General features: G+C 49.9%; 20 protein-coding genes, 1 long non-coding RNA gene and 1 pseudogene across 48 annotated transcripts; 13 read left to right on the plus strand and 9 right to left on the minus strand.

Annotated features, from left to right (window-relative positions):
• The first annotated feature begins 4,623 nt into the window (after positions 1-4,623).
• LOC110130128 (ankyrin repeat domain-containing protein 7-like) lies at positions 4,624-5,415 on the plus strand. Its single transcript, XM_070456944.1, is given in 3 exon segments — positions 4,624-4,771; positions 4,832-5,268; positions 5,270-5,415. Coding segments are annotated over 3 exon segments (543 nt in total). The 5' UTR covers positions 4,624-4,725; the 3' UTR covers positions 5,330-5,415.
• A 2,034-nt stretch (positions 5,416-7,449) lies between these two features.
• Positions 7,450-10,701, plus strand: SMIM40 (small integral membrane protein 40). Its single transcript, XM_070456634.1, has 2 exons — positions 7,450-8,468; positions 10,390-10,701. Exon 1 carries the CDS (start codon positions 8,187-8,189, stop codon positions 8,427-8,429), a length of 243 nt encoding a protein of 80 aa, XP_070312735.1. The 5' UTR covers positions 7,450-8,186; the 3' UTR covers positions 8,430-8,468; positions 10,390-10,701.
• A 588-nt stretch (positions 10,702-11,289) lies between these two features.
• On the plus strand, positions 11,290-15,799 carry DAXX (death domain associated protein). 4 transcript variants are annotated; one of them, XM_020881870.2, is made up of 8 exons: positions 11,290-11,376; positions 12,372-12,630; positions 12,782-13,610; positions 13,737-13,951; positions 14,101-14,341; positions 14,508-14,979; positions 15,134-15,356; positions 15,554-15,799. In XM_020881870.2, the coding sequence occupies exons 2-8, from the start codon at positions 12,424-12,426 to the stop codon at positions 15,611-15,613; spliced, it is 2,247 nt and encodes a 748-aa protein (XP_020737529.2). In that variant the 5' UTR covers positions 11,290-11,376; positions 12,372-12,423; the 3' UTR covers positions 15,614-15,799. The 4 variants fall into 4 exon arrangements, with proteins under 4 accessions (XP_020737529.2, XP_020737528.2, XP_020737527.2 ...); XM_020881869.2 differs by lacking the exon at positions 11,290-11,376 and adding an exon at positions 11,388-11,478 and having other exon boundaries at positions 12,375-12,630; XM_020881868.2 differs by lacking the exon at positions 11,290-11,376 and adding an exon at positions 11,389-11,478.
• Positions 15,800-16,422: 623 nt separating this feature from the next.
• ZBTB22 (zinc finger and BTB domain containing 22) lies at positions 16,423-19,724 on the plus strand. 2 transcript variants are annotated; one of them, XM_070456627.1, is made up of 3 exons: positions 16,423-16,530; positions 17,143-19,074; positions 19,698-19,724. In XM_070456627.1, the coding sequence occupies exons 2-3, from the start codon at positions 17,212-17,214 to the stop codon at positions 19,698-19,700; spliced, it is 1,866 nt and encodes a 621-aa protein (XP_070312728.1). In that variant the 5' UTR covers positions 16,423-16,530; positions 17,143-17,211; the 3' UTR covers positions 19,701-19,724. The 2 variants fall into 2 exon arrangements, with proteins under 2 accessions (XP_070312728.1, XP_070312727.1); XM_070456626.1 differs by having other exon boundaries at positions 16,424-16,530; positions 17,143-19,724.
• Positions 19,725-19,813: 89 nt separating this feature from the next.
• Positions 19,814-32,054, plus strand: TAPBP (TAP binding protein). The gene is made up of 8 exons (XM_020881875.2): positions 19,814-20,151; positions 20,277-20,447; positions 20,638-20,898; positions 28,756-29,154; positions 29,548-29,889; positions 29,980-30,069; positions 30,201-30,235; positions 30,945-32,054. Exons 1-8 carry the CDS (start codon positions 20,115-20,117, stop codon positions 30,954-30,956), a joined length of 1,347 nt encoding a protein of 448 aa, XP_020737534.1. The 5' UTR covers positions 19,814-20,114; the 3' UTR covers positions 30,957-32,054.
• Positions 32,055-32,339: 285 nt separating this feature from the next.
• Positions 32,340-40,184, plus strand: RGL2 (ral guanine nucleotide dissociation stimulator like 2). Of its 5 annotated transcripts, none has more exons than XM_070456622.1 (18): positions 32,340-32,441; positions 33,092-33,291; positions 34,552-34,635; positions 34,893-35,071; positions 35,202-35,252; positions 35,342-35,639; positions 35,906-36,157; positions 36,240-36,343; positions 36,436-36,520; positions 36,599-36,667; positions 36,827-36,901; positions 37,436-37,468; positions 37,585-37,706; positions 37,802-37,897; positions 37,980-38,091; positions 38,198-38,488; positions 39,013-39,127; positions 39,249-40,184. In XM_070456622.1, exons 2-18 carry the CDS (start codon positions 33,133-33,135, stop codon positions 39,455-39,457), a joined length of 2,334 nt encoding a protein of 777 aa, XP_070312723.1. In that variant the 5' UTR covers positions 32,340-32,441; positions 33,092-33,132; the 3' UTR covers positions 39,458-40,184. The 5 variants fall into 5 exon arrangements, with proteins under 5 accessions (XP_070312723.1, XP_020737560.2, XP_020737561.2 ...); XM_020881901.2 differs by lacking the exon at positions 32,340-32,441 and adding an exon at positions 32,788-32,907; XM_020881902.2 differs by lacking the exons at positions 32,340-32,441; positions 33,092-33,291 and adding an exon at positions 33,317-33,873.
• Positions 40,185-40,698: 514 nt separating this feature from the next.
• On the minus strand, positions 40,699-42,098 carry PFDN6 (prefoldin subunit 6). Of its 3 annotated transcripts, none has more exons than XM_020881906.2 (5): positions 42,001-42,098; positions 41,698-41,776; positions 41,386-41,456; positions 41,184-41,308; positions 40,699-40,941 (listed from the first exon to the last, which is right to left on the minus strand). In XM_020881906.2, exons 2-5 carry the CDS (start codon positions 41,759-41,761, stop codon positions 40,812-40,814), a joined length of 390 nt encoding a protein of 129 aa, XP_020737565.1. In that variant the 5' UTR covers positions 41,762-41,776; positions 42,001-42,098; the 3' UTR covers positions 40,699-40,811. The 3 variants fall into 3 exon arrangements, with proteins under 3 accessions (XP_020737565.1, XP_020737564.1, XP_070312733.1); XM_020881905.2 differs by having other exon boundaries at positions 41,932-42,040; XM_070456632.1 differs by having other exon boundaries at positions 41,698-42,026.
• Positions 42,099-42,354: 256 nt separating this feature from the next.
• Positions 42,355-51,760, plus strand: WDR46 (WD repeat domain 46). Its single transcript, XM_020881904.2, has 15 exons — positions 42,355-42,505; positions 42,605-42,799; positions 42,909-42,989; positions 43,124-43,236; positions 43,361-43,448; positions 43,579-43,640; positions 43,878-43,982; positions 44,089-44,239; positions 44,352-44,487; positions 44,807-44,906; positions 50,375-50,688; positions 50,823-50,917; positions 51,055-51,150; positions 51,273-51,386; positions 51,484-51,760. Exons 1-15 carry the CDS (start codon positions 42,437-42,439, stop codon positions 51,580-51,582), a joined length of 1,818 nt encoding a protein of 605 aa, XP_020737563.2. The 5' UTR covers positions 42,355-42,436; the 3' UTR covers positions 51,583-51,760.
• A 253-nt stretch (positions 51,761-52,013) lies between these two features.
• On the minus strand, positions 52,014-54,035 carry B3GALT4 (beta-1,3-galactosyltransferase 4). 2 transcript variants are annotated; one of them, XM_070456631.1, is made up of 2 exons: positions 53,945-54,035; positions 52,014-53,471 (listed from the first exon to the last, which is right to left on the minus strand). In XM_070456631.1, the coding sequence occupies exon 2, from the start codon at positions 53,446-53,448 to the stop codon at positions 52,312-52,314; it is 1,137 nt and encodes a 378-aa protein (XP_070312732.1). In that variant the 5' UTR covers positions 53,449-53,471; positions 53,945-54,035; the 3' UTR covers positions 52,014-52,311. The 2 variants fall into 2 exon arrangements, with proteins under 2 accessions (XP_070312732.1, XP_020737552.1); XM_020881893.2 differs by lacking the exon at positions 53,945-54,035 and adding an exon at positions 53,602-53,706.
• Positions 54,036-54,463: 428 nt separating this feature from the next.
• On the minus strand, positions 54,464-59,062 carry RPS18 (ribosomal protein S18). Its single transcript, XM_020881899.2, has 6 exons — positions 58,964-59,062; positions 58,392-58,490; positions 55,101-55,187; positions 54,917-55,018; positions 54,701-54,792; positions 54,464-54,581 (listed from the first exon to the last, which is right to left on the minus strand). Exons 1-6 carry the CDS (start codon positions 58,964-58,966, stop codon positions 54,506-54,508), a joined length of 459 nt encoding a protein of 152 aa, XP_020737558.1. The 5' UTR covers positions 58,967-59,062; the 3' UTR covers positions 54,464-54,505.
• Positions 59,063-59,167: 105 nt separating this feature from the next.
• VPS52 (VPS52 subunit of GARP complex) lies at positions 59,168-74,737 on the plus strand. Of its 2 annotated transcripts, XM_020881894.2 has the most exons (20): positions 59,168-59,452; positions 60,247-60,331; positions 60,467-60,519; positions 60,698-60,773; positions 60,966-61,033; positions 61,324-61,499; positions 62,100-62,250; positions 62,546-62,646; positions 62,719-62,851; positions 62,983-63,040; positions 63,396-63,529; positions 63,960-64,115; positions 64,588-64,706; positions 64,962-65,085; positions 65,356-65,451; positions 65,541-65,648; positions 65,872-65,937; positions 73,368-73,479; positions 73,697-73,815; positions 74,021-74,737. In XM_020881894.2, the coding sequence occupies exons 1-20, from the start codon at positions 59,363-59,365 to the stop codon at positions 74,165-74,167; spliced, it is 2,172 nt and encodes a 723-aa protein (XP_020737553.1). In that variant the 5' UTR covers positions 59,168-59,362; the 3' UTR covers positions 74,168-74,737. The 2 variants fall into 2 exon arrangements, with proteins under 2 accessions (XP_020737553.1, XP_070312729.1); XM_070456628.1 differs by lacking the exons at positions 59,168-59,452; positions 60,247-60,331; positions 60,467-60,519 and having other exon boundaries at positions 60,962-61,033.
• A 4,619-nt stretch (positions 74,738-79,356) lies between these two features.
• On the minus strand, positions 79,357-99,634 carry LOC110130158 (17S U2 SnRNP complex component HTATSF1-like; annotated as a pseudogene).
• A 333-nt stretch (positions 99,635-99,967) lies between these two features.
• On the minus strand, positions 99,968-104,015 carry RING1 (ring finger protein 1). The gene is made up of 7 exons (XM_070456635.1): positions 103,752-104,015; positions 103,535-103,657; positions 102,670-102,830; positions 102,355-102,570; positions 101,090-101,479; positions 100,651-100,927; positions 99,968-100,387 (listed from the first exon to the last, which is right to left on the minus strand). The coding sequence occupies exons 2-7, from the start codon at positions 103,610-103,612 to the stop codon at positions 100,286-100,288; spliced, it is 1,224 nt and encodes a 407-aa protein (XP_070312736.1). The 5' UTR covers positions 103,613-103,657; positions 103,752-104,015; the 3' UTR covers positions 99,968-100,285.
• A 1,643-nt stretch (positions 104,016-105,658) lies between these two features.
• Positions 105,659-107,791, minus strand: HSD17B8 (hydroxysteroid 17-beta dehydrogenase 8). Its single transcript, XM_070456638.1, has 9 exons — positions 107,700-107,791; positions 107,326-107,543; positions 107,097-107,213; positions 106,892-106,984; positions 106,703-106,788; positions 106,525-106,609; positions 106,281-106,323; positions 106,045-106,119; positions 105,659-105,851 (listed from the first exon to the last, which is right to left on the minus strand). The coding sequence occupies exons 1-9, from the start codon at positions 107,743-107,745 to the stop codon at positions 105,835-105,837; spliced, it is 780 nt and encodes a 259-aa protein (XP_070312739.1). The 5' UTR covers positions 107,746-107,791; the 3' UTR covers positions 105,659-105,834.
• A 171-nt stretch (positions 107,792-107,962) lies between these two features.
• SLC39A7 (solute carrier family 39 member 7) lies at positions 107,963-111,991 on the minus strand. 2 transcript variants are annotated; one of them, XM_070456637.1, is made up of 8 exons: positions 111,878-111,991; positions 111,152-111,566; positions 110,897-111,065; positions 110,686-110,739; positions 110,388-110,552; positions 110,093-110,233; positions 109,690-109,886; positions 107,963-108,803 (listed from the first exon to the last, which is right to left on the minus strand). In XM_070456637.1, exons 2-8 carry the CDS (start codon positions 111,560-111,562, stop codon positions 108,531-108,533), a joined length of 1,410 nt encoding a protein of 469 aa, XP_070312738.1. In that variant the 5' UTR covers positions 111,563-111,566; positions 111,878-111,991; the 3' UTR covers positions 107,963-108,530. The 2 variants fall into 2 exon arrangements, with proteins under 2 accessions (XP_070312738.1, XP_020737568.1); XM_020881909.2 differs by lacking the exon at positions 111,878-111,991 and having other exon boundaries at positions 110,897-111,049; positions 111,420-111,560.
• A 159-nt stretch (positions 111,992-112,150) lies between these two features.
• RXRB (retinoid X receptor beta) lies at positions 112,151-118,955 on the plus strand. Of its 2 annotated transcripts, none has more exons than XM_020881910.2 (10): positions 112,151-112,585; positions 113,241-113,488; positions 113,989-114,145; positions 114,509-114,688; positions 115,820-115,992; positions 116,533-116,662; positions 116,873-117,005; positions 117,109-117,212; positions 117,531-117,636; positions 117,746-118,955. In XM_020881910.2, the coding sequence occupies exons 1-10, from the start codon at positions 112,354-112,356 to the stop codon at positions 117,891-117,893; spliced, it is 1,611 nt and encodes a 536-aa protein (XP_020737569.2). In that variant the 5' UTR covers positions 112,151-112,353; the 3' UTR covers positions 117,894-118,955. The 2 variants fall into 2 exon arrangements, with proteins under 2 accessions (XP_020737569.2, XP_070312737.1); XM_070456636.1 differs by having other exon boundaries at positions 117,121-117,212.
• A 376-nt stretch (positions 118,956-119,331) lies between these two features.
• COL11A2 (collagen type XI alpha 2 chain) lies at positions 119,332-148,777 on the plus strand. 9 transcript variants are annotated; one of them, XM_070456641.1, is made up of 67 exons: positions 119,332-120,011; positions 120,271-120,417; positions 123,172-123,321; positions 123,439-123,649; positions 124,429-124,591; positions 126,121-126,312; positions 127,466-127,717; positions 127,957-128,019; positions 128,673-128,852; positions 130,959-131,018; positions 131,118-131,159; positions 131,382-131,444; positions 131,756-131,830; positions 132,278-132,364; positions 132,618-132,674; positions 132,837-132,890; positions 132,977-133,030; positions 133,135-133,188; positions 133,347-133,400; positions 133,606-133,659; positions 133,779-133,823; positions 133,936-133,989; positions 134,353-134,397; positions 134,592-134,645; positions 134,838-134,882; positions 134,975-135,028; positions 135,267-135,311; positions 135,529-135,582; positions 135,707-135,751; positions 135,865-135,918; positions 136,242-136,349; positions 137,055-137,108; positions 137,404-137,457; positions 137,544-137,588; positions 137,676-137,729; positions 137,851-137,895; positions 138,010-138,063; positions 138,159-138,212; positions 138,421-138,474; positions 138,875-138,982; positions 139,128-139,217; positions 139,393-139,446; positions 139,656-139,763; positions 139,879-139,986; positions 140,115-140,168; positions 140,270-140,323; positions 140,467-140,574; positions 140,790-140,843; positions 141,013-141,066; positions 141,267-141,320; positions 141,572-141,625; positions 141,938-142,045; positions 142,407-142,460; positions 142,639-142,692; positions 142,787-142,840; positions 143,505-143,558; positions 143,776-143,883; positions 143,975-144,028; positions 144,159-144,212; positions 144,437-144,544; positions 144,804-144,857; positions 145,160-145,195; positions 145,364-145,417; positions 145,512-145,779; positions 146,798-146,910; positions 147,189-147,395; positions 148,097-148,777. In XM_070456641.1, exons 2-67 carry the CDS (start codon positions 120,336-120,338, stop codon positions 148,235-148,237), a joined length of 5,385 nt encoding a protein of 1,794 aa, XP_070312742.1. In that variant the 5' UTR covers positions 119,332-120,011; positions 120,271-120,335; the 3' UTR covers positions 148,238-148,777. The 9 variants fall into 9 exon arrangements, with proteins under 9 accessions (XP_070312742.1, XP_070312743.1, XP_070312741.1 ...); XM_070456642.1 differs by lacking the exons at positions 119,332-120,011; positions 127,466-127,717 and adding an exon at positions 127,232-127,309 and having other exon boundaries at positions 120,105-120,417; XM_070456640.1 differs by lacking the exon at positions 119,332-120,011 and having other exon boundaries at positions 120,105-120,417.
• On the minus strand, positions 123,900-127,026 carry LOC139031463 (uncharacterized). The gene is made up of 3 exons (XR_011483958.1): positions 126,514-127,026; positions 125,444-125,975; positions 123,900-124,218 (listed from the first exon to the last, which is right to left on the minus strand). It is a non-coding gene; the product is annotated as an uncharacterized lncRNA (long non-coding RNA).
• A 24,353-nt stretch (positions 148,778-173,130) lies between the features above and the next one.
• LOC110146965 (HLA class II histocompatibility antigen, DO alpha chain) lies at positions 173,131-181,776 on the plus strand. 2 transcript variants are annotated; one of them, XM_070456651.1, is made up of 5 exons: positions 173,131-173,272; positions 177,552-177,800; positions 178,223-178,504; positions 178,600-178,735; positions 178,925-181,776. In XM_070456651.1, the coding sequence occupies exons 1-5, from the start codon at positions 173,191-173,193 to the stop codon at positions 178,926-178,928; spliced, it is 753 nt and encodes a 250-aa protein (XP_070312752.1). In that variant the 5' UTR covers positions 173,131-173,190; the 3' UTR covers positions 178,929-181,776. The 2 variants fall into 2 exon arrangements, with proteins under 2 accessions (XP_070312752.1, XP_070312751.1); XM_070456650.1 differs by having other exon boundaries at positions 178,600-178,710.
• Positions 181,777-201,866: 20,090 nt separating this feature from the next.
• On the minus strand, positions 201,867-213,685 carry BRD2 (bromodomain containing 2). Of its 5 annotated transcripts, none has more exons than XM_020908096.2 (13): positions 213,248-213,685; positions 209,382-210,703; positions 207,431-207,734; positions 206,699-206,836; positions 206,094-206,232; positions 205,798-206,012; positions 205,333-205,707; positions 204,677-204,805; positions 204,240-204,491; positions 203,840-204,105; positions 203,029-203,333; positions 202,689-202,811; positions 201,867-202,575 (listed from the first exon to the last, which is right to left on the minus strand). In XM_020908096.2, exons 2-13 carry the CDS (start codon positions 209,408-209,410, stop codon positions 202,439-202,441), a joined length of 2,412 nt encoding a protein of 803 aa, XP_020763755.1. In that variant the 5' UTR covers positions 209,411-210,703; positions 213,248-213,685; the 3' UTR covers positions 201,867-202,438. The 5 variants fall into 5 exon arrangements, with proteins under 5 accessions (XP_020763755.1, XP_070312753.1, XP_020763756.1 ...); XM_070456652.1 differs by lacking the exon at positions 213,248-213,685 and adding an exon at positions 211,271-211,367; XM_020908097.2 differs by lacking the exon at positions 213,248-213,685 and adding an exon at positions 211,118-211,212.
• Positions 213,686-225,963: 12,278 nt separating this feature from the next.
• LOC110146967 (HLA class II histocompatibility antigen, DM alpha chain) lies at positions 225,964-231,095 on the plus strand. The gene is made up of 5 exons (XM_020908115.2): positions 225,964-226,152; positions 228,112-228,396; positions 229,835-230,113; positions 230,325-230,456; positions 230,823-231,095. Exons 1-4 carry the CDS (start codon positions 226,065-226,067, stop codon positions 230,447-230,449), a joined length of 777 nt encoding a protein of 258 aa, XP_020763774.2. The 5' UTR covers positions 225,964-226,064; the 3' UTR covers positions 230,450-230,456; positions 230,823-231,095.
• A 10,542-nt stretch (positions 231,096-241,637) lies between these two features.
• LOC110146954 (HLA class II histocompatibility antigen, DM beta chain) lies at positions 241,638-248,026 on the plus strand. The gene is made up of 6 exons (XM_020908102.2): positions 241,638-241,928; positions 242,793-243,074; positions 244,892-245,176; positions 246,574-246,690; positions 247,079-247,114; positions 247,458-248,026. The coding sequence occupies exons 1-6, from the start codon at positions 241,874-241,876 to the stop codon at positions 247,469-247,471; spliced, it is 789 nt and encodes a 262-aa protein (XP_020763761.1). The 5' UTR covers positions 241,638-241,873; the 3' UTR covers positions 247,472-248,026.
• Positions 248,027-272,717: the final 24,691 nt, after the last annotated feature.

Raw genomic sequence — 272,717 nt, forward strand, 5'->3', positions numbered from 1 at the left:
TGCAGCACACCAGACTTCCTCTGTCCTTCACTATCCCGGAGTTTGCTCAAACTCATGTCCATTGAGTCGGTGATGCCATCCAACCATTTCATCTTCTGTTGCCCCCTTCTCCTCCTACCCTCAGTCTTTCCCATTATCAGGGTCTTTCCCAATGAGTCGGCTCTTTGTATCAGGAGGCCAAAATGTTGGAGCTTCAGCTTCAGCATCAGTTCTTGCAATGAATATTCAGGGACTGGTTAGATATCCTTGCTGTTCAAGGGACTCTCAAAAGTCTTCTCCAGCACTACAGTTCGAAAGCATCTATTCTTCAGCACTCAGCTTTCTTTATGGTCCAACTCTCACATCCGTACATGACTATTGAAAAAACCATGGCTTTGACTAGATAAACCTTTTTAAGCAAAGTGTTGTCTCTGCTTTTTAATATGCTGTCTAGGTTTGTCATAGCTTTTTTCCCAAGGAGCAAGTGTCTTTTAATTTCATGACTGCAGTCATTGTCTGCAGTGATTTTGGAGCCCAAGAAAATAAAATCTGCCACTGTTTCCATCCCCCCCCGCCCCCGCATCTATTTGCCATCAATTGATGGGACCAGATGCCATGATCTTAGTTTTTTTCATGTTGAGTTTTAAACTAGCTTTTTCACTCTCCTCTTTCACCTTGATCAAGAGGCTCTTCAGTTCCTCTTAGCTTTCTGCCATCAGGGTGGTATCATCTGCATATTTGAGTTTGTTGATATTTCTCTCGGCAATCTTGATTCTAGCTTGTGATTCAGCCCAGCATTACACATCATGTACTCTGCACAGAAGTTAAATAAGCAGAATGACAATATACAACCTTGTCTTACTGCTTTCCCAATTTTCAATCAGTCCATGAACACTATGAAAAGGCAAAAAGATATGACACTGAAATACAAACTACCCAGGTCGATAGGTGCCCAATATGCTACTGGAGAAGAGTGGAGAAATAACTCCAGAAAGAATGAAGAGACAGAGCCAAAGTGAAAGCAACGCCCAGCTGTGGATGTGACTGGTGATGGAAGTGAAGTCCGAGGCTGTAAAGAACAACCTGGAGTGTTAGGTCCATGAAGCAAGGTAAATTGGAAGTGGTCAAACAGGAGATGGCAAGAGTGAACATCGACATTTTAGGAATCAGTGAACTAAAATGGACTGGAATGGGTGAATTTAATTCAGATGACCATTATATCTACTACTGTGGGCAAGAATCCCTTAGAAGAAATGGAGTAGCCCTCATAGTCAACAAAAGAGTCTGAAAGGCAGTACTTGGGTGCAATCTCAAAAATGACAGAATGATCTCTGTTCATTACCAAGGCAAATCATTCAATATCACAGTAATCCAAATCTATTCCCTGACCAGTAATGCTGAAGAGGCTGAAGTTGAATGGTTCTATGTTGACCTACCAGACCTTCTAGAACTAACGCCCAAAAGAGATGTCCTTTTCATCATAGGGGACTGGAATGCAAAAGTAGGAAGTCAAGACATACCTGGAATAACAGGAAAGTTTGGTCTTGGAGTACAAAATGAAGCAGGGCAAAGGATAACAGGGTTGTGCCAAGAGAACACACTGGTCATAGCAAACACCCTCTTCCAACAACACAAGAGAAGACTCTACACATGGAGATCACCAGACGGTCAACACCGAAATCAGATTGATTATATTCTTTGCAGCCGAAGATGGAGAAGTTCTATACAGTCAGCAAAAACAAGACAGGGAGCTGACTGTGGCTCAGATCATGAACTCCTGATTGCAAAATTCAGACTTAAATTGAAGAAAGTAGGGAAAACCACTAGACCATTTAGGTATGACCTAAATCAAATCCCTTATGATTATACAGTGGAAGTGACAAATAGATTCAGGGGATTAGATCTGATAAAGTGCCTGAAGAACTATGGATGGAGGTTTGTAACACTGTACAGAAGGCAGTGACCAAGACCATCCCCCCAAGAAAAAGAAATGTAAAAAAGCAAAATGCAAAAAGTCCAAAAAAAGTCTTACAAATAGGTGAAAAGAGAAGAGAAGCAAAAGGCAAAGGAGAAAAGGAAAGATATATCCATCTGAATGCAGAGTTCCAAAGAATAGCAAGGAGAGATAAGAAAGCCTTCCTAAGTGATCAGTGCAAAGAAATAGAGGAAAACAACAGAATGGGAATGACTAGAGATCTCTTCAAGAAAATCAGAGATACCCAGGGAACATTTCATGCAAAGATGAGCTCAATAAAGGACAGAAATGGTAGGGAACTAACAGAAGCAGAAGATATTAAGAAAAGGTGACAAGAATACACAGAAGAACTATACAAAAAAGGTCTTAATGACCTAGATAACCAAGATAGAGTGATCACTCACTTAGAGTCAGACATCCTGGAATGCAAAGTCAAGTGGGGCTTAGGAAGCATAACTACGAACAAAGCTAGTGGAGATGATGGAATTCCAGTTGAGCTATTTCAAATCCTAAAAGATGATGCTGTGAAAGTGCTGCACTCAATATGCCCATAAATTTGGAAAACTCAGCAGTGTCCTCTGGACTGGAAAAGGTCAGTTTTCATCCCAATCCCAAAGAAAGGCAATGCCAAGGAATGCTCAAACTACCGCACAATGCACTCATCTCACATCCTAGCAAAGCAATACTCAAAATTCTCCAAGCGAGGCTTCAACAGTATGTGAACCAAGAAATTCCAGATGTTCAAGCTGGATTTAGAAAAGGCAGAGGAACCAGAGATCAAATTGCCAACATTCATTGGATCATAGGAAAAGCAAGAGGATTCCAGAAAATCATCTACTTCTGCTTCATTGAATATACTAAAGCTTTTGACTGTGTGGCTGACAACAAACTGTGGAAAGTTCTTCAAGAGATGGGAATACCAGACCACTTTACCTGCCTCCTGAGAAATCTGTACGCAGGCCAGGAAGCAACAGTTAGAAACAAACATGGAACAACAGACTGGTTCCAAATCCGGAAACGAGTAAGACGAAGCTGTACACTGTCACCCTGCTCGTTTAACTTACATGCAGAGTACATCACGCCACATGCCGAGCTGGATGGAACACAAGCTGGAATCAAGATTGCCAGGAGAAATATCAATAACCTCAGATATGCAGATGACACCTCCCTTATGGCTGAAATCGAAGAGGAATTAAAGAGCCAGCCTCTTGATGAAAGTGAAAGAGGAGAGTGAAAAAGCTGGCTTAAAACTCAACATTCAGAAAACAAAGATCATGGCATTCAGTCCCATCACTTCATGGCAAATAGATGGGGAAACAATGGAAACAGTGAGAGACTTTATTTGGGCGGGGGGGGGGGGGGGGTCCAAAATCACTGCAGATGGTGACTGCGGCCATGAAAGTAAAAGATGCTTGTTTGCTCCTTGGAAGAAAAGCTATGACAAACCTAGTGAAATGAAGTGAAAATCGCTCAGTCGTGTCCAACTCTTTGCGACCCGGTGGACTATACAGTCCATGGAATTCTCCAGACCAGAATACTGGAGTGGGTAGCCTTTCCCTTCTCCAGGGAATCTTCCCAACCCAGGCATAGAACCCTGGTCTCCCACATTGGAAGACGGATTCTTTACCAGCTGAACCACAAGGGAAACCCAAGAATACTTGAGTGAGTAGCCTATCCCTTCTCCAGCAGATCTTCCTGACCCAGGAATCAAACCCGGGTCTCCTGCATTGCAGGCAGATTCTTTACCAACTAAGCTATCAGGGAAGCCCATGACAAACCTAGGCAGCATATTAAAAAGAGAGACATTACTTTGCCAACAAAGGTCTGTCTAGTCAAAGTTATGGTTCTTCCAGTAGTCATGTATGTATGGATGTGAGAGTTGGACCATAAAGAAAGCTGAGCACTGAAGAACTGATGCTTTCAAACTGTGGTGCTGGAGAAGACTCTTGAGAGTCCCTTGGACTCCAATGAGATCCAACCAATAAATCCTAAAGGAAATCAGTCTTGAATATTCATTGGAAGGACTGATGCTGAAGCTGAAGCTCCAATACTCTGGCCACGTGATTCGAAGAACTGACTTATTGGGAAAGACCCTGATGCTGGGAAAGACTGAAGGCAGGAGGAGAAAGGGACGACAGAGGATGAGATTGCTAGATGGCGACATTTGACTTCAACTCTGATGGGTGGATGGACATGAATTTGAGCAAGCTCAGGAGTTGGTGATGGACAGGGAAGCCGGGCATGCTGCAGTCCATTAGGTCGCAAAGAGTTAGACACAGCTGAGCAACTGAACTGAACTGTTTTTCCATGTCTGGTTCTATCTGTTGCTTCTTGACCTGCATACAGGTTTTTCAGGAAGCAGGTAAGGTGGTCTGATATTCCCACCTCTTTAAGAATTTTCCGGTCTTTGAAGGAAAAGGGATTATTTGTAAAGAAGTTGGTAGATTTCTGCCCAAAGGCTCTTGATCCAAGAGGAAGACTGAGAGCGTTTCCGTTAATCTAAGATCTTGGGGGACGAATCTGGATCTGGGCAACACTGGGTGCCAAGGCCCTGCGTGTTGCTAGGCAACTGAGAAAAGCCGCCCAGCCTAGTTCTGGTCTTTCCTGTCTGCGACCCACTTCGGGTCTCTGGCCGCTTTGACTCCAGTGTTGTGGGGGAGGATCTGGCCAGAGGGGTCTGCGAGCCAGAGGCTCAGGGCCCAGAGGTAGGTGGGGCAGTTAGGAGTTCCAGGACTTCCTGGTCCCACTGAAGGGCTGCCTCCTGCGTGGCCATGAAGAAGGTTTTCACCTCACGGAGAAGGAAGGATGAGCCCCGCGGTTCCTGCTCACCCTTGCTTGTAGGCAGATGGGCCAGTATTGGTCTCCTCGCCCCATCAGGCTGCACCCTTCGAGATAAGAATTTAAAGACACTTCACAGAGCTGCCTCAGTCGGGGATTTAGAGAAGGTGAAGGAGTATCTTCAGCTCAAGGAGCATGATGTGAACACGCGGGACAGAGATCTCAGAACACCTTTGCACCTGGCCTGTGCTAATGGATATTCAAATACTGTCTCTCTTTTAACTGAGAAACAGTGCAAAGTAAATGTCTGGGATGGTGAAAACAGGTCTCCATTGACTAAGGATGGGTATACTCCACTTCTACTTGCCATTGCTGAAAATACTGCAGAAATGGTAGAATTTCTTTTGAAGAGTGAGGCAGATGTGAATGCTTCAGATAAGAATCAAAGAACAGCCCTTATGATTGCTCTCAGTGATGAACCAAGTTTAGTCAATATTCTTCTTCAGCAAGAAGTGGACCTATCTTGCCAAGATATTTATGGATTCACAGCTGAGGAATATGCATCTTTCAATGGTTTTACTATATATCATCAATTAATTGCTAACAATGAAAAGGAAAAAAAAGTTAAACAGATATCTAACTCTACAAACACAACTTTGGACACGATATTCGATACAGAAGAACTGGAGGAAGGAAATCAACCCTGAATATTCATTGAAAGGACTGATGCTGAAGCTAAAGCTCCAACACTTTGGCCAGGTGATGCAAAGAGCCAACTCACTGGAGGAGACCTTGATGCTGGCAAAGACTGAAAGCAAAACGAGAAGGCAGCAGCAGAGGATGAAATGGTTAGATAGCACGATCAACACAGTGGACATGAATCTGAGCAAGCACCGGGAGGTAGTGAAGGACAGGGGAGCCTGGTGTGCTGCAGTCCATGGGTTCCCAAAGAGTCCAACAAGACAGTGACTGAACAACAATAAAGATAGTTTTATAAAAAAAAAAAAAAAAGAAGAATTTCCCAGTTTGTTGTGAGCCACAGCCAAAAGCTTTAGTGTAATCAATCAGTGAAGCAGATGTTTTTCTGGAATCCTCTTGCTTTTTCTATGATCCAACGGATGTTGGCAATTAGATGTCTGGTTCCTCCGCCTTTTCTAGATCCAGCATGTATATCTGAAAGTACGTGGTTCACGTACTGGCTTGAAGTAGGTTCAGCCTAGCTTGAAGGATTTTGAGCATTACCTTGCTAGCCTGTGAAAGGAGCACAACTGCACGGGTAGTTTGAACATCCTCAGACCTGACCCAGAGGAAAGACTTAAATGGAGAAAATGTGGACACAGAGAAAGGAAGTTATTTGATTGGCTATAGGTTAGCCCAGTTGGCTGTGTGTGACTGTCTTCCAGTGTTTCTTTTTTTTTGGCAGGTGGGGGGAGCAGGTTTGGGCCTGCCCATGCAGCATTCAGGACCTTAGTTCACCCAACTCGGTGGGACCTGTAGTGCAAAGTGCAGATTCTTAACCACTCCGGGCAAGTCCCTCCTCTAGCTTCTTGATTACCTGATCTTGAGGTATTCATAGGTTTAGATTTTGGCTTCAGTAGACTGCCAGGGCATCAGAGCCACCTCAGTCTAATGTTCTCCTTGTTTAATTAACACAACTCATAAATGATTAGTATGGAGTTTCCCTGGTGGCTCAGTGGTAAAGAATCCCTCTGCCAATGCAGGGGACACGTTCTGGGTTCAATCCCTAATCGGGAAAACATCCCACATGTTGGGGAGCAATTAAGCCCACGTGCCACAACTACTGAGCCTGTGCTCTAGAGCTGACCGAGCAGAAACTACTGAGCTCAAGTGCTACAACTACTGAAGCCCATGCGCACCTACAGGCCTTGCTCGGCAAGAAGAGAAGCCACTGCAATGAGAAGTCCGTGCATAGGCGACTAGGGAGTCGCCCCCGCTTGCCCCAACTAGGAAAAAATGCCCACACAGCCACAAAGAACCAGAACAGCCATAAATAAAATTATTTTAAAAACAAAGCTGTGAGTGATTTAAAAATATAAATAATTAGTTCGGACTCCGATCTAGTTTCTCTTTCTTTTTCTTGACAGGTAATGTGGTTTCCTGTGGCGGCAGCAAACGATAATATGAGTTGATCCTAAGCAAAACTGTGACATCCGTTGGTTGTACCATTTTGGGGTCAACAAGGTCTTCCCAAGGAAATTTGTTTTCTTATCAAGGTCAACGTGGAGTTTAGCTAAGAGACCCTAGTGACTCCAGATATGAGGTCTATTACCTCTTGATCTGTTCCCTCCCTCCGCACTCCGCCTACCAACCACCATTTGGCGGGGGGGGGGGGGGGTTGGGCAGGTCTCCATATGGACTATGATTTCCCTCACGAAGCTTCAGGCCAGTGCCTGGGGAACAGAGTCAAGAAAAAGCCTTCAATCCTTGTCCCAATGTCCTCGTTGACATTTCCCACCAGCAATTCTCAGACCAGGCCCCCTCAAGCACAGCTCACCCTTCCTTATTATTGCCTCAATAGTTAAGTCCCTATCGTTAACCGTCCCTCCGCTGGCCAACCACTGCCTTTCTTTTTTTATAAACCTCCGCTTGGGCACCCGCAGTCCAGTTATAACCGTACTGGAAGTCCCAAAGACAGCGTGCCCAGGTGTCGGCGCAGCAAGCTCAGCGGCCCCGGACATGGAGAAAAACTACGCCTGCGCAGACTGGAGCCGCCTCAGCTTCTGCGGCCCCCTGTCCCGCCCCTGCCTCCTGCACCCCCGCGCCCCGCCCCGCCGCCCGACCGCGCCTAGGTTAGATCATTCCTCCCCTCCCCCCAGCTCCACCCAGTGTTGAGGTTGTTGAGTGACCCCGGCTCACAGTAGGTACTAGGTCCTGGGCTGTAGGGGCCTAATGCCTTGAACCTTAATCTTAGAGACCTAGAATGACTTGGGCAGCTGCAGCTAGCAGGTCTCGGTTGGGCCTTCAGTTTCCGAAACACAAGTTAAAAAGCTGGACATGGGTGTGTGCGTCCTCAGTGGCTCAGTGGTGTCTGACTCTTTGCAACTCTGTGGATTATAGGCAGCCTCCTCTGTTCCGGCTCCAGGCAAGAATACTGGAGTGGGTTGCCATTTCCTCCTCCAGGGTATCGTCCGGACCCAGGGATCCAATGGTGTCTCCTGCATTGGCAGGCGGATTCTTTTATCACTGAACCATCTGGGAAGCCCAAAAGCTGGACAGAGTTTAGGAATTATTTATTTCAGATCATTCACATTGCATTGATCATTCAAAGACTCAGAGGCCTTCCTCTCCTTTTTTCCTCTTGGTTGGGGGAATTAGGGTCAAGCTGGGCAGGTGCAGGACTTGCCGGCATCACTTCCCTTAATCCTGGCAAGGCTGACTAAGGGCTTCCATCCCAGCCACCTCGCTCAAGCCAGCGGTCAGACTGTGGGTTAGAATGGCCGAGGAGGAGGGCGATGTGGATGAGGAGGATGTGTTCCTGGCATTTGCCGGACATCCCACTCCTCCCAGGGGTCCCCTGCGGCGGGCCATGGACAAAGCCTTCTTTATCTTCCTGGTCCTCATCGTGACACTACTGATGCTGGAGGCTGTTTGTAAGCTTCTATGGCTGCTACCTTGGGCAAAGTTTGAGGACTGGCTCCTGAGAACACCTGAGAAGGAGGAGGAGCTGGAATTGTGACCACCTTTCCTATAAACGTACTCTTGCCCTGCCACAGAGGTGAGAGGGGATACAGGGTGGAGGGGAATGGCACTGTTGGGGGCTTTGGAGCGGCACTTGGATAGCTGAGAGCAACTGTCTTAAAATTTCTGCACCTATACTTCAGGAAATAATTTCGAAAAAGTTTGTACTTCTCAAGCACTTCTAAGTAAGCATATAAACTTTATCATCATAAATTAACATTGTTCCAACGATGTAATTCCTGGGATATGCAAAATATTCACTTTTTAAAATAAATCAGTCTTTTCTGTGTCCAGGAGAATTGAAATATCAGAGTGATGATATCCACTAGCCCTCATTAAAAAATATAATTGGGAATCTTTCCTTTTCTTAATCCATCATTCTCTATTCTCCTAGAACTCCTATTACCATTTGACTTCCCCAAAATTTTATGCTTTTATACTTGAAAGTCTTTTATTGACCAGTTTATCAGACTTAAAAAATTTTTTTTCTTTGGTTGCACCCACGGGGGAATCTTAGTTCCTCTACCAGGGATCTAAGGCAGGCCTCCTGCAATGGAAGCACAGAGTCTTAACCACTGGATGACCAGGGAAGTCCCCTATCACACTTTCTTACATATATATATTATAATTGAGATGAAAAATATTTTTTTCTTGTGACCATAAAACTCTAGGTTTTTAGAAATATTTCTTCTGGGTTATCATTACAATTATTATGAGAGCAGAAGTGATTAAATAACATAAAGATTGTACACATTTTCATAACTGTTAATATTAAAAAAAGTGAAGTAGCTGTCATGTCAGACTCTTTGCGACCTCATGGACTGTAGCCTACCAGGCTCCTCCATCCATGGGATTTTCCAGGCAAGAATATTAATATTCTTTTAATAATAATAATTAATATTAAAAGTACATTTAAAATGAGATAGACAAGATGGTGTTTATGGTACCTTAAAAGAAATAGGCTACATGTCTTTTTTTAAAAAATTAGATGATAATTACAATACTGTTACATGTCTCTTTATTTAAGACAAGGTAAGGGAAATCCCTGGTAGCTCAGAGGTTAAAGCGTCTGCCTCCAATGCCGGAGACCCGGGTTCGACCCCGGGGTTCGATCTCTGGGTCCGGAAGATTCCCTGGAGAAGGAAATGGCAACCCACTCCAATATTCTTAAGTGGAGAATCCCATGGACTGAGGACCCTGGTAGGCTAGAGTCCATGGGGTCCCAAAGAGTTGGACACGACTGAGCGACTTCACTTTCTAAGGGAAATCCCTGATGGTCCATCAGTTAGGACTTGGTGCTTTCATTGCTGGCGCTGGGAGCCAGTTCCACCCCTGGTTGGGGAACTAAGATCCTTGCAAGATTCAGGGCGTGGCCCAAAACAAACAAAAAACAACCAAGGTAAAACAAGATAAAATTATCCCTAGGAGATTTCATGGCTAAGAACTATACCTTTTTTTTTTTCTTTTTAAATAGAGAGGGAGAAAGTCTATTGTAAAAGAGTAGAGGAAGAAGCTCTAGTGCAGGCATTTATTCAGAAAACAAATTTTGGGAAAACTGAGAATCTGGAAATTAATCCTTAACATGTCTCGAATCCGAGTACCCTTAGGCGAGTCTTCATGTCCCCCAATTTGAAGACTACAGGCTTAGACGACTGGAGAGAAGTGGTGTGGGATTCTTTAATGGGAGTGAGGGTTTGAGGTTCTGGAACTCTGAGGGCTTGGGGATGTAAGAGGCTGTGGTCCTAGAAAGTGGCAAGATGCTCACCCTCTGTGGAATTCTCAAGGATGCGGGAAACTCAGCGACTGGAATCATGTTAACCTTTCCGGTTTCCTCCGAAGCTCACCTTTGGGCCTAGCTTTGCCTCTTCGAGCCCCTCCAATGTCCCTAAAATTGGTTTAGGGTGAGGATGTGGGCGAGGCAGGCGCCAATGTTGGTTTCTTCTCTCTTTCTTCATCAGCTCTCCCAGAGGAAGAGGAGGAGACGAGACTCAAGGTATTTTACGAGCCTTGTTTCTTCTCACAGCTCTTACAGATTCTGCTCAGAGCTGCCTCCCCACATCTCCTGTCCTCAGGCCCTAGAGCTCCTGGACAAAGCACAGCCTCCTTGTCATCAGCGCCTGCGCCTCGGGAACCCCCTCCAGAAAACGCCGGAGAACCAACTAGGTCCCACCTATTTGGTTGGTCGGTCATTAGTTCTGTGGTGGAGCCTGAAAAGCACACCAACAATCGCAATAATAATAACAACACATTTGTATAGCGTGTTGTGCTCGTTTGTATGCATGTGTTATGACTTCATGATTGGGAGATGTAGGCACCTGGATGTAGAAGTAGCTTCTGGGCAGCTGCAAGGGAGCGCGCAGACCAGAAAGGAATGACAGGTACAGTCGATTGAGCCGCGGAAACTGGGACCTTGCAGGTAGGAAAGTAGCGCCACAAGGCTTGTCAAAAGCCCAGCGGATAGAAAAGGTTTTATTTCCCTTTTAAGAGACTCTTGCCTTTCCTTGCATCCCTGTTCAGCCTTGGAGGGCCCCATTCCTCGCCCCCAGCTGTTCTGTTACTCCCCCCACCCCACCTCCCCAACGTAGAAAGGTGGATCAGTCCTCCCCGCACGCGACTAGCCGGTGGTTGGGCCGGGATGCGGGAAGTTTCTGATTGGCTGAGTCGCGGAAGCACCGGGTGAAAAGAGCTCCACAGACGGCGCGCCCCAGTCCCGGCGTAGCCAGAGTCCGTACGGCAAAATGGCGGCCCCCAGTTATTTAGGGCGCCCAGAGGCGACAAATCCGCCCCCTGCAGGTCAGGGTGAAAGGAGCCGCAGACTATGTAGGCGGCACCGGAGGCTCTAGGTGGGGCGGTCCTACCTTCCTTCCTGCCTCACGGGGACACTGGATTCCGTGCGACAACATGGCCGCGCCCAGGGCGTGTGGGCGGAGACTCCGCGGCTTCCGGTACGGAGTAGGGCCCGCGGTGGGAGGGGGAAGGAAGACGGAGGGAACCATGCGAGGTTCTGAGATCAGCGGAGAGGGTCGCCTCGAGAGACCGTTTCTGAGGTGGGGGCCGGACGGTGTGGGGAGCGAAGGCGGGGGCAGGAATGTCGAGGGAGAGGTACTGGGGAGTCCCGGGCGCTGAGTCTGAGGGGCAAGCTGTGTGATCTTCCTTCCTATCCCTGAAGGGGAGTGGGGCGGCCAGGGGTTGAACTGGGGGAGGGGGACTTGGCGGGAAGCTCATTTAGGGGAAGGACTGGACTCAGGGCTGGAATCTGAGAGGAGTCGGGAGAGCCCAGCGTGGAGCTCACGATCGGTTACAGGTCACTGAGAGAGAATGGGGAAAATTAGGGTGGGGTGAGAAGGAGGGGACTTGAGGTGAAATACCTTCAACCTAACGCTTCGGTTTGAGGAGACCCATCAGAGGGTGGAATATAGAGATAATTTAAGTAGGAGAAAAGGGAATGGGTTGTTGGGAGGGAACCTCCTGCTCAGAGGGTCTCGGAGTTGGGGTTATCTTTCGGAATGGGGTGAGGGTATAGATGTGATATGTGTGAGAGAGAGCGAACAGGGAGAACGGTGGTGCCAGCGGGGCTGTTGTATCTGTTCGAGGGGATGTCAAGGAAATCTGGAGTGCAGCGTGAGAGGTCGTCCAGGGGTTGAGAGGAAGAATCAACTTGCCAACTCTGAGAAATAGTGGGAAAAACGATACTGAAAAAGACCGGATATAGGCGGGGGGGTGGAGCTGGGGGTGGGACTTCAGGTTTTCAGAAGGTTTGGAACTCCCACAGTAAAGGGCCGGAAAAACATATAGTACTAATGCTTGCTGAAGCTAGGCAATGAGGACACTGTTGGGCATGGCTGGGTGCTTTTGAAACCCAGAAGACTGGAAAACGTGTGAGATGAAGGGATGGGGTGATGCTGGAGGGGCTCTTGTCTGAGGCCCCATCCCCTTCCAGCAGGAATTACGAAATCCCCAACACTTCCTCCCTCCGGGGTATTTGATCCCCTATGGCCACCGCTAACAGCATCATCGTGCTGGATGATGATGATGAAGATGAAGCAGCTGCTCAGCCAGGGCCCTCCCACCCACCCCCTAATCCGGCCTCACCCAGGGCAGAAGCCCCTGGCTCCTCTCAGCCCCATGGGGCTGGAGGAAGCAGTAGTTCGGGCGGCAAGAAATGCTACAAGTCGGAGAATGAGAAGCTGTTTGAAGAGGTGAGCTTTAGGGGAGAAGACTGTCGTGCTCCAGGGAGGGGGATGGCTGACTGGCTCTCCTGTCCTTTCTCCCCCACTAACCCCACCTCACCTTTCTCTCAACCCTATCCTTTATCTTTTTCCCCTCCCTTTTCCCCCGTGAACCTTCCAGTTCCTTGAACTGTGTAAGACGCAGACGGCGGACCACCCTGAGGTGGTCCCGTTCCTCTATAACCGGCAGCAGCGGGCCCACCCTCTGTTTTTGGCCTCGGCGGAGTTCTGCAACATCCTCTCTCGGGTCCTCGCTCGGGCCCGGAACCGGCCAGCTAAGCTCTATGTCTACATTAATGAGCTCTGCACGGTTCTCAAGGCCCACTCAGCCAAGAAGAAGCTGAACCTGGCCCCTGCTGCCACCACCTCTAGTGAACCCTCTGGGAATAACCCTCCCACAGACCCCTCCTCGGACCCAAATGCTGAGACCACTGCCTCTGAGGCCCCAAGGACCCGTGGTTCACGGCGGCAGATCCAGCGCTTGGAGCAGCTGCTGGCACTGTATGTGGCAGAGATCCGGCGGCTGCAAGAAAAGGAGTTGGATCTCTCAGAATTGGATGACCCAGACTCCACTTACCTGCAGGAAGCAAGGTTGAAGCGTAAGCTGATCCGTCTCTTTGGGCGGCTGTGTGAGCTGAAAGACTGCTCTTCACTGACAGGCCGAGTCATAGAGCAGCGCATCCCTTACCGTGGTACCCGCTACCCAGAGGTCAACAGGCGCATTGAGCGGCTCATCAACAAGCCAGGGCCTGATACCTTCCCTGACTATGGAGATGTACTGCGGGCCGTAGAGAAGGCAGCTGCTCGGCACAGCCTTGGCCTCCCCCGACAGCAGCTCCAGCTCATGGCTCAGGATGCCTTCCGAGATGTGGGCATCAGGTTACAGGAGCGTCGCCACCTGGATCTCATCTACAACTTTGGCTGTCACCTCACAGATGACTATAGGCCAGGTAGGCATTAGTGAGATGCTCCTTGGTAACCTTCGTTTGTCAGGTGTGTGTGGTGAGCGGGCATCTCTTTAGTTCCTTCTTCTAGAGTTCTGGGTGACTACACTGACTTTATATATTCCCACACAGGCATTGATCCCGCACTGTCAGATCCTGTCCTGGCCCGACGCCTGCGGGAGAACCGGAGCTTGGCTATGAGCCGGCTGGATGAGGTCATCTCCAAGTACGCAATGATGCAAGACAAGAGTGAGGAGAGCGAGAGACAGAAGAGAAGAGCCCGGCTCCCCCAGGCCACCTCTTCCCATTCTGAAGATACCCCCAAATCCTCATTGGATTCTGGTGAGGTATGAAAGGAGAGACCTTGTCCTTCCCCTGCACTGGCCAGGAGGGAGTCTGGGGTGACTGATCGTGGTGTGTGCAGCAGGAATGCAAGAAGCATTCCTTTGAGAATGGGGCAACAGATTCCTTCAGGAAACTCCTTTGTCCTCTGCAGGGCCCTAGTGGGATGGCATCCCAGGAGTGTCCTACCACTTCCAAGGCTGAGATCGATGATGAAGAAGATGAGGAAAGTGAAGAGGAGGAGGAGGAAGAGGAAGAGGAAGAGGAGGAAGATGAGGAGGAAGAAGATGAGGCCACAGATTCCGAAGAAGAGGAGGATCTGGAACAGATGAAGGAAGGTCAGGGGGACGATGAAGAGGAGGAGGAGGAGGAGGAGGAGGAGGAGGAGGAAGCAGGTATGTCAAGGAAACAGTCTTCTCATGTGTCAGCTCTCTCTGCTCTGTTGGGCATGAGCCCCCTCTTTGAGATCCTTTCCTTCTTCCTCTTACTCTCAGTGTCCTCTCGGCAGTTTTCTTTCCCCCAGTTCTTTTGCTGCCAGTCTGCTCTTTTCCTTTTTTCCAGGGAAGGATGGAGATAAGAGCCCCATGTCCCCACTAGCGATCTCCACTGAAAAGAACCTGGAACCTCATAAAGGGAACAGCGGGTCTTCAGAGGAGCAGCAAAACAAAAGACTCACAGAGTCACCATCTTTACTGGCAGAAGAGCCCCCGGCCCCCTCTAATGTAGTTGCTGAAAGCAGGGAAGAGCACCTCGAGGAGTTGCCCCTGGAGGAAGAGAGCCCTATGTCACAGCTCTTCGAGCTAGAGATTGAAGCCTTGCCCCTGGATACGACCCCTTCCCCTGAGGAGAGGGACATTTCCTCTTCCAAGAAATCAGAGGACCTCCTCACCACTGTGTTGGAGAATGGGGCCGCCATGGTCACCTCCACTTCCTTCAATGGAGGCATCTCTCCTCACACCTGGGGGGATTCCAGTCCCCCCCGCAAGAAATCTCGGAAGGAGAAGCAAACAGAAGCTGGGCCGTTAGGAAAGAGGTAACAGCAACAGGAGAAAGAGGGAAGCCATGGAGGGACTGAAGGGGCTTTCTGAGAGAAATATTGTAGAAAGGAGTCTGGGGAAAAACTGCACGCTCCCCCTCCAGCCTCAGGCTCCACATACCCCTCCTCCCATGTGTGTTTCTGTCTTTAGCCATGTGGAAATGCCAAGGGCAGTGCAGAAGAAGAATGAGCAGAAGACACATACCCTGCCCAGCCCGCCTTCCCCCTTGGCTTCTATGGCTCCAGTTGCTGATTCCTCCACAAGGGTGGACTCTCCTAGCCATGGCTTGGTGACCAGCTCCCTCTGTAGCCCATTTCCAACCCGGGTGTCCCACACTCCCCAGTCACAGCCCTCCAGGCCTGGTACTTATAAGGTAAGAGGGGGTGGCTGTGTTTCCTAACTTCATTGTCTTTCCTTATTCATTTGGGGTTCTCTGTCTGAATGTTGCACTCATTACCTCCTCCCTCTTTTTTCCCACCCTAAGTTTTGATCTCTGATAAAGTCCTTCCCTTGCTTCTCCTCCACTATGTTCCAGACCTTTCTGACTCTTTGTCTCTTACTCCCCTGCAGATGAGTGTTGCCACACAGTGTGATCCCGAGGAGATCATCGTGCTCTCAGACTCTGATTAACCACCTCCCCCTCCCCCCTGCCCCCAAAATGTTTGGGATGGTACTTGGAGGATGGTAGGAAGCACATGACTGAGGAAGGGATGGACTGAGCTAATCGCCTTTTGGTGGTTTCTTTTTAAAAACAACAACAAAGCTTAAGTTTTACACAGAAACATTAATAAACAATAAAGTTCTTTTCTTATTGTATCCCTGTCTTTTCCTTGTCCCGCCTTCATCAGCTGGTGATTGGCACCAGCTGTTCGCTGGCTCAGGGTTAGCCGTTCCCCCGGGACAGCCCTGGATCTGCCCTGTCCAGCTGCCTTTACGCCTCTGTTGGAGTTTTTCTCATCCTCAGGCCTCCTTGCCCTCTGCAAGGCACTAAAAGGTGCTTCTGCCTCCTTAATGTGCTTTTCTTTCCCACTCGAGCGGCAGCAATAAAAAAGCCAATCAGGGGCCGACTCAAGGTTATCTAGCCAATCCAGGACCAGAGGTGGGGGGCGGGGCTTCAGGAGGACTGTCAGAAGCTGGGCGACCGGGGCGGTTAGACAGCGTAAACGCGCTAATGGCCACAGTTCAGGGGCGGAGCCCAAGCAGCGGAGGCCTAGACCCATCGCCAATAGGAAGAGGCAGGCTTACCAAATTAAAGGGGAATGAGAGCTTCGGCAGACCCGAGTCCTGAGTCTTTAGCGGCGTACGAGACGTGGAACCTTTAAGGTGGAATGAAGCAGCCGTTCTTTAAAGGAGAAGTGGCCGAGTCGGCCGAGTATTGCCCAGCGGCTCGGGCGGGGTGCTCGCCTGTGCCTTTAAAGCCTGAGGGGCGGGAGGCGGAGCGGAGGCGGAGGGCGGAGGGAGTCGGCGCAAGATGGCGGCGGGAGGGGCCCAGGCTGCGGCTCTGGCCGCCGAGTGAGGGGCGGGGGGGCCCGGGGGCGCGCGGCCCGGTAAGCGGGGACGCGCGGGGTTGGGGGGCGCCTTCCGGGTGGGAGAGGAGGTCGAAGTACCGCTTGGGGCGGAGCAGAGGGGGGCGGGGTCCTATGTGGGCGGGGGTACTCAGGGGCGGAGCCAAAAGGCCACGGGGCGGGTCTTGAGATGGGCGATTAGGGATAACTGGGGGCAAGGGGCGTGGCCAGCCAGGGGCATGGCCTAAAGGGAAATGGTTTTCGATGCCAGAACAGACCTGCCCCCCCCACCCAAGAAAAGTGTACAAAACCCCAGTAAGGTAAATTTTATTAAGTCGGGCTCTCAGGGCAAGTGGGAATTTCTGAGGGGAGTCACCCCAGTCCCCAGGAGTACCTTATTTCTCTAACCTCCAAAGAAAGAGCACTGGATTTGGAGTTAGGACTCCTGCGTTTGTGGGTGCTGCCACTTAATGGTGTGACCTTGAATCTTTCTGAGCCTCAGTTTTCTCATCTGTCAAATGGGGTTGAGAGGAGTGCCTACCTTATAGTGTCCTTGTAGGGGGTTACCCAGATAATAAATGTGAATGTGTTTTTAAACTGTAAAGGGCTGTGTCATTATGAGATGTTATCATTCGTCTCTCTTTTTCTTTCCAGAGACCCCCCCGGCCGCCCTCCTCCTTCCCTTGTTCCTGTGGCTGGGGGGGTATCCCTTCCCTCCACACCATGGAGCCATCTCCTCTGTCTCCCAGCGGGGCAGCACTTCCCCTGCCTCTATCACTGGCCCCGCCACCACTGCCCCTGCCTGCAGCGGCGGTGGTGCATGTGTCCTTCCCAGAGGTGACCAGTGCCCTCCTGGAGTCTCTCAATCAGCAGCGGCTGCAGGGCCAGCTCTGTGATGTGTCCATCCGGGTGCAGGGACGGGAGTTCCGGGCTCATCGTGCTGTCCTGGCTGCCTCTTCCCCTTACTTCCACGACCAGGTCCTACTCAAGGGCATGACCTCCATCTCGCTGCCCAGCGTCATGGACCCAGGAGCCTTTGAGACTGTTTTGGCTTCAGCTTACACTGGCCGCCTCAGCATGGCCGCTGCTGACATTGTTAACTTCCTCACAGTGGGGTCCGTGCTCCAAATGTGGCACATCGTGGATAAGTGCACTGAACTCCTCCGAGAAGGCCGGGCCTCAGCCACCACCACCACCGTCACCACTGCTGCAGCCACATCGGTCACTGTCCCTGGTGCTGGGGTCCCCTCAGGGAGTGGGGGCACGGTGGCCCCTGCCACTGTGAGCTCTGTGCGCTCCCATGCCTCCAGCCGGGCCAGTGAGAATCAGTCCCCCAGCAGCAGCAACTACTTCAGCCCCCGGGAGTCCACTGATTTCTCATCTTCCTCCCAGGAGGCCTTTGCAGCTTCTGCAGTGGGCAGTGGGGAGCGCCGCGCGGGCGGCCCTGTATTCCCCGCCCCTGTGGTTGGCAGTGGGGGTGCTACCTCTGGCAAACTGCTGCTGGAGGCAGATGAGCTGTGTGATGACGGTGGGGATGGGAGGGGTGCAGTGGTCCCTGGGGCTGGGCTCCGCCGGACCACCTATGCACCCCCCAGCATTGTGCCACAGAAACACTGGGTATATGTGAAGCGGGGTGGAAACTGCCCAGCATCGGCACCCCTGGCTCCTCAAGACCCAGACCTGGAAGAGGATGAGGAGGAGGAAGACTTGGTGTTGACCTGTGAGGATGATGAAGATGAAGAGCTGGGGGGTGGCTCCAGGGTTCCAGCAGGGGGAGGACCTGAGGCTACCCTTAGCATAAGTGATGTCCGGACCCTGTCTGAGCCTCCGGACAAGGGAGAGGAGCAGGTCAATTTCTGTGAGTCCTCCAATGACTTTAGTCCCTATGAAGGTGGGGGTCCTGGGGCAGGGCTTGATGATTCAGGGGGACCAACCCCTTCATCCTATGCTCCTGCCCACCCTCCAAGGCCCCTGCTCCCAGTGGACATGCAGGGCAACCAGATCCTAGTCTTCCCATCCTCTTCATCATCCTCCTCCTCACAGCCACCAGGGAACCAAGCTGAACATGGGGCGGTGACCCTGGGGAGCACATCGGCAGGGGCCCTGGGAGGGCCAGGTGGTACCGGCGGGACCCCTGGAGGGACAGGCAGTGGGGATGGAAATAAGATCTTTCTGTGCCACTGCGGGAAAGCCTTCTCCCACAAGAGCATGCGAGATCGTCATGTGAACATGCACCTCAACCTGCGGCCCTTTGACTGCCCCGTGTGCAACAAAAAGTTCAAGATGAAGCATCACCTGACGGAGCACATGAAGACGCACACGGGTCTTAAGCCCTACGAGTGCAGTGTCTGTGCTAAGAAGTTCATGTGGCGAGACAGCTTCATGCGCCACCGGGGACACTGTGAGCGACGGCACCACTTAGGCGGAGGGGGCGGGGCTGGACCGGGCCCCGGGGGCGGGCCCAGCGGACCGGCCTTGCAGCCCAAGAGAGAGTCCCCCGCAGGCGGCGGGGGCAGCGGCGACGAGGCGAGTGGGGCCACGCCCCCGTCCAGCCGATGCGTCTGGTCCCCGCTAAGTGTCCACAAGGTGGAAATGGGCTTCAGTGGGGGCGGCGGAGCAAACTGAAGGGGCGGCCCACTGGGGTAGCTTTCCGGGAAGAGAGATTAGGGATCACGACTCTCGGGCGCTGTGGACCCTAGGTGATGTCCCAACACACTGTCTTCCTGTCTCTATGGACTTGTATATATATCCTGGAGGGGGAACCGCGTCGCACCATGGGCTACCCCATTCCACTCCTCAGCCCCTCCTCCCCAAAGTATCCCTGTAACTCAGCCCTTCCTTCCCTGCAGATGGGTGCACAGAAGCCCCAGCTCCCGAGTAGGGCGCGTGTGGGGTGGGGGTGGGGGTGGGGGTGAGGGGGCTTGTTGAGCATCCAGGAGTCACTGGGTCAAGGGTCAGGTGGTTGTAGTCTGTACCTGAAGTCTGTGTTTGTGTAGTTGTGGGGACCAGGCCTTAGAGCCCCGCCCTTGTCCTAGAATCTAGCCTGCCCCCCAAAACGGATGTGCCCTTTATTTCTACCCTAATCTCTCCTCCCCCACTTTGGAGGTCCCCCAACTCAATTCTCACTGGGGAGGGGGGGAATGGAGACAAGGAGGGACTAAGTCGTAGGAGTACAGGTTTTTATTTTAAATCTTATTTTTTCTAAACAGTGATTAAAATATTTATTGGTCATTTCATTTGGCTTCCCGACAACCCCGATGTGTCTGCTTGGGACCTGGCACAGGTGGGGGAAGGTGGAGTAATGGTTCTCAGGGAAGTGGATTCGGGCTTGAGGGGACAGGTGGGGGCGCCTCGGGTGTGGGAAGGCTCCGGGACTCTGAGGCGCTGGGTGGTCCAGGAGGGCTGGGCGGGGCTGAGGTCCCCAGACTGGAACTCCCCAACTGGAGAGGATGTTCCGGGATCCCCGCCTGGCACAGGGGAGGGGGGAAGGAGGGGAGAGAACCTGCCTCCCACTAGCTTTCGCGTAACCTGAGAGGGGATTTCCTCCGCCCCACCTGCTGGCCTTTGGAGGAAAGTGAAAGTGAAAGGAGGAAGAGGCGTCTTCGGAGCTGAGAAATCCGAGCGCCATGAAGCGCCTGTCCCTGCTCCTCGCTGTGGCTTTGGGTGAGCGACCCCCGTGACTCTTTGCACAGGGAACGGTGGGAGGTGAGCCCCGCCACGTCCGGGGATGGGGGAGGTCGGGTCACCTGAGGTTGGGGCCGTGCCCTCACTCGCGCCCCTCTCCCCAGGCTTGGCGACCGCTGTCTCGGCCAGACTCGCGGTGATTGAGTGCTGGTTCGTGGAGGATGCGGGCGGGGGCAAGTTGGCCAAGAAACCCGCTGCCCTGCTGCTGCGCCAGGGCACGGAGAGCCCACCTCCCCGACCGGACCTCGCCCCAGAGCGCTACCTCAAAGTTCACGGTGAGTCATCCCGGACTCGCTCCCAACTGTTGCCTCCCCCGAAGCCCCCCAGCCCTTTGGGTCTCAGTGACCTCGGGCCTCAGTTTCCCCCAGCTGTAAAGTGAAACGATCCTCCCTCTCAGTCTCTCACGACCGGCTAGTTTGCACCTTTGAAAGTCTACGCCTGCAGCGCCTCTCTCTGCGTTCACAGACCCCGCGGGCGCCCTTCAGGCCGCCTTCAGGCGGTATCCCCGGGACGCCCCCGTGCCACGCTGCGAGATGAGCTTCTACGTCCCGCTCCCAGCCTCGGCCAAATGGCTCAGCGGCTTGACCCCGGGGCAGAGCTGCCCGCGAGCCCTGGATGGGACTTGGCTCATGGTCAGCATGTCTAGCCCGTTCCTCAGCCTCTCCAGCCTCCTTCGACTACAGCCGGAGCCTCAGCCGGAGCCTGCTCTCATCACCATGGCAACAGGTAGCTACAGAGGGGAATGGGAGATCACTGGGTAGATTGTAAGGGTCCAGATCAGCTGTTAACTCGCTCTGCGGACTTCAGCGAGTCACTTCCCCAGTCGGGTCTCCGTTTGTTTATTTGTAAATCAAGGCAGTTCAGTTCCAGTTAAAATGTCTTTACCGCTTCATCTAGTCCCAACCTAATCTAAGATAAAATGCGTTTTGGGGCGGGGTTTTGGAGAGACGCGGGGGTTCCGGACACCTGACCTTAAGAATGGAGAAGGAAAGGGCAACCCACTCCAGTATTCTTGCTTAGAGAATCCCGTGGGCAGAGGAGCCTGGTAGGCTGCCGTCTGTGGGGTCGCACAGAGTCGGATATGACTGAAGCGACTTAGCAGCAGCAGCAGCAGACCTTAAGCAACTCGCTAGGCGAGGGGCTTGGGAGGGTCTCAGAAGCAGGAACTTTGCTCCTTTCCTCCGAGATCTTGCTAGGCGCCACCTTTGCACACTGTTTTAAAAAAAAAACCAACCAACTGCTTTCACGCCCCACCCGTGCCCACATCCCGCGCTGCAGCAATCAGCAAAGGACAGGCTCTTGCTCTCAAGCGCGTTAACCTCCCCTGACAGCCTCCTCTTATGGCTCCTGATGATGCGTTGACTCTGTGTTCATTGAATGGTGGGCTTGAGTGCATGGAAGGGAAGCGGCGGGGGACCTGGTCGTTCCGGCTGCAAGGACCACTTGCCGCTTTGTGTATTCCGGTTCGAGGCCCAGGGGTTGGGCACTTTTCAAGTCTTGGGCGCAGGGAGTGGGCGGATAAAGCAAAAGTGGGGAAGATGCGACCTGGATTTGGGTTTCTTGGAGCTCTTCTCTGGAGGGTGATGGGAACAGAGTCCTTGGCAATTCTTAACATTGTGTGATTTTATGGAAATGATACAGCCTGACCTGCTGGTCAACCACTACTGAGCACTACACCCTGCCTTCCCCAATACCTTCTCCCTGACATTCTCCTCACTGAGAGAATCACCCATGGGACTCAGCACCCACTACATAATCCTCACTTCTGCTTCCACCTCCATTCTTTGTCCCTAGACCTTGCCCAGGGCAGGGACAGAGGCAAACTGCTCCTTGTGGGGACGGTAGTTGTCCCTACTGGGGAGGGATATTTCTAAGGCTGTTGGTTTCATGAGGTAGGATAAGAATGTCCCTTTTTCTCTGAATCTGCTTTTCCAACTGTAAAATGTCGATGGCATTTCCCATCTGCATTCCCGTTGTTGTGACAATCAAGGGAGACACTTTGTTAATTTATTCACTGATTTAATAAATGTTTCTTATCACCAAGAATAAATTAGGGCCCTGTAGTTCTCAGTTCAGTCTGCAAATAAGAATCCTTAGAAATTTTACTCCAGGTGAATTAAATCAGAATCTCTGGGGTGGCCTTGAACACAATTAAGGGTCACAGAGGTGATCAGATGTAGAGTCTACTTTCAGAAACGTTCTCATCAGATTTGTCATGGGTTAATTGTAGAGTAGATATAATGGTCATCTGAGTTAAATTCACCCATTCCAGTCCATTTTAGTTCGCTGATTCCTAGAATGTCGACATTCACTCTTGCCATCTCCTGTTTGACCACTTCCAATTTGCCTTGATTCATGAACCTAACATTCCAGGTTCCTATGCCATATTGCTCTTTATAGCATTGGACCTTGCTTCTATCACCAGTTCCATCCACGACTGGGTATTGTTTTTGCTTTGGCTCCATCCCTTCATTCTTTCTGGAGTTATTTCTCCACTGATCTCCAAGTAGCATATTGGGCACCTACCGACCTGGGGAGTTCCTCTTTCAGTATCCTATCATTTTGCCTTCTCATACTGTTCATGGGGTTCTCAAGGCAAGAATACTGAAGTGGTTTGCCATTCCCTTCTCCAGTGGACCACATTCTGTCAGAACTCTCCACCATCACCCGACAATCTTGGGTGGCCCCACATGGCATGGCTTAGTTTCATTGAGTTAGACAAGACTGTGGTCCTGTGATCAGATTGGCTAGTTTTCTGTGATTATGGTTTTAGTGTGTCTGCCCTCTGATGTCCTCTTGTGACACCTACCATCTTACTTGGGTTTCTTTTACCTTGGACGTGGGGTATCTCTTCACGGCTGCTCCAGCAAAGCGGAGCCGCTGCTCCTTACCTTGGATGAGGGGTATCTTCTCACGGCCGCCCCTCCTGACCTTGAAGGTGGGGTAGCGCCTCTCGGTCCTCCTGCGCCTGCGCAGCAGCTGCGGAGTCAAGTGGGCCTTAGAAAGCATCACTACGAACAAAGCTAGTGGATGTGATGGAATTCCAGTTGAGCTATTTCAAATCCTGAAAGATGATGCTGTGAAAGTGCTGCACGCAATATGCCAGCAAATTTGGAAAACTCAGCAGTGGCCACAGGACTGGAAAAGGTCAGTTTTCATTCCAATCCCTAAGAAAGGCGATCCCAAAGAATGCTCAAACTACCACACAATTGCACTCATCTCACACGCTAGTAAAGTAATGCTCAAAATTCTCCAAGCTAGGCTTCAGCAACATGTGAACCTAGAACTTCCAGATGTTCAAGCTGGTTTTAGAAAAGGCAGAGGAACCAGAGATCAAATTGCCAATATCTGCTGGATCATCGAAAAAGCAAGAGAGTTCCAGAAAAACATCTATTTCTGCTTTATTGACTACACCAAAACCTTCGACTGTGTGGATCACAATAAACTCTGGAAAATTCTGAAAGAGATGGGAATACCAGACCATTTGACCTGCCTCTTGAGAAACCTTGTATGCAGGTCAGGAAGCAACAGTTAGAACTGGACATGGAACAACAGACTGCTTCCAAATAGGAAAAGGAGTACGTCAAGGCTGTATATTGTCACCCTGCTTATTTAACTTATATGCAGAGTATCACATCATGAGAAACGCTGGGCTGGAAGAAGCACAAGCTGGAATCCAGATTGCCGGGAGAAATATCAATAACCTCAGATATGCAGATGACACCACCCTTATGGCAGAGAGTGAAGAGAAACTAAAAAGCCTCTATGAAAGTGAAAGAGGAGAGTGAAAAAGTTGGCTTAAAGCTTAACATTCAGAAAACTAAGATCATGGCATCTGGTCCCATCACCTCATGGGAAATAGATGGGGAGACAGTGGAAACAGTGTCAGACTTTATTTTTTTGGGGGCTCCAAAATCACTGCGGATGGTGACTGCAGCCATGAAATTAAAAGACACTTACTCCTTGGAAGGAAAGTTATGACCAACCTAGATAGCATATTAAAAAGCAGAGACGTTACTTTGCCAACAAAGGTCCGTCTGGTCAAGGCTATGGTTTTTCCAGTGGTTATGTATGGATGTGAGAGTTGGACTGTGAAGAAAGCTGAGCACCGAAAAATTGATGCTTTGGAACTATGGTGTTGGAGAAGACTCTTGAGAGTCCCTTGGACTGCAAGGAGATCCAACCAGTCCATCCTGAAGGAGATCAGTCCTGGGTAGTCAGTGGAAGGACTGATGTTGAAGCTGAAATTCCAATACTTTGGCCACCTCATGGGAAGAGTTGACTCATTGGAAAAGACTCTGATGCTGGGAGGGATTGGGGGCAGGAGGAGAAGGGGCGACAGAGGATGAGGTGGTTGGATGGCATCACTGACTCAATGGACATGAGTTTGAGTAAACTCCAGGAGTTGGTGATGGACAGGGAGGCCTGGCGTGCTGCGATTCATGGGGTTGCAAAGAGTCGGACATGACTGAACGACTGAACTGAACTGAACTGCATTGTAGAGCAGACAGTGACTTGAGCCCTGAAAGCAGTGCAGATAGGGAGCCAAGGGTGTGACCAGGTGAGGATGTTACTGCAGCTCATCCACCACCAGGGTGAGAACCAGTCGCTGTGCTCAAGCTTCTTTTTCAAACATTCTTGCTTGATTAGGGATTTAAGAAAATGAAAGTTTTTTTTTTTTAATGTAAAATTAAAAATAGACTCTTTCCAGGGTCACAGATCAATAATTTTGCTAGTATGGATTTATTTATACTTTATTTCTTACCAAATAAGTTATTCAGTACTCTAAAATGTTTGTTGACAAATACACTTTCTTAATATACTTTGTGTGTATAGTATTTCTCATCATTCTTTCACAATTATTATAGAAAGTTTCAATGATAAAGTACAAGAGGAAAATGAACCCACCATCACCATATACCTACTTATGTAGTTGTTACATTTACCACATTTGTTAATGGGAGTAACATTTCTTATTTCTTTATTATTTTTGGCTGTGCTGGGTCTTCGCTGCTGGGCGTGGGCTTGCTTCAGCGGCAGTGTGAGGGCTTCTTACTGCGGCCGGTTCTCTGGTTGCAGAGCGCAGGCTCCACAGTGCAGACTCAGTAGTAGTTACGGCACATGGGTTTAGTTACTCCAAGGCATGTGGGGTCTTTCTGGACCAGGGATCGAACCTGTGCTCTCTGCTTTGTAAAGGAGATTCTTAACCACTGGATCACCAGGGAAGCCCTACCAAATTGTTATACCTGTCCTCCTCCAATCTTCTGTTCTTTTTTGGAAGTGTTTTTAAGTGTATCCCATCATATTATTTTACTCATAAGTACTTCAGTAAACATCTCTATTACATCAGGACTTTAACATCCCCCCTGCACACAACAGCATTATCATACCTAACAAAACAAATAATAATTCCTTAATATGGTTTAATTTCTGGCCCATACTAAATTTTTCCCAATTGTCTCAGGGATGCTGTTTTACAATTGATTTGTTTGACTCAAGATCAAAAAGATGTCTGTATTTTCTCTTTGGTTGTTGAATCTGCTTGGGCTGCCATCACAAAATATCGTAGACTGGGAGGCTTAAACAACAGGAATTTATTTTCTCACAGCTCTGGAGGCTAGAAGTCCAAGATCAGTGTGCTAACATGGCTGATGTCTGGTGAGAACTCTTCCCTTGTGGTTACAGATGGCTGCCTTCTAGCTGTGTCCTCACAGGGAGGGAAGAGAGAGAACTTTGCTATTTCTTCCTCTTACACGGGCACCAGCTCTATCAGATTAGGGCTTACCTAAGACCTCATTAACTTGTATCACCTCCTTCAACTTCCTGTCTCCAGACACAGTCACTTTGCAGGTTAGGGCTTCAACATATGAATTGGGGGTTGGGGAAGGCAGAGCCACAAACATCCAGTCCATAGCAGTTTTATCTCTTTAAATCTCTTTTATTGTAATTGTTGCATCCCTTTAAATGCTAATGATTTGTCATTTGTTCTGTAGATGTTCCCATATTCTATATTTGACCAATTGTTTCCTCATCCTGTCATTTCCTGTGTTTCTTCTCCCTCCATGTTTTCTATACATTGATAGTTAGATCTAGAGGCTTGATTAGATTTGGGCTTAAATTTTTTCAGTAATACCCTAAAATAGTTGTTATCATTCACTTTTAACAGAAAAGCATAAACCTATATAATACAAACTGTGAAACGATACAAATTTCTTTACCAACAGGTTCTGGCCCCGTTGTGTTTAAAATGTTGTGTTTACATTTATATTTTTACAGAGTCCAGGTTGTGGAATGCAGGTCTAAAATTGCTTCAATAACCGATATTAAACAGCACTGTTAGCTTAAGAGTTGTCTATTAATTCTATAGATTGATTCATACAATTCAAAAGTGTGTTTCTGGATTTAAATAAACTAAATAAATAAATTGCTTACTTTTTTTACTCTCTTGAACAAAAACAATCCTATGAGGTTCAGAGAAGTTTAACTTCGTAGGCCTTAGAAGCTAGGATTAAAAGTTACATAAAAGTAGGGAATTCCCTGGTGGTCTAGTGGTTAGGACTCTCCTATGCTTTCACTGCCAAGGGCTCCAGTTCAATCTCTGGTTATAGAACTAAGATTCTGCAAGCCAAGTGGCACAGCCAAAAACCAAGAATAATCACAAGAGGGAAAAAAAAATTACTTCCACTTGGAAGACCCAGACATTTCTGGCAGTCGAACAAAGTCAAGAAAAGCCCAGTGACAACAGATTTTCTACTGGTCATAGAAAGGGCTCCTCCGTGGCTGGTTCTTAGGGTGCAAGAGAAGTCTGGAAAGGGAGGTTGGGGGCTAGATTAACAAGTTCCTTGAAAGCTGGGGTTTATAAGTGATAGTGAATCATCAGAAGTTTCATGTGTATGTGTATGTATGTGTGTGCCATTTTTCCAAAAGCCTGTCATTTTACTTGATTCCTACAAAAGGTAGGCAAGGATCAGTCATTGGACTAATGGGAAAAACAGAGATTAAGTCATTTTTCCAAGATACCCTGCAAATCCTTCACCATGATGATGACAGTAATGAAAATAGTAACAGCTAAACATTTTCTATACACCAACTCCTGTTCTAAGCACTTTATAGGCATAATCTCATTTATTCCTCTGAACAACCATAAGAACTAGGTACTGATGTTATACCCATGTCACAGATGAAGATATATGAGACAGAGCAGTTAGGTAACTTGTCCAGGGACAAACAACTTGTAAGAAGCAAAGCCAGGGATCGAACCTGGGCCATCTAGCTCCAGCCTCTGCTTTTAGTTGCTAGCTGCTTAGATAACTGGGATTTTTAAACAGGCAAGTGCCCAGGTCAGACTTGTAGCCATGTTATTTGGTTATAGTGTGGGGGATGAAATGAAGGAGAGTGAGATGTGAGAGGAGGCTGCTGTAACTGTCCAAATGTATATCGATGAGCACTTGAGTCGGAAACAAGTGTAACATCTATCTGGGAGACAGAATTAGGGCCTGGTGGGGATGGCACATAGCATGTTATATTTGGCAGTCTGTCTTTATTCGACTGCACAGTTTGAGGGCAGGGGCTGCCTGTCTTGTTCACCACTCTCATCAACTTTGAACATCCTAGGCCCTCAATCAATATTAGTCGAATGAATGAATTAGAAGGAATCTTAGGGGCTGCAAATGCTTGCCTTTAGTGCCTGGGGGCTGGTGGTGATGATTTAAGGCAGGGAAGACCAGTACTGGAGTTGGGCCAGGGGATGTTCTAGAGATGCTGTTGAGTTGGGACATGTTATGTTTGTCTGGCAAATGACTGGCTGTGATCACAGCAAACACTTCTGTAGACGTCCTGTGTTCCAGGCACTATTGTAAGCAGCTTTTATATATAGGTGTCTTTGTTACCCACATCAGTAGCAGATATTAAATGACTTAACTTTCACTACTACAACTCCTTGGGATGGTGCTAGCAGCATCATCATTATCCCTATTTAGGAGAATAGGAAACTGAAGAGTAAACTAACTGGCCCAAGGCCATACAACAGCTGCTGAATTGGGATTATCAGGGCAGTCAGGCTCCAGGCACTTAACCAGCCTATACTTGCCTCAGCAGAGCCCAGAGATCTGTGTTCAGGTTTAGTCTAGAGCCGGAAGCTTCCAGAGTCAGTAAATGCTCTGTATAGCACCACAGGATTGACAGTCATGAGTCATCACTGTCTTCACCAGCAAACTAAGAAAGGCCTGGCTCTTCAAGGGTGGATGTGGAGACTGGTGGGCTGGTTCAGGTAGTGTCACAAGTTCCCTCAGATCCCTCTGTCCCCAGGGCTGGTGCAGTATGGGCTGTGTGTTCCGAGCAGCCTTTAAAGGCTGCGCTTATTCACCTCGAGACCTCTCTGCTCATTCTGAGCCACAGTGGGTCCCACACAGTCCCAGGGCAAAGGGGATTTGCAGGGAGGGCTGGGAGGTGGTGAGTGTCCAAGGAAGTGTCCTTGGAGGGGTGGGTAAATTAAGAGTGAAGTCCTTCCCATAACCCAGTTTCTCTATTTTTTCCTCTTTCTTTCTCTTCCCCTCCTTACCCTTCTCTCTGCACCATCCCCAGCTGTCCTAACTGTCTTCACTCACACCCCCACCCCTCGCATCCAAATGGGACAAGATGCCTTGCTGGACTTGAGCTTTGCCTATGTGCCCCTCACCTCCAAGGCTGCTACTCCCCTGGCCCCAGGTCCGCCTCCCTTTGGGCTGGAGTGGCGACGCCAGCATCTGGGTAAGGGGCACCTGCTGCTAGCTGTGACTCCTGGACTGAATGGGCAGGTGCCAGCTGCCCGAGAGGGGTCAGTGGCATTTGCTGCTTGGGATGATGATGAGCCCTGGGGACCATGGACTGGAAATGGGACCTTCTGGCTGCCTGCAGTTCAGCCCTCCCAGGAGGGTACCTATCTGGCTACTGTCCACCTGCCATACCTACAAGGGCAGATCACCCTGGAGCTTGCTGTACAGAGTGAGTGAGGGGATGGGGGTTCTCATGGGTAACAATGGTCACTAGGATTGTGGGGGCTCCAGGATGGGAGGATAGTGGAGGAAACGGTACTGGGTGAATACGGGGAGATAGACTGGGGTCCCTGGAAGTCAGAGGGGCAATGGGTAAAGGGTTCCTAGGGGTCTAAGGGGCTTTCAGATGGAGATTCCCAAATCTGAAGGAGAAAGGGTCCCTAAGGCTGGGGACATGGCATGGAGATTCCTGCAAAACACCAATGGGGAGATGGTGGATTCCCCACCCTGGGAGGAAAACCCTAAATCCCTCTCAGTACTGGGGAAGCCAGAGGGCACACAGGGACTCCAGGGAGGACTGTGTAGATCAATTCCCCATGCTTCTTTCTTCCTCTCTCCCCAGAAACCCCCACGGTGACCCTGACACCAGCGGCTCTTGTATGGGCTGCTCCTGGGGAGGCACCCCCAGAGCTGCTCTGCCTTGTGTCCCGCTTCTACCCCTCCCAGGGCCTGGAGGTGGAGTGGGAGCTTCGGGGTGGCCCAGAGGGTCGCTTTCAGAAGGCTGAGGGCCAGAGCTGGCTCTCGGCCCTGAGACATCACTCAGATGGCTCTGTGAGCCTCTACGCACATCTGCAGCCGCCCCCAGTCACCAGTGAGCAGCATGGGGCCCGCTATGCCTGCCGGGTCCACCACCCTAGCCTGCCTGTCCTGGGGCGCAGCGCTGAGGTCACCCTGCAGGTGGCTGGTAAGAGCCTGGAGGACGGAGAAATGGGGTGGGGGTGGGGGATGTACCTGGGAATTTCAGACTCACTCTCTTGCCTCTTCTGCCTGCCAGGTTTCTCTGGCCCCTCTCTGGAGGATGGCATCGGCCTCTTCCTGTCTGCCTTTCTCCTCCTTGGGCTCCTGAAGGCACTGAGCTGGGCCGGTGAGTGTGAGCCCCACCCAGACTGGGACCCTTGAGAGGCAAGGCATTATCTGCCTCCTCCCAGAAGTCTGACACTCATCCCTCTGCCCTACTGCTCCCCCATCCCATCTCTTCTCAATCTCTCTCCACAGTTGCCTACCTGACCACACAGAATTCAATGGAAAAGGTAACAACACTCCACTTTCCTTTATTTTTCCCTTCTCATTTTATCCCCTTTCCCCAGCTCTTCACCCAAGAGGGAGGCTGCTGGCCTGGTGGGCATAATCCAGCCTTGGAATTCACACAGACCTGCATTAAATCCTGCCACTTCAAACAGGCTACACCTGTTTCCTTGGGTGTTTCCCCCCTTTTCTAAGGGGGGAAAAATGACTTAGGCAGTGATGTCCTATAGAAATATAACACAAAGCACATATGTAAAGTTAAATACATAATCTAGGGACTGCATTAAAAAGGTAAAAGATATCTAATATATCCAAAATGTTGGCATGGCAACATGTCATCAGTATAAGAAAATATAATGTTTTCTCCATCCTAAGTCTTCAAAAGCAGTGGTTTATTTTAAACCTCAGTTTGGACTAGCCACATTTAAGATGCTCAACAGTGAGCATTTGTGGTGAGTGGTGGGTACCGTACTGGTCAGCAGAGCCTCAGAGGGCTGTTGGAAGGATTTAACGAGATAGGGCATCTCCTTTGAAGGATGCAGGAGCAAAAGCACTTGGTGCAGCATCTGCCAGGCTTAAAATACACAGAAAATGTTGGCCTTTTTCTGCTGCCACCTCTGTGCCCATGACGTTCACTTGTTTCTGGACTGACCATGAGCACTTCACTGTGCTTTCTAAAACCCTGAATTCCTCACCTTTTTATTTCTCTTCCAGAAAACAGAGTGAGGCCAGCTCACCACCATCCTGGGGAAGCCACCATCCTCTCTGGTCTAAGCTACTGAAATAACTCCCCAAAATTGTATGCCCTCTGTCCTTGCTCCCTCCAGTCTCTCTCCACTGAGCCGCTGAAACGCTTTCTGAAAAGACACAAGGCATTCACCTCCTTAGGACTTTAGAGCAGCGGTTCTCAAAATTTTTGGTCTCAGGATCTCTTAAAAATTATTAAGGACTCTATAAAGCTTTCCCTTATGTAGGTTATAAGCCACAGATATTTATTGTACTAGAACTCAAAACTCAGAACAATTTAATACACAGGAAGACACAAGAACACGTTCCATTAGCTGTGGGGACGATGTCAGTGCATGCCATGTAGCTTCAGGAAAATGCCAGTGTACATTTTTTAGTGAACGAGAGTGAAAAGGCAAGTAACATGTAACAAGTAACATGTTATGAAAATAGGCTAAACCTCACGTAGCCCTTGAAATAGTCTCAGGGACCTCTGGGACAGGAACCGGTGCTCTAGAGGCCAAATCCATTCTTTCCTGCCTTGACTCAGTGCATCCCTGCGCTCCAGCCACTGCTTACCTTTTCAAGCCCGCTTAGTGCTCTCCCGCCCTCCTCCCGATGCTCATTACACCTAAAGCTGATCGTTTTCTCCAGTGGCCTCCCACTCCCTCTGGGTCCCAGAGCGTTCAGAGCGTTGTTCCCTCTGCCTGGACTACAGATCAGGTCAGCCTCGCCCCCTCAGACCGCCGCGTGTCCCTCTGGTGCGTTTCACCACGGTTGTATTTAAGTGATTTTGCGAGTCGTCGTTAGAAGCCTGCCTCCCTGCCCAGACTGTTGGCTCCTGGAAGGCTGGGACGGCCCTGTCCTTCCCTGCTGTGTCTCCCGCGCCTGCACAGGGCCCGCTGGAGGGTGCTCAATTTAAGAAGTTAGCCTTTTTTCGTCCGAAAGATTAAAAAACGTGTTGGATCAAATAAACTACTGGAAGAAGGATGCAGCGGCTCGGCTGAGGGGGACCTTCGAGGGCCAGGATGGTCGGCCCGACGGACGCAGGGTGCCGGTCTAATCGTGTGGGAATAAACTCGTTACAGTGTTTTTAAAGGGACGTCTCAGTTCTACTTCAGGGACCCTCTTTCCAGGCGCTGTGACACTTCCACTCACGCATGGTTCCTTCCCACGGCCCTGCCTCTAACCCCTTGGCGGCACCCGATGCTCCTTTGGAAGGGATTGAAGCCGGGCGCCACCCACGGCCGACAGCGTGCCCTCAGGCCGCGGGCACTCGCGGGTTACTAAGGCAGCGGAGAGGCTGGCCTCGGCGCCGGAAACAACCCCCGGCTCCTGCTCTGGGAGCGGAAGTGGCGGCTTCCTGCCCCGCCCCCTCCCGAGCAGGCGGGAGCCCCGGGCTCCCCGGAAAACCCGGAACGGATTTTGGCCCTCTACACGCGTGGGTGGGGGCGGAGTGGAGACTTGGCGTCCTGGAGAAACTGGGTCCGTCCCCCCGACACGCTCCCCGCGGGAGTTTTAGCCTCGCGGTGTGCGAGGAGGGGAATGTCAGATTCGGCTCTCGCCCTTCCCCGGGGGCTGGAAACGGGAATCCCTGTCCCCACTCAGCGCAGGGCAACGTGGGCTCCAGGCTCCCCGAGGACAGTCGGGCTGGAGACCCGGGCTCCTGGGTCCCGGCCCCCGAGCGTCCGGCGCTCCTCTTAAGTCCGCGGCCCTGGCTCCTGTCCTCACTTCCTTCCCTTTTTGGCTCCTGCTCTCGGGGCGGGCGGACGTCGGGGGGGAGCGGAAAGGGCGGGAGGGCCCGGGAGTCTGGCGGGGCGTGGGGGGGGGGCGGCGTACAAGGGGGTGCGGAAAAGCCAGGGACGGGCTCGGTCCGGGGACGTGATCCGGGGCCGGAGACCGACGGGAACGGCGATTCGGGAGCCGCGCTGCCCCCACCCGTCCTGAGCAGGTCAGAGCCAGAGCCCCCCGTAACCCCGCTCGAGCCCGTGCTGTTCACCTCCGGTCCACACAACGCCAGGCCCCTTGTGCCCCTGCAGCGTTGCTCCCCGCGGGGCTCCCCGGCGGCTACCTGGAGCCCACCTTCTGGGGCCCCGCGCCCCCTGACTCCCCTCCCCGCTCCTGTCTCTCCTCAGACGCCCCCATGGCCCGACCTCGCTGACTCCTTCAGCCGGCCATGCTCCCGCGGCCCCTGCGGCTGCTGTGGGACACGAGCCCCCCCGGGGGAGTCGTGCTGAGCAGCTTCCGGAGTCGAGACCCCGAAGAAGGTGGGGGCCTCGGTGGCCGGGGCGGGGGCGGGGGGCAGGAGGAGGAGGACGACGACGACGACGACGAGGTGAGGCGCGGGCGGCGTGTGTCCCGGAGACTCTTCCCCCCTGCGCGTCTGTGTCCCTCCGTTTCTTCCTGCCTCAGCCCCTGCCGCGCCTCTCGCCGGAGTCTGCCCGCGTCCCCCCGCGGGGAGCCCCGGCGTTTCCGAGGTTCTGTGCGGCACAGGGACTCAGGAGCCTGCGCCGTTCCCGCCCGGCGCGTGTGGCTGGCTGCCCTGCGGGTCCCTGGCCCTCTCCGCCCGAGCCGAGTGGCCCGTCCCTCCGGGCGTGGAGTCTAGGTCCCTGTCTCCCTCCGGGTGTCTGTTTGGCGGGGAGGGGTTTGTTTCCACAGTAACCCGCTCCTCCGACTCCGGGATTGGGGAGGGAACCCTTCGATTTCGTGACCCCTCCCCCCTCCGCCGCCGGGGACTGGGCGGAGGCGGGAGCCGAGGCGCTCGGACCGTCGAGGGCCGCCCCGGGCCGAGTGGTTAGTGGTCACCTGCTTCTCTCCGGGGCTAATGGCGGTGGCAGGAGTAGGATTCGGGCCTCAGGAGGGGCCGAAAGTTGGATTTGGGGCCCCGAGGCTTTGGACGCTCCTGTCCAGAGTCTGGGTGAGGACTGACGGGTGACTAGCAGGGCTGGTTTTTCGGGATCGGTTTGGGGAGCGGCCGGGTCACATGACTCTGTGAGTCTAAACCACCCCCAACTCCAACACACACACACCATCCCCACTTCCCCTTCTCCTTCCTGTATTGGGATCGGTGCCGCCGCCCTGGGGGGGGGGTCTCCAGAGCTGAGGAGGGACCCGGGGAAAGGGGGCTAAGGGGACTTACTCTTTGGGCTTGGCTAGTTCCTGCGGGGGAGGGCGGAGCATGCGATTGTGCCCGTGACTGAGGTTTCAGCTTCTCAAGGTCTGTGCCTCAGACTTTCTGCCTCTCTTGCTTCCCCCTCCTCCTACCTTTGCACCTTGATTCTTGGCTGTTCAGGGGTTCAGCTCTGGGGGGAAGGGGCTGCAGCGGTCACCAGGCTCAGGGTTCCTGCATTCCCTCCAACTCCCCACTGCAACCCCTTAGACTCCACCGGGCCCTGAGGCGGCTTGGGGGGGGCTGTCTGGGCCCCAGTGGGGAAGACCTGGGGTCACCAGCCCCCCCCACCCCTCGTACTCGCTGGTACTGTCCCCCTCCGCAACAGGTGAGGGGTACAGAGGGAGGAGCAGGGCCTGGGGGGTGAGGGTTGGGCAGTGGGGCATGGTGTGGAACCATCTGACCTCCCCTTCCTTGCTCCTCCAGGCCCCCGTGTCTGTCTGGGAGGAGGAGGAGGATGGTGCTACCTTTACAGTCACAAGTCGCCAGTATCAGCCTCTTGATCCCTTGGTGAGATTATAACTTTGACGTCTCACCTTTGACCTACCACCTTCCAGTTCCCCTGCCTCCCGCTTACTTTCTGGCCAGAATACTAGGTTGGAGGTTTGAAGACTGGACTCAGCTGTGTGATTTAGTTCGAGTTGTTTACCCTCTCTGAATCCTCATGCAATGAGGCTGAATCATCTCCTAGGTCTGGGGTTTCTCCCAGAGATCTAGTGGGGGAGAGTTGAAAAAAGGGTCAGTGGCTGGCGCTCTGTCTCCCCCAGGCCCCAAGGCCTCCTCCGCGTTCCTCCCGGAAACTCCGAGCTGGCACCCTGGAGGCCCTGGTCAGACACCTGCTGGATGCCTGTACATCAGGGGCTGACATGACCTTCACAGCAGCCTTCCTGGCCACTCACCGGGCCTTCACCTCCACGCCTGCCCTGCTAGGTCTTATGGCTGACAGGTCAGGCTAATAAGGGACCAAGGGTCATTGACATGTCTTGACTTTCTAAAGCCAGACCATCCCACCCAAATACTCAAAACCGCTAGGGTTTTGGAAAACATGGACACATAGAATCTCTTCCCTTCCCCAGGCTGGAAGCTCTTGAATCTCATCCCGCTGATGAGCTAGAGAGGACAAAAGGGTAAGTGACCCCTGATTCTTGACCTTACAGTTTTCTCCGGCCAAGCAGCAGCCTGACATCTAATTTCCAGTGAATTCCTCTTCTCCCAGGGTAGCCATCTCTGTACTGTCAACCTGGTTGGCCTCTCACCCTGAGGATTTTGGCTCTGAGGTCAAGGGTCAGCTTGACCGGCTTGAGAGCTTCTTTCTTCGGACAGGGTATGCAGCAAGGGAGGGTGTTGGGGGGGGCGGCGCTGACCTCATCCGCAACCTCCGGTCCCGGGTGGACCCCCAGACCCCCGAACTTCCTAAGCCCCTGGCCCTCCCCGGCGATCCCCCTGCTGACCCCACGGATGTCCTGGTGTACCTCGCTGACCACTTGGCCGAACAGCTGACCCTGCTAGATGCGGTGAGACCCTGACCTCTGACCCCATGACCCCTGCTCCCCTACTAACTTGTCCCTAACTCCACATCCTTACCTGGCTTCCAGTCCTTCCTAGTCCAGCTCCCAGCCTCCGCTGTCCACCCAGTTTTGACCTTCCCCCGGGTCCCCTTGATTGTTGCCCTTCAAACCCCATGCCCCTCTGGTTCCTTGGCCACCTGAGATCCTCACCTGACATTGGAAGGCTGACTTCACTTGACTATGAACTTTAACCTCTTACCTCTGCCCTGCAGGAGCTGTTTCTCAATCTGGTCCCCTCTCAGTGCCTGGGGGGCCTGTGGGGTCACAGAGACCGGCCAGGACATTCTCACCTCTGCCCATCTGTCCGGGCGACTGTCACACAGTTCAACAAGGTGGCAGGGGCAGTGGTCAGCTCTGTCCTGGGGGCTACCTCAACCGGAGAAGGGCTTGGAGAGGTGACCGTACGGCCACTTCGTCCTCCCCAGAGGGCCCGGCTCTTGGAGAAGTGGATCCGAGTGGCAGAAGTAAGAGAGAGGCTTGACCCTGTTAGGGATCAAGATGTGGAAAGAGGTCCCATAGCTGTGATCTCTGTCTGTGACCCCACAGGAGTGCCGTCTGCTCCGAAATTTCTCTTCAATGTATGCTGTGGTATCAGCCCTGCAATCCAGCCCCATCCACAGGCTTCGGGCAGCCTGGGGGGAAGCAACCAGGTGGGGAGGATGGGGCCCTGGAGGGGAGTCAGGGCTGGGAGGGGGCAGCTGAGCTAGGCCCCTCCTCAAGGCTGCTGTCCCCCACCCCCCAGGGACAGCCTCAGAGTCTTCTCCAGCCTTTGCCAGATTTTCTCTGAGGAGGATAACTATTCCCAGAGCCGGGAGCTCCTGCTGCAGGTGAGGCCCCATTCCCTGGCATTCCCACCATCCCCGCCCCCCGCAACCCCCCATGTCACCGTGTCCTGTCACCATCAGGAGGTGAAGCTGCAGCCCTCTCTGGAGCCAAATTCCAAGAAGTCCCCGAGGTCTGCCTCCCGGGGTGGGGTGAGTGGCCAGTGGGGGTGGAAGCGCTAGGGTTGGGAAGGGGGCACAGCAGGGGGAGGAGAATTAAACTTGTTCTGGGGCAGTGGGGTAGGAAAGTGCAAGAGCGAGGGGGAGCCCTGGGATTAGTGGCAGGGGTAACTGACTCTGATCTGATTTCAGGGTGTGGTCCCATACCTGGGCACCTTCTTAAAAGACCTCGTAATGCTGGACGCGGCCTCTAAGGATGAGCTGGAGGTCAGTAGTGCGTGTTTGTGTGTGTGCATTATGGTGATGGAATGGAGAACTCAGGGTCAGACAGGCCAGTGTCCAGAGGGGGCTGCAAGGCAGAAGCAGTGAGGGCCAGGACTCTGTTACTTTGGCAAATCTGCTTAACCTTCTTGTGCCTCAGTGATCTGTAAGTGGGAAATTAGTGACAGTATCTACATCAACCCTTTATTATGAGGGTTAAATGAATTAGTGTTTGGCGAGCGCTCAGAGGATGCCTGAGGTGTAAGCATATGTACACAGAGTTTGATAAATAAACCAAAGCTGGGACCTTGGGCACGTTCCTTTTCTGATCTCTAATTTTCTTCTCTGTAAATTGGCCGCAATTTCTACCCGTGATGTTCAATGTAAAGGGTGAGATAGTGGGCTGAGGGTGTGATGGATGAGAGGGGGAAGAGCAGGGGGCCAGAGGAGTCACAGAGGCCAGTGATGCGTGTGTGTGGGGAGGGGATATGCTCTCTGTGGCAGGGTCGGGACCTTCACCCCACTCCCTTTCCCTTGCAGAATGGATACATCAATTTTGACAAGCGGAGGAAGGTGAGGAGAGTGCTTGGCCAGATGCCAGCCCCCTGTAGCCCGTCCCAGGAAGGGGAGAGGAGGGCAGTCAGGGCTCCCTGGATCGGGCCTAATGCAGTCTGTGGGCTCCTTCGTAGGAGTTTGCTGTCCTGTCTGAGCTGCAGCGGCTCCAGAACGAATGTCGTGGCTATGACCTCCGACCTGACCCCGATATCCAGCGGTGGCTACAGGGGCTCCGGCCACTGACAGAGGCACAGAGGTGACTGGCTGGGTGCGGCTGGGACTCCAGGGCACAGGCTGAATGTGGGGGTCGGTGTGTCCCGTCCTGACTTCTGCCCATTGCCCCTTCCCCAGCCATCGCGTGTCCTGTGAGGTGGAGACGCCTGGTAGCGGTGACCCGCCTGCCCCGCGGGTGCTTCGGCCGACACTGGTCATCTCACAGTGGACAGAGTGAGGCAGTCAGTGGTTGGAGGGGAGTCTCTTGGGGACTTGTCCTTCTTCCTCTGACCCTCCCAATCTCCTGCCACTCCAGGGTGCTGGGTTCTGTTGGGGGTCCCACCCCGCTTGTCTCTTGGGACCGGCCCAGTGTGGGGGCAGAGGAGGTGCCTGGAACCCCCGCCCCACTGCTGACCCGGCTGGCCCAGGTGAGCTCCACTCCTGACCTCTGATCTCTACACAGACCCTGACTTTGTGACTCTTTCTCCCTTGGCTTTCCTGCCTTCATGCCAGTTCCGTGTTGTTGGTCCCCAGCACATGAAGTGGCCGTCTGTCTCATCTCTGGACTCCGCCCTGGAAAGCACCCCAGCCCTGCAGAGTCCAGCTGACCCCAGCCACCTCTCTCCCCCAACTTCCTCCCCGAGGCCTTCTCGAGGTCACCGCCGCTCAGCCTCCTGTGGTTCCCCGCTCAGTGGGGGTGCAGAAGGGGCCTCCAGGGGACCTGGCTGTGGGGGAGGGGCGCCTGGGCCAGGGGCCTCTGATTGCCGAATCATCCGAGTCCAGATGGAGCTGGGGGAAGACGGCAGTGTCTATAAGAGCATCTTGGTGAGGGAGCTGTGGGTCGGGAGGTGGGGGTGGAGATGATGTCTTAGGTGTCAACAGCCAAATGGGAGGATGATTTTAGTTTTAATTGACCTTTGGTTTTAGCAGCTGTGTTTTATTTTGAAGGTTATTTTGTATTGGCTGCTGCACTTTGAACTTTGGCTGTCCTCTGAGATTTTCAGAACCAACAGTGGTTTCTCCAGAGGGAACAGCCTGGCAACCATGTGGGCTGGCCCATGGGGTCCAGGCAGCCACCATGTTGGGTTTCCCTGATAACTCAAAAGTTTGGACAAGGGCAGCCTTCTCTGTGGAGAAGGACATGGCAACCTACTCCAGTATTGTTGCCTGGAGAATCCCATGGACAGAGCCTGGCGGGCCACAATCCACGGGGTCGCAGAGTCGGACACGACTTGGCGACTAGCAGCAGCAGCAGCCTTCTCTGGTGGGATCACTGGCTGGGGCTGGAAGGATGCAAGGCCAAGGTCATCACTGCAAGTAATTGCTCTTGTGGTCTGCTGTCCTGCCAGGTGACAAGTCAGGACAAGGCTCCAAGTGTCATCAGTCGTGTCCTTAAGAAAAACAATCGTGATTCTGCGGTAGCTTCGGAGTACGAGCTAGTGCAGCTGCTCCCAGGGGAGCGAGGTCAGGGGCTGGGAGGGAAAACAGACTCGGGAGGAGAGGGTTACCCACTGGTGGCAGTGCTGCCACACCCAGGGGGTCGTGCAGGAATGACTGCACTTGACACCTCTCTCTGAACCTTCAGAGCTGACCATCCCCGCCTCGGCCAACGTCTTCTACGCCATGGACGGAGCCTCACATGATTTCCTCCTGCGGCGGCGGCGGCCCTCCAGTGCTCCAGTGGGCCTCGCCAGTGGCCCTTCTGCTTCGGGAACTCCCCCGAGCGAGGGAGGAGGGGGTTCCTTTCCCAGGATCAAGGCCACAGGGAGGAAGATTGCCCGGGCACTGTTCTGAGGAGGAAGCCTTGGTGGTTCATAGAATTCATGGTGGCCGTTCCAAATGTGGGGAGCCATCCTGAATGGTGGCAGTTGCCACAGAGGGAAAATATCTGGAAGGGTGGCCAACCACCCTGGGGCAGTGAAGCACCACTGGTTCAGCAGACAGCCGACTCAGCCCTGTGAAACTGGTGATCTTGGTGCCTGAGCTGGATACCTGTGTATAGCTTCTCACCTGCCGTGAATGCAGCACACAGCTAGTACTGGGGAAAAGATCTGGTTTTGATTCCTGGCCACATCCTAGCATGCCAAGGGCCAAGGAAAGGCCTGGAAGGAGGAGGAGAGGAAAAGCCTAGAGGCTCTGAGTCCCAGGGGAAGGGAATGGCAAGAGAAAGTTCTTGCAGGAGCCTCCTCTTCCTTCTCTGGAGGTTCCTGTCACTGTGACAACACTAATAAACCAAAACACTACCTGAACTCTGCTCCTGTCCTCACAGTCTGTACAAACTAGCTGCTGGGAGTGGGGGTGGGGAGCTGGCTGAAGGTGGACCCCGTGGAAAAAGAGGGGCCCAACCTTATCTGTTGGTGAAAAGCTGGATGCAAGGGCTTGGTGGCAATGGTTTCCTCAGAATGGTTTATTCCTCCCCAGCAACTTCTCCACCCCTGGTCCGTTTACTGGCTCTTACATTGTTCTCAGTTGTTAAACGCCCAAGTCAAGTACCCAATTAAAGTGATCAGTATGAAAAACACCCTTGGCTCTGAATTCGTAAGACAATTTTAGGACAAAGAAATGGAAGAACCACTTCGTGGACAATGTACAAACTTGGAGGTCTTAGAATATCACAGTGCATTATATGCTGGGATCTGAAATCAATTTAAGCTACATTTAAACAAAGTCTAGGAAGAAAGAGCCTAAAAAGAACTAAGATGCCAGGGCTATTTTGAGGATGACAAGAAATGATAGCAAAAGAGGATTACCATGTTCCATTCTGGGGTTGCAGGTTAGAGAATTGTGAGTTTTTCAATTAAACTTAATTTTCCCCCAAACTGTTTCGCTGTCAATGCCCTTGGTTGTTTCCAATCAAGAGACAGTTTAGCCTTGCATTTACAGGCCAGAATTAGGTTTGAGACATTTAGGATTTTAGTTTCAAAGAAGGGTTACTCTGCCACACAGAAATCCCAGTGCACGTATTTGGATCTGAGAGAGTAATGCAGGCGATACACGAGGAAGGGGGAAGGGACCAGAGGAAAGGATGGAGACAATTACAACAGAAGTGGCTGGTCAGAACACGCCACATCTTTTCACATTTTATTAACTACAGTATAGACCCTAGAGCTGCCTCATTCCTTCCCCTCCCCTACCCCCCAGGACAGGGTCAGGCCTTCCCAGGAGCCCCTGCCTTTGCCGCCTGCGCCCGCTGAAACTCCTGCTGCAGCTGAGCAAGGGTCTCCCTCTGCTGTTCTGACTGCCGCTCTAGGTCCCGGAGCTGGGATTCATATCGCTTACTGAGGAAAGGCAAGAAAGCAAATAAGGAAAAATTAGTGAGACTTACTCTTGAGGGTGCTTAAGACAAGGACTGCTGAGAAACTTGAGCTCTAAGGGGAGTATGAAGAAGAGGGGATACACAGGAAGGAGCTGAAAGACCTGCTCAAAGGGGGCTACTCTGGAGAATGACTCCACAAAGGTTTCTCAACACCTTTATCCCAACGGATCAGGTACATCACAGTGGGGCGGAAGGAAGACTCACATCTCAGCTGTGATGTAGTCCAGCCTTTTCCCCACTGTGGCCCGAGCTTCCCCCAGCTCCTGTTTGACCAGCACCGGCCCCAGAAGTTTAAACACCACGTTGGACCCATCCAGCAGGGCCAGTTCCTGATGGAGTGGGAAAAACATGATCAGAATCACTACCAGGACAGGTCCCTCCTCGCCCCACAAATCCCAAGTCTCACCTCCTTCACAATATTATTCTCTGTTAGTTGTGCCTCTAGTTTCTGCCTCCCTGACATGGATTTACTCAAGTCTGGCGAATGGAAAGATTTGTTTAGAGACATCTCATGTGCCACCCGACCACCACAGTCCTGGTGAGAAGGTGGAGCTGAGGAAGCAGACAAGGGTGGGCAGGCGGGACAGGGAATGGGGAGAATACAGAGAAGGGGAAGCAGCCGCAGGCTGGGGTCAGGGGTGGGACAGAATACATTAATTTGGGTATAGACGGGTTCTGAGGGAACTGCCGCGAGGTCACCCCTACCCCGCTCTCTTACCCTTCTGCAGCTGTTGATATTTCTCCACTTCTCCCTGCAGCTTCTTCTGGATTAGCTCAGCCATGGCGGGGACGAAAGCCTGCGGGTAGCGGGAGAGGGCCGCTGGGTCTCACGCTCTGGAAGGTACCCGGGCTCAGAAAGGTAACCTTTCTGGCCTGCGGAGGTGACAGCCCTCTTGAGGCAGCCCCTCGGGGCACCCACTGCAGTCTCTCCTGGTCCGGGATATCGACTCACCGCCGGCCTCAGGGAGTGGCAGGAGAGACGAAACCCCTAACCCCTCAGCCAAACCGCTCCTTGACTCACGTTCTCTCTTCAGTATTGGTGAACCCGGAAGTAAATAGAGAATGCTGGGGAAAGACGGCGCCGGAACCTGTCAGCCGACGCATGCCGGGAAATGTAGTTCTAACATGGTCAATGAATGGCGTTCTGTTAAAAAGACCAGACTCGGAAGGATTTAAGGCAAGATGGAGGAACCGAGATGGGAAAAGAATCTGCACGGTTGCCTGGGTCTTGGCCTCGGACTGCCAGTCTTTCATCACTTGGACATAAGTAGCCGCTCTGGGGGCCTTGGCCCCGCCCCTCAGTGGAGAGCGCGCCCTTATTAAAGATGGCGCCTAGGAGGATTCAGACCTGGAACGGCGCTGATTCGATGAGGCCCGGAGGACTTCCGGGAGTTTTCCATCCGACTGTGGGACTGTGGAGAGGAGTTTGCACGTGGATCGTGGTTCGAGTGGGCTGGATGGAGACAGTCCCCAAGCCGGGCAGTAATGTCCCACCCAAGAAGGACAGACTGCAGGCCAAGAAGAAGGTAGGGACCTCCTTGGGGTGGAAGGGAAGTTTTTAGTTGCGGGGCTGGAGGGGCGGGGCGAAGGGCAGCGGAATACGAGGGATCCTGCTCTGCTGGTAGAAACCGCGGCGATACTGGGAGCAAGAGACCACTGGGACAGCTGCCGGAGCTTCTCCAGGTCCCCCTCGTAAACGAAAGAGGAATCGAGAGCTCCGCCCCCAGAAGCCAAAGAAAAATGACACCTCAAAGAAGTTTCGGATCTCCAAGAAGCCCCGAGAACTGAAGAGTCCGGGGCCTCAGCGGAGCTTATCTGGGGTGAGCCTGGGACCTCCCGGGGGGCCGAGGCAAGTTACCTTGTGCTTTGAGGGTCGGGGGGTTGGGGTCAGCTCGAGCCTGTTTCTTAATTGCCTCCTCCCTGCCACAGGCCCAGGACCCATTTGCAGGCCCCGCCCCGGTCAGTGTGGAGGTGGTTCAGAAGTACTGTCGCATTGACAAATCCAAGGAGGTGAGGACTAGTCGGAGAGTGGGGAGCGGTTGCAGGAGGGAGTTTCTGGGTGAGTTGAATGGAGGCGGGGCTCTCCTGTGACCCCCACATCCCTTGGTCCGTCTCCCACTCCATCCGCACCACCAATGTTGTAGGTACCACATCCGAAGACCAAGACCCGAAGCCGACTTGTGGCGGCTGAAGCACAAGAAGAGGAAACAAGTGTCAGAGCTGCTCGATCTGAGCTTCTGCTTGCTGAAGAACCTGGGTGAGTGGACCCTAATGTGGGCCTCCGCAACCCATGCTTTATGGGGCTCTCGTTTCTGATTGCGATGCCTGGACACCCACTTCTTATTAGGAAGCTTTAACGCAACTATCACCCTCCCTTGCAGGTTTCTGGAAGGAGAGGATGGGGAAGACACAGCAAAGATTCGCCAGGCTGATATAGTGGAGGCTGTGGACATTGCAAGTGCAGCCAAAGTGAGCCTGAGAATGGAAAAGGAGCCAGTGGGTTGACTGATGGTGCAGAGTAAGACAGGAGTGGGGACTAGAAAATTCCTGAAAGGAACCAACTCTCTTTTTTCTTTTTTTTCACTATTCCTTTTTCCAGCATTTTGACTTGAACTTGAGGCAGTTTGGACCCTACAGGCTAAATTACTCTAGCACTGGGAGGTAAGGTTGAATTCCAGTGACTTTAGCCTAACTCATCTCAGCCATAGCAGTGTACATCTGGGTTGTTGATGTGGGGAGGGTCTTGTTATTTGCTTGCATGTGTGATAAGTGTGTATGGAAACATCTCTCCTGTCACCTGGAGAAGAGGAGCTGGCGTGGGACAGACCCTTGAGTCTGGGTGTCCACCCTACACACACACCTTGTACTGATACCCTGCCTGACCTCCACCTTCAACAGACACCTGGCTTTTGGAGGACGCCGGGGTCATGTGGCTGCCCTCGACTGGGTAACAAAGAAGCTCATGTGTGAGATCAACGTCATGGAGGCAGTGCGGGACGTCTGGTCAGTGGCCTTGGTCAGCGGCTGGTGGGGATGAGACAGCCCATCACTGATGGAATGACAGCCGGTGACTCCCTTTCACACTGCACCGCTCCTCCGCCCCTCTCAGGTTTCTGCATTCTGAGGCACTGCTCGCCGTTGCCCAGAACCGCTGGCTTCACATTTACGACAACCAGGGCATCGAGCTCCATTGCGTCCGCCGCTGTGACCGAGTCACCCGACTTGAGTTCCTGCCTTTCCACTTCCTCCTGGCCACAGCTGTGAGTGACTGCAGAGTTCAGGGACGGGATGGCAGCCCTGAGAAGACCCTGGGGTCCCCGTAGGGGCAGGACAGAGGGCAATCCGGCCTCCTTCCCTCTCTCTCTCCTACAGTCAGAGACAGGCTTTCTGACCTACCTGGACGTGTCCGTGGGAAAGATCGTGGCAGCTCTGAATGCTCGGGCTGGACGGCTCAGCGTCATGACTCAGAACCCTTACAACGCCGTCATCCATCTCGGACACAGTAATGGTTGGTCCCTGGCAGAACTTTAACCCTCACCATCCTGTCTTGCTTTTCTTTTTTTGGCCATGCCACGTGGCTTGTACGATCTTGGTTCCTTGACCGGGGATTGAACCTTGGCCCATAGCAGTGAAAGCTCTGAGTCCTACTCTCTGGACCACCAGGGAATGCCCCAGCTTTTCGTCTATATTTGTACTCAACGGGTCCCTTCGGGTTGCCCCTCTGCTCCCCTCTTGTATTACCTCTTGGCCCTGAATCCCCCTCTTTTGCAGGTTTAGTCGCCTCAGCGCCCTATTAGTAACTTCTGCTCTTCTCCTCTGATGTGCAGGGACTGTGTCTTTATGGAGCCCAGCCATGAAGGAGCCACTGGCAAAGATTCTCTGTCACCGAGGTGGGGTCCGGGCTGTGGCAGTAGATCCTACAGGCACGTAAGTCAATTGTTTGGGCCGGAGGTGCTGGGGTGGGGGGTGTCTCAGCTGGAGAGAAAGTCCTCGAAGGCAGTGTGCCTTTGGGAGCACAGACTCTGCACCCAAGCTGCTTGGGTTTAAATCCTGGTGTTCCCCCTGACCAACCATGTTGGCAGGCATGTTACATGACCTTGGGGTACATGGCTTTCACCCTGAGACTGGGGATATGAGTATCTTGCTCAAGGGCCAGAAGACTTTTTCTGTAAGGAGCCTGATAGTAAATATTTTAGGCTTTGTTGGTAATGGAGCACAATTGAGTGTTTTATGTAGTTTCTTAAATAACAAGAAACAATGGATGGCAAATTATTGATGAAATGAGAAAAACAATTGAATGCAATATTTGTGTAATATAGGTCTACTCTTGGAAAGAATTGGATTCCTGTTTTTGTTTGTTTCTCTGCCATGCCATGTGGCATGCCGGATCTTCAGTTTTCCAACCAGGGATGGAACCCCCGCCCCTTGCATTGGAATTGTAGAGTCCTCACCACTGGACTCCCAGGGAACTCCCTGAATTCCTGTTTTTGAGCATAGCACTTAGTTTAGTTGAGGTTCAAAGTTAGTGTTCCAAATCATCAAACTCAGCTGCAGATGTTTATCTACAGTTGCCGATTTGTGAAGAGGTTTTGGGTATTCTGGGCTTCCCTGGTGGCTGTGACGGTAAAGAATCTGCCTGCAATGCAGGAGACCCGGGTTTGATCCCTTGGTCAGGAAGATTGCTTGGAGAACACTATGGGTATCCACTCTAGTATTCTCGCCTGGCGAATTCCATGGACAGAGGAGCCCGATGGGCTGCAGTCCATGGGGTCACAAAGAGTCAGACACAACTGAGTGACTAATGCTTTCACTTTTGAGTATTTTATCTTTACAAACATCTTTTCACACAGATGATAAGATGGATGGTGCTGGAAATGCTTTGAAGTGATATGTGTGTTACTTAGATTATAGTGTGCTGGGCAGCAGTGTGAAGAGATAAGATGTGGTATCTGCTTGACCACAATACTATGCTACCTTAGCACAAAAAGCAGCCACAGAATAAGTAACCAAATGAATGTAGCTGTGTCCCAGTTCAGTTCAGTCACTCAGTCGTGTCCAACTCTTTGTGACCCCATGGACTGCAGCATGCCAGGCCTCCCTGTCCATCACCAACTCCCAGAGTTTACTCAAACTCATGTCCATTGAGTCAGTGATGCCATCCAACCATCTCATTCTCTGTCATCCCCTTCTCCTTCTGCCTTCAATCTTTCTCAGCATCAGTCTTTTCCAATGAGTCAGTTCTTCACAGCAGGTGGCCAAAGTATTGGCATTTCAACTTCAGCATCAGTCCTTCCAATGAATACTCAGGACTGATTTCCTTTAGGATGCACTGGTTTAATCTCCTTGCAGTCCAAGGGACTCTCAAGGGTTTTCTCCAACGTCAGAGTTCAAAAGCATCAATTCTTCAGCACTCAGCTTTCTTTATAGCCCAACTCTCACATCCATATATGACCACTGGAAAAACCATAGCCTTGACTAGATGGACCTTTGTTGGCAAAGTAATGTCTCTGCTTTTTAATATGCTGTCTAGGTTGGTCATAACTTTTCTTCCAAGGAGCAAGTGTCTTTTAATTTCATGGCTGCAGTCACCATTTGCAGTCATTTGGGAGCCCAGAAAAATAGTCTCTCACTGTTTCCCCATCTATTTGCCATGAAGTGATGGGACCAGATGCCGTGATCTTAGTTTTCTGAATGTTGAGTTTTAAGCCAACTTTTTCCACTCTCCTCTCACTTTCACCAAGAGGCTCTTTAGTTCTTCACTTTCTGCCATAAGGGTAGTGTCATCTGCATATCTGAGGTTATTGATATTTCTCCCGGCAATCTTGATTCCAGCTTGTGCTTCATTCAGCCCAGCGTTTCTCATGATGTACTCTGCATATAAGTTAAATAAGCAGGGTGACAATATACAGCCTTGATGTACTCCTGTTGTTCCATGTCCAGTTCTAACTGTTACTTCCTGACCTGCATACAGATTTCCCAAGAGGTAGGTAAGGTGATCTGGTATTCCCATCTATTTAAGAATTTTCCAGAGTTTGTTGTGGTCCACATAGTCGAAGGCTTTGGCATAGCCAGTAAAGCAGAAATAGATGTTTTTCTGGAACTCTCTATTGCTGTGTCCCAGTACGACTTTATTTATCAACACTGACACTGGAGTTTTCAAATAATTTTCACGTCTTGAAATATATTTCTTCTGATTTTTTTCCCAACCACTTAAAAATGTGAAAACCATTCTGTAGAGCTTGTAGGCTCTACAGAAAGTGGTGGGCTGGTTTTGTTGACTCGTGGGCCTTAGTTCGCCAAAACTGGCCTTCAGTTAGGAGACGTGAACTCCAGTTAAGGTCTTCAGAGGCGCACACAGTGCCTGGTAGGTGGGGAGCGCTGTGTCCTCATCATCATCAGAGACGACTGTTCTCTTTAGGTCTGGCTGGTGCTGTGGGGGCTTTGGGCTGGCCGGTCCGCTTGGAATTTCCACCCTTCCTGAGAGACTGTTTGCGTTTCCACAGCCGTTTTGTCTGGTTTGTATTGTATATATGTCTGGATCTCGCAGACTATCTTTCCCACAAGTTCCCACGTGTTTTTCTAAAATTCTTTCATCCATCGGCATTCGCTGGGTGCCAGCTGTAGGCTGGGTTCTGGGGGTATAAGGATGAATCTGCCCTGGCGGGGTGTTCCAGTTACACTTTATTTACAAAAACAGGTGATGAGTTGACGGGCTGGGTGAAACATTCAGGTTCTACTCAGTTGTCTCCCATCATCCCACCTTTACCGCGTCCATCCCTGGATGCTTCACCCCCTCCCACGGCTCCTCCTGGCCTGCTCCCTTTCTGCCACATTGCCCTCACCCAGAACACGACTTCTTGGACACTAGCTGCCCCCATAGCTTCGTGATCTTCAGCCATCGGTCATGGCAGAGGCAGAGTCACGGTTGGCTGAGTGCTCCTTGGGAGCCGAGGCCCTGCTGGTGGCTTTGGCTGCGTCACCCCATTCCTGCTCACGACCCGTGAAGCCCTGGCTGCTTTCCCCTCCAGGGTCTGCTGCTTGCCATTCTTGCCATCTCACAGTCCCAGCCTCTGGTTCTTCCTTCTTTTGAGTGTGTCCTGGGTGCTGCTGTCAGAATACTTTTTCCCACGTGGCTTTCTTCCTCGTATACCACTGCTCAGGAAATCAGGATGCGGGGGCCCAGTGGCTGTCAACTAAGGAAAGCCCGCTGGCTGCTCAGGCCCCTGGGACCCCCTAGCTGTGTCTTTGTGGATCCGTGGTTTGGCTCTGCCCCTTTACTCCAGGTCTGTGCCAGGCTGGCTCTGGGAGAGTGGGGGGCCTGTTTCAGGGCCTGCCGCCTTGTGGGCCCCTGGACCCGAGCTGGACTTGGCTTCCCTGCGCTGCCTGGGTCAGCTGCTTCTGCTCAAGGCTCTGTCAGTTGTTCACAGAGGTTTGGCTAACAGCCCAATGCCAAACAGCTCTGGTCCGTGACTTTAGGCCCACCCCCGTGTAGCTCTGGTCCTCCTCACGGATGCCTCGGACTGGCCACAGGGGCTCCAGAGATGCCACAGGCCGTCGTCCTCAGCAGGCTTCCTGGAAGCTTGCATTAGGATTGGACTGGATTCTCAGAGTTCATCTGTTTCCTGCAAGTTCAGTAGCATGGTGGCATGGTCTGGATGCCCATCTGGTTCCCTGGTGGGCGTCTGCACAGAGGCTCCCAGAGGTGGGTGTGCGGGGGCAGGAGCCAGCGGGTGCCCTGGGTTGTTGGCTCAGTGAAGGCCGTGACCTGTGTCCCAGGAGCCCTCAGCAAGTCCTGGTTTGCGCTCATGACCTCTCCCTCGGGTGGAGCTGGGCCCTGTCTGTCTTGTCAGGACAGGTATCCAGCTGGGCCTTGCATCAGTCCCATCACAGGCCAAGTCTCTGCTTAGAGGAGCACCTTAGAGTCTTCTTCCTGGGCTCACAGTCAACGTTAAAATGTGAGTCTTCGGCTTCTGGCAAACAGACATGCCCTGACCTGGCTGGCCGCCCTTCAGCATCTCTGAGCAACTTGAACATCCATAGAAACTCCAGCCTCTGAAAGTAAATGTCTTACGCGGTACACACATCCTTAAGAGGATTTTTGACAGTTTTTTTTTTTTAATTTGGCTGTATCGGGTCTTAGTTGCATCACATAGGACCTTTCTAGTTGTGCTGACCAGGCTTGGTTGCTCCATGGCATGTGGGATCTTAGTTCCCAGACCAAGGATCGAATCTGAGTCCTCTGCATTACAAAGCAGATTCTTAACCACTGGGCCACCAGGCAAGTCCCTTTCTCAAGAGGATCTGGTCACCAGCCTTGCCCTCCCTCCTTCTAGCAAAAGGGGCCCTCTAGTGCATCACTTCCTTGCTTCCTAAGGTTTTCTCAGGTCCACGCAGTCTCCACCTTGTGGCCTGTAACTGCCAGAGAGCCGCTTTGGGAACTACTAGTCTCCCATCTTCAGGAGCCTCTGCAGTTTGTCCCCTCCTGGCCATATTCTACCAGCCCGGAAAACAAACTCATTTCCATCTTCCTATCTCCACAGTCTGATGTTCATTTATTTGAACCTGCTGTACATCTCTGTTTCTTGTGCTTTTTTAAAGTGAATCTCATTTAAACCTTTTCAGTTTCAGCTACAATCTTCAAATTGCTCCTTGTGCTTTCTATTTTTATTTCTCTCTGGCTGTGCTGGGTCTTCACTGCTGCTTGGGCTTTTCTCTAGTTGCAGGGAGCAGGCTTCTTATTTGGTGGTTTCCCTTGTGGACCGTGGGCTTCAGGGCACGAGGGTCTCAGTAACTGGGGCATGTGGGCTCAATTCCCAGGTTCTAGAGCACAGGCTCAGGAGTTGTGGCGCACGGGCCCAGCTGCTCCGTGGCAAGTGGGGTCTTCCCAGATCAGGGGTTGAACCCTTGTCTCCTGCATCGGCAGGGAGATTCTCCAGCACTGAGCCACCAGAGAAGCCCTCTTGTGCTGTCCTCACTTGATCTTAGACAGAAGGCTGAGAAGCGATCCTCTTGTGCTTTCTTGAGCATTACCTAGAATGGCTCAAGTCCCACGAAGCCCTCCCTGACCACCGCCATCAGCCGTGCCCTCTGCTGACCGCTGGGCTGCCTGTCTGCGGTGCAACCTCACCTCTGCGTGTAGACTATCGCATGCATCCTCCCTTTCATTCACATGTGGTGAGAAAAGACAATAAAGACACAGCTCTGACTTGAATTCTAGTTCCACCACTCACCCCAATCCTTTTTTTGAGCTTCAGTTTCCTCTCTCTACAAGGGAAATGAAAAGAGGGGCCTGGAGTGTGTGGTGTGGTGGTAGTGGTCCCATCCTTATCAGTCGCCTTCTCCCCCAACAGACCTGATGCTTCATGCTGTGATTAACTCCCCGCTCTCCCAACCAGGCACATGGCCACCTCTGGCCTGGACCACCAGCTGAAGCTCTTCGACCTGCGAGGGACGTTCCAGCCTCTGAGCGCTCGGACCCTGCCCCAGGGAGCGGGGCACCTGGCCTTCTCCCAGCGGGGACTGCTGGCAGCGGGAATGGGCGACGTGGTCAACATATGGGCAGGACAGGGCAAGGCCAGCCCGCCTTCCCTGGAGCAGCCCTACCTCACTCACCGGCTCTCGGGCCATGTGAACGGCCTCCAGTTCTGCCCCTATGAGGATGTGCTGGGGGTGGGGCACAGCGGGGGCATCACCAGCATGCTGGTCCCTGGTGAGCAGGCAGGGCTGGGGCTCCAAGCGGTGAGGAGGCTCTTGTGGGCTGGACCCTGAGACAGTGCAGGGCACAGGGCTGGTCAGCCTGGAGCAGGTTCCTCTTATAGTTCCACGCTCCCCCTCTCCCTCCAGGGGCTGGCGAACCCAACTTCGACGGCCTGGAGAGTAACCCATACAGGAGCCGGAAGCAGCGGCAGGAGTGGGAGGTGAAGGCGCTGCTAGAGAAGGTGAGGACGCGCCTGCGCCCCCGCGGGCTGGGGCGGGGGTCTTAGGAAGAGTGGGTTTCAGCAGCGCCTCCGCTTTCCGTCCTTTGGTGTCACCTCCCTGTGGCTCCTCACCCGTCCCTGTCCTGTGTCGCATCCAGGTGCCCGCCGAGCTCATCTGTCTGGATCCACGAGCCCTGGCAGAGGTCGATGTCATCTCTTTGGAGCAGGCAAAGAAGGAACGGGCAGAGCGGCTGGTACGGAGCGGGCCCCGAGGGCCCGGGCGCCCCTCACCCGCGTGTCCCGTCCCCACCGCGTCCGCAGAAGCACAGCTCCCTGCCTTGGAGGCTGCAGGTTTCACTCCTGTCCCCTCCCTCAGGGCTACGACCCCGACGCCACGGCTCCCTTCCAGCCAAAGCCGAAGCAGAAGGGCCGGAGCTCGACCGCGAGTCTGGTGAAGAGGAAGAGGAAGGTCATGGACCAGGAGCACAGGGTGAGCGGGCGCGGGGGGCAGGCTGGGCGTCCCGCGGGCAGCGCCCTCCTGCTGGCCCTGCCCGCCTGCCGCTTCTCACCTGTCTCTCCCCACCCAGGACAAAGTCCGCCAGAGCTTGGAGCAGCAGCCGCAGAAGCAAGAGAAGGCCAAGCCCACCGGGGCCCGGCCATCAGCCCTGGACAGATTCGTGCGCTGAGTCAGGCTCCCAGGGGCCGGGGAGCAACATTCTCTCCCCACACCCACCTGTGGGGAATGACCCGTCCCTGGAGTGAGGAGGGAGCAGGGAGCCCCCTTCCTCCTGGGGTGGACAGCTGGTTCCTGGGGTGGGGGTGGGGGGTGGTCGGTATTAAAAAGGAACGTGGACTTTTGGATAACGTGTCTCCATCATCCCTGGAACCTACCCCCTGCCCACGTCCAGCCTGGGGCTGCTCTCAGACGCCGGGGCGTGTCTCCCCTCTGGCCCCACCCCCGTCTTGCTGTGGCCTTGTCCGGCTCCCTAAGGCCTTCCTCCAGGGAGAGGTGTGTTCACTCTCTCCCGTCCCCAGAGATGGCTTTCCCCAACCGCAGACTCTGGTAGCCTCTGGGTTTCCCAGGATTGTGTTCTGAGAGTCCTGGACCACATTGTACTCAAAGAGGAAAACAGACAAGTTTATTGAGGGGCCAGTGCCCCTCCCCTGCCATGGCTGGAGAGAACAGCCAGCTGTGGGTTTCTTCCTGACAACCATCTCTGGGGCTGGCAGGCCAGGCAGCCCCCTAGGTCCCTCCTGTGTCCCTTGCTCTTCAGTGACAGCCCGAGCACCTGTGTGGAGCAGCTTGCTCGGCTGCAGCCAACTAGGGCTCCTGCTTTGGGCCTGGGAGAAAGAAGGTGGCGGGGTGCTGGCTGGACGCTCCACTCCACACCCCTCTCCTGGACCCCCAAGCCCTCTCAGCTGTGAAGCCAGGCTATTAACCGGCATCGGAGGATGCCCAGGACACCTTGGAGCCAGGAGCAGAAGGGTACAGTTCTTTCCCCATCAGAACCACCCACTAGCTTCCAGGCTTCCTGCATCTCCCAGGGGTCCAACTTGTGGGATGTCAGCAGGAATTTCCCATAGCAGCACCGATCCAGGGGGTAGTGGGTGGCACCAGCCAGCTTGACACAGTGGGTTGGGGCAAGGCCTCCTCGGCGGGCACTTAACCCCACAAAGACATCCTCCAGGGGTAGAGGGGGTGCCCTGCTGGCCACCTTCAGGATGAGCTGCACAGCGGAAGCTGATAGCACATAGCCCGTGCCTGAGGCGTAGGGGGGAAAGGGGCCCCAGGAGGGAGGCCACTGCTCCTCTGATACCTGGTGCTTGCCCCCCGGTGACCGAGAGGGGTGCACCCGCCAATGCACGCGACCCAAGTACAAGAGAGGCACTGGTTGGCTCCCCAAGGTGGGGCTTCCGTCCCACTTCTCATCTCCAGGCTTCGCCTTTCTCGGGGGCCCCACGCCCGTCTCCCATTGCTCCCAGCGGCCTCCCCGCCTGACCAGCTCCGACACCAGTTCGGGGACGTTGACGAACACATCATCGTCGGTCTTGAGGATGTAGCGGGCCGTGGGGCAGTGTCTGTCTGCCCAGCTCAGCCCGCTGAGGGTCTTGAGGGTGAGGTTGCGGTAGGAGTCCTGGAAGGCCGCCTGCATGATGTCCCCGTGGGCTGCCGACTCCCACACCAGGTCGCTCCCGCGCGACCCCCAGCTGGGCTCTCCCAACAGGAAAACAGTCTGCACCCTGAGCCCGCGGGCCTCGCGCAGGCGGCCCCAGGAGGCCCGAATGGCGTTTCTCTGGTTCAGGTTGTCCGGGGCGGTGCACACCAGGATCAGCAGGAAGGGAGGCGGGCCAGGCGCGCCGCACGCCGCCTCGTTGGGGATCAGGAGGCGGGGCAGGGCCAGAGGCGGCCCAGGCGAGGCCGGGCCCGGGAGCAAGGAGGCCAGGGAGAGGCTCAGCAGCTCCTCCCCGAGGCCTGAGGGCCCAAAGAGGGTCCAGACGAGCAGGAGCAGCAGGGCGGCCAGGAGCAGGCGTCGGGAGAGCCCCGGGCGCATGGTGCGGCGCGGCCAGAGGGCACCTGGGGGGAGAGACCGGGCGCGGTTAGAGGGCGCGGAGCGCGGCTCTCAGACAGCGGCCTCCAGCGGGCCACGCCCGGTACGGGGCAGCGGCCTGAGTTGCCTTCGCGGCGGGACCCGCGGGGACGTTACCTGGTCGGCGCGGCCGCCGAGGCCCGGCTCCATGGCCGGCCGTCTCCGCTCGCCGCCCCTCCCCGCCGGAGGGCGTGGCGTGCGCGTCCCCCGCCGGAAGCTCCGCGGCTGCGCACTCAGCGGAACAACTGACCGGAGGGAGCGGGGGAGGCGCGAGGGGGTCTTTGCCCTAAACGGGAAGCGGGGTTGGACCCGCGGGCCGCGGCCACAGCTGCCGGACGCCGTGCGGCCGGCGCCTCCCCCACCCACCCCGCGCGGCGGGGCTCCGCGTTTCCGGGCCACCAACACCAGCATCTCTACAGCCTTCGGAGACGTAGGGCGGTCAAGACCCACAGGTACTCACCTAACCGGCCCCTGGCTAGGCTCAGCTACCTGCGCAATCCCCAACACCCCGCCAGCCAGCAAGGGGAGCCAGGTCTTGGGAAGTCCGAGGGCGCCCCCTCGAGGGTGAATGTGTGGCTCCTCCCTCTACCCACCTGGAGAGGGGCACCAATAGGTAAAAAGGTTGCTTCTGGTAGTGGGGGGAGGCAACAGTAAAGCTTTCATCAAGACCAAGAGTGTTGGGAGTTCCCTAGAATATATCATCGGTCAACGCAGGGGACACAGATCCCACCCCAGGTCCCAGAACTCCGCATGCCCTAGGGCAACTGAGCCTGGGGAGCACCACTACCGGCCGCGGAGCCTTGCTCTGCAATGAGCAGCCATGGGTGAGCACAGCAAATGGAACAAAAAGACCAAGACAAGGTCTGGGCAGCTGAGTGGGGACATCAAGCAAGTGTGAAAAGTGACCAACAGGGCCCAGTATGAAAGTATATTCCCTATTAAGAGTTTCCAGAAAAACGCAAAGAACCACAAGAAGGAAGCCATAACTGCAGAAACTATTTATTAACACAACACCCACACATTATTTCTTCTTGGACACACCCACAGTGCGACCACGGCGTCCTGTGGTCTTGGTGTGCTGGCCTCGGACGCGAAGTCTGCAAGGAGTAAAGACAAAGGTGACAGGTTACTCAGCACACAAAGCAAAGCTCTGGGAAAAGACAGGGCATGAGAGTGCCCTGGGAGTTTAAGGACAGGCAAACACGCCCCCACTCACCCCCAGAAGTGGCGCAGCCCCCTGTGGGCCCGAATCTTCTTCAGTCGCTCCAGGTCTTCGCGGAGTTTGTTGTCTAGACCGTTGGCCAGGACCTGCACAGACGGGAGACAGTTGAGGGATGACTGTTCTAGATGCTTACCAGATGCCCTGGTCTCCTAGAGTCAGTCCCAACCAGACACCCTGCTTTTCTCTAAGCTCTCCCATCTCCACACACACCTGGCTGTATTTTCCGTCCTTCACGTCCTTCTGTCTATTTAAGAACCAGTCTGGGATCTTGTATTGGCGTGGATTCTGCATAATGGTGATCACACGTTCCACCTGGCAGGCAGGACAAGGGTCAGGTCCAGATAGCCCCCATCTCCAAGCAGGCCCAATCCCAGCCCCCCTCCCCTGTCCTCACCTCGTCCTCGGTGAGCTCTCCTGCCCTCTTGGTGAGGTCGATGTCTGCTTTCCTCAACACCACATGAGCGTATCTTCGCCCCACACCCTGAGGAGAGGTTTTAGAGTTGTGTGTCTGACCTTCTGTGCTTCCTCTATAGATCCATGATTCAAAAAGCACACAAAGGTAGGGTCCAAAATAACTTATACTCTTCCAGATACAAAGCCTGATCATTAAAGGGAAAAAAAAGTTTTGATACCCCCTGAAAGCTGCAGCACCCAAGAGTGCCACCTTCTGATTTCTACACTGGAGATGAAATTGATGCCTCTCAAAGTCAACGGAGCACCAAGGCAGCAAGATCAAGGTTCTCTGAATTAACAGTTAAGGGTGTTTAGTTTAATGGTTAAGGGGTGGCACTGTCAGTTGCTCATGTCAAAGGGCCACAGGCCCTTTGGGCAGGTCACTGCATCCCTATGATCAAAATAAACACTGAAGCCAGTGGCATCCTATCACCACCAATGCTGTTTGCCACCTGAACTCACGAGCCAAACAGATTTGGAAAGTGAAAGACTGTGCTGGGTTGAGTAGTGTTCCACCAAATTTCTGTTCATCTGGAACCTCAAAACATGGCTTTGGTTAGAAATAGTTAAATTCAATGACTGGTATTCTCATAAAAGGAAAGGACAGAGACAGGCAAGAAGGCCATGTGATAAGGTGAGACACTAGAGTGATGCAGCTGCTGAAACAAGGAAACCAAGGATGTTTGGCATACAGAACTGAGAGATTAAGTTTCTGTTGTTTTAAGCCAACAAATCTGTCACAAAGGTCCCAGGAAATTGGATTTCCTCTCTGAAAGAAAGTGACCCGGTCGTCAAATTACCAGATTGATTGAGATGAGACGAAGATCTAAGTGTCTCAGAACCTAAGCATTTACAGGCGGTACATCTGAGACTCACTCCATGTACACTGCATCGGTGATGCTGTCCAGCCATCTCACCTCTGATGCCCTCTTCTGTCCTCAATCTTTCCCAGCATCAGATGACCAAAATACTGGAGCTTCAACATCAGTCCTTCCAGTGAATATTCAGGGTTGACCTCCCTTAAGATTACTGGTTTGATCTCCCTGCTGTCCAAGGGATTTTTCAGGAGTCCCTTGGATACATCAACAGGGGGCCAATAATTCTCTCCCTCCTACTTTTTAGTGTTTAAAACTTTTGATAAGCAGGTTTTTTTTTTTTTTTTGAGTTGCTGTCAAGCTTTTTGAAAGCCCTATTTAGATACTTGTTTGCCAATTATGAGAACCAGTGGGTATCCTTCAGTCATCATGACTAGTTCCAACCATGTTTGTGAACAATCCAGATGACCAGTTATCATCCTGATTTAGAGGAAGGACCATCCAACCTTAAGGAGTTATTCATAGCAGAAGTGTACTAATGGAAAGAAAAGAAGGGATCATGGCATAGAAAAATCTTGCAGATGTGTTACCTCTTAGTAAATACACTTTTCTGCTTAAGTCGTCACCTTTGATACCTCACCTTTCCCAATTAACTTTGCTCCTTTAATTTTTAGAGGAATCCCTCCTCCTACTCAGCCGCCACCCCCAGCAACTCCCTTCCAATTTCTAAGTATTACTCAACCCCATATTCCAGATCATTAACAAAAGACCAGGCACCTCTAAGCTTTGGCTGTCTCACCAGAGAAGAGCCAGCAAAAGCTGACTTTCCACAGTTAGCAAAACCCCAAGTACCTGTGTATCTCTAGAATAATCTTTCCCAGTGATAAGCAGGGCATGAGGTTCCCTAAGAGATTCTTATCAAAATACTAAGTACTGGAAACTGCTTTCAAACTGTTTCAAGGTTAAGACATTTACTTAAGATAACAAATAGCGAAACTAGTTTATTTCAAAGAAACAGAAAAGGTTTAATATAAGCATCCTACCAACCATGCTCATCTTTTATTTTCACTATCTGACCTACGATGCTAGCAATCTTTAAAAACACAACAAGCAACCTCAGATACAGCAGGCTCAGTTCCAGACCACACCCAACAACACTGACAAAAAGAGAGCTACATGGTATTTTGGTTTTCCAGCACATATAGTTATATAATCTATTAAGTGAGCAACACCCTCTTAAGAAAACCTATACATACCTTAATCAAGATACTTTATTACTATGAAGTACTAACCATCATCTGAACTTCAAGCAAGTCTAAATCTTCTTGCAATAGTAACAAAGGTCATTGATCAGATAGGTGTAACAAATACACCAGTGAAAACTTTTAAAGTATTTCATCAAAATATGACACACACACCACGTGAGCAAATGTTGAAAAACTGCCTTAAGAAGAGCTGCCACAAAAAACCACATTATCTGCAAAGCTCCATAAAATGAGGTGAGCCTGCACTGTATTTTTCACCACCTTACTAGTTTCACAGAAAAAGATGAAACGTACTATTTAAGAATGAAAGCCGTGCTCCTTGAATTACAGAATGAAAAAGTAAATGTGACAAAGAAATCTCACAAAGAAAAGCTGATGAGGATTTGCTGTTTTAAACAAACTATTTGTAAAATACTTATGATAGTGTCTTCTGGGGATTCTAAGCAAGAAAGGCCTATCCCTGGCTCCAAGAAGTGTAAACATGCTGGCAGAACACACTCAGTCATTTCCACAAAAAAGTATTTTTAAAGGATAACATCCCCGTCTGGAAGGCTGGGAGTTTATTAGGTTGGTTAAGGGAGATATCCAAGCTTGCATTTCACTGACATAGTAACTATAGGTTTCTTCATACTTGGAATCTGTTGGCATTTCTACTCACCCTTCAAATGGTACTTTGAAGGTACTTACCCAACTTCCCCATTTCCTAGGTGAAATCTCTTGGTTTGACCTGAGACTCTTTGGCTTTTCTCACTTACTTTTTGAGACAAATGGGGCAACGGGTTAATAGGACTAGTTGCTCTCTTAATCATTCTTTTTTTTTTTTAACCTAGCAGACAAGAAAATCTGGTTGGGACTCCCCTCACCTTGCCTCACTTTTGGCTCAGGTGTTAACAACTCAAGTTCCATCTATAGTTTCTAGTCTTTACCCTGCCTGTGTGTTAGTCGCTCAGTCGTGTCTGATTCTGTACGACCCCATGGACTGTTGCCCCTCCAAGCTCCTCTGTCCATGGAATTCTCCAGGCAAGAATACTGGAGGAGATTCTCCAGGGGATCTTCCCAACCCCAAGGATCAAACTCTGGTCTCCCATATTGCAGGCAGATTCTATACCGTCTGAGCCACCAGTGAAGCCATCAGTCCCTACCCTCCTTTACCTTAATTGCAGTGATGGCAAAGGCAATTTTCCGCCGCCCATCGATGTTGGTGTTGAGTACTCGCAAGATGTGCTGGAACTTCTCAGGGATTACTAGAGACTGATAAGAGATTGAGGGAGAAATCAGACACAGAGAACTACTATCAAACCGTAACCTCAAACACGAACGCTAAGCTTGCCACACAGGGAGCAAGAAACCCCGGTCAGGTCTTCACCACAGAACAAACTTCTGAGTCCTGCAGACAACAGGAACATGAGAAGTGTTCAGGCCTGGGAAAACGCAACCTCGGGGAAGAAGCGTGTCTCCTGCCCTTTCCCCAAGTACACTCTTCAGTGGCGGAGACCGAGGTCCCCACACACGCCCAAAGCGTTCTAGCGCCCGGGGAGGTACTTCCACCGGCCCCAGTCCCCAGGACTGGATATCTTTAGTCGTCCTTTTCCAGAAGCGCGATCCGAGGCTCCACCCAGAAAGTTGCAGGCCCCCAAGACAGGACATTTTCAACCCTCTGACAGCAAGACCTTCCCCGCCCCGGTCCCGATGTCGCTAGATCCCCGCAAGGATTCCACTCTTACCATGGCGGCGGCCCCGGCGGCGGCGTGTAGGCCTCCAGTGGAAGAGAAAACGGAAGTGACGTAACAGACTTATATTGCTACCAGGCGGAAAGGGCGGGGCTATCTACGCAAGGCGCTTCCGGAAACTTCAAGAGTCTGAATCGGGCGCCACGACTTCCGGTGCAGGTTTTCTTTACTGTTCGTAAAGGTCTTGTGCGTGCGAGCAACAAAGGTTCCGGTTTGAAGATTGTGCTTAAGAATTTCATTTGTCATTTGCACTTGGGTGAAGCGCTTACAGCTGAAACAGGAAGACTGCAGGCAAACAAATATCTGGGACCGATTTCGCGCCGTGCAAGACACTCCAAGGCCTGTAGTTTAGATTCGCCTGACTGACAGCTGCCGGAAGTGAGGCTGCGCGGAATGGCCGCCGCTGCGACCATGGCGGCAGCTGCTCGCGAGCTGGTGTTGCGGGCCGGGGCCTCAGATATGGAGGAAGAGGAGGGCCCGCTGGTGAGAAGCAGGGCTGTTTCTCCTTCAGAGTCTTGTCCAGTCTCTTCACGTCAGGAAGGCCTGGGCTGGGTGTAGGCACAAGGGTGGGAACTCACAGCTGCCATTGATGCTACCCGGCTTGGTTCTCCAAACGCCTCTTTGGGATCCGACCTGAACCTGAGCGGGGGTCAGCATGGCCGAGACTCTGGCTCTGGGGCCACAATTTCAGTTAACTTCCAGATGTTTGGGCAAAATAGAGAAGCAGTGTAAAGTCTAGGAACATGGCTTGTGGAACCAGATTGCTTGGGCTCTAATTCAAGCCCTGCCACGTATACTCTGTGTGATTTCAGGCAAGTTTAATTTGCCTCTCTATGCCCTTATTTCCACACCTATAAGGAGAAAAAACTAAGATCTACTATATATGTTGTGGGTTAGGATTGGGTGAATGAATATATGTAATATGGCACCTGGCAAGTAGGAAACCTGGGGCGCCCCAGAGGGATGGTGATAGAACATTTAAGGTAGCAGCAGTCTAGAGATCCTAAATTCACCTGCAAGTTCTACTCTGCCCTCTGCATCTCCTAATTTTTCTTATTTGGTTACCTTCACCCTTCGTGGGTTGCCTGTCTCCTTGTCCCATTCCCTATCCATCAGCCCCAATTAGACTGAGACAATATGAAACTTTTGACATTTTGTGAACTCAGTATTTACCTGTGATTCCCCAGTGAAAGTCCCTCTTCACCACTCGAAGGATTGGTAACTATTCCATTATATTTTGTTCTCCTTCCCTTTCCCATTAACCTGTTCCTCTCCAGGGGGGTGGTCCAGGTCTTCAGGAGCCTTTGCAGATTGGAGAGTTGGACATCACCTCTGATGAATTCATCCTGGATGAAGTGGATGGTAAGTGATGGCAGGAGGTGTAACCTGAGAGGCTGAGCTCTGCAAGTACTAAGGGAGGGACTGGTGTGCGGATGTTCAGTGTGGAGACAGAGCTGTAGAACTAGCTGAACCTTTGTGATGAACTTCTATTTGCAGTTCACATTCAGGCGAATCTGGAGGATGAGTTAGTAAAGGAAGCTCTTAAAACGGTGAGGCTTTCCAGTGTACTAATCTGCTCCTCCATGAACCCTCCCCTTAAAGGAAAGAAGGAAGTCCTTTGCGCTCCTAGTATCACCCTGGTGTCTTTTTCTCTAGTCCTTCATTGACTCTGTTCCAGTGTCCCTTCACTGACTCCCTCCTGACCCTCTCACGTTTCTGTTCTCCCAGGGTGTGGATCTTCGTCACTATTCAAAGCAGGTTGAGCTGGAGCTACAGCAGATTGAGCAGAAATCCATTCGGGATTGTATCCTCCAACAGAGGAGAGGGTGCTGTTATTAAAACGGGCATTTTGTGGGGGTATGGTGCTGACAGCCCAGCCGGGGCTGCCATCTTCTCTCTGAGGTTTCTGTCACCTCAGGGAGAAATTGGAGAGGTCCTGCAGAAGTCTGAGAATCTCCATTTCCACAGTGAGGCCCCTTGACTTGTTGTGAGTCAGATATCCAAGAGAGTGAGAACATAGCATCCCTGCACAATCAGATCACAGCCTGCGATGCTGTCCTTGAGGTTAGTAACCATGCCATGGGACCCCTCATGTCCCTAAGCGCAGATCATGGTCTTTAGGACCATTCTTTAAGCCATCTGCCTCAGGCAGGGACAGTTAGAGACGTTTTGAGGATGATCTCAGCAGCCCTTTTTGTTGTTGCTGCCATGACTAACATTGTTATTTGCCTTTGGGGTACCTCTTTCTTTATCATCCACTATTCTCCTAATTTGCTAAGTATTAGAGTCTTTACCTAGAAACTTGTCCTCTACCAATCCTATGGCTATTCAGCAGCACTTCTGCCTTCTCCCAGCGCATGGAGCAGATGTTGGGAGCTTTTCAGAGTGATCTCAGCTCCATCAGCTCTGAGATCCGGACACTGCAGGAACAATCAGGAGCCATGAACATTCGACTGCGGAACCGCCAGGCTGTCCGGGGGAAACTTGGGGAGCTTGTTGATGGTCTCGTGGTGCCCTCTGCTCTGGTCACGTGAGTCACTAGTTTGAAGGGTCCTAATGTCACAGCTAACTCATTGGAAAAGATCCTGCTGCTGGGAAAGATTGAAGGCAGAAGACAGAGGATGAGATGGTTGGATGGTATCACAGATTCAGTGGATATGAACTTGGGCAAACTCCAGGAGATAGGGAGGGACAGGGAGGCCTGGCGTGGTGCAAACCATGGGGTTGCAAAGAGTTGGACACGACTGAGTGACTGAATAACAAAGGACAACAGCATCATAGAAAGCAGATAGGCTGGCGTCACCTACCCTCCTTAACAACGTGGGGCTCCTGGCTCCAGGTTATCACTCACTTTCCAGAAAATGATGGGTAGCTAACAGCTCTTTCTTAGCCTGACTCAGGCTTTAAGGAATAGGACTCATCTGGGGTCAGGCATTGAGGAGGGGTTTAAGGCTGATGTGGGTGATGGAGGTATGTGCGTCCAGGAACAGAAAATTGTGCATGTTTTCTGACCCTATGATGCGGTGTATGAAGGGAGAGGAGACAGAAGCTGGATGCCAGGGGTATGATTTAGAGTCTCGGGGTGTCTGGGTCTCCCTCCTCACTCATCCCACCCCTCCCTGCTCTCCAGGGCAATTTTGGAGGCACCAGTCACAGAGCCCCGGTTCTTGGAGCAGCTGCAGGAGCTGGATGCTAAGGCAGCTGCGGTCCGGGAGCAGGAGGCTAGAGGCACAGCGGCCTGTGCAGATGTCCGAGGCGTGCTCGACCGCCTCCGAGTCAAGGTGGGAAGTGGGGGTGGACACCCTAGAAATGACTCAAACTAGCCTCCCTTAGACCTCTACCCTGGATTGCCCTGGCAAAGCTCACTGTAGCCCAGCCCGAAGAACTTCTCCTTGCCTTTACGTGGCAGGGCTCATCCTCACATTTCTGGATTCCTCTGAAAGTCTAAACAGATATCAAAGAGGTGTTCTCTACTCTTGCTTCTCCAGCAGTCAACATTCGTTCCTTCCCTCGGTACTTCCCAGGCAGTGAGAAGGCTGCAGCTTTCATGCCCTGTGTTTGGTCCCCCATGTCTAGGCTGTGACAAAGATCCGAGAGTTCATCCTTCAGAAGATTTATTCCTTCAGAAAGCCAATGACCAACTATCAGATCCCACAGACAGCCCTGCTGAAATACAGGTCGCCACCCAGAGAAAGGGCGGGTGTCCTGTGGGGCTGGCTGGGAGACTGACTGGTCCCTGACTGCTCCAGGTTTTTCTATCAGTTCCTGCTGGGCAACGAACGAGCCACTGCGAAGGAAATCAGGGATGAGTACGTGGAGACGCTGAGCAAGATATACCTGTCTTACTATCGCTCTTACCTGGGGCGGCTCATGAAGGTGCAGGTGAGCCTGCAGAAGGAGAGGTGCTCTGGGTGCCTGAGCTGGGAGGAGGGACTTCTTTTTTTGTTGTATATCTTTTTTATGTTGTACATTGGGAAGAAATAGTTTCTAGTTCTCTCTCTTCTTTTATCTAGTATGAGGAAGTCGCTGAGAAGGATGACCTAATGGGCGTGGAAGATACAGCCAAGAAAGATATCCTGGAGCTGAGGGGTGCTCCTGCTGGGCCTGGAGAGGGAAGGGCTTCTAGCTCCAAGGCCCTGCTGCTTACCTTTTTCTGTGGGACCAAAACTTGGAGAATGAGATCAAGGCGGGAGCCTCCCTCCTCAGAAAAATGCACAGATCATCCTAACACTGAGTTTTGCATATGATGTCAGGGAGCGTAGAGGCTCCCTGGAGCCCATTCACAGATGTCAGGTGAAGTGGGGCCCCAAGACGGGAGGAGGGACTCCGAGGCCATGTCTGGCTGCTGGGGTCCCTGGAGGTCCTGGGTCTTTGATCTTCCATCACAGCTGTGATCTGACTGTTTTCCTTGACTCTGGCCCTTCACGATTCTTCTCAAAGCCATCCCTCCGCAGCAGGAACACCATCTTCACCCTGGGGACCCGGGGCTCTGTCATCTCCCCCGCTGAACTGGAAGCCCCCATCCTTGTGCCCCACACTGCCCAGCGGGGGGAGCAGAGGGTAGGAGGGAGAGCCAGCCTCAGCCTCGGGGCGGGGCTCTGAGCACAGAGCTCAGGCCGGAGCCTCCTGGCTGCAGGCCCCGGGGGAGTCCCCATCTCCAGCTGCCCCCGCGCTCTGCGATGAGAGGAGGGTTGGGCCATTGACTCGGGGTGTTACAGAGGGTGATAGGTCATCATTAGGCAGGTGTGGCGGTAAATGCAGGAGCAGCAACAGCAGGCGGGGGTGGGCTATTTTCGTGTAGCGCTCCCCCCATCCCGCCCCTGCCCTTCAGCACCTGTTCAGGAAGCTCTTTCACAGCCTGAACGAGGGTTAGATGGGGAGGGTCTTCTGAGCTACCAGTTCCCAGTTGAGCTGATGTTCCAGCCATGTCCACGGAGAGCCAGGACTGGGGTCCACCCGTCTGTGTCTCTTCCTACCTCTCCCATCCTAGTATCCTTTCGAGGCCCTCTTCCGCAGCCAGCACTACGCCCTCCTCGACAACTCCTGCCGTGAATACCTCTTCATTTGTGAGTTCTTTGTGGTGTCTGGCCCGGCTGCCCACGACCTGTTCCACGCTGTCATGGGCCGCACTCTCAGCATGACCCAGGTGAGCTCCCTTGCTCCTGGGCTCCTCGGCCCTGTCCCCAGTCCTCAGCACTGCAGTGAGGTCACGGCCCTGGGGCACTGAAACCAGGATCCCCTCGTTTTAGAACACATGAGCTCATTCTCACTGTGTGACTCCCCACAAAACCATCAAAGCCTGGGGTCCCTGGGGCCCCCCTCCTTGTGATTCACACCCAGGCAATAGCACCCAAACACTCAGGGGCCCTTCAACCTTGGTTCCTGGCTCTGAGTTCTGCTGTGATGGGCTTGTGACCATAGATTAGGTGAGCAAGGCTGCAGGACCCCGTGAGTGGCTGGTGGACAGGAAAGGGGGAGCATTTTCCATTTAGATCTCTCCCTGCACCCCCAAGTGTCACATCCCCAAAGGAGCACATGCATCTGTCCGCGGTCACTGGGAACGACACTGGGAAAGAGACACTTCAGCCCTCTGCCTGTTTCTAAATCCTAAACCACAGAAACACCTGGAGTCTTACCTCGTTGACTGTTACGATGCCATTGCTGTTTTCCTCTGCATCCACATCGTCCTCCGGTTCCGCAACATCACAGCCAAGAGGGACGTTCCTGCCCTGGACAGGTCTCTGACTTCTGGTCCTTGATGCCCCGCTGGTCTTCAGGTCTTGGTCCTGCACAAGCCTGCCCGGACCCGTGGGCTCCCCTGACATGAACTGCTGATCCTGGTCCCATTTGTCTGCCTGGAGGCGGCACTGCTGTCTCCAGACTCCCCCCTCACACGCACTCCTCCCTGCGCTGGTGGCCACCCCTCCATCAGGTTTCTCCCGCCCCGCCGTGAGACCCCTCGCCAGGTCTCTGATTCTGACCCCGCCCACAGGTACTGGGAGCAGGTGCTCGCCTTGTTGTGGCCGCGGTTCGAGCTGATCCTGGAGATGAACGTGCAGAGCGTCCGCAGCACTGACCCTCAGCGCCTTGGCGGGCTGGACACTCGGCCTCACTACGTGAGTGCGACAGGGTGACGGGGGCTGCTGAAAGGCGGGGTGGAAGCCCCACTGTGCCTTGGGGCTGTCTCTGGGCCTGGCTGGACATGTGGCCACCCTATGTGGGGGCGCCCTGGGAGTGTGAGCTGGGCACTGTGGCGGGAGGGCCTGGAGGTGGGGATCACCCGGAGGCTGGTTTGCCAGCTTCGAGGGGGTCGGGGAGGAGAGAGGGGGTTTGTGGGTTGAACCAGGGGGTTGGCGTGAGTTTTCATCCCGCCTTCCTACTCCCAGATCACACGGCGATACGCAGAATTCTCCTCGGCTCTTGTCAGCATCAATCAGACGATTCCCAATGAACGGACCATGCAGCTGCTGGGCCAGCTCCAGGTGCCGGGGTGCAGGAGGGGCCCCCTGTTGCCCGGGGCCGAAATGTGGGGGGGCGACCTGTCACCCCCTCCTTTCGGTCTTTTTTTCAGGTGGAGGTGGAGAATTTTGTCCTCCGGGTGGCAGCTGAGTTCTCCTCGAGGAAGGAGCAGCTTGTGTTTCTGATCAACAACTACGACATGATGCTGGGGGTGCTGATGGTACCAGAAGCCCCTTCCCCCGTCGCCCTCCCTCAAGACCTCGGGTCCTCCCTCTGCCCCCTTTCCTCCACGAGTGCAGAGATCATGTTGGCCTTGTCAAGAGTTTTTTTCCTGGGGTCTGACATGGTGTCCGGCTCTGTATGGTGAATGTGGAAGGACGGGGATATTCTGACATGAAGGGCCGCTTCTCCCCAAACTTGAGTTTCCCCTCCGTCTTCCTCAGGAGCGGGCGGCGGATGACAGCAAAGAGGTTGAAAGTTTCCAGCAGCTGCTCAACGCGCGGACACAGGTAGGGGTGGGGGGAGAGGGCAGGGACAGCCCTGTGCTGCGTTTTGTTGGTGTCTTTGGCTGCCCTGCGTCTCTGTTGCGGTGCTCCGGCTTCTCGTTGCCGCACAGGGCTCAGTACTTCTGGCTCGAGGGCTTAGTTGCCCCATCGCGTGTAGAGCCTTAGTTCCCCAGCCAGGGGCTGAACCCACGTCCCCTGCATTGGAAGGCGGATTCTTAACCACTAGACCACCAGGGAAGTCACGTGTGTGCTGTTTAGTTCAGTGTGTGTGTGCGCGCGTGCTTGCAGTGGCAGCTGACTCCAGGTACACGGAAGTGGAATTGTTACACAACCCATGATTCACAGCATGTTGTCATTATTGGTCTGTTTTATTTTCTTCTTTGTTTTTAATGATACAGACATCCACAAAGCTACCGCACGCCTTGGCAATAACTAACATCGAAGTCTGAATTCTCCCTCAGCCCCTCGCTGTCTCTCGCGTAGAGGCGCTTATCGACCTCAATGCTGTGTTTGTCGTGCCCTAGCTATAGGGAATAATAGAGCTATAGGGAATTCCCTGGCAGTCCAGTGGTCGGGACTCTTGGCTTCCACTGCAGGGGATGTGGGTTCGATCCCTGGTTGGGAAGCTAAGATCCTGCAGCACACAACCAAAAAAGAAAGGAAAAAAAGAACTGTATGCCAGAACAGTTTTGGTTTTGAGTGCTGTAGTAACAGAATCTCAGGATTATTTCACGCATAATTTTTCTAGTATTGTCCTGTTATGACATGAGGCTGTAGCTCATTATTTTTAAAGTTAATTAAGTTAGTTACTCATATTAATTTTGGGCTCTGTTGGTCTTTGGTGCTCTGCGTGGGCTTTTTCTAGTTGTGGCGAATGGGGCTTCTCGCTCGATGCGGAGCACAGGCTCTCAGGCGAGTGGGCTCAGTAGTTACGACTCTCAGACTTAGTTGCCCTGCTGTATGTGGGATCTTCTGGGACCAGGGATCTACATTTATTTAGGAGTAGTTACTAAGAATAATACTTGGAATTACTAGAAATAATGACCTCATCTTTCCCCCCTAATTGTTTGGACTTTATTCTTTTAGAATTTGTCCTTTAAATGAACTGTTAAATGTTATCTTTTCAAAAGGAAATTTACTTGTCTGAACTGATATATAAAGTGCTGTTGATTTTTGTATATGGATTATATAGCCAGCCACTTCCTAAGTTATTTCTAATAATCCTTCTGGAGATGTGTGTTCCTGTGTAGGCATTCATCATCTCTGAATTGTGACAGTTTCAGTTCTTCCTATTTTATTCCTGTGTCTTTATTCTCTTACTGCACGGGCTAGTACCTCCAGTTTAAAGCTGAATGGTTGAATAGAAGGGTGACAGTGAGAACCCTTACCTTTTCTTAATTTTAAAAAAATATTTATTTATTTGGCTGTGCCATGTGGGATCATTTTTTTCTTTTTAGTTGTGGCATGTGGGATCTAGTTCTTTGACCAAGGATGGCACCCAGGCCCCCTGCCTTAGCCACTGGACCACCATGAAAGTCCCTTCCTAACTTTAAAACAAATGCTTTCATCATTTCCCCGTTCAGAGTACTGTTATTGTAGGTTTTTTTTTTTAATAGATATCCTTTATCAGGTAAAGAACAATTTCTTTCAGTCCCTAGTATTCCAGGAGTTACTGTTGTTTTTTAAATCATGAATGGGTATTGAATTTTTAAACAGGGATATATGCTTTTTCTGCAGTTGTTGAGGTAATCATATATTTAATTTAAAAAAATTAGGACTTTGGGATTAACAGATATACAGAACTACATATAAAGTAGATAAACAACAAGGATCTACTGTATAGTACAGAGAAATATATTTAATATCTCATAATCTATAAAGGATAAGAATCTGTAAAAGAATACATATATATATATGTATACATGTATATTCATTCAACATACATGTACTCACAGCATTGCAAATCAACTATACTTCAATTTTTTAAAAAATCTATCAAGTGGTATATTACATTTGTAGATTTTAGAATGTTAAACCATTCTGGATTTGGTCTGATTCATACAGAATTTCTGCTTCTCTGTGCAGAAATGAGATAGGCCTATGATATTCTTTCCTTGTCCTGCCCTTATGTCATTTTGGTACCAAAGTCACACTGGATTTGTAGAGGCAGGTGGGAAGGAAGGATTTCTTCATTCTTTTTATTCTTAAAGATTTTGAGATTGAAATGATCTTTTCCTTTAAAGTATCTTAGAACTTGCCAGCACAAACATCTAGGAAGATTTAAAACTATGAAATTCGCTCTAAAGACTGCTTTTATTGAATTCTGTGGGTTTGAATATGTAGTATTTTTATTATTCAGTGCAAAGGACTTTTATATTTCAATTATTCTTTAATCCATAAGATTGTTTAGAAGTGTTTTAAAATTTCCAGAAGCCTTTTTGTTATTGATGTTTAACAATTGCATTGTGAATGGAGAATGTGGCCTCTTGGTACTGGAAATTTGAGATTTTTTAGGTTTGCTCTGGCTTAGGACATGACCGGCTTTTGAAAATGATCCGTGTGTTTGAGGAGACTGTGTGTTCTGTGATTGTCAGGTGTGGGAGTCAAGCTCTTTAATTGTTATTTACCTCACTTACATCTTTACTGATTTTTTTTTGGTCAGTAGTTGAGAGAGATGTTTTGAAATTCATTAAGTTTATCACTTTTTCACTGTGGTTTTAGCAGATCTTGTTTTATATAGTTGCAGCTTATTTTATCTAAATTCTCAAAAGTTTAGAATCATATGATCTTACTTCTGACTTGAAGCATTTGCCAGTATATAATGACCCATTTTAGCCCTAATAACTTTCTTTTAAAGCCTATTATATTTTACATTAACATAGCTCTTCCAGCTTTATTTTAGTTAATATTTGCTTATTAATTTATTTCCACTTTTAAAAAAATTTCCAATTTTTTACTTTTACTTTCTTTTTACTTTCCTTTTCATATTTTCACATTTTAAGTCTTTTAAAAATAGCAATAGCTGGAATTTTAAAAATCCAATTGAATTATCTCTGCCCTTTAATTTGTCTTTTTTTTTATGTTTATTTTGATTAATGTGACAGTTCTACTTTTTTCAGCCGTCTTTAGTTTTCTGTTTGTCTTGTGTCTTTTTTCTTGCCTTTATTTTTCTTACCACTTTTTTTCTGTCTCTAATTGTTTGGATTTTGTACTCCATTCTTTAGGAATTAGCCCTTTAAATTTTACCTCCTATATTTAGCTTAACATCTAAACTTAATATTTAACCCCTGTCTCAAGTAATACATGGACTTTTAAACATTTAAAATGTTTTAATGCATCAATCACCCCTCACTTTCTGCTTTCCCTGCTAATTATTGACCAGTGTTCTTTTCCGTTCTACTTGTGTTTTTTAAATGCCTTTATGTTCTTTACTTTACTTTTCTCTTGGCTGATCCACGTGACTTGTGGGCGCTCAGTTTACCCCCGGGGACTGAATGCACATCCTCTGCAGTGAAAGCACAGAATCCTAACCACTGGGTAGCCAGGAAGTCCCTATATTCCTTTTAAATGTGAAATACTGTCTGTGTTCCCTGTGCTGTATCATATCTCCTTGTACCTTATTTATTTTGTACATAATGGTTTGTACCTCTTCAGTCCCTATCCCTGTCTTGCCCCTTCTCCCACAGCCAGTGTTTTTTTAGACATTGCTTTCCCCCTGTCTGTCTTCTCTCCTGGGATCTGGTCTGTTATAGGTTAAACGTTCCCATTCTGCTCTCTCTGTTTCCTAAAATAAATGTTTAGTTAGATGAGAAAGGAACCTGTTGTCCTCACCTGCACAGTTAGGTGACCAGAGGGAATGTCAGCTCTGCCTCCAGAACCGAAGTTCTCTAGACCCTCTGACTCCAGAGAGACGTGCTCGGGGAGACGGGGGACTCTGCTGAGCGCCGCTGAGGCCCGGAAGCTCTCCTGCTGGGGATGGTCCCTGTCCCTTCGGGCGGGCTGCTGCTCAGTACTGTGGGGGAGAGATTATGAGCCAGAGCCCAGCGTGCTGCTTCCTTCTGGTGGTCAGAACACCCTCTCCTGGCGGTCCAAAAGTCAGGACTCCGTGCTTCCACTGCAGAGGCCACAGGTTCGATCCCTGGTGGGGAAACAGATCCCACAAGCTGGGCCGCAAGGTCAAAACAAACAAACAAAAACTCACTCTCTTTGGTTGGATAGAGCACTTAAAGAAGGTCTATCCAACTCTAGACCACTGCTGTCCCATAGAAATATAGTAGATGCCTCAAATTTTCTAGTGTCCAAATTTTATAGACAAAAAAGAAACAGGTGAAACAAATTTAATATGTTTTACTAAAAGCACTGTGTCCAAGATACTGTCATTTCAACATTATTTATCCACAAATAAATGAGTAATGATTCATTTGAAAAGTTTTCCTGTGTGAAGTTTCTTAGCCTGGTGTGTATGTTCAGAGCACATTTCAGTTTCAACTAGCCTTGTTTCAAGTGATCAGTTGTTACATGTGATTCATGGTGACTGTTAGGACAGGTCATCTCTGTTAGTTGAACTTAGCTTTGCATCCACCGCCTTTGCTGCCCACTGTTTAAAGAGTATTGTGAGTTTATTGCATTTAGGCAACTATAATAGGTTGAATTTGGTTGCATGATCTCTGTCCCAAATCACGTCACAAATAAAGATTCCTTAATTATGGAAAGATCTGTTCTTGGGAATGTCTTCCTCATCTCCTGTTAGTTATCTTGCAGCCTTCAGTGGATATAAGTGCATGTTTTGTGGGAAAAATGGAAACGATTTTATTTGTTATTGATATATCTGCAGAAGGAAATGGCGACCCACTCCAGTATTCTTGCCTAGAAAGTTCCGTGGTGGGCTACAGTCCACAGAGTCACAGAGAGTCAGCCACGACTCAACAACTGAGCACGTTATTGATGTATAGTTGATCTACAATGTTGTGTTAATTTCTGCCGTGCAGCGAAGTGACTCAGTTACACACATATGTACATTCTTTTTAATATTCCTTTCCATTATGGTTTATCCCAGGATACTGGGTAGAACCCCCTGTGATGTGCAGTAGGACCTTGTTGTTTGTCCGTCCCATTTAATAGTTTGCGTCTCCTAACCCCAGACCCCTAACCCATCCCTCCTGCGCCTCCCTCCCCCTTGGCGACCACAGAGCTGTTCTCTATGTCTGTGAGTCTCTTCCTGTTTTGTAGATAGATTCATTTGTGCCATATTTTAGATTCCACAAAAGGTTTTATTTTTAAATATAAGTAGTTTATTTTAAGTGGAATTAAAGTTCTACCTTCACCTTACTAGATCTAACTATTTGGGTTGGGTTTTTTGTTTTTCTTTCCTTTTTTTTTTTTTCTATTTTAATCCCACCCTTCCATTTTTAAAAAAAAAATATTTATTTATTTGGCTGCATCAGGTGTTAGTTGCTTCACGCAGGATCTTTCGTTGCTGCGCAGACTCTCTCTGTGGCACGTGGGCTTTGGAGGGAGAGGGCCCAGTCGTTGCAGCCCATGGGCTTAGTTCCCCTGAAGCATGTGGGACCTTAGTTCCCTATTCACGGATCAAAGCTGTGTCCACCGGACTGCCAAGGAAGTCCCTCGCTTCCACTGTTTTCTATTTGTTTGTTTGCCTTTTCATTTTAACTTTGTGTTTTGGGAAATTTCAGATGTACGTGCTATGTAGAGGATAGCATGGTGAACCCCCAGGGGCCATCATAGATCTTCATCCAATAACAGGACAGTTGTTTCATCTGTATCAGAACCCATTGTTCATCCTCCCATCCATCCCCCAAACCTCAGTGATTTTGCATTAAATTCTGTACATCACGATCACTTCATCTGTGTCAGGATATGTTTTTTTAAACCACAATACTTTATCACACTTAAAAATAGGACTTGGGGCTTTCACTTGAGGTGGCCTGGAAAAGAAAGAATCACTCTCAAAGTAGCTAGTATTCAGGTATCCCCACTTATAAACAGTGGTTCAAGTCAGGATCCATATACAGTCCATACATGCCTCTCTCTCTCTCTTAATTTATTTGGCTGTGCCGGGTCTTAGCTGCAGCGTGTGGGATCTAGTTCCCTGACCAGGGATCCAGGCTGGGCCCCCTGCATTGAGAGTGTGGAGTCTTAACCACTTGGCCACCAGGGAAGTCCCCGTATATCTCGCTGAACTATAGATTTCCCTTCTGTCTCCTCCCTACCTCTTCTTTGCAATTTATTTGTGGAAGAAATTGAGTCATTTGTCATGTAGAATGACGTAGAGTCTGGATTTTGCTGACTGCATTGCATAGCGTGCCTCAACTGTTCTTCTTTTCCCATAAATGTGTGATTCAATGGAAAGGCTTGATCAGATTCCAGTTAGATTTTTTTTTTATAAGGCTGTTTATGAGGTAGTGGTGTGTACTTCTCTCAGGGCACTTAATGTCTTCTTGGCTTGCTTTTTGCCAGTGGCCATCAGTGATCACTGCCTAGACCATTAAGTTTTTAGATCTCTCAATGTCTCAAAAATTTCCATCTCCTTATCTATGCTGCATTAATCATTTCTTCAATTACAAATTCCACTTTGCTCAATCATTTTTCCAGGTATATCTAATCTGCAGTTTAACCAGCTGACTTTTTTTTAAATTAAAAAAAAAATTGTTTTCTTCTAAATCATTTCTTTAAAATCCCATTTTGTTTCAAGTCTATCTGTTTCTGAGCTTGGTAGTAGGTCATGTTTGTGTCCGTGTCTTTAACTTCTTTTGAACATTTCATGCAGAATGTACAACTGCTCTGTATGTGACAGTGTTAATACTGGCAGTCTTGGATCTAAGTCCACTGCTTATTGTCTATTCTGACTCGTGGTAGCTTCTTGCTTCTGTGACTGGGTATCTTTGAGCTCCTTTCTTGGTCTCAGTCAGGGGTAGTCATTGGGGCCTAACTGGGGATCAGGGAGATTTCAGAGAAGACTTGTCTCTGCTTTTGCAGTAGCTGAAAGGTGCCATCCACCTGTGTCTACACTGGCACCTCTCAGAGGCTCCCATGAGACCAGGCTCAGCATCTCCACTCAAGGCCGCATCAGCTCAGCTTCCTGATAGCAGACCTCCCGTGACCATTTACTTTCCTGTAGCCCTGCCTCTCCCAGGTGCTCAGGGCCTGCTTCTCTGGTTCTAGCCCTCTGCTCCCAGCTCAATTTTTAAAAATTTAACTAAAAAAAGGTTTTGCGGTTTATTTTATTATTTTTTTTTTGAGAAGGGAGGAAATTTCCACTACCTCTTGTGAGACCAACAGTGTCTTATTAAAGTATATGACTTTTGTTAGATGTTCTTATGGGAGTGTTCTAAGGACCGAGTTGGTCATGATGCCAGAATTGGGAAAAATGTGCCTACCCCAGGAAACTCAACTCTGTGTGTGCGTTCCTACAGGAATTCATTGAAGAGTTGCTGTCTCCCCCCTTTGGGGGCCTGGTGGCATTTGTAAAGGAAGCTGAAGCTTTGATTGAGCGTGGACAAGCGGATCGACTTCGAGGGGAAGAAGGTCTGAGGATGGGGTGGTTTTGGTGTGGTCTGGGGAAAGGTGAATGGAAAAGAAAAATTCAGGGATGCAGATTACATGGGGAGGGTGTCCAGCACGAAAGAGGGGGTCAGGAGAACCCCAGAAAAGAGGGGTTGCAGGGTGAGGATGGCTGTACCTTGGGGAGGACGTAGTGGGATCAGACATCACTTAGCTGTGATCTTTTTCCTCCTCCTCTCAGCCCGGGTTACTCAGCTGATCCGTGGCTTCGGCAGTTCCTGGAAATCGTCGGTGGAGTCTCTGAGTCAGGATGTGATGCGGAGCTTCACCAACTTCAGAAATGGAACCAGCATCATCCAGGTAACCTGCGACTCCCAGTCCCCACTCCCACCCTGCCCCACCACTGGATTGGCCTCCTGTTTTCTCGGGGCTCGGAATCATACAAGTGACCCTTGATCTTCAACTACCAGCTGTGCCCAAAGTTCTGGCTGAGCCCTAAGCTGACGGCTATCATCATCCTAAGCATCACCCTGCATCTCATCCCTCCATGCCTTTCTCTGAGCAGGGAGCTCTGACCCAGCTGATCCAGCTCTATCATCGCTTCCACCGGGTGCTGTCTCAGCCGCAGCTGCGAGCCCTCCCTGCCCGGGCCGAGCTCATCAACATCCACCACCTCATGGTGGAACTCAAGAAGCACAAGCCCAACTTCTGATGCGCCGGGCCCTGGGGGCCGCCAGCCCTCTCCACGGACTTCTGTGCCCCATCCCATCCCCTTCTTCACCTGGGGCTCCCTGCCAGTTCCCCCCTTGCCTCCTAGGTTCTCACATGCCTCTCTCTGCCTTCATTCCCAGGACCCTGCTTCGTCAGGATAAGCTGGATCCCCTTGGCTTTGGGAATCTCCCGTGTCTTCAGGTTTCCCAGGACCACTTCCTCCTGGGCTTCCAAAATAACCTCTATTATCTTTCCAGTTTTGTCATTCCTCTCTTTAGTCCCACCGCCCCACCCCCAAGGCTTTTTACTTCTCCCAGTAAAACCTTGTGGTTCACTCAGCTCTTGTCAGCATGTCATGAGGTGTGAAGCCTCGACTCTTGGAATTGGTGTGGCAGGGGAAGACTGTTTCATAATGGTTGGCTTTTTTTTTTTCTTCCACTCGAAGTGATTTGTTTTCTGTCACCTTTTGACCTAAGATCTCAGCAACTTGAACACTAATCAGTCCCCTCCTGGCTTGAGAGTTACATCAAGGTCAGTCTGCAGAAAACAATAAATACTTAGTATGATGTAACACTCTTTTCCCGTTTCTTTTCTCCTTCCTCTTGGGGCCTTCAGGTAGCCCTGTCTCTGCTCTGACTGCCTCCAGGCCTGCATCCCTTTCTGGTGGGTGTCCAGAAACTCGGGGCAGATGGTTACCCCTGACCTCCAGTTCCTTCAGGCCAAAGTGGTTGCGTTGGTTTTAGGGTGGGAACTGTTTCAGGAGTAACCAGCCTGGCAGAGGAAGTGACCCTGGTGAAAATGGCAGATGCAGGCCGCCTCGGCTCCCCTAAGGCAGACGCCAGCTCTCCTTGCCTCTGGCCTCCCCAGGTTGACGCTGGGATTGCCTTCTCTCCTTGAGGGTCAGCTCCCTAGCTCATTCGGTGTGACCATCACAGCCCTTGCTGCTGCCGCTGCTGCTCAGTCACTTCAGTCGTGTCCGACTGTGCGACCCCATAGACAGCAGCCCACTAGGCTCCCCCATCCCTGGGATTCTCCAGGCGAGAATACTGGAGTGGTTTGCTATTTCCTTCTCCAGTGCATGAAAGTGAAAAATGAAAGTGAAGTCGCTCAGTTGTGTCCGACTCTTAGCGACCCCGTGGACTGCAGCCTACCAGGCTCCTCGGCCCATGGGATTTTCCAGGCAAGAGTACTGGAGTGGGGTGCCATTGCCTTCTCCACAGCCCTTGCTAGGGGGCTGCAGTTCCCACGCACTGGGCCGCGAGCGGGCCAGGTCTACAGTGTGGCCATCTCATCCCTTTCTGTGTCTCGGCGCTTTCCTGCCGCTGCCCATACGGTCCTGGTTAAACTCAGACTTTAGACCGAGGAGACATGGTGCCTGTAAATGCGAAGGGGGCGGCCAGTGCAGTCAGGGGGGGATGGTAACTCGGGGACATCCCCCACCCACCGGCCTACTCATTCCCCCAAGTGGCCGCTTGGACCCTCTGGATCCCGGCCCAGCCCGCACGCGGAGGCGGGGAGAATCAGGGTGCAAAGCGCCTGGGCTGGGAGCGAGGACTGCGCTTCGCGGGGTTAAGGTGGAGAGCGCAGCGGATGGGCGGCCACCTTTTGGTGGTGCCGCCCAGACTCCGAGAGCGGCGCGCAGACCAGCCTCGGGACACGCACCTCAGAGCTTCGGCCTCCGACGGTCTGAGGAGCCCGATGGGGATGCCGAGGGTGCAGGGAAGAGGCCTTAATGACCGTACCCCGCGTCCCCGCCACCCTCGCCTCCTCTCGGCATCCTCGCGGCTTTGCCCGCCCTGACTCCCCCCCAGACCTTCCTTGAGGCCCACCGCGTGCTGGGCGGTGGCGTTCTGACGGGGGCACCGCGAGCTCTCTGGGCGCCCGTGGCCCGGGAACCTTCGTCCCCCCATCTTCCTTTCCTGTTCCTCGCACCCCACCACTCCGCCTCCACCGGCACCCAGATGTCCTCACGCTGACCTGATCCCTGCCCCAGCTCGAGGAGGACAAGAAGGGCCCAGGCTCTGGGACTAGGGAGACGTAGGTTGCTTTGACAGAGCAGTTTCCCAGAGAAGCGGGTCGGGGTGCGGGGGCGTCTCCGGATAGCCCGCGAGGGAGATTGCCGACACAGGTGTCTTCGTCGAAGGCCAGCTAAGGCGCCAGCGGGAGAAGGGCCGTGCATGCTGGTACCTTATTTTCGAAGTTCTGGATTTCCCTTGTCCCGTCCAACCCCAAACCCAAATACATACTCTGGACAGAGAAGCATGCTTTTATGCAGGCCTCCCCGAGGGGCATTGCTGGAATATGAGGGGGCTTACATACTGGGGCCGGGAAGCACTACGGTTATATTGGAGCACACAGTTTCCGGGGACGTCGAACCGACCCTGGAATCTATAGCAGCCCTCTGACGGCAGGAAGACCAAGAGCGGGAAAGGGAGCCGCGGGCCCCACGTTGACCTCCAGGGGGCAGCATCGACCAGGGCCTGGAGCTCGGCCGCTCAGCCGTCGGCGGTCCGGGCGGCCGCGTCTGCTCCGGAAGGCAGTCCGGCCTCCCCGCGGCTCGCCGTGCGCGCTGAAGCAGCTGGGGGGCTTTTCCTTCAGTCCAAAGACACGCAGTCCCTGTGGCTTAGGTGGGTCCTTGTGATCCCCAGGCTGAAACGCATAACTTCTGGCTAGCGCCACCGCTCCTTAAACTTCTCCCTGACTTTTTCCCTTTTGCTAATAACAGACACACTGACCTCACAGACCCAGAAGCAGCAGGGATCACCACCTCAGACAGGGCTGTGTCAATATCCTCCTTTCCTTTGCTCATCTGTAAGACACATCTGTATCTGGCACGCTGGTCCCCATCCTTACCAGTGTCTACAGGAAGGACTTGGAGACGTACGTCCTTATGGCTTGCAACAGCCCCCCAGTGCTATTAAGGGTTTTCTGTCCTTTAAAGAAATGCCATTTCCCTCTATTTTTACACCTCTGTGTCCCGAGTTGCTTACTGATTTACTCTTGGCTGCACTGGGTCTCTGTTGCTTGGAGCCGGCTTCTCGATGCAGTGACTTCCCTTGTTGCTGAGCGAGGCCTCGGGGCTCAGGCTCAGTGGGTGTGGCTCATGGACCTAGTTGTCCCTCGCATGTGGAGTCTTCCCTGACCAGAGATCGAGCCCATGTCCCCGGCACTGGAAGGTGGATTCTTAACCACTGAAACCACTGGGGAAGTCCCTGAGTTTTTTTCAGCTGGGCTCTCTGGGAAACATTTATTCTGTGTCCAACAGCTCTGTCTCTGCCCAGAATGGAAGTGCCATCTCAGCATCAATTCCAGAGCCATTGAATGTGGACATGTACCCTGAGGACAAAAGAAAGGAAGTTCCTCCTTCCTTCCCAACCTATTAATATGGACCCACCCACCTTGCATTTAAGAAAGGTGGCTTTTCTGACTTTAGCAAATCAGGCATGAGGGGAAGCAGGCAAATTCCCTGGGTTCCAACACAGATTTAGGGTAAAGATCCAAGGAAAGAAGGAGAAAGCAAGATTGAGACAACTTTGAAATCAGCTCTCTCCACCCTGGAGAAAGTGGATACAGCAATTCATGTTGCATTTCAGTTTGCAGAGAGTTTTGGAAACAGTATTCATTAGGCCAAGGCATATGTATTTTTAAAACTGGGGAATAGTTGCTTTACAATATTGTGTTGGTTTTTGCTATACAACGAAGTGAATCAGCTGTGTGGGTACGTGTATCCCCTCCTGGGCCTCCCTGCCCACCGTCCACCCCTGCAGGTCATCTCAGAGCACCGAGCTGAGCTCCCTCTGCTATGTGGCAGGTTCCCACGAGCAGCTGTTTTACACACGGCAGTGAACATACATCAGTCCCAACCTCCCGCTTCGTCCCACCCTCCCCTTCACCCCCGTGTCCACATGTCCACTCTCTGTGTCTGTGTCTCCACTCCTGCCCTGCAAACAGGTTCACCTGTACCATTTTTTCTAGAGCCCACATATATGCATTAATACACACCGTTTGTTTTTCTGACTTACTTCACTCTGTATGACAGTCTCTAGGTCCATCCACATCTCTACGAATCACCCAATTTTGTTGCTTTTAATGGCTGAGTATAGGTACCGTATCTTCTTTACCCATTCATCTTGCTCCCTGTGTTCTCAGATAGCTCCCACAGATTCAGCTGAGAATAAGTCCCTGTAATCACAGAGCAGACGTGTCATCTCACTGAACTCACACCCCTGCCCCCAGAAGTCTTCCTGTGTTCTGTGCTGGACTAAGTAATGAACCCAACACACACAGCCACTCAGTCGTTTGAGCCTTCTGTGCCCCAAATTCCCTCTTGTGCCATGACTCCAGTCTGGAAGTCCTGGAGCTGAGGAAGTGGCTGTCAGAAGAGAAATATCACATTAACTCTAAGCGTGAGTGAAAGCCCCTTAGTCGTGTCCGACTCTTTGCAACCCCATGGACTATACAATCTATGGAATTCTCCAGGCCAGAATTCTGGAGTGGGTAGCCTTTCCTTTCTCCAGGGGATCTTCCCAACCCAAGGATTGAACCCAGGTCTCCCACATTGCAGATGGATTCTTTACTAGCTGAGCTATCAGGGAAGCCCTAACTCTAAGAAGTAAGAAGAAATTATTGAAGGGCCATTATAGAACTGAGAGAAAAGTGGAACAGGCAGGATTTGGGAAGGACCAAAGCCATGACAGTTCCAGGATTTAGGGACCAAGGGTCAGAAGGCTGGTGGGCAGGAAGCAATGTGCTCTCCTGACCTGACTTCCTTTCCACTCCAAGACATTACTGGCTCTAAGACAAGGCTCTTAGCCAGCATCCCAAAGAATCTGTGAATGAGGATGGGGCAGAGTATATTTTATTTCCACCAACCTCACAGTGAAATTCAGTATTTCTTCCAAGGCAGTTGTCAGTAGAAAATTTTAAAGTAATACTAAAATCGACTTTTTATGGTTACCACTCACCAGCAATAATACAACGATAGTGACAAAACATCCCTTCCCATGGTGCAGCCTCCTCCCAGTCCACCTGGCTTGGTATATCACCACACACAGGGGAATGAACCACTTTCAGTCACATAAACACACATAGTCTTTGGAGATTTCCCTTTCCCCTCAACTCTCCCTCTTTCCAGAGGTCTCCTCAACCTGATAGTCTGTAATCCCACCTGCTGCATGGGCAGTGCTTTGATGGCCATCCGGCCCCCTTCCATCAAGGGTTTGAATACAACAGCCAGCTTCCTCTGCATTGCTCAAGGACAGGAAGTCCATACCAGCTGCATGCCTATTGAAGAAAAGGAGCTTCCTACCTTGTCTGACCTCTGAATATTCTATTCAAAGGTGTTCTCTGATCTCCTTCAGCACCAGTGGAACAACCTCCAGATCCACTGGATGACATATATTTTTGATGATGACAACTCACTCCTGGTACATTCCGGATGGCCCATCACCTCTCAGGTCTCCGGTCCAATTGCTTTGTTGCAGAGACAGTTTCTACTTGTAGATTTTGTACTTCTTTTTTGAAGCACCATATCACTCCTCCTGCTGAAACTTTGCCACTTTGTGACTTATCGTTTCAGCTGAAACTTTGCCACTTTGTGATTTTTATTGAGATACGTATAGTTGGTTTGCCACGTTGTGTTAATTACCATGTTGGTTTACCATGTTGTGTGCAGCAAAGTGATTCAGTTACACACACATATATATATACATTCTTTTTCATATTATTTTCCATCATGGTTTATCACAGGATATTGAGTGTAGTTCCCTGTGCTATATAGTAAGACCTTGTTTATACATTCTATATATACCAGTTTGCATCTACTAACCCCAACCTCCCAGTCAGTCCCTCCCTGTAGCTTCTAATTTTATTTTCATCAAAGAGCTTTAATGCAAGATCCAAAGATTCCATCTTCAAATAACAGCATAGCCCGTCTCCTTTAAGATTTCTTTGGTTGTCTTTGTAAAAAAAAAAAAAACACAACAACTTGACCTTAAATTCTTCTGAGGATCTCTCAAAATAATGCAAAACTTGGATGTCAGCTGTGTAAATTCACACACTATAATGTCTGGAGGCAAGTCAGATATACCACACATTTGTATTTCTATCTTTATCAACATGAAACCATCTCGATTCTTTCTTTTATCTCCCCTCTTTTGGGGATCAGTGGGTTGGTTTGAGGTTTTTCTTTGCGGAAGTTCCTCTGCATCTCCAGCATTGACGTCTTGTGTTTTTGTGGTAGAGCTAGACACGATGTCATTAGAGATGCCATAATTGGCCTTATATGTAGCAGTGAAACCTTCTGTGGTCTTGGGGACCCAAGCCTTCCATCCAGACCCTGTGTGGGCAGTGTCCTCAGGCTGCTGGCCCCAAAGAGTCCATTTTTCCTACTGGAATCTTCTTGGGTGTCTTTGATCTTTAAGTCATTTTTGCATTTGCAGTCGCTCATCGAACTCCTTGTTTCCATCCAAGGGTTGCTATCCTACCTAGCACAGGGCAGGGGCCAGAAGAGCCAAGAGCCTGCTCCACCAGGCTTGGGAGCCACAACCAAGTTATCTGGGGCAACTGTTCAGACACTGTTCTCAGTATTTAACACTAAGTCATTGACGCACAGGTTGGCTCACCGCAACCCTGTGAGGTTGGAACTATTGTTATCCCCATTTTACAGATGCGAAAATGAGGGTCCAGAGGCCTTGACCAAAGTTGCATGGCAAGGCTGGGATTTGAATCAGGAGGTCTGCTCCGCATCCTGAACAACCACTTCTCACGGTTTCCCAGAGACTAATGGGATGATATCCAGCCTGTCTGCACGTTCCCTGATCCACCTACCCCACGGTGTTACTGTTTCCACAACACTCTGTGCTTTCTGGCTCTGACCTCCCCCCTGCCCCCTGACACGCTCTCTAATAAGCCGGGAGCCTCCCCCCTACCCCTCACTTCTCCTTGGAGTGCTCCCTTCACCTCCAGCCTTTCACTGAAATTGGACACTCCCTGGAAGGTACTGCCTCCTCTTGCAGGCTTCTACAATGAGAGATGTTTGTTTTCTTATCCGTGAGGGTCCGTTCTTCCCCCAGATGGCCGCATCCAGACCTTCATCATCCACGCCCCAGTGTCTAATATAAAATCACTCACTGCCTCTGAGGCCCCACTGTTGGACTCAATTGCCATCTTCCTTCCTTTTTGCTACTCTCTGCCTCACGGCCTCACTCAGGGGGACACTGGCACTTGCTAGACTGCGTCTTTCCATCTCATCATCCGAGGAGAGGACCCATTCCCCACCTAGCTCTCAGCACGTTGGTGACTTCATGACCTGGACCATCTCCACTCAACTCAGCCAGCTCTTCACACTGTCACACCCTGGTCCTTGTCACCTGAAGCAGCTCTTCCAGAATTACTCAGCTCCCATCTCCTAACCTTCCTCCCATCCGTCTCTACTCCTCTCAAGACCATTTTTCAGTCTCCTAGGACCTCCAGGTCAATGGAGCGTTCCTTCTTCCATCAGCCCTGCCTTATGCAGCTTCACCTCTGTGGTCCTTCATTCCATCAACTCTCTTGCCAGCATCCTGAACTCCCTCACGCTAGTGTATTTTCATCCCTCATACTTTTCAGGCAAAATCTCAACCCTGGGTGAGCCTAATGATCTCTTTTCTCCAAGCTTTTACCCTGCAAGTCAAGAAACGGAGGAAGTCTCCAGCCAGAAAATGGTGACCACTCCTCATTTGTGGTCCCTACGAGGCATTGCCTAGTGACCCAGCCACATCAGGCTGGTCCCTGACCACTTTTGCACTCCCTGAACCTGGAGCCTATGAGGTGCCTCTCTGTCTCTCACCTCATATTCATTTGATGATCTTGCTTTTACATCACAGAGAAAGTTGAAGCCATTAGAGGTGGACTCCTTCAACCACCTGTCACCAAATTCACAAGGGCCTGTGCTCATCTCTCCCTCTTCCTTCAGAAAAGAGTGACGGTTCTCCAACCTGGTGCATCAGAATTGCCTGGAGGGCATGTGAAAACATGTTTCCTGGATTCGGAATCCAGGGTGCTAACCACTACATGAGGGAATTTCACGATCCCTGAGGAGGAACATGGCCATCCAATCAAGGATGTGGTTCGAGAGACACCACTTCAAATGCTGGGAAAAAAGTGAGATAACACATGGAATTCCTGGTCCTATGAACAGAACAAAATGATTAGCAAGCAGAAATACCAATAAAATTATAGCAACAGAAATCGCTAACAATTCCTTTAGAAAATATCATTAAAATGCAGATTCTGGGCTTCTGACCTTTAAAAGTCTTTTAATAGATATGGACTGTTTGCAGATTTAAATGATTTTCTCTTAAAGTTGGCATTGCTTTTGTTATTATCCTAAAACTACACTCTGGTCCTTCTAACAATTATACACAAACACACACACACACACACACACACACACATACACACCTACAATGCTACATAAGGTGCATTCATATAGATATTTAAAAAGTCAATGCTACACTCTGGTCCTTCTAACAATTATATATATATACATACACACACATACACACCTACAATGCTACATAAGGTGCATTCATATAGATATTTAAAAAGTCAATAAGTATAAAAAAATACATGTTTTGAGATTGGTTCAAGATGGTGAAGTAGAAGGACGTGTGCTCATTACCTCTTGTGAGAGCACCAGAATTTCAACTAGCTGTTGAACAACTATCGAAAGGAGGACTCTGGAACCCACCTAAAAAGGTACCCCCATGTCCAAAGACAAAGGCAAAGCCACAAGGAGATGGTAGGAGGGGCACAATCATGATGAAATCAAATCCCATACCTGCTGGGTTGGTGGCCCACAAACTGGAGAACAAAAAGACCGAAGAAGTTCTCCCACTGTTGTGAAGGTTCTGAACCCCATGTCAGGCTTCCTAGCCTAGGGATCCAGCAAAGCGATTAGGAATCCCCAAGGAATCTGACTTTGAAGGCCAGAGGGATTTAATTGCAGGACTGAAGGAAACAGACTCCACTCTTGGAGGGCACAAACAAAATCTGGTGTGCACCAGGACCCGGGGAAAGAGCAGTGACTCCACAGGAGGTGGCTGAGCTTCCTGCTAGTGTTGAAGGGTCTCCTGTGGAAGCGTGGGCCAGCAGTGGGCTGCCTCAGGGATGGCAGCACTGCAGCGGCAGTCCTGGGGGTGTCCTTTGGCGTGAGCCCTCGTGGAGGCCACCATTAGCCCTACTTTGGAGCCTGTAGACTCCAGGGCTGGGTTACCTCAGGCCCAACAACTAATGAGAGAGTGAGCGCAGCCCTGCCCATTAGCAGACAATCAGGTTTTATTGTTTCACTGAGTAAAATGTTTAAGTTTTCCTGAGCACGGCCCTGCCCACCAGACCAAGACCCAGCTTTTCCCACTGCAGTCCCTCCCCTCAGGAAGCTTACACAAGCCTCTTAGCCTCCTACCAGAGGGCAGACAGAAGAAGCAAGAACTACAATCCTGCGCGGCCAAAATGAAAACCACAACCACAGAAAGTTAATCAAAATGGAAAGGTAGAGGATTATGAGGGGATAAGATAAAATCCAAGAAAAATAACTAAATGAAGTGGAGATAAGCAACCTTCCAGAAAAAGAATTCAGAATGATGATAGTGAAGATGATCCAGGATCTTGGAAAAAGAATGGAGAAGATGCAATAAACGTTTACCAAAGACCCAGAAGTGGGCTTCCCTGACAGCTCATTTGGTAAAGAATCTGCCTGCAATGCAAGAGACCCTGGTTCGATTCCTGGGTCAGGAAGATCCCCTGGAGAAGGGAAAAGCTACCCACTCCAGTATTCTGGCCTGGAGAATTCCAGGGACTGTATAATCCACGGGGTCACAAAGAGTCGGATACGACTGAGCAACTTTCACTTTCACTTTTCAAAGACCCAGAAGAACTAAAGAACAAAGAAACAGAGATGAACAATACACTAGAAGCAATCAATCACAGAATAACCAAGGCAGAAGAATGGATAAGTGAACTGGAAGACAGAATGGCTGAAATCACTGCTGCAAAACAGAATATAGAAAAAAGAATGAAAACAGCTCAAGGGACCTCTGAGACAACATTAAATGCACCAACATTCACATTATAGGGGTCCCAGAAGGAGAAGAGCGAGAGAAAGGGTCTGAGAAAATATTTAAAGAGATAATAGCTGAAAACTTCTGTAACATGGGAAAGGAAATAGTCAACCAAGTCCAGAAAGCACAGAGTCCCAGGCAGGATAAACCCAAGGAGGAACACACTGGGACATACAGTAATCAAACTGACAAAAATTTAAGACAAAGATAAAATATTAAAAGCAACAAGGGAAAATGACAACATACAAGGGAACTCCTATAAGATTATCAGCTGATTTCTCAATAGAAACTCTACTAGCCAGAAGTGAATGGTATGATATATTTAAACTGATTAAAAAGAAGAAGCTACAACCAAGAATACTCTACCCAGCAAGTCTCTTGTTCAGATTTGGTAGAGAAATCAAAAGCTTCACAGACAAGAAAAAGTTAAGGGAATTCAGCATCACCAAACCAGCTTTCCAACAAATGCTAAAGGAATTTCTCTAGGCAGGAAGTACAAGAGAAGAAAAAGACCTACAAAAAATAAACCCTAAAACAATTAGGAAAATGGTAATAGAATCATACATATCAATAACTACCTTAAATGTAAATGGATTAAATGCACCAACCAAAAGACATAGACTGGCTAAGTGGATGAGAACACGTGCATGTATGCACTTCTACTTAACATACTACTTAATCTCCCAAATGGTACATAATTATTTTATATTGTTAGGTTAATCATGTTCCCATTAACTTGATAGTTACAAACGTCAACTAGTTACAACTACCAACTTGATCGTTACAAGTTACAACTTAGTTGTAACTATAATTTTTTTTGTCTGGCTATTGATTGTGAAAAGGATAGCATCTTTTATTATTGTGATTATGTAGCTATTATTCATTTTAATACCATTATATCATGATTGGTCAGAAAATAATAGAATTCTATATCAGTAAAACTACCATTTAATATAAAAACCTGTAATCACTTTTTAAAATCCAGATGCATATTAAGCATCTTGGAATTTTTTGAAAAATACTAATGCCCAGATGTTGTTTTTTTCTCCAAAGCTCCAGATGTGAGTCTAATGAGCAGCCGTGTTTAAAAACAACCAGACTATATGATGATCTTTTACTTTTATCTAGTTTGTTTCACTTTTTCTATTTTGTATTCAGTGTTCCCATTTCTTTTAGTTTATGCTTTCCAGTTTCTTCATCTCTCTTTTTTTTTTGTTCTTAAGGCTTTATTGAGTGTAGTAGAAAAGCTTTTGTATACATATATATGGATAAATAGTATATAATATAATTTATATATTTTAGAAAACATGAATTTTTCTTAGCTAAAAAATCAACTACATTTTGGTTCCACTTGTTTGACTAAGTATGAATAGGATGCTAGATTTCTAATTTATATTCACTCAAAACTTTGATATAGTTCCATTTATTCTGGCATCTAGTATTACTGCTGAAAAGAAATGCAAGAAGGCAAAGTGGTTATCTGAGGAGGCTTTACAAATAGCTGAGGAAAGAGGAGAAGTGAAAAGCAAAGGAGAAAGGGAAAGATATACCCAACTGCATGCAGAGTTTCAGAGAATAGCAAGGAGAGATAAGAAGCCTTTCTTAAATGAAAAATGCAAAGAAGTAGAGGAAAATAATAGGATGGGAAAGACTAGAGATCTGTTCAAGAAACTTGGAGCTATCAAGGGAACGTTTCATATAAGAATGGGCACAATAAAGGACAGAAATGGTGAAAGGGAACATTACATACAGCATGGGCACAATAAAGAATAAACAGAAATGGTAAGGACCTAACAGAAGCAGAAGAGATTAAGAAAATGTGACAAGAAAATGCATAAGAACCATGCAGAAAAGCTCTTAATGACCCAGATAACCATGATGGTGTGATCACTCACCTACAGCCAGTCATCCTGAAGTGTGAAGTCAAGGGGCTTTAAGAAGCATTACTACCAAAGCTAGTGAAGGTGATAGAATTCCAGTTGAGCTTTTTAAAATCCTAAAGGATGATAGTGTTAAAGTGCTGCACTAAATATGCCAGCAAATTTGGAAAACCCAGCAGTGGCCACGGGACTGGAGAAGGTCAGTTTTCATTCAAATCCCAAAGAAGGGCAATACCAAAGAATGTTCAGCTACCATAAAATTGCACTCATTTTGCATGCTAATAAGTTTATGCTCAAAATCCTTCAAGCTAGGCTTCAGTAGTATGTGAATGGAGATATACAAGCAGTGTTGAGAAAAGGCACAGGAAGCAGAGATCAAATCGTCAACATTTGTTGGATCAGAGAGGAAGCAATGGAATTCCAGAAAGACATCTACTTCTGTTTTATCGACTACATTAAAACCATTGACTCTGTGGACCACAACAAACTGTGGCAAATTCTTAAAGAGATAGGAATACCAAATCACCTTACATGTCTCCTGAAAAGTCTGTATGCAGTTCAAGAAACAACAATTAGAATCTTACTTGGAACAACTGACTGGTTCAATTGGGAAAGGATAAAGACAGGCTGTATATCGTCAATCTGTTTATTTAACTTATATCCAGAGTATATAAATGTGTGAAATGCCTGGCTGGATGAAGCACAAACTGGAAACAAGATTGCTGGGAGAGAAATATCAACAACCTCATGATACCACTCTAATGGCAGAAAGTGAAGAGGAACTAAAAAGTCAAGAGATAACAGCGAAAGAGGAGAGTGAAAAAGCTGACTTAAAACTCAATGTGGGAAAAACTAAGATCATAGCATCTGGTCCCATCACTTCATGGCGAATAGAAGGGGAAAAAGTGGAAGCAGTGACAGATTTTATTTTCTTGGGCCCCAAAATCACTGTGGATGGGAATGCCACCATGAAAGTAAAAGGTGCTTGCTCCTTGGAAAAAAAAAAAACTATGACAACCCTGGACAACATATTAAAAAGCAGAAACATCTCTTTGCCAACGAAAGTCCCATATAGTCAAAGCTATGGTTTTTCCAGTAGTCATATACAGATGTGAGAGTTGGACCATGAAGAAGGCTGAGCACTGAAGAACTGATGCTTTCGAATTGTGGTGCTGGAGAAGACTCTTGAGAGTCCCTTGGACTGCAAGGAGATCAAACCAGTCAATCCTAAAGGAAATCAACTCTGAATATTCATTGGAAGGACTAATTGGGAAGCTCCAATACTTTGGCCACCTGATGCAAAGAGCCAACTCATTGGAAAAGACCCTGGTGCTGGGAAAGATTGAAGGCAAAAGGAGGAGGGTGGCAGAGGATGTGATGGTTAGATAGCATCACTGATTCAATGGACATGAATTTGAGTAAACTGCAGGAGATAGTGAAGGACAGGGAAGCCTGGCGTGCTGCAGTCCATGGGTCACAAAGAGTCAGACACGACTTAGCAACTGAACAACAGTGATGTTGTTTAAAATTAAAAACCAGGAAATTAACATGTAATACAGTATTGTTAAGTACAGTACAGATTTTGTTCAAATTTCACAAAATTTTATACTAGTGTCCATAATTTGTTTTCATACCTTAGACAAGATTCCACATTCTATTAATTGCATTGAGCAGCTTCAACTACATGCAACAAATTCTGTGAAATTCTCTTCTCATTTTTATTCTGTTTTGAATATTTTCTAATTTTTCTTGTTATAGCTTCTTAGATACACCCATCATTTAAAAGTGAACATTTAATTTCCAAGTAGGACTTTTAAAGTATCTTTGATATTAATTTCTCATTTTGTTATTAATTTTTCATTTAAATGATTTCTTCTCTGTAGTCACCTTCTGTGTTTTTCTGTCTTTTAACTTTATTAAGTCTTTTGATGGCTATGTCAAAGATCTCTCTGAGATTGCACTTGAAAATATGTGGGTTACTTTCAAATATCTTTTGATATTGATTTCCAACATAATTCCACAGTGTTAAGAGAACAGACTCTGTATAATTTCGGTATCTTTAGACCATGAAACTTTGCACCTTGTTTTATGTCTCTGGATATGTTCCAGTGTCTCTTCATTTATAGTCTATGGAAACTTGAATAGAATCTGTATCCTGGTGTTGTGTGAGAATTGTATACATCTTAAGTATGTTGAATTGGTTCATGGTGCTTTTCAGGTCTACTGTATCCTTCTACTTCTCTGTCTATTTATTCTATTTTTGAGAATTTGATATTGAAATGTCAACTAAAAATTCTTAATTTATCTACCTAAAAAATAAGCGTAATATATATTGAAACCATAACTTCCCTGGCTCAGCGTCTGCCTACAATGCAGGAGGCCTGTGTTTGATCCCTGGGTTTGATCCCTGGGTTGGGAAGATCCCCTGGAGAAGGAAATGGCAACCCTCTCCAGTACCCTTGCCTGGAAAATCCCATGGACAGAGGAGCCTGGTAGGCTACAGTCCGTGGGGTCACAAAGAGTCGGACACGACTGAGCGACTTCACTTTCACTTTATTGGAACAATATGTAACTTTGTTCTGTATTTTCCAAGTCTCCTGTAAATGTGTTATCATACCTTCATAATTTAGAAAAAGAAAAAAAAAATTCCTATTCAGTGTTGTGTGGGTGGGGCTAGAATTTTCATTTTGTAACTCGTTTCCAGGTGATGCTCCTGCCTGGGGACCCCACTTTGAGAACCACTGGAGCAGAGGCACTGACCTCCGCCTGCCCAAAGCCGGTCTCTCTCCCTGTGACTGCCCCTCGTTTCCTTGATTAACCCCACTTCCCCTCCTAAATCTTCAACCTCTCCCTCCCAAAATAAAACCCCCAAAGCCAAACCCTCCTCCACCTCATCTCCTCCTCTGACTGTTCCTGGTACATCATTCAGCCTCACTCTCACACTCACAGCACGTGTACCTTGATTGGATCCTGATTTGGAAAAGACATAGATAAAAGAAATTTCGGTTTTGTTTTTTTTTTTACTATATTCTATGTATCAGAATTTTAAGACAATGTATGCTGAAGCACTCACATGTGAAGTATCATTTCCTAAGTTTTCACATGGTTCAAGAACTATATCTAAATATGCAAATATTTGTATGTATGTATAAGGCTTCCCTGGTGACTTAGTGGTAGAGAACCCACCTGCAATGCAGGAGACACAGGTTCAGTCCCTGAGTTGGGAAGATCCCCTGGAGATGGGCATGGCAACCCACTCCAGTATTCTTCCTGGAGAATCCCATGGGCTAGAGTCCATAGCGTGGCAAAGGGTCAGACATGAGTGAAGCGAATGAACATGCACACACACGTATGTATAAATGATGACAGTTGTTAAACTGAGTGCAGTGGTGAATGTACAAAGGTACAAATTGTACTATAGTTTCAACATTTCCACATGCTTAATTGGAAAAGACCCTGATGCCAGGAAAGATGAGGGCAGGAAGAGAAGGGGACGACAGAGGATGAGCTGGTGGGATGGCATCACCAACTCAATGGACATGAGTTTGAGCAAGTTCCAGGAGATGGTGGCGGACAGGGAAGCCTGGAATGCTGCAGTCCATGGGGTTGCATGGTCAGACATGACTGAGCGGCTGAACTGAACACGTTTAAAATTTTTAATAAAAAGCTGGGGGGAAATTCTCTCTCTAGTCCCTCATGCCCACTCATTCCTTAACACTCTTGGGCTGGTGTCCGCCCTCTCAAGTCATGCAAGTGCGTTTTCTGTGAACCTCATGTCATTAGAAATCCATTTTTCAGTTGTCTTCTGCTTGACCTCTCACCAGTATTCAGCACTCTGGACCATTTCTTTTTTGAAACACAGTCTGGTCTTTCCTTGGCGCTCAGGACTGAGAGCTCTCCTGAGTTTCTCCTCTCCTCCTGGCTGCTCCTTGCACATTTCTGTGCTTATCCTGCTCTATTTGGCCATCCTAGAGATCCTCAAGGGTCCTGGACCCCTCCTCTTTTCATGCTACATTCTCCCTCCAGGAGATCCCATCACCACTGACCTTTGGTTTCAGTTGCTATCAGCTGATCACTCTCAAATGTATGTCTTTCCTCTGATCTCCAGACTTGTGGATCTGATTTCCTACCTGACAACCCTACGGAGATGTCTCAAAGGTCCCAGAAACTTAGCATAGTCAAAAGTGAATACATGAAAGTGAATTCGAAGTGAATATGAATATGATCACAAACAGTGTCAGCCTCAGATCTGGACCACAGAGGTCCTGCCCTGGTTCACAGACTTCAGAGAACCTCTGTCACATAACAGCGTTTATGAGACAAACCTGGGCACCTCTGTCACTTGGGATCCGGCCCTCAGCTCTGGCACAGCACAACCTGAAACCCCGAACATCTGCTCGTAATTAACACTCTTCTGGCCCCAGGGAAATGCTTCTGCAATCTCTTGCTCTATATCCTGGAAACAAAAGATGACTACAATCGATGCCTGTGAAAGGCTGAGGTTGAACCTCTGCTAGATTCCGAAGCACACCCTTCTGGAGGGTGGGGAGAATTTAATCAGCAACCCAATTAAGCAAACCCTCATTTTCCCATCGCCTCTGTTCCTCTGTATCTTTTTTCTTTCAAAATAATTTTTAAAAGCATTATAGTTACAGCCAAAATGCATCCCATTTCTCTCCTTCCTGGGTGGTAATTATCATTCTGAAGTCATTAGGATTTATTCCCATGCATATGTTGTACTCTAACAAATATGTTTGTTGCGAGTTTGGGGGAGAATGGATACATGTATATGCAGTGTCCTTTCACTGTCCACCTGAAACTATGACATTGTTAAACAGCTATACTCCAATAAAATAGAAAGTTAAAATGGTAAAAAAAAATTTTTTTCTTTAAATCTGGAAGAGAGCTTAAAAATCTCCCCTAAGTAAATCAATTTTAGAACTCATTGATAAGTAAATAAATAAAACATTAAAAGTATGCTTTTTTAAACATGTATCATTGTTAGTATATTTTGTTTATTTGGCTGTGCAGGGTGGGACTTAGTTTCAGCACTTGGGATCTTTTGCTGTGCTATGTGAAAGCTTGGTTGCAGCATATGGGATCTAGTTCTCTAACCAGGGATCAAACCTAGGCCCCCTGCAGTGGAAGCATGGAGTCTCAGCCCCTGACCACCAGGGAAGTCCCTGTTTTTGTATTTTTAAATGCATAAATGTCATACAACATCCACTTTATTATAAAAGAAATTGTAACAACCACTTTGGCAACTTTCCTTTACTCAAATATTGGTAAACATAGCTATAATTCATTTATTTTAACTGTTGTGTAGCAGTGCATTGTGAGAATAAACTGTACTTTATTTATGCATTCCTTTATCTTAAGGACAGATTAGATTGTTTCTATACTTTCTGGACAATCAAATGATACTGCCATGCCCATTCTTACCCTTGCCTCCTTGTGCACATGGAGAGATGTTTTTCTAGGGAATACATCTAGAAGCCAGGTCACTGGGTTTTAGGGTATGTGTATTTACAGCCTGAAATGTTGCCAAATTTCCCTTCAAATCTGCTTTAGTTGTTCACGCTTCGATCCAAAATGACTGAGTTCTTATTATCCCACACTTTTGTCAACACTTGGTGTTACCAGAGTTGTTTTAATGTTATTGCTATAGTGAAGAGGTAGACAGTTTGGGTTAAGGACTCCGAGCATCTTTTCATGTTTTTTGGCCATCTGGTCATTCTCTTTGCTCATCTGCCTGGTCACAACTTTTGCTCATTTCTCCCTGCCTTGTCCTTTTCTTGTTGATCTACAAGGGTTTTTTTCTTTTTCTGTTAAATTCCCCTTTCATTGATTTTGCTTGGTACAGAGGGAATTCTTTCAGCTTTTTTATTTTTTACCACATCGTGTGGTTTGCAAGGATCTTAGTTCCCCAACCAGGGACTGAACCCAGGCCCATGGCAGATAAAGTGGAGGTTCCTCACTGCTGGACTGCTAGGGAATTCCCTGCAAGAGTTCTTTGTAAATCCTGAATACTCATCCTTCACTGGTCATATAGATTGTAAATAGTCTCTAAGTTTGTGGCTTGTCTTTTTATTTGTAATGTTTTTTCTTGTCTCACTGAAGTTTAAAAATTTTTTAAAGTAGCATATGAAAAAAAAAAGTAGCATATGTGTCAGTCTTTTATTGCCTGTGCATTTTGGTCTTATTTAAGAAATCCTGCCCTATGCTGATATTGTCAATATATTCTCTTGTATTTTCTTCAAAGAATATCAAGTTTTATTTTTCACATATTTATTTTTGAATGTGTTGTAATGCAGGAATCTATTTTGTTTTTTATTGGGATAGCCAATTAACCCCAGACAAGTTAAGAAATAGTCCATCCTTTTCCACATGTCAGTGTTGTCATGTACCAAGTCCTCATATCTTTGAAGGTCTAATTTGTCCATATGCCAGGACGACACTACTTTAAATCACACCAGCGTTATGGGGACTTTCCTAGTGGTCCAGGGGCTAAGACTCTATGCCCCCAATACTGGGGGCCCAAGTTCGATCACTGGTCAAGGAACTAGATCCCATATCCCACAGCTAAAAGTTCCTGCATCCCACAATTAAGACCCAGTGCAGTCAAATAAATAAACAAATATATTAACAAAAATCACTCTAGTTTTAAAGCTGTGATACATGGTGAGGCAAACAGTCAAGTATTCTTCCACTTCAAACTTGTTTTGACTCTTTTTTGGCCATTTACCCTTCTACAAGAATTTTAAGAACAGCTTGTTAAGTAAAATATCTATCTAGTACAAATAGAACTGTACTAGATTTACAGACCTGAGGAAAACGATCAATTTTATATTGAAGTTTCCTCTTCATGAGCATGGCATACTTTTTTGGGGTTTTTTATTTTTGGTCTTATTTTCATGTTCTCCAAAAGAATTTTATAATTTTCTTCATAAAGATCATGCACATATCTTGTTATATTTATTCCAAAGTATCATAAATGTTGTTGCTACTGCAAATGCTATTTCCTTAAAACACAGTATAAGCATATTGATGTTTGACTATTCATTTTGCCTCCAGAAAGCGATGTGTTAGTTTCGTTTGAGGGTTCTCATAAGTTTTCTTTGTGAATAGGCAATCATCTGTGTTAGCTATCTGTGATGACTTTCTTTTTTTTTTCTTATTGTGTCAGTTCAGACCCCCCAACTCACCAGCACAAGTTGAGTAAAAACTAGTATCCATGCATTAATGTTGGAAGCTATTTTCTATTCCTAGTTGCTAGATTTATTTTTAAAAATCATTAGTGTTAAACATTTTCCCATGCCTTCTCTGTACCTATTGAGATAATCATATTTTTTCCTTTTAATAAATCAATATTGTAAATATCATTAACAGATTTTTAAGCAGACCATCCTTGTACTCCTGGAATAAACACTGTTTCATCACATATACACACATGCATATATACATGTACTTGCATAAACGCCGCTGGACTCGGTATGCTAATATTTTATTTAGGATTTTCACTCCTATAAGTTCAGTTAGTCCTCTTTTTCCATTATTTAAGACAGTCTATGTAAATAAATACACAGTTCCTTCAAGAGTTAGCAGAATTAAAAAAAAAGAGTTAGCAGAATAATACACCTATACAAACCATTTGGATAGTGTGTGTGTGTGTGTGTGTGTGTGTGCACGCGCGCACACTTGTGAGTGTGTGTATACGTAAAATTTCCCATTCAGTTTATTAGGATTTATAGATCTGTCAGGCTTTCTATTTCTTCTTGGGTCAACTTTGGCTGCCTTTCATCTAATTTCCCCACCTCTTCAGGATCAAGACCCCATCCGTCCCTGGGGGGCTGATAAACAGCCCTTAGTTAGCAGAACCAGTTCCTTCCCTGTCCACTCCTAGTAACTGTAGCCACAGGCAGCTCATTGTCTGGTTTTGAGTTTCCTCTTTGTTTCCAGACCAACGATTTTACTTTCTTTTTGAGAACTCGGTCATACATTTAATTTTTTTTTTTTTTTTTTTACTGTTTATCCAGATTTCTAGGTGATGGTGCTTTCAGATTTTCCAATTTCTCCATTTTGCTTGATTCTGATGTTGTTCCCATTTTACAGATAGGAAAGCTAGGGTTCAAAGTGGTTTAAAAGTCAGCTGAAGGTCACATCACTAATTCTTTTACCTAGTTATTGAACCCAGATTTCTGGTTCTGAATCCTCTGCTGTTGCCACATTATCCTGAAGCCAACCAGGCAAAACCAGGAAGGAGCATTAGAAAGTCAAAGTGGTGGTGGGGTGGGAGAGAGGCTGAAGCGGGCAAGAATATATGTATACATACAGCCCATGGAAGTGCAGAGCAGGCTACGACTGAGTGAGCATACACACACACACACACACAGCTGACTGATTCACTTTGTCGTGCAGTAGAAACAAACACAACACTATAAAGCAATCATACTCCAATAATGATTTTTTTTTTTTTTTTTAAGTCAGAGGAGGAAGGGATCTCACCGGCAAGGTGGAGAAGGCTGGAACCGGTACACTAAGGTGGAGATGGATGATGCCAGGAAACATGCAAGAAGGAACGGTGTTGGGGAAATGATACATGAGACATCTGGGCTGCAGCTGCTGGAGAATCACTGCCTCAGTCCATTCTGAGATCCTGAAATATGTATCCCCCTGCCCCACATGCAGGCGCGCAGGCATCCTTCCAACCAGCATTTCAACTCGGTATTCACGGAGTGTCCAGTTCTGGGTCCCAGGAAAGCTGAGAGGGAGCAGGCGCAGTCACGGCTTCTGCACTCAGGGAGCTTAAGTTCCAGGGGAGCCAGACTCCAGTCAAATAATTCCTCCAAAACGGAGACCTGCAACCTCGCCCAGCGCCTTGGAGGAGGCACGTGCCTCGCTCAGAAGAGGGGAATTTGACCCAAAAGGAGGGTCTGGGTACCTTCCCTGAGGTTATGGTAAAGGTAAAGGGGCGGAGACTTAAGAATAAACAGGAGCTAACTTAAAAGAGAAATTGAAGGAGACTTTCAGGCAGAGGGTCCAGGCAGCGGGAGAAAGCAGGATGCGCCAGAGTGGAGCGCTAGGGAGTGAAGGGGTGTTGAGTGGAGGCTGGCGGGGCAGACCTCCCAGAGCCTTAGAGGCCAGGTTAACGACTTGGGTCTTTAACCTAAGGTCAGTGGGAAACAATTGACTGCTTCAGCAAGGTGCCCCAAACCATCAGATTTGCATTTCAGAAAGGTCTGTCTTACACAGCCCTCTGCTTGTTTATTGAAGGCCTTTCCCAGCCTCTCCAGCGCTCTCCATGATTCAAAGAGCCAGACGGTCCAGGCGGCGGCTGGATCAGGGAGGGGGAGGGATGGAGAGTGAACAGACTTGAGAGATATTATAATGGCTACCCCGATAGGACTCAGTACTGAATGCTAGATTCAATACTGAGATAGTCACCATGAACACCTGAGATCACATCCTTTGAAGGCAGGGGCCACATCACACACCTGTCTGTGGTACCCAGGTCCTAGAACACTCGTGACATGTGGTGGACTCAACACATATTTCCTGAAATGGTGAAACTGACCAGCAGCCTCTCAGGTGATCCTTTCACCGATAAGGTTCTTTAATCAGCCTCTCTGATCCATCACTGGGAGAAATCTGCCAAGTTCTAAAGAGTATTCTTTATAAAGGGGAAGTTAATACAAGAAGGAAGGTCTACCTTATCCTTGAACATGAACAGTAACAATAAATTTACTGAAGGTGCCACCCAAGGGGTAACTCCCCCAGCAGAAACTTTTACAGGGGTCAGTGATGACGCGGCTTCCCTGGTGGTCTAGAGGTTAGGAATCCACCTGCTAATGCAGGGGTCACAGGTTCAATCCCTGGTCCGAGAAGATCCCACATACCTCAGAGTAACTAAGCCCACGTGCCACGACTACTGATCCAGCACTTTAGAGCCTGGACTACTGAAGCCGCAACTACTGAAGCCCTCTAGCCTAGAGCCTGCGCTTGGAAATGAGAGGTCACCGCAGTGTGCTCCGCCGCTGGGATAGCCCTTGATCGCCGCAACTAGAGAAAACCCGAGCGCAGCAACGAAGACCCAGCATGGCCAAAAGTAAATAAACAAATCTTAAAAAAAAAAAAAAGTCAGTGATGACGGTGCCCTTCTCGGGGCTAGGCTGGGCCCAAGGGTGCCCACCTTGAGGGATGCTCCTGGGACTCCCTGCTGAATCTTGTTCAAAACCAGTTTCCCAGCACATGAACAAGACAGTAAGCGAGCAGTCTTGTGGAAGAAGTACAAATGCCAGGACGTGCTTGCATAGGCCAGGGGTCTCTTGCCTGTCTTCTTCACAGCCCTGTTCTACTTCTTCCACATCCAGAACCTCCCACTTTGTCCTCCAGCCTCCCTTGGCTCCTTCTTCTGGTCTACATCTCCTCCATTTCCCTGCCTCCTCCCTGCCTATATGCCTGTTTTCTCCTTTCAATAAGAAGCTCCTGGTGCTGCTGGAAAGAGCAGCATCCGTCTGGGCTTTATTCTTAGCAAGAAGTGCAGTGAAGCTCATAGAAAACCGTGACACGGCCTGGGGGGCCAGAAGCGGGCACAGGCAGATGGCCTCGTCCGATGGGGTGCTGGGTGGAGCTTTAGCACCCGGGGCAAGAAGCACCCAGCGGCTCTGGGGGGAGTGATGGGGCTGGGTGGGATTATTTTGGGCAACAAGGATTTTGATGGTGGGGGTTGTCATGGAGATCTCTGGGGATTCAGTTGTCTCTGTAAGGTGATGCTTTCAAAAAAATCACAGGGAATCAAATCCATCTGAGATGGCAGCAGGTCCCAGCCAGCCTGGTTAAACTTCTCAGATGGAGGATGGGAGACTGAAAGTACAGATTCCTTCCTAAGAAAAACTCTTTTCCCAGGGGATTAGATTGTGAACTAGAAGGGAGGAGGACCGGGCCGCTGCAGTTCTGAGTCAGTCCTGGTGAGACACTGACCAGCTGATGTGGTGCTCTGGCCAGAATGGGTGCGGGAGGGGGGAGCCGTGCTCCACTATGCCTTGCACAAGGGGGCAGCCTCTCCGACTTGGGGGGGGGTCTGTCCCCAGGGCTGCCCTCCTTCCCACCTGGCATGCATGGTCGTCAAGGCAGAAGGGTGTTTGAAGCGAAGCCACAGCTGTGGAGGCCGGAGCCGCAGGGCCTGTCCCCTGTGGGGGGGGGCAGGTGGACCCCCACACCGGGGTCGGGGAAAGGGCCGCTCGCTCACAGGCACGAGGCAGCGCTGGCAGCGCTGGGGGCAAGCGAAGAGGAGGTCCACAGGCCAGGCCTGGCCAGGGCCTCGTGGTGGGGCAGGGTCAGCTGCGACAGCTGAGGGCTCAGGGGGGTGACAGCAGATGGGGGGCGGTGTCTGTCCTGCCGCCTCCTCCTCCTCTGCCTGGGCCCCCCTGCCTGTGGGGGAGGGGGGTGAAGGTGAGAGCAGCCAGCGTGGAGGGGGGAGGTGGGGGGGAGGAGGGTGAGGAGGGGGGGTGAGGGGGGGAGGTGGGGGGGAGGGGGCAGAGGGACAGAGGTGGTACAGGCAGGCTGAGCCCCTCCCCCTGCCGAATGGGTGGCCGAGGGCCTCCGTGACTCCTGCCTTCTCCTCGAGAAGCAGGGTTCCTGTGAGGAGTTTGCCACAGTTTGGGGGACAGCCAGGCAACCCCAGAGGCCTCAGGGTTAGGCCTCAGCTGGGCAGGGGTCTCCTGCAACCCTGGGCTCGGGGGCTCAGCTTCTGCACGTAGTCACATAACCTGCTATGGTCTGGGAACCAAGAAGCCTGGAAGCAATAAAATGAGAGGAAGAGGAGGAGGGAAAGAGGCTCCCCTTGCTCCTCCGGTCCCCAGTGCCCCTCCCTGGAGGCACCTCCTCGGTGAAGCTCTCCGTACCCACCCTGTGGTTTCCAGCTCTCCTTCATCATCCGCACCACGTCTGAGACCCCTCCTGCAGGACCACTTGTCATTCATCCTCTGAGGACCAGAGCGATCTACCGCAGGGGTTCTGTACCCCACACATACACCTGTGCACATCAGACGGGACAGGTAGAGTTCCTCCTTGTGCACATGCGGGGCCCACCTCACAAGGCCCTCTCTGAAGCAAGGCTGCGTGGTTGGTAAGCAGCCGTCAGAGATCTGCACCACATTGTCATTCGCCTCCTTTCCTCTGCATCTTGTCCTTCAACAGAACAGTCGCGCTCCCTTTGTACAGCTTGTGTCTCTCACTGGCCTCGCCCACAGGTGCGGGCCAAACCGGCAGAGGTGGAAGGACGCGGGGCACTCACCCAGGGGGTGGGAGGGACGGAGGGACGGAGCTGGCGCCTCCTGCACCCCATTGGCCCGCACTGGGGAAGAGGGGCATCGGGTCACGGCCGGGAGTCACTTTTTCTTTGTTGTGGGCAAGGAAGATGTCCCTGGGGCGACAGCTCTGCCCGTCACTCACCCAGAGCCATCACAGAAAATGCAGGCCTGTGAAGCTGAGCGTCTCAGGGCGGAGGAGGGCAGGAGGGCGGGGAGGGGAGCGGGAGAGGCAGAGGGCGATGGTGGGGCGGTGCGGCCTGGGGCCGTAGGAGGGAAGGGCCGGGGCAGCTCTTGGGGGCTCCAGGGTGAAGCCAGAGGGTGGGGAGCAGGCTGCCGGGCTGGCTGGGGTAGCGGGGGGGTGGGAGGGGTCGCTCCAGGCAGCCCCTGGAACCAAAAAGAAGCCGGCTTCATTCCGGATTCTTCAGCTCCCACCTCGGTTCTCCCTCGACTCCTCCCTATCGGTTTCTCTCCTTTGAAACCCGGGAGAGATGCTCACCTTCCCCTCGCCCTCACATCCCGGGGGCGTCTCCCCCCAGGATGCCTCAAGTAGGAGAGAAAGGGAGCCAGGACGGAGGCTTCAGGAAAGGGAAGGGGCTCCTCCACGGGTGAGGGAAGCGGGTGTTGTGCGTTTCTGCAGGGTGGGCGCCCGGTCACCGGGGCTGCAAAGGATTCCCCGTGTCCGCCGCAGAGGGTGGTGGGCTCGAGAGGGCGGCAGTGAGAAATGCTAAGCGTGCAGTGGGGTGCCCTTCGGGTCGGCAGGTCAGACCCCTCCGCTAGGAGGGCCGAGGCTGAGCCAGCCGCAGGAGTTTGGGGGCGCAAAGGGCGACGGAAACAGGAAGTGTGAGGGGGCAGAGAGGCCCTCCTGGAGAGGGACCCCTCCGCAGCCCCGCTCTCGAGGTGGGCGGGCAGCGAGGGCTTCACCGAACACCCCCAGCCCTCTGCTCTCAGCCGCCTCCAGGAACTACAATCCTGGGGCCCTTTCCTCCGCTGGGCCGCGCGGCTCGGCGGATACTGGCTAGCTAGCTCCCGGGGACTGTGGTCCCGGCCCTGCTGTCTGTAGGAGGCTGTAGGGTGGGGAGGAGGGGTCGCAGCCCTCCTCACCTCCGGGCCTTTTCTCTCCAGCTTTAGGAACCAGCTCCTCTGGCACGGTCAAGGAATCATCCCCCCTTCCAAACATCAGGGCCCTCCATGTCTAGACACACCTTCAAGCTACTTTCCCTGTGGTGGTACCAACACTCCTGATCCCAGCCTGGGCATTCAGGTCACAGGGGCAAGCTTGGGAACTGACTTCACACCTCTCCACTCTTCCAGTTTCACAGATCGTTCCTATTTTCCTACCTATTTACTGATTTGAAGATTCAGGAAAATGGGACCTACACACCATAAATAGCCTTTGACATCTCCTCCCCATTTCCAAGACTGAGTCTACATGATTTCTAAGATTCTCTCCCAGACCTTTGTTTCCCTCTCCTTCTACTACACCCCTGATAAAGAGACACAGAACCGCAGGTTTCAAAGAGGAAAAAAAGCAAATTATTTGTTGTTGGTAGGAGGGCACGGAGGGGAGGGCTTTTCACTCTCCCCGGCATCTCATGTGGACGGGAGGTTGAGGGCAATAGAAAAGGCAGTAGAAGGGGGCCAAGCCCCACTCTGTACAATATAGAAGAATCTGATATAGATACTTTGTATAAAAGCCACTTGTCCTTGTTTGTGTCCTCTTGCTGGCTGGTCAGGCTGGGGACTCTGGGGGACAAAGAAGCCAGGCAGGGGGTGGTCCAGGACTCAAGGACACCCAATGGCCCCCATTCTCTGGCCGCCCCCTGTGGGGTCACTTTGGATCCTTGGTGGGGGCATAGCAGAGCTCCAGTGGTCGGGACACCTTCCAGAACTTCTCATTCACCAGCTCCAGGGTCAGTGAGCCATTCAGTGTCTACAGAGGTGGCGGAAGGGGGAAGAGAGGGAGAAAAGTGAGGTGGAAAAGATGGTAAGATGAGAGGAAAAGTGACTGAAGGGAGAGGGAAGACAAAGAAACAATAAACTGGGCAAAGCGAGGACAAGGGTGATGGGGAAGAAGGACGGACACAGAAAGGAGACAGATGCAGAGGAGGGCGGATGGGTGAGCAGGTCGGGGTCTATGGCTGTGCACCCCGCTCCCCCCCCCACCCCCGCACTGAGGCCGTGAGGGGTGCTCACCGTGAACGCCCCGCCCCCGGGCGCGATGTAGATGGTGTACTGCTTTTCGCTGACGCCCTCCAGACTGGGCAAGGCCGGCTCCTCAGGGCCGTCGGCTCCTCCGGCACCCCCACCCTCCCCACCGCCCCCATCAGGTCCCGCTGCGGCGTCAGAGGTGCCCCCTCCAGGCCCTCCCGGCTCTCCCGCCTCTTGCTGCTGCCTCCGCTCGAGCGCAATGCGCAGGGCCAAGTACTTGGAGAGGTGGTCCACTGTGGCGTTCCCAGTGGTCTTCACGTACCTGGGGCAAGAGAGGGCGCAGGGTGAGGGCACGGACGCCGCCAGTGGAGACGCGCGCAGGACCTCTGGGCTGCGGACTCTGTCTGGGTCTGGGCGAGGCCCACTTGTGATGGAGACCATGACCCTTGGCCTCTCAGTGGTCTGGGGAGGACGAGGCTCTCACCTAGTCTGGCAGTATTCTCCCTTCTCCACGAGCAGGGGGTGCGGCCGGAACACGAGCTCGATTTCTCCACCTGGCTCTGGGGGGCTGGGAGCCCCGGGAGGGCTTGGGGGGCCCAGGGTCCCGCCTCCCAGGGTTCCTCCCCGGTCACCCGAGTCTTCAGAGCCGGCGCCCCCACCCACCCCACCAGCGCCACCCCCCACTGTCCCTACACTGCTCCCCCCTGCGCCTCCTCCGCGGGGTCGCTTGGGAGCAGGGCCTGGGGCAGAGTCCGGGGCCGAGTCTGAGCTCACGTCCTCTCCATCCCCCTCTCCCTCCCCGGGCTCTCCTTCACCCCCACTCATCGTTGTGGTCTGATCTGACCCGGGCATTGGCCGCCTCACACGCTGGGCCCTGTGGGAGCAAGTGGTCGAGATTAGAAAGCACCAAGGATAAGGGCTTTAGACTTAAACTTCAAAGAATTAAGAAACCAAGGAAATCTTAACGATGATTCCTAATATTTATTCCATACTAACTATGTGCCAAGCACGTTGCTAAGTGTTTGCGCTGACTGCCTCAAATTATACAAATCCTACAGACACAGGTAATTATACCATTTTGTTTATGGCTGATGAAACTGAGGCTTAGAGAGGTCAAATAATTAGTCTGAGATCATAGTCCCTTTGCCTCTCAAAGTGTGTCCAAGACCCAGTGGCACAGGCTTGGAGAAACACAGAATCTAGGCCCAACTCCTGACCTACCAAATCAAAATTTACATTTTAAACAAAACTCTCAGATAATTCAGATACACATTAAAGACTAAGTGATGAAAAAAATAAAGACTGAGTGATGCTGCCCTAGGAGGTGATTTAATTCCCGGCAGTGTGAACCCAAAGCTTATGCTCAAAAATCACTCTACTGCTCTAACTTCTAGAAAGTTAGAAGGTGAGGTATTTCATTAAGAATAACAGTGCCAGGGACTTCTCTGGTGGTCCAGCGGCTAAGGCTCTGCACTCCCACTGCAGGGGGCCTGGGCTGATCCCTAGTCAGGGAACTAGATGCCACATGCTATAACTAAGACTCAGTGCAGCCAAATAAGTATTAAGAAAAAAATAATAGTAGTGCTAGTTGCTAACTAAAAAGCTATGGTTCACATCCACGACCTCCAGGCACGACAGTTAGATGGTGGTAGGCGCTCGCGATGCTGAGGCCTAGAAGCAGAGACCCCAGGCATCTGACCCGTGGCTCTGTCCCATCGCCGTGCATCCACCTCCCTGTGGCCCCCGAACCTGTGCATGGCCTGCATGCGCAGCCCCTCCTCGATGCTGGAGCTCAGTGCCTGCTGGTTGTGCAGGCGGCTGAGGCGGATGAGCACCCGGTCTTGGTGGGCCTCGTACTCCTCCCGGCTGGGGTAGATTTTAGAGATCAGAGCGTCGAAGTTGGGGTCTGGCCGCAGAGACCGCTTGGATACCAGTTTCTTTCGGCAGGTAGGGCACTCCTTATTCCTGGGGTGGGAGAAAGGAGGCCTTGAGCCTTCAGTCACTGGGGACGGAGGGCCCGGCTCTCTCCCCCTGCCCCCACCTCAGACCCGTCCCTCCTGTTACCCGCTCCGCAGGGCCGTGACGATGCAGTCAGAGCAGAACCGGTGGAGGCACTCCTTGGTTGTCATCGTGTTCTTCAGCATGTCCAGGCAGATGGGGCACATGAGCTCTGAGTGCAGTGACCGGGGGGAAACCGCAATCTCCGTGCCATCCATGATGGCTTCCTGGAGATGGCAATGAGTGGAAAGGTGGTGGTGGAAAGAGGTAAAAGCGATTTTAGGGACAAGTGGTCCATGAAACTGGAGTCTTGAGAAATACAGTGAGATGGCAGAATCTGGGTACCCCATTTGGCCACTTGAGGAAGAGAGAAATCCTAAGAGTAGGTGCTTTGAAATAGGAGGATCTGAGGTTTGGCAATAGGCCTGGAGATGGGCATAGCACAGATTTTCCTTCTAGGGAAGACTTAGTCAACAGAATTTCTTCCAGTGGGGTCCTGGTACTGCCTATATCAGAATCCCCTATGGTGCATGCTAAAAACGCAGAGTCTGGGGTCCCATCCCATTACTGTTAGTGTGTGTGTGTGTGTGTGGGGGGGGGTGAGATCCGGCCCGGAATCCCATTTTTAATAAACTTCCAAGGGGAGTGTTAAATGCAGTGGCTTATGATGCAGAACTGAAGACCAGGAAGTTCATTTCAGCCTGTTTACTATCTTTCAAACGAAGACAATAATACTTGGCTCTACCTCTCTGGCACGTCAGTTTTGAGGATTAAACGAGCTAAATGTGAAAGGTGATTCCAAAGCAGGGCCAGGGAGTGTGAAGCTGGGCAGAAAAAGGCCAAAAGTGGAAAAGAGGCTGTGAGAAGGGGGTCTGCGGATGGAGCGGTCTAAGCGAAAAGCAGTAAGTTGCAGTCGGAGAACCCCTGTCACCTGCGGGGTCCGGTGGAGCTCATACAGGCTCAGTTCCCACGTTTTGCTGGCGTTCTGGGCGTTCGCCGGCGTCGTCATGGTGACCGCACCAGGGCTGCCCCGCCGCCGCGCCGGAGAGGTGGGCTAGGGGGTGGGGGAAGGGTGTCAGGGGGCCCGGCCCTCGCGCGGACCCCGCCCTCCGGGGCTCCCCGCACCGCGCCGCCGCGCGGCCCCTCACCCGGGTCCCGCCGTAGGCGCCCCAGCCGCCGCAGCGCCGCTCCCAGGGCCGGGCTACCCGGCCGAGGCCGTCCGGTCCCCAGCCGCCTCTCAGACAGCAACTCGCGCCGCCGCCGCCGCCACCGCCATGGCCCGGGCGCTGGGCCCTGCGTCACTTCCGCCCGCCCGCGCCCCCCCCCGGCGGCGGGGACGTCACCCGGAGGCGCGCGCGGGTGGCAGCGCCGTGGACGCCGGTCCCCCGCCGCCGCCACCGCCATGGCCCGGGCGCTGGGCCCTGCGTCACTTCCGCCCGCCTGTGCCCCCCCCACCCCACCCCCGGCGGCGGGGACGTCACCCAGAGGCGCGCGCGGGTGGCAGCGCCGTGGACGCCGGTTCCCCGCCCCCGGGGCCCGCGCCGCGCGGGGGCCGCGCTCCCGTCCCCCTGCCGGCGCCGTCCCCTCCCCGCAGCCCCCGTTGGGGCCTCCGCTCCGCAGGGCAGGGCCCGGTGTCGCCGGCCCCTGGGGAGGGGACGGCGGGCGTGGGGAGAGGGGCCGCCTCCCCCCGGCGGCTCTGGGGGCCCGCGTGCCCGGTTCCCCCGCGCGGCTTCTACGCAGTCCCAGCCCGGGATTCCGGGGCGGAGGGGGGAAAGCCGCAGAGGAGTCTCTGCGGCTGCCGTCCTCCGGACCCGTGAACAGAGCCGAGTCCCGACGTTCCCCGGGTCCCCTTTCCACCCGGGGGACCTGCGCTGCCCTCCGCCTTGGCTCTCCCTACACCCTCCGACCCGCTCTCCCCCCCGAGGTTTGGGGGCGACGGCTCGGGACGTCCAGACTCAACTCTCGGCCAGAGCTAGAGACTCGAGAATTGCGTTTGGACAATCAGGAGCCGCGGCCCGGGGCGGGGGAGGGAGGCGCCCGGGAGGCACAGGGGGATGGAGGCACCACGCGGAAGCAGGGACACGCACCCGCGCGAGGTGGGGCCCCTCTCGGGGACCGGGTGTGCGCGTGTTGTGGCGGGGGCCGGGGGCCCGCCAGGGGCCGAATGCCCGGAGCGGGAAGCGGGCATAAGCCTCCTCCAGGACTTCCCAGTAAAGGAAGGGTCGGGGAAGGAAGAGAAGAGGAAGGGGCAGACCGATCCCCATTGAGGGCAGGGGATGAGAGGGGTACGGGGGACGGGGGGGGGGGGGGGGGGGGGGGAGTGTGGAGAGATCGTGATGGGCGTCCTGTCTCCTCCAGCCTGAACTGGGGTTCCAGGACTTGGGCTGCAACTGCCAGGGGGTGGCCTGTCTCTGGGGCAAGGCAGCAGTGGGTCCCCTCACCCCCTCCCCCGGTTCCCCCCTACTTCCCTGTCCTCTCCTTCAGTCCGTGGCCAGTCCTTATGTGGGCTCCAGAGTCGATTAGCGCGGACCCCCTCCCCTTCCTCCTCCTCCTCCCAGCCCCCTCCCTTCCTTCTGCTCTCCTCCAGCCCCTTTCATCGGCTGGCCCACTCCCCTAATCCTGGCCCCCTCCCCTAATCCCCCCATCCGACCCCCGGCCGGCTGCAGCTATTGTAAGGTGGAGAGAAAGGGGAGGGGGGACTCAGAGAAAGGAGAGGGGTGGGGGAGGGCCACCTGTTCCAAGACCCCCTCTCAAGGCTAGACTGGACACCAGGATGGGACTGTGAACAAATCACCCTTGGGGACTGTGAGGACCCAAGGAATTGGGGGGAAGGGACTAGGGCTACAGGATCAGTGGCAGGGGGTGGGGCAGAGACCCCTCCCTCCAAAAGACCCAGAGTGTCACGCACACACAGTGACACACTCTCGCCTCTCACACCCGGCGGCGGGGGTTGCCCTGGGAGACCAGGCAGTGAAAGGGAACAATCCTTCGCAAAAGGGAAAGGAGGGGGAGGTGGGGAAGGGTCTGAGGACTTGGACACAAGAAGAACCGGAGGTGGCAGGGAAGAGGTTTTGGAATTTATTAGGGTCACAAGCACCCCTGCCTCCCATATTGAGCATTCCTGAGCCATACACAGCCACCCCTTTTGTAGCCTGGGAACTCCGAGTCCTCATCAGCAGGAGGCCAGCAGAGCAGTGGGGGAGTGAGCAGAGTCCAGGGTCCTTGAGGCAGTTACATGAAAAGACCTCCTGGGAGGGGCAGAAACATTTGGACAGATGTGTAGGTGGAGACAAATGGGCTGCAGGGGAGGCGCCCACTTCTGTCCCTGGCCTATGGGAACTCCTGCCCTTCCCTCAGTGGCTCCAGACTCCTCTCATTAGCTTTCTCCTATCGTCTGGGTTCCACTTCTCTGCCCTCTTCCTCCCCACGATGGCCTCATACCAGTGACTTCTACTGATGCCCCTGTGATGTAGCCACTGTCTTCAGATGCCAAGAATGCGACGACATCTGCCACATCTATGGGAGTGGAGGGGAGAGGGCAGAATCCTCACTCTCACAGACCCAAAGTAGCCCGTCACCTCCCACCAGAATCCTCCCCCCGCCCACTACCAATCCTGGTGAGGCCCCCTCAGATACTTGGGGGTCTCTCCATTCAGCCCCCTGCATTCAGTGCTCACCCTCAGGGTTCCCCATATGTGCCATTGGGATCATTCCAGTCACCTGTAAGGAAACACTCATATGTGAGTGAAAGTTTCTTGTGGGTTTTTTGTAGGAAAAAGTCTGTGACTTATTTTTTGGGTCTTCATTCCTTGTGCAGTTGTTGAATATCTGCTGTTTGCCTTGCAGCGGGCCCAGCATCCTCTCTGAAGCCCAGAGAGGCTGGTCTCTGAATGATTCTGCCCTCCACCCACAGTCTCCTACCTTGTCCAGCACTTTCTGTGGCACTTTCTGGGTCATGGGTGTTCTAATGAACCCTGGGAGGACGCTGTTACAGCGGATCCTGTGTCTGTGGAAAGGAGAGTGTCTGCTGACTCCAGAGAGGACTGAACACTGACCCCTTCCTCCTGATTTTTCACATGCCCCCAGCTGTCTGACCAACCGTCCAAGTTCCCGGGCTGCAGACTGGGTCAGCCCGATCACTCCAGCCTTGGATGCTGCATAGTTTGTCTGTCCCATGTTCCCCACCTATGGGTGAGCCGGAGATGTGGGATGAGTCGGGGGTCATAAGGAGGGGCTCTCCTCTCTGTGCCCACCTGACTGGTTCACCTCCTCCCAAGCTCAGCCTGACCTTGCCTATGATGCTGCTGATGTTGATGATGGAGCCAGGACAGCCGCTGGACACCAGGGCTTGGGCTGCAGCCTGAGTGACTAGAAAGATGCCCTGAGGGTGGAGGGGGAAAGTCACATGGCAGAAAGGATCAGTTGGGGTGACGGTCCTCCAACTCTCTCCCCAGGCTAGAGGACCCAGAAGTCACGGGTTCAGAGGTCACCACCTTGAGGTTGACAGCTATGACTCTGTCCCAGTTGTCCTCAGACATGTGGAGTAGAAATTCATCCCTGGTGATGCCCGCACAGGACACAACGACAGACGGCGGGCGAGAAAAGCAGGCCTGTGAGGGGCGGGGGTGGGGTGGTGGTTACACAACGAGAAACGGTGTAGAGCCGAGGGCCGTGGAGGCAACGTTATAGGGCTTCAAAGGGGCGAGGGCGTCTGGCTTTCACCTGCACTTGCTCCAGCAGGCGCCTGGCGGCCCCTGCCGCGGACACGTCAGCCTGGAAGGCGGCGTGGGCTCCGCGGGGCGCCCCCTCCTTGCTCCCCGGCCCTCCCAGCAGCTGCACCGTCTCCCGCGCCGCTGCCCCGTCCAGGTCGCAAGCGGCTACGGCGGCCCCCTCGGCGGCGAGGCGCACGCTGACGGCGCGGCCGATGCCGCCGCCCGCACCTGGGACGGGAGAGGACAAGCGGGCGCGGGGTCAGAGGTCAGCGGGGCACAGAGGTAGTAAGGCCCGGGCCGGAGATCAGGGCGACTGCGCGGCCCGACAGCGCGCCCCGGACGTCACTGTGGCACCACAACCCGCCCAGGAGAGGAGCCCCCAACCTGTGACCAGGGCCAGCGCGGAGCGCAGTCGGAGCGGAGACGCCATGACGGCCGGCGGTGGGGCGGGGCCCCACGCTGAGCCACTCCGAGCGCAGAGGGGGCGCGGCTAGCGCGGAGCCGAGCCAATCGAAGCCCCGCCGGCAGCCTCGGGCGGGGGCGGCCTCCAGCCGCGGGGGCGTGGCCAGGCGCCGCTCCTGGGGGGCCTGGGGAGCCGGACGAAGGGGGGCCCCAACCCCCGAAAAAGACAAAGACTGCGCGTGGAATGAAAGGTCCGAGGGTTTTATTTCCGGTCCCCACCCCTCCTCTATTCAAAGTGATATAAAAGAATAGAAACAAAAAAAAAAATCAGGCCATGAGATTAGCAACTAGCTGTCCCCGCCCCCCCCATCACTCCCAAATCAGGTCACACGATTGACGTTTATCCCCGACTTATGCTGCTCCCTTTGGGGAGGGCTCTGGTCTTCCCTGGAGCCTCCACCGACATGCGGGAGAGAGGGAGCTGGGCCCTGGAGAAGCTTGTGTGTGGCGGCTTGGTCCTCTGTGAACAGGTGGGGTGGGGGACGCAGGGCAGGCTGCCATGACTCCTCTCTTTCAGCCTTCTGCACGGCTCTAGTCCCCACAGCCAACAACATGGCCCCTCTGGGCGCCATCCTCACCTCTGCAGCCCTGTATGACTGCTAGATCTTGACAGCCCTCAAGCCAAAGTCACCATTTCCCTAGGATACAACTCTCTCCTTTGGCAGGTGTCCCAGGCCAGGACCCCCAGCCTCCACAGACCCCTGACCTGAAGGGCTTAGAGGCTAGAGGTTTGGGGCTGGTTTACCCCATCTCTCACTCGAGGTGGGCAATCAACACCATCATGACAACTCCCCCCAGCAGCCCCAGCACCTCCAGAAGTGACTGCAATGGTGATGCCTCCCTCAACAGCTCAGGCAACACCGACACCGTTGCTACATAGATAAAGCCACCAGCAGTGAATGGCAGAATCCACCCAGGACCTGCGCCACCTGCAATTTCACTGCCCACTGCCCCTCCTTCAGTTAGAAGGGCACAGGCTGTGCCTGCCAGTGCCCCTACTGCCGTCAGTAGTTGCAGACGCATCGCCTGGTGGGCAGAAAAGAGAGAGAGGCACTCATCAACATCTGAAGGTTATCAGTAGTTTAGACATGGCTGGAATGGTCTAAGTGTACATGAATAGGGTGCATGTCCTTAGAAACTAAAGAGTAAAGCAAATAGAGAGGGGGCTAGAATAGACACTTTCTGAAAGATCTTAGAATAGAGTTCCTTTCCACAGACCTTCTGACTCAACAGGTCAGGGTCGGGGGGCACGGTGTGAAAGACCCTCATACTATTTAGATGGTTTCTGGATCACAGTTCAAAAACTACTGAACTGCAAGACAAACAGAACTTCTTCTGTTTCACTACTAGAGGATCCACTGTCGCCAATACAGGCATACCTCAGAGATAGTGTGAGTTCAGTCCCAGACCATCACAATAAAGCAAGTCACATGAATTTTTTCATTTCCCAGTGTATTTAAGTTATATTTACACTATCCTGTAAGTGTGCAGTAGCATTATACCTACAATGTAAGAGTTTAATTAAAAAATACCGATTAAAAAAAGCTAACCATCACCTAAGCCTTCAGCAAGCTGGAATCTTTTTGCTATAGTAACATCAAAGATCACAGATTAACGTAACAAACAATAATGAAAATGCTTGAAATGTTGCAAGAACTACCAAACTGTGACACAGATGCAAAGTAAACAAACACTGTTGGAAGAAAGGTATCAAAAGTCTTGCTCAACAAAGGGTTGCTACAAATTTGTAAAAAATGCAGTATCTGCTAAGTGCAATACAGAAACACAATAAAACAAAGTATGCCTGTAGTACAATTTGTTTGGAACTCATGAGTGGCAGTCTGGGTTGGGGCTAGGTGAGCAGAGGGTAAAGGGATCGAGGCAACCATGTTTGGTGTACACCATCACCAACCTGCTTTTTGCTGCAGCCAGACTGGACCAAGATGGCAAAGTCTCCAACTTCATGGGGCACCTCATGTAGCAGAACAGTCATTGTGGTCAGGATCCCCAGCCCCCGGCCCCCTCGGAATGAAGCACCGATGGCTAGACCATCTGTGAAGTTGTGTGCCAGGTCTGCAGCCAAGTTCAGGTACCCTGATACACGTAGGTCTTTTACAGGAGAAAAGGAAGATTAACCGGTTAGAGGCATTCATCACCCCTAGTCCCAGCCACACTCACCCATGATCACATCTCCCTGAGAGATCCTTTCATATAGAGCCCCCGTATTTCCCAGACACCTGCCATCACCCACAGTGCTATTTCAAGCCATTCACAACTATGTCTCTTGCCCAAGCGTATGGAGCCCTGGCTCTCACCTGACCCTGCTTTCTCCTCTTCAGCGTTCCGAGGCCTCCCTGGCCCATCGTGGGGCTCTGCACTCCCCACTTTCCGCATCCTCAGTGCCCCGGCCTCCTTTTCTCCTTCCTCTGAGCTCGGTTTCCCCCTCGACGCATGCTCTGCACGTGCAGAAAGGAATGGGGCTAAGTGGGGAACAAACATCATCTGCCAATATATCCTCACAAGGGCAGTCTCCTCCCGCTTCAGAACCTTAAAACGAGGAGATCCAAAGGTAGGCAATGTGGCTTTCAGAAAAATTGTTCCTGGGCTCACCCTGTCTTCCATGTCCATGACTTCCATGTGTGTGACCATGAGCATGTCCATGTCCGTGACTGTGTCCATGTCCTCCTTTTACATGTCTCACAAATTTCTCCACCACAAGAAAGGCAACAATTCCACTGAGGACCCACAGTCCCACAGAGAGAATGGGGCCCTGGCCTGGGAATGGATGCATTGAGACATTAAGAGAGATGTGGATTCCGGACTCTTCCTCCCCAAGCATAGAAGAAGAACAGGAGAGACAGACCTTCTCCAGCACCCCAACCCGTGTCTCCACCTGCCCCTTCCTCACCACTGTGGGAATGTCCATGTCCTGGCTGCTCTGGAGGGTGGTGAGAATGAGGTTCTGGAAGAAGAGGGAGAAAAGGCCAGATGAGGAAACCAAGCAAGGGGTGTGTATTTGCAGGAATTCTGGAAGGTCAGGGGTCACAAAGAGGAAAGAACAGTCTTGCCCAAAGACTAAAATTCATTAAGATTTGAGGTAGAAGCTAGAGATCACTTACCCAAAGCATGAGGGATGAGGTGCAGGAAAGCATCTCCCAGGAGCCCACCAGAAGCAAAACTCAGCAAGATCTGGAGCAGAGAGCGGTGGCGAGGGGAGTTTGACTCCACGGGGATAAGAAAGAGGACGAAAAACGGAGCTGCAGAGATCAGCACTGTGGCCCCCAGTGCCTGGCGAGGGAGAGTCAGGGGTTAAGAGATGTGAGGTTTCCCAATACGGCATCAGCCTCCCTCTGCCCCATCCCCAGGGGACTCACATAGGCCCAGAGGGTGACAGTGTCCAGGTCCTGTTTGACGCCTGGAGCCCCAGACTCCCCATAGCCTCCATGGCTGTGCTCATGGTCATGTCCGTGTCCTCGGTGGGAGAGGCTCTCATGGGAGTGGCCATGACTATGGCCATGGTGCAAATCCTCGTGTGAATGTCCGTGGTCGTGACCGTGGGTATGCCCATGCCAGATGCTTTCATGAGTGTGGCCGTGGCCATGGGCATGGCTGTGTCCGTGGTGGAAATCCTCATGTGAGTGCCTGTGGCTATGGCCGTGGAAGTCCTCGTGCAGGTCTTCGTACAGGTCTCCATGACCCCCGTGTCCGGCCACTAGCAGCCCCAAGGCCGCCCAGGTCAGCAGTCCCACGGCCACCCAGCGGGGGGCCCCCAGGCCTCTGGCCATCACGCTGACCAGAGGGACAGAGACAGTGATTCCACTTGGCCCTCACCTCTACACCCATGCGGGGTCCGCTTTACTCTGTCCGCGCCCACCGTCCACTTCTATGGGCCGCTCCCCCATTCCGTTCTGTCCCCACCCACATTGTTCCTGAGACTCAAGCTCTTTATCCCGAACCCCTTCCCTGATACAGGGCCCCCAGGACTCCGCTCTAGGCTTCGATCCTCCACTTTATGGACTCTCTGGGCTCTCGTCTCTATGACCCGCAAGGTGAGGAAAAAGGCCTGGAAAGGACAGTAGAGAAAAGCAGGGAATTCTCACCGGCTCCGGGATCCTCTCCTTTCCCGGTTTGCTCGGACGTGGCAGTCCCGCCCCTAACTCCCGCGAGAACTTGGGAGTCCCGTTCTACCTCGGTCCAAGCACCTTTACCAATATGGCCGCACTCCGGGCAGCGGAGATTGGGGGCGGGGGGGGGCGCAGCCCTGGCGCGCATGCGCGGACGTGGAGGTTATTTGAGGGTATGCCGGGCGAGACTGGCTAACACGCGGGAGAAGACCGCCTCCTCCGTTTTCAACTAGACGAGGGGGCGGGAACTAGCGCGGAGACTTCCCGTCTATACCAAGATGGCTGCCACATTGGCGCTGTCATTTTGGTACAGGGCCGGGCGAAGCGCTTAGTTTGACCCGGTTGAGGCCAGAGTCGTTTTCTCTGGGGCTTCCTCGTGCTCGGCTCGTCCCCCCGAGCGGTCCTCAGGAGCCCCTGGTGCCGCTCGGCGTCCCTACACTCAGCTGGGAGTCATGTCTTGGGCTGCGCGCCCGCCCTTCCTCCCCCAGCGGCATGCCGCAGGGCAGTGTGGGCCGGTGGGGGTGCGAAAAGAAATGCATTGTGGGGTCGCGTCCCGGTGGCGGCGGCGGCGGCCCTGGCTGGATCCCGCGGCGGCGGCGGCGGCGGCGGCAGCCGGAGGACAGCAGGCCCCGGAGCCGGAGCCGGGGGAGGCTGGACGGGACGGGATGGGAGACAGCGGGCGGGGTGAGTGAGCCCGCGGACCGGCCCGGGCGCCGAGACCCCGACGCCGGCGGCCCCTTCCCCCTCCTGGGCGCTCCCCCGGGCGCCCCCGCCCCCTTGTTTGTAAACACGCGTCCCCTCCTCCCGGGGGCCGCAGTGCCCTGCCCCCGGGGCGGGGCGGCCAGGGGGCGCTTCCGCCCTCCCCTGGGCAGCCGCTGGAGGGCCGGCTCCCCCGCGATCCCCAGCTCCGGGCCCCGGTCCTCGAGCCTGAGGACCCTGGACGTTGGGAGGCGAGTTCCGCGTCCTCGGCGGGGTCTCTCTGCCCTGCACGTTCGGGCCGCGAGCTGGGAGTGCAGAGGCTGGCGGGTCCCCCCCCACGTGCTGCCCCACCCACACGAGACGCGTCCGGTCTGGGGTGGCCAAATGCACTGCTTGGAGCTTGCCTCTCCTCAGCTCTCCTCCTCTCGTTTGTCAGTCCCCTCCTCCCACCACGATAAGGGGTTCAGCCCTTGTTTGGCAGTAGGCTGCCTCTGGACGGGAAGGGGTGGGATGGGGGCGCGGTGGGGAAATCAGAGGGAGAGAATGCGTCTCCTGTTGGGTGAGCCAAGACTCATTTTCTCTTTTTGTCTCTCCTGTGTCTGTGTGTCTGTGCTTGTGTGTACCCTCCCTCACCCCCCAGACTCCCGGAGCCCAGACAGTTCCTCCCCAAATCCCCTTCCCCAGGGGGCCGCTCCCCCTTCTCCTCCCGGACCACCCCTGCCCCCTTCAGCAGCTGCGTCCCTTGGAGGTTCTGGGGCTCCACCCCCACCCTCGATGCCACCCCCACCACTGGGCTCCCCCTTCCCAGTTATCAGCTCTTCCATGGGGTCCCCCGGCCTGCCCCCTCCAGCTCCCCCAGGATTCTCCGGGCCTGTCAGCAGTCCCCAGGTGAGAGGTCGTGACCCACTTAACTGCCTCTCCACTTTCATTTCCTTGTTTTCCTCCTGACCCCAGATCTTTGTATGAACTTCCTTGGTCCACTGAACTTCTAGTGTTGACAGGCTTGTGGTCTTTGTGAAACCCCTGGCCCTTCCTGAGGTGCCACTGAGCTTTCAGTTCACGCCTCCTCCCCAGTACTATAAAGGAACATACTATTCTTGATGTCCCTTTCGTCTGTCAGTGATTTTTTTGCCTTTTTGGTCCCATCTGCCCTTCTGAGATAAAAGCCCTTTGGGGCCACTGTGTTGCACAATTTCAGGGGGCCGTTAGGTCTCATCTCTTCGGGGTTGCGCCCCAGGGGTGGCCCTTCCCAGGCACTGCAGTGTAGTGTTCTTTATAATGTGCAGCCCAGGGCCCTGCCTAGGTGGTAGAGAATGATGTCCGTTCCCCCTGAGAGATTATCCTTCCCAATGAGTCTCCCTGTGACTTCCCTATTTCCCCCATCCCAGATTAACTCAACAGTGTCGCTCCCTGGGGGTGGGTCTGGCCCCCCTGAAGATGTGAAGCCACCAGTCTTAGGGGTCCGGGGCCTGCACTGTCCACCCCCTCCAGGTGGCCCTGGGGCTGGCAAACGGCTATGTGCAATCTGCGGGGACCGAAGCTCAGGTATGGGGCTCAGAGGACTAGCAGGGAGGAAGAGAGTGTGTGTACCACGTACCGTCATCTGGGGGATTCCCAGGGGCTTTTGAGGTTTTGTTTGAGCTAGTGAACTGGGAGAGGCATGATGAGAATTGAGGAACCTCCAGCTTAGATTTGGGGTGGGGGTTAGAGGTGGGAGGGGACTGGTCTAGGGTTTTTGAACCCTGAGAAGAATGGAACTGTATCATCCCTCACGTCCTGGTTCCCCATCTCTTGGGAGCGGACTTCAGCTAAGTTTGCTAGGGGTAGGGTGGGCAGGAGGAGGTGGACAAGATTCCCAGTGGCCCAGGGTGTGCGTGCAGTCTCACTGCCCTTCCTCTCTTCTTACAGGCAAACACTACGGGGTTTACAGCTGCGAGGGCTGCAAAGGCTTCTTCAAGCGCACCATCCGTAAGGACCTGACCTACTCGTGCCGGGACAACAAGGACTGCACGGTGGACAAGCGCCAGCGGAACCGCTGTCAGTACTGCCGCTATCAGAAGTGCCTGGCTACTGGCATGAAGAGGGAGGGTAAGGGCCGGCCCCCCAGGCCTCCCCTTGTGCCCTGTGGGAGGAGGGGGAGGGAGGACTTCCGGGACCTCGCCTCTCTGGAAGGCGGGGCTCCTCTCTCTCCTCCAGAGGGCGCTATTTCATTTCTCTGCCGTGCACATCCGCTCTCCTTCCTGGTACCCTGATGTGGTCCATTGAGTTTCTTTCTTAATGATTCTGCCACTCTGGCCTGAACCTCTGACCACCACCCATCCCCTCACCCCGGGCTGGTGCTAGGATCACTTTTCCTTCCCCAGGATGGTTTCTCTAGCTCCCCCTCTCTAACCGGATTAGCTGTTTTTCTCTTTGAGCCAGCCTTCCACTCTGGCCTATGTCTCTGTGGTATCTGTGTTGGCTTCTCCAAACTCTGGGCCTGTGCTCTCTTAAACTGCAGCCTTTACTAAAAGACCCCCAAAACATCTCTCCCTCTTTTTTCTCTCTGTTTTATCTTAAGTCTGATTCTGAAATCCTGAGAGATGCTTTAGGGAGTTTATATTGGTCACCTGCCTCATTTTAGAGAAGATGAGCCTGAAGCCTGGCTTTCCCAAGGTCATGCAACAAAAGAGTGACAGATCTGGGATCAGAACCCATGTCCCTGAAGACCCAGGCCCAGTGCGCTTTCTCCTGCCTCTTGGAGTCAGAAGAACACCAGATTTGCAGTTAGGAACACTTAGGTTTAGATGCATGATGTGCCATGTATCATGTGAACTTGAACAGACTTTTAATGAACTGCCTCAAAATTTTTATCTTTAAAAATGGGATCAAGAGCTCACAGGGTTGTTATAATACTGGAGTGAATGTTAAAGCATGCTTGGCATGTTTCTTAGTATGTAGTAGGTCCTCTGTTTAAATGTTGGTTTTCTGTCTAATTCCTCTATCCACCTTTTTTACTTCTTGGGTAGTCATCTGTTCTTTCATAACTCCTGTGTCTAGACTGCCACAAATATGCTGTGGTTTCCAGTGACTTCCCCAATTTCTATAAATATCTTCTAAGTTAGGCCAGGAGACCCCGATACAGCCCTAAGGACACTTTGGAATCTCCTCGTGGCTGGCTGCTGACTCTCCACTTTTCTCTTCTCCCCCCCCCCCCCCCCCCCCCGCCCTGGCCCTTAGCTGTACAGGAGGAGCGTCAGCGGGGGAAGGACAAAGACGGGGATGGGGAGGGTGCCGGGGGAGCCCCCGAGGAGATGCCTGTGGACAGGATCCTGGAGGCGGAGCTTGCTGTGGAGCAGAAGAGTGACCAGGGCGTGGAGGGTCCCGGGGGAACCGGGGGCAGCGGCAGCAGCGTGAGTGCTCTCCTTCCTGCTGGGGGGGCCAGAGGCTAGGTCTGTGCTAGCTCCCGTCCCTTCCCCTCACCACCGCTTCACACTGCCGGGGGCTGGAAGTGCCCCGAGACACGGTCTCTCACATCTGAGGCGGGCATGGTAGCGTTCTCTGTCCTCACTCCCAGAACAAGCACAGGCAAGTCCCAAGTTAACAGTTGTCTTCCTGAATGCCAGAAGAGCAGGAATTGGTTCACATGGGGCTTGAAGAGACTACAAATAAGATGCTGGTTTAGTCGCTAAGTTGTGTCTGACTCTTCATGACCCCATGGACTGTAGCCCACTAGGCTCCTCTGTCCCTGGGATTTTCCAAGCAAGAGTACTGGAGTGGGTTGTCATTTTCTTCAGAGGATCTTCCCCACCCAGGGATTGAACCTGGGTCTCCTGCTTTGCAGGTGGATTCTTTACTAACTGAGCCACCAGGGAATTGTCCAAAGGGTTTTATAGTTGGGGGTTTCCCAGGGTGCTTCCAAACCTCCCATAACTCAGCCCTCATCCCTGCAGCCAAATGACCCCGTGACCAACATCTGCCAGGCAGCTGACAAACAGCTCTTCACACTTGTTGAGTGGGCGAAGAGGATCCCCCACTTTTCCTCCTTGCCTCTGGATGACCAGGTCATATTGCTACGGGCAGGTCAGTGACCTTGGACCCTTCGGACCTCTTGTCTCTGGACCCCTCTTGGACCTCCTGACCTTCAGAGACCCCAGTGACCTTACCTTGCATTTTCAGGGGGCCAGTCTTGTTGACCTGACCCCCTCTTCTCCCCTTCCCTCAATGTGCTCTCCATCCCGTGGCCTCATCCCTGGCCCCTGACCCTTGTGGCCCCCGCCCCCCGCCCCCCAGGCTGGAACGAGCTGCTCATCGCCTCCTTCTCTCACCGATCCATCGACGTCCGAGACGGCATCCTCCTCGCCACAGGTCTCCACGTGCACCGCAACTCGGCCCATTCCGCAGGCGTGGGAGCCATCTTCGATAGGTCAGTGGCCCTCAGCTGGGCTGGCCTGGTGGTCGAGGGGGCGGGGCTATAGGCTGGTCCGTGTCCAAGGCTGGCTGAGCTGTGACCTTTGAGTGACCTGCAGGTCCCTCTCCAGGGTGCTGACAGAGCTAGTGTCCAAAATGCGGGACATGAGGATGGACAAGACAGAACTTGGCTGCCTGAGGGCAATCATTCTGTTCAATCCAGGTAAGAGGAGGGCTGCCCCTGTTCCTCAAGACCCAGGCAGCCTTGCAGCTGCCTCTTCTTCGGAGACTCCTCAGTTACCCAGCTGCCCCCCTCAACCTAGAAATCTCCCAGCTGACCAGGAGGAACCCACATTCGTTGAAAAACATTCCCTTTCCGATCCCATCCCCCAGACCCTTTGTACCCTGCTTCCCTGGCCAGGCATGTGGTGAAGGGTGTGTAGGTGGGGCCCAGAAGGAACATCGTGTGGGCCATGTCTCCGCATTTGTCCTGGTTTGATTGGTCCTCCTTCCTCTTCCTCCTCTCTTCCTGCCATCCCAGATGCCAAGGGCCTCTCCAACCCCAGTGAGGTCGAGGTCTTGCGAGAGAAAGTATATGCGTCCCTGGAGACCTACTGCAAACAGAAGTACCCTGAGCAACAGGGCCGGTGAGAAGCGCTGGGGGCCCCGGGCCCGCACCGGGGTGGGGGGTGCCCCCAGGGTGTGTTCAGGGCCCTCGTGGCCCCGGCTCTTACGCAGCATCTCCCATGCCCTCAGGTTTGCCAAGCTGCTGCTGCGTCTTCCTGCTCTCAGGTCCATAGGCCTTAAGTGTCTAGAGCATCTGTTTTTCTTCAAGCTCATCGGTGACACCCCCATCGACACCTTCCTCATGGAGATGCTTGAGGCTCCCCACCAGCTGGCCTGAGCCCACATGCAGACGTGCTGTTCCTCACACTGGGGGAGGGCACAGCAGCAAGGGACTCTGGGCCTTGGGGCAGGGTGGGGAGGGACCGTGTTCCTAGAATCTTGATGGGATGGAGGAGCACAGAGCCGAACTGAGGCCTCCAGGGGGTGCCCCTAAACCCTGTAAGGGGTTGCTTGAGGTCCCAAGTCAGAGGGACCCAGACCACTGGTAGACCTCTCCCTGCGGCGGCCTTGAGTCTCCGCGTTTGTCTGGCTCTGCCATGGCCTGGGGGGCTTTCTCACTCCAGCCTGGAGTGGCCTCTCCTCCCCCCGCACAGAGCCCCAGCCTTGCTCCCAGGCCCTTGCTTCTTGTCGTCTTGCCTCACTCAGCATCCCCATTCGAAGAGTGGAACGAGAACTCCTGCAGAGATGGCTGTTGGGGGGCAGGCCCCCCAAACTGATGGACATGGGAGTAAGCTCTGACAGGCCTTCCTCTAACCCAGCCTGGCAGATGGGGGCTTCTCTGGAAGGAGGGGACCCTGTCACTGTCCCCTGGCCAGAGTCCCGTCTCACACTCCCCCACCTCCGGCAGTCAGACTGACAAAGGTGGTGGTGGTGGTGGGAACCCATCTGCTATTTTTAATTTCCTGGAGGACAGAGCCTTGCAGTTAGACTCAAAGAAGCACTGTACTTCCCCAGGTTGACTAAGAGATGCCGGTGGCGGGGGTGGTGTCTGGTAAAGGCAGGCCCGGGTGTTCTGGGTTCTTGAGCCTCCTCGCCCTTTCCCCACCACTCTTGTCTGTCTGGGGGAAGGGGCCTGCGTTGAGGGCAGGGCCGGGGTGGTGAGTAGTCCTCACGCCTTTCCCGGTCCCAGCTCCCTCTGCAGCCCCGGGCTCACCCCGCGGAGCCTGGGACACTGGGACACTGAGTGTCCTGGCCTGACTGAGGGGCGATGGCCAGCCTGCGGAGGTGGGGTGCTGGGGCTGCATGACTTCTGCCCTGCGGCTCTTCTCTCCGGGGTTCCCTTCCCCTGTCTTTCACTCACATAAAAATCGCTTTCAAATTAAAATTGCTGTTTTCTGGATCGAGGTGACTGTCTTGGGGGTGGGGAGGAGCGCCGCCCCGGGCCGCGGGTGGGAGGGTATCCGGTGGGGAGCGCTCCCTGGACGCCGCGGCCGCCGCTGTAGTTCCCTAGGGCTGGCAGCCGGGCGCGGGGTGGGGGGGTGGGGGGACACAAGGCGCGCTTTGTGGAGAGGGAGGGGGCCGAGGGTGCGCCGGGCCGGGGCGGGGCGGCCATGGAGGAGGGCGGCCGGCTCTCAAAGGCGCCTTGTTCGCCGGCGCCCTCCCAGCGCCAGCGGGCGGCGGCGCCTCGGCTCGCTCCGGGCGGCCCTCTGGCCGCGCCGCGGGCTCCGGGCAGACCCGGCGCCGTGCCCGCCCGTGGGGGCGCCCTGGGCGCAGAGCGCCGCGGCCTCCTCCGGCGTTGCCCGCCTGGAGGCGACCTCGTCCCCGAGTGACCCCGATTCCCGGACTCTGCCAACCCCGTGTGGCTGCCCCCCTTCCCGACTGGATGCCTCTCCACCTGGGCTCCAGGACGCCCTTACGTGGTGCCCTCCCCTCCATCCCCTGGGACCCGATCAGCCTGTGTGTGGGTCTGTCCAGTCTCTGGCCTCCTCTCTAGCCGCCTCGACCTCCCCCTCCTCGCCCCCCCCTCCCCCCCGCCCCGCTCCCCGCGGCCGTCGGGTTGCAGGTCCCCAGTCGCTATCTATAGCGGTGTCTATAAATACCCCGATCCGGGCCGGGCTCTGTAATTACAGCGGGCGGGCCGGGCCGAGGGGAAATAATTATGGAGACCCGATGGGGTGAGGGGAGGTAGCGACCCCCGGGCCCGCCTCTCCCCTCCCACTACATCCCGCCCCGGACTCTGCTGAAAGGGGGCTCTGCATCTCCAAGGGGGAGGAACGGGGGAGGGGTCTTGCGACTGGACGTCTGGGTCCCCCCAAAATAAAGAGACCAGGAAAGAGATATTGGGGTTCCCCGGAAAGAGCATCCTAAGGTACAGGCCACTGAGTCCCTGCGAGAAGCAGAGCAGAGCAGCCCAAGGACCGCGAGGGAGGGTTCCCGTTCGCGCCCCCCCAACCAGGTGGAGATCGGGGGTGGGGTTTCCCTCGGTGGCTGTGGGCGGGCGGTTGAAGGCAGGGGCTGGGCCGGGGGCGGGAGCGAGGTGGGGGCTCTGGGCCGCTGGGGTGGCCGGGGACACACAGGAGCGGCGGCCACCGAGGAGGGAAGAGCGCCGGAGCCCCGACGGCGCCCAGCTGCATGGAGCTGGGTCCCTGAGAGCCGTCGCCACCCGGCAGCCTCCGACTTCCGCAGGAGCCCGGCGTGCTCGCTCTCTCTTGCAGCCTCGGGGTGCCCAGCGCCGCCGGCGTCCCCTGGTCCCCGGGACCGGGCGTTCCGGGCCCCAGCCATGGAGCGGTGCAGCCGCTGCCATCACCTCCTGCTGCTGGTGCTGCTGCTGCTGGGGCTGAGCGCCGCCCCCGCCTGGGCAGGTAAGCGGAGTCCCAATGCCTGGGTCATCGGAATCAGGCTGGAGGTCTGCACGTCCCCGGGACAGGGGACAGCGGATACCTAGGGAGAAGGGGGACGCTTCTGGGTCTGAGAAGGGGATTTGGGGCGGTCAAGGGTCCAGACTGGAGGGCAGGACACCTGGGTCCCTTGGAGCCAGAATGGGGATTTGTTTTCCTCTCTGAAGTGAGCAGGGGAGGGCAGGTAAGGCTGAATGGTGGAGGGTTATGTGAGTGGGGCTGGATGCTGGGGTCCTCCAGCAGGGCCAGTGTGGTCCAGCCAGGTGCTGGAGTCAGGGGCAGATGCAAGTGTTGATGGATGGGAGGTGCGTATCTGTCTTCTTTCTGTCCGCATCTTTGGGGTGAGAGGGTGAGCATCCTTGGGTCAGAGCAGAGTCGGGTAAATAGAGAAAGAAGGGATACCTGGACTGTTTGTCTCACTGGCTCCCCCGACAGGATCCCCTTCCCCCTCCCATGCCCTCGATGCTGCCACGCGGCTGGCTCTGGGGAGCCGTGGGGCTGACTGCCAACAGGACGGCCGCTGGACAGGCCAGGATCAGGTGTCTGAGGCAGGAGCCAACTCTCTGCATTCCTGCCCCGCCCCTCCCCCTCTGCCCAGCCGGGCTCCCCTGGGACCCTGGCCTCCACAATCCCAACCTTCTCCTTCTTTTCCCCAGGATCCAGAAGTTCTGGCTCCAGGGAAGGGGGGTTTGACATCGGTAAGGAGGAGGCTGAGAGTACCTGGGTACTACGCAGGCTGGAGTAAGCCTCCCCCCAACCCCAAACCCTGGAGGCTGATCTGCATATAACTTGACTATTTATTTCTTCTGGTCAGAAAAGCAGCATAAAGGATTTAGATTAGATTATGGAAGGAAGACCTTTCAAGGCAGGAGGAGCTCAGGGACAGAAAACTGAAGTGTGGGATGTTTGTAGACCTTAGGAGTCTTTTTTAGGGAGAAAAGGGATCCTTTAACATGGAGGCAAGGAGGTGGCTGAGATGACTGTCTCTTATCTGGGGGCTGAGTGGATAGAGGTGGGACTCTGGAGGGAAGTGGGTTAGTGTGGAATTCATCAGTACGGGGCAGAGTGCTGGGGGTGATGGGGTCATCAGTGGGGAGACTGGGGCAGACTGAGGCCAGAGACGGGGGGGCCCCTATGTGACTTGAAGTAGGAAGCCGGGTGGGAAGACCTGTGGCTAGGCCATCTATAGGGTTGAGCTGGACTCTCCTGGGGTTTGGTAGAGGGTGGGGGCCTCTGAGGTCTCCTTGGCCTGGGGTCTCTGTGAGTCTCTGTGTCTCTGTCTTACTTACCCTTCGTCTCTCAAAGCGGCCCTTGTGTGTTGATGTTTGCGGAGCTGCCACACGCGGGGGCCAGGCTAGGGCAGGGAGGTGGGAGGGGGCAAGGCCGTGGTTTCCCGGCTTCTGGACTCAAAGGGCCTTTTCTCTGCCTGCCCGCCCCACCTCACCCACCCTACCCAGCTCTGCGCTCCTGATCTCTCTGGCCCCTGCCCTGCCCAATACTTCTGTGAAAGTTTTGCTGGAACTTTCTTTGGTTTTCTTCCAATCTGGAACTGATGGTGTGAGAAGCCTGTGTTTGGGGGAGTGAGAGAGAAAGAGGCGACCTCTGTCTCCTGGGGAGTTTGAGCCCTCGGAAGCCGAGTTCTAGGTGGACAGGGCTGGTGGCCTGGCTCTAGAATCTTTGGGCCACGGGTGGCGGGGGTGGTGGGGCAGGGTCCAGGTTCCAGGTGTGGGGAGCTTGCCCGGGTTTTGGGCAGAGGACTCTGATGGGATCCGCAGATGTGTGGCTCCGGGCCCTGGATCTGCTCCGGCTCTGCGTGGCAGCTTCAGGCTCCCCGCGCGCCCCCGCCCCCCAGCCCATCTCCCCAGCCAGGGGCACTGGCTCCAGGGCTGGCCCCTTCTTGTATCTCCTTTCTCTGCATGGTCAGAGTGGCCCCTGCCTCCCCCAAACACGGGGACTGCAGCAGCTTGATGCCCCCTCTCCATAGAGAGCCTGTCAACTCCTTCCCTGGTGGCCCCCAGCCCCTCCCGTGCCCAGGATGATGGCTTGCCCAGATGTTGTTTATGCTGGAGACACTGGACAGAGGCCAGAGACCCAGAGACCGAGAGGAAGGAAGAGCTGGAGAAAGGAAAAGATGGGTAGAGGGTGAGGGAAACGGAGGAAAATGGAAGAGACAAGGAGAGAGAGAGACCAACAGATACGGAAGCTGACAGAGTCAGAGAGACAGAGCATGTGAAGGGGAGGCAGGTGGAGAGTTGGAAGAGAGAGATGAATAGAGAGACTTCCCTGGTGGTTCCGTGGTTAAGACTGCGCTTCTAACACAGGGGGCGCAGGTTCGATCCCCGCTGGGAAAATAGGGTCCTACATGCCAAGCGGCACAGCCAGAAGGTAAATAATAAACTGATTAAAATAGTTATCCGGGCTTTCTTTAAAAAAAAAGAAAGACAGAGTAGAGATTCATAGGCTGAGAGATGGAGACAGGGAGACTGAGGCTGGGTGGAGCAGTGGTGGTGGGCATGGAGCTGAGTACAGGCCCAGGCTGCCTTTTTCCAGGTGACTTTTGTTTCCATCCATTCAGGCTTTGTTCAGAAGCGTGGAAGGGCGAGGTGACTTATGTCCTCCAGGGAGTTTGAGCCCCAGAAACCTGATCGCTAAACCCCCAAAGTCCCCTGTGCGCGCCCCCCTGAGTGTGGTCCCCTCTGACCCTCGTGACTCTCCCAGGTGCAGCCCCCGTGGACGTGCTTCGGGCCCTGAGGTTCCCCGCCCTCCCTGACGGTGTCCGGAGGGCGAGAGGCATCTGTCCAGATGATGTGGCCTACCGAGTGTCCCGGCCGGCCCAGCTCAGCGCACCCACCCGTCAGCTCTTTCCAGGTATGGGTGACCTGCCGGAGTAGGGAGAGCCACGGGCGAGGCCATGGGGGGTGGGATCAGAGGGGAAGGAGTTGATGGCTCACCTTGCCTCTTCCTCCCACTGTGTCTGTGTTCCAGGAGGCTTTCCCAAAGATTTCTCTCTGCTGACTGTGGTCCGGACCCGCCCGGGCCTCCAGGCGCCCCTCCTGACCCTCTACAGTGCCCAGGGCGTCCGGCAGCTGGGCCTGGAGCTCGGCCGGCCCGTCCGCTTTCTATACGAGGACCAGACTGGACGGCCGCAACCGCCGGCTCAGCCCGTCTTCCGAGGCCTCAGCCTGGCAGATGGCAAGTAAGTCACTGCACTCCTCTGGCCTGTCTGGCCTGTCTCCTAGGAGCTCCCCTCTGGTTGCTGCCTCCAGAACCCCCACGCCCTAATCCTTGTTATTTCAGTCGCTCAGTCGTGTCTGACTCTTTGTGACCCCTTGACCACAGCACTCCAGGCTTCCCTGTCCTTCACCCTCTCTTGGAGTTTGCTCAAACTCATGTCCATTGAGTCAGTGATGCCATCCAACCATCTCATCCTCTGTCGTCCCCTTCTCCTCCTGCCTTCAATTTCCCCCCTTAATCTAGGAAATCCCTTTGGGCCACCACTCGCTTACTCACTGCCCAAACTTTAGTCAAGTCTCTTCTAACCCAGAGTTTGGGCTTCAGAGATTAAATCCTTGTGCGCAGAACTACCTTGTACCTTGGGCAAGTTACTTGACTATTTTTTTCTTTTATTTATTTTTATTTTTTAAAAACGCTTTTGATTTTATATTGAAGTATAGCCAATTAACAATGTTGTGATAGTTTCAGGTGGATAGCAACGCGACTCAGCCATGCCTATCTGCTTGACTTTTTGCGCCTTGGTTTCTATGTCTGAAACATAGGGATAAGAGAATTGTGAAAATCAGATGAGAACGTGACTGCGTGGTGCCTGCGTGCTCTGTGCGCTCAGGGGATGGTAGCTACTCTGACTGCTGCTGTGTTACCGTTGGCTTGTCAGCCTTCGCGTCAGCAGCCCCCCGGCCCTTGTGACCCTCCTGCCTCCAGTCGGTCACTGGAACCTCTGCCCGCTCCCATGACCAGGTGGCACCGTGTGGCTGTGGCTGTGAAGGGCCAGTCCGTCACCCTCGTGATCGACTGTAAGAAGCGAGTCACGCGACCCCTCCCCCGGAGCGCCCGCCCAGTACTGGACACTCGGGGCGTGATCATCTTTGGTGCTCGGATCCTGGACGAGGAAGTCTTTGAGGTAACCGCAGCAGCTAGCGAGAGGAGTGATTTCTGGCCCTGCATCTTGTGTTCACTCCCCTCCTGACCTCAGTGCTCCATCATCCTGTGTCCTGACCCTTCACTTTTCCTTTCATAAATGTCTATTTCTACTTCCTCTCTTCAGGACTGCACTTTTTTTTTTTTTTTGGTAGAAGAATTAGGTGCCCATTTGTATGGTAGGATTGTCCATAGTCATTTATTCTGTCAGGCAGTTTTCATTAGTCCACCCATCCATCCATCCCCTCAACCGATTCATCCACCCATCCATCTACCCATCCGTTCATTTACACACTCACTCACTTCCTCAAGCATTTGGGCTTGTATTCTCCTCCCTGCCTATTCTTCTCCTGCTCAGCCACTCCTTCCCTGAAGCCACCCATCTATGCATCTGTCCTTCCATCCATCCATCCATCTCCTCATTCATCCATCCGCTCATCCACCCTGCCTGCATGTGCATGGAAGGATGCATACATGCATGTCGTTTACCCACCCATCTTGTCACCCCCCCTCGACTCTCCATTCAGCCATTTCTTCACTTCCTTCCATCTACTTCCATTTCTATCTACTGTGCCTCTCATTTTTCTCTGTATCAGTCCACCCACACATATATTCACTCACTCATCATCCATCCACCCTCTCATTTAGTCAGGTGTCTGAGTCCCCATTCACCCACCCAGCCATCTGTCCATCTACCCATCCATCTGTCCATGCACCCACCCAGCTGTCTGTCCATCTACCCATCCATCTGTCCATGCACCCACCCAGCTGTCTGTCCATCCCCCCATCCATCTGTCCATGCACCCAACCCAGCCAGTCAATGTTTTCTGAATACCTGCTGGCTTAGTGCCAAGGGGAATGCCAAAGAATATCATCAGATCTCTGTCATCCCAAGGAGCTACCAGTTCTGCTCTGGAGTCGAGGCAGTATTCCCAAGCTGTAATCCATCCCCAAGCAGGGTTTGCTCAGTACCACATGAGGGCACAAGTATATGCCATTGGAAATCAGAACTGGCTTTCCCCCATTTCCAGAGGTCCTGAGAATTCTTATAATCACTGCATTGGAAGGTCAAAGCAACTAAGATTGGGCCACTGTCTCCAGAAGCCCCTTTGAACAGGCTCATGCATGATCACATGGGCAGGGTGTAGGCCAAGAGCTGAACTTAAGGTGGAAGGCTTGAATTTTAGTCCTGATTCTACCACTTGGCATGACCTTGGGCCAGTCATCATCTCTTGGAACTTTTATGAATGCAATTGTGCTTGGAAAATGAGCATGAAGATCCTTGTCCTGCTGACTCTGATCCTTGTCCAACTGTCTAGTTGTTGTGAAGGTTCAATGGGATTATGAATGAGAAGGTCCTTTCAAACCTGAAAAGAAAGTATGCTTGTGGGAGGGCTGGTGATGACCATCTCCATCATGTAGTCTAACCTCTGACCCATGTCCCAGACTCTATGCTGTGTCTCTCTGAAGCCCTTTCCACCTGCCTCCATTAGTGTCCCTTCCTCTTTGCAGGGTGATATTCAGGAGCTTTCCATCATCCCGGGGGTGCAAGCTGCCTACGAATCCTGTGACCACAAGGAGCTGGAGTGCGAGGGGGGTTGGAGGGAGAGACCTCAGAGACAGCAGTCTCACAGAACCCAGAGATCTCCGAAGCAGCAACCACCAAGACTTCACAGGCCACAAAACCAGGAACCCCAGCCACAGGTGAGGGGGCTGGGTGTACCCCAAACTGCAGCAGGCCCCGGGGAGGGAAGCCGCCACCACAGTGCTCCAGGGGAATTCCCCCAGCAGCCCGGAGCCCCCATCCTATGTTGGGCTCCTGTTACCCCCCTCCCTGGTACCCCCTTCCCAACCATTCCCTCTATTCCCATCACCCCGCCCTCCTCCCAGTCCTCATTCATCAACCTTTTTATTTTCATTTAAAAATAAAAAGTCGTTATGAAGAATTCATGGCTGGGAACTGTGTCCCCTGCTTGTCTCCTCTGCCAGTCTTCCTGGAACTGTGTCCTTGGGTTTTCCATCTCTTCCTTGAATTAAGAGATTGGGAGGCCATGGAGGGTGGGGGTGAGAACTGGGGGGAGGGGTGGGCAGAGGTTGGCAGAGCTGAGGAGACAGAGACAGAGACAGGAGAAGCTGAAACGGGGAGACCCAGGGAGAGATGCGGAGAAGGAGTATGAGGTAGAGGCCTGTGCAAGCGAGTGTGCAGAGCCCTGACTCTGGGCCCTGCTTGCCCTGGGGGGGGCAGGATCGGGGGCTGTTGGTGGGGGTGAGGAAAGGGCAGGGAGGCTCTGAGTGGGCTGGAGTCCTGACAGCTAGCGTGACAAGTGTGATCTGGGGTCAGTGGTCTGAGGTTGGAGGCTCAATCTCTTAATCATGTCTGCTTCTGTCCCACGTTCGGGACTCACCCCCCTCCCCACCCACTTCCCCACCCCCCTCTCACCCTCCTCCCCACCCCCCCTCCCCCTTCTCACCCCCCCTCCCCACCCCCTTCCCACCCCCATCTCTCTCCTGACTCCTATCCCTCCATCATCCCCAACTCCCATCCACTGCCTCATTCCCCCCTCCCTCCACCCCCACCCCACCCCCTTCCCACCTGTTCCCACCACCCCTCCCCCAACCCCAGTCCACTGAGTCTCTCTACTATGACTACGAGCCCCCCTATTATGATGTGATGACTACGGGCACCACCCCTGATTATCAGGTAAACTTGAGGGACCACTTCCCTTCCCCTGTTCTCCCCACCAACCCCTTGCAAACACCTAAGACACTGTCCTCCCCTTCCCACTTTGGGGAGAGCCACCTTGTATCTAGATTAAGGGCGTGTGCTCACTGCCCCTCCCGTGTCTCTCCGCTGCAGCGACCTCCAGGCCCCAACCACAGGGCTTCCCCTCCCCCCAGCGGGCGTCGGACCCCTCCCCGAAAGCCTGCCCCTCCTGCCAAGAGGTCAGCGGCCCGGCAGGCGTCCCCCTCACCAGGCCAGAGGCCCTCTCGAAGTGGAGGTTCCAGCCCAGCCCGGGGCCAGCCTCCCCTCTCCGGGCACCCAGCTCAGCAGGCAGCTCCCCCCACTGCCCGGGGCCCCCCCAGGACCAGAGGCAGCGGTTACCGGCAGGTAGAGCCAGGGCATCCAGATCTCTGCCCCCGAACCTCTCTGACCTCAGAGATTCACTCTCCCTGAACTGTACCCCCTCCAAAGGGGCTGCAAGATCTGAGATTGCCCCCACGCCCCGACACAGACAGCCACTGCCCTCGGGACGGGCCAGGACGGGCTCTGCTTGGCCTCCCTCTCCGCTAACCTCTTTCCTCTTTCCTGCCCTCTGCTCCTCTCCCCTCCCTTCCCCTTGGGGTTAGGACCCCACCCCAGGTGAAGAGGAAGGAATCCTGGAGTCAAGTCCTTTGCCACCCCCTGAGGAGGTAACTCCATCCCCACCCTCGCCCCATTTAGGGGTGGTAGGCGTCTGTGGCCTGCTCCCGTTGCCCTAGATCGTCTTGATGAACCAGCCTCTCTTCTGGCCGGAGGGCTCTTTGTCACCTTGTTCATGATGTCCTGTCTCCTGGTTACTCCAGATCTTTGAGTCTGCTGGTCTCTCTCAGAATAGCCGTTTTTCTCCGGTGTCCATGTCTCCTGCCATTATTCTTTGACTCTAGGGTCATCTCCTGCCATGCTGATGTCAGTGGTTGTACTTCTGATCTACTTCTGTTCCAGGAGCCAGTTTCCGTCCAACCCTGTCACTTTTTGTCTTTCCACCAATTTCTTTGGTGGACCCCCTTCTTCCATCATTATGTCCATGGACTGTCCACTCTGTGTCCAGCCCTCCGGCCACCCTTCTCGTTACCCCTCAGTTCTTCCCACCAAGCCCACTTTCTGGACCTCTCTCCTCGTTGGGGGCCTTTGATGGCCATCCCCCTTCTCTACAATAGCTCCGCTTGCTTTTCTTGGGAGGAAAATGGCCCCATCACCTTCAGTACCCTTTGGGCTGGAAGTTGTCACACCCTGGGGTCCAGGGGAGACCTCCTGTTAGCCCTAACGCCCCCATCTACCCCTCTCCCTCCCCACCCCCGGGAAGGAGCAGACAGATCTCCAGGTCCCCCCCACAGCCGACAGGTTCCTGACAGAGGAATATGGGGAGGGTGGCACAGAGCCCCCAGCAGGGCCCTACGATTACACCTATGCCTACGGGGATGATTACCGCGAGGAGACGGAGCTTGGCCCTGCCCTGTCTGCGGAGACAGCCCGCTCCGGAGCCGTAAGTCCAAGAAGCTCCTCTTCCACTCTTGACCTCCAGCAGGAGCTACAGAATTGCTTCCTGTTGTCTTTGGTTGTTGTCTGTCGTCTGAGAGCTACTTCCCGCTGGTGATTTGCCATTTTTGGTTCACATAGATTGTATCTGTTGCTTGAAAAGATTACTTCCTGCCTTCCCTTGTCGAATGTCTTACTCTGTGACTCTTTATGGTTCCTTCCGTCTGAAGCAATTGGTTGTTATTCTTTTTTAAATCCTATGGGCACTTCCTGTCTTTCTTGGTCCCTTCCTATCTCCATCAAGCTGGATTTCATAGGCTTTTGGTCATAAGCCCCTGTCATATGTCCATTTTCAGTCTGTCTCCATCATTTCTTCTTGATCAAAAGAATTTCTTATCCATGTTGCTGCCAAGAAATCTAACTTTCTCTGTCACATTTTCTAACCTCCAGGCCACTTCCTGTCTGTCCCCTCTGGTCCCAGTCATGACATCCATTTGGATGACTGTGTCAGATTGGACTGGAGGGGACTTATTCTTTGTGTTTCTGTTCTAGTTTTTCATGCTATCTTATCCTTTGATAATAAGCTGCTTCGTATGTGTCTCTGGTCACCCAAATCATAAAGTTTCCATTGTGGGTCTAGATATTTATCATGGTCACTTGCTGTGTATGTTTTCTGGAAGATGTGTGTTTTCTGGAAGAATTGTCTTTCTTTGTCATAATCCATTTCCCAGAGTCACTTTCTGTCTGTTTTGTGAATTTTGTTTCTTTCTTGATTGAGGCAGCCATGTTGTTATTGAAGGTCCACTTCCTGGATCCTCTTTCCTTGGCTGCTTCCTGTCTGTCCCACCACTTCCTGTTTATCTGGTTCATTTTCTAACCATCTTGGCCATGTTTGATTTTTCTTGGCCCTGGTATCATTCTTGCTTCCAAGAGTTTGTCCCTTTGTTCTGTCTCCCTTAATTGTGTCCTGTGTTTTCAGCCACTCCCTGTCAGCGGGATATTTCCTGTACTCACTTCTTCTTTTGCCTGCCTTGTAGTCAGAGCTGTCTCCTCCACCCTGCTGCCTCATTCCACCATCCCTGCTCTAATATTGCCACCCTCGACCCTCTGCTGCCTTTCCCTTATGCCGGAATTTTAGGATTGATTTGGGATATGGGAGAGTTTGGAAAATGATCATTATTGTTCAGTCAGGATGGAGGTAGAGGGGGGCATTTTGAAGATCTTTGTTGAGAGAGTTGGGGGACGTGGTGAATAAATATCCCCCATTCTCCCTGTCCCTATCTTGGTTAAGGCCTCAGAGTTGGGGGTGGGCATTTGACTGGAAGTGTGGAAGAGAGGCTACTGGTAGGCTTGAAGTTTAAATGAGGCTTAGAGGAAGGGTGTAGCTTCCATGCTGGGAGCAGCGCTGGAAGGAGCTGAGGGGTTCCGTGCCGGGGCTTGAGGAACTGAGCCCAGGTTGTATTTCTTCAAAATCCAGTTATAAGCTCCAAGTTTGAGGTATCCGTGGGGACTGCTCTCCAAATCCACTTAGAGTATGAATGTCTAATCTCTGGGGAGTTTTAAACTTGTGAACCCCTTGAAACTCTAAGTAAAATTCTGTGCATAAGGGCATACCCCTTTTCTTTTCTGGAGAAAGACACTAGATTACGTCAGATCCTTATATGGATGCATGACCTCCCCTAAACCCAAGAAAAAAAATCTATCCAAAATCTTAGAATCTTACTTGGCGAGTTGGGTTAAAGGTGAGGAAGTCGATGGTTTCTTAAGGTCCTAAGGAAGTGTGGGGGATAAGGTGCAGTCCTCCAGAAGAGGGTCTGGGAAGATTGGGGGTCTGGTGTCCCAGGAACGGTCTGGGGACCTTCCTGAGAGTGGTTCTTGGGGAGATGGGGAGGGTGTGTTTGCTGAGGTGGGCAGGGAATTGGGGGGTGGGGAACCCCAAGATCTCCCTTGGCAGGTCTGGGCGGTCTGTGAAGAGGGAGTCCAGGAGGACCAGGGAGTTCGTGGGGTCAGGTCAGGGAGGTCTCCAGGGGCCCTGCGCCTGCCAGGGCGGGGCAGCCCCGCAGCCTCGGCTGCTCACAGGCCCCACTGGGGGTTACATGTGTGTCTCCCTCAGGCTGCCCGTGGACCCCGGGGGCTGAAGGGAGAGAAGGGGGAGCCTGCGGTGCTGGAACCCGTAAGTCGCTCTGGTCACTGAGCAGAGGGCTGTGGGAAGGAGGGAAGGAGGCGGGGTGCTAGCCTTGTAGCCTCTGACTTTGAACCTTCGGTTCTGCAGGGCATGCTAGTGGAGGGGCCCCCTGGTCCAGAAGGCCCTGCGGTGAGTTCTAGCTGTGACCCCCCAGCCTCCATTCTTTGTGCAGAAACGCTTCCTACCTGCTGACCTGTGCCTTCCCAGCACTGGCCCAGGCCTCCTTCTTAGAACTGGGAACAATCAGAGCTTCCCAGATCCCCAGATTTCTTCTGCGGAGCCTGCCCCCAACCGTATACCCCTCTTCCATCTGACCACCCACATCTGACCCCCTTTTCTTGTGTTCTTCAGGGATTTCCTGGTCCCCCTGGTATCCAAGGCAACCCAGGCCCAGTTGGAGACCCAGGCGAGAGGGTATGAGAGCATCCTGTGGAGGCGGGGAGGGCTGCAAAGGAGCCGCTGGTATTCAGGGGGTACCATTCTCGCTGATTTCTCATCAGCCGGTTGATTACTGGCGGAGGGGCTGCTGTGCCCTCAGCACCCAGAAAAGAAGGCGGCGTGTGGTTGGAGAGGGGAGCAGTCGTGTCTCACTGTCATTTTTCTCCATGACATGTTTCTCCATGGGGTGTGGGGAGATCTAGCAAAGTCTGCATCTGTTCCATTGAGGAGGGTTTCAAGATGATGCCAGGGCCCTAACAACATGCTGTCACTCCATCTTTCTCCAGGGCCCCCCGGGCCGAGCAGGGCTCCCTGGATCAGACGGCGCCCCTGGCCCTCCCGGAACATCCCTCATGCTCCCCGTGAGTGGTCTTCTGGGCTTTGTGGAACGGGCTGAGGGGAGGTCAGGGAGCCGTGTCACCAAGAACCACACGGGGAGGCAAGCCTAGAGGAGTCTCTCAGGACGATCCACCCAAAGAATGAGATCATCGGGGAGGAGGGTTTAAGGCCTCGTTGATGACCTAGACCCGAACACGGGGCATCTAGAATCGGGCAGAACATCCTAGATTTCAGGGAATCTAGAACTCAAAGAGTCTGGGGAGGAAGAGGCTGAGAGTGAGGGAGGGAGATAGGAGCTGAGTTTCTGAAAACCTCTAAGTGATGACCGGGAGCCTGGGGGAGACACCGGAGAAGGGCTTAGGGTATCTGGAACCTGGGAGATGGGGCCCACGTGCTGGATGATGCCTCTGGTTTCGGGCATCTCGTGGATTTCCTGGAAGAATCTAGACTTTCTTCTCCTTGCCCCGCAGTTCCGGTTCGGCAGTGGTGGGGGTGACAAGGGCCCCGTGGTGGCGGCCCAGGAGGCCCAGGCCCAGGCGATTCTGCAGCAGGCGCGGGTGAGTAGGGCTGGGGGGCTTGAGGGGAGGTGGGAGGGGTGTGGTGGGGGGAGGAAGGAGGGGTTGGAAAGGTAGGTCAGCGTGAGTGTAGGGCAGAGAGGTCTGGGTTGGTTTGGGGGCTGACAGGGAGGGTGAGGACGATCAGGGCAGTGGAATGAAGGTCAGGGAAGAAGGGTGAATCTGGGACATGACCCGGGGTCTGGGGTGCTCCTGCTGCCCATGCTCAGCTCTGCCGTCTGCTCTGCCCCCCCAGATGGCCCTCCGAGGACCCCCCGGCCCCATGGGATACACAGGCCGCCCTGGCCCCCTGGTGAGTGCGTGGGGTGTTGTGATAGGGGATCCTTTGTCCACGTGTGGGGATATGGACAGTCCTGGAAAAGGACCAAGTTGAGAGATATTTTGCTTCAGTGGGGGAGGGCACTGAGGCCACCGATGGGCGTGTCCTTCAGCAAGCCCCCCTCTCTCCTCACAGGGACAACCTGGGAGCCCTGGCATGAAAGGAGAGTCTGGAGACCTGGGACCTCAGGTGACAGCCTCCCCTGACCTGGTCCCAGCTCAGTGCCCCGCCCCCCACCTGTGCCCACTAACCCTGCCCCTGCCTCTCCCTCCTAGGGCCCCAGAGGACCTCAGGGCCTCATGGGCCCTCCTGGCAAGGCGGGGCGAAGGGTGAGTGACGGGGGTAGGATAGGAGGGGGTGGGGGATGGAGACAGGGTGTGGGGGGTGGAGGGCTGGGCCCCTGCTTGCTCTGACACCTCCCCTGCACCCCCAGGGCCGAGCGGGTGCTGATGGAGCCCGAGGGATGCCTGGGGAACCTGGAGTGAAGGTAACAGGCCTGGGCCCCTCTCTGATGCCCACCCGGAACTCCTGAGCTCATCTGTTTCCTGGGGATAGCCGAGGGTCCCCACAAAGCAGCCCCACCCAACTCAGGACATGATGGGAAAGGGGCTGGTGCCTCACCTGGGCTGGCCCTCTCCTCCTTAGGGTGACCGAGGATTTGATGGCCTCCCAGGGCTGCCTGGGGAGAAGGGACACAGAGTGAGTATGGGCGCATGTGGGGTCTTGTGATGGGGGGTAGATCTTGGGAGGGGAAGGAGGGGAGGGAGGGGTCTCGAGGCCAGGGAAGGAGGCTGATGGTCCCAGCAGGAGTTGAGAGAAGGAACTTCCTTGGACCCTGAAGACGGTCTGTGTCTGTCTGTGTTGGGGGATCTGTACCCCTGTTACCTGGTGGCCCATTTTTCAGGGTGATACTGGTGCCCAGGGCCTTCCTGGGCCCCCTGGTGAGGATGGAGAGAGGGTAAGTGTTGCAGCTGGTGGGGTGGGCAGGGTGGGGGCTGGGGGTAGGGGGGTTCCGGGGTGGGGGCTGGGGGTGGGGGTGGTCTGGAAGGCGAGGCTGCTTCATGTGTCCTCCTCCAGGGAGACGACGGAGAGATCGGGCCTCGGGGGCTGCCAGGGGAGTCGGTGAGTGTCAGGGGGGCAGGGAGTGTGGCTCCAATGCCAGAGGAGGGGCGTGGGCGTGAAAGGGACGCACTCTTACCCACGCGGGTCCTGTCTTCCCCTCACCTGAATGCAGGGACCTCGAGGTCTCCTTGGCCCCAAAGGCCCTCCTGGGATTCCTGGACCCCCGGTGAGTGACCGTCCCTGACTCTGACCCCGCCCTCCCCACCTTCCCTGAAGGCCTCCCTCCTTCCCCCTGCTGCCCCCACTGCCCCTTTAGCCTGCATCCGCAGGTGCCCATGCGGGGCCATATCCTGAAGTGCATCAAACGCTTTGGGCATAGTAAAAAAAATTTTAAAAAGTCCTCAAGAGAAACAGAACAAAGCCCCACAAACCCACAGACCGAGCCCCACGCCCTGTGGATCTGGGGGGTGTTTGCTTAGGTTTGGGATGAACTGGAAGGTGGCCCACCGCGTGCCTGCCCGTCCGTGGGGATGGCTGGGCTTCAGAAGCCACAGGTCCCTCCTGGGCTCACGCCCCTCTCATGTTTCAGGGGGTCCGAGGCATGGATGGTCCCCACGGTCCCAAAGGCAGCTTGGTAAGTGACGGGCGTGGAGGCCCCAGCTGACCCTCCGCCCCTGCGTCTCTGCCGAGGTCCTCGTCTCTTTACCCCCTTGCCCCCTCCGGCTCCCGGTTCTCCCTCCCTGCGTCTGTCCCTCCTGGGACTCATCTCCCCTGCCTGTTTGTTCCGTCACCATTTCCTTCTGACCCCGGCCTGGCTGCTGTTTCTAGGGACCCCAGGGAGAACCAGGACCTCCCGGGCAGCAGGGCACCCCCGGGACCCAGGTGAGTGGTCCTATCTGCCCCCCCAGCCTGAGGGGCACCCCTGGGCTCTCACAGTGGGTCAGACCCTGCGTGGGGACTGGAAATGAAGGGTCTCAAGTCTTTGCTGCTTGTGCTGTGAACTGGAGCTGCTGGCTGGGGGAGAAAGTGGGGCCCCCAGGGGTGGGATGTGTGACGTCTCTCTCTGGTATCTAGGGTCTCCCTGGGCCCCAGGGCGCCATCGGCCCTCATGGAGAGAAGGTAAGTGACTAAGGGATCTGGGGGATGGTGAGGCGGGTTGCAGGGAGCCCCCAAATGTCTGGCTGGGACTGAGTGTCCTCGTCTCCCTGCAGGGTCCTCGAGGGAAACCAGGGCTGCCTGGCATGCCCGGCTCAGATGGACCCCCGGTGAGTGCCCCCACCTCTTCATACAAATCCCCCTTGACCCTCCACCCCAGGGAGTGACTTGCAGGCACCTCAGTGAGTCTCCTTGCGGAGTGTCCCTTGTCCTGGGAGGTCACTGGTGATGCCGCCAATGGTCAGTCAGCTTCATTAGGTCCCGGGGGCATCTGGGTACAAGAAGTGTAGAGAGGGATGCAGGAAGTGACAGGGACCAGTGGTCACGCTCTCCTTCCCCTACCCCCAGGGTCACCCGGGCAAGGAAGGGCCCCCCGGAACCAAAGGAAACCAGGTGAGCTCTTCCATGACCCTCGCATCCCCTGGCGGGGTCTCCACCCAGACCTGGGCGTCCAAGTCCTTGGGATCTCCTCGTGTCTTCACGTGGCTGTCACAGTCCGCCCCCTGCAACCCCCTCCAGACTCCAGTTGGTCACTTCCCTTTCTCCCACCCTGGGGCGCCCTCAGTGACCCCCTGAGACCCTTTATTGACACCTCTCTGTCCTCTTCCAGGGGCCATCCGGACCTCAGGGTCCTCTGGGGTACCCAGGACCTCGGGGCATCAAGGTGAGAGACCAGCTGGCTGGCAGAGGAAGGCTGAGGTTGGGGCGGTCAGCTGGGCCCTGGAGCTTGGTCCTGCCAACCCCGCTGCCCCTCCTGACTGCTCCGTCTGTCCCCCTTCCAATTCCAGGGTGTGGATGGAATTCGGGGTCTGAAGGGTCACAAGGGTGAAAAGGTGAGCAGTGTGTCTCACCCCAGCTCCCCCTTACCTTCGGCCCGCTCTCTTGCCCACCTCTGCCCACCCCTCCTGCCATCATCCGTGATGTCCTCTCACCCCATATTTCTCAGGGCGAGGATGGCTTTCCTGGCTTCAAAGGTGACATGGGTGTGAAAGGCGACAGGGTGAGTAGAGACCTCCTCCTTGCCCCCCAGCTCCAAGCGCTGGTGACCCTCTCCTTTGAGCCCCCAGTTACCAGTTTCCCCCTGACACCCCCGGATGGCCCGTCGCCAGGCTCCCTCAAGGATCTGACCTCCCTTTAGAGCCCGATCCAAGCAGGACCCAGCCCCGTGCTCTGGGACTCACCGGCTGGCCAGTCACCGCCTTCTTCCTGCCCCTCGGGGCTCCTCATCTTGCAGGAACCAGCCTCACCAGGGGGGCCCCCCATCTTGGGGCTCAGCCCCCACCCCCAGTCCCAATCTCTCACCTTTCTAACCCTCTCCCCTAGGGCGAGGTCGGAGTCCCCGGTTCCAGGGGCGAGGATGGCCCTGAGGGGCCAAAGGGGCGCACTGGACCCACGGGGGACCCTGGGCCCCCGGGGCTCATGGGCGAGAAGGTGATGGGGGAGAGGGGGTCCTGTCTACGCGCTCTAGGACATGGAGGGGGTGAGGCCTGGGGTGCTGGGGTCAGAGCGGGTGCAGGGATGCCAATGGCTGAAGTTGGAAAGTCAGTCAAAGATGACTGTGCATTAATTATGCTCCTCTCTGCGTCTGGCACCCACTAGACACTGACAGGTTGAGAGGGGCTACGTAAGAAGCCTAGGAAAGTCCCCGTCATAAAGAGTTCACAGCATATTCGTGGGGACACGCAGAGAGGCTGTCACAGGGTTCCTGGGGGTGCCAGGCAGAGGCCTCAGGGGGCAGGGCGTAGGGGGTGGGAGATGGGGGCTGCAGAGCTGAGCCTGGGGCAGGGCGGGGCAGGGGGTGCAAGGGGGCTGGTCTTGGAGGAGCGGTCATGTGTGCTGGGGAGGGGGGAGCAGGGGTGCTGGGCAGGCAGGGAATCCCAACGCCTGCAGCGTGGGAGCTGCAGACTTTAAGATACAGGGGAGGCGAGACTCCAGCCCTGGAGTTCGGGGGAAATCCACTCTCAGGAAGGGGAGGTTACAAAAGCCAGGCAGCCTGGGGTGGGGTTGTGGGGGTGGGTGAGGGCAGCAGGGGTCGGTGGGGGGCGTGCTAGATGCTTGCTCTTTGGGGCTGGGTCTCCAGGATGGAGTGGGATCCGTGGCCCCACTTGCTCCTGATGGCCCTCTGTCTGTCCACAGGGCAAGCTGGGTGTTCCTGGTCTGCCTGGCTACCCCGGACGCCAGGGCCCCAAGGTGATTCGATGCCCCACTGTGGCCCTCTTCCTTTTCCCTTCACGGACCTCTAATTGCAGGAAGCACGGACGGACAGAGCAGTGGGGGGACCCTAGACAGAATTTAGTCCACGCCCATTCTACAGATGGGGAAACAGAGGTCCAGCAAGCACCAGGGCTTGTCTAAGGCCACCAAGTTTTTGGCAGAGCCCGGGTCTCCCACCCCCTGCCTCCATCACCTCTCCTGACCCCTTGGCCTTTCCCCAGCCCACCCTTTTCTCGACTTCTCAGTTTTTCCCCTTTTCCATCCTCACCAGGGGTCCCTGGGATTTCCGGGTTTTCCTGGAGCCAGTGGAGAGAAGGGAGCCCGGGTAAGCTGGGGAAGGGGGGCCATGGAGGGAGGGGCGGTTCTGGGGGGCTCAGGACTGATGCATTGTCTTCACTTTGCTCCCACCAGGGCCTGTCAGGAAAATCAGGGCCTCGGGGAGAGCGTGGCCCCACGGTGAGTGCAGCGGAAGAGGCGTGCGGCTCGGGAGCCCAAGGGGGTGATTTGGAGGTCCTTCTGACAACTCCCCTGTCCTCTCTCTAGGGTCCGCGTGGTCAGCGGGGACCTCGAGGCGCCACCGGGAAGTCTGGAGCCAAGGTTGGTGGTCTCAGCAGAGCTCCATCTCCCCTCTGCCCCGGCGCCCAGCTGCGCCCCCTCCTCTGACCTCGGGGTTGGCTAGAAGTCAACCTCTCTTCCTCTCTGACCATCTCCCCCGCAGGGAACCTCGGGTGGAGACGGCCCCCACGGGCCTCCCGGAGAGAGGGTGAGTGTGGTCGAGTCCCCTTCGCTCCGGCGCTGTCCAGGGTCTCAGCGGGGCGGGTCCTCTGCCCAGCCTGCTTCCTTCCCGTTCTCCTGACTCAAACAGCTCCATCTCTAGGGTCTCCCTGGGCCTCAGGGCCCCAACGGATTTCCTGGCCCCAAAGGACCCCCGGTAAGCTGCCCTCTGACCTGCCTTGGCTCTGACTGTCCCTCCTCCTCAGCCCCCTGCTCAGTCTAGAGCTCACCTGACCTCTGAACCCTTTCCAGGGCCCCCCTGGGAAGGACGGGCTGCCGGGACACCCAGGCCAGAGAGGAGAAGTGGTAAGTGGTGCCCCGGCGCCCGCAGATCCCCCCTCCCTCCCGTTCTGCCTGGAAGGCCCCCAAGGAAGGGTCTTCTGGTGGAGTGGTCCCCGTACCCATTCAGCTCAGACTGCGGCCAAGGACTCGGTGGTGACCCGGGAGCCTGGGGTCCGTGCTGTGTCCACGCCAGACTGTGTGTTCCGACCAGCCTCTCCTCTTTCTCTCTCAGGGCTTCCAAGGGAAGACCGGCCCCCCTGGCCCCCCAGGAGTGGTGGGACCCCAGGTATGCTTGCCCCCCACCCCCACAGAGACAAAGCATCCCGGACTCTGGGGGTTGGAAGCTCTGCCCCTCTTCTCCCTTCTCCTGATCCCGGGCCCCTGGCCCTCCTTTGCCTGCGGGGTCCCCAGGACTGGGGTGCATGATGGGGGCTGGGTTTGGAGCAGGGATCCCAGATTTCCATCTGTTTCCTGGACCAGTTCTCCTCTTCTTGTGTCCTGGAGCAGAGGAAGGTCCCCGACAGGGACACCAGCTGGTGTGGTTACTCCACACCGGGGAAGGGAGACCAGCATGGAGGCCCAGGAGAGCCGCGGGGCAGGCAGGAACGGGTCCTGGGGGGTACCACGAGGTGAGCAGAGTGAGATGGGCAGGGGCGCTGAGACTGGGGTCTGTCTGCCTTTCCCAGGGAGCCGCCGGGGAAACCGGGCCCATGGGGGAGCGAGGTCACCCAGGCCCGCCCGGCCCCCCTGGAGAGCAGGGACTGACCGGAACAGCTGGGAAAGAAGGCACGAAGGTCAGCAGAGGGTCTGGGAGGGGGCACTCGGGAGAACGGGGTTTGGGTGCCTAAGGGGACAGCCCGTTGGAGATCTGATGGGGCAGAGGTCTCTCTGCCCAACTTGGGAGCCTGGCAGTGGTTCATCAGCTTCATTTCCTTTTAGGGTGACCCCGGACCCCCTGGGGCCCCAGGAAAGGATGGTCCCGCTGGTCTGAGGGGCTTTCCAGGAGAGAGAGGCCTCCCCGGCACTGCTGTGAGTGTGACCCCGACCATTATGCCCGTCTCGAGGCCCCACACTTCCTGGCACCCCAGCGTCACCCCATGCCCACAGCCCAGCCCTCATCCTCCCTGCGTGTCTCCTAAGCTCCGGGTCTGTGAGGTCCTCCTCTTCCATCTCACGTCTGTTGTCCCCAATCTCTGGCTCACAGGGCGGGCCTGGTTTGAAGGGGAATGAAGGGCCGGCTGGTCCCCCTGGCCCTGCGGTGAGTCTGGGGCCCCTGGGGGTAGGGGGAGGAGGGGTGTGGGGCAGCATTGGGATTTGGGTGAGGCTGCAGGACCCAGCAGAGGGAGGCTGGGGTCAGCGTGAGGCCTCCGATGCTGGGCCTTTCTCCTGGAACCGTGGCCGGGTGTGCTCTGGTGTCGGGGGCTGTGGTCTCCCCTTTAGAGGGTCTGATGCTCGCTCCTGTCGCAGGGATCCCCTGGTGAGCGAGGTTCAGCAGGATCCGGGGGACCCATTGGCCCCCCAGGGCGCCCGGGACCGCAGGGTCCACCTGGAGCAGCGGGAGAGAAAGGTGTCCCGGTGAGTGCGGGGTCCCTGGGAGGTGCTGCAGAGGGGTCTGGGAGCTGCTGGGTCCCCAGGGGTCCCCAGGGTGACAGCGTCTGTGGGTCATGACTCCTGCCTTCCTCTCCCACAGGGCGAGAAGGGCCCCATCGGTCCGACCGGCCGCGATGGGGTGCAGGGTCCCGTGGGGCTTCCTGGCCCCGCCGGGCCCCCGGGCGTGGCAGGAGAGGATGGAGACAAGGTGAGGGAACCCCTGGACTCAGCTTCCTGCGGATGAGCTCGCTGGTCTGGGGGTGGCCCCCAAGTCCGGCGGCTCCTTCTGCCCTCCTGCCCTCTGCTTCCTCTAATGTCCCCCCCGCCTTTCCCCAGGGCGAGGTGGGAGACCCTGGACAGAAGGGCGCCAAAGGCAACAAAGGGGAGCACGTGAGTGTTCACTCCTCTGACCTCTCACCTCTGCCCTTTAACCTCAGCCCTTCCCAGCCCCGCCCTTGTCTTGGTGTCTCTGATTCTTGTTTCTCCCCCAGGGCCCCCCTGGGCCCCCCGGACCCATCGGGCCCGTGGGGCAGCCTGGCGCTGCGGTGAGTGCCCGGTGCCCCGATTCTGCCCTCGGAGTTGGGGGTGGTGGGGGGGTCCGGGCCTGCTGCCCGGTTCTGTGTGGGGCTGGAAAACCCCGGACCCAAGACCATCTCTGAGTCCTCGTCCCTGCCCTCCCCAACCTCAGGGGGCAGATGGGGAGCCTGGAGCTCGGGGTCCCCAGGGACACTTTGGAGCCAAAGGTGACGAAGGAACAAGAGGATTCAATGGACCCCCGGGACCCATTGGTCTGCAGGTGAGCTGGGGAGAGGAGGCAGGGGCTGAGAGGTGGGAGTCACAGCGGGGCTGCTGTCTGCCCCAGACCCTCGCCAGCCCCTGCTCAGGATGGAGGACTGGGGGGTGGGGGCTGGGGCCTGGGTGGGTGGGGGGCGGGACCTGGGGGAGGGGACGGGGGAGGGCGTGCTCCGGGGGTGTTGGTCACCTGGGTCTGCCTTGTGTACACCTGCGCAGGGTTTGCCAGGCCCCTCAGGGGAGAAGGGAGAAACAGGAGACGTGGGCCCGATGGTGAGTGTGACCCCCTTGACGGGGTGGACCCCTCCTGACTCCAGCCTCACCTGCTAGTCCCGCCTGCTCATCCAGCACCCACCCCACCCTGGCCTGACTGCCTCCCTCCCCGCCCGCTCCCCTGGCCCCCCGCTCACCTTTCCTCACCTCCCTGCCTGTCTCTCTCCAGGGACCACCTGGCCCCCCAGGACCTCGAGGCCCAGCTGGACCCAACGGAGCAGATGTGAGTCCTCCAGCCCCCATGTGGCCAATGCGCTGCCTCCCTTCCCTTAGATTGTAATCTCTGATCTCATCTCAGACGCCGAGAGACGCCTCTGGCCCCTGGGAAGGCCTCCCGCCGGCTCACCGCAGTGACCTCAGGGCATCCTCCAGGCTCTGAGCCCACGGGGCACCCCCTCCCCTTTACTTCTGGTTCTCTTTCAGGGTCCACAAGGCCCCCCAGGAGGTGTTGGGAACTTGGGTCCGCCTGGAGAGAAGGTACTGGGAAAGGGTACATGGATGATCTTGGGGGGTGAGTTTCTGCCAGGTTCAGTGGGGGCCTCAAAGGAGAGTGATGGGGGAGGGGGACCCCGGTGGTCCTGTGGTTGGAGTCAGTGCTTTCACTGCTGTGGCCTGTGCTCAGGCATCTGAGGAACTGTGCAGTGTGACACCCAAAAAAGAGAGGCTGGGAATATCAGAATTTGGGGGGGGCAGGGGAATGAAGGTTGTTGACCCCCATCTCCTTGCAGGGGGAGCCAGGAGAGTCAGGATCTCCGGGAGTCCAGGGCGAGCCAGGGGTCAAGGTGAGTGGTTGCTCTGAGGCCTTGCTCCCCAAGCCCCTCCACCCCCTCATTCCCACCCCCACCTTTACTGTGACCTCCTGGAGCTGGCGCACTCCCAGCCATTCTCAGGGGGGTCTGGTCCCTGGATCCGAGTGGGCTCTGTCCCCTTTCCTTGAAAGGAAGAGGGGGACTCCCCCCATGGGCTCGACTTCCGTGGGCACCCTGATGTCCACGGGGGGCGAGGGGGAGGCTGAAGGTGTCTTGGAAGCGGGGGCTGCATTCTTGATCGTCAAGACTCCTTTGGGACCATCTGTAATCTCCGCCATGCTTCAGGGTCCACGTGGGGAGCGCGGGGAGAAAGGAGAGACCGGGCAGGCGGGAGAGGCGGGACCACCGGGGCCTAAGGGCCCCACCGGCGACGACGGTCCCAAAGGGAACCCCGTGAGTTTGGGGCGGGGGCTTGGAGGAGGGCCCTTGTGCATGGAGATCTGCGATATGCGTGTGAGGATCTTGGAGCTGGGGAGCAAGAGTGTGGGGGACTTGGGGGGGATGGGGTCTCCTGGGAGGGATTATGGAGTTTAGGATCCAGAGAGAAAGTGAGAGAAACTTAATAACCTGAAAGTCTTGGAGGGCAGGCAGTGCACGAGGTGGGAAGGGCTACTGGAGGCCCTCTTCCTAGGGCGGTGCGGGTGGGCACTGCCCGGAGAGAGGGAGAGTGTCTTGTGCCCATGGGGGTCTGTGCTGGCGCTGCGCAGGCTTAGGGGGAGCTGTGACCCTGACCCCTGGATTCCCTCCGGATTAGGGTCCTGTTGGTTTTCCTGGTGACCCTGGCCCTCCTGGAGAAGTTGGCCCTCGGGTGAGTCTTACCCAGGGAGGGTGGGTGAAGAGGGTGGTCTGCTCTGGAGGCACTCTGCGTGGCGGGTTGGGGTGGGAACTGGGGGTGTGGGGAGCAGATGAAGAATGGGAGGATCGGCGGGTTTGGGGGTGAGGCCAGCCAGGCCTGGGCCCCCTCTGACCGTGCTGCATCTCTGCAGGGCCAGGATGGCGCCAAGGGTGACCGTGGAGAGGATGGGGAGCCAGGACAGCCTGTGAGTGCCCGTGATCCCCCACCCTCAGGCCCAGTCCCCTCTGCTGTGCCCACACCCGAGGGCTCCCTCCCCACCACTCTCCCTCCCTCCACAGGGGTCCCCCGGTCCCACGGGGGAGAATGGACCTCCTGGACCGCTTGGAAAGAGGGTAAGCAAGGTGGACCTTGTGGGCAGAGCTGGGGGAGGCTGGATGGCCGCTGGGGCGGTGGGGGGCAGGATGGGGAGAGGCCTGGTATCCCGGCCGTCCTTGGGGGAGGTGTGTGTGTGATCACGTGTGTCTGCGAGCGTGCTGTGCAGATTTGGGTATCTTTGCTCCTTTGGGTATCTTTGATCTTGCCAGGGGTGGCGGTGTGTGTACCAACCAATCAGAATAGACGTGGGGGGAGATTCCTGATGGTCCAGTGGTTGTGGCTCTTTGATCCCACTGCGGGGGGCAGTGGGCACAAGTTTGAGCCTTGGTCTGGGGGCTAGGAGGAAAAGGGCTGGTGGGGCATGAACCCTTTGTCTACTGGTGGTATGTGGGCAAGAGGCTCTTCACCTAATGCACAGGGCTTCTCAGTACTTCGACAGCCGGTACCACTGTAGCAGCTCTCACATCTGTGAGTCAGCCTCTGTGATTGTGTCTGAGTTTGCACACATGTGTGTGTGTGTATAAGGAGGACAGCTTGGCTGAGGGAGATGAGTCAGCCTCTGTGATTGTGTGCACGCGGGTGTGTGTGTGTGTGTGTGTGTGTGCACCAGGAGGACACTTGGGGGTGGGAGGTGAGCCTGGCTACTCACAGCCACCTGTACGCCCCCCCCTCCACCTGCAGGGACCTGCGGGCACACCTGGTCCTGAAGGGCGACAAGGAGAGAAGGGCGCTAAGGTGGGGAGAGCCCCCCAGATGCTGGGACGCCCCTTGCACTGCCCGCCCCTCCCGGTCCTCACCCTCTGGCCCCCAGATGCCGCCCCCACACCTCCTCCTCACCCCAGGGGTCTCGGGGGCTCGACCCCTCCCCTCTGTCTCAGCCCATCCACCTTGGATCCGCTGCCCCCACCACACCATCCTCTGCCTTTTGGGATACTTCTTTGGTGTGTTTCAGGGGGATCCTGGTGCTGTGGGCGCCCCAGGGAAGACAGGCCCTGTGGGTCCTGCAGGCCCAGCAGGAAAGCCTGGTCCTGACGGCCTGAGAGGTCTCCCTGGCTCAGTGGTAAGTCGTGATGCAGAGGTTCGGCCGTACTGGGAGGGGTGTGGTGTGGGGGACATGTCTCCTGATCCCTGCGGTCCCCTCAAATCTGCAGGGTCAGCAAGGCCGTCCCGGGGCCACAGGTCAGGCCGGACCTCCAGGCCCTGTGGTGAGTGACTGTGGATGGGGTGCGGTGGGGTGGGGTGGGGCCCCCCAGGGAGCGGGCATCCAGCCTTGGAGGAAGTTAGAGAGGTGGTCCCACCTCCCGCAGGAGAGACTGACTTCCTGTCTCCCCACAGGGACCCCCAGGGCTGCCTGGCCTCCGGGGCGATGCTGGGGCCAAGGGAGAGAAGGTGAGCAAGCACACACGGCCAGGAGTCTCAGCCTCCTTGCTGAAGCCTCCGGGGACCCCATGTTCTCGGGGAGCCCTCCTCAGTCGGAGCTGTGGCAGCCCTGGGCTTCCCGCAGCCCCACCTGAGTCCCTCCTGCCCTCTGGGCTCCGACCCCTGTGGTCCTCCTTCTCCCCATCCACGGGTCTCTTCTGTGGGTCCCCCTCACCACCTGTCCGCTTTTCCAGGGTCACCCAGGTCTCATCGGACTCATCGGCCCCCCTGGGGAGCAGGGGGAGAAGGGTGATCGCGGGCTTCCTGGTCCTCAGGGCTCCACCGGGCAAAAGGGAGAGACAGTGAGTGCAGCACGTGGTGCTGGGAGGGCTGGGCAGACAGGGGGTGGGGACTCAGGGGGCGTGCTGTGGGGGGGTGGGGGGGTGGACGCAGTGCTGCGGGCAGGGTGGGGGTTGGACGCAGTGCGGGGGGCAGGGTGGACGCAGTATGGGGGGTGGGAGGTGGACGCAGTACTGTGGGTGGGGTGGGGGTGGACACAGTGTGGGGGTGGGTGGCGGGGAGGAGAGGAGGACGCAGTTGAACCAGGCCCCCGCTTCCTAGGGCATCCCAGGAGCATCTGGCCCCATTGGTCCTGGAGGGCCCCCCGGCCTCCCTGTGAGTATCCCATCTGTTCTTCCCCTCAATCCTCTAAACCCCGCGGCCCCTATAATCCCCCCCTGGTTTCCACGGCAACCGCCAGCCTAACAAGCAGAGGCCCCCATGTCCCCCATATGTTCCTGCACCTGCAGAGTTTCCAACCTGTCCTTCCAGCGCCTCCGGGGTGTCCCCCTGTCTCCCCCGCCTGCCCCTCCTGGGTGGCCCCAGCGTCCTGTGGACTCGTGACCTTGCCTCTGCAGTTCTCCACATCCCGACCTTCCCCTGTGGTGACCGTCTCTTTCTTGTTCCTCATTTCATAGGGACCTGCTGGCCCCAAAGGAGCCAAAGGAGCCACAGTGAGTGACCCCCAGCAGCTCTGACCGCCCCCCGACACACACGCAGCTGAACTTGACACCGTCTCTCCAGGACAAACATCCCAGCCCTTGGCTGAGTTCACTCTCTGTAACCTTAATCGCGTACTTGACCTCCTGACCCCTCCATGACCTCATTGCCTCCTTTGGCAGGGCCCGGCCGGACCTAAGGGAGAGAAGGGCGTCCAGGGTCCTCCAGGACACCCGGTGAGTCACGAGGCAGGGCCCGCATTTCTGTTGGCCCCCCTCTGTCTGGGTGTTTCTCCGGGTCTCCCTCATCCTGACCTCGTTTCTCCCCCAGGGCCCCCCGGGCGAGGTGATCCAGCCCCTGCCCATCCAGATGCCCAAGAAGACGCGGCGCTCGGTGGACGGAAGCCGCCTGATGCAGGAAGATGAAGCTGTGCCGACTGGCGGTGCCCCGGGCAGTCCTGGGGGGCTGGAGGAGATCTTTGGCTCCCTGGACTCCCTGCGGGAGGAAATCGAGCAAATGAGGCGGCCCACGGGGACCCAGGACAGCCCGGCTCGCACCTGCCAGGACCTGAAGCTCTGCCACCCGGAGCTACCCGATGGTCAGTGCCAGCCTCGGGAGCGCAACTTGTGAACCACAGCACCGATGTGAACAAGCAGGATGGATGTCGGGGAGGCCTGGGGAAGCTGTCAGGGTGGGAATGAGGTGGGTGGGGGGCGCGCTTGGGGGCAGCAGCTCTTACCAACGGGTCAGAAGCTTTTCAATATTTAGCACCTGGTGTGATGGCTCAGTGGGTAAAGAATCTGCCTGCAAGGCAGGAGCTACGGGAGACACAGGTTTGATCCCTGGGTCAGGAAGATCCCCTGGAGGAGGAAATGGCAGCCCAGTCCAGTATTCTTACCTGAAGAATCCCATGGACAGTGGAGCCTGGCGGCTGCAGTCCCAAAGAAGGGAAAGAGTAGGACAGGACTGAGTGACTGATCACGGACATGCAAAATAGCTCAACAGTTGTTGGCTGCTGTTAGAAAGGGCTTTTAAAGAGTGTCTCAGGTGGTAGTGATAAAGAATCTGCCTGCCAATTCAGGAGACACGACAGATGCAGGTTTAGTCCCTTGTAGTAGGAAATGGCAGCCCACTCCAGTATTCTTGCCTGGAATATTTCACAGACAGAGGAACCTGGCAGGCTACAGACACGACTGAGCACACGTATGTGCGCACACATACACACCCACGGTCCTCCCAGGGTCATCAGCTCACTGTCTGTCCAGTGTCTACAGGAATAAACACACCCATGGACAACATGCTGGCATTTACACTCACGGACACGTGTGCATGCCTGTAACCACAAATTGTGCCAGTATGAGGGTGTCAGTGCTCCTACTGACTCCAGTCGCCAGCCTGGGGGTGCTGCGGGGAGGGGTGGCAGGGGCAGGAAGGGGCATAAAGTGATGAGGGAGAGTGAAGTGGGGCGGGCTATGCTCTGGGGGTAGAACAGAGGCCTGGGGGACAGGGCAGGTGGAGGCAGCTGGTGGAAGCCATTGACGGGGAATGTGTCGGGCAGAGAGCTTCTTGGGTACAAGGCCCAGGCGCCCTGATCACCGCCCCACCTCGCTTGACAGGAGAGTACTGGGTCGACCCCAACCAGGGCTGTGCTCGGGATGCCTTCCGGGTTTTCTGCAACTTTACAGCTGGAGGGGAAACCTGTGTGACGCCCAGGGACGATGTCACGCAGGTGAGAGCTGGCCCCTGGCCGCCCTGACCCTGTGGAGTCCCCCTCCGGGCTGAGAGGCTCCCAGGTTTCTGACGTCCCCTGGCCTTTGACCCCGTGGAGCCTGCAGACACTTCTCTTCCCTTCCTTCTTGCCTGTCTCCTGCCCCGACCACCTGCGGCAAAAGCTTGCCCCCTGTTTGCCCCCCTGCCCCCCATTTCTCCCCCGGGCCTTCCCCATCCACTTGGCTCCCGTGAGCCTGGCCCCGGCCCTGCCTGTGACCGCAGCGCCCTCTCCCCCAGTTCTCCTACGTGGACTCCGAGGGCGCCCCAGTGGGCGTGGTGCAGCTCACCTTCCTGCGGCTGCTCAGCGTCTCAGCCCGCCAGAACATCTCCTACCCCTGCTCTGGGGAGGCCCAGGACGGCCCCCTGAAGCTCCGGGGGGCCAACGAGGACGAGCTGAGCCCGGAGACCAGCCCCTACGTCAAGGAGATCCGGGATGGCTGCCAGGTGGGCACCAGGGAGAGCTGGGTGGGGTAGGCCCCGGATTCAGGCTGGGGGAGGCGGCGGGAAGACCCCTGGGGCAGGGGCCCTGGGCCGAGCAGGAGGAAGCCTGCTTCTGGTGTCGGGAAGGGCAGGAGGCTGGGTGGCAGAGGACGGGTTCACTCAAAGCGCATCGTTCAGGCTCGTAAGTGTATTTACATAGGTTCCCCTTTGCATGCACGGTCTGTAAACACTGCCCGCTTCCCAGGGAGGACACCCCCAACCTGTACATGCGTCTCCAGAGTTGCCTGGAGAGGGTCACACAGGTACACACACGTGCGGAATCATGTTGGCTGTCATCACACACAGCCGCAGACACAGGTACACACACCCCTGTGGAGTCACACAGGTTCACACAACCACTGCAGACGGATAATCTCAAAGACAAACCCACAGCTGCTCAGACTGGCTCAAGCGTGCACGCATATGTGTGGACACACACAATCAACTTTCCCAGCTTTCCCAGTCCTGACTCTCTGGAAGAAACTTTGGAAAGGAAATTGAGCACAGTCTGAACATGTGACGCAGATGACGGGATCAGCGTCTCATGGTGCTCCAAGGAGCAGTGGGGGGGGGGGTGGCCCGCGGCCTGCGGTTGGGTGGCCCAAGGCTCCTGCGTGCCTTTCCCATGCTCACTCCTCTCTCTCATGTCTCTCGCCCTCTGCAAGACCCAGCAAGGCCGGACGGTGCTGGAGGTTCGCACGCCTGTGCTGGAGCAGCTGCCGGTGCTGGACGCCTCCTTCTCGGACCTGGGGGCCCCTCCGAGGCGGGGCGGGGTGCTGCTGGGGCCTGTCTGCTTCATGGGCTAGGACCTCCTCCTCTGTCTGACCCTGCCCGCCGACGCCAGGCCCACCTGAAATCCCACAGCGTCGGCCCTGTGCCACCTCGCAGGAGGGCTTCTCGCCCTCCAGGGGCCTCGGGCCAGGGCCCTGAGAGCCCCCCAATAGGGGGAAAGCAGGGGCGGAGCACCCCGGGCCTCGCGGCCCTCCCCCCAGAGCCTGTGCCCTGCTCGACAGCCGAGACCCTTATTTAAATTTTACCTCCCAGTCACCCCAAACACGTGGAAGAGAAGAGAAAGGACACTGTGTATTTTGTATTTAAAAGTAATTATATTAATTATTTAAAGCGGGGGGGAAAAGAAAATGACAAAAAAGATAAAGAGAGAAATGCCAACAAAAATCAGCGGACTTTGGAGATGGGGCTCTCCAGGGGTGGCCCCAGCACCCTCCTCCTCGCCTCAGGGCTTTCCTCAGTGACTGTGGGGGGCTGGGGGCTGACCCCCGCCTCCCTCACACCCACCCGCAGCACCCACTGTGAACGTTGGAATACACGGCCTCCTTTGTCTCAGGGCTCTGCCTCTCTCTGCCCAGGTGGGTGGGGCTCGCTCATCTCTACCTACTGGGTATTTGGCTCCCTGTCCTGCCTGCCTGCTGTCTTTCACTCGTTCTGGGGTCTTGCAGGAACGCCTGTTACTTGGGGACCAGGCTACTCCCCCAGGGGAGGCGTGGAATAGTGAGGGGTGTGTGCAGGGCCAGTGGTCAGCAGACGGTTGAAAGATTGAGATTCTTCCACATTAGTTGGGAAACCATGGTGGTATCCCCCTGAGTATCCCACCAACATCCTGGCCACACACCATCCTTGCCCTGGGTACCCCCCACTCACCCTGATCCTTCAGTTATCATGCGATCTGGATGGAAGGGACTCCCAGGACCTTGTCCAGCACTATGACCTGCATCCACTCTGACTGGTGGTTAAAAAATGTGATTGTCTCCTCCTGGGGTGTATGTGCCTGGTGCTTGCGTTGTTATTTCAATCCTCACGCGGAGCCTCACCCCACCACGCCCCTTACTCCTAGCTGAGCTGTTACCAGAAGTGGATGGCTTAATCCGTTTCTTGGAGGACTTGGCCCCTTGAGGTGTGAGGGTGCAGAGAGAGTTCATAACAGACTCCCAGCGACATCAGGTGGGGGCCCAGGGTTCTGTGCGACCCTGGCTCCTGAGCGGTTCAGTGTGGGGGCGCGCTGACACTCCCTGGTTTCACCTGACACCCCTTCCTGACCTTTAGGGCTGGAAGGGGCCTTAGATGCCTAGTCTGAGCTCCTTGTGAATGAGGAGACGGAGGCTGACTTTCACGACGGCGTTTACTGCCCCTGCCTTTGGTGCAGGCTTGCCTGTCCCGTCATTAATAGCCAGGGCTGCGGCCGGGCCTCCCCAGGCTCGTGGGTATCAGCGCCCACGTTCCTCCAGGCTTCCTGCCACGGCAAGACGCACAGGGCTCCTCCGATCCGGGGTCGCCCCCCAGCACCGTCCCCCTCCCCGGGACTTGTTCAGCAGCTCCAAGCCTTCCGGGCCAGGTGTCCCCTCTGCTCAGGGCTGGCCATACTGCCGGGCATCCCTGGAGGTTCCCGCGCTGCGCATCCCGGCTCCCTCTCCATCTGGGCAGGAGACGAAGGCTTCTTCCGGGGCCTCCCGGTCGCGAGGCCGCTTTCCTCGCGGGATGCCCGGCTGCGGGCTCGGGAGGGGCACGAGTGTAGGAGCGTGTGCACGTGTGTGCGCGTCCTGGCTTCCGGTCCGCAGACCACGGGGAGCGGGCGGGAGAGGGGCTGTCTTGCAGCCCCGACCCGCAGTCCCGGAGGGAGCGCCTCCGCCCCTCCTCCCGGGGGATCCCCGACGGCGCCGCCTGGACCGCGTCCCCTTCCCCGAGGACACTGCCCGGATCCCTGAATCCCTGCATTGCCGGAGTTGACTCGGCTTCAGCCCCAGGGCGCCCCCCAATGCGGAAGCCCAGGCTCGCCGCGGCGGCGGGCGCGCGGGCAAACTGGGCGCAGTGAAGACCCCTTTCGGCGCGGGCGCCCGGGAGGCGCGCGTCTCTGCTTCTGCTGCCCCCTGGTGCCCGCGCCCAGGGCGCCCCCGGCTAACGCGCAAGCGCAGCGATTCCGAGCCCCGAAACGTCCCTGACCGCCGCCCCTCCGGAGTCAGCAGCTGAGCCCTCACTCCCACAGCCTAGGGGCGGAAGCCCTTGAACGTCGTCTGTTTGGGGTCAGGCGATGGATGTGGTTTCTGGGATCACCCACGCTCTCGTCTCCATCTCAACGGCTTCAGACACACTTCTCCCCCCGCCCCCCCCGCACCCCAGGCTTCCGCTGAAGAGAAGATCAGACCCAAGTAGACACTCCTCGCGCTGCCCGCCCGCACCCACTCCCAGCCAAGCCGGGGCCAGAGCCGAGGTTTCTCCAGAGCTTTCTCTGCAGCTGGAGCCAAACCGCAGAGGTCGCCCTCGGAGCACCAAGGGGAGTGTCCCCAAAGGTCACTTTTGGTCAGATGCTCTGAGCTCAGAGGGCTTTTCTCCGAGGAAACAAAGCCATGCATTTACTCCAATAACATTTATACACGGCGGTTAGGTCCCCAGGCCAATCCACAAAAGCCTATTTAACTAGTATGCCAAGCAGCCCCATATAACAGTTTTATGAGCGACTCCGAGCCAAGCTGCAGGCGAGGACGCCAGGACCACAGCCCTCTGCTTGCGGTGGGGCTTCTCCTGCCCCTGCAGCGAGCTGGGGCCTGGCTCTAAGGAAGAATGAGGGGAGTTCAAGGGTAGGGCTCCGAGGTGGAAGTTTCGGGGTGGGGCTGGGCGTGGGTGGGGCAAGTGTCCCGGCATCTGGACATGTGGGTGCTGGCAGCACCTCCAGTGGCTTGTGGGCAGTGGAGGCTTCTAGATGGGGTGGTGAGGAGATATATAGATGGAAACAGAAACCTGGGGAGTGAATTTGGGTTTGGTTGAGTCAGAACCAAATTCTTGTAGGAGGGCCTGGGTTCTGAAATGTCTTGGCTGCCTCTCAAAAGGGTTTAACTTGAACCTAATAAGGAAGAGGGAGTCACTGATGGCATTTGGAACACTACGTGCTTTGATGGAGTTGTCTGCAGGCAACTCCCCTCATTCCCCAGGTTGGAGGAGTGTGTGAGGGTTCCAGACACAGGCACACAGCCAACAACAGGTTGGTAGGCTTAGGAGGGCACTTGGAGTAGGGAAGTCAGTAAGACTATAGCATGAATGCTGGGGATGGGTCCTGTAGACGGCCACACTTTGTTTGGACTGTTAGCCTTAAACTGATATTTGTGGCATCTGTGAAAGTGAAAGTCGCTCAGTCGTGTCCGACTTTGTGACCCGATGGACTATACAGTTCATGGAATTCTCCAGGCCAGAATACTGGAGTGGGTAGCTTTCCCCTCCTCCAGAGGATCTTCCCAACCCAGGGATCAAACCCAGATCTCCCACATTGCAGGCAGATTCTTTACTACCAGCTTATCCATGGGGAAACCCAAGAATGCTGGAGTGGGTAGCCTATCCCTTCTCCAGGGGATCTTCCTGACCCAGGAATTGAAGTGGGGTCTCCTGCATTGCAGGCGGATTCTTTACCCTGAGCTACCAGGGGCTTATGATCAAAAAACAATCTGTAAAATTTGCACCACTTAAATAACTGTACTTGGGAGCACTACATATCCCAGAAGGCTGTGGGCACCATATCTCTGCTTCTGCTTGGTCAAAATGTCAGTGAGATATGGCATCACTGGGTGAATTTTCTTGGCTAAAGTATAACCCATGTTTTGGTCATAGCTGTTGTGCTGTTGTTAATATCACTGCCAAACACGACATTAAGCGAAAAAGGAAAGCTGCATTAGCGCTTCCCTGGTGGTCCGGGAGTTAAGAATCCGCCTTCCAGTGCAAGGGACACCAGTTTGATCTCTGACCCAGGCAGACCCCACATGGTGTGGAGCAACTCAGCCCATGCGCCGCAAATACTGAGACCCTGTGCTATGACTCCTGAAGCCCTGTGCCGAGAGCTGGTGCTCCACAATGAGAAGCCCCCAAAACGAGAAGCCCCCGTGCCGCAACTGGACAGCAGCCCCGCTCTGCAACAAGAGGAAGCCCGTGGGCAGCAACAAAGACCGCCACAGCCAAAACAAACAACTGAATGAAAGGAAAGCTGCCTTAGACATGCCTGACACCACTTAGCGGTAGAAATAACCAGTTCCACCTGTTGTGGCTTTGAAGATTGGTTTTATGGCTATTGCAAGTGCTTTGAAGATACTAAGTCTTCTATCTGGCAGGTGAGGATGCAACATGGAATGCTGGATGGTCTTATTGATTTATTAGCACAAAGAAATCTGCACCGGGTCCTCTCTGAAATCCTTTGAGATGGCACAAAACTCAACAGATGCCCACAGACCCTCACAGCAGCATCTGAGAGTCATTCTCCATCCTGTCAGCTGCAGTTTCAGGGCTCACAGACTCTCCCTTGCTCTTTCTTGACAAGCACCGTGGAGGGTGTCATGCTGACAAGGCCCCAAGTAAGGTGTGATTACCGCGCAGATAAGCAGCTGAGAGAAGTTCGTCAGGGTCCTGCCTTGGGACCATATCTGATGTTTGAGGGTGATACGTACATCCAGAGCTCCGTTTTATATATCCATGAATTACTCTTGTTCTGTTTTCATTGTGAACCAGAGATGCTGTGTATATTGGTTTGGATTGACTGAGCTGTGAGAAGCAGAAAATCCTGAGAACAATCATGGTTTCACCAAGACAAACTTTTATTTCTGTCTCTCATTGAACCCCAGAGCTTGTATGGTGTTTAACTGAGTCAGAGATGCAGACTTTTTCCATCTTGTTGCAGTAGCCTCAACTTGGCTCTTACCTCTCAGGTCCAATATGACTGCTGGAGTTCCAGCTCTCACGTTCGCCTTCCATCAACAGGAAACAGGAAGCAGAATAGAAGGATCCAAGTCCACCTTCTAGAAGCTGCACACAGCAGTTCTGCTTACAGCAGAATGCACTGTAAGCAGTGCATTGGCCAGAATGCACGTGTGGCCACAGGTAATTGGAAAGGAGGATGGAAAACTAGGACTCATTCTCGAAGTCTTTGAGCCCAAATAAAAAGGAAATTTCTATTCAGGAATTGTGGGATTAAAGATATGGGGGGACAATTCTCTGCGTGCCATGTCTCTAAATAATTTCTAGAGAAAGATCCTTAAAGGGAGGATTCTGCGGTGGCTTTTACCAATGAAGCAGTCCCACAATGAACACATATATGTAGAATCTAGACAAATAGTATAGATGATCTTATTTGCAAAAGAGAAATAGAGACACTGACACAGAGAATAAACACGTGGACACTAACGGGGACAAGGAAGGGCTGGGATGAACCGGGAGACTGGGATGGACATGTGTACACTGTTGATACCATGGATAAAATAGGTCAGTAACGAGGGCCTCCTGCAGCACACTGGGGACTCTGCTCAGAGCTCTGCGGGGACCTACACGGGAAGGAGAGCCAAGAAAGAGGCGTTTATGTGCACACATCGCTGTTTCACTTTGTTGTAAAGTAGAGACTAGCACAACATTGTAAAACAACCATACTCTCATAAAATTTAACTTAAAAAAAGCAGTCCCACCACTTCCTTGAAAATCAACTGTTTAATAATTTCTGTCCCCATGGGTGGGGGTTCCAATGTTACCTACCCATGAGTGGTGGCCTAAAAGCCAACAGCTTTAGGCAGTGCATTAAGCAGAAATTTCAATATAAACAGGCCATCTATCCTGTTTTGCTGGCAAACCTCCCTCTAGGGATTGCTTACAGTTTCTGCGGGCTGTTACAGGCACCCTCTGTGATTTTACCATGAGTCATCCCTACTGGTGTGCGTGCCTCTGAGTGTCCGAGAAGGTCACTGACTTTGTTGGAGGACCAGTGGAATAGCTATAATATGTATCATCTCAAGATGATTTCACTTTATTTTTAATTGGTTTATGTTTACTTTTGGCTGCACTGGGCCTTCCTTGCTTTAGGGCACAGGCTCAGCAGTTGTGGTACATGGGCTTAGTTGCCCCACTGCACGTGGGTCTCCCTGCAGTAGGGATTGAATCTGTGTCCCCTGCATAGGCAGGCTGCCCTACCACTAGGGAAGTCCTCAAGATGCTTTTAATCAGAAATGGCAGCCAACCGAAGTTTCAGAGACCTGTGCCATACAGTTATGTATTCAGTGCTCAACCCTGAAACTCCAGTGGTCTGAATACCTGTTTGGCTGCTAGCTCAGTGCTGTCCACTAGAAACTTCTGTGGTGACAGATGTATTCTACATCTGTGCAATCCAGTACAGTGGCCACTAGCCACATGTGGCTATCAAGCACTTGAAAGAACAGGTTAGTACACCTAAAGAATTTTATTTTTAGTTTTATTAAATTTTAATTAATCTCAACAGCTGCATGTATCTAGAGGCTACCATGTCAGACAGCGTAGCCCTAAGGCATCTTACTGTCTAAAGATCCATATCAACATTGAAACATGTATATTACCATATGTGAAATAGATGACCAGCTCAAGTTTGATGCATGAAACTGGGCACTCAAATCCAGTGCACTGGGACGACCCAGAGGGATGGGCTGGGGAGGGAGGTGGGAGGAGGTTCGGGACGGAGGGACACATGTAGACTGTGGCTGATTTATGTCAATGCATGGCAAAAACCACCACAATATTGTAATTCGCCTCCAATTAAATTAATTTTAAAATTCTATATGAATTTGGATCCCTTTTTAGTAATATGATGAAGAGATCCCAGTTTAATACAGATGTGGGAGATTCAGATTTCAGAATTCAAACGGGCCAATTAATTTCTGCTCTTCTTTTTGGGGGTAGGGAGTTTCAAGGGCCTGATCTTAGGCAAAATTTTCTTCCTTACAAATTTACTGAAAATTTTGTGGGTTTATGGTTCATTCTCTTTTCATAATAAAATCAATAGGGGAAGACAGAGTTTTGGGGTGCAGTTTTTATTAAAAAAAACAGGTTTACTGAGATATAGTTTACATATAATCATTTCATCCTCTTTAACTGTCCTGTCCTGTGAATTTTGACAATCATGTTCATTGTGTAATCATCACCTCTATCAAAATAAAGGCTATGGCTACCACCCCCATAAAGTTCCTCACAGACATAATTGTTTTCAAGTCACCCCTGGTTAATGTGTCATAAATTTAATGAACAGTTTAATCCTTGCATTGGGTTTAGGTCATCTCTTTAACTTCTGTTTTATTGGATTAAGCCTCAGGGTGAAAATATCTACTGCGGTCCTATAGTGAATGTGATTTGCTGGGGCAGTCAAGGAAAAACAAACTGGTGGTGGGTATAGTTCATTGGTATTGAAAAGAATATCAGCCAGATGAATGCCTACATGCTAATCAAGGATTGATTTAGACAGATCTTTTACTAAGGAAATAATACCAGGTACCATGCTAACCACATTTTATTTACTTTTAAATAATTAGATGAGTGAAATATATAAAAAGTACTTATGGACTTCCCTGGTGGTCCAGGCTAAGACTTCAAGTTCCCAATAGACGGGGCCTGGGTTTGATCCCTAGTCAGGGAACTAGAGCCCATATTCTGCAGCTGGAGATCCCTCATGCTATTGGGAAGATCCCCTGGAAGGGGGAATGGCAACCCACTCGAGTATTCTTGCTTGGAAAATCCCATGGACAGAGGAGTCTGGTGGGCTGTGTACTGTCCATGGGATCGGAAAGAGCTGGACACGACCGAGCGACCGAGCATGCACGCTGCAACTAAGACCGGCACAGACAAATAAATAAATAAAATAAATATGTTTTAAAAAGGACTTAGAACAGTCCCTGGCATCTAGGAAGCATGATTTAAGAATTATCTATCTATAAAAGAGAACTTGCTATTATTCTCTAAAAAAATGTGATAGTTGATTTATAATATTGTGTTTGTTTCAAGTGTACAACAAAGTGATTCAGTTATATATATTTTTCAGGTTAAATTGTATTATAGATTATTAAAAGATATTGAATATAACTCCATGTGCTATACAGTAAATCCTTCTTGCTTATCTACTTTATGAATAGTAGTTTGTATCTGTTAATTCCCTTCTCCTAATTTGTCCCTCCCTCCCCCTTCCCTTTGGGAACCATAAATTTGTTTTTATGTCTGTGAGTCTGTTTTGCATATAGATTCATCTATATTATTTTTTACATTCCACATATAAGTGTTATCACATAGTGTCTTTCTCTGACATCACTAGGTATAATATTCTCTAAGTCCATCCATGTTGCTGCAAATGGCAATATTACATTCTTTTTTATTTTTTACTTTCTAAGCATTTAAAATTGAAGTATAGTTGGTTTACAGTGGTGTTAATTTCTACAGTACAGCACAGTGACTCAGTTATTATATATATATATATATATGTATACACACATTATTTTTAATATTCTGTTCCATTATGGTTTATTCCAGGATAATAAATATAGTTCCATGTGCTATAAAGTAGGACCGTGTTGTCCAACAATTCATTCTTTTTTTTCTTATCACTGAGTAATATTAATAATTGGGCTTCCCAGGTGTCTCAATGGTAAAGAATCTGCCTGCCGGTGCAAAAAATCCCTGGGAAAGGGAAGATCCCCTGGAGGAGGGCATGGCAACCCATTCCAGTATTCTTGCCTGGAGAATCCCACAGACAAAGGAGCCTGGCCGGCTACAGCAACAATATTAAGAATTAGCTATTGCTGGAGACACTCACAGAAAAGTCTGGGTCAGTCTCTTGTGGGGTCACTTCCCCTTTCTCCTGGGTCCTGGGGCACAAGGTTCTGTTTGTCTCCTCCAGAGTCTGCTTCCCCAGTCCTGTGTAAGTTCGGGCAGCTCTATGGTGGGGTTAGTGGCGACCTCCTCCGAGAGGGCTTATGCCATATCCAGGTCTACTCCACACAGAGCCCCTGGCCCTGTGGCAGTCCACTGCTGACCCATACCTCACAGGAGATGCTCAAACACAGTTCTGGCTCAGTCTCTGTGGGGTCCCTGGGTCCTGGTACCAGACCACCTGACCTGCCTCTTGAGAAATCTGTATGCAGGTCAAGAAGCAACAGTTAGAACTGGACATGGAACAACAGACTGGTCCCAAATAGGAGAAGGAGTACGTCAAGGCTGTATATTGTCACCCTGCTTATTTAACTTATATGCAGAGTACATCATGAAAAATGCTGGGCTGGATGAAGCACAGGTTGGAATCAAGATTGACTGTAGAAATACCAATAACCTCAGATATGCAGATGACACCACTCTTATGGCAGAAAGCAAAGAAGAACTAAAGAGCCTCTTGATGAAAGTGAAAGAGGAGAGTGAAAAAGTTGGCTTTAAGCTCAACATTCAGAAAACTAAGATGATGGCATCTGGTCCCATCACTTCATGGCAAATAGATGGGGAAACAGTGGAAACAGTGGCAGACTTTATTTTCTTGGGCTCCAAAATCACTGCAGATGGTGACTGCAGCCATGAAATTGAAAGATGTTTACTCCTTGGAAGAAAAGTTATGACCAACCTAGACAGCATATTAAAAAGCAGAGACATTGCCAACAAAGGTCTGGCTAGTCAAGGCTATGGTTTTTCCAGTGGTCATGTATGGATGTGAGAGTTGGACTTTAAAGAAAGCTGAGTGCTGAAGAATTGATGCTTTTAAAGTGTGGTGTTGGAGAAGACTCTTGAGAGTCCCTTGGACTGCAAGGAGATCTTACCAGTCCATCCTAAAGGAAATCAATCCTGAATATTCATTGGAAGGACTGATGCTGAAGCTGAAACTCCAGTACGTTAGCCACCTGATGCAAAGAGCTGACTTATTTGAAAAGACCCTGATGCTGGGAAAGATTGAAGGCGGGAGGAGACGGGGACGACAGAGGATGAGATGGCTGGATGGCATCACCGACTCAATGGACATGAGTTTGAGTAGACTCCAGGAGTTGGTGATGGATAAGGAGGCCTGGCGTGCTGCAGTCCATGGGGTTGCAAAGAGTCCGACATGACTGAGCGACTGAATGAACTGAACTGAACTGATTGCTGGAGAAGGATAAATTGGGTGGTTGGGATTGACATATACACAGTACTATAAATAAAATAGATGACTAATAAGAACGAATTGAATAGTACAGGGAACTTTACTCAAGACTCTGAAATAGGCTGCATGGGAAAAGAATCTAAAAAGAAAAAAGAGTGGATATATGTATATATATAACTGACTTACTTCACTGTAAACCTGAAACTCTTTGAGACCCCCATAGACTCTACAGTCCATGGGATTCTCCAGGCCAGAATACTGGAGTGGGTAGCCTTTCCCTTCTCCAGGGGGTCTTCCCAACCCAGGGATCAAACCCAGGTCTCCCGCATTGCAGGCAGATTCTTTACCAGCTGAGCCGCAAGGGAAGCCCAAGAATGATGGAGTGGGTAGCCAATCCCTTCTCCAGTGGATCTGCCCGACCCAGGGATCAAACCGGGGTCTCCTGCATTGCAGGCAGATTCTTTATCAACTGAGCTATCCGAGAAGCCCCATGAAACTAATGCAACATTGTAAATCAGCTATATTTCAATAAAAATTTTTGAAAGAATTAGCTGTTATTCTTAATATTGCTATAGTTTGCAATTAACTTCCAAGATTCACCTATCTTTTGACTGAACAAAATGAGATGTTTAAGAGTTCTGTTTGGGACTTTCCTGGCAGCTCAGTGGTTAAGATTCCACATTCTAATACATGGGGCACAGTTCAATCCCTTGTCAGGGAATGAGGAATTTAGATCCCACATGTAGGGGGCTCAAGGTGTGGCAAAAAGAGAGAGAGAGAGAGTGTGTTGGTGGGATGGATTCCTTCAAGTTTCTCCAACTATTTTGTCATAATTGTTTTTGCATACTCTTCTAGAGATTTGGCCCCGTTTCTTATTGGCATGTTTTTGTAGGAACGTGGAATTCCAAGGGTTCAAAGTGGAAGTTTTTCTATTTTCCAAAGTTGCAGTTATAAATTCAAACATAGGCAGGGACAGGTAAAATCATCATAGAAACATTTTGCTTCTCTGTAACCCCATTGAATATTATCACAATCTATCCCTTTAGATTCTTTCTCCTCCAGATGCTGCAACTGTCAAAATAGCCCTCATATTAGATTAGGTTTCCTAATTAAAAGTTGCTGTTGATTGTGTATCTGAAAGTTCCTAGAACTTTGCAATATTGTCCTTTTTCCAACGTTTATTAATAGAGTGTAGTGTTTCCAGACAGAACTAACCCTGTTACACACAGATCCCGGGGGAAGGATGTTGGTCATTTCTGTGTCCTGGGAAAGGGTCTGGCTTGCTCTTCAGACTCAGAAGGTGAATCAGAGGAGGTATGTGGAGATGCTCCCTTTCCGTATGTACTGTGTTCTCAAAGTTTGTGAGCTTTTTGTTTTGGTAATTCCCCTTGGCTTCATTCCCAGCATTTTCCAACTACATGAGTTGAGGGTTTGCGCCAAGATTCCTTCTATGGCTGTAGCTTCTATATCTGCCAGAACTGGACTGTTTTTTGATGTTTCCTTCATCTCTTTTGTAAACATATTAAGTTGCTAATGGGCCTCTTAGGTTTTTGAGATTTTGCTCTCCCCAAATCTAATGATCCAATGACCAGAAAAGACTCTTTATCTCTACCTTCCCTGGCTTCTCAAATTCTTTTTTCATTTCTCAGTTTTCTAGCAACTTATCTTACAGATGGTCCTGCCTCCATTAAAGGCTACAAGAGAAGACCTACATTTATTTGTTTGTTTTATGTATATTTTTTGGCCGTGCCATGTGGCTTGTGGGATCTTAGTTCCCTGACCGGGGGTTGAAGACATGGCCTCTGCAGTGAAAGTGCCAAGTCCTAACTACTGGACCACCAGGGAATTCCAAGAGGGCCTATATTTTTTTAGAGAATGATTGTAAACTCAACTTTGCCCGTCCATTATGGTAGTCACTAGTCACATGTGGCTATAATAATTAAATTTAACTAATTTAGAATTAAATGAAAAACTGAACTCATTTGTTGCACCAGCCGCTGGCATTTTCAGTACTCAAGAGTACATGCGGCTAGCAGGACCCTACTGGGCAGCTCAGATAAAAACATTTCCATAATAGCAGGAAAGCTCTATTGGCGGTGCTTCTGATGATTCCACTCACTTTATGGATACTCAGACTCTACTTATGTAGACCTTCTTTCCAAAACTAATCTTGAAGGGTTGCCTTCTGTTGGTATAATTTTTTGTATGCAATTATTTAAAAATATAAATAGGGACTTCCCTGGTGATCTAGTGGTTAAGACTCCATGCTTCCAAATGCAGGAAGTGCAGGTTCAATTCCTGGTTGGGAAACTAAGATTCCCACATACCATGCTGCCAAAAAAAAATTTTTTTTTTAAATATAAATATTGCAAAGAGTGATGATTAGCATATTTCCATGGGGGCTGTCAAAGGCACAGACAAACCACAGAAGTGCTGGTGCTGCCAAAGCCTCTACATTTGGTCATATTTATCCTAACTTTTATATGTCTAGCCTTTCCATTGTGAATGTAGGATTACTCCCAACAAATTGTAGACAAATCCCTTGGTTCCTTGTTCCAAGTTTAAATTCCACCATTGGCCACTAGGGGGCGATGGTAGCCTATTGAATATTCTCTAAAGCCTGTAAAATTCAGATTCTTTGCAATTGATAATTTTGTCTTTTCTCTCAAAAATCTTAGACTATTCCTCTTAAAAATTACAAGTGTCCCACAGTTTTATTTGTCTTTTTTAAGTTTTATGTTTATTTCTAAAATTTTATTTTAATTTCAATATACTTGATTTACAATATTGTGCCAATTTCTGCTATATAGCAGAGTGATTCAATTATACACATATAGACATTCTTTTTCAAACTATTCTTTTCTGTCATGCTGTATCACAGGATGTTGAATATAGTTCCTTGTGCTGTACGGTAGGACTTTGCTTTGTATCCATCCTGTATGTAGTGGTTTACATCTGCTAATCTCAAATTCCCAATCTTTCCTTCCCCCATCCACAGGTTTAATTTCCTATAGTTGCCCAATAAAAAAGGGAAGGAAAAGAAGCATTTAATAATTTATCTTCCATGTTTCCTTGTGATAATTTTCTACCCTCAAGAGGGCAAGTTTCAAAACCTGATTTGATGTTTAAAATCCTGAGTTGACTCACAGCTTTATGACTGTGCTCTGATGATAGCACATTAGAAGGAATTCTTGGTCAAACAGAAAGTCAGAATGCTGAAGAATTGATGCTTTCAAACTGTGATGCTGGAGAAGACTCTTGAGAGTCCTTTGGACTGCAAGGAGATCCAACCAGTCAATCCCAAAGGAAATCAACCCTGAATATTCATTAGAAGGACTGATGTTGAAGCTGAAACTCCAATACTTTGGCCACCTGATGCAAAGAACTGACTCAATAGAAAAGATCCTGACACTAGGAAAAATTGAAGGCAGGAGGAGAAGGGAAAGACAGAGGATGAGATGGTTGGATGGCGTCACCGACTCAATGGACATGAGTTTGAGCAGGCTTCGGGAGATGGTAAAGGACAGGAAGCCCAGCGTGCTGCAGTCATGGTGTTGCAAAGAGTCGGACACGACTAAGCGACTGCACAACAATGTAAGCAAAGGGTGGAATGTTCAGGACTCTACGGTAACAGAATGATTTTTAAACTAAGATTTAAAATCTAACTAAATTTTAAAAGATTCACCAGACTTCCCGTGAAGTCTCCACTCCGGGATTCAGAACTTTGGCGTCACTGCCACATTTTAAAGTTAATTTTTATTGGATTGTGGTTGATTTACAATGTTGTGTTCATCTCTGCTGTACCACAAAGTGAATCAGTTGTACATATACATATATCCACTCTTTTTTAGACTATTTTCCCATATAGGTCATGACAGAATATTGAGAAGAATTCCTTGTGCTATACAGTAGGTCCTTAACCTAGACAGCATATTAAAAAGCAGATATTACTTTGCGGACAAAGGTCCGTCTAGTCAAAGCTATGGTTTTTCCATTAGTCATGTATGGTTGTGAGAGAGAGACCATAAAGAAGGCTGAGCACCGAAGACTTGATGCTTTTGAACTGTGGTGTTGGAGAAGACTCTTGAGAGTCCCTTGGACCTCAAGGAGGTCAGTCCTGGGTGTTCATTGGAAAGACTGATGTTGAAGCTGAAACTCCAATACTTTGGCCACCTGATGTGAAGTGCCAACTCAAAAAAGACCTGATGCTGGGAAAGATTAAAGGCAAAAGGAGAAGCAATGCCAGAAGGTAAGGTCCCACCTTCAGGGCTGAAGGGAGACTGAGGGCAGAGGCCGATCCCCGTGGCCGAGGGCCAGGCACGGAGGGGATCCTTTTCTGAGGTTTTCTAACAAGGACAGAGTCTCTAGGCTCTCTCAGGGCAGGGATAAACGCATGCTAGAATCTCCAGATCTAGCATGAATCTGCCAGCCCAGACCACAGTCAGGGGGTTGAGGAGAAAAAGCTTGGGGTGGTGTGACCTCAGTATGGTGAGTGGACCCCAGAGCTTGGAGCCCACAGGGTCATCAGGGAGTAACTCACTGCACCCCAAGGTGGCAGTCTGTCCAGGCTGGGGTGCTCCACGGCAAGAGTGGACACCTCCCTGCTGATGGGTCATTTTCAGCATCACTCGGAGCTGGGAGGCCCAGGCCCGTGATGGATCAGGTGGGTGGACACAGTCCCAGCTGTTTCCTGCTGTCCATTCAGGGAGCAGTGAACTTGAATGTGGCCCGGATAGAAATCGGTCACGTGTTAGACAAGCAGATTGTGTTCCTGCAGGGCCTCCAGCTTGGAGGGGCGACATTCACCTTAGGTTGGACAAGAGTGTGGGAAAGAATCTTGTTATGACAAAGGAGACAGATAAACGCACGTTAAGTGATTTTCTTGCCAAACTGACTTTTACTTAAAAAAAAATTTAATTGAAGGATAGTTGATGTATATGATTATATAAGTTACAGGTGTACATTACAGTGACTCACTATTTTTAAGCCAAATTGACATTTAGATGTTAAAGATAAATATATCATCCAGGAAGCTACTTGAAGGCAGAAGATGGGTGAAAGAGTTGGAAAAACAGAACAAAACATTCAAATTTTCCAAGAAAGACCTTGTCAGACATAGAGAGCAGAGAGGAACAGAAGCGGGTCAAAGCTGGCACCGTGCAACACTCTATAACACTTTTGCCAGAAAAGTCTAAGCTAGTAACTAATATTCCTTGAAGAGAAAGGTTGAACCTGTTAGGAAGCTACCTAAATTGACATTTCCCCATTTTGCTCAAAAGGATGTATCATCCTGCCAAATATGATCTTGGCACTAGAACATTATCAGCCAATAGCCTTCTTTTGATCTCTCAGTCTGACATCCTCTTTAGAAAAAGAGAAGGAGAAAAGAAGCAGGCTGATTCATTCTTCTTTCAATGTGTTTCCTAGTTTCCTCTGCCGACCTCTCCCAACTCCAAAACAACAACAAAAGCTTGTAGCAGGAGTCAGGAACCCGATGTTCTTTCTGGGTTTAAAGAGCAGGAAGTCTGGCCCTTTCTCATGCAGGTCTCCCCCACCGCCCTGTGAAGCCTTCTGGGTTCAGGCCACTCAGCCTGGGACCTACTGGGACGCAGAGACAGGGCAGAGAGCTCGCCCCATCTGTGAGCCCGAGCCCAGTCCTTCCGGCGGCTTCTCTCCCCCGTCCTTCCTTACTCACCTCTGCACTTCAGGGTGGACCCCACGTGTCTGTACACTGTGTCCACGTTGCTCTGTCTGAGTCCCAGGAACTCACTCTGGATATTCCAATTTTTGGCAGTTTTTCTTTTTTTTAAAATATTCTAAAGATTTTATTTAAGTATAGTTGATTTATAATGTGTTAATTTCTGCTGCATAGCAAAGTGACTTAGTTATACATATACATCCTTTTTCATATTCTTTCCCCATTATGGTTTGTTACACATATACATGTACCTATTACTTTTCAAATTCTTGTCTCAGGTTTATTCTCGAGTATTGAGCAGAGTTCCCTGTGTTATGCAGTAAGTCCTTGTGGTTATCTATTTTATTTTGTTATTTGTTTAGGCTGTGCCATGAAGCTTGCAGGATCTAAGGTCCTTGACCAGGCCCTGTAGTGAAAGTTGGTGGTCTTAACCACTGGCCTGCCGGTGAAGTCCATTGGCTACTTTAAATATAGCAATGTGTACATGTCAATCCCAAACTCCCAATCTATCCCTTCCCTCCACCACCCTGCCCCGCTGGTAACCATAAATTAGTTCTCCAAGTCTGTGAGTCTGTTTCTGTTTTGTAAATAAGTTCATTTCTATCGTGGTATTTGTCTTTCTATGTTATTATCCAGGTCCAACCATGTTGCTGCAGATAGCATTATTTCGTTCTTTTTAATGGCCGAGTAATATTCCACTGTATACAGGCACCACATCTGTCGATGGACACTGAGGTTGCTTCCATGTCTTGGCTACTATAAAAAGCACCGCAATGAACATGCACTGATGCGCCCTTCTTGGTCACAGATAGATATACCCCCACGGCTGTCAGACTGGATGCAAACTTCTGTTGTAAAAGTGTCGCTTTTAGTGGTTCATCTTGTTGAACTCAGCAGTCACTCTGTACATGTATTGCTCTGCGGGAGAGAGAGACCAGAGCAGGGCTGTGCTGGGAGAGACCCCCACGCCCTGAGGCACTCTGCCCACGTTCCTTGTGATTCTGAGTGGCTGCACCCAGGGCCGTGTGGGTCCTGTCTTTTGCCTCTTTCCTTGAGTCTCCATCCTCCTTCAGGCAGAGTGTCTGGTTGGAGAACTCAGAGGGCTGCCTCTGCCCTCTGTCCAGGGAGCGCCGACTCAGGGAAGAGCTACAATTACAACTTTGTGTTTTCTTTCTGTCTCCTCACCTCATCTCCAGCCTCTTTGCAGTCTTTCTCAATGCATTGACACATCAACACAGTATTAGTTATTCCTGCTGATGTAAAGTGTTTTGATGACTACCCCTGAGCCCGTCACTTTCCAGGGCAAAATGATGGAATATTCAGAGTTTTTAGACTCAATTGTGTGATCTTGGAGAAATCACAGACCCACAGTATTAGTTATTCCTGCTGATGTAAAGTGTTTTGATGACTACCCCTGAACCCATCACTTTCCAGGGCAAAATGATGGAATATTCAGAGTTTTTAGACTCAATTGTGTGATCTTGGAGAAATCACAGACCCACAGTATTAGTTATTCCTGCTGATGTAAAGTGTTTTGATGACTACCCCTGAACCCATCACTTTCCAGGGCAAAATGATGGAATATTCGGAGTTTTTAGACTCAATTGTGTGATCTTGGAGAAATCACAGACCCTCCCTGGTCCAAAGTTTCCCTTCCCCACAGATGGGGGATTTAGCTAAATCATCTCTGCAGTTCTTTCCAGCATTAACCATAGAGCCCTGCCTTAGGGAACCTTCAGATCTAAGAGGAAACCAAACAGGTGGGCGGGTGGAAAGAGCTGGAGAGAGTGGCGTGACCTCTCCTTAGGGCACTTCTTGACCTCTCGCTGGTCTTCATTGGCTGGAAAGACCGCCTTCTTCTTAGAGGCCTGCGAGGGGAGCCACCGAGGAGAGCCGGTGCGAAGGGGTGAAGGGGAGTCCTAACCCCGCTCTGTTGTCCTATTGCGGGTGACAACCTTTCAGCGACAGAAGGACAGAGGGAGCCCCAGCATCAAATCTACTTTATTTATTTATCGGCTGCATTGATTGGCTTGCAGGATCTTAGTTCCCCAACCAGGGTTCACCACAGTGAACTTGCTGAGTCCTAGCTACTGAACCACCAGGAAATTCCACCTTTTTTTTGCATCAGATCTTTAAAGCTCCAGTCCCTTTGAATCTCTATGCTCCTCAGCACCAATGATGGGTGTCCCCAAACACCCCTCCAATTCCTGCCCGTCTGTGATTCCTCTCCATTTAGCTCACTGCAGAGGCCCTGACACAGAAAAAGCACTTACTGCAGATCAGAAATTGAAGCATGATGACATGGTGAGCCCCACACTGATCGATAAGCCCCAGTCTCCTCTGGGACTTCTCCCTGCACTGCAGCCTTCATGAGAAATCCCAAGACCCGTGAATACCCGTGTGTCAGAGCTGGACGTGTCTGCTGCCTCCCTGGCGACTCCAGGGCCTGTCCCCGATCTCTCTGAACTTCCAGGTTCCTAGAGCACATATCACACACCCGGAACGTGGCTGCAGGTACCGCAGTCTGTGACCTGCCGAGAGGCTGGTCTAGAGAATGTTGGCTCCACCCTGGGTACTTCCCGACCGAGAGCGTGGGGTAGAGGGAACGAGGATGGTTGCTATTCTCCATGGGGCTGATTTACTCTGAACAAATATAATCGCTTTACAACTCTGGGTTAGTTTCAGGTATATAGCAAAGTGATTCAGTTATGTATACATACATACACATATATATATATATATAAATATATTCAATTATACATTTATAAGTATACTTTTTATGTTCTCTAACATTATTACAAGATACTGAGTATAGTTCCTGGGGTTATCCTGTAGGTCCTTATTGGTTATCTATTTTACTTTTTTAAATTTTATTGTTACTTAGGCTTCTCACTGTAGTGGCTTCTTTTGTTGCAGAGCACAGGCTCTGGGTGAGAAGGCATCAGTAGTTTCGGCTCCGGGCACTAGAACACAGCTCAATAGTTGTGGCACACGGGCTTCGTTGCTCGGTGGCACGTGGGATCCTCCTGGACCAGGGTTTGAAACTGTGTCTCCTACATTGGCAGGCAGATTCTTTACCACTGGACCACCAGGAAAGTCCCTATCTGTTTTATATATATAATAATGTGTCTATTTTAACCCCAAACTCCTAATTCATCCTTCTTCCCTCCCCTTCGGTAGCCATAAGTTTATTTTCTACGTCTATGAGTCTATAAATTCCTCTGTGTCTTTTCTTTAGATCCCACATATAAGCGTTATCGTGTGATATTTATCTTTCTCTGCAGTAGACCTACTGTTTCACACAAGTTTCCCATAGAAATGTTGTAGCCCTCAGTGATTCAGTGTCATTTGGATGCCACTTTGTACCAGAGTCACTACTCTTCTGACAGCTCTGCCCACTCCCCCAGGTTTTACTTTATTCTCTCCACTTCTTTCAGGGGCATCTGTGGGCACCTTTGGAGACCTCAGTATGTTAACTGGTTTACGCATGTCTGAATCACAGTTGTGGATCAAGGTTGTATCTCTCCCACAGGGTCCAGAGCAAGATGTGGGGATATGAATGAGTATATGTCTCGGTTTGGGGAATTTTCACATAAGCTAGTTCAGTCTTCTCTTACTCATGGTCTTGGCGGTGAGTTGGAACTAGAAATTAAGAGGTGCTATGAGGATTTGATACAGGAACCTGAAAGTCATAATATTACATTATGTATCCGGGTGCCTGGAGGGGGAGGCCATTTCTTGTTTCCCACTTCTTCCCTGCCCTGCCCTGGTTCACAGGCCAAAATAATAACCCCCTCCCTTCAAGAGAGCGCCACCGCCTTCAAAGGAAAACAACAAACAGGCCCCTGGTGTCCTTAAAAGAAGAAGTATTAGTAAATATAGACTAACCACTTAAAATGAGCATAAGCAATGCATTTACAAAAGCAAGAGAAGTTACTATATGAAAATAAAAAACCTAGGGGATATGGGGAAAACTGTATAGAAGTTCTAGGTGTAAAAAATATAATAGTCTTGTTAACCATGTTAACAAGAATAACTAGTGGGAGAGATGCAACTGAAAACCAATTAGTAAGCTGGAGGACTAAAGAACTCTCCTAGAATAAAAGATGGAAGGATAAGGAAACTGAAAATAGAAAAGTCAAAAGACAAAATGAGAGAAGTGCCCAATATGGATAATATGAATTTCATAAAAATAAAGATTGAGGGACTTCCCTGGTAGTCCAGGAGCTGAGACTCCAAGCTCCCAGTGCAGGGGCCCAGGTGGGATCCTTGGTCGTGGAGCTAGATCTCATAGGTCACAACACAGATGACAGATCCTGTGGGCTGCAACTAAGACTTGGCACAGCCAACTAAATAAATGAACAAATTAAATATAAACAAATATTTTAAAAATTGATAAAAATAGAGAGGAGAAAAGAGTTACAGAAATGAAAGAGATGACTTCTCAGGATTGAAAGAGAAAGGGGCTCTATAATGTCCTACAGGAAGATAAGGATAAGCCCATTTTAGATACATAAAATGACATTTTAAAATAGCGGACAGTGAGGGCTTCAGCTGTTGCTCAGTGGTTAAGAATCCACTTGCCAATGCAGGAGATACAGGTTCGACCCCTGGTCAGGGAGGATCCCACATGCCTTGGAGCAACTCTGCCCGCGCACCAGGACTAGTGAGCCTGTGCTCGAGAGCCTGAGAACTGCAGCTGCTGAAGCCTGCGTGTCCCAGAGCCTGCGCTCTGCAACAGGATGCGCCGCCGCAACCAGAAGACCACGTCTGCAGCAGGGAGCAGACTCTGCTCACCACAGCTAGAGAAGAGCCTGTGCACCCATGAAACTCAGCACAGCCAGCAATAAAAATAAAGAAATAAAGAACGTGAAAAGTAGCAGAAAAAGGAGAAAATCCTAAAAGATTTTGGACAGACGGACATCAGATTTCCTAACATCAACACTGGATGCAGAGAGACATTGAGATAATATTACTTAAAATATTAAAGAGAAAAAAGTCAAACAGAATTTAATACATCAGCTAAATGTTATTCAAAGTGATAGTATAATAAAAAATGTTCTCAGGCACAGAAAGCTTCAGAAGGTTTGCCGCACAAGTACTCATGTTTAAAACACTTTGGGAGGAAGTATTCCAACGAGATAAAATGTCAGGAGGTGCCAAAAAGGTATGGGAAGTAAGGCTGATCAGAAACGCTGGTGAAGGAGTATTTGAATGTATTTGAAAGTATGCTCAGGTGCTTACCCGGTTAGGGGGAAGAAGGGGGAGGTAGAGACAACAGTTGTTTTTTTTTATGCTTTTTTATTTTATTAAAAAATATTTTTTCCCAATTATTTTTATTAGTTCGAGGCTAATTACTTTACAATATTGTAGTGGTTTTTGCCATACATTGACGTGAATCTGCCATGGATTTACATGTGTTTCCCATCCTGAACTTCCCTCCCACCTCCCTCCCTAGACAACACTTAAAAAAAAAAGATGGAATGTATGTACCCCAATGTTCATTGCCACACTATTTACAATAGAGAGGGCATGGAAGCAACTTAAATGTCCATCAATGGATAAATGGATAAAGAAGATGTGATATGCATGTGTGTGTGTGTATACACAATGGAATAATAGCCATAAAAAATGAAATTATGCTATTTACAGCAACATGGATGGGCCTAGAGATTGTCATACTGAGTGAAGTAAGTCAGACAAATATGTGATATTGCTTGTATGTGGAATCTTAAAAAAATGGTAGAAAAGAACTTATTTATAAGGCAGAAGTAGAGTCACAGATGTAGAAAACAATCTTACAGATACCAAGGGAGAAACAGGGAGGATAAATCGGGAAACTGAGATTGATAAATACACACCATTACATATAAAATATACGACTAATAAGGACCTACTCTATAGCACAGGGAACTCTGTTCAACACTCTGTAATAACCTGTTTGGGAAAAGAATCTGAAAAGAGTGAATATACGTACATGTATGACTGCTTCACTTTGTTTTACAGCAGAAATAAACACAACATTGTAAATCAACTATACTTCAATTAAATATTTAAAACTAGAGATGATGAAGACTAAAAAAGGAAAGACTAGAAATATTGAAATAAATACAATATTAGAAACAAGTCCAAATACAGCAATAATCACAATAAGTACAGCTGAAATGGGGCAAAGACAGTGCATGTGTTCACCCAACCATTATATTTTCCTGAACACACAGCTGAACTACATTTTCCCAGCCCCCTTGCACTCTGGCAGGGTGATTTTTTAATTAGTGCCAGTGGAAGGTGAGTAGACTTCTGGTCCAGAGACACAAGAGCAGATGCACCTTCCTGAGGCCCTCTCCTGTCTGCAAAGCTGGAAGCAAAGGGCTTTTCAACAGTGAGATGTCAGAGGAAGCCAGCCTGGGTTCATGAGGCACTTTTTAAGAAACGCCATAGATACAGAGGGCTTCCTTTGGGGCTCAGACAGTAATCTGCCTGCAATGCGGGAGACCCAGGTTCGATTCCTGGGTCTGGAAGATCCCCTGGAGAAGGGAATAGCAATCCACTGCAGTACTCTTGCCTGGAGAATTCCATGGACAGAGGAGCCTGGCGGGCTACGGTCCTCAGGGTCAGAAAGAGTTGGACACGACTGACTGGCTACACTCTCACTTTCATAGATACAGAATGTCTCACCTGCCTTGAACAGCAAGCACATGGGTTAAAAATAAACTCATATTTTGTCAAACTACGGATGTTTCTGTGTTTTTCTGTTGCAAAAGTAAGTTTGCTCACTTTGACTAATAATATATGAATTGAATCACCAATTAGAAGGCAGAGACTGTCAGACTGGAAAACCCAAAACCTATATGATATTTAGGACAGCTGCATCCGAAAGGGTAAAAACTGAAGGAGAGAAACAGATGTATCAAACAAATGCTGATAAAAAGAGAGCTGTGTAGTGTATCAGTATCAGACAGGACAGACTTTAAGACAGAAAGGTTGCCAGTACATATTGGGAAACAGTTCGATTCACGAGAACACTACACTTCCCAAAAGTAAGCATTTAATAGTCTAAACATAAACAGGGCAGAAATGATTCCCCAAATAGAAACAAATAGAAAAATCTACAGCCACAGTTAGAGATTTAAATACATCACTCTTAGGTATTAACAGATCAGCCCCCAAATGAGGAAAGATATGACAGATTACAATAACAAAATCAACACTCTTGGTCCAATAACATTTACAAATTCTGCACCCAACAAGTAGAGCGCGTGTGAAGTGCTGACAAAAAGTGACTACACTGCAAGCCATAAAGCAAGTTTCAGTAAATTTCTAAGATGCATCAGAGTGACAAGATTCTTAGATTATAAAGTCATTAAATTAGAAAATAACAATAAAAGTCTTATGCTTGTCAATCTTCACATATTCAGAAATAAAAAGCATTCAACACACAATTGCTATAAAATAAAGAAGCAGCATTCTTTATCACAAGCATTCCTGGATATGACAGTCTATCATCTCACTGTTTCAAGGTTCTAACTCCTAAGGAGAAAGGCAGGGCAGGACCACTGTTCACACAAAAATATCTATTGGGCATCACTATGTGCCAGGCATTATTCTAGATCCTGGGGAATGGAAACAAAAAGAACTAAGGTTAGGGTTCCCCATAGCCTGTGTCACCAAAATGCATTAGTCCTCTTGATTTGGTGAATTTGAAGTCAGAAGTCTATCTACTCCACTAGGTGTAGAAAAGAACATCAGAGCGGGCATTTGTCTGTGCCAGAAAGCAGTCCATAGACCTGTTGCCCAAGAATCACATAGGGAGCACGCGAAACACACAGGTCCCCTGGCCTACTTGTGGAAAGGCTACTTTAAGTCAGGTCAGGATGGAACCTGGGAATTTGTATTTTTAACACACTCCACGGCTGATTCTCCGGTGTGGTCAGGTTTGGAAACAGACGATTTCTCAGATCCCTTACAAGTTGAAAATTATTTATTTCATCATTTTTGACACATTGCCTTCAGATATTTGGTTAGATTTCTATTTACCAGGATAGAGAATTAACTTTATATATGGTTTACATTAGACTAAATTCTGCCAATGCCTCCCGTTGTGTGTGTGTGTATGATCAGTCGTGTCTGACTCTTTGCAACCCCATAGATTGTAGCCTGCCAGGCTCCTCTGTCCATGGAATTTTCAAGACAAGGATACTGGAGTGTGTTGCCGTTTCCTTCTCCAGGGGATCTTCACCACCCAGGGATCGAACCCGAGTCTCTTGCATCTTCTTCACTGGCAGGCAGATTCTTTGCCAATGTGCCACCTGGGCACCACATGCCTCCCTTTGGCTGAGCCCAGTTAAAAGACAAAAATAAGGGTGATTTGGTCCATACAGGTCAACCTTCAGTCTGAGACGGGGGCACAGGGGACCTGGACGAACTCATAGAGGCCACCCAGCACTCTCTGCCCTCCTCAGAACAGCCTGCTGGAGTTCTTTTTTGCTTTAAATATCTCTAACAATGATACATTTTCCCTCACATAATGAAATAAAGTAATAATTTTAAACATGATTTAAAGACTATAAATATTTTTTTCTACTGAGTATCCAACATTTCCCTTTTAAAATTTCTCAGTAATTCTTTTTTTTCTTGGCTGTGCTGGGTGGCTTGTGGGATCTTCGTTCCCCTGCCAGGGATCGGACCCACGTCCCCTACAGGGGGAGTTCAGACTCTTAACCACTGGGCCGCCAAGGAACCCCCATATTTATTCTATTTTTCAACTCCAAATTGGTCCACAAAAACTTACAAGATAGGTAGGAGCCCCTACCCCACGGATCAAAGAGGATTTGCGCTCAGATGGCCTTCTCTCTGCCTTCAGAGGGTACCCCCTTGGAGGATGTAGGAGCCGTGGGTCTGAGCCCCTCCCACCCCTCCTGACTTTCCTGTGGACAAGCCTCCTCGGGGCACGTGGGCCCAGTTACACTCTTCCATCTTCTCGCCCAGGCGCTTTCCTCCGCATCTTCCCCTAGCAACAGCTACCCCAACTGAGGGAATTTCCCTGATTGGCTGAACACAGCAGGGGGCTCCCCACCCCACCCCAGAATCTGTTTTCTTCCTCTTTACCTCCACCTTCTTCCCTTACCCCCGACACCAAGCCTGCGGGACTCATCTGGTTAAAGCACCAGAGGGCAATGGTCCTCAGGGGGAGGCTGGTCCTGGGACTGCACACCTTGATGACCCTCCTGAGCCCTGGGGAAGTTGGGGCCATCAAGGGTGAGTGCTGAGAGCGCTGGGTGAGGAGAGGCGATGACGGGCGCGGGGTTACCCTTGAGACGGTACAGAGCGTGAGCGGTTCCTCTCCGCTGGCTTATGGCGACTTCCTTGCCAACAGACTCCCCATCCCTCTCACCTCTGTCCGGTCTGTCCTGGACCTAAAACACAGGCTCAGCCTGGCCACACCAGCCATGCTCTGGTGCCTCCGGTTCCTCTCTCCGTCCTCTCGTTTTTTAGATTTTTTTTTTTTAATGTGGACCGTTTTTAAAGTCTTCATTGAATTTGTCACAACATTGCTTCTGTTTTATGTTTTTGTTTTTTGGCTGTGAGACATGTAGGCTCTTAGCTCCCCACCCTGGCCAGGGATCGAACTTGTAACCCTGCACTGAAAGGTGAAGTCTTAACCACTGGACCACCAAGGAAGTCCCCTGCCCCCTCTCTGAGACCCAAACTGCCATCTTGCTGCCCAGCGTCCTGATGGATTTAAAACACCTTTTATTTATTTATTTTATTTGGTTGTGCTGGGTCTTCACTGCTGTGCATAGGCTTTCTCTAGCTGCAGCAAGCCAGGCTGCCCTCTAGCTGCGGGGCCCCGGCTGCCCTTGTTGTGGAGCGCAGGCTCGAGGGTGCCCGGGCTCGGCAGCTGCAGTGTGCAGGCTTAACTGCTCCATGACATGGAATTTCCCCAGACCGGGGATCGAACCCGTGTCCCCTGCATTGGCCGGTGGATTCTTATCCACTGTGCAACCAAGGAACACCATCTTTTTTTTTTTTTTAATTTATATTTTAAAAATTTTGTGACCAAGATGCACAGCATGTGCGATCTTAGTTCCCTGACCAAGGATCAAACCTGCCTCCCCTGCATTGGAAGCATGGAGCCTTTTTATTTTTGGAAGCATGGAGTCTTAACCACTGGACTGCCAAGGAAGTCCCAGCATCCTGATTTCTGTAGAACTTCCTGGTTTGAAATGTGCCCATTCACCTCCAGTTCTAGTACCATATTTTTTTACCAGGTCAACAGAGAGATGTTCATGTCTTTATCCTGTTCTGTTCATGAGCTCCTTGTCTGCAGGGTCCACAGCTGGTTTGTCTGTATTCCCTTGGGGCCTGGTATCGTGCTGATCACACGCTAGGTTCTCATGACTGCTGTGCAATTTATTTCATAGGATTATCAAGCCATCTTATCTGCAGTCACCTAAACCCTAATTTCTAGAAAGCTGAGCCTCATTCATGTTAAGAGACACATTTGATCATAATGCTCTGAGCAGAAGAGATGGGACAGAACTTTGAACTTCGAATTCCTTTTCCACTGCTGTCTGCAATACCTTGGGCTGCCTTTTCCTATCCTTCTGGCCTCGGGGTCACAAATCTTGATTCTTACTCCCATCTCCTGTTTTCCCTCACACCCACTTACACTGCATCTCTGTGCCCACAGTTCCTTGGATGCTCTTTTTTTTTTTTAAATTAAAGGATAGTTCAGTGCAGTGCAGTTGCTCAGTTGAAGGATAATTGCTTTACAGAATTTTGTGGCTTTCTGTCATACATCAACAAGAACCAGCCATAGGTACACCCATGTCTCCTCCCTTCTGAAGCCCCCTCCCACCTCTCTCCCCATCCCACCCTTCTAGATTGTCACAGAGCCCCTGCTGGAGTTCCTTGAGCCATAGAGCAAATCCCCACTGGCCATGTGTTTTACATATGCCATTTTAGGTTTCCATGTTATCCTCTCCGTATACCTCACCCTCTCCCTCCTCCTCCCCATGTCCATGGGCCTGCTCTCTCTGTTTCTCCACTACTGCCCTGAAAATAAAGCTATCAGTACCATCTTCTTAGAGTCCATATACATGCGTCAATATACAATATTTATATTTCTCTTTCTGACTTACTTCACTCTGTATAAGAGGCTCTAGGTTGGTCCACCTCTTTAGAACTGACTCACATATGTTCCTTTTTATGGCTGAGTAATATTCCATTGTGTATATGTGTATATGTACCACAACTTCTTTACCCATTCATCTGTCAATGGGCATCTAGGTCGAGTCCATGTTCTAGCTATTGTAAACAGTGCTGCAATGAACGTTAGGATACATGTGTCTTTTTCAATTTTGGTTTCCTCAGGGTATATGCCTAGGAGTGGGATTGATGGGTCATATGGTGGTTTTATTCCTAGTTTTTAAAGGAATCTCCGTGTCGTCTTCCATAGTGGCTGTATCAATTTACATTCCCACCAACAATGCAAGAGTGTTCCCTTTTCTCCACACCCTCTCCAGCATTTATTGTTTGTAGACTTTTTGATGATGGCCATTCTGACTGGTGTGAGGTGATATCTCATTGTGGTTTTGATTTGCATTCTCTAATAATGAGGAATGTTGAGCATCTTTTCATGTGTTTGTTGGCCATCTGTATGTCTTCTTTGGATAAATGTCTATTTAGGTCTTCTTTCTCCGCTTTTTGATTGGGTTGTTTGTTTTTCTGGTATTGAGTTTATGAGCTGCTTGTATATTTTGGAAATTAATTATTTGTCAGTTGTTTCACTTGCTATTATTTTCTCCCATTCTGAGGGCTGTCTTTTCACCTTGTTTGTAGTTTCCTTTGCTGTGCAAAAGCTTTTATGTTTAATCAGGTCCCACTTGTTTATTTTTATTTCCATTACTCTAGGAGGTGGGTCATGGATGATCTTGCTTTGATTTATATCATTGAGTGTTCTGCCTATATTTTCCTCTAAGAGTTTTATAGCTTCTGGTCTTACATTTATGCTTTTAATCCATTTTGAGTTTATCTTTGTGTATGGTGTTAGGAAGTGTTGTAATTTCATTCTTTTGCACGTAGCTGTCCAGTTTTCCCAGCACCACTTATTGAAAAGGCTATCTTTGCCCCATTGTATATTCTTCCCTCCTTTTTAAAAAATAAGGTACCCATAGGTACGTGGGTTTTCTCTTTGTGCTTTCTATGTTGTCCCACTGGTCTATATTTCTGTTTTTGTGCCAGTACCATACTGTCTTGATGACTGTAGCTTTGTAGTATAGTCTGAAGTCAGTAAGATTGATTCTTCCAACTTCATTCTTCTTTCTTGAGAGTACTTTGGCTATTTGGGGTCTTTTATGTCTCTATACAAATTTTGAGATTTTTTTTTGTTCTAGTTCTGTGAAAAATGCCATTGGTAATTTGATAGGCATTGGATTGAATCTGTAGATTGCAGTTGGTAGGATAGTCATTTTTACAATATTGAATCTTCCTACCCAGGAACATGAAGTATCTCTCCATCTGTTTATGCCATCTTTGATTTCTTTCATCAGTGTTTTATAATTTTCCATATACAGTTCTTTTGTCTCCTTAGGTAGGTTTATTCCTAGATATTTTGTTCTTTTTGTTGGAATGGTGAATGGGATTGATTCCTTAATTTCTCTTTCTGATTTTTTCATTGTTAGTATATAGAAATGCAACTGATTTCTGTGTATTGACCTTGTATCCCATGACTTTGCTGAATTCACTGATTAGCTCTAATAGTTTCTTTTGGGTTTCCCATGTATAGTATTATGTCATCTGCAAACAGTGAGAGTTTTACTTCTTTTCTGGTCTGGATTCCTTTCATTTCTTTTTCTTCTCCAATTGCTGTAGCTAGAACTTCCAAAACTATGTTGAATACTAGTGGTGAGAGAGGACACACTCACATTGTTCCTGATCTTAGGGGGAATGCTTTTAGTTTTTCACCATTGAGAATAATGTTTGCTGTGGACTTTTCATATATGGCCTTTGCTATGTTGAGGTACAGTCCTTCTATGCCCATTTTTTGAAGAGTTTTTATCACAAATGTGTGCTGAATTTTGTCAAACGCTTTTTCTGCATCTATTGAGATGATCATATGGTTTTTATCTTTCAATTTGTTAATATGGTGTATCACACTGATTGATTTGCATATATTGAAGAATCCTTGCATTCCATGGGTGCTCTTAACCTAAGTTAGTTTCTCCTCATCCCACCCTTACTCTTCTCATCTCACAAGACCCCACTGGGACCGGCAATCAGAGTCAAGATTTAACTCTGGGGTCACAAGCCTGAGTTTAAGTGGCCTCTCTTCTTCCAGCCCAGTGTGCCGGGCTGATCCCTTGCCTCTGTGCTGGCCAGTCCCTCCATCCGCTCCTCTGCTCCCCAGGGACCAGCTCAGTGTCAGAACAGGACTCTTGATGGGGCACAGCTCAGAGACTCAACCCATCACACCTGATGGATAAGAGCTTGTACCTTTTCTTTTCTCCCCTGACCCTGAACTCACCCAACACAGCTGACCACATGGGCTCCTACGGACCAGCCTTCTACCAGTCCTATGATGGTGCAGGTCAGTTCACCTATGATTTCGATGGAGAACAGCTGTTCTCTGTGGACCTGAAGAAGCGGGAGGCTGTGTGGCGTCTACCTGAATTTGGCAACTTCGCCTACTTTGACCCGCAGAACGGGCTGTTCAGTATCTCGATGATCAAAGCGCATCTGGAGGACTTGGTGGAGCGCTCCAACCGCACCAGAGCCCCCAACGGTACTGGGCCTTTCCCCTGCCTGCCCCCCAGGCTCCCAGCAAGCAGAGGAGGTCCAGAGAAGCCTCTACCCCACCCCTCAGTCTTCTGTTGGCTCCCCGGCCCCACTCTCAATATCTGAGACTGTTGTTCTCAACCCTTTTCTTTCCCAGGAGGTTCTAGATCTCCTGAGATTCCTTTAACAGCCTCTTCCTCTAGGAACGACCCCTCCCACCTGGCAGATACGGCTCACCTCACCCTGGGCCCCCCCACCCTGCCCCTTCAGTCTCCTGTCCCTCTGTCCCCGCTTCTGCCTCAGTGTCACCAGCCCAGAGCATCCACTGCTCTCAGAAGGCAAATACCAGGAAGCACCCCTCCATCCATCCCTGACGAGGCCCCAGCTGGAGGCCTGTTCCTGTGGGATTCAAGGCCTGCTTCCTCCTAGTGCCCCCCAGAGTGGCCGTCCTGCCCAAGTCTCGCGTGCAGCTGGGCCAGCCCAACGTCCTCATCTGCATCGTGGACAACATCTTCCCCCCGGTCATCAACGTCAGCTGGCTGCGCAACGGCCAGCCCGTCACCCAGGGCGTGACCCAGACCGGCTTCTACGCTCAGCCTGACCACTCGTTCCGCAAGTTTCACTACTTGACCTTTGTGCCCTTGGCGGACGACTTCTATGCCTGCAAGGTGGAGCACTGGGGCCTGGACCAGCCGCTCTTTCAGCACTGGGGTACGCAGCCCCCTCCTGGCCACCCGCCTCAGACCTGTGCATCCTTCACCCTGAGTCCCTCTGCGGGACCCCCTGACCCTCCCTTTCTCTCCTAGAGCCCCAGGTGCCCACCCCGCTGCCTGATACCACAGGGACTCTAGTCTGTGCCCTCGGCCTGGCCCTCGGCCTGGCGGGCTTCCTCGTGGGCATCACCCTCATCATCACAGGCACGTGCCTGTCCAGCACCCCCAGGTGCACCAGGGGTCTGGGGGGAGGAAGGTGGGGACTCTGCACAGGATGGGGGTGGAGGATGAGAGATTCGGGGAGGGGGGCAGGGACGAGCAGAGGGGAGGCGAGGGGGTCAGGTTTGAGGGAAGCGGGCAGAGGAAGGACCCAGAATTGTGAGCTTGAACCTTGACCATGTGGTTTTTGCTACTTTAGGTGATGGCCCTTCTGAGAGAAACAAGTGTGAGACACCATTCAGCTTTCTGGCAAGTTTCTGACGGCCCTTGCCTGCTCAGTGCCAGACTCCACCAAGTTCATCATGCTGACTTTGAATGGGATCAACCCCTGTCCTATAAGTCTCCTCCTTTTTGGCCCCCATACTCATGGCAGGGACTTGTGGGGAACCAACGAGCTTCCTTTCCCAGCCCCAACACACACACACACACATACACTTTATTGGTCTACCCAAAGCCCTGGCCAGCAGCAGTAAACTTTTAAACAATGTTTGCAGTGTCCATCTTCCCAGGCCTTAGCCAATTCTCTAAGGGGGTAAGGGACGCTAGGGGGCCTCCAGGTGGCTCAGTGAGTGAAGAATCTGCCTGCAGTACAGGAGACCTGGGTTTGATCCCTGGATCGGGGAGACCTCCCGGAGAAGGGCATGGCAACCCACTCCAGTATTCTTGCCTGGAGAATCCCCGTGGAAGGGGCCTGGTGGGCTACAGTCCATAGGGTCACAAAGAGTCGGATATGACTGAAGGGATTGAGCAAAGGACTCTAGGGTCTGGAAGAGGGGATTTCTGGTGATGGCCATTGAGCATGACCTGCTACTGAGGACTGACATTCATTCACGGGCCAATCTAGCTATGTCCTGTTCCATCTGACTCATCAGTGTGGGGCCCCTTGTGGGTCACTTGTGAATGGACCATTTCACATGGATGTCATGAAATTTATATCCTGAATTCAGATTTGCCCCCAAAGGGATGCAGAGTATTCTGTTCTTTGTAACTCCCCCAACCGATGACAGTTCTGAAGGACGCCAGGCGAGGGGACATTCACAGAAATTTCACTCTTACCCAGATTTACCATCATGAAGAGGCCACTGGTATCCAGCTGTGGCCTAGACGCCATCTCCTTTTCTGGCATTCGATAGCGTTCCATGCATGACAAATAGCGGCCAAGGCTTGGGTAGGATGGCCACATCCTCCGTCTGAGGTCCATCACATCAGGTAGGCGGGTAGAGAGTAGTGATCTACTACCTTTCAAGGTAGCTGTGAGAAGGGAGGTCTAGGAGAGATCCATCTGAATCCTCTCTAAATCTGTGGCCTAGGGCTTCCCAGGTGGCACTAGTGGTAAAAAACGTGGCTGCATAATATAGGAGACATAAGAGACGCAGGTCCAATCCCTGGTTCCGGAAGATTCCCTGGAGGAGGGCATGGCAATCCACTCCAGTGTTCTTGCCTGGAGAATTTCATGGACAGAGGAGCTTGGCAGGCTACGGTCCACAGGATCGCAGAGTCAGACACGACTGAAGCGACAGTATGCACGCAGAAGGTTTTCGTTTACTATGAACAAAATTTAAAATACACTCAAAGCAATAGCTAACTCTACAAAGTAGTTTATGAAGTGAAGTGAAAGTCGCTCAGTCGTGTCTGTCTCTTTGCCATCCCATGGACTATACAATTCATGGAATTCTCCAGGCAAGAATACTGGAGTGGGTAGCCTATCCCTTCTCCAGCGGATCTTCCCAACCCAGGAATCAAACCGGGGTCTCCTTCATTGCAGGCAGATTCTTTACCAACTGAGCTGTTATATCAGGTACCAAATGAGTGGTACAGATTGGTGGTTTTTCAAACTGAATACATAGAAGAATCACTTGGGAGCCTTTTGATGAGTACAGGCTACTCCCAGATCTACTGAATGAGTGTCTCTGGGGTGGAGAGAGTGGTGACAGGGACTCTGTAATTTTGAACAGGCTCCAGATGGTGCTGACGAAGCTGTTCTGGCCCCAGACTGGGGTCTGGAAACGGAGACTGGCTGGTGCCATCGGAGGTCGTCAGAAAGGGGATCCCTGAGGTCTGAGTGATTCAGGAAGACTTTCTGGAAAACCTGGGCCTTTTACGGCATAGAAGTCGAGCAAGGGACTTCCCTGGTGGTCTCGTGGTTAAGACTGTACCCTTCCAACGCAGGGGATGTGGGTTTGATTCCTGGTTGGGGAACTAAGCTGTCACGTGCCAGGTGGCACAGCCCTCTTCCAAAAAAGAAGCTGAGCGTAATACAGGTATGTAGGGGCAAGAGAGGATTTGGGATTGTGAGCGTTTTGTCCTGGAAAAGAAAGAAACCAAGAGATTAAGGGGACTCCGTGGACTTCCCGGGACAGCGTGAGGTGGGGAATCAAAGTCCAGAAGAGGACTTGGGTGGGAGTGAGGGAGGGTTGTCCCAGGCGTGATTTTTGTTTGCCCGTCAGTCACGGAAACTCTATTAGAATAACTACAGACACAAGAAGGGGTATTTACTATAAAGACGCCGGAGTGGTGCCCAGAACCCAAGGGTGGGTTTGAGTCAGGCCCGCAGGGGGCAGAACTCAGAACTGAAGAGGCCGCAGAGCCCAGCGCCCGGCCCTCTCTGGCCACGAGCCCTGCTCTCTAGGTTCCTGGGCGCATCAGCCGTGTTCTCTCGGTGAGGACTGACTGTCCTTTTCAGCCGACCTGTCGATCCTGTGGGTCCTGTGTGTGTATGTCCCCTCGACTCTAGCCACCCACGGAGACTGTGTCTCTCAGTCACAATTTAGTTTTTGAAAAAACAAACGATTCCCCAAACTTAGGGAAAGTGTCCATGCTGGCCCAAGGCGATCAGATCCCATGGTACAAACATGATGGCTGGTGCCCACCCCTGGGGTGAGGAGTCGGGTTGTTCTCAGTGAAAGAAGAGGGTCTCGGAAGACACCGTGAGAGATGTCTGTCTCCATCGCGCCCTGATCTCTGTTGATCTTTTACTTAAAACTTGATGCATCCTTGGAAAAGTGTTTCTCTGCTCTCTGTCCTAATGTTTAATAAAGTTGTTAAAATTTCCTCTTTTGAACAGACAGGTGGCCGCCAAGGGGGCATGTGTTTGGGGGAGGATGGAATGGGAGACTGGGGTCAGCAGATGTGAGCTTTTATATATGGACATGGCACAAGGAGTGATACTCAATTTTTGTTGTTGTTCAGTTGCTCAGTTGTGTCTGACTCTGCAACCCCATGGACTGCAGCACGCCAGGCCTCCCTGTCCATCACCAACTCCTGGAGCTTACTCAAACTCATGTCCATCGAGTCAGTGACGCCATCCAACCATCTCATCCTCTGTCGTCCCCTTCTCCTCCCACCTTCAATCTTTCCTAGCATCCGGGTCAGCTCTTCACATCAGGTGGCCAAAGTATTGGAGTTTTAGCTTCAGCATCAGTCCCTCCAATGAACACCCAGGACTGATTTCCTTTAGGATGGACTGGTTTGATCTCCTTGCTATCCTAGGGATTCTCGAGAGTCCCTATCCTGAGACAAACTATAGTGGAAAAGAATATGTAAAAATGTGTGTGTGTGTGTGTGTGTGTGTGTGTGTATAACTGAAGCACCTTTCTGTATAGCAGTAGTTAAAGAAACAGTACTTGAATTTTTTTTGGTTTCATTTTTTGACCAGAAGTGTGCTTTTCTTCACTATGCCTATATTACCCAGAAGTCACTAGAAGCAATTTGGAAGGAATATGTAGCAATTCCCAATCTTTTAGATTTATGTATTTGCCCTTACACTCACTTTTTTTTTTCTAGTTTCAAATTCTTTCTCTTCTGGTCTCTTAAGAAAAATTGTTATGCATTTTTGATCTGACTTCCATCTCTTTTAGAGTAGATAGGCAAATTCTTTTCTGTATTTTCAAACTCTCCCCCTTTGCAGGGTTCCCCTCCACACGTAATAAAAATACCATCGCTTTCATATATTGAGAACAGGAAGCCTCCTTTCTGTCCTGTAACCCCCACCCCACATTGCAAGCTCCTCTCAGTCACTCTCTCTGCAGAATTCTGCACCAGCTGCCTCCACATCTCCTCTTCTGATGAATTTTCTTTCTTAAAATTCTAATTTTTAACAAAGTAAATTTATCCCCATAGTTTAGAGAGTCCAATAGTTCTACCAGATTTGCTTGAAAAAGTTCTAGTCACTGTCTGCCTTCTGATCCTGTTCTTGCCCCCAGAGCTGATTAGTGAAAGTTGCTCAGTTGTGTCCCACTCTTTGTGACCCCATGGGCTATACAGTCCAAGGAATTCTCCAGGCCAGAGCACTGGAGTGGATAGCTGTTCCCTTCTCCAGGCTATCTTCCCAACCCAGGGATCAAACCCAGGTCTCCCACATGGCTGGTGGATTCTTTACCAGCTGAGCCACAAGGGAAGCCCAAGAATACTGGAGCGGGTAGCCTCTCCCATCTCCAGCGGATCTTCCTGACCCAGGAATCAAACTGGGGTCTCCTGCATTGCAGGCAGATTCTTTACCAACTGATATATGAGGGAAGCCCAGAGTTGAAAGCTTTCAACTTAAAAAAAAAAAATTCTTTACTTCTTTTTTTATTTGGCTGCATCAGATCTCAGTTGTGGTGTGCTGGCTCAGTAACTGTGGCCCTTGTGGAATGTGAAATATTAGTTCTCCAACCAGGGATCCAACCTACATACCCCACACTGAGGGAGATTCTCAACCACTGGACCACAAGTCCTTTTCAACTGTTTTTTGGGTTTTTTTTAGTATTTTTTTTCCATTTATTGTATTAGTTGGAGGCTAATTACTTTACAATATTGTAGTGGTTTTTGCCATACATTGACATGAATCAGCCATAGGTTTACATGTGTTCCCCATCCTGAATCCCCCTCCCACCTCCCTCCCCACCCCATCCCTCTGGGTCATTCCAGTGCACCAGCCCTGAGCACTTGTCTCATACATCCATTCTGGGCTGGCGATCAGTTTCACCCTTGATAATATATATGTTTCAATGCTGTTCTCTCAGATCATCCCACCCTTGCCTTCTCCCATAGAGTCCAAAGGTCTGTTCTATACATCTGTGTCTCTTTTTCTGTCTTGCATATAGGGTTATCGTTACCATCTTCCTAAATTCCATATATATGTGCTAGTATACTGTACTGGTGTTTATCCTTCTGGCTTACTTCACTCTGTAAAATGGGCTCCAGTTTCATCCATCTCATTAGAACTGATTCAAATGAATTCTTTTTAACGGCTGAGTAATATTCCATGGTGTATATGTACCACAGCTTTCTTATCCATTCATTTGCTGATGGGCATCTATGTTGCTTCCATGTCCTGGCTATTATAAACAGTGCTGCGATGAACATTGGGGTGCACGTGTTTCTTTCAGATCTGGTTTCCTCGGTGTGTATGCCCAGGAGTGGGATTGCTGAGTCATATGGCAGTTCTATTTCCAGTTTTTAAAGGAATCTCCACACTGTTCTCCATAGCGGCTGTACTAGTTTGCATTCCCACCAACAGTGTAAGAGGATTCCCTTTTCTCCACACCCTCTCCAGCATTTATTGCTTGTAGACTTTTGGATAGCAGCCCTTCTGATGGGTGTGAGATGGTACCTCATTGTGGTTTTGATTTGCATTTCTCTGATAATGAGTGATGTTGAGCATCTTTTCATGTGTTTGTTAGCCATCTGTAGGTCTTCTTTGGAGAAATGTCTGTTTAGATCTTTGGCCCATTTTTTGATTGGCTCATTTATTTTTCTGGAATTGAGCTCCAGGAGTTGCTTGTATATTTTTGAGATTAATCCTTTGTCTGTTGCTTCGTTTGCTATTATCTTTTCAACTGTTTTTAACTAATTCTGTTGGTACTGACCTTCTGTCTCTAAATAGCACGTTTGTTTAGCTCCATCTTGATTTTTCAGCTTTAGGTCTTTTCTCTTTACTTATCGCTATGGAAGAGGAAGACTTAATTTTTTTTTCATCTTCACACCACACACGTGCACCCCTTGCTTTAATGTAGTTACATTGTAACTTTCACCAGGTTGGTGTTCAGGGTTTATGTTATTATGAATTTGTGAAGGTTGTTCACAGCCAAGCTCCCTTTCTTAGGCAGCTTTTTGTCTCCCTGGGATAGACGATCGCCTGACTCTCCTTTCCCTGGTTTCCTTGGTACCTAGCATTAGTGAATCACAAGTTTCCTCAAAACACAACCAGCTGCTTCAGGTATTCTGTCCATTTTACTCTCAGGTAAAACTTCCAGAACCGCCCCTGATCCACGCTTTTGCTGACAAGGGGCCGGGTTCAATCCTTGTCCCCAGAACTAAGATCCTGCAAGCCACAAGGCGTGGCTAAGAAAAACAAAGATCCACCCCCTCCCCCCCAAAAACACCTCCCAGAATCTTCTGTTGGCCCAGTCTGAACTAGTGTCTTCAGTGAGACAGCTGTCATCCTGGGAACACCCTTTGCCATCCTTGTCAGGATTTACCGTCCTTGGCTTTTGGACCTTGACTTTCCTGGTGGCTCAGACTGTGAAGAATCTGCCTGCCATGCAGGAGACCCAGGTTTGAAGGCCCCTGGAGGAGGAAATGGCTACCACTCCAGTATTCTTGCCTGGAGAATTCCATGCAGAGAGGAGCCTGGCAGCCTACAGTCTATGCGGGCGCAGAGTCTGACACGACTGAGCGACTATCACTTGCACTTTCTGTTTCTTATATCCAGCTAGAAGAATGACCAGCTTTAGGAATTACTGCAGAGATGTCACTTCTGCCAACCATTCATGTGGATCCCCTTGTTCAGACTTTCTTTCTCACTTAGACTCTCAGTTCCTTCCTGGCCAAGGCTCTCCAACCTCACCTCCTTGCAATCGTCCTTTTTTCATGACGTTACAGCCACACTCTCTTGCCTTAGAATCCTCCTGCCTGTGACCTTAACATCAATGCTTCCAACTTGCCATCCATTCACAAGTCCCGTGGTAAAAGTTCAGAGGCTTCCCTGGTGAGCTTTGCTGAATAAACCACCCATTTCCACCCTTCTCAACCACGTGACCTGTTTATCTCTGTGGACAGACATTTCTCCCGGAATGGAGCCTCTCTCAGGCTTCCTTTCCTCTCCTAAGTGGCCAGGCCTGCGGAGGAGCTGCCCCTTCCTCCCTCCTCCCCTCCCCTCCCCTCGTCTCTGGCCATCGCCTCTAACTCTGTGATGTGGCTGTGTCGTGCGGTTTGATTCCACCTCCAGTGGAGGCTCCAAATTTGAGTCAACTTCCTCTTCCCAAGAGAAGACCGCCTGGCATTTCCGCCCCCTGAAACTTCCTGCTGCCTCAGCCCTGGATCCTCAGTGCCACTCCCGAGACCTGGCCTGACCCCCTGTGGTCCGTCATCCCCTCCCTCAGGCCGGCAGCGCATGCTCGGGCTCCGGCACAAGTTCTCACCATACTGCCCGGAACGCCGCAGTTACTCAACACGTGTTCATCAAATGACTGACCAAAGAGTGAGATGTAGCCCACTCAGCTCTCAGATTCCTTGATGACATGCCCAGACAAAGAAAACATTTTAAAACTTTCTGCTGTTATCAATGCTATTGCTTTTCTGAACACTATTAGCTTTTGTGTATTGTTAGTCTCTGTCATGTCTGACTTTGCAACCCCATGGACTGTAGCCCGCCAGGCTCCTCTGTCCATGGGGATTCTCCAGGCAAGAGTACCGGAGTAGATACCCATTTTCTTTTCCAGAGGATCTTCCCAACCCAGGGGTCAAACGCATGTCTCCCGCATTGCAGGCAGACTCTTGACCATCTGAGCCATCAAGGAAGATTTTCACCTATTGAGCACAGTATGCCAAGCAGTAGTCTCAACACTTGTATCCGTCAGAGCTGTGAGTCTGCGCACCTAACATGGTGTTTCCTAAATTGTTCATGAAACTCAAATGTTCTGAAGGATATTAATAACATAAATCAATGTAAGTAATCTTTTTCTTCCAGAGCATATTTTAATATGGGTAAGGAAGTGCCAAACATAGATATGTAGTTGTTAGTTTTTAGTACTCTGCCTTTCAAAAAGGACATGTCATGTTTGCTAATAGCAAAACAGTGGAAACATGTCCAGTAAGAATGTACTAGATGAAAGAGTTACAGTACATCCATGCAGTGGAGAAACATAAAGCTGTTAAAAAGAATGAGGAAGATCTCTTAGAGCTGATACGGAGGGATCCCTAGGATGTAGTGGAAAAATTGCAAGATATCAATACAAAAGAAGGCATACAGTTTGTGCTACCCTTGGGATAAGAAAGAGGGGAGATGTTTGCAAAAAACCGCACTGAAAGGATAAACCAGAAATTGTTAAAAATGGGGAGGGGAAGGAAGAAAAGAGGGAATGCATTTGAGGCAACAGAGATAAAACTGGATACTCTATATATATATATATTATATATATATTCTATATATAAGTACTCTAAATTTTTATAAACATGAAACAAAACCCCTAAAATTTAAAACAAACATAAATGACTGAACCAGAGAGACAAGAATTATTTTAACTCCTGTTAGAAAACAATACTGTATATTCCTACTGGACTATATTCTAAGGGCAAAAAGAACTGCTAAAAACACTGAAGGTCATTCAGTAGTTTTATCATTAGCAATAATATTGTATTATTATTTTGAAACTATGTTTATATATATTATAGGATAAAGCAATGCAGGAATGACTGATGTAATGTATTTGGGAAGCATGATTTTTAGTGTATAAAAAGAAAGAAAAAAGTAGCTAAATTAAAACACTAATATTAAATTTGAACTGGAAATGGCCAATTTAAACTAATGATTTACAAGTATATATATTTTCTAGCTTTAGCAAGTGATAGAGCCTGGAGGCAACGGCCCTTCAGGCGTGATGGTCATTCCTAGAACGCAGATTGTGATTTCTTAATATCGTCACCCAATAAAAGTAACTGGAGCTTCTTAGAGAAGTGACTTATTTCAGGCCTGGATTAGGGAATATGCAAAGCAAGTTTGTTTCAGAAAGCAAGAAAGTACTCAAAGACTACTGGAATCACGTCCAAAGAAAAGAGTAGGGTCTTCTCTAGTCATCCAGTGGTAAAGAATCTGCCTTCCAATGTAGGGGATGTAGGTTCGATCCCTGGCTGGGGAACTAAGATACCACATGCCACAGGGCAACTCAGCTGCATGACACATGAAAACCCAGTGCAAGCAAAATAAAAATAAATATGTTTAAAAAACAAAAATATATTTATAAAAAATGAAAGAAAAGAGCAGCCAGCTTGAAGTAGCTCCAACTGGCCAAATTTGGGACAATTTGAGGATTTAAAAAAATTTTTTCTATAACCAGTGTAAGCACACTGAATGGATAAAAATGCACAAGTCCCTAATAATAATAAAAATAAAGATAAAGCAAGCAACAACAACAACAACAGAACTTTTCTATGACCACTGGGGGTGATATTCTATTCCTAACAAAGACGAGTGATACTTAAAGGAAAGTAGCTGATTTCCTGATTTTTTCAGAAAGAACTATATGGTTCACTAGATGAGAAAATGTCTTCCTTTCAGATGATGGCCAGCTAGGAAATACTAGAATGATTAAATAAGCATTTTGTAACCCTAATGTGAGAATTGATTCAGGGAAAGTGTCTAAATGTTAGGAAAGAGATGACTGGAAAAGGGAGAGTCCCATCATGCCAAAGTGTCGTGCCTGTAGCTTGTTTGCTGTTGATGGAAGGGAGAATGTATCTTCATAGAGGAGAGAGATCTGGCAGCCACTGCCTCAGCTCGCCAGTCTAACTTGACTTCAGCAATAATGAGACAACAGCTCAGTCATCACACGCTTCTTGATGAGAGGAAAAGTACACAGCATCACCTATGAAGAATTACTGTGAAAAATCTTTAATCTGAATCAAATAAAGCCTTTTGCTCAAAGTTCTAGTTTACAGAAAATACAATGGATACAGGAATAAGTCAAATGAAGCCAGGAAGAAAACAACCACACAAACACAGAATATGAGATATTCTATAAGGCAACTGGCCTGACCTCTTGAAAAATAATATAAAAAAGGAGGAGGGGGGATTAAGAGAGACTGCAGAGACATTACAATCAAACTTAGAGGGTGATTTTTTGGCAACACTTTTGGGGGAAAACAGATATAAAGATACTTTTGAGATAAATGAGAAAATAGACTGGATAATCAATGATATTAGGGAATTATTTTCAACTTTGTTCAGCATGATTACTTTACTGTGGTTATGTAGCAAGACAGCTTTAAGTATTTAAAGGTTAAAATGCCATGATGTCTTTATTTTGAAGTGGATGTAGATACACACACACACAGAGTTGCAATAAATATGGGAAAATCTTAATAATTGTTAAACCAATGTACAGGTAGTCAAGTATTCTTTGTGCATTTTCTGGATTTTCTTATTTGGGATTTGCTTCATAAAGTGTGTGTATTTGGAGTGTGTGTGTGTTTGCATGCTGTTCTTGAAAATAGCAAGAAATTAAATGAGAGATCCTTGGATTCCTCAATGCATGAGTTACTAAATTGCCACTAATAATAACTACTCCTCTCACAAAGAGTTGGACATGACTTAGGGGCTGAACAATAATAATTGATATTTTGTAATTTAAAGATAAATAATTTTAATCTATTGTTTTTTCTTTAAAATTAAAATAAAGAAGGAAGATGTAATGCCTTGTTGGGGTTCCATTACCTGGTTGTTAAATACATACATCAAGTTTGACCGTTTCTTCCAGCAACTTTTTCACCTTCAGGTTCAAAGCACACTCTCATTTTGTCACGGGAGCTCTACAATTGCTTCCTCATTTTTTCCTTTAGAAAAATGCTCTGCAGTCAAAAGTTACTATCACACTGCCTATAGGCATCTCAGGAACACCAAGAATAAGTTCAACTGTGAAAATGTCAAGATGATTTGCAATTTTGTAGTTTTATCCATGTTTGAGATTTTTATTTTCAATCCCAATCAGAAAAGAGAGAAGATTAATAAAAATAGGAAGAAAAATATGCAAAATTTCTATAATCTTACAAAGTTCATGTAATTTTTATTCTTGGCCTATAATTTTTTTTGTTTTTTAAATTTCAGAGGGGATTGGGGGGTTTGTTTTTGCTTTTTATGTCTATATTTTTGTCATCCCTTTTCTTCACTTCTTACATGGTCAAAAGGAGGTGAGCTATACACCTCCACACTTTCCCCTCATGGACCCTGTCCATCTGGTCACAGCTTCACCCCCTCACATCCATCACCTATTCCCTGGGAGCCTTTTTCCTTCACGAAGCTCTCGGTCTCTAAGTCAAGCCTGAAGGAATGGTTAGGAGGGATGGTGGGTATAAATAGTCATCACTTAGGTATTAGTCAGTGACATCACTGGCTGAATACCACTCAAAGTCAGTAATTTCCACTCAGCCCGGTTCTTCTTCACACAGCAAAACTCATCACTGGGGATTCCCTCACCTGAGCTGTTGGAACCAAACCAAGTTGTTTCACTTCTTTCATGTCTTCACACTTCCTAGTATTTCTTCCGTGAAGTTCAGTATAGTTGGGCTTGGTGAAAGAAAATTAATTTTCTCCAACGTGGTGGAATCTTGAGCAGGAGCTACATTTTAAAAATGTTGATACATCAGAAGATGGTAGATAGACAGATAGCCAGACAGACAGTGTGTGTGTATCTCCAGCCTTGTTCTTCCATTCTGTTTGGTGGAGTAAACAATATCTGAATTTTTTTTTTCAAATTTTCATTTCTGAATTCCTTTTTTGCTTATATCTATAATATAACCAGAAACAATGGGCATAGAAGAAAGGATATAAACTTTGAAATCAGCATTTCCCTGTCTCACCAATTCCATGATCTTACACACATCAAGTCAGTATTTCTTCTAAAACATATGTAATAGGGATGTTCTGTGGACTAAAGGGATCACTACAGTGAGGTTGACGGCACTGTCTCAGTTAAGTGTTGAGTCCTTTTCCCTGGTTTTCTCCTCTTTCAGCTTGCCCAGGCTCGGCAGAAACAAGCCCCTTTCTGTTTGGTTTTCCATGTTGCTCTGAAACAAGGCCGAACCGCTGTTCCCACGCGTAGAGCTGCTCTCTGAACCTGCTTCTCGACCCCCAGCTGCTGCCTCGGTTGGTTGTCGTTCTTTATTTCATTCGATTTTTCTTCCTGGCCGAATCATGGCTTAAGTCATGGTGGGGCTTGGCAGGGTCTATTTGTGAGACCAAAGGCAGTGATGGGAGAGCCTAATCCTGGGATCAGCTGAGGGGCTGAGAACAGCCTCTCAGCTGGGGGTCGGGTCATTGTGGTTGGGGTCAGATCCGGAATGGGATGCAGAATTTTAAGTAGACATAGAAGCAAAGGTTCATGGCCAGTATCAGCACGAAGCCTCTGACCAGACCTCAGGGGACTCGGGGCCAAGTTATGGGAACTCCTTATGTACGGGGACAGAAGGTGCAGCATAGGCGCCGAGAGGCGTGTGCGCGCGCGTGTGTGTGAGTGTGTGAGCGTGTCGGGGTGGGGCGTGTGGGGTGGCACTTGCTCTCTCTCAAATCAAGAACGTAGAACAACAGGCTGTGGTGGCCGTGCAGGCAGGAGAATAGCCACCCCTACTTCCCACCAAAGAGCAGGAAGCTTCACTCGATAGAGACGCGAGGCTTTCTGACCACTTACAGCTATCATCCTGTTAGTAACTTTTCCGCTTTTCTTTCCCTGGGGTTACTTAGATTAGAAACATACAAGCAGACTTAGAAAACCAGTGTTTTGTTTGTTTGTTTGGTTTTAAGAAAGAGAAGAAAAGGATGAGAGAAATTACGAAACTGTCTCCTTTTTTTCTGTAGCAACTATAAATGAAAAGCAAAGTCTAGTCAGGAAGACAGGAAATAACCATTTTGGGAGGAACTCAGTGTCTCTACAACCCACCTTTCTGGGGAAGCCTATTGCAGGGGCAGAAGAGAAGAAAGTATTGGTGATTAGCCAGTGTTATGTTCTCATAGTATCAGAAATTATAGGAGCAATGATTCTGTGAGTATGGTTGATAGGCAGCATTTCAGTAATACTGGTTTTTCAAATGAACACCTGGCAGAAAAATCTTATTAATGGAGATATAAATCCCTTTTCTCCTCTATTTTCTAATCAAACATTAGCTTACTTGACAAGAATAGCAGTGTCCTCATCTGGCAAGCGCATATGAGAAATATCTTATTGTGTAGCAACATTTACTTGCTATACAAGGGCACACAAATAATTGAAGTTTGGCAAGGATGGTGGGTTCCTCTTACTTTGACAAGAAGCTAGTCTTATCCTGGCCATCTTAGGTTGAGGTGAGGCCCCCCTGGAGGTGACTGGCCTGGTACCCCGCCAGGGGAGGCTACTGTTCTGGAGGGGAGGAGGCAGGCACCAGGGAAGGAGGCGGTTGAAGGACCCAGAAGACAGCATGTCTAGCAGAAAGACATGGCCTACAGAACCAGTGGTCTAGGCCTCTCTGAATCTGTTTTCTCTTCTGTGAAGTGGGTGTAACAGACGCTAACGATCGGGAGTCGAATGCTAGGTGCATCAGGAGGTGGAGTGTGAAAGGGATGAGCACAGAACCGTGATAGTGGTTCAGCCTGGTGTCCATCAGCTCTGTCTCCTCCACTTCCGAGTGAAGATCACGTCTCCCATTCGTGACATGATCACCCGTCCCAGTTTGCCCAGAGGACTTTCTCAGTTTTATTGCTAAAAGTCCCATGTCCAGCATAACTCCTCAACCCTGGGGAAACCCGGGAGGGTTGTCTGCCCACCCTTTACCTTTAATGACAGCCTTAATGACGAGCCCGTCCCGACGTCAGCTCCCCGCCTGCCAGCCCTAAGGCAGGGCCGGTGAGACTGGTTTGGGGATCTATGATGGGGCATGGGGATGGATGCAGATACCAAGGTGGTCTCATCACTATTATTATTTTTTTAATATTTACATATTTGACTGTGCTGGATCTTAGTTGCGGCATGTGGGATCTTTAGTTGCCAAGTGTGAACACTTAGTTGCTGAATGTGGGATTCAGCTCCCCGACCTGGGGTCGGACCCGGGTCCCCTGCATTGGCAGCTCAGAGCCTTAGCTACTGGACCACAAGGGAAGTTCCCTATGGTTTGTTTATGCTTAAAGTCTTTCCCCAGGCACTGGGCAGGTTAAAGATCTAAAGAATAAGATATAGTTCCTACTTTACAAGGAGCTATGGGAAACGTGTCCAAGGGGGCAAAATTAAGGAGGAAGGAAGCTAGGTGTGAACTGAAAGAGGAAGTGGTCAGTCGGTTCACCGGGAGAGTCCTCAAAGGCTGCTGGCAACAGCCGCGTGGACACCGTGTGAGGAGCCACAAAACTCGATGCTGCTGCTGGGGTCTGGGAAGTGGGTGAAGGAGGGGTCTGGACATGGCTGCAAGCTCAGTAGGGTCCCCTGGAAGGTGTGTGCGGATGTGTCATGGGGGACGGACAGGCAACATTACCTTCGTAGTGGAGGTGACAAGTTGCTTTTGGAGATTATGTAGGACTTGCTGATGGTGGAAAGAGCATATTCTGGGCAGAGAGAAGAGCGTGTGCCAAGGTCCAGTGGCAGCAAAAAGCCGGGGAGAATCTGGGAAGGTCTCTCTTTGGCTGAGTTGAGCACAGGGTTCAGAGAAGTGTGGATGAGGGATATAATTTTCTGGATGTAGCAAGAGCTGGAGAGAGGCCTTGCAAAGGAGTTTAAACCTTAGAGGTAATAAGCAACATGACCGGATTTCTTTTCTCAGTGATCCCCCTGGCAGCAAGAGTGCGGGTGGGTGGGGGTCCACGTGGTGTGGAGTCAGTGGCAGTAGCACTGAGACTGGAAGACTAGAAAGAAGGGACTCCCCTGGTGGTCCAGCAGCCAGAACTCGGCGCTCTCACTGCCAAGGACTGGGATTCCATACCTGGTCCGAGAACTGAGATCCTGCAAACCACGGGGCCAAAAAAAAAAAAGACCTAGGAAAAAGAGAGCTGTGAGAGTCCAGCTGGAGAGGGCACCGAAAGGGGAAAGTGACAGAGGGAACTCAGGAGGCCTTGCTGGCTGAGCAGAGAAGGGGGCGCAGGCTGGTCACCGGACTCCGTCTGGCTGGAGCATCCCGGGGGGGTGTGGTGCATTAGTGACCCTGACTCGGCTACTGACCTGCTGCGGGACTGCTACTGAATGGCTCTGAGCCTCAGTTTCCTCATTTGTAAAAGGGTGATGTGTATCAATTTGTGGGATTATTGTGAGGACTTCATTTTATTTATGTATTTTTTTAAAGACTGAGTGTTTTTATAGTTGATGTACAACTTTGTGTTCGTCTCTGCTGCATAGCAGAGTGAGTCAGTTACACACATACATGCATCCACTCTTTCCTAGACCGTTTTCCCATACAGGTCATTGCACCATATCGAGTGAAGTGGAGGAGTTCATTTTATTTTTAAGTGTTTAATTTTTTTAAATTGAAGGATGGTTGATTGACAGCGTTGTGTTACTTTCAGGTGTAGAGCAAAGGGCTCCGCTGATACATAGACATGTGTCTACTTTTCAAATCCTTCTCCCACTCAGGTTATTGCCGAACACTGGGCAGTTCCCTGTGCTATGGTAGGTCCTTGCTGGCTGTCTCTGGCTCTGTTTTGTTTCTGGCTGTGCTGGGGCTTCGGTGCTGCCCGTGGGCTTCCTTGCGTCACCGCGATTGGGGGCGGCTCCAGTGACCGTGTGCAGGCTTCTCACAGTGGAGGTTTGTCTTGTTGGGGAGCACGGGCTCAGTGGTGTGGGGCACGGGCCTAGCTGCCCCTCGGCATGCAGGATCTTTCCGGACCAGGGATCGAACCAGTGTCCCCCGCATTGCAAAACAGATTGTTAACCACTGGACCACCAGGGAAGGCCGGTTATCTATTTTAAATATAACATGTGTGTACCTGTCAATGCCAAACTCTCAATCTATCCCTTCCCCCCTCTCCCCCCAGGACTTCATTTTAGGACCTTCAGATTATGAGACTGACACGCTGCCTACTGCGCCAAGAGGGCAGACAGTCCAGGACTTCATTTTAAAGGGATTTTAAGTGTTTGGCACATTAACAAGGGGCTTCTGTACAAAGTGCTTCTTACATAAATGGGCAACTCACAGAGACACGTCTGGGGAAAAGACAGGATCTTTTCTGGATGTGTGTAGAGTGCTAGGAGCCTATGGGACATTGCTATGAGGCTATTGAAAAACAGACTTAGAACTCTGGAGCAAGGTCTAGACAGAGATAGACTTTATGAGTGGGAGTTGCCTCCAGAGGAATAGAGGAAATTGCTTAGAAATACTGTGCCAATAAGGAGAAGAGGGAAAGGGAGGTAACATGATGGACAACACCGTGTCGTGGAAGCTGAAGCAGGGACTCTGGAGAAAATGACCAAGAAGGGCTGGCGACAGAGGATGAGCGCTAAGAAGCTGGGGTGTCAAAGAACCAGGGAGGCTGAGAGCTTATAAAGGGAGACAAGGGTCTCTGGGTCAGAGAAGTGAAGGCTCATGTTTCAAGAGCTGAAGGAGAGCAGGTGAGGAGGAAAGAAAGACCTAAAGCTGGAAGGGTGGACACAAAAATATTCAGCATGGAGATTCAGGAGGACGTCATGGCCATCACGCTCACCAGGTGGCGCCAAGACCCTCCGCGGGGATGAACCCGGGCCTCAGCATCCTTTCCAGACCTGTCAGCCGCTCAGTCGTGTCCAACTCTTTGTGACTGCGGCCCGCCGGGCTCTTTGGTCTGTGGAATTCTCTAGGCAAGAATACTGGAGTGGATAGCCATTCTCTCGGAGTGGGTAGCCACGGCTCTTGGAGTGGGTGGCCATACTAGGGGATCTTCCCAACCCAGGGATTGAACTCTGGTCTCCTGCACTGCAGGTGGAGTCTCTTCCATCTGAGCCACCAGGGAAGCCCAAATAGTCATTGGAAGGACTGATGCTGAAGCTGAAGCTCCAATACTTTGACCACCTGATGGGACGAACTGACTCATGTGAAAAGACCCTGATGGGAAAGATTGAAGGCGAGAGGAGAAGGGGACGACGGAGGATGAGATGGTCGGATGGCATCACCGACTCAATGGACGTGAGTTTGAGCTAACTCCGGGAGACAGTGAAGGACAGGTAAGTCTGGTGTCCACGGGGTTGCAAAGAGTCAGACACACTGCCGAACAGCACTGCTGCTCCTTAGGTGAGCATCCTGGACTTGCGTTCAATTCTGACGGTCAGCCGGCGGCCTTCCTTTAGTAAGGAGCCATCAGGCTTCCACTGCTGGAGAGCTCTCTTCCTTTGGCACGTGGAGATAAAATAAGAACCTTCAGAGAATAGTCCCATCCATTTGTTTCTCCTGCACAGCTTTCAAACCCACCTGCGTCTCTTCATGCTTCCAAACCACTGTACTCAGGTGGGGGCCCACCACTGCCGCGGCCTTCTAAACTGTGGCCCTGCCTCCATCCTCACTGCCCTGCTAACCTGACATGACTCTCCTCACTGCAATTTCTTCTGAGGAGTTGTGTCTCCTAGCTCCCCACCGACCCACGGCATTGGGAGTCCAGTGTAGCAGTTCCTAGCCAGGTTGTGAAAGTGAAAAATATGGCAGTTCTATTTCCCGTCTTTTAAGAAATCTCCATACTGTTCTCCATAGCGGCTGTACTAGTTTGCATTCCCACCAACCAGGTTGGATGCATGAGACAAGTGCTCGGGCCTGGTGCCCTGGGAAGACCCAGAGGGATTGGGTGGAGAGGGAGGTGGGACGGGGGATCGGGATGGGGAATATATGCAAATCCATGGCTGATTCATGTCAATGTATGACAAAAACCACTACAATATTGTAAAGTAATTAGCCTCCAACTAATAAAAATAAATGTGAAAAAAAGAAAAAAGAAAAATAGGACTAGAATGAGGGCCAAATGAGCTTATAGTTTGCTTCTAGCACAGTGCTTGATACACCGTAATTGCTTGATAAATGAGAGTTGTTATGAAAACCTTCAGGATAAACATTCAAATTTTTACGGCAGCCTTTGATCCAGCTCTGCCCAACTTTCTGACCTTATCTGGAAGCCCGCACCCTTTCCTGCTGCATCAGCACGGCCTGTTCTCAGGCAGTTATCATCACGGTTTCTTTTCTTTTCTTTTGGCTGCTTGGCTTGCAGGACTTCAGTTTCCCCGCTAGGGACTGAACCCAGGCCACTGAAGTGAAAGCATGGAGTCCTAACCTCTGGACCCCAGGAAACTCCCATCACTGTTTCTCCTGCTGGCACCATGCACTCCCATCCTCCCTGACAGTCTCCAGATCTGTCTGAACTGTTCTCAGAAGTCTCAGATCAGAACCCTCTCTTCTACATTCTTTGCAGATCTTTGCATATGGTGCTGCTACAACTTACAATTTTTATTAAAAACTGGGACTGGTTGTCTAATATCACTCTGTCCCTATTCCCAGCATGTAAACTATGGAGACAGAAAGACAGAAAGTGGGATTCTGCCAAGATGGGACTAGGGTGATGATCCAGGCAAGGGGAAGAAGGACAGAGGTCACTGCATCGCCAGGTCAGCTTCGTCCACCCTTCCGTCCCCTTCCCAACTCTGTTGCGGTTGTTCAGCCCCTTAGTCGTGTCTCTGTGCCACCCCATGGGCTGCAGCATGCCAGGCTGCCCTGTCCTTCACTATCGCCTGATGCTTTCTTAAACTCATGTCCATAGAGTCGGTGATGCCATCCCATCATCTCATTCTCCGTCGCCCTCTTCTCCTGCCCTCAATCTATCCCAGCATCAGGTGGTCAACGTATTGGAGCTTCAAACTTCAGTTTTTCCAGTGAATATTCAGGGTTGATTTCCTTTGGGATTGACTGGTTTGATCTCTTTGCTGTCCAAGGGACTCTCAAAACATCTTCTGTGCTGTCACTTCAGTCGTGTCCGACTCTTTGTGACCCCATTGACTAGCCCACCAGGCTCCTCTGCCCACGGATTCTCCAGGCAAGAATACTGGAGTGGGTTGCCATTCCCTTCTCCAGGGGATCTTCCCAACCCAGGGATTGAACTTGGGTCTCCTGCACTGCAGGCAGATTTTCTCTACCATCTAAGCCCCCAGGGAAGCCCCAAGTCTTCTCCAGAACAGTTCGAGAGCACCAGTTCTTTAGTGCTCAGCCTCCCCAGCGCTCCAAGTCCCTTTCTCATTGCTCGGCGAGCCCTCCCCGGCCTTATTCTTGGCAAGTTTCAGTTAACTCCAACAAGCTTTGGTGCTTATTCTAGGAGCCCCTCAGGGAAGCGAGTTTTTTTAGTCAGTATAGTCCTGAGAGAATGTAAGAGCAAGGCAGGCAGGGCTTGAACTGAGGTGTACACACTGGGATTCAATTAGAAGGAATCATCTGGAAGATTAAGTCACGCCTTCATCTTGAAGCAGATCAGTCCAATAACTGCACCAGGAAAGTTAACTGCACTGATAATGCTTCAAAGACAAGGTAAGGGCCTTGTATCTTCACTCTCACACCTCCTGACTTAACAGTTAGACAACATCTAGGTGTATTGCTGTAATGCTGTTTGTTGAAAAAGAAAGACAATCAAAAGAACTCAATAAAATGTGTTGATTGAATAAATGGAAGCATTAAAGATGAGTAAATGGCATGAAATAGGGAAAAATAAAAGCAGAAGCAGTGGAACTGATGCTTACAGTAAGAACTGGAAATTAAGAGCATGGGAGGAAATACTGCCCACAGTAGGACCCCATAGTTGTTTTTCCTCCTGGTTGAGCTGGAGACTGACTTGTTAAAGTGAAAGGGAAGTCGCTCAGTCGTGTCCAACTCTTTGTGACCCCATGGACTGTTGCCTATCGATCTTCTGTCCATGGGATTTCCCAGGCAAGAATACTGGAGTGGGTTGCCATTTCCTTCTCTAGGAGATCTTCCTGACCCAGGGATTGAACCTGGGTCTCCCACATTGTAGGCAGACGCTTTACTGTCTGAGCCTCCAGGGCAGTGGCTTGTTACTTTGGAAGGCAGTAATTTCAACTAAGATGGGGATCAGACTCTTGAAACCATTACAATGCCTCAAGCAGACGGGATGGGGGGGGTAGAGCTAAGGTTTGGACCAGCAAATTCGATAAGGGAAAAAGTAAGTCAAAGGGCCATAGGGCAACCTCAAAGGTCAGGGACCAAGACAAAGACTCTACCAACAGACTTATGCTCAAGAAATCCACACACACTGGTAAACTGCCTACTTAAGGTGGCAAGGTAGGAGGTGTAAACCAGGTCCAGAGGCACTCTCACCCAGTCTCAGCCTGTTTTGCAGTCCTGGGGAGAAGCCAGGCTGCTTTCTCTTACCGAGTATCAAACTGCCAACATCTGCTGGATCATAGAAAAAGCAGAAGTCCAGAAAAAAACCTACCTCTGCTTCACTGACTACGCTAAAGCTGTTGACTGTGTGGATCATAACAAACTGTGGACAATTCTTAAAGGAATGGGAATATCAGACCACCTTACCTGCCTCCAGAGAAACCTGTATGTAGGTCAAGAAGCAAGTTAGAGCAAGACATGCAACAACTGACTGGTTCAAAATTGGGAAACGAATACATCAAGGGTGTATATTGTCCCCCTGCTCACTTAACTTCTATGCAGAGTACATAACATGAAATGCCCAGCTGGATGAAGTACAAGCTGGAATCACGATTACCAGGAGAAATGAGATATGCAGATGATACCATTCTAATGGCAGAAAGTGAAGAGGAACTACAGAGCTTCTTGATGAAGGTGAAAGAGGGAAGTGAAAAAGCTGGCTTAAAACTCAACATTCAAAAAACTAAGAGCGTGGCATCCAGTCCCATCACTTCAAGACAAATGTCAGTCACTCAGCTGTGTTCGACTCTTTTATGATCCCATGGACTGTAGCCCACCAGGCTCCTATGTCCATCAGATCTTCCAGGCAAATTCTGGAGTGGGTTCCCATTTCCTTCTCTAGCGGATCTTCCTAGGGATCTTCTCTAGTGATTGAACCTGGGTCTCCTGCATTGCAGGCAGATTCTTTACCATCTGTGCCACCAGGGAAGCCATGGCAAATAGGAAAAAAAATGAAACAGTGGCAGATTTTCTTGGGCTCCAAAATCACTGCAGTGACTGCAGCCATGAAATTAACAAAAGATGATTGCTCCTTGGAAGAAAAGCTATGACCAACCTAGACAACATATTAAAAAGCAGACATCACTTTGCCACCGAATCTGTAGTCAAAGATACGGTTTTTCCAACTCATTTATGGGTGTGAGTTGGACCATAAGGAAGGCTGAGTGCCAAAGAATTGATGCCTTTGAACTGGTGTTGGAGAAGACTCGAGTCCCTTGGACTGCAAGGAAATCAATCCTGAATATTCACTGGAAGGACTGAAGCTGAAGCTCTCAATACTTTGGCCACCTGATTAGAAGAGCTGACTCATTGGAAAAGACCCTGATGCTGGGAAAGACTGAAGGCAGAAGGGGGTGACAGAGGTTGGGATCATTAGATGTCCTCAATGGACATGAGTTGGAGCAAACTCCAGGAGATGGTGAAGGGCAGGGAAGCCTGGTGTGCTGCAGTCCATTGGGTTGCAGAGTCAAACACAACTTAGCAACTGAACAACAGGTAAAGTCACCTACCTTTTGAGAGTTGAAATCTTTATATTCCCAAACCACAATTTAAAAATACTTGAAGGGGATACAGCCACAGACATTAAGATTCTAACTGGTCTCCTTGCCAAACTAACTCAAACCTCCCCCTTTTAAGTGTGACACAGTCATTTTGTAAGCTGGCACTTCAAAAAAGTTGTATCTCAATTTTCAAGCTGTAGAATTAGAAATTAATGAATTTTGATTTCCTTATGAAATTACCCATCAAAAATATATATATATATAAAAATATTTAAAAAACACCCGTCAAAAAAAAAAAAGTGACATAGTGCTAGGCAAAGACACACATCTAATTGAAATCCTTTATTCTTCCAGGTTAAATTCTATCCCACTCCAATTAAGTACTTCTGAACTTTCAGGACAAGAGTTTAAACACAGTTGGAGTCACTCAGAGACTCACAAGCTGGCTTGAAGCCCCCTCACGGGTCTCCTCCCCTTTAAAAATCCAAGGCCCTTGCAAAATTACAACAAGCGAGCTCAACCCTGGGTGTGTGTTACTATCTCTTTGAGCTGTTCCTCAGGCCTCAATTTAAGAATTTAGGTAATTCCCTGGGGGTCCAGTGGTTAGGACTCAGTACTTTCACTGCCAGCATGGGTTCAATCCCTGGCCAGGGAATGAAGATCACACAAACCACAGGGTATGGCCAAAAAAATCTTCAGATGCAATTCCAAGTTACTAGCTTTCAGCAGCTCTGGAGTCCAAATACGAGTTGAGATTCTCCTAGAACCCAACCTTTTGCCATTTCCAAAATCACCACAATCATTTCTACATGTTTCTGGCAACATATAGAATAAGCCAGCCTTCATTTAAAAATTAAAGTTTCTACCATGCCCATTACACTGAAAGCTCTTGCTTTTGTATGGTGTAAGGCCCCAAATTCTGGAACCCAAATGTTTCATTTGTAACTACAGAGCCCTTCTGTCTTAAGCAAGAGAAAGGGACAGACTTGTGCAAACGAGTTTCTGTGATTTCCATTTGGTAGACTGCTGGAATCCTGTGAATTGGCATTTGTATTAGGCAACTTTGCAAAGCTCTGCAAACATGCAATTTGAAGCCAAACCAGCAAATTATGAAAATAGGCACACCTGCCCCTTCAGGCAGATGCCCAATGCAAGAGGGAACCCACTGTTGGCTACTTTCATCTCTTTCACATCTACCTGGTAACTTAAGTGTTCAGGAGACAATCCACACATCCAGGACTGGAGAAAAATCTGAGCCTGTTCAAAGTCCTGAGTTTGAAACTCTTGGCCGAAGGAGCCAGGTGTTGGCTGCATGTAAATCAGAGCAGACTCTGAACCTTGTTATTTTGGAGGATTCAGTTTACAAAGAGCAGATGCACTTTTATCACAGCCAACAGCCGACTGATTTATTTAAAACAGGATGATTCTTCTTCCCGCCCACTGCCCCCCGCCCTGATACACATTCCTCAAAATTCTCAAGTGTATTCGTTTTGAAGCAACTACAAGAACAAATGTTATTAAGGTAATGAACTCAGAACATGAATAATATTTCTTTATTTACAAGTTAGAATCAACAGACAAAGAAAAGACAATCCAGGGGACCAATTGGGGAGATGACTGAAACCCCCAGGGGCCCCAAATGGAGCAGAAGGAAAAGGGAAAACTGAGTAGAAAAAAAAAGTCAACGTAAAAAAAGAGCTCCCCCTTCCTCCCTCCCCATGGAAGCTGAGGGACCATGGCCCCACCCCTCTTCAGCCTTACCTAGCTTAAAATAAATTAAAACAATCTCAAAACAGGGCCCTTCGAAGTGAACAGGGCGGCTGTGGCCTCAGGTAAGGCTGTATCAGGGCCTCTGCCCATTCCCACCCGATACCCCTGCCTGCCCCAGCCATTCTGAATGGGGGCTCTATGCCGAAGAGGGCACTCTCCATGGGGCTGGGAGCTCAGTCCTCCTTTGTCCGTTTTTCTGTCCCCCGCCCCTGCAGAGCCAGCTCTCTCACAGAGGGGGGAGGGGTGAGATGAGGAGTGTCAGCACAGGGAGGGAGCGGGCGGGGCAGGGCGGTCTAGGGGTCCGGTCCTGCGGAGCCTCCTGCCCCATCTGGCCTGGCCCTTTAGCCTGAGTCTGAATCACTGGTGTCTGAAGAGGAGGAAGATGAAGAGGAGGAGCTGGAATCCGAGCTGGAGCTGGAAGCGCTGAGGCGGGATACTGCTACCTGCTGTGCTGAGGATGTCTCTGTTTTCTCACTCGCTAAAGAACACAGGTGAAGTTTAAAGATGTGTAAGTCTACATTCCACTTTTGAAGAACCAAGAGCCAAGAGGGCAGGATAGAATGAATTCACAGTGGCTTATGGGACACTCACCTTTCTTGGGGGGCTTTTTGGTAGAATTGAGCTGCCCACTAACATCTTGTAACCGCTTTTCTAGTTCCCGCTTCTTCTCCAAAGCCAGTTCCTCCTTTGTCTTTCCCACAGGTTTTTTAATAGCTAGAAAAGAAACAAACCAGGACTAACATAGCCAGGAGCACTCTGGTTTCCTTGACCCTGCTGTTGCCAAATGCCTTTCTTGAACTTAAGCAACTATTAATGCAACCCATCATCCCAGAACATCAAGCATACCTCCCCGCCATCCTTCTCTAAATTGTCCTCAGAACACACAAGGATTTGTTGCTAAGTTAACTTGGGGATCTCATTTCATACTCACTATACGGCTTCCGAGGTTTCTTTCGCAGGCAGGAAAGGACGTAACGTTCAAGCTCTCTAAGCGTGGACGGCTTGAGTGTTTCAAAATCAATCTCAATTTCTTCTGGGTTTGAGTCACGTAAAGAAGGCTCCCTGGCTTGGATTATGTGCACGACACGACCCAGTTTCTCCCCGGGCAGCTTGTTGATGTCCAGGCTCAACTGCCGCTTCTCATCATAACTCATGGGCCTGCTTTCTTCCTCCTCCTCTGAGTCGTAGCCAGCAGGCAGGGCAGGTGGGGCTGTCTTTGCGGCCTTTTTGGGGAGTCTGAGCAAAAGAAAATTATCAGTTGGGGGAACACATTACCTCCTCAACACATTCTCACTGTTCAAATCCAGTGATCTGGATTTTACACCTGAAGAACTGTTTCCATTAAGGCAAATGAGTGAGTGAATCAGAGATGGGCTATAGGACACTTGCGTATTGGGAGCAGAGCTTTACACAGCAAGTATTTTATATTAATCTTGGTTGGGCTTTGAAAAATAAATACAAGTATGTCAGCACAGGTTTTTTTTTTTTTTTTGGTACCTGAAGGACTAACCCATCCCTGACTACAGAAAAAAAAAATATTCAAAAGAGTATAGACTGGCTTAGAGAAGGGGTAGGCAGATTACACTGTCAACAGTTAAGCAGCTTCTAAAGACCCTATGTTCTTCAAGGTCTATTTCATCATCTGGACACTTAACATTAGAAAAAAAATCACTGGCCCCATTTAGAGAAAACTTTTGCCAGCAATGGGAGAAATCCCTGCTTCCTTCCCTGTTAGAACTCACTTGGGGCCACCTCCTCCAGAAGGTCCAAAGCCAGGAGGACCTAGTGTAGCAGTGCTGCCACTCCCACCGCCACCCGCTTTCTTGGACTTCTTGGGCTGTGATGGGCGGGGTGCCCGAGGTCCTTTGTCATCCTCATCAACCCCGGCTCGGCCCCGGTGCTTCTCTGCCTTCCGTTTCTTCTTCTTCTCTTTTTTCTCTCTCTTTCGCTTGGGCTTGGATATTGGGCCTTGGGACAAGGCTGCGAGTTGTTCATGTACTGCTCTAAGCTTGAGAGAAAAGAGAAATTAAATTGAAAAAATACATAGGTTAAGCAATAAAAACTAAAAAAAAAAAAAAAAAAAAAAAATTTAAGCCAAGACAGCACGAACCTCATCCAGTAAACTCAACAGTGATAGAATACCTGTTCCTGTAGTTCAGCCAAGCGATGAGCCCTTTCTTCCTCGGAGTCAGAGCTCTCACTCTCTTCTTCCTCCTCTTCATCGTCCTCATCTTCCTCCTCCTCTTCTTCAGAAGAACTCTCACTGCTACTTTCATCACTGGAGGACTCTGAAGATGACTTGGCCAAACCAGGGGGCAAGGCAGTAGAGACTGGTAAGGGCCCTGGTTCCAGTGGTTCATCTGGCATTTTGGCATAACGGAACTCAAATACATCCTAGAAAGGGACAGCAGACTCAAAACCAGGCTAGTAGATATGCCCTCATCACACCTAGCCATGTGGCAGCTCCAATGTACAAGTGTACAGATGGTGAGAGCCTCACGTTCAGGCTATGCAGCACATGTGGCAAAATTCCTTTCCTCAGATCCACTTATTCTTCAAACTTTGGCCTTAATACTCACCTGTAACTTTCGCGCCATGGCCACAACATCATGGTCTGGAGGATTGTACTTATAGCAGTTGGAGAACATAAGCCGCACATCAGCAGCAAACTCCTGTGCGTCCCGGTAATCTCGATTCTCCATCTTCCGCTGCAGAAGGAGGCAGCATCAGAAGCTGCACAGGCAGGGAGACTCACCTTTCCCTGCCAGGCCCAGACACTGCCAAGAACAGCCCTCTAGACAGCACAGTGGGGGGTGGGACATGTGTGACCGGATCTATACCCTGGGGCTCAAGTTTGAAGTCAAAGGAATTTGGGTGGGCTGAAGAAATATGTATGTCTAGGGGAAAAAAAAAAATCAGTATTTCTAAGTGAAAAGGGGTGTGTGTGGCCTCTAACTATTGGACTACCCCCTTTATTCCCCTCTAACCCTAGCCCAACACTTCCAATAGACAGGACCTAAGTAGAAGCAAAGATGCCCTGAACGTAAAACCCACCACAGTATTTCCAATTCCAGAAACTGTGGACTCACTATATTAGAGTACGTGACCTTCTACCTCACTATTTTGAAAAAGTAAAACGCCAAGATAGCTGCGTGCCCGTAAGAAGTGACTGTTTTATTGATCCTTGGGTTCCAATCACTGCCTGAGTATCCCATCTGCCCCATGCAGTGGGTACCTTGACAGTGCTGAGGTCCATGGGGTGCTTAATGATGTCATGGTAGTCATGCAGGCCAAGAGCAGAAGCGTCCACTGGTTTATAGAAAGGCCAGGCATAGGCGGCATGCTTCTTGGACAGTAACTCCTTCAAAATGCCATTGCAATGTTTTAACTGTTCCGACAGCTTTCCTTTCTTGGAACTCTGGTGTTGTTGCTGAGAGTCAGGCAAGTCTTTGCGTGGGGGCTTGATAGGGCGGCCACTTTCTCTACGCACAGGGGGGAGCCGTGCTGCCTTAGGCTCCAGACCCCCTGGAGGACTAGCTGGAGACCCAGGAGCCAGGATAGCTGTAGGTGTAGGGGTGGTAGTATCTGCTTTCCGCTTTACCCCTTTTTTCTGTGGAGAAAAGACAGGTGCCTTTTACTCTGGATCCACCCCATTTAAGACCTTTCCCTCATTACCCCAAAGATATCCACAGATGTATACCTTGGCAAGGGGCTGTGCAGGGGGAGTTGCAGAGACAGCAAGGAGTGGGGGTCCAGCGGAGTGCAAGGACTTGAGAAGGGGAGAAGAGATGACCGACGGGTGGGGAATGTTGAGGACAGTGGTAGGTATCTCAGGCGGTGGCGTATACAGGGCAGTGTGAGACACAGAAGAGACAGCAGGCACCTGATGGGCACTGGTGATACTACCCTGGAGCGCTGGAGGGGGAGAAAAAGAGTTTAGTTTGATTATCATTCCCATCTTTTGGTCTCTATTGGCAAAACTCCTTCTCTTCCTACCTGCCAATTTGGCCCCTTTCTTGTGGCTGTTCTTAGGAATAGTAACCACAAGTTCTTGTTCTTCTTGTGGCATTGATGCCACTTTCTGCAGAAAGATCTTTTCCAGCGTTTGTGCCATCAGGACAATATCATCAGTGGGCTACAGGAAACACAAAAACTTCAAATGTTAGGGAGAGGGAGGTAAAACCATTTTCTCTGGAAATACCTAGCCCCAGGCATCAGCACCACTCCCTTACACAACTTCATCAAAGTACTAAAAATTACCTATATTGGGCCACTAATTTCCCCTTTATCTCTTCCAAGTTTGCCCCTCAAAATGCAACAAAGAAAAGAAGTGAGAGATTCAGAGTTGATCAGTTCCCTCCTCTTCTCAGGTCTCTGGAGATCTCTAAGAAATAAGGCCACTGTTCACAACATCAGAAGTGTTGTACTTAATTCTGGATCTCTGAAACCACATCACTGTTTTCAGTGGTACCTTGGCAAAACAGATTTTCTAGATACCAAACTACTGAGAACACCTTCAATAAAAGATTTGAACTTTACAATGATAAAGTAGTGATAAGAAATGCACTCTCCCCCCCCAACAACAACACACAAAAGCTCACCTTGTTGTAGATATAGCAGTTGGTGAACATGGTGTTGAAATCCTGCATACACTCTGAGGCAGCCCAATAGTAGTTGTTTTCAAGTCTCCTCTTAATAGTACCCATATCCATAGGCTGCTTTATAATTTTGTGATAATCCTAAAGAAAGAAGTGGTAGGTCAGACCACAGAAAGAAAAATGCCTGTTCTTAGGCAAACTACCAATCCCAACAAACACACACACACACACCCCAAGTCTGTCAGAGGAGTACATACATAAGTCTCCTCAACTGCGGCCCCAATTAAAACTATGGGATAGGGATAAAAAATTGAACAGGACTTGGATCACCCGTAAGGAGACCTCTATTGCCTTGCTCTAACCACCCATCTCCCACCCACTCTGGAAGTTTCCCATCCTGTGACATTACCTCTGGGGCTGGCTATCCATGGGCTGCATGAGGGAAAGGAAGAAGCTAAGAATTTTGGCCACCGTGGTCCTCTCCCAACCTGGGGTGGGAATCTGTAAAATGGAGCCAGGGCACAAAAGTTAAGGAAGGACACAATGAGATCCTAGATAGCAAGCGGTTGGATCAATTACAAAGGACCAAAAATCTAGAAATCTGGTGGCTATCTGCCCTACCGGGTAGAAATGGGAGCTCCCTAGGGGCCGCAGCACCTACACTCGGCAGCCCACCTCCACGCACACGCACTCTTTTTCATTTCCATACCTCCCCACTCGAACCTCTCTACTTACCGGCAGACCCAGTTTGACGGCATCCACAGGTTGCCGGAAGGGCCATGCAAACTGATGTTTCCATAGAGCCTTCATCACCACCTTGTGCAGATATTGCAACTGGTTGGTAACCCGTCCTGGCTTTTTGGGATTGGACACCTCGGGAGGCGGTGGGTTGGCAGGGGTTAGTTGCAAAGCCGGCACTGAAGCCATTGTGGGGCTCTCGAATCCCTCATACAATAGAGAGGGCTTTCGAATCCTTTTCCCAGGCGCTGCTGCTTCTGGGCCCAGGCCCAGTAACCCTGCATTCCCCTCCCCAGGGAGCCTGTGAAGATAGGAAACAAAATCAGATGTGGTAATCTGGTGGAATTTAGTAGAATTCCACAATTCACAGATTTGCACTATGTACCCTCAGCACATCTAGGCTTGGAATAGTGAGAAAACAGTGGTCAAGTTTATGAAAACGAATCTCGTATCCAAACAGTCCGTGGAGCTTTTTATTTTGTACCTCTTATCACCTTTTTTTATGCCCACAGAAGCCCTATCTTCTGAATTCTTAAAATCTGATAGGCTTCTTCACCTGTTTTAAAGGGAAAAAGTAGCCCAAGTAGCTTCTCATAGGGCCCAGCCATTTAAGAATCACAACCTCTCGGGAACAGAACTTAAGCAAAATGGGTGGAGCCAAGAAACTCAAGTCCCAAGCTTCCTCCTCACTAGGGGCTTGGTGGTTGCCATGGTGGTTGAGCCTGAGGGGAACGGATAAAAAGAAAATACGAAATTTTCATAAATCGCTGATGAGGCAGACACCTAAGAATTCACCTGTGAGAAGGGATCAGCAGCCTCCATGAAGCTCCAAATAGTTAACTCCAAACAACGGGCCAGCGATCTAACGGAAAACCGTACCAACTCAAAAAAAAAAAAAAGGAATCAGACAAGGGAGTATTTGTCAGACTTCATAGTCTGGAATACCTCAAGTCACCAGCCTCCAGGAATTAACTATTCGCAAATTCAGTCTCCTCCCTCTAAGGGACTCAAAAAATAGAGCTGTCCAAACAGTCAAGGTCAGCAAATTTCCTCATAAAAGTGATACAGACCTCCCCCTACCCAACCTCTGCCAAAAACTGCGATGCCATTAACAGGTTCCACTGTTAGCATCACCTCTAGAGATCAAAGGCCAACAGTGCATCAAGTTTACATTCTCTCTGGGGTTCCTCAAGACCAGGTGTTACCCAAGGCCTAACCCTACAGACATTAGACCAAGATCTCTGTTTACATCCCCAAAGCTGGACTAAAGAGTGCTTAGCTCCACCTTTCTACCCTGAAGGAAACTCTCAATGGTACCTCTCACTCACTCACACACACACACACACACACACGCCCGCGCGCGATAAAAAAATCCGTCTGCAACAAAACACACACCTCTCAACACAAAACCAAACCACTCACCGAAAATCAAGAACTTAAAAGACCTATCCCCGACGTTAGGTACCCAGGGTAAGAGGGGTCCTTGTACCCTACTCAGGGAATCCCCGTTTCCAGTCCCCGAAGCTCTATCACCATGGCAACCCTGTAAAGCACAAAATGTGGCCACGAACCCCCGCCCCAGAAGGCTTGACAAACGGTCGCTTAGACACCAGACCCCCAGGACCTGCCGCCTAATCAAAGTCCTCCCCCACTACATATTCCGCCGCCACCTCGCTCTGCCCAACCCAGCCAAGATCTGACCACAGCGGAAAAGTAATGTGTAAACTGACTACCTGTGCTCCCTCCATTCGTAGGACCTGGGGCCGCCAGCACGGTCCCCAAACCGCCGCTCACCCCTCTTCTCCGCGAGCCTCGACAACCAATAGTTGCGCCACGCAACAGCAACGCGCCCGAGTCGGTTCCGCACTCCCTCCGAACCCAACACCTCACGCCCGCGCGCCGCAGCCCCCCAACGCCCCCCTCCCACACGCGGCTCGCAGGGACGTACTTGTTGTGGGGAGTCACGTTTTGCAGCATCTTGACCACAGGGAACCGGCGCTGCCCTCAGCCGCGTAAAGTCCGGGTGGCCTCGGTTCCCCTTACCTCCCGGTCCAGCATAACCCGGGAAGTGGGGGGAGGGCGGGGGCCGTTGCCCTCGGCCCTCCAGGCGACAACCCACCCCGCCGGGCTGGCACGAAAGCAATCTCCTCTGCTGTTCTTCGGAGAACTCCCAGCAGCTTGGCGCGCTCCGCAGGAGGCGGACAGCGAGAAAATGGCGGCGGCCCCAGCTGAGGCGGGCGAGCGAAAGCGGACGGGCTCTTCAAACCCCAGGACGGCCCCCAATCCCAGACACCGTCGCCAATATTGCCCGCCGTTGGTCTGCAAGGATCCCCTCTTCCTGCCGGGACCGTCCGGGGCGGACGAGGTCCCGTTTCGATCTCGGATGGAGGCGGATGAACACGAAAGTGGTTTAGGGAGCCGCCGCCTCCATCTTTGAAATCCTCTTGAGGGCGGAGTAGAGGGGGTGGACAGACTCCGAGAACTGGGCGGGGCCCGAAAAAGGGGAGCTTCGGGGGCTTCTATGGGGTCTGTACTGTCCGCCGGGGCCGGTCATAGGCCGAGACGAAGGCCATTTCCAAGCGGATGGACGTGGATTGTAATGGCGGCCCCAGACGACTCGAAGGCTCTGTGTAGATACGCAGAATCCTCCAGCTCGTTCTAGAGGCTGCTCCACTCCAGCGCGAAATGGCGCCTCTGAGCCCCGCGCCAGCCCTTTATATATAGGCAAGGGGGAGGAGCTTCGCCGCTCATGCGCGCCACCGTGCTCGCGATTTCCCCCACCCCCTCCGCGCGCGCTCGCTCGCTCACGCGCGTGAAGAAGCAGAGTGGAAGGGGGAGGAACACCTCTCCGCGGGAGCGTTTCCTATTGGTCGGCGGAAGCGATGACGTCATAAACCTCATTTCCAAAGCGTCAGTCACCAGGCAGAAGAGTGCCGCATAGACCCCCAGGGAAGCGGCAACCCGCCACATCTCTGAGCCAATTGGCTGCGCTGTGGTTCGGCAACTCCAGGGAAAGAGGGAGGTTGGCAGGGGTGCAGCACCCTCTCCCTGCCTCCCCTTCCAACAAAGTCTTTCCAGCCGTCCAAGCCCAGTGCCGCTGGCGACTGCCAAGCTTGGGCAGGTCGTGCCATTCGTAGCTCCTCCATTGGCCAGGCCGCAGGACTGGAGGGGGGCCGCGTGGGCGTAGCCAGGCTCGGCCCGCCGGGGTGTGGCCACAGGACGCCGGCGGTGGTTGTTCTCGGGATTGAGGCGGCCGCCGCAGTGAAGAACCTGAAAGGAGGAAGAAGACGCCATCTTAGAAGCCGCGGCCTGCCACTCTGGCAAACGGCTGAAGGCTCCCAAACACAGCGAGGAAGGAAATTAACGTTCCTGTGCTTCGCAATTAAAAGTGCAGAATTACCAGAGCCTTCAAATCCTCCCCTTCCTTCCCCAGGCCAAGCAATCGAAATAAAAAACGCTCCCCATAATCGTCTACCCTCTGTGAACTCAAAGGCTTCTCTTCAAGGCAACTATACGGAGACCACGTTCTAAATACTTGCACCCCAAGCACCTCTTCAATCCCCTCCCTCTGATACCTTCAGTTACCAATACAAACATCTACCTGGAGACAAAAACTCGGCAACCCTTTAGTGGGAGCAAAATCTCCAACAAAAGCACCCGTATACCCTGCAAAATGAAACCCACCTCCTCCCCAAACTTCTCTCCGGTGTCTGGCTCAGAGCGGAAAAAACAAGGCCTTCGAGGGGCGAATCAGGGTGCGCACCCTCCCCCTCCTGGCGAGCTCAGACCTCTCCCCACGCTCCCCGCCCTTCCCCCCACTCCGAAGGCGGGCCGCACCCCCTCTGAGGGTCCTGGCGTCGGGGGGCAGAAGGGCTCCCCCATCCCCCCCACGAGGGTCCGGAGTCCTCCCCACGGAGCGGCTGGTCTATCGGTCAGCGCCAGGGAGGAGGGCGAGCGGAGGAGGCGGCGGCTGCGGCTCTGACTAGCCCTCCCCCTCCTCTCCCCTCCCCCCTCCCCCCAGGCCGTCCGCCTCCGAGGAGGGGCAGGAGCCATTTTGGGAGCTCAATTTCGCCCCCTCCCCCCAGCCCACTCAATCTTTCCCACCACCCAGTAACCCGAATAAGGTTACAGACTACGTGTGAATAGAGCCGCAGCGCGAGGTTAGGGTCGCTAGAGCCACCGGAGAGGGAAAGAATTTCCCCGCCCAGCCTTTAGTTGGGGGCCCTCTCCCCTCCTCCTCGTCCCCTTTTCTGGCTACCAAGTAAGAAAAACCTATGCGTATCTGAAGAAGGAAATTAACCATGTAAATCAAGGAATATAAGAGCCCCCCCCCCCCAACCGCAGGGCTTCTTGAGGGCGTAAGTCCTCGAACTGTTACCCTCTTTCCTTCGTAGCAGCCCTTAACCTTGGTTACTGCGTCTAAAATGGCCGTCAACCTTTCGTCTTCTCGACCACCAGACTCGGGCAAACCCTGCGGGAGTGGGGGGGAAGCACGCACAGGGGCGGCAGTCTCTCCTCTCCTCCCCCCCTCCGATCAGGCCTCGGCCTCAAAAGTACCAGCGGGCCCGCCCGGGTGGCTGCAGCAAGGAGAGCAATGACACAGCAACTTTCGCAAAGGCCTTCTCCCCTCCCCCTCCCGGCCCAGCCTCCCAAATCTGCCTTTCTTCCACGAGGGGCCTTGCAAGTCTGCACAGAGGCCTATCTGAGGGCCGGTCAGGAAAGAAGAAGTTAGGAGGTCGAGAGACCACAGGGCCTTATTAGAAAGTAGAAGGGCAGCCAGACATTCTGGCTTATTTCCCTGCATTCCGGAAAATCGCTGTTCTCTTCTGCCTCCCAATCGTCCCTTCCCCCAAATGAGTCACACGGGAGGCTACTGGTACTCAGTAATTTGGAAAAGTAACTCTTCCCTTCTTTCCGTTCCCTCCCCCGCAATACACAAGGAGAGACTGTTCAGGAATGGGGGAGGGGATGAAGACGGCAAAAGACACCACCCAGGAGAAAACTGAAACTTGGGGAGCTGTGAAATCATTCCAGGTCCCGAGATTCACTCTCCTGTGTCTCAAGCCACAATTTCCAACCTCTCCCGAGACCCCCGTTGGGCCTGGTTCCTGATCCAAAGAAGACCCCGAGCTTCTAGCCTGCAAACTCTCCCCAGCCTGTGATAGACACATGCTAAGCTAAGACCCCCACCGGGGCAACCAAGGTTTATTCAGAGGGCTCCGCAGGCCAGGTCCACGTGAATGCACACAAATTCGATAAGCCACTCGAAGCGTAACCTCCACCATGCCATGTGGACTGCCAGGTTCCTACCGCTGACACAAAAGCAGCACAGAAATGCTCCTTCTACAGCCTCTGGGGAGAAAGGGAGTGGGCGCCTGGAACAATCTCAGTTCACAGCCTGGGTTGCCAACTCTCAGCATCCCCCTCTAGGAGTAGGAACTACAGTCACTACTCCCACTCCTCAGCCCACTAGACCACCCCACCCTCCGGCCGCCAAAAGGATCCCTTCTCACCTGGCTCCAGGCTCCTGTACCCCCAAGGGACGAATGGAATCGAGGGGACACACCGCCCCCACGCCCCTTTGCCCTCCAATTGGTAAGAAGACAGAGGTTGGCCATTCCCCTCCCCCACTCGAGAGGCCCTCGCCTGCTCGCCCCCTCCCCGCTCCCATTGGCTGTAAACTGTTTGAAGGACAAGTGCTCCCACCTCAGGGTTCTTCTCTGCACCCCAAGAATCTCCCTCTCGGACTCCCCACCACTGGTTAGGCATTTAAATGACTGATAACATGCCCGCCCGGCAAGGGCCCCTTCTCACCTGGATCCCGGAACCTTCCAGGGGGGCTCCACTGTTCCCCTTGGCTTGGTGCGGGGGGAGGATGTAATCCGGGGTGTCACCCCCCCCGGAAACTGAGGTTGCGTTGGGGGAGGGGGCGTAGCCCCCAGCCCCTCCCTTCCCGGCCGAGCTGGGGGTGGGGAGAGCATCGGGACCGCGCGGCCACGTCAGCGTCCCCCAGATTGGCCGATCCGGGTCACGTGCCCGCCACCCCCCCGCTCCCCACCATCCCCGGGGGCCGGTCTTTCCGAAGGTTCTCGGGGGTCGTGCAAGGGGCCAAGGGGGCCGCGTGGCCCAGGCCTTTCTCTACAGACCCAAAACACCCTAACGTCGCTGCTTCTCCACATCCTCGGCTGTCTATCCCGCTGTCGTCGACCCTACCCCCCCACTAGTCGCGCCGTACGGGTTCAGCATGGCTGCCGCAGCCCGGGAACGTGCACAGCGCAGGCGCAAGGCTGCGACCGGCTTGGGGGAGGGGAAAGGAGAGTGGGAGGCCGCCGGGAGAGCGGCAGTGCGCAGGCGTGAGGGCGGGCGCCGTGCCCCCCGCGGCTGGGCTCGGAGCGCGCGCAGTGGGTGGCGCGGAATCGGGCGCGGCGCGCGCCCTCCCGCCTTAGCAGCCCATCCCCCACTGCAGGCGGCCTCGCTGGGCGTCCTGAGGTGGCCCAACTCGGTTCCTTTTCCGCAGGTGTGAGGGTTGGCTTGGGACGCCCGGGCGCGGAGTCCAGCGGGAGCGCGCGCTGCTGAGCTGTTGTCAGTGGAGGAGGATGGGGCCTGGACCCGGAGTTGTGAGGGTTTGCAGGGTGGGGTCCCTCCGCGGTGTAGTGTGGTTCCACAGCGGGAGTGTTGTCACCACCCTCTTCGTGCCTGCGGCGGGGAGCGGAGGTGTGGGCGGTTCACGTGGGCATTGTGTTCGACCTCTTTGTCTTAGGCCCGTAACCTCTCAATTCGCCTGAGTCTACCTAGACTTCCTTACTTCATCGAGTGCTGCGGGGCGGCGGGGAGAGGGGGGTGTCTCGATTCTGCATGCTGCAAAACTCAATAGCTTTCTGATCACTTCCTTTTGCTTTGAGCAGCTCTGGGATTCTTAGGGCTTGAGCCACCCAGGTATGATTTTGTAATGAACCTTGCTCTCTCCCAAATTGATGAGCCTTGCTGTGCGGGAGGCACAGAGGCTTCCGAATTTGGTAACAAGGGATGGTTGGCCCCTAAAGCTTTATTCCTGGGCAGTAATCCCACCCATGACCCTCAGATGGTGGTTCAGTCTGTAGTTCTTTACCCTCACTCCCCTCCCACAGACCGGAGCAGAAAGGCCAACTTACTGGAGAACTCTTTGGCTTTCCGTTTCCCACCTGTGTACGGCCGCGTGTGTGTCTCTTTACTATTGTATCAGTACTAAAAGCCCTCTCTTCGGATTAAAGACACGTATTTTCCTTTCGACCTGTCAACCCGATCTGTTACTCACGCTTTCCATTTTCTTTTTTTGTTGTTGTTTCTTTATTATTATTTTTCTATTCTTTTCAAGCTTTCCATTTTCAACCAATTGGCGTTTTAAACTGCTCCCTTCCTTCTAGGGGTTTTCCCCACCTAAAATTAAGGAAAGAAAGAAAATAACCTTAATCAATATCATATCCCCTTGTGGACTCTTATGTACTTACTGGTCAGCTCCCCTTTCCAGTCAAGACCTGAAATTGTGTTAATTTTCCTCTCTGCCTCATTTCCTGTTCTTTACCCCATTTCTTCCACTACTGACACTGTCTTGGCAAATGTCACCAAGGACCTTCTAATTGGCAAAATCAGGAAGCACTTTTCAGCTCTCACCTTGTTTGACCTCACTGAAGTATTTGACATTTGATCAGGCTTCCTTCCTGAATTTCTCTACACCCTTGATTTCTGTGACTACTTCTCACTTGTTTCTTTTCCTGCTTGTCCTACTGTTGCTCTGGTGGCCTTCGTGGACTCTTCTTTAGCCTGTGTTGATGAGTGCCCGGATTTTGCCTCAGTTTGCTTCTAATTGTGTTCATATTTTCTAAGGAATCTCACTCAGTGGCTCAGAGCCTCTCAAATCTGTATCTTTAGTTCAGTCAACTCCTGAGCAAAACTCAGTAATTTACCACTTAGATAGCCCTCAGACACTTCCACACTTTCAAAACAGTGCAACCTATGTGCAGCCTAGACCTGCTCCTTCTGTTAATGTATTATCCTAGCTGATAGCAGTAATTCAGCCAAAAAACCTAGAATCTGGGAGCTGTTCTTGATTTATTTTTCTCACAGTTTTGTATCCCCTTGACTTATTGTTGTGCCTCTGATACAGCTATTGACTCACCGTCTGCCCTAGTCACCTGAGCCCTATCAACAGCTTCCTAACTGATTTGCTTATCTCTAAAGCTGCACTGTTCATTATGGTGGCCACTAGCCATATGTGGCTGTTTAACACTAAATACTGTTTTAAATTTAGTTCCTCAGGTGCCCTAGCCACATTTTAAGTTCTCTTTAGCCCTGTGTGGCTAGCAGCTGTTGTATTGGACAGGACAAATTACAGAGCACTTCCATCACTGGAGAAAGTTCTCTGGGACACTGCTGCTCTAGATTTTCCTCTCTGCCTTTGCCACAACACTGCCAGGAATGAGCTTTCCAAAATACAACCGGAGCCATATGCTACTGTTAAGCCCTGTATTAATTCCTCATTGCCTTTGTGATAAAGTTCAAATTCCTGTGCTGGCCAGAAAGGTCTGCCTACCTCTCTAGCGTCATGTCTAGCCACTTGTTCATGGGCCCTATACTCCAGCCGTACTGAACTGTTGCCCGACACGCCATTTTGTTTTACACTATATTTCATACATACTGCTCTCACTGCATGAAATGGGCTTTTGCTCAGTCCATGTAAGGCCCAAATACCATCATCCAAAAAGCCTACCCTTGCCTTCCAAATTGAGATGACTGCTCATCCTTTGGTGTCTCTCATAATTGCACCTTTCACAGTGAATGGCGTTTCTGTGAGCCACATTTCCCTCCCTTACTAGATTTTGATCCTGAGAACAGGTCCATGCTATAGTCTTTAAAACAACAACAGCAGCGAACTTCCAGCTTCTGGCTCAGGATCTGGCCAATAAGAGGTGCTCACAGAGTATGCAAATGTTGAAGCAAGTTGATGTTTAAGTAAGTATGTGACTTAGGTAAGATTGTAGTGTTTGTGGTTGGGGGCTCCATGCCTAGTATGGGAGAAGTAATTGTAATGAGACAAGATTATTGTTATCAGATAAACATTTGAGACACTGGGATTGTGTGAGAAAAGACAGAACAGAGCAGGTCATTTTCACAGAGCATTGCAGTTCAGTCTGGCCAGATAGAATAAGTTACAAGAAGGAGAGCCATAGGAGACTGGAAGGTACGTTTGTTTGAGGCGATACGATGAATAATTCCAGTGCTGTTAAGTTTGGACCTAATATGGAACCATTGAAAGTTATTGAGCAACAGCTTGATCAGAATTATATCATTGGATAGGAATTCTGTCTTCTTATCTGTGGTGGCTATCACGGTACCTGTTAATAAACACCAAATAAAAATGTCAGGTGTTGGAAGGCGATGAGGCTGGTGGTAGCTAACATTTATTGAGTTCTTGAAATGTCTCAGACCCTATTAAAAGGGCTTTATGTGTATGAACTCTTCTAATCCTTATAACCCTATAAAGTAGATTCTGTTATCACTCCCATTTTTCAAATGAAGCAACTAAAGCGAGAGATGTTAAATAAACATGATTACATGTTTAGTAAGTGTCTGGAGTTGGGATTTGAACCCAGGAAGTCTGCCAGAAAATGGTGTATTATTCTGGTTGTTTAGGCGAAGCAGTTATTTTAAAGTCTAAGGTTGAGGTTTGAGGAGAAAAAGATTGGTAGAGGTAGATTTGGGAGTCACCTTTGAGGTATCGTTTGAATCTGTCATGCAGGTAGGTGAGATTTGTAAGGGAGGAAGTATGGGACAATTTAGTTGTAGGTTAAGCATCCAGATCTGGGTTACATCCTCACACAGGCAGCAAGAATAGGAAGTGGAACCAGTGGAAGAGTATCAAATAAGAAGGAAAAGCAGAACAACGTAATATGAGCAACCCAGAACAAGAGAGGGCTCCAGTGAGGACCTCACGTTTGTTGAATGTATGACTAATCAGGAGTTTTTTAAGCTTGTCTGTGCTATGGACTTGGGCAATTTGGTGGAGCCTTTGAACCTTGTCTGATGATAATATTTGTAAGTGCATAAATAAAATATGCAGTTTTCAAAAGATTTAAAGAACTGGGTAATAATGTATCTAGTAATATGTATTCCCTTACTAATAGAATGCTAATTCATAGATGGAAGAATGCTAATACATTAAGTTAAATGATTTATTTCAAGTCTGACAACTAATGTAGAGATATCCATTTTGAGACTGTGATATGAAAATGTTAATTGATGGTGATCTCTTGATGACAACATTACAGGTACTGCTGATACTACAAAGACTTATTCTTTTCATTGATAAAGTTAAGTTTCAGTTAGTTAGATGTTCTTAAAAATAAAAGTGGCTCTTTTTATTCCATCCAGGTTCGTGGACCCCTGAATTTTATGGCATGTGGACTGCAGGTTAAGAACCCCGTTCTTTTCTTTCTTTCTTTCTTTCTTGATTGTGCTGTATAGCTTGTGACTCTTAGTTCCCCAACCAGGGATCGAACCTGGAAGGGGAAGCACCAAGCCCTAACCACTGGTCTGCCAGAGAATTCCCAAGAACCCCTGTTCTGATTGAATGAGGAGACAAGATCCTGCACAGGGTGTGAGAGCATGAAGGAAGGAGGGAAACTCATCAGGTTGGTAACTGGGGATGGTTACTGACAGTGGAGAGCAGCTTCCGTTATCTAGGGATAGAGGTCAAAGTACAGGGAATCTGAAAACCCAGGCCAGGTAATTCAGACTGAATCTAGTAGAAAGGGAGGAGCGGCTTAATTTTTTTGGAAGGAGAAGCAAGAGTTACTTTTATAGGAAGACTTACTTAACAGTGTGCACCATGGATTGGCTTTGGAGAGACTGGAGGTAGGTCAGGTCGGAACCACAGCATACGTTCACACATGGAATGAAAAGGAACAAAGTCATCACAGCATTAGAACTAATTGCACTGAGAAACCTCACTGTGGTTCAGGAGGCCCTATGTGGTCTTGCTTCTTCCTGTCCCTTGCCTCACATCTGTCTGTTGTCTCTTCTCACTAATTACTATACACCAGCCACACAGGTCTCCTCCTTGAAGGAACCAGCCCCTCACCTGCCTCAGAGCATTCTCTCCCCCTCACCACTTCGCTAACCCCTGCTCACAATTCAGATCCCATCACAATATCTCTATGTTCCATTTCAGTTAGTCTTTCTACAGGTCTTAGTTCTTTTCCTTTATGCTGCCTTTTACAGTTTGCTTTTGTAGGTTTGTGTGTTTACTTATTTAATGTCACTAGACATTAGAGACAAGTTTTCATTAGATTGCAAGTTTGATCATGTAGGTGCCTGGTGCCCAGCATACTATCAAGTACATAGAGGACAGTCTATAAATATTTGCTAAATAAATGAATGAACCTCTTTGAGCCGAGGATTTCTTGTTTATATAATGGTAATAGTAAATTCCAACCTTGTAGAGTAGTTGACAGCATGCCTGTATTCTAATAATGCAGCCAAAAAGGAAGAATGAATATGGATGTGAAGAGATACACTAGGCAGGAAATGAAGGGAAGGGTGGGAGCTGGGTGGCCAGGTTTACTCTGGGCTGTGGCAGAGGGGAAGAAAATGGGAAGAGGGGTGGTGTGCATGGGGAAGGCATGGGGAAGGCAGTGGGAGTGAAGTGTAGAGTGGCCCATAGACATGCCTGGTGAGATTTACTGTTGAAATACCAGTGTTAGAAGAAACAATCTATCATTCATCTAAGTCTTCAACGTTCTTCCAGGCCCAGTTTTGCACATTCAGTAACCTACATCCCATTTATTCATACAGTGAGCAGTCACTTGCTGGTGGGCTTTCTTGGTACATGCTGAGAGTGTAAAAAAAGAACAGGATGAGATCCCTTGAGACCCTGCAGTGGGAGTGAGGTGACTAAAGCAGACATTAACAGAATGATAAAATACAGATGATGGGAATGGCAGGCCAGTGCTATGGACACATACCAAGGAGGTCACTCATCTCCATTCTGGGTGCCAAGGCTTTCTGAGGGAGCTGAAATTTCAGAGGACTTATACAGAGATAGATTAAGAGGGTTCAGATCATTTAAGGATCATGTCAAGGAAAGCAGACTGCAGAGAACTATTGAAGGTTTTCATATAAATACGATGTGATCAAATGTACTAGTAAAAAGATCCCCATGGCAGCACTGGAAAATGAGAGTAAGATTGGAGGCAGATCAATTCTAAGAAAACTGCAGTAATCCAGGAAAAAAAAATCTAACCACTGAGGGCCTGAACCAGTAGGAATAGAGGACAGACTCAGGAGATATGGAAGAGGTGGGATTGATAGACTTAGTGAACAACTGGACGAGATGGTTTGAGGAAGGTGAAGTTGTCAAACTTGACTCCCACATTTGTGACTCATCTGATTGGGTAGGCACTCAGCCTACACACTGAGCTCTTGAATACGGGAGCTGGAGCATGCTGGGAAGGGAAGGTGGTGAGTGAGTTTTGTAAATTCTGAGATAGAACTACATCCAGTGTAGTAATTCCTGAACTTCATTTGCCTAAAAATTCATTACTGAACATTTAACAGGTTTATGAGACATCATGTAAAATAGGAAACTAATTTTAAAAAATAAAAGCACAATTTGAAAACCACAAGAGTGCTTTCTATTTCAAACTTTCTCTTAGACATTTTTGACGTAGTCAGGGGGGGAAAATGAACACAGACTGGGTTATGTTAAGTAATCATTTTTAATTTTGTTACTTGTAGTGATAGTATGGCGGTTAAATTAAAGGAAAAGTTATTATAGATATTCTTAGAAATGTTTCCTGGTGAAATATAATGATAGCATTTGTTTAAATACTCTAGAAAAAAAATTGTATGGAATAGGAGAATAGATATAACAAGAATGGAAGGCTTTTAGCTTGTTTAAATTATTGAAACTTCAAGCATATAGGGGGAGACTTCCCCGCTGATCCAGTGCTTAAGAATCTGTCCTGCAATGCAGGGAGCAGGGTTAGACCCCTGGGTGGGGAACTAAGACCCCACATGCTGCAGGGAGAGCAACTAAGCCTGTGTGCTGCAACTACTGAACCTGTGAAGTTGCTCAGTCGTGTGCGACTCTTTGCAGTCCCATGGACGGCAGCCTGCCAGGCTCCTCCATGGCATTTTCCAGGCAAGAGTACTAGAGTGAGTTGCCATTTCCTTCTCCAGGGGATCTTCCCGACTTGGGCATCGAACCCAGGTCTCCTGCCTTGCAGGAGATGCTTTACTCTCTGACCCACAAAGGAAACCCAACTTAGTAAAGAGTCTATGCACTGCAATGAGAAAGATCCTGCATGATGCAACAAAGATCTCACGTGCTACAACTAAGACCTGATGCAGCCAAATTAAAAAAAAAAAAAAGTGTGGGGGGGTTACTAGATTCTTTTGTGTCTGTTTGAAATTTTCCATGATAAAAAAAAAATTTCAAACTTGGTCATAGATCCAAAGGAAATCATTTAGTGGAATATAAATATTATAATTAATTAATCAATATTGAGTCAAGTCATAAAGTATATTTTGAATTTGTGGCAAGACCTGTGATAGACTAGAAGTCATTTAGTAGATGATAGATATCATTTGGGAGTTGACTGGGAAATGTCTGAATATTTATACACAGATTTCACCTTATGTTTATGCCTCAGGTGATCTCATGTCATTGTCTGGGATGCCGTATGTTCAAGATAGCTATGTTGAGGTGGTGGTTAGGTTTGTGATAATTCTCTTTTCTTCAGAAATAGCTTTAAGACACAGAGATGATATTGTGCCTGGCCACTGCTAGTTGATCCAGAGGCCCATACCTGATACAAGCTGAGACAGTCAGATTGTGTCTTGTAGCAACGTGAAACTTGAAAGATAAGATGCTGGAGGCATTTGAAGATGAGGTATATTAATGGCAACTCAACCCCTGCTGCTAAGGCCCCTGTGACTCCCCTTCCTGAGACTAGCTGATTTCTCCCTTTTATTTTGTGAGCTAGCTCTATATCCGTCCAATAAATCTCCCCTTTAAGGGGGCTTCCCTGGTGGCTGAGACGGTAAAGAATGCCTGCAATACCAGAGACCTGGGTTCGATCCCCAGGTCAGGAAGATCCCCTGGAGCAGGAAATGACAGTCCACTGTGGTGTTCTTGCTTGAAGAATTCCATGGAAACGGGCCTGGTGGGCTACTGTCTGTGGGGTCACAAAGAGTTGGACACAACTGAGTGACTAATGGGCTTCCCAGGTAGCTCAGCTGATAAAGATTCCACCTGCAATTCAGGAGACCCCGGTTTGATTCCTGGGTCAGGAAGTTCCCCTGGAGCAGGTACAAGCTACCCACTCCAGTATTCTTGGGCTTCCCTGGTGCTCAGACGGTAAAGAATCCGCCTGCAATGCAGGAGACTCGGGTTCGATCCCTGGGTTGGAAAGACCCCCTGGATGAGGGCATGGCAACCCACTCCAGTATTCTTGCCTGGAGAATCCCCATGGATGAAGGAACTTGGCAGGCTACAGTCCATGGGGTCACAAAGAATCGGACGTGACTGAATGACTAAGCATAGCACAGAGTGACTAACGCTTTGACTTGTCGCTTAAAAGTTAAGCTAGAATTGGTTTCTATTGCTTACAATCAAAATAACCTTATTAACTATAATTATTGCATAATAAAAATTACTGTATAAATATCTTTGGTGTCTTGTTACATCTGTGTTGAAATACATTTTAAAATAAAAATTCCTACTATCAAATTTACGTTTACAAAAATTTCTTGTGGGACCCTATTTTGTGGTGAGTACAATTTGAGAACCGCTGTGTACAACACCCAAGTGAGATGCCTAAAGGCAGTTTGATGTAAGGATGGTGTGGAATCAGCCAGGACTGAGCCGAAGGGGGGAATTTGGAAAATGTCAGCAAATAGGTGGTAATGGAAGATGAGTGAGGGTAAATGCCATTGAGAGCAGGTGTTGAGTGTAAGAAGAGAAGAGGTTGAGGACAAAACTCCAGGGACTCCAGCATTTACGGGTTAGCTGAAAGGAGTCCATAAAGGTGACAGGATGCCAGGGAAGTTGGAAAAACTAGGAGAGAGTGCTGTCAGGGATGCCAAAAAATAAACCGTTTTAGGAAGCAAGGCATGGCCAACTGTGTCAAATCTTGCTGAGACTGCAAAGAGTCCATTTGATTTAGCAACGCGAAGATGTTGAACTGTTTCATTGTTTAGGGTTAGGGATTAAATGGCAAATATGAAAGTAGAGAGATGGTTGCCCACAACTTTTTCAGGAGACTTGGCTCTGTCAAGAAATAGAAAATGGGGCAGGAGTACAGACAGATGGAGGGCTGAGTGTTAAAAAGCCGGGACCTATTGGGTTCACAGGTGTGAGGGCTCTATTTTCACATGCATTCATATCTCGTCAAAGACAGTGAGTTACTAGTATACAGAACTGGCCACCTCCCCTTCTTGCCTGCAATTCCCACTTCCTCAAACTGATGACATACTATTTTTGAGATATCTATTAATGGGGTTGTTGCACGGTCCGGGAGGAGGAAGAATTACATAGAGGGAAGGGTAGTTATAAATGTTTTAACTTGTTCCCATTTGTACAGGGAAAGAATAGTTAACCACAGCCTTGCCTCCATCTTAATGATGGATGGTTGAATTTCTCTGCATGCTGGACTTGTCTACACTGTACTCTTGGTGGGGAGCTTGGATCCTCTTTGCCTTGTCTCTCCATCCAGTGTAGTTGCAGTGTCTGCCCCCACATGTTCCTAGACCTCCCACTAGTCCTCATGCTCCTCCCCCAGACCTCCCTCCGAACAGTGTTGTATCTGGGACACATTAATGAATTGCCATCCCCAAGGAGGACTGGGGCTCTTTGGAGGGTGGGTTTATTTTGGGTCCCCCACCCCATTTCTGACCACACACAGAACCGTGTGCAGCAAACTATGGTCTGAGTAATATTCAGCCCATCTGCTTTTATATGGCCCAGGAACTCAGAATGGTTTTTTGTTTATAAATGATTGGGAAAAAAAGTGAAAGAATTGGGGACATCCCTGGCCATCCAGTGGTTAAGACTCTGCACTTCAATGCAGGGGACTCAAGCTTGATCCCTGGTTCGGGAACTAAGATCCCACATGCCTTGTGGTACGACCAATAAATAAATGATTTGAAGACTCTGTCTGACTACCCTTGCTCTTTCCCCCCCATAAAAAAAGGATTATATTTTGTAGCTCATCAAAATTATATGAAATTTAAATTTCAGTGATTTATTATCTGGTCCTTTATAGAAAAATGTCGCTCCCTCCTGGTGTAGAACTGTAGGTGGCCATGCGCCATCTGTCTCCACCAATAGTTTTGGTGATGTTAATATGACAGTGACCATGAAAGTTGCTGTCGTATCCAACTCTTTGTGATCCCATGGACTGTAGCCTGCCAGGCTCCTCTGTCCATGGAATTCTCCAGGTCAGAATACTGGAGTGGATAGCTGTTCCCTTCTCCAGGGATCTTCCAAACTCAGGGATCAAACCCAGGTCTCCCTCATTGCAGATGGATTCTTTACTGTCTGAGTCACCTTCTGTCTAATTTCCTAGGGCTCTCCTAGTGGCTCAGATGGTAAAGAATCTCCCTGCAATGCAGGAGACGTGGGTTCTATCCCTGGGTTGGGGAGATCCCCTGGAGAGAAGTGGTTACCCACTCCAATATTTTTGCCTGGGAGATCCCATGGACAGAGGAGCCTGGCAGGCTTAGTCCAAGGGGTTGCAAAGTCAGACACGACTGAACGACTAACACCACTTTCCTCAGGGGCTGACTCTTCCCCACCACAGGAATTACTGATGGATTAATCCACAAAGGAAGCCTACCCCAACCCTGGCATTCTACCCACCACCACACATACACTCACACACATGTATGTACCCTTTAGTGTTTGGAGATATGCAGAGAGTCATGGGGGTGTGTTTGGGGCTGTTACGACTGCTGTTGCTTGTTTCTTAGAAGGGAGTATGGGTTTTGAAAGGATCATGTTCACATAGATTGATTTCTAAGATTACTACTTAATTGCCACATTAGATTTTTCTCACTGCCTCCCCCTCAAACCCCTTCTGTCTTTCTTTTTCTTCTCTATCATACTTGCAGCATATACACTGACAGTTTCTTCCTCGTCTTCCACTTCTCAGCCTACAACAATCTGGAGTCCACTCCCACTACAGTGCTGAAACTGCTCCCAACATATTTATCACCCATCTCATAATGACCAAATCTAAGGATGCTTTCCAGTCTTCCCTCGACTTCTGAGTAGTATCTGATAATGCTGACCTTGCCCCTCTTCATGGAACACCTTTATTTCTCTGAATGCTCTTCATCTTTTATTCTCTTAGCTCCCGGGATGCTCCTACTGCCACCGGGTTCTTAGAAATTAGTGTGTTTCAGTGACCTAGTTAACATTCAGTGTCTGTGCGACACCTTGTCTCCTATATTGTGTCCTAGACTGTTCTGTCCAGGAGTCTGCAAGGTGTGTCTCCCAGCCTTCCTGGGAGGTTGGCTTCCTGTTAGATTCTCTCAGCAAGGGGCACGGGCTCATATGTATGCCTTAGGCAAGAGTTTCAAACTCAGGACTGGGAATAGGTTCAGGTTTTCCTCTGGTGCTGGATATGTGGATTGTCTTGGACACTTAGTTATCAAGAGGTGAAAGGGATGGGAGTAACCAACGGTGTGTCCTTCTTTGCATTGGGCATCTGCCTTAAAACTAGGATCTTGCATGCCATGTGGTGCATCAGGAAGCAAAGAAACAAAAACCCCACCTGTGTTGTGCTGTAACAGAGCCTATATGATCTAGCTCTTGCCTACATTTTTAGCTCATCTTAAATCAACTATATATACCCCAATAAACTTTTTAAAAAAAATAAAGATAAAAAAGTAACTCCTAAAAAAAAAAAAGTCTAGCTCCTCTTGACACTCCACCTTCATCCCCCGCCTGTTACCAAACAGGAACATATGAAGAACCTCCAACTATTACAGTCCAACTATACAAAGGTCTCCAAAAAAAGGAGCTCTGAATGCCTTTGACCTTCACCCCTTTGTCTGCTCCTTGCCCTGGGTGGTTTTTCTCTCCTCACATTCTGCTGGCCTGTTCTTCCTTCAAGACTCTTATCAGCCTTCCTAATTAGATCCCACCTGTTCCTCCATCCTCAGCCTGAAGAGGCCCTGGGTCCGGGTTGGGGGGCGGGGTTTGCTGTGGGAAAATGAGCTGCCTCAGTTTATTATTTGGCCACGGGGTGGTGCTGCTCAGAAGAGTCCCTTGGTCTGGTTACAGGCTGAGGCTGACAGCCGGCTACTAAAGAGGGATCCCCACCAGGAGGCAGACATTCCTCCACTGCCTCCCCACGCCAGCTACACCCCAAGGCTGGCCGGGTGAAAGAGCCAAGTCCTAGGAAGGTGGTTTGCTTCAGGTCTCTCCCCGGTGACTGATAACGTCAAACCCTACACTTTTTGTGATTGGCTTATCCAGGATGACAAGGGCAGTGGTGGGAAGTGAGCTGGAGAAACATGATCTGGGAAGGAATTTGGGGACTTGGGTCAGCTGGCTGGTAGTTCCTAGCCCCCGGGGAGGTGTGAAGATATGGATCCTGAGCTGAACCAGGAAGCTGCGCTGCTACGGCTGCTCTCCTTTCTGTGGCTGCTGCCCCTGTCCCGGACCGCACCTGAAGGTATGACAGTACCTCTCGTTGACTTCCATCCTGATTGGGGCAGAGCCTAGGGAGCCGGGGTATTTGAAAGTGACAAGAGTGCTTAGTAAGCGGTGAAAGTGTGGTGAGAGAGCAGAAACGATAGCAGAACTGGGAAAGAGAGCCATACTTTGGATGGATGGTAAACAACGCCAGAGGTGCTTCGTAGGTTCCATTGAAGACGGTCTCTTGAAGCAGAGATAATTATATCCATTTTCCAGATGAAGGAAATGAGACTCAGAGTTTAAGTAACTTGGGCAAGTTTCACCCCTTTGGTAAGTGGTAGAGCTGGGATTTGAACAAAACAGGTGTTATCTCCACTGTTCCTACTTAGGAACCCTGCACTCTGAAATCAGTTCACCTTACAATTCTTGAAAAACCTCTTAACTTTATTGGTCTGTAGTTTCTTTCTCTGAAAAGGATGGAGTGGAATGGAAGAAGAACCTGGAAGATCCCTCTTACTTTAACTGTCTATCATTCTGGGTATTGGGTTTTGAGTAGAATCTTTCTGGCTGGGGAGATTCCTGCCAGGAGTTTCAAAGAATTAGGGATTATTTCCTGTAGCTATGGTACTATTCCCCCAGTCCTGTCTTTGCAATGTCTGCAGGGCTGAGGGAGGGAAGATATTTTCAGAGAGGCCTGGTGCCAATAAAGTGCCTGAAAAGAAGCTGCAGAGTGGTTTTATTGTCTGCCATGGACTTCCCTGGCGGCTCAGATGGAAAAGCGTCTGCCTACAATGCGGGAGACCCGGGTTCAATCCCTGGGTCGGGAAGATCTCCTGGAGAAGGAAATGTCAACCCACTCCAGTATTCTTGTCTGGGAAATCCCACGGATGGAAGAGCCTGGTGGGCTACAGCCCGTGGGGTCACAAAGAGTCGGACACTGAACGACTTCACTTATGTGTATCTGAGTGTAGGATAGGGCAGTGCTGTCTATGGCTTAGATCATGACCATTCCTCCATCCATGTGAAGACTGGGAAACCCATACAGGCCCTTCACAAGTCAACAGGATGGCCTCCTGGGAATTACACAAAGGTCTCTTCTGTGGGAGAAAGTAGCCCTGTGCTAGGACTTCCCAGGTGGTGCTAGCGGTAAAGAACCTGCCTGCCAACGCAGGAGGTGGGTTTGACTCCTGGGTCAGGAGGATCCCCTGGAGGAGGAAATGGCAACCCACTCTAGTACTCCTGCCTGAAGAATCCCATGAACAGAGGAACCTGGTGGGCTACAGTCCATAGGGTCACAAATAATTGGGCACGACTGAATGGACTTAGCACACGTGCATACAACTCTGTGCCAGGATGCATGGCTTGGTAAGCAAAATGCAAGCTGAATTTTAGCCACAACTTACCTCCTTGGCTGGGTGCTTTGGGGCACAAAAATACAGTCAGTGCTGTGACTCTCTCAAGTGAATTTGCCACTTTAGATCCTAGAACCTTTTACTTGTTACAGCTCTAGATGGTTGATGTTTTTATGGACTGGGGAAGTTTGGAGAGATTCCGTAATTTCTTTCTCACCCTTATTGGGAGGCAGAGCCTAAGTGACAGACACAACAGGGGTTGTAAACCCATCACTGCCCCCCTCCTCGCTGGAGCAGGGCTTGCTGTTTTCTTTTATTTTTTAAAAAATATTTATTTATTTGGCTGTGTTGGACTTTGGTTGAGGTAAGCAGAATCTTCCTTATGTTATGCAGGATCTTTCGTTGCAGCAAGTGGATTCTCTAGTTGTGGCGCAAAGACTCCTGAACTATTGCTCAGTAGTTGCAGCGTCCAGGTTGAGTTGCTTCTCGGCTGTGGGATCTTCGTTTCGCGACCAGGGATCCAGCCCGAGTCCCCTGCATTGCAAGGCGTATTCTTAACCACTGGACCACCAAGGAAGTCCCTTGCTGTTTTCTAAGCTAAAGGGGATCCCACCTCCCAGAACCCCGCCCTGTCTCTTTTGCAGCTCCTGCTCCAGGGTGGAGGGATGAGCTCCAAAACCACACGTTCCTGCACACAATGTACTGCCAGGACTGGAGCCCCAACGTGGGGCTCTCTGAGGCCTACGACGATGACCAGCTTTTCTCCTTCGACTTTTCCCAGAGCATCCGAGTGCCTCGCTTGCCTGAATTTGCTGACTGGGCTCACCAGCATGGAGATACTTCCGACATTATGTTTGACAAAGGTTTTTGCCGGGCCATGATCGAAGAAATTGGCCCAAAACTTGAAGGACAAATCCCAGTGTCTAGAGGTCAGGGCATTTTTCTGTGGGGTAGGGAGGGGAGGTGCCCTCTTAACCTCATTATACACTGAATTTTTCCCTTTCACACCAATTCCCCATCTCTCATGCTTTCTGGTTCTCCCCTTGAACCTTGATTTTTTGATCACCCATGGTCTGTACTCTGTTTTTGTTGTGGGCAGAAGAAAAGCCCCTGGGATGTAGTAGGATTCAAAATTACGGAACTTGATGAATTTAGCAGGGACCAACTGATGCCTTCTGACTGTTGGCACTTGTGTTATGATCGACGCTTAGCAAAATGGAAGGGGAGAATGGAAGTATCTGATGATGTGCCTGAATTTCATTTTATTTATTTATTTAAAAACTTGAGTTTATTAGGAAATGTTGATGGATCATAGTCGATGAAAGCCCTAGCTGAGTTAACAAAATGGTAGTTAACTGCCTGGGTAAACTAGGCTTAACTACATGGATTAAGTAAGCTCTGTTAATATTTATTTAATTATTCTGCCATAATTGTTAGGACATCACAGTGTGTTTTTTTAATTGAAATATAGCTGATCCACAGTGCTGTGCCAATCTCCACTGCACAAAGTGACACAGTCATGCACATGCATACATTCTTTCTTTAATATTCTTCTCCATTATTGTTTATCCCAGGAGCCTGGATATAATTCCCCATGCCACACAGCAGGACCTTGCTGTCCAACCATTCTAAACGAAATAGTTTGCAATCATAATGTGTTTTAATGTACATTTTTCAAGATTTAAACAATAGCACATCAAAACTGAGTTGACATTAATTGGATGACAAAGTAACTTAAAAAACATATATAGACATGATCAGCATGTCTTCCAAATATGTTCAGACATATAGTTCTTGAAACTATCCTTAAAATCAGTATTTTCAATGTTTTTTACCAATTGGTTCTTTTTTTTTTTTTGGTGGTGGTGACCTTTATTTTTTAATTTAATTTTTATTTTACATTGGAGTATAGTTGATGTACAATGTTGTGTTAGTTTTAGGTGTACAGTGAAGTGGTTCACTTACACACATACATATATTCATTCTTTTTCAGTTTCTTTTCCCACATAGGTTATTACAGAATATTGAGTATAGAGTTCCCAGTGCTGTAAAGTAGGTCCTTGTAGATTACTGATCTTATATATAGTAGTGTGTGTCTGTTAATCCCAAACTCCTGGTTAAAATGTGCCTGCATTTTTAATGAGAAGACAGCCTGTGGTCAGGTGCTCACCCGGTCCAGACCGGAAGTGCTGCAGGAAGTTAGGGTGGCGGGCAGGCGTGGTCTGGCTCTGGTCCGGGTCTGGTTCTTGCCTGGGCAAAGACCTCCCCCAGAGCCCCAACTCCTCATCACTCCTCCATGTGCCACGGCCCCTCCGTAAACGGGGGTCCCATCTGAGCTTCCTTCCCTCACGCTCAATCCCCCCACAGGGTTCCCCATCGTTGAGGTGTTCACACTGAAGCCCCTGGAGTTTGGCAAGCCCAACACGTTGGTCTGTTTCATCAGCAACCTCTTTCCACCCACACTGACCGTGAACTGGCAGTATCAGTCGGCACCAGTGGAAGGAGCTGGGCCCACTTTTGTCTCTGCAGTCGATGGACTCACCTTCCAGGCCTTTTCCTACTTAAACTTCACACCAGCACCCTCTGATCTTTTCTCTTGCATCGTGACTCATGAGATCGATGGCTTCACAGCAATTGGTTTTTGGGGTGAGACCCTTCTCCCTGGAAGCCTGGTTCCTTTGTGGGGCAGAAGAGGGGCAGACCCATGGGAGGGCTTCTTTCTCCACCTGGCCCTTGTTCAGGCCGTTCCCGCTCTGCACCAACCTCAGTCTTCTCAGCCTCGGGGTCTGCCCTGTCGTAGACAGCCACGTCATCCCCAACCAGGTCTCGGGGCTGACCAGCTCCCCGTTTTCTCCAGTGCCCCAGAACTCGCTGCCCTCTGATCTCCTGGAGAACGTGCTGTGCGGCGTGGCCTTTGGCCTGGGTTTGCTGGGCATCATTGTTGGCTTGGCCCTCATCATCTACTTCCGAAAGCCATGCTGAGGAGGGGGTACGTCGGGGCATCTGGAGGGGGCGGGAGAGCCAGGCGCAGTGGCGCACGTGTGAGTTTGCCGGGGACCGCCTTGTGATCCAGGGAGCACGCGGAGTGGCCCTTGGGTGGGGAGGCCTGTATCCGGCACACCCGTCCTCCTGGTCGAGGTCCTAGGTGCTCGCAGGCAGTTACAGGTCGGGAGCATGTCTTTTCTTGGGGGAGGAGCAGTGGGGGAGCTGGAGGAAGGGTGTTTGGAGATGATCTGGAGACAAGGAGAGAGCAACTTCTGGATGGCGTTGCCAGTGGGGAAGGGCCTTTGGGGATGAGAAGGACCCCCCCCCCCACCCCACCCCAGTGGATTTTCCCCATCCTCTCTCTCCCCAGGCTGACTCTTCCTGACTAGAGTCTGATGCCAGCAGCTACAGCCGTCCAAGCAGGAGGTGTTCAGGTTCTCACATCCTGACCAGGATTTCTCCTTCTCAGAGCAGGAGGCCCTGGGACTCCTCTGGGGTGTGTGTGTGTGTGTGTGTGTGTATGCGAGCATGTGGTTGCGCCCAGGTTTCTCAGCTGAGGGCTCTGCATCCAGGGGAACCCAGTGTGGCCTTCTGATCACAACCACACCCCTGCCATGTCAAGGCAATAAATCTCATTTCTTAATATCGGTGTGGCCTCTTTTTTAACTCATGATATTTTATTTCTGGATATTTTAACTTGAGTAGGTTATCATGTCAAACTCAACATGCCTTCACCTGACGTGGTTTGCCCTCATTAGGGAGAGAAATGGGAAAACCCCTAACTCCTGGCTGACTTCTGCTCCCTGCTCTCCACACAGCACGATGGCTTTCACTCCTATCAGTTCAGTCCGTTCAGTTGCTCAGTCGTGTCCGACTCTTTGCGACTCCATGAACCGCAGCACGACAGGCCTCCCTGTCCATCACCAACTCCCGGAGTCTACCCAAACCCATGTCCATTGAGTCGGTGATGCCATCCAACCATCTCATCCTCCGTTGTCCCCTTCTCCTTCTACCTTCAATCTTTCCCAGCATCAGGGTCTTTTCAAATGAGTCAGCTCTCCACATCAGGTGACCAAGGTATTGGAGCTTCAGCTTCAACATCAGTCCTTCCAATGAACACCCAGGACTGATCTCCTTTAGGATGGACTGGTTGGATCTCCTTGCAGTCTAACGGACTCTCAAGAGTCTTCTCCAACACCACACTTTAAAAGCATCAATTCTTCGGTGCTCAGCTTTCTTTATAGTCCAACTCTCACATCCATACATGATCACTGGAAAAACCATAGCCTTGACTAGACGGACCTTTGTTGACAAAGTAATGTCTCTGCTTTTTAATATGCTGTCCAGGTTGGTCATAACTTTCCTTCCAAGGAGTAAGCGTCTTTTAATTTCATGGCTGCAATCACCATCTGCAGTGATTTTGGAGCCCAGAAAAATAAAGTTGGCCACTGTTTCCACTGTTTCCCCATCTATTTGTCATGAAGTGATGGGACCAGATGTCATGATCTTAGTTTTCTGAATGTTGAGCTTTAAGCCAACTTTTTCACTCTCCTCTTTCACTTTCATCAAGAGGCTCTTTAGTTCTTCTGCTATTTTCTGCCATCTACATATCTGAGGCTATTGATATTTCTCCTGGCAATCTTGATTCCAGCTTGTGCTTCCTCCAGCCCAGCGTTTCTCATGATGTACTCTGCATATAAGTTAAATAAGCAGGGTGAGAATATACATCCTTGATGTACTCCTTTTCCTATTTGGAACCAGTCTGTTGTTCTATGTTCAGTTCTAACTGTTACTTCCTGACCTGAATACAGGCTTCTCAAGAGGCAGGTCAGGTGGTCTGGTATTCCCATCTCCTTCAGGATTTTCCACAGTTTGTTGTGATCCACACAGTCACAGGCTTTGGTGTAGTCAATAAAGCAGAAATAGATGTTTCCTCCTATCAGTCTGTGCCAAATATGTAAGCAATGAAAGCAGAGCCTCTTTCGGATAATCTGCTCACACAGTGGTGGAGGAAGCTGCTTGCATTTTTTTTTTTTTTGCACTCTACTGTTTGTGAACATGTTCACGCCTAGTAGAGGCTTCCTTGAGGAATATATAACTACCTTCAAACTTCACCATAGCTGGGAAAGGAAGAGCTTCAAAGTGGGAAAAATCAGACTTCAGACGCTGTTCTAACTCAGTCATCGTGGTTTTATGAAAACAGTGTAATCAAAAATCACTGAAGTGAAGTGTGACCAGCCGGGAAGGGCCCAGAATTCCTGTGTCCTCTCAGATGACCTGTTCTGTGGCCTGAGGGGACGGTCCAGGGAGAACGCGGCTGCCACTGCCGCGAGTGGGTGGTGGTGGTGTGGTGGGGGCACATGACTAATGGTGATCGCTTCCGTTGTCTGCACTTTGCTTCTTGCTTCTCTTGAGGTCTGGGAGTTGCTTTGAAGGAGGGAGTGGCATTAAGGTGAAAAGTGAAATTATTTTGGTGTTGGTGCAAGAGTCTCTGTTGTCTGCACTGTATCAGAATCTAAGGGAAAATATTCACTTCTTCCGAGGACCTGGCACCTCCTCTGAACCATCTTATTTCTAAGAGCAGCATGTGTACTGCTTAAGAGTATGGGGTGCAGAACCAGACCACTGGGGATTCAATCATGACTGTAGCTTTGTGCCCTTGGCTGAGTTCCTTAACCTCTCTGTGTCTTGGTGTCATTTTCTGTAAAAGGATGATGTTAACAATGGTGCCTCCCTGAATAAGGTTGCTGTGAAGCTTAAATAAATTAACATCTTGCAGAATGCTTAGAACAGTGCTTGGCACGTAGAAAAAGTGCTTGTAACTTAGCAAAGATTTTCACTGGGGAATTCATCAGCATCATTAACTTCTTTTCTGGAAACAACTTTGAATCTACCTTCAAGTATTATATGTTCTCTTTTTGAGATCTTTTTCTTTCACTTAACTATTTTGCATCTGTCCCTCGTTGCTTTCTAGTTCTTGATTTCTCTCTCTCCAGTTTCCAACCTATCCAGAAACTTCCTGCCACTCAAGCCTTAAAACTGCTTTTATTTATTTATATGTGAGTATTTTTGGCTGCACCTCTTGGCTTGTGGAATCTTAGTTCCCCGACCAGGAGTGAACCTGGATCCTTGGCAGTGAAGGTGCAGTCGAAAACCACTGGATAACCAGAAAATTTCCAAACCATTTTTTTAAACTACACTGTGTGGCCTTAGACAAGTCACACCCTCTGGGCCTCCAGCTCCTCATCTGTAAAACAGTGGGCTTACAGTGGGCTTAGGTGAGATGCCCTCTGATCAAGCATTCTGTGATACTGTCACTTACAATATTCAAGAAGCCTTCCAGACCCTCTCTCATCTGATGTCCCCCTTTAAATAAAAAATTTAGTTCTTCCTCTTCCATGAACCTATTGCTGATCCTCCAGCCCCAACGACCTCGACCCACTCAGCCCAGACTCTGCTCTTAGGCTGCGATGTCCTGGTTCAGCTGTTAGTTTTTTCACAAAGCTGCTTTGTCATTGCAGTGATGCAGGGGCCATACACATTTACGCACCCACCCAACTCCCACTTTCCTTTATTGTCACTGACACTTGAAATTATTTGACTTTCAAATGTTGGCAATTCCGTGGGTGTCAAGTGGTCTTATGTTTTAATTTGCTTTTCTTTACCTTACTAGTGAGGCTGGACATCAACTCCTAGGTTTCTCTCTGTGTGAATTGCTGATTTATATTGTTCATCTATCTTAAAAATGGTTTTTTCATGTGACTGCGGGGAGGGGGAGGGGGTTCTGATATATTCTATATAGTAATCCTATGTCAGTATATAAATATTGCAAGTGCCTTCTTCCACTTTGCTGCTCATCAGTTAAATTTGTATATGGTTCCTTCCCTAAATAGAATGATTTCATTTTCATGATCAAAACCCATATGGTGGGAAATCCCTGGGGGTCCAGTGGTTAAGACTCCATGCTTCCAACAGAGAAGACACTGGTTTAATTCCTGGTCAGCAAACTAAGATACCACATTCATGTGATGTGACCCAAAACTTAAAAATAAAAAATTAAAAAAACCCCATATGGTTTGTGTTTTCATAATCTTAAGAAATTCTTTCCAGACCCAAGGCAGTGAAGTTATAATTTTTGCTGGAACATAAAGTGATAAGGTGAGTCTCCATATTCTCAGTGAGAATATTTTTAAAAATTTTTGGCTAGTTTCAAAATATAAAGTTTTAGGTATATAGAAGTTATACGCAAATAGTCAAATGTCTGCTAACTACTTTTATTTAGTCACTCACAAGTTTAAAATTACATAATTTATAACATAGTATTTTAACACATATTGCTGTTTCCACTTTCATGTTCCATAAAATAATTTTTATTCTAATTCTTCCCATGTATTTATTTTTTATTATGCTAATGATTTCTAAATTATTTGATTGATTGATTTAAAAATAAATCCATTTATTTAAACTAAAACGCCCCACCAAAACCAGTTCGTTCTTTTCTCCCACCTCCTGGCCCCTGTCTCTGGCACCCACAAATCTGTCTCTTCTGTTTCTATAAGCTTGTTTATTATTATTCCACATAAAAAAGAGATTATATGGTATTTTTCTTTCTCCAACTTATTTCACTTCACATAATGCCCTTGAGGTTTATCCATGTTGTTGGAAATGACAATATTTTATTTTTTATGACTGAATGACATTCCATTATATGTATGCACAACAATTTCTTTATTCTTTCATTCACTGATGGACAGTCAGGTTCTTTCTATGTTGTGTCTACAGTAAAGAATGCTGCAGTGAACATGGGGGTACCTATATATATTTGAACTAATGTTTTTGCTTTCTTTGAATAAAGACCCAGAAGTGGAATTGCTAGATCATATGGTAGTTCTATTTTTATTTTTTTGAGGAACATCTATATTGTTGCTATATGTCTGTATGTTGCTGAATCCTTATGCAATAATGGTAGGAATGGAAGGTGGTTAAGCCATTGTGGAAAACAGTATGCAGGCTCCTCACATATTTACTAATTGAAATCATTTTAGAATAATGTATCTTCTCCAAAGAGCTTTGAAAGAGTGGCCATAATTTGGAAAGGGAAAAACTTAAGGACTTATATCAAAGGTAATTCTCTCTTTTCTGATGAATAATTTTGGGTAAAAATGCTTTGCTTTATATTTATCTGGCCATCTGTGATATTGCACTAAGCCTTCTTCTATTAGTGTTTGTTATTCTCCTTTCACATTTGGATCTTTACTGATCTGGAATTTTTGCATATGGTGTGAGTATGTTTACAACTTTCTTTTTCTCCAAACACTAAATTGACATTAATGCCATTTAGAAACTATTTGATTTATTGCCAGGAATTGTATGCCAAATTCCCCCACATGCATGGGTTTGTCTCTGAATTATTTAGTTCAATTGGTTTGTCAGTTCCTGTGTTCACTTAAACATGTTTAAATTATTAAGGCTTTTAAAAAATGTTTTCATATTTGATAGTGATAGTTCCCATTTCTTTGCCACTTCACTTCCCAGAAAACTACACTATCCTCTTCTTTATCAAAATTGTCTAAGATTCTCATGGACTTTATTATCATATGTATCTTAGAATCAACTTGTCAAATTCTCCCCAAATTCTGCTTTGATTTTGGTTACAAATTTGGGGGGAACCTGACTTCTTCATTGTGATATGATGCCTCATCTATGAATGATGGTATGTCTCTTCACTTCCTGAGGTCTTCATTTGTGTACTTTAATAAAGTTTTCCTTTTATTCCATAAAGTTCTTATACTTTTGTATGTTAATTTCTAAATATATAAATACATTATGGTTTTTAAATTCCTATTATAAATGGTTGGCAATTTTCTATTATTTTCTGATTATTAAGATATTATGGGGCTTCCCTGGTGGCTCAGATGGTGAAGAATCTGTCTATAATGCAGGAAACTTGGGTTTGATCCCTGGGTCAGGGAGATCCCCTGGAGAAGGAAATGGCTACCCACTCCAGTATTCTTGCCTGGAGAATTCCATGGACAGAGGAGCCTGGCTAACCTCCCTCTGCCTCCATTTTCTCATAGTTAAGATGGGGAGGTAATAACATGATTCAAGAGTGGTGGTGGCAGGACTTCCCTGGGGGTCCAGTGTCTAAGACTCTATGTTCCCAATGCAGGGGGCCCGAGTTTGATCCCTGTTCAGGGAACAAGATCCAACATACCACAACTAAAGATCCTACATGCTGCAACTAAGTCCTGGCTCAGTCAAATAAATTAAATGTTTTTTTAAAAAAGGCTTGTGGTGGCAAATCAGGTAAAATATATGCTAGTAGTTCAAGTAATCCAGCTGCAGGATGGAAAGATGTTGAACTAGTTATAGCAACTGTACCCCAAAGGTCAGGGTCTAGAGCAGTGAATCCTAACAGAGAAGATGGAGAGTGAGAAGAGGCGAGATGGCAAGGGGGTGGGCGTGAAGCTGAACAGCCTGGGAAGTCATGTAATCCTGACCCAATGCAGAAGTGTGTAGTTCTGAGAAGACTTTGAAGGAAGTCACAAATATGGTCCTACACTCTTGGTTTTCAATTACAGATGTTGGATGGGTTGAACAATTTTTTACTTTATAAAATGGAAGCTTAAGTTAAAACCACCTGTCCAGAAGAGGAGCTTGTGTGCATCCAGGGACACTAGGAAGTACCTAGAAGAGCTTCAGTATTATGGCCAACCTCTCAGAAAAAGCATAAGACCACATTAGTGAATTTCTTCAATGTGCCAGTGATGTCATTGTCGTTGTTTTTGTTTTCACCAGTCCAGGTGGCTGGTAGACCCTCAACAGAAACTTACAACATTTCCAAGCTTGTGCGATTATATACCAACTGTCTTCCTCTTCTCCGATGTGAATGCAGCCCACTTCCAGGCCTACTCAATGGAGAGGACTTCCTCTGCACCAAACCCACAGTGACTTCTCTTTTCTCTTTTAAGTCCACTATCCAGATTGCTTACCCCTTTTAACAAAAACTCTTGTCTTTCTAGATGTTTCTTCTCACTCTCCAACCGACCTGCAAGTGAACAACATGGAGGCAGAGGCCACATCCCTTAGCTCTTGGGAGTCCGCCTAATGCTTTGCACATACATACCATAGTTAGTCCACTTCTGACCATGGTGGCTAGGTTGGTGGAAGAGGCAGGGGGCAAGGAGGGGACTCGCTCTTTGGGCCCTTCTATAGTGGCAGTAAAAGAGGGACAGGGACTTCCCTGGTGGTCCAATGGTTGAGAATCCGCCTGCCAATGCAGGGGACATGGGTTCGATCTCTAGTTCAGGGAGATCCTACAGGCCAGAGGGAAAGTAAGCCCGTGCACCGGAACTATTGAAGTCTGCGAGCCCTAGACTGTGCTCCACAACAGGAGAAGCCACAGCAGTGAGAAGTCCTTGCACCCCAACTAGAGAAAGCCCATGAGCAGCAATGAAGATCAAGTATAGCCAATAAATAAATGAATACAGAGGGACAGCACATGGGAAGCTGCCTGGGGTTCCCTAACTTCAGTCCGGGGTGCTGCATAAATGGTTATCCAATCACCAACAGCCACAGGACTGGAAAAGGTCAGTTTTCACTCCAATCCCAAAGAAAGGTAATGCCAAAGAATGTTCAGATTACCGCACAATTGCACTCATTTCACATGCTAGCAAAGTAATGTTCAAAATTCTCCAAGCCAGGCTTCAACAGTATATGAACCATGAATGTCCAGATGTTCAAGCTTGATTTAGAAAAGGCAGAGGAACCAGAGATCAAATTACCAACATCCGTTGGTAATTCTAAATAGATTACCAACGTTGGATCATCGAAATGGATTACCATTCGCTGGATCATTGACAAAGCAAGAGATTTCCAGAAAAACATCTGCTTCTGCTTTATTGACTACACCAAAGCCTTTGACTGTACAGACCACAATAAACTGTGGAAAATCAAGAGATGGGAATGCCAGACCATCTTACCTGCCTCCTGAGAAATCTGTATGCAAGTCAAGAAGCAACAGTTAGAACCAGACATGGAACAACAGACTGGTACCAAATTGGGAAAGGAGTACATCAAGGCTGTATATTCTCACCCTGCTTATTTAACTTATATGCAGAGTATATGATGCAAAATGCCGGGCTGGATGAAGCATAAGTTGGAATCAAGACTGCCAGGAGAAATGTCAATCACCTCAGATATGCAGATGACACCACCCTTATTGCAGAAAGTGAAGAGGAACTAAAGAACCTCTTGATGAAGGTGAAAGAGGAGAGTGGAAAATTTGGCTTAGCAATCAACATTCAAAAAACTAAGATCATGGCATCTGGTCCCATCACTTCATGGCAAATAGATGGGGTAACGATGGAAACAGTGACAGACTTTATTCTCTTGGGCTCCAAAATCACTGCAGATGGTGAATGCAGCCATGAAATTAAAAGACACTTGCTCCTTGGAAGAAAAGCCATGACCAACCTAGACAGTGTATTAAAAAGCAGAGACATTACTTTGTCAACAAAGGTCCATCTAGTCAAAGCTATGGCTTTTCCAGTAGTCATGTGTGGAAGTGAGAGTTGGACTATAAAGAAAGTTGAGCACTGAAGAATTGATGCTTTTGAACTGTGGTGTTGGAGAAGACTCTTGAGAGTCCCTTGGACTGCAAGGAGATCCAGCCAGTCCATCCTGAAGATCAGTCCTGGGTGTTCATTGGAAGGACTGATGCTGGAGCTGAAACTCCAGTACTTTGGCCACCTGATGTGAAGAGTTGACTCATTGGAAAAGACCCTGATGCTGGGAAAGAATGAAGGCAGGAGGAGAAGGGGACAACAGAGGATGAGATGGTTGGATGGCATCACCAACTTGATGGATATGAGTTTGAGTAAACTCCGGGAGTTGGTGATGGACAGGGAGGCCTGGTATGCTGCGGTTCACGGGGTCGCAAAGAGTCAGACCGGACTGAGCAACTGAACTGAACTGAAGTAAATTACCAACAATGCTCAAGACAGTTGAAATATTCTTTGGAGTTGACTAGAAGTGGGAGACAGAGCTATGTGTGTAAAAACAAACAAAAAAAAGTAGAGTTAAGAGGAAAAAGGGAAGGAAGAAACCACTTCACTGAGCACAGGTCTCTGGGTTTTTCTGTCCAGCTTAATTCTAAAACCACCTTCAATCTTCTCATTAATAGAGAAGTGAAATTGCCTGCGTTTCCTGTTGCTGACTCATGGAAGGTTTCACATCTCCTTTGGCTGCGTGAGCAGAGACCCAGGCATGAGAGAGAGCTCGCCAAGCCTCCAGGAGGTGGCGGAGGGCCACGCAGAGAGCATTCCGTTTCCAGGCAGGCTTTGGAGACCTTGATAAGGATCCCAAGACCTGGTTCCTAAGGTTAGGCTTACCACCTACCTCGCGTTGGAGGAGAGACTTTCAAATGGGAAGTGAACATGTGTGGAGGAGAACTCACACAGTTTTGAGACTGTTGAAAGAGAAAGTAGAAGACACTGGTTCAGAGTGGGAGGAACTCTGAGCACTGGAAAGATACGACTCAGAGGGATGTGCCGGCTCTTCCCTTTTTCCCTTTTCTCAGTGGAGGCCACCACAAGCTACCTCTGTATGGTCATCTCAGTCCTAACACAGTGAGTGTGTGGGCACACTCAAATGTATGTGTGTGTGTACCTTGAAACCTTCAGTGTGAATCTTCAACTTGTTTTCCAAACTGTAAAAAGGACCATTAGCAGGACTTTTAAGAGGAAATGAAATAGCGTGGATCTCATAGTATCTGCCACAAAGTAGAAGCTCAACAAATCTTGGACTCCCCCCTCCATCTTCGGTTCATTCAACACCCTTCACGGCTGATTAGAGAAGTTCAAGGGTAGGACAATCATGTAACCAGGTGGGGTTGAGGGCGGGGGTGATAGGAAAACATGGTCAGAGCATCAGTGAAGCTCAACTAATTACACAAAACAAGTTTTTGGTTCCTAATATTCATCTATACTTTCGTTTTGGGGATATACTTTTCCCCTTTCCTTTTTTCTTCATAAATATCATATTCTCTTAGAGTCACAGACTTAGAGGGAGGACGGGTAAGTGTGGGGAGAGGCAGCCCTGAAGCCTGGTGGGGACCACAGGGAAGTCAGTTTAGGGTTTTACATTTGTAATGAAAAAATCTACCAGTTGTATAAGTCACAGGTGAGAATGAATTGCTATGTGGTTTGTCTTTTCCTGGGGACGAAGAACAGGGGAACTTTTATCTCATTTTTCTAGTGGCTTCACAATGCGAGGAGGGCCTGCCCCAAGACAGATGGGACCTGTCAGGGAAACACACAGGGGAGTTTTGAGTTTGGGGGACACAAGTGAGCTTTGGGCACTGGCTCATGACCAAATATTTATCAAGCGGATTAGTGGGGTTGCCCAGCAGTCTGCCCAGCAGTCTGCCCTGAGATGGTTCAAAGGATAGGGGGATAGGGTGTCCTGGCTCCAGAAAGCAGAAACGGGAAAATGAAGCTCATCTGGCTGGAACAGAAGAAGCAATAGGAGCTCAGGGAGGGATTGTTCAGGACTGTGACCCTGAGCTCTTACAAACAGCGCCTCTTATTCTGCCATTTTGCTTTGAGGCCAGACAACTGCACTCTCAGCAGCCCTGTCTCTACCGCATTCCCCAGAAGGGCCCCTTGTCCACCTATTTCCTGGGCAATAGGACAGACCACAGGTTATGTAATCAAGGGTTAAGTTCCATAGTATCTTCCCTTAAAGGAGCAAGAGAGGTTACCTTGTCTCAGTATCTGGGGAGACCTTGAGAGAAAACAGTTAGACCAGTGGGCAGTCTAGGCTGCATATATCCTGGGAATACAGAGTTTATTTCTCTCCACCAATCTAGGGAAATCCACCTGTGTGTGTGTGTGTGTGTGTGTGTGTGTGAGAGTCGCTAAGTCGTATCTGACTCTGCAACTCCATGCACTGTAGCTCACCAGGCTCCTCTGTCCAAGGGATTCTCCAGGCAAGAGTACTGGAGCAGGTTGCCATTTTCTTCTCCGAGGGAAATCCACCTACAGACTGGTTCTGGGGGAGAATGAGAGACCAGTTGCTAAAAGCCCAGGGCAGGATGAGATCTACCTGGTAACTGATGATGCTGGGCTGAGCTGCTCAACGATTTGTCTCTATGCTTGTCCCCGCCTACCCAGGCAATCTGACAATTCTGTTTGGGACGCTCAGTTGATCTGGCAAGGAACAGGTTTAGTAGTATCTCGGGCCTTAATAGACCCAAATCTCTCATTAAGAGAGCATCAAGGGGCGTGGGCAATATCACATTCCCACTTAGTGTGTGGAGGATCTCCCTACCCAGGCTGGGACTTCTGGGGTAGACGAAGACCCAGGGCCCCTGGAGCTGGTCCAGGGGACCGAACTCCCCGTGTCTCCCCAGAGCAGAGCATGACTGTCCTCCTGCCACTGCTGCTGGGCCTCAGCCTGGGCTGCACCGGAGCAGGTAAGGACGCTCCCTTCCTCTGCTTCCTTTGGATTGGGGGGTTCCGTTTTGCTACTGGATTTGGATACCCCAACGCACTCCATCTCCCTATTATATATTCCCACAGCACTTTGTACTGTAGCTTTGTAGCAATTTTCTGAATTTATATTTTTACATTGAAGTATTGTTGATTTACAATATTGTGTTAATTTCTGCTGAGCAAAGTGACTCAGTTACACACATGTATAGTTCTTTTTTATATCCTTTTTCCATTATGGTTTATCCCAGGATATTACTATAGCTGCCAGAGCTGCACAGTGGAAACTTGTTTATCTGTGTAGCACATTTAATGTAATTAAGCTGTGTAATTATTTGTGTAACAGATATCTCTTGTTGGAATGTAGGCAAAGGTGATAACTGCCCTGTTGATAACTGCTGCATCCCCAGTTCCTTGCGTGGTGTCTGGCACATAGCGAGTACTCCAGATACACATGTGGCATGGATATTTAATAATGTATCCAGCACAGAACAAGCCTGACTCTTTCCTTTGACCCCTTTTCTCACTCGGTCATTGGTCTTACTGAAAGTCTTATTCCTGGGTAAATCGTTGTGTTTAAACATGCAAATAATTTTGCATCACTTGTGTCTCCATGCTGAGTCTTATGTAAAGAGGAAACAGGATCTAGGAACTTCTCTATTAGGATCACCTAGTCCCTGAATCAGGACTTGCAGAGACTCCTGTTCATGAGCTTGGTGAGCAGATGCTGCCTCAGGCAGGAAGCCTGCACCCTCCTCACCGGGTGCTTGGGTGAGGGCTTGGCTTGGGGCTTGGGCTTGGGCTCCTGCAGGGGACTCTGAGCCACCCCCTTTCTCTGGCTCCTGCAGGTGGCTTTGTGGCACACGTGGAAAGCACCTGTCTGTTGGATGATGATGGGAATCCAAAAGACTTCTCGTATTGCATCTCCTTCAACAAGGATTTGCTGACCTGCTGGGATCCCCTGCAGGCCATTATGGTTCCTCGTGAATTTGGGGTGCTGAACGGCTTGGCCCAGTACCTCTCACAGTTCCTCAACAGTAACGATGCCTTGATCCAGCGCTTGTCCAATGGTCTGCAGAACTGTGCTGCGCACACCCAGCCCTTCTGGAGCTCTCTGACCCACAGGACACGTAAGAAGAGAGGGGAGCAGAGGGGCGGTGAGGAGAGGGGAGGCCGTGAAGGCTCCCTCCGTTGACAGGGGGTTTGAGATGTGGGCAGAAAAGAAGCAGAAAAGTGGGAGGACCTGTGATGTAGAAAGAGGGGGAAACAAGGAAGTTGACAGAGGTGGGGTTGGAATGCAAATAGTGGGGGGGGGGTGATATTTGAGCAGGCAGGGAGCTTCTGCTGGGAGAATAAGAATGTTTTCCTTCGATTTAGGGCATCTCAGGAGACAGATCCAAGTTCAACCAGGGGTTGAACTGTCAGAATAACCAGAATGGCTTTCCCCAAAATGCTTGTGCCTCTGTATCCCAGCTTCTGGTGTCCCGGGTCTAAGATGGGCCCAGGCATGGGACAATTTGGAAAGCCTCCCAAGGGATTCTGAAGCAAAGTGAAAGTGAAAGTTGCTCAGTCGTGTCCAACTCTTTGCAACCCCATGGACTATAAAGTCCATGGAATTCTCCAGGTCTGAATACTGGAGTGGGTAGCCTTTCCCTTCTCCAGGGGATCTTCCCAACCCAGAAGTCGAACCCAGGTCTCCCACATTGGAGGCGCATTTTGTTCCTGCTGAGCCACAAGGGAAGCAAACTCTCTCTCTAATCACTTGCATAAAGAATGACTTGAGATTGGTAAAAAAAAAACCAAAACCCCAAACTTGACGTTCTCTATCTTAAAAAGGATTGTGTCTCAAGAAATTGCTGAGGGAAGGTGCTTGTTAAAAATGCAAGTCCTGGGACTTCCCTGGTGGTCCAGTGGTAAAGAATCTCTGCTTCCATTGCAGGGGGCCTGGGTTCAATCCCTGGTCAGGGAACTAGGATCCCGAAAGCTGTGTGGCATAGCCAAAAATAAAAACAGAAATACATTTAAAATAAAAACATAACAATGCAAGTTCTTGAGAGCTACTGCAGATCCGTTGAATAAAAATATCCAGGGATGAAGTCTAGGGAATCAGCATTTTAACACAATATCTTGGATTTTTATTGAGGATTTTATTTGAAAGACACCAAAGCAAGCTGAAGGGTCACCTAGAAAAATAAATTACTAACAGATGGCAATATGAATGATCTGATGAATAGGGTCCACCCTCATCCAAATTTAAGAGTTAGTCCTAAATTAGTCTTGCTCCCTTAAACTATTCAGGCTTCCCAGATGGCACAATGGTAAAGAATCTGCCTGCCAGTGCAGGAGACTCAGGAGATAGGGGTTCAATCCCTGGATCAGGAAGATCCCCTGGCGTAGGATATGGCAACCCACTCCAGTATTCTTGCCTGGGAAAACCCATGGACAGAGGAAACTGGCAGGCTACAGTCCATGAGCTTGCAAAGAGTCAATCATGACTGAGTACGCACACATGCCTTAAACGCTTCAAGGAAAAAAATACTTTCTTTACCGAGTTAATCTGTTCAATGAGATTTGAGGACAGCATTGTTTTTGTACTTTTGCTCAACCCCACCTGTAAGTCTGGATGACAGTTTGCTTTTATGTACTTGCAATGAATACAATGACTTCTGAAACAGCTTGCAGTTCAGCTCCAGCTTCTACTTATGGGGATCAAACAGGATTTTGGAGGAACAAGAAAGGAAGGAGGAGGGATGGAATGGGAGACAGGAAAGAGTGCAGAGGAATATATTCCAACTTCTCATTTTCAAAGGGATGTGTGGAGGCCTGGGGTGAGGGCGGGGAGGGTGGGTTGGCAAAATCCAAGAAGCATTGAAGTAGGAAAGAAACCAGGTTGGAGGAAAAGCCAAGATGGGGCCCTCCTTCGTGACTGTTTTTTCCTCCTGTGCAGGACCGCCGATCGTGCAGGTAGCCAAAACCACTCCTTTTAACACGAGGGAGTCTGTGATGCTGGCCTGCTACGTGTGGGGCTTCTACCCAGCGGATGTGATCATCACATGGAGGAGGAACGAGCAGGAGGTCCTCCCTCACGGCAGGGCCCAAAAGATCGTCCAGCCCAATGGAGACTGGACGTACCAGACTGTCTCCCATTTGGCCACAACCCCCTCTTTTGGGGACACCTACACGTGCGTGGTCGAGCATATTGGGGCTCCTGAACTCATCCTTCAGGACTGGAGTAAGTGTGTAGCAGCTGGGAGGAATTAGCGTTAAAGCAGAGAGCTACTGGAATTCCCTTGCAGTCCAGTGGCTGAGATTCTTCACTTCCACTTGCAGGGGGGCCAGGTTTGACCCCCACATGCTGCTGTAGCGTGGCCAACAACAACGAAAAAAGCAGAGAGCTACTGCAAGTGGGTGGTTGTAAAAAGAACACCAATACTTTGGCAGAGGGAAGAAGATGTAGAGAGGTCCACGGTACAGGGAGGAGAGGGAGATGCTGAAAATGAGTGAGTCTGGAGGAACTGGTAGAGAGTTGTTGACCAGAGATGGGGCCAGGGGATACTGGAACAGAAAGAGTTAATCATCCTTGCTGTTGCTATGGTGCTGTGGTTGGTGTTCTGCGCTTGTTGCAAGGTGGGAGGGGAGCCTGATTGTCCTGAAAAGAGGATGTCGATTTGGTAACCATATTTTCAGAACCCCAAATTGTGATGCAATATTCTAGGATCTTCAGATTTCCACTGTTCCATTGTCAGGTCAGGAAGGGGAATTGGAGAAACAAGGATCGCAGGAGAGTGAGGAGCCTCTTGGAGTTCCCGCACTGGATGGGGGCTGCCCTCTCAGAGGGAGGAAGCCAAGGCTGACAGATGCTTTGATGTGTTTGCTTGGGGGCTGCCGCGTCAAGGCATCGCTGTTTGAACCGCAGGACTGGAAGTAGTTAAAGGAATTTGGGAGGGGGACAGGATTCAGACTAGGACTAGCTCCAGGAAGTGGAGGCTGTGGAGGGGGTGCAGAGTCAGGTTCTGGAAGGACCCGTGGCCAGTCTGAAAGTGGACAGGTAGACACCTAAGCCCTCGGATAGCGTGGAACTGCAGAAAGTTCCAGAGAAGGAAATGGCAACCCACTCCAGTGTTCTTGCCTGGAGAATCCGGGGATGGGGGAGCCTGGTGGGCTGCCATCTATGGGGTTGCACAGAGTCAGACACGACTGAGGTGACTTAGCAGCAGCAGCAGAAAGTTAGGAAAGGTGGAAAGAATTTAATAGGAAAATGCTCGAATAAAGTGGTCAAGGGAGCAAGTATTGTCACCACAGGCAAGTGGAGAGAGGCGTGGGGGGCCCTTCATTTTTGGTCAGGGTGCCTTTGGGGTGAAGGAAGAAAACAGGAAGGCTGGAGAGACCCCACCGTCCTAGCATCTGGACGCTGGGGTACAAACCTGGGGAGAGGGGTTCCTTGGGGACCCACAGGAACAGAGACCCACGGCATGGGGTTTTGAGGAAAGAAAGGCCACTTGCTCAGGCCTGGATTGGTGTAAGCCCCGGGCTCCAGACCTCTGAACCTCCGGGCGGAGGTCACAGGCAGCGAAGGCGCTCCGGGACCAGCTCTGGGAGTCGGCTGCAGTTCAGTCCCTGTTTCCGCAGCTCCTGGGCTGTCACCTGTGCAGGCGGTGAAGGTTTCCGTGTCACTGATAACGCTCGTCCTGGGCCTCATCGTCTTCGTTTTTGGTCTGCGCAGTTGGCGGAGAGCCACCTCCTCCGGTGAGTGAGCCTCCCGAAACGTCGGTCCCAACCTCTGCTCACTTTGTGACTGGTTCTCCCGTGGCGTCCCCCATGGCCGTGGAGGAGACGTTCATCCACCACGCCCGTCCTGGGTGGGAGGGATCAACTGAGAGATGGCAATTGACACCTATGCACTGCTATGGATAAAACAGATCACTAATAGCAACCACAGAAAACTCCTCAGTACCCTGCAGTGGCCTGGATGGGAAAAGAATCTAAGACAAGCGTGGGTATAGGTATATGTGTAACTGATTCACTTTGCTATACACCTGAAACTAATGCAACAACAGTGTGAATCAACAATAGTCTAATAAATATTGAAAAAAAAAAAAAGACTGTCCTCAACTCAAATATTTTCTTCTCCTAGGCTACATTTTCCTCCCGGGGTCCAATTATCCAGAAGGTAATGTCTCTGTTGGTCTGTGTGCCTCCTGGTCCCTTGGAGGGGGAGACAGAAGGAGTTATCTCCGGCTTCAGCTAAGGGCGCTGATGGCGGGGGTGGTGCGCGTCCACTGGGATCAGGCTGAGGCAGTGACTGAAGCTGCTGCTGTTGGGATCAGGAGCAGAAAGGAGGAGGACCTTCCCCCTCTGCTTCTGCCCAAGTGTGTCTGAAAGTGGCTCTGGTGCTTGGTGATCTAGAATTCCACATCACTGTGTTAAGGGCTCTGGCATGGATGGTTATAGGGATGAACGATGGGGTCTAGTTGGCTTGAAGCTTTATCATCTCCTTTTCATTTCTTCTGCAGGTCAGCACAATTGATAGAGGCAGAACCCTACAGCTTTCTCTCCACGTGAGAAGGAGATCCGAACTCCTGGCACACTGCTGGGGCCCTCCAACCCCTCCAGCCCTCCACATCTTCTTGACCCTATGGTTTCTCTATTTAAGTCTTTGAATTTCCCAGTCTTCCCTATGTGACGGCTTCCCTTGTGGCTCAGCTGGTGAAGAATCTGCCTGCGATGTGGTTTGATCCCTGGGTTGGGAAGATCCCCTGGAGAAGGGAAAGGCCACCCAGTCCAGTATTGCGGCCTGGAGAATTCCATGGACTGTATCATCCATGGGGTCACAAAGAGTTGGACATGACTGAGCGACTTTCACTTCACTTCCCTATGTGAACCTTAGTAACTTGGGGGAACTCACTCCTGGTAAGAATATTCCATAACCAAGGTGCTGTCCATAGGCAGAGCCCAAGGCTAAATATCTGGGGTGAATATCATCTGGGGAGGGAGGTTAAAGACCCTCTTGGGGGCCCCCCTGTGTCACAGAGGACGTGAGTCACTGTTGATTGCCTCTGAGGAATAAACTGGTGGAATCCTGTTTTTTCCGTGCTTTTTCCTGCGGTCCTGGGGAGGGATGGCGGGCAGTCAGGGGCTGGGCTTGAGTCACTCTGCCTGGAGCAGAAGAGTCAGTGTTTCCTTCCATTTTCCCATCTGGATACGACCAAACTGGGGGCTGTTTTCTGAGGGCTAATTCATAAGAAGACTTTAAACTTTGGTGGGAGGGAGTCACAGAGTCAGAGATAGTAGGAGGTTAACAGTTTTCTGAACTCATAAGGGATCTTAATGAGGATTAAATGAGTTCATACTTGTAATTGGCCAAGAACATTACCTGGTGCCCAGCCAGCCCACCGCCGTGAACTTAGCTGTTAGCAGTCACTCTGCTTTCCGGGCCAGGCTTCCTACCAGGTGCTTTACTTGCTCCCTTTCATTTGATTTTCATCACAACTCTGACACAGACCCTCAGGTAGTCAGGGTTCAAGGGGCAGAGCTCAAGTTCAGGTCTGAATTCTGGGCCGTTATTTCTTCTACAACCAGCACGGGAAAGGGACCACATCTCGAGTGCTTGTCACGACGTAGGCACTGGGCCAGGTGCTTCATGCTGCATCTCATTTATGCTCCACAATCACCCGGTAAGGGGGAAGTGGTCTACCTCTGAGTCCCAAGATGAAAGTGAGGTTCAGAGAGGTTAAATAGCTTGCACAAGATCGAACAGCAAATTCGCTACAGGACGTGTCTGCCTGAGCTGGAAGTAACTAGGCTGCTGTATTCTGAGGACTTTCCTGTTGGCGAACACACCATTCTTCAGGGTCCCCCTTCCATGCCCTCCTCCTGGAGCCCACAAGGCATCCACCGTTTGGGACTGGATTTCACACAGGGCAAGAGAGGTGCTTTAAAGAAAGCTGAGCGCCGAAGAATTGATGCTTTTGAACTGTGGTGTTGGAGAAGACTCTTGAGAGTCCAAACTGCAAGGAGATCCAACCAGTCCATCCTAAAGGAAACGTCTTGAGTGTTCATTGGTAGGACTGATGTTGAAGCTGAAACTCCAATACTTTGGCCACCTGATGCAAAGAACTGATCATTTGAAAAGACCCTGGTGCTGGGAAAGATTGAAGGCGGGAGGAGAAGAGGACAACAGAGGATGAGATGGTTGGGTGACATCACCGACTCAGTGGACATGAGTTTGGGTAAATTCCGGGAGTTGGTGATGGACAGGGAGGCCTGGCGTGCTGCAGTCCATGGGGTTGCAAAGTCAGACGCAACTCTGAGCGACTGAACTGGAGAGAGGTGCTGTTCATTCCCAGTGAAGGGGGACACCTGCTGGACCCAGGTGGCATTGTCTTTGGAACGAGAGTTGGATTCTAGAAAGAAACCAGAAATGAAAACGAGTACTGGGGGAGTTTAGCCTAACAGAAAGTTGTGGACAGAGAACAAGCGGTTAAGAATGCTCGTCTGCCAAAAAAGAAAAAAAAGAATACATGTCTGTGTGTGGGTGTCTATGTAGGAGCACGGTAGGATCAGAATCTGATGAGCTGGGGGAAGAGGTCAGAAGACAGTATGTCTTCCTGCCTTGTCGTCTCCGTGGTGGTCTGTGTGGGTGCGTGGTGGGTGGGTTGGGTCCCTTCCTGCCTGCATGGTTTCAATACTGATGGGGGCCTGGAGAACAGTGGGGGTAGCACTGTTGGCACAGACTTCATATCCAAGGCAGGTGCTCAGGCATAAAAAAAGAAGAAAACAATTCCATTTGCAGCAACATGGATGGGCCTAGAGATTATTATACAAAGTGAAGAAAGTGAACAAAGTGTCTTTCCTCAGAAAGAGGAAGACAAATACCATGTGATATCACTTATACGTGGAATCTAAAATAAGATACAAATGAACTTATCTACAAAACAGACTTACAGATACAGAGAATGGATGGATGATTGCCAAGAGGTGGGCTTGGGAGAGGGACGGATTGGGAGTTTGGGGTTGGCAGATGCAAATTATTGTGTATAGAATGGGTTAACAACAAGATCCTACTGTAGAGCCCAGGGAGCTATAGTCAGTATCCTGTGATAAATCATAATGGAAAAGAATATAAAAAAGGATGCATATATATAAACTCTGGGATGGTGATGGACAGGGAGGCCTGGCGTGCTGCAGTCCATGGGGTTGCAAAGAGTCGGACATGACTGAGCAACTGAACTGAACTGATATATGTGTGTGTGTGTGTTTAACTGAATCACTTTGATGTACAGCAGAAATTAACACAACATTGTAAATCAACTATGCTTCAATTGGAAAAAAAAGTAGGTGCTCAGGGTTTGTCTAATCAGTGAATTGATTTCCACTATTCCATGCTCTCGCCAGAAAGATCCTTGTGATCAGGGAACCTCTTCTGGAAGGAGTTTCACCAGAAAGTCAACGGGACAGGAAAATGCTCCTGAGTTCAAAATGGCTCTTCTCTGAGCTGGGCCATGTAAGGTAGGAAGCAGTAGGGTGCTCTGTACTGTGATTGGTGAGTGTAGGCTCAGAAACAAATCCCTACAAGTTTTATCAATTTTATGTTTCATTGAAGAAAGTTTTTATAGGGACTTCCCTGGCAGTCCAGTGGTTAAGACTTCAGGCTTCCAATTCAGGGGTCTTGGGTTCTATCCCTGGTCAGGGAACTAAGATCCCAAATGCTGTGCAGTGCAGCCAAAAAAGGGAAACAGTTTTTATATAACAATTAATTAGCCTGTATATCATGTAAATAATCTATCACCTCTACCCAACTCTGAACTTTCTTTAAGAACTTGCCCTCTGAAGCCTTGCCATATCCTTTCATTTTCACTTTTCCATTCACTGTCCTTGCTTTTGTTTGCTTGACAAAGCTAATTTCTTCTGAAATTCTAGTCTAGTCTGGGGTTGGGCTTTGGTCTATGCCTGGCCGTTTATGAAGGAGACACTGTACATCGGAGGGTGTGGGTGTGGTCTCAGCTGTGGAAATCAAAGGGGCAGGACCCCAGGGGAAGGAAGGAGAGAGGCAGCTAATGAGAGCGCCTCCAGTCCCCCTCTGGAGACCCCAGGCAAGCTTGCTCTGCCCTAATCTTACTGGCTTTTGTTTTATAGGGAAGGTTGTCCTCTTTCAGATGGGGAGCTGAAAAAAAAAAACCACATAGATCTCCTGGGATCCAGGAAGCCAGATTACAAGGGGAGAAAAAGGAGGATGTGTGTGTTACACAGGCAAGTGCGTGGTGCCTGGAAGGAAGGCTGAAGATGGGTAATGATGGGTTACCTCTAGGCCTGTGTGAGGAGTGTGAACTGTTACATACAGCAAAGTGCCAGGAAGGGGTGTGTGTGTGCGTGCGTGCGAGTGTGTGTGTGTGTGAGAGAGAGCTGGGCTTTTTCATTATGTCTAATTCAAGTGGCACAACGATTGGTTCTCTCCCTTCAATGTCTTCTTTGTTTTAAAAACTGAACTGGAAGCTGGGAATTGACTTTGAAGGTCATCTAGTCCAACCCTCAGCGCATAGCAGACGTGCGTCTGTGTCCATGAGGGCAGATACCAACACTTTAGTCAAAGGTGTTGACCCCAAGTTTGAGGCTCTTTGGGCCCTTGAAGACGATGGGAATAAACCCAGATGCACCCCCACCTGAAAAGAACACAACATTGAAAGTCAACTATGCTCTAATAAAAATTAAAAAAAATGTAAGAGGAAAAAACGAAGGGAACACCAAGGATGTCCAGCAACCGTGGAAGCCAGGAGAGAGGCATGGAACAGATTTCCCCTCCGAGTGTCCAAGGAGGACCAGTCCTCTTGGCACCTTGATCTTCCACTTCTGGGCTTCTTAGCCTGAGAGAATAAATTTCTGCTTCCCCCACTCCCTTTTTAAAGCATCAAATGCACCCCAGGAGGCTGTCTCCTCAGGGCCCCGTGTTCCAGGTTCTTTGCTCCTTACTCAGTTCATGGGAAAGGAGCAGATAGGGATTGGTAGCTAATCTCATTGTTCTTTTAGGAAAATTATTTTTAGATCACCTTCTCAAGTAATTCTGTTTCCAAAGGAAAATCGGGTGGATCAGATGACAAGTGAGGGTGGAGGGGAGCCTTGGTCGTGGTTGGAGTGCCTGCTATTCCCAAGAGTCCTCCAACTGCCCTGGAGCAGGGCCTGGGGGATTCCTCCTGGGTGTTGAAACCAAGCAGGCCGGTGGGGCTTCCAGGCTGGAGGCCCAACTTGTCTCCAGTGTCTTGTAGGGAGACTCCAGCCTCCACAGCCTACCCTGAGCTCCACTTCCAACAGCTGCTCATCAAGGGCGGGGCAGCCCAGAAACCACCGAGATTAAAGGGAGTTGAGGAGGTTAGATTAGGAGACACACTGCCTGCGAAGAGTTTAAGGAAGTGCTAGCCTTGTTCCCAGAGCCGAGGCTTCCCTGGTGGCTCAGAGGGTAAAGAGTCTGCCTGCAAAGTGGGAGACCCGGCCCTGGGTCAGAAGATCCCCTGCAGGAGGAAATGGCAACTCACTCCAGTATTCCTGCCTGGAAAATCCCATGGACAGAGGAACCTGGGGAGCTACAGTCCACGGGGTCACAAAGAGTTGGACAGGATTTCAGGAGCCTTGTTCCCACCCTATTCTTGTCAGACTCCACCTTGGACCCACCTTTATAAAAATCCTCATCAAATCCTCCTGGTTGGCAACAGTTTTCAAGGCAGAAGCCTGGCGTCTCTCCCTTTGGCTGGCAAAGTAATAAAGTGATCCTTTTCTACTGTGTCTCTGGGATTTGATTTGGCTCCAGCTACAGAGAGGCGGAGTTTTCAGCCACAGAGCTTCCAGCCACCTGTTGGGCAGGCTGGCCCTGGGAGGGGGCTGCAGAAAAGGCCCCAAATTCAGAGTCTGCCCCCAGTCCGGGACTGACTGACTCTCCTGACCCTGTCTCTCCCTCTTTTTCATTGCACACGAGGCTTCCAAGCGCCCCTGGCCAGACTGGACTGGGGCAGGGAATGAAGACGTAAGTGACTTTCATTGTCACTTTCAAATGTCACTTATTTCAGGGCCTCAACCAGGCTAGTTCAAGGAGAGTCTGTTTACAAGGAAGCGGGTGGAGGACAGGCCAGCAGCAGCAGCTGAGCCGTCACCAGCCCACCCCCGCCCACAAAGGGAGGGGCTGTCAGGACCCAGAGGTGGGGAATCTAGAGTCCCCGCCTTGCCAGCAGGTGCCCTTCAGCCCAGGGACACAGCCAGCCCAAGGTGACGCTGCAGGGTGGGAGCCAAGGGAATAAAAACCCTGATCTCCCTCACCTCCCTCCCTCTCTGGGTGAGGCTGAAAGGAGAGAAGGCCAAGGGGCAGGAATCCTGTGATGTCATACAGACCCCCAGGTGGAGAATACGGAGGGGGCGACCAGAAGGCAGAGCGAGGAGGCCAGTTTACAATGTGAAGTTTACAGCTTACAATGTGGAGGAAAGAAGCCAAGGTCGGGGCGTGTGGGTGTGTGCGTGCGGGAGAGGCAAAGCGTGGGTTCCTCTGGCCTTGGACAAGACCTCCGTAGCAAGAAGACCAGGTTTGTACTTTCCTGCTGGGAGACTGGGTGGAACACTCCCTTCTCCACCCTTCCCGCCGCCCCCCCCCACCCCAAGGTTTTGTAACTCTTTCTGAATCTTTCTTTCTTCTACTTAGTTCACAGTAAGTTTGTTGAGTTCTAGGAATGAAAGTAGAATTTTGATTGAGGTTATACTGAATATATACAGCAACGTGGGGAGAATTGATCTCCTTTTCCTATCAAGTCATCCCACGAAAAAGCAGAGGGTATGTCCTCATTAATTCAAATGACTTATTTGCTCTTAGTTGCTTTTTCCGCTGCACCATGCAGCTTGTAGGATCTTAGTTTCCCAACCAGGGAATGAATCTGGGCCTTGGCAGTAAAAGCCCAGATTCCTAACCACTAGGCCACCAGGGAACTTATTATGTTTTTAAAATTCACTTTTTCATAGTGACCAGGGTATGGTGGGTTAACTCTTGGACAATTTTAGAGATTTTGTTGTGATTGGGATTGGTGTCTCATTGTAATTTTACTTTCTTTTTTTTTTTTGTAATTTTACTTTCAAGTCAGTTATTTCTGGTACAGAGAAATATAGCCAATTTTTAAAAATTGTGGTAAACATTTAATGTAAAATTGACCATTTTAACCGTTTTAAAGTATACATTTCAATGTTAGGCATGTTCACTTGTTGCATATTTGTGTAACAAATTGCTCAAATGTCTTCATCTTGAAAATTAAACTTTTATACTCATTAAACACCAATTCTCCATGTCCCTCTATCCCCAGCCCCTGGTAACCACTGTGCTTCTTTATGTATTACTGAATTTGACTGCTTTAGGTACCTCATGTCAACTTAAAAAAATGCACAATGTGAAAGCTGCAAGTTAAGTTTTATTTGGGGCAAAATGAGGACTGTAGCCGCGAGACAGTGCCTCAGATAGCTCTGAGAAACTGCTCCAAAGAGGTGGGTGGGGGTGGGGTGGGCAGGGAGGACAGTATATATGTGTGATTTTTGATGAAAGGACAGTGCTTGCAATCAAGCACATATTTTTGCAGACGGTTTCTGCTAGTCATGGGGAACATTCATCACCATGAAGGATTTTAGTGCTTTTCTAGATATGAGGAGATGCAAGAATTGGACTCATAAAACCAGCTCCTGAAAATATCTATTAATAACTGTCTGAAGACCTGTCCTGCCAGTTCTTCCCCAGGCACAGAGTGCCTCATTTCTGTTCTCCACCCTGAACTCCTTTCAGGGGGTGTTGAAAATCAGCAGCTGCAGTAGCAGATGATGTAATTGTTGTAGAGGTAGATGGCAAGTCCCAATTTGTGGCTGACACCCATATAAGTCATACAGTATTTGTCTTCTTGTGGCTGACATTTTACTTAGCACAATGTTCTTAAAATTCACCTATGTTGTCACATATGATAAGATTTCTTTCCTTTTTGAAAGCTGAATAATATTCCATTGTATGTATTTACCACGTACTACTGTTTATCCATTCATCCATTGATGGATGTTTGTGTTGGTTCCACCTCTTGACAACTGTATACAGTGCTGCTATGAACATGAGTGTGCAAATATTTGTTCTTTTCTTTTTTTTAATCATAGCTATCCTAGTGGTTGGAGAAGGAAATGGCACCCACTCCAGTATTCTTGTCTGGAAAATTCCTTGGACAGAGGAACCTGGCAGGCTACAGTTCACAAGGTCGCAAAGAGTCAGCCACGACTGAGCACATCAACACATCCCAGTGGTACTTCATTGTGGTTTTGATTTACACATTTCTGATGAGGAGTAACGTAGAACGTCCTTAGAGAGGCTTGTTGGCCATGTCTGTAGAGATGTGTCTGTGCAAGTCCTTTGCCCATTTTTCAGTTGTTTTTGTGCATGGTCTTATTTGTTGTTGTTGAGTTACAGGAATTTTAAAAAAATTATTTAGTTTAGTTGGAGGCTAATTACTTTACAATATTGTAGTGGTGTTTAGATTCTGGATATTGCTGAAGTCATGAGTGGGGCTGAGCTCCATGAGGCTTGGCTTGGCCCCAACGCTGCTCTGGCTGCTGAGTTGAACTCCTTTTATTTTCTGATGCTTGGACATTCCTGCCCTGTTCAGCTCCACAGCTCCCAGCTAGAAAGTTTCTGCTCCTTGGTGGGAATTCTGACTATTTGAATAAACCAGACACCCCACATGTATCATGGAAGTTAAAAAAAATAGATTCTAGATATTAATCCCTTATCAGATATATGATTTGCAAATATTACTTATAGCCTACCAGTTTGGTATACTGAAGCTTCCCAGGTGGCGCTAGTGGTAAAAACCTGCCTGCCAATGCAGGAGATATAAGAGACTCAGGTTCTGTCCCTGAGTGGGGAAGATCCCCTGGAGGAGGGCATGGCAACCCACCCCAGTATTCTCGCCTGGAGAATACCATGGACAGAAGCGCCTAGCGGGCTATAGTCCATAGGGTCGCAAAGAATCAGACACAACTGAATCAACTTAGCATGCACGCATGTGGCTATACTGGCATCAGTTCAGTTCAGTTCAGTCGCTCAGATTCATGTCTGACTCTTTGTGGCCCCATGGACTGCAGCATGCAGGCCTCCCTGTCCATCAACAACTCCCAGAGTTTACTCAAACTCATGTCCATTGAGTTGGTGATGCCATCCAACCATCTCATCCTCTGTCATCCCCTTCTCCTCCCGCCTTCAATCTTTCCTAGCATCAGGGTCTTTTCTAGTGAGTCAGTTCTTCACATCAGGTGGCCAAATTATTGGAGTTTCAGCTTCAGCATCAGTCCTTCCAGGACTGATTTCTTTTAGGACAGACTGGTTTGATCTTGCAGTTCAAGGGACTCTCAAAAATCTCCAACACCACATTTCAAAAGCATCAATTCTTCAGTGCTCAGCTTTCTTTATAGTCCAACTCTCACATTCATATATGACTACTGGAAAAACCATAGCTTTGACTAGAGGGACCTTTGTTGACATGCTGGCATACCTCAGGATACTGCGTGTTTGGTTCCAGATAACTGCAATAAAGACAATATCACAATTAAGCAAGTCACAATTCTTTTTTTGTTTCTAGTGTATATAAATTCATATTTACACTACACCATAGTCTATTACATGTGCAAAAACATTATGTCTAACAGAACAATGTATGTATCTTAATTTAAAAATAATGCTGCTGGAAAAATGATGCTAATAGATTTGCTTGATGCAAGGTTGTCACAAACCTTGAATCTGTTTCAAAAAACCCCACAATATCTGCAAAATGCAATGCAGTGAAATGCAACAAAATGAGGTATGACTGTATTTGAACTGAGTTTCTTGTAGTTAGTATATCTTTGGTACACCCTTTAAAAATCAACTCTTCTGATTTCTTTTAATTGATGTATTTAGACTGTTTACATTTAATGTAATTATTGATATGTATATTTACTTGAGCTGCCATAACAAAATACCACCGATTGGGTGGCTTAACCAATTAATTTTCTCAGTTCTGATCTCAGACTGCCAGAATGACTGGCTTCTGGTAAGAACTCTCTCTCTGGCTTGCAGATGGTACCTTCTTGTTTTATCTTCCCATGGATTGTGTGGCCAGTCCTCAGATCTTGGCATTCTAGATGGTTTGCCTTCTTATCTTTACCTGTCTGAGTCTTATGTTTGTTTTATATATAATGCCTGGGGTTTTTGGCTGTACTTAGTGGGAAGAGTAGGAAATACATATCTATTTCTTCCTCCCAGAAACAGAACTCCTTTCTGTAGGTTTTTTTTTTTTCCTGTAGGTTTTTGAGTACAACCTTCACTAAATTAAGTAGGTGTCCTTTTATTCCTAGTTTTCTGAGTTTTTTAAAATAAAAAAAAAATCATAAAGAGTGTTAAAATTAAAAAAAAATAGTTTCCAAGGATTGATTTACTTCATTATATGTATTTCCCCTCTTAATCTCCGAACATAGTGAATTATATTGAGAGATTTTTGATATGAACCATTTTTGCCTTCTTGTGATAAACCCTGTTTGATCATCCTATGATTACATATTAATGTTGGTTTTATTTAGATAATATTTTACTTAGGGTGTACATTTACTTTTATAAAGCATGGACATAAATTTATTTTTGCAGTAAAAATTCCTTTATACAATGTGCTGAGCAGATTTTGTTCATCTGTTTTCTGGAACGAGGTACATATGTATCTTTTGAAACACCCAGCTTTTGTTTTATTAATTACTTTATTGCTTTCTGTTCTCTATTTCACTAATCTCTATCCTTATCTCCGGAGAAGGCAATGGCACCCCACTCCAGTACTCTTGCCTAGAAAATCCCACGGACGGAGGAGCCTGGTAGGCTGCAGTCCATGGGGTCGCTAAGTGTCAGACACGACTGAGCTACTTCACTTTCACTTTTCTCTTTCATGCATTGGAGAAGGAAATGGCAACCCACTCCAGTGTTCTTGCCTGGAGAATCCCAGGGACGGGAAGCCTGGTGGGCTGCCGTCTATGGGGTCGCAGAGTCAGACACGACTGAAGCGACTTAGCAGCAGCAGCAGCATCCTTATCTCTATCATTTCCTTCCTTCTTTGGGTATGTTCTATCCATCTTAAAAAAACCATTTGTTTATTTTCAGCTGCACTGGGTCGTCGCTGCTGCGTGCAGGCTTGCTGAACTTGCGGCGAGCAGAGGCTACTCCCTGCTGCAGCGCTCAGGCTTCTCACTGGTGCGTTCTCCTGTCGCAGAGCTGGGCTTGAGGGCTCGAGGGCTTGGCAGTTGGGGCTCACAGGCTTCGTTTTTCTGCAGCATGTGGAGTCTTCCCACACCAGCGATTGAACCCACGTCCCCTCCATTAGCAGGCGTAATTCCTAACCACTGGACCACCAGGGAAGCTCCATCTTAACTTTTGAGTTGAATGGTTAGCTCATTTTACTCACATCTTTTTATTCCTGAGAAGTATAGTTAAAGGTAAAAAATTTCCTTTAAGTCCTGCTTTAATTATATCTAAAACATTTGACAGGCACTGATTTAATTTCTATTCAGTTTGAATTATTCTTAATAATTTTAACTTGAAAGTTATTTGTGAAAAGTGTAAACTTTTTATTTTGAAGTAATTTCAAACTTACAGAAAAGTTATAAGAATAGTACAAAGATTCCTATGTATACTTTGTCCCAATTCAAGTTTTTAACATTTTTCCATATTTGTTTTTTTTTTTTCTGTTTCTGCCCCTTTCTCTAAGACTTTTTCCTAATGATTTTAGAATAAGTTGAAACAGATGCTCCATTACTGCTAAATATTTCAGTGTATTTCCTAACAGCAAGGATATTCTTTCATATAAATGCAGAAGAATAATAATATCCAAGACATTTAAATTTTGTTGTAATACTATTATTTAATCCACAGTGCATATTCAAATTTCACTAATTTTCCCAATAAAGATCCTCATATTCTCCCATCCCCAACCTTCTGCCCTGCAATCTAGAATCATGCATTTCAGTAAGTTGTCTTATCTCTTTTTTATTTTTAATTAATTAATTAATTAATTAGGCTATACAGCTTTTGGGGATGTTAGGTCCCCAACCAGGGATTTAACCTACACCTCCTCCCCCCCATTGAAAGCATGGAGTGCTAATCTCTGGACTGCCAGGGAATTCGCAAGTTGTCTTATCTCTTTAGTCATTTATAATCTGGAAGAGTTCTTCAGTTTCTTATTTACTGAGATCTGAATAATTTGATATTCTGCTATTTAAGATCTTTTTATTTTCTAACTTCCATATTTTGACAGGGGTTTGTTAAAATCTCCAACTGCAGTTTAAAAAGACCCACAGCTTCTAATTGTAGCTTTTTTAGTGCTTGCTTTATAAATTGTGGGGCTGAATTTTTAATTTTATATATACACTTATGATACTCTTCTGGGTCTATTGTTTCTTTTTAATTATATAAACACATTTTGTTTTTTCCTTTATGCAGTTTTATTGAAACTTAAATTCTATTTTGTTGTGTAATTATTGCCCAGATTTCTTTTGTGTCATGTTTGCCACCTGGTTAATCTTTTTCCTTCTTTTAATTTCAACCTTTATGTGTCTTCTTGCTTTAGGAGTATTTGTATGTGAGTAACGCATAGTTTGGTCTTTTTACTTCCTCCATTATGGGAGGATATGTCTGTTTGATTGGTGACTGCTGACATAGAGAGACTTATTTTGCAATTCGTCTCACATTTTACATTTATTGTACATTGTTTCTTCCTTTTTTTTGCTTTCAATTTGAAAGGCTGATTTTTTTCCTGCTGGATTAAAAAATAGACATACTGATTGATTCTGTTCTTTTGTGGTTGCCTTTAAGACATAAACTTGTGTTTACTTACCTTTATTCTTTCCTTTTTTTATTCTTAAGGTATTTATTACTATATTGGATATACTTCCTTAAAATTATTTTTAATCTTGAAAATTTTATGAAATGCAGCATATACGCATGCATGCAGGTATATGTTTCTTGTTCCTTAAGTTAAATGACTATCATTTTCACAAAATACATTCCAGATCTGTTTGTAAGGTTTTCTTTTTCTTCTTTTTTCCTTTTTTAAAAAACAATATGAATTATATTTAGTCATTATGAAAATTAATTTCTTGATGCAAAGGTAACACATTGGAACTTTATATGTATATTATATATATATATAAATAAAATATATAATATATATTTTTATTTTTACCATTTTAATCAGTTTTAAGTGTTTAGTAGTAGTGTCTAGTGTTTAAGTATCTTCATGTTGTTGTGCAACCGTAGTTTTTCTTAAATGGAACTTAATTTATTGATGAATGTAGTGTTGCTGAAGCAATGTCTTCATGTTTATTCTACTTTATTACTCTTTCTCCAGAATATGTATCAATTTGAAGGCACTGGGTTTTCAAACATTCCTTAACTTATAGACCACAACTATACAATAAAACATGACATCACTAAGAAGTTAGGTGTAGTTCTGTTGAATCCTGTTCCTAAGATAAGTGTATATGTACACTGTGAAATTTTTTTATTTAAAAAATGTATTTCATTGAAGTATAGTTGATTTACAATAATGTGTCAGTTTCAGGTGTACAACACAAAAATTCAGTTGAAGCTGACCGGTTTTATGAGGACCTACAACACCCTCGAGAACTAACACCAAAAAAGGATATCCTTTTCACCATAGGGGATTGGAATGCAAAAGTAGGAAGTCAAGAGATACCCAGAATAACAGGCAAGTTTGACCCTGGAGTACAAAAAGAAAGAGGGCAAGGACTAACAGAGTTTTGTCAAGAGAACGTGTGGGTCACAACAAACACCCTTTTCCAACAACCCAAGAGATGACTCTACACGTGGATATCACCAGATGGTCAACGCTGAAATCAGATTGATCATGTTCTTTGCAGCCAAAGATGGAGAAGCTCTATACAGTCCATAAAAACAAGATCTGGAACTGACTGTGGCTCAGCTCATAAGCTCCTTACTGCAAAATTCAGCCTGAAATTGAAGAAAGTAGGAAAAACCAATAGGCCATTCAGGCATGACCTAAATCAAATCACAGTGGAGGTGATGAATAGATTCAAGGGATTAGGTCTGGTAGGCAGAGTTATTGAAGACCTAAGGACAGGCTTGTAACACTGCATAGGAGGCAGTGACCAAAACCATTCCCAAGAAAGAGAAACACAAGAAAGGAAAGTGGTTGTCTGAGGAGACTTTATAAATAGCTAAGGAAAGAAGGGAAGTGAAAGCAATGGAGAAAGGGGAAGATGTACTCAGAGATCAGAGTTCCAGAGACTAGCAAAGAGAGATAAGAAGGCCTTCCTCAATAAACGAAGTGAGGAAATAGAGGAAAACAATAGAATGGGTAAAAACTAGAGATCTCTTCAGGAAAATTGGAGGTATCAAGGGAGTGTCTCATGCAAGCATGGGCACCATAGACAGAAATGGTAAGCACCTTACAGAGCAAAAGAGATTAGGAAGAGGTGGCAAGAATACATGGAAGAACTAAACAAAAAGGTCTTAATGATCTGGATAACCATGATGGTGTGGTCACTCACCTAGAACCGGACATCCTGAAGTGTGAAGTCAAGTGGACTTAGGAAGCATCACCTTGAACAAAGCTAGTGGAGGTGACTACCTGAGCTCTTTAAAATCCTAAGAGATGATGCTTTCTGGCTGAGCTATTTCAAACGCTAAAAGATGATGCTGTTAAAGTGCTGCACTCAATACTTTAGCCAATTTGGGAAACTTTGCAGTGGCCACAGGACTGGAAAAGGTGTTCTCATTCCAATCCCAAAGAAGGGCAATGCCAAAGAATATTCGAATGTGTTAGTTGCTCAGTTGTGTCTGATTCTTTGTGACCCCATGGACTGTAGCCCACCAGGCTCCTCTGTTCATAAAATTTTTCAGGCAAGAATATTAGAATGAATAGTCATTCTCTTCTCCAGGGAATTTTCCTGACCCAGGGATCAAACCCTGGTCTTCTGCATTGCAGGCATATCCTTTACCATCTGAGCCACCAAGGAAGCCCCCAAATGTTCAAACTACTGTACAATTGTGCTCATTTCACATGCTAGCAAAATTATGCTCAAAATCCTTCAAGTTAGGCTTCCACAATACACGAACTGAGAAATTCCAGATGTACAAGCTGGGTTTCAAAGAGGCAGAAGAACCAGAGACCAAATTTCCAACATTTGTTGGATCATGGAGAAAGCAAAGGAGTTCCAGAAAAACATCTACTTCTGCTTTGTTGACTATGCTAAAGCCTTTGATGGTGTGGATCACAACAAACTATGGAAAATTCTTAAAGAGATGGGAGTAACAGACCATCTTACCTGTTTCCTGAGAAACCTGTATGTGGATCAAGAAGCAGCAGTTAGAATCAGACATGGAACAACTGACTGGTTCCAAACTGGGAAAGGAGTATGACAAGGCTGTAAATTGTCACCCTGCTTATTTAACTTACATGCAGAGTACATCATGCGAAAGGCCGGGCTGGATGAATCACAAGCTAGAATCGAGATAGCCAGGGGAAGTAACAACCTCAGATATGTAGATGATACCACTCCAATGGCAGAAATCGAAGAGAAACTAAAGAGCCTCTTGATGAGGGTGAGAGAGGAGGGTGGAAAAAGCTGACTGGAAACTCAACATTAGAAAAACTAATAGCATGGCATCCAGTCCCATCACTTCATGGCAAATAGATGGGGAAAAAGTGGAAAGAGTGACAGATTTTATTTTCGGGAGCTTCAAAATCACTGTGAACAATGCCTGTAGTTATGAAATTTGAAGATGCTGGCTCCTTGGAAGAAAAGCTATGACAAACCTAGACAGCGTATTAAAAAGCAGAGACATCACTTTGTCGACGAAAGTTCGTTTAGTCAAAGGTATGGTTTTTCCAGTAGTCATGTACAGATGTGAGAGATGGACCATAAAGAAGGCCGAACTCTAAAGAACTGATGCTTTTGGATTGTGCTGGAGGAGACTCTTTAGAGTCCCTTGGACTGCAAGGAGAGCAAACCAGTCAATGCTAAACGAAGTCAGCCCTGAGTATTCACTGAAAGGACTTGCTGAAGCTGAAGCTCTAATACTTTGGCAGCAGATATGAAGGGACTCATTGGAAAAGACCCCGACACTGGGAAAAACTGAAGGCAAAAGAAGAGGGTAGCGGAGAATGAGATGGTTAGATAACATCACTGACTCAAAAAACATGAATTTGAGCAAACTCCGGGAGGGTAGTGGAGGACAGAGGAGCCTGGTGCGCTACAGTCCACGGGGTTGCAAAGACCTGGACACGACGTAACGACTGAACAACAATAGCAAAAAATATGTGTGTGTGTGTGTGTGTGTGTGTATATACACATATAATACCTATATATCTATCTACCTATTCTTCTTTAGATTTTCTTCCCTTATAAGTTGTATGTGTCACATCTTCTTTACCCATTCATCTGTCGATGGACAGTTAGGTTGCTTTCATATTCTGGCTATTGTAATTAGTGCTGCAGTGAACACAGGAGTGCAGGTATCTTTTCCCTAGTTATATGCCCAGGAATGGGATTTCAGGATCATATAGTAATTCTACTTTTACCTTTTTAAGGAGCCTCCATATTGTTCTCCATAATGGTTGTACCAAATTACTTTCCCACCACAGTGTAGGAGGGTTCCATTTTTGCCACACCTCTCCAGCGTTTATTATTTGTAGACTTTTGAATGATGGCCATTCTGGCCTCATTGTACTTTTGATTTGCATCTCTCTAATAATTAGTTCTGTGGAGCATTTTTTCATGTACCTATTTGCCATCTGTATTTCTTCTTTGAAGAAATGTCTATTTAGATCTTTTGTCCATTTTTTGATTGGGTTGGTTGTTTTTTGATATTGAGCTATATAGGCTATGTATTTTGGAAATTAATTCCTCGTTGGTCACATTATTTACAAATGGGAAAAAATATCAATATTTGCAAATGATATGACCAGTGAGGGATTAGCTTCCAAAATATACAGTAATTGACTTTCTAAAAAAGATTTGAAACAACTAAGGCAAAATATTAAGATTTAATAAACCTGGGTGTTCCGGCAGTGGATATTTTTTAGTCTTTATGTTTAAATATGTAACAGTTAAAAGAAAATAAAAATCACTAAATGGATTTTTATTAAATGGATTTAAATCATTAAGTGGATTTTAAGAAGTACTAAGCATAGGAAGAAAATCAACTGTTACTTGCCCAAAGAACCAGACATAATTAGCAATACCTGATTCCATTAGAACTAGACAGAATTAAAACTTCTATCATCTCTACATGGATTATGAGAATAAGAAGTTTGATCCAAAGAGTAGCATTCTATAATTGGCAGCATGAAGGATCTAGAGTACATTTTACATTGTTATAATTAATATTCAACATTTCTAACACATAGAAAACAGAGTCCTACTTATGGACTGATTTAAGTTCCACCATTCTTTTCCCTCCACAGATGTAATTATTGTCTTAAAGTCAGTGCATATCATTTCTCATCATGTTTTGAGAAATGTCCTTGTGAGATGTTGTAAAATATTTAAATCTGGCTAATAACACAATGAATGTTTTTCTTTGGGAATTCAAAGATTCACTAATAATATTCACTGGACTGGCATAACTATTCCCAAAACACTTAAAGTTTTTAAAGGCCAAGTATGCTTTCACATTCCACTTGGTACCAAGGGAGAAATCGGTGTGGTATGTGTGAGTTACACCACGTGTGTTGAACAGCGGGGCAGTTGGAGGTGAAAGCCTCCCTAAGTGTTCAGGACATGGACATTGGGGGATTGGTACTTCTTGGTTTTATCTCAGAGGAAAACCCCAGAAGTCCCTGTGTTGCAGGGAGAACTTAACTTGTTCTGCTTTACCCATCATGGCCCTGTGTCTGTGCTGGTATTTGTTCCAGGCCCCAAGAGTAGCAGTCTTTAAACTGGGGTTCTTGTATTTCTGGAGGTATCAGAAAAATTTCCAAGGGGTACCTAGGCACAGAAAAAGGTAAGGGAATCTAGATGCTCAACACCCACATGCACATTGACTATAACAGTACTTACTGTTCTTAAAGCAAGTACTCTTTCCCACTGTCCCTTTCATATTCATTTCCCTCTTGCTTCACACGAGAAAGGCATACAGCTGACCTATCCCAAGTATATCGATAGTACTTTGACCTGCGTACTAAAGGAAAGGACTATTCAAAACCTGCATCCGTGAAGCCTTCTTTCATCCCAGCGCTGTGTCTTCTTTGTCTCATGTCTATTTCTGTTAAGGGCAGTGACCCCGAGACACTTTGCTCCCCAGGAGACGTCTGCAGTATCTACAGACATTTCTGGTGGTCTCTGGGGCTGGAGATGGGTGCTCCTGGAATCTAGTGGGCAGAACTGGGGGATGCTATGCCGCACATCCTACATGGAACAGGACAGCCGGTTGCAATGAAGAATCATTGAACCTCAAATGTCAATAAAGCTTTGGTTGAAAAAATGCCATTTGAAGCAACATGGATGGACCTTAAGATTATCATACTAAGTGAAGTAAGTCAGACAAAGACAAATATCATATGATATCACTTACACTGTGGAAACAAAAAATGATACAAATGGACTTATTTACAATGCAGAATTAGACTAACAGATGTAGGAAAGAAATGTATGGTTACCAAAGGGTAAAGTGGTGGGAGAGATAAATTGGGACCTTGGGATTAACAGATACACACTACTATATATAAAATAACGAGCTACTGTATAGTACAGGGAACTACATTGAATATTTTATAATAATCTATAGCAGAAAAGAATCTGAATAAGAATATGTATGTGTGTGTATGTAACTGAATCACTTTGCTTTACATTGTAAAGCAAACATTGTAAATCAACTTTGAACATTGTTGTAAATCAATGTTGTAAATCAACATTGAACAATGTTTGTAACAATGTTGTAAATGTTGTCAATGTTACAACATTTGAACAATGTTGTAAATCAACATTGAAACATTGTAAATCAACTGTATTCAGTTAAAAAGTATAAATAATGCTTCAGGTTGAATAGGAACCTTGTGTTAAGGGTGAGGTGGCATTAGAAAAAAAGGAGCTTTGGCCTACCTTACAATATTCCAGATTCATGTAATCTCTTGGTGGAGAAGCTGGGATGCTGGTGATTTTGATGCTTCCACTCTGATAATGATAAAGAATGAATAGCTCCTTGGCATTGGCAAGAAATACTGATGGTAGCGGTGATTTCATTCAAGGCAAGGTTCCAGTCCTTACCTGTTTTAAGATTAGGATATGTGATTTATAAAATTATGGAAAGAGACAGTAGCTTGCTGCAAAACACTCTAAGCTGACAAAGACTCATTCGTGTCTCACCTGTACTTCACTTGCTTAGTTTGCATGATTTCGAGGCAGTGAAGGCAAAAGTCTTAACATTCATTTCTGACTGATCAACACCACATTTTGTAGTAAAAGAAACACATATAAGGAGTATTTTATTATATATTTTCTTAAACTTATTTAGACTCATAGGAGAAATGTTTTAACTTTTACCAAATATTACTGGATTGTAGCAATACGTTTTTCTGCTTGGGTTCTGGTCTATGATAGACTGTTATTTCTCTGGCTCATTTATTTATTATCATATACTGACCAGATTCAGATTAATATGATGAAAAGATCTTGTGAATTCTGCTTCACACAATGCACACAGCAGTCAGTGATAGGATTTCTATAACTAACACCTGATGACCTAATACTTTCTTTTCATTTTGCTGTTGATTTCCATTAAGAGGATTAAATGGTGTTCTTAAAAGCAGAAAGCCACTTATGAATAAATACAAAACAAAATGTTCCCAAATACAATTTTAGATGTAATACCTTAAATTTAAAAAACCCAGTTTCATTTATTTTGGATTAATTTCTCCATCTTGGATGTTGCCACATTGCTTTTCATTTTTCAAGTGAATAATTATAAAACATCATTTTTGACAATGAAATAAAATGATGTACACATGTTAAAGTATCCTCTTTGCCATATTTTTCATTACAAATGCATTTCCAGATGACATTAAAAAGTGGAAAAAAGTCCTTATTCAGAATCTACTGAATTTTCATTTTCAATTTTGTGTACTTGTTTCTTTCTAACCCCATTTTCATGTAATTTGAGTTTCACAAACAAGATGTTTCTTAAGTGAAGGGCTAGCACATATAATTATTAGTTATTTCTATAAGCATTTGTAAAGCCTTTTTGGCATTGAGAAAGTGATAAAACCTTTATGTATGTGTTTTGCAAAACAGTTTTGCAAATCAAGTAATTTCTAATTCTTTGCTTCAACAAAACTGAAGAAAAATTCTATGTTTGAGTTGTGAGGCTATTAAAAATAACATTTAATAAGAGCTTGCTCTGTGAGTTTTTGGCATTTAACTAAGAAAATTTGTAAAATTGGGTGAACTTGCTACAAGAGGATTCCTTCCACTCCCATATTTTTTCTGTTCCCATACTTCTATATGTGAACAAAATTCTTGAGTTATTCTATGTTAAACTTTTTTCCTAAGGGACAGAAATTGTACAGAACCTGGCCTCACAATTGGTAAGTAACTTTCATTAGCATGAAGCTGGGAAAATCAGTCTCCTGTTCATCTCAGTAAGAGATGCATTTTGGTTAAATTTTACTTTTAACAAATTTATACTTTTTATATATGTGTATTTTTTTTATAGACTTTGTCCTCTGTGTATAGTTTTTAAAATTCATTTTTATTTATCTATTTGGCTGCACTGGTTCTTAGCTGCCCCACATGAGATCTTTTGGTTGCAGCAAGTGAACGCTTGTCGCAGCAAGTGGGATCTAGCTCCCTGACCAGGGATTGAACTTGGGGCCCCAGCATTGCAAGTGTGGAGTCTTAGCCAGTGGAAAACCAGAGAAGTCCCTCTACTTTTTATATTTTTATTTACCATAATCTGTATTATTTATAGTTTTGACCAACTGTGTATCTTTACTAATTGTAATATTATTTTAATCCACATTACTAATTTTAAGCACTTAGCAGAGAAAACTAAAAATTCATTTTAAGGACGTACTTTACTGCAAAGAAACGTAATAGCTGGATCAAGAGAAGATTTTCAAGAACAAAAACATATTACATTAGGATGCAGCCAGCAGGGAGAATTCGAAAACAATCTATAGGGGGCAGTAAAATGAAAATAGGAATTCAAAGGAAAAACAAGGAGGAACAAAGTAATTCCAACTGTTAAGGAAGGGGTTGCTTGCACATTTCAAAAATTAATGATGGGTGTCAGTCATTATGGTATGTGGATTCCACTGGACATGTGATGGAGTGGTTGACAGTTTAATGTAAATATATAATATACTGAAATTTCTATTCTTTGCAACTATTTGAATCCATGCTGAGAATTTCAGGTCAACTTCAGCCTGAAGTGGGAAGAGGTCTCACATTTCTTTCAGGAGCGATGTGGAGAGGCAAGCACTAAGTAATGCTACCCTCTCTGTGTTCCCGCAATAGGAACACAGACCTGCAACTGGAGAAGGGACCTCCGTGTCAGCAGAGGCGGGAAGGAGGGGACCTTTTTTCAGTTCTATGCCGGGAAGTCCACTCAAACTGAGGAAGGAGACGATAAGACACACTAGCTTTGAAACCCTTGGTATTCTGGAAGGCCTGCCCGCACCACCGATGACCAACCTCCAAAGCTCCCTTCTGCTCAGTAGCCTGTTCTTAAACGCTCAGCAACCCTTCCCCACAGCAGAGAACCAGTTTCCCCTTTCCGGTGTGATTTGAATCTGTCCCCTTTACTTTCCCCATGATGAGGATCCTACCCTTTTTCATTTCTGTGAAGAGAAAATGGCCCTGCTGGGTCAGGGTGGCGGTGGGGTTATGCCATCCTGGAGCAGCCCCATCAGTCTCCTATTTGAAGTAGTAGAAAAAGGTGGACGCCAGATGATGTCTGGACAGGGGAGGGGAAGACGGACGGAGACTCTCTTAGAGGTCTGTCCCGCAGCAGTGACTTTCCTCCAGTGGACCCTCCATCTGGGGAGCACACCATTGCTTTGACTCTGCACTTCTCCTCCTCTCTGATGGGGCAGTGTCCCCTTCTGACTGTTCAGCACGCCAGCTGGAGCACCATCCACACCCACACATGCTCACCTAGAGGCTTCGGGGTTTGTTTCTGTTTTTAACTGAGGCTGGCACCTGTTTCCTCCCATGGAATCACTGTTGACACGTTGGAGAATAGAATTCCTGGAGAGGATCTTCTGAAGACAGGAGAACCGCTGCTCGGGTGCCTGGGTCCCCTTCTGGTCCCTCTCCAGGCCCCCGGCTCGGCTCCCCCAGCCGTCTGAGTAAGCCGGGGAGGTCCGAGTGCTGACCAGGCACGCGGGCACAGCCCACAGAGCCCAGCCACCCTTGCTGGAAGCCTGCTGCTGGGCCCCGGGACATCTGGAAAACCTGGACTGCTGATTTTGCAATTCTCTGTCTTGACTGCTGCTTGGACTGCCCACGAGGCTGAGTTTTCACCAGCCTTTCACCTTCCCTCACTTCACACAAGCAGCGGTGGGAACACACTTGCATGTTCCGGCCCCTCAGCGAGTGGCAACTCGGCCACACCCTTCTTCTGAGCTGGACTTGCCTGCCTCGCGTCGGACAGGCCCCTGCTCCCTGCTGCACACCTGTGAGTCACCATCTCTGGCCCTGGAGTAAGAGCGGGGGGAGAGTACTCACTCACCGACTTGAGTGGGAAACCCACAAGTCAGGGTAAAGAGAGCTGGCACCCTCGCTCCCATCCAGGGACTTTCCTGGTGCTCCAGTGGTTAAGACCTCACCTTCCAGTGCAGAGGGTGCAAGTTCGATACCTGGTCGGGGAGTTAAGATCCCACATGCCTCAGGGTCAAAAAACTCAAAATTAAAACAAAAGCAATATTGTAACGAATTCAATAGACTTTTTTAAAAAAAGTTTTTCATCTATATTATCCAATCTTTATTCTGATAACCAGAGCACCAAGGAAGAGCAGGCCAGCAATTATGTCCATAATGGTAATTTTTTTTAGGGTTACAGAAAAATGGAAGTTCCATTCAACTTTTTATCAATAAGTTTTTGGCCTCCTTAGTCCTTTTCTATACCAACTGAAAGATCTATAAAAGGGAGGGCTAAATGGTTCAGATTGAATGTAGACTACATGAGACATCTTACTTTAATAGAAGATTTTCTATTTCTGGGATGCAAAAATCTCTTGGCTTTTACCTTAAATTATGAAACCAAATTAAAATGGCTTTTTATATATTAATGTGAAGATTCCATAAAAATCTCTTGCTTTCTACAACTAAAACTTTTAATTGTACATTTTATCTTTATTTTTGTTTTAGACTTCCATGATTATACCATCCAAAACTGGAAAAAAATGTTAGTTAATATATTTACTTTCAGGACTATGGATAGAATAAATATCTACAATACTATTTATCCCATGCTTGTAGAGATATTTCTGATCACTGACATTTCCATCAGAAATAGGATATTCAGAAGAAGTTCAACTTAGGATTTTTTTCTTAAATTTCTTTATTAGTTTGAATTATGGAGCAACCGTGTCTATGATTACAAGGAGGTAGGAAGATGGGTTTTGAGTAGAGGAAAGGAGATGGCTTATGATTCTCTCTTGGCTGGAACTCTGGTCCTGCTTAAGCACCCTGGATGGCTCCTGATTGCCTCGGTCTGAGAAGAGGTTCCCTTGCCCGGATCCCTCCGTAACCCTTCCTAAGGTGACAGATGTGGGTGTGAGGCTCAGAAGGTAATGTATAAGAGAGGAAATGACTATTGCACAAACTGAGGCCACCACAGGTTAAGCGAAACAGTTACACATCCAAACAAAGGTGGTGAGAAATGAAGGGATGAACGTCCCATCCTCAGTGTTCTCCCAGGACTCTCCTCAAGGACCTGGGTCCCCTTCTTTATCCTAAGGAACCCTCAGACAGTGCCTGCCGCCAGTACAGGGTCTAGAGGTCTGGGCAGCCCCGTCCCCCACCGCACGCCAGGGCTTCGAGAGGGAACACGAGAGGACTCTAGAGGTCCGGACTCCTTCCTCACTACCTTACTTCGGTTTTCAGCCTGTCTGCCCTCTGATGGAGAAGGATAAGAGGCTTATGGAAGGTTCCTGATGGGAGACACTGACTGAGGGGGAAACTGGGTCTTGCTCTGATGGGAGGGGCCATGCTCAGATCTTCAATCCAATTTTCTGTTGATGGGCAGGGCTGTGCTGCCTCCCTGTTGCTTGACCTGGGGCCAAACTGTAGGGGTTATGAAGATGGTGGCGACCTCCTTCAGAAGGTCCCATGCATGCACTGCTGCACTCAGCGCCCTTGACCCTGCAGCAGGCCACCGCCGACCCACACCTCCCCCGGAGACTCCTGGACACTCAGGCAAGTCTGGGTCAGTTTCCTGTGGGGTCACTGCTCCTTTCCCCCGGGGTCTCAGTAAACACAATGTTTTGCTTGTGCCCTCCAAGAGTCTGTTTCCCCAGTCCTGTGTAAGTTCTGGGGGTTCTATGGTGGGGTTAATAGAGACCTCCTGCAAGGGGGCTTATGCCAAACTCAGGTCTGCTGCACCCAGAACCCCTGACCCTGCGGCAGGCCACTGCTGACCCGCACCTCCATGGGAGACGCTCAGACAGTTCTGGCTCAGTCTCTGTGGGTTGGCCATGCATTTTGTGCCCTTCCCAGATCTGAGCAGCTCAGGCAACCTTGATGAAAGCGAGAGAGGAGAGTGAAAAAGCTGGCTTAATATTCAACATTCAGAAAACTAAGATCATGGCATCCAGTTCCATCACTTCATGGCAAATAGATGGGGAAACAATGGAAACAGTAACAGACTTTATTTTCTTGGGCTCCAAAATCACTGCAGATGGTGACTGCAACCATGAAATTAAAAGATGCTTGCTCCTTGGAAGAAAAGCTATGACCAATCTAGACAGCATATTAAAAAGTGGAGACACTACTTTACCAACAAAGGTCCGCCTAGTCAAAGTTATAGATTTTCCAGTAGTCATGTATGGATGTGAGAGTTGGACTATAAAGAAATCTGAGCGCTGAAGAATTGATGCTGTTGAACTGTGGTGTTGGAGAAGACTTCTTGGACTGCAAGGAGATCCAACCAGTTCATCCTAAAGGAAATCAGTCCTGAATATTCATTGGAAGGACTGATGCTGAAGCTGAAGCTCCAATACTTTGGCCTCCTGATGCGAAGAGCTGACTCATTGGAAAAGACCCTGATGCTGGGAAAGATTGAAGGCAGGAGGAGAAGGGGACGGCAGAGGATGAGATGGTTGAATGGCATCACCGACGCGATGGACATGCGTTTGAGTAGGCCCCGGGAGTTGGTGATGGACAGGGAAGACTGGCGTGCTGCAGTCCATGGGGTCGCAAAGAGTCGGACACGACTGAGCGACTGAACTGAACTGAACCCTACTTAGGTGATCCCTGGGGGCTACAATCACCGTCCCAAATTTCACCCGCAATAAGCGTCTCCTGAGCGTTCTGTAGTTGTTTGCCAGCCACCGAACGGATGCGCTTTTCTCCAGCCAGGCTCTCCAGGACTTTGCGCAATCTCCCACGGATCCTGGGGTTTCGAGCCGCAGCATCCCCTTCTGTCGAGTCTCCAGGCCCGGGTACAAACTTTTAAGGAGGGCTGTCTGAGGCGCGGAGAAGCGGGACCTCCCGGGGCGCTCCTCCTG

The sequence above is a fragment of the Odocoileus virginianus genome, chromosome 27 (assembly GCF_023699985.2).
Source record: "Odocoileus virginianus isolate 20LAN1187 ecotype Illinois chromosome 27, Ovbor_1.2, whole genome shotgun sequence".
Classification (NCBI taxonomy): domain Eukaryota; kingdom Metazoa; phylum Chordata; class Mammalia; order Artiodactyla; family Cervidae; genus Odocoileus; species Odocoileus virginianus.

Excerpts from the sequence above, each read along its gene's own strand:
- LOC110146965 (XM_070456650.1), top strand. The coding sequence starts at position 173,191 with ATGGTCCTCAGGGGGAGGCTGGTCCTGGGACTGCACACCTTGATGACC. Across the intron at positions 177,801-178,222 it reads CCGCACCAGAGCCCCCAACG|TGCCCCCCAGAGTGGCCGTC; the intron begins GTACTGGGCCTT and ends GCTTCCTCCTAG. Across the intron at positions 178,711-178,924 it reads CATCACCCTCATCATCACAG|GTGATGGCCCTTCTGAGAGA; the intron begins GCACGTGCCTGT and ends TTGCTACTTTAG.
- COL11A2 (XM_070456641.1), top strand. The coding sequence starts at position 120,336 with ATGGAGCGGTGCAGCCGCTGCCATCACCTCCTGCTGCTGGTGCTGCTG. Across the intron at positions 132,891-132,976 it reads CTGGAGACCTGGGACCTCAG|GGCCCCAGAGGACCTCAGGG; the intron begins GTGACAGCCTCC and ends TCTCCCTCCTAG. Across the intron at positions 138,064-138,158 it reads CTGGCCCCAAAGGACCCCCG|GGCCCCCCTGGGAAGGACGG; the intron begins GTAAGCTGCCCT and ends AACCCTTTCCAG.
- VPS52 (XM_020881894.2), top strand. The coding sequence starts at position 59,363 with ATGGCCGCCGCTGCGACCATGGCGGCAGCTGCTCGCGAGCTGGTGTTG. Across the intron at positions 59,453-60,246 it reads AGGAAGAGGAGGGCCCGCTG|GGGGGTGGTCCAGGTCTTCA; the intron begins GTGAGAAGCAGG and ends GTTCCTCTCCAG. Across the intron at positions 65,452-65,540 it reads AGCTGCTGGGCCAGCTCCAG|GTGGAGGTGGAGAATTTTGT; the intron begins GTGCCGGGGTGC and ends TCTTTTTTTCAG.
- TAPBP (XM_020881875.2), top strand. The coding sequence starts at position 20,115 with ATGAAGCGCCTGTCCCTGCTCCTCGCTGTGGCTTTGG. Across the intron at positions 20,448-20,637 it reads GCGCTACCTCAAAGTTCACG|ACCCCGCGGGCGCCCTTCAG; the intron begins GTGAGTCATCCC and ends CTGCGTTCACAG. Across the intron at positions 29,890-29,979 it reads GGTCACCCTGCAGGTGGCTG|GTTTCTCTGGCCCCTCTCTG; the intron begins GTAAGAGCCTGG and ends TCTGCCTGCCAG.
- HSD17B8 (XM_070456638.1), bottom strand. The coding sequence starts at position 107,745 with ATGGCGTCTCCGCTCCGACTGCGCTCCGCGCTGGCCCTGGTCACAG. Across the intron at positions 106,985-107,096 it reads TCATAGCTGTCAACCTCAAG|GGCATCTTTCTAGTCACTCA; the intron begins GTGGTGACCTCT and ends CTCCACCCTCAG. Across the intron at positions 106,120-106,280 it reads ACATATGGGGAACCCTGAGG|ATGTGGCAGATGTCGTCGCA; the intron begins GTGAGCACTGAA and ends CCACTCCCATAG.
- WDR46 (XM_020881904.2), top strand. The coding sequence starts at position 42,437 with ATGGAGACAGTCCCCAAGCCGGGCAGTAATGTCCCACCCAAGAAGGAC. Across the intron at positions 42,800-42,908 it reads CTCAGCGGAGCTTATCTGGG|GCCCAGGACCCATTTGCAGG; the intron begins GTGAGCCTGGGA and ends TCCCTGCCACAG. Across the intron at positions 51,151-51,272 it reads AGGAACGGGCAGAGCGGCTG|GGCTACGACCCCGACGCCAC; the intron begins GTACGGAGCGGG and ends CCCCTCCCTCAG.
- RGL2 (XM_070456622.1), top strand. The coding sequence starts at position 33,133 with ATGCTCCCGCGGCCCCTGCGGCTGCTGTGGGACACGAGCCCCCCCGGG. Across the intron at positions 37,707-37,801 it reads CCACTGACAGAGGCACAGAG|CCATCGCGTGTCCTGTGAGG; the intron begins GTGACTGGCTGG and ends CCCCTTCCCCAG. Across the intron at positions 38,092-38,197 it reads TGCTGACCCGGCTGGCCCAG|CACATGAAGTGGCCGTCTGT; the intron begins GTGAGCTCCACT and ends GTTGGTCCCCAG.
- BRD2 (XM_020908096.2), bottom strand. The coding sequence starts at position 209,410 with ATGCTGCAAAACGTGACTCCCCACAACAA. Across the intron at positions 205,708-205,797 it reads CTGCACAGCCCCTTGCCAAG|AAAAAAGGGGTAAAGCGGAA; the intron begins GTATACATCTGT and ends TTTTCTCCACAG. Across the intron at positions 202,812-203,028 it reads GAAACCTCGGAAGCCGTATA|CTATTAAAAAACCTGTGGGA; the intron begins GTGAGTATGAAA and ends TTTCTTTTCTAG.
- LOC110146967 (XM_020908115.2), top strand. The coding sequence starts at position 226,065 with ATGGATCCTGAGCTGAACCAGGAAGCTGCGCTGCTACGGCTGCTCTCC. Across the intron at positions 226,153-228,111 it reads GTCCCGGACCGCACCTGAAG|CTCCTGCTCCAGGGTGGAGG; the intron begins GTATGACAGTAC and ends TCTCTTTTGCAG. Across the intron at positions 228,397-229,834 it reads ACAAATCCCAGTGTCTAGAG|GGTTCCCCATCGTTGAGGTG; the intron begins GTCAGGGCATTT and ends ATCCCCCCACAG.
- ZBTB22 (XM_070456626.1), top strand. The coding sequence starts at position 17,212 with ATGGAGCCATCTCCTCTGTCTCCCAGCGGGGCAGCACTTCCCCTGCCT.
- B3GALT4 (XM_070456631.1), bottom strand. The coding sequence starts at position 53,448 with ATGCGCCCGGGGCTCTCCCGACGCCTGCTCCTGGCCGCCCTGCTGCTC.
- RING1 (XM_070456635.1), bottom strand. The coding sequence starts at position 103,612 with ATGACGACGCCGGCGAACGCCCAGAACGCCAGCAAAACGTGGGAACTG. Across the intron at positions 102,831-103,534 it reads AGCTCCACCGGACCCCGCAG|GAAGCCATCATGGATGGCAC; the intron begins GTGACAGGGGTT and ends TGCCATCTCCAG. Across the intron at positions 101,480-102,354 it reads CGCATGCAGGCCATGCACAG|GGCCCAGCGTGTGAGGCGGC; the intron begins GTTCGGGGGCCA and ends TTGCTCCCACAG.
- SLC39A7 (XM_070456637.1), bottom strand. The coding sequence starts at position 111,562 with ATGGCCAGAGGCCTGGGGGCCCCCCGCTGGGTGGCCGTGGGACTGCTG. Across the intron at positions 110,740-110,896 it reads CCTCATCCCTCATGCTTTGG|AACCTCATTCTCACCACCCT; the intron begins GTAAGTGATCTC and ends CTCTTCTTCCAG. Across the intron at positions 110,234-110,387 it reads TCATGGACATGGAAGACAGG|AGCATGCGTCGAGGGGGAAA; the intron begins GTGAGCCCAGGA and ends CTGCACGTGCAG.
- RXRB (XM_020881910.2), top strand. The coding sequence starts at position 112,354 with ATGTCTTGGGCTGCGCGCCCGCCCTTCCTCCCCCAGCGGCATGCCGCA. Across the intron at positions 112,586-113,240 it reads GATGGGAGACAGCGGGCGGG|ACTCCCGGAGCCCAGACAGT; the intron begins GTGAGTGAGCCC and ends CTCACCCCCCAG. Across the intron at positions 115,993-116,532 it reads CCGGGGGCAGCGGCAGCAGC|CCAAATGACCCCGTGACCAA; the intron begins GTGAGTGCTCTC and ends TCATCCCTGCAG.
- LOC110146954 (XM_020908102.2), top strand. The coding sequence starts at position 241,874 with ATGACTGTCCTCCTGCCACTGCTGCTGGGCCTCAGCCTGGGCTGCACC. Across the intron at positions 241,929-242,792 it reads CCTGGGCTGCACCGGAGCAG|GTGGCTTTGTGGCACACGTG; the intron begins GTAAGGACGCTC and ends TGGCTCCTGCAG. Across the intron at positions 243,075-244,891 it reads CTCTCTGACCCACAGGACAC|GACCGCCGATCGTGCAGGTA; the intron begins GTAAGAAGAGAG and ends CCTCCTGTGCAG.
- PFDN6 (XM_020881906.2), bottom strand. The coding sequence starts at position 41,761 with ATGGCTGAGCTAATCCAGAAGAAGCTGCAGGGAGAAGTGGAGAAATAT. Across the intron at positions 41,309-41,385 it reads AGAATAATATTGTGAAGGAG|GAACTGGCCCTGCTGGATGG; the intron begins GTGAGACTTGGG and ends CCACTCCATCAG. Across the intron at positions 40,942-41,183 it reads GACTACATCACAGCTGAGAT|TAAGCGATATGAATCCCAGC; the intron begins GTGAGTCTTCCT and ends GCCTTTCCTCAG.
- DAXX (XM_020881870.2), top strand. The coding sequence starts at position 12,424 with ATGGCCACCGCTAACAGCATCATCGTGCTGGATGATGATGATGAAGAT. Across the intron at positions 13,611-13,736 it reads CACAGATGACTATAGGCCAG|GCATTGATCCCGCACTGTCA; the intron begins GTAGGCATTAGT and ends ATTCCCACACAG. Across the intron at positions 13,952-14,100 it reads CCTCATTGGATTCTGGTGAG|GGCCCTAGTGGGATGGCATC; the intron begins GTATGAAAGGAG and ends TGTCCTCTGCAG.
- SMIM40 (XM_070456634.1), top strand. The coding sequence starts at position 8,187 with ATGGCCGAGGAGGAGGGCGATGTGGATGAGGAGGATGTGTTCCTGGCA.
- RPS18 (XM_020881899.2), bottom strand. Across the intron at positions 55,188-58,391 it reads TTGCCATCACTGCAATTAAG|GGTGTGGGGCGAAGATACGC; the intron begins GTAAAGGAGGGT and ends ACCTCTCCTCAG. Across the intron at positions 54,793-54,916 it reads AGGACGGAAAATACAGCCAG|GTCCTGGCCAACGGTCTAGA; the intron begins GTGTGTGTGGAG and ends CCGTCTGTGCAG.